The sequence below is a fragment of the Athalia rosae genome, chromosome 8, assembly GCF_917208135.1.
Source record: "Athalia rosae chromosome 8, iyAthRosa1.1, whole genome shotgun sequence".
Lineage (NCBI taxonomy): Eukaryota > Metazoa > Arthropoda > Insecta > Hymenoptera > Athaliidae > Athalia > Athalia rosae.
In genome coordinates, this window is record NC_064033.1 from 8,526,497 (window position 1) to 8,814,854 (window position 288,358).

The 288,358-nt window shown below is 36.8% G+C and overlaps 4 protein-coding genes, 1 long non-coding RNA gene and 1 pseudogene across 10 annotated transcripts; 4 read left to right on the forward strand and 2 right to left on the reverse strand.

Annotated features, from left to right (window-relative positions):
* Positions 1-9,120: 9,120 nt before the first annotated feature.
* LOC125502121 lies at positions 9,121-145,460 on the forward strand. 4 transcript variants are annotated; one of them, XR_007279970.1, is made up of 23 exons: positions 9,121-9,559; positions 9,830-10,037; positions 10,328-10,521; positions 11,934-12,256; positions 12,352-12,734; positions 13,025-13,218; positions 14,631-14,953; positions 15,049-15,431; positions 15,722-15,915; positions 17,328-17,650; positions 17,746-18,128; positions 18,419-18,612; positions 107,611-107,930; positions 108,232-108,892; positions 122,058-122,377; positions 122,473-123,339; positions 138,828-139,147; positions 139,243-139,625; positions 139,916-140,109; positions 143,696-144,015; positions 144,111-144,493; positions 144,784-144,977; positions 145,306-145,460. It is a non-coding gene; the product is annotated as an uncharacterized LOC125502121 (long non-coding RNA). The 4 variants fall into 4 exon arrangements; XR_007279969.1 differs by having other exon boundaries at positions 9,122-9,559; positions 145,298-145,460; XR_007279971.1 differs by lacking the exons at positions 143,696-144,015; positions 144,111-144,493; positions 144,784-144,977; positions 145,306-145,460 and adding an exon at positions 140,430-140,592.
* An 11,133-nt stretch (positions 145,461-156,593) lies between these two features.
* Positions 156,594-161,000, forward strand: LOC105690058 (annotated as a pseudogene).
* Positions 161,001-164,032: 3,032 nt separating this feature from the next.
* LOC125502120 (ankyrin repeat and MYND domain-containing protein 2-like) lies at positions 164,033-164,863 on the forward strand. The gene is made up of 2 exons (XM_048659851.1): positions 164,033-164,538; positions 164,612-164,863. The coding sequence occupies exons 1-2, from the start codon at positions 164,518-164,520 to the stop codon at positions 164,792-164,794; spliced, it is 204 nt and encodes a 67-aa protein (XP_048515808.1). The 5' UTR covers positions 164,033-164,517; the 3' UTR covers positions 164,795-164,863.
* A 108-nt stretch (positions 164,864-164,971) lies between these two features.
* On the forward strand, positions 164,972-167,262 carry LOC125502117 (putative nuclease HARBI1). The gene is made up of 5 exons (XM_048659845.1): positions 164,972-165,308; positions 165,511-165,745; positions 165,824-166,153; positions 166,238-166,382; positions 166,658-167,262. Exons 2-5 carry the CDS (start codon positions 165,512-165,514, stop codon positions 167,044-167,046), a joined length of 1,098 nt encoding a protein of 365 aa, XP_048515802.1. The 5' UTR covers positions 164,972-165,308; position 165,511; the 3' UTR covers positions 167,047-167,262.
* Positions 167,263-167,364: 102 nt separating this feature from the next.
* Positions 167,365-169,491, reverse strand: LOC125502118. The gene is made up of 6 exons (XM_048659846.1): positions 169,107-169,491; positions 168,797-168,999; positions 168,368-168,556; positions 167,817-168,024; positions 167,649-167,734; positions 167,365-167,563 (listed from the first exon to the last, which is right to left on the reverse strand). Exons 1-6 carry the CDS (start codon positions 169,120-169,122, stop codon positions 167,387-167,389), a joined length of 879 nt encoding a protein of 292 aa, XP_048515803.1. The 5' UTR covers positions 169,123-169,491; the 3' UTR covers positions 167,365-167,386.
* Positions 169,492-208,921: 39,430 nt separating this feature from the next.
* On the reverse strand, positions 208,922-211,403 carry LOC125502119. 3 transcript variants are annotated; one of them, XM_048659850.1, is made up of 5 exons: positions 210,130-211,403; positions 209,732-209,917; positions 209,372-209,649; positions 209,129-209,194; positions 208,922-209,062 (listed from the first exon to the last, which is right to left on the reverse strand). In XM_048659850.1, the coding sequence occupies exons 1-4, from the start codon at positions 210,221-210,223 to the stop codon at positions 209,174-209,176; spliced, it is 579 nt and encodes a 192-aa protein (XP_048515807.1). In that variant the 5' UTR covers positions 210,224-211,403; the 3' UTR covers positions 208,922-209,062; positions 209,129-209,173. The 3 variants fall into 3 exon arrangements, with proteins under 3 accessions (XP_048515807.1, XP_048515805.1, XP_048515804.1); XM_048659848.1 differs by lacking the exon at positions 208,922-209,062 and having other exon boundaries at positions 209,144-209,631; XM_048659847.1 differs by lacking the exon at positions 208,922-209,062 and having other exon boundaries at positions 209,144-209,649.
* Positions 211,404-288,358: the final 76,955 nt, after the last annotated feature.

Genomic DNA, 288,358 nt, shown 5'->3' on the forward strand with positions numbered 1-288,358 from the left:
TTCGCCTTCTGAATTTCAAATTGAACAAATGCTGCATTCGAAAGTTATAATAATTTTATTGAATTTTTTCTGTTCACTGTATCCCGAAAACAAATGAACAGGAAAGGTTGAAATTCACGATATATCTTTGTAATATCGGTGCTCGTTTGCCTTCTGGATTTCAAATTGAACAAATGCTGCATTCGAAAGTTATAATCATTTCATTGAATTTTTTCTGTTCACTGTATCCCGAAAACAAATGAACAGAAAAGTTCAAATCTACGACATATCTTTGTAATATCGGTGCTCGTATGCCTCCTGAATTTCAAATCATACGAATGCTGCATTCAAAAGTTAAGAACATTGCATTGAATTCTTCCCGTACACTGTTTCCCGAAAACAAATCAACAAAGAAGGGTGGAATTCACGAGGTATCTTCGTATTATCGGTGCTCGTTTGCCCTCTGAATTTAAAATCTTACGATTTCTAAATTCGAAAGTTATAAACATTTCGATGAATTTTTGCCGTTGACTGTTTTTCGATAACAAATGAACAGAGAAGGTTGAATTCCACGATGTATCTTCGTAATATCGGTGCTCGTTTGCCTCCTGAATTTCAAATCGAACAAATGCTGCATTCGAAAGTTATAATCATTTCATTGAATTTTTTCATTTCACTGTATCCCGAAAACAAATGAACAGAAAAGGTTGAAATTCACGATATATCTTTGTAATATCGGTGCTCGTTTGCCTCCTGAATTTCAAATCGAACAAATGCTGCATTCGAAAGTTATGATCATTTCATTGAATTTTTTCGGTTCACTGTATCCCGAAAACAAATGAACAAAAAAGGTTGAAATTCACGATATATCTTTGTAATATCGGTGCTTGTTTGCCTTCTGAATTTCAAATTGAACAAATGCTGCATTCGAAAGTTATAATCATTTCATTGGATTCTTCCCGTACACTGTTTCCCGACAACAAATGAACAGAAAAGGTTGAAATTCACGATATATCTTTGTGATATCGGTGCTCGTTTGCCTCCTGAATTTCAAATCGAACAAATGCTGCATTCGAAAGTTATGATCATTTCATTGAATTTTTTCTGTCCACTGTATCCCGAAAACAAATGAACGGAAAAGGTTAAAATTCACGATATATCTTTGTAATATCGGTGCTCGTTTGCCTCCTGAATTCCAAATTGAACAAAAGCTGCATTCGAAAGTTATAAACATTTCATTGAATTCTTCCCGTACACTGTTTCCCGACAACAAATAAACAGAAAAGGTTGAAATTCACGATATATCTTTGTCATATCGCTACTCGTTTGCCTCCTGAATTTCAAATTGAACAAATGCTGCATTCGAAAGTTATAAACATTTCATCGGATTCTTCCCGTACACTGTTCCCCGACAACGAATGAACAGAAGAGGTTGAAATTCACGATATATCTTTGTAATATCGGTGCTTGTTTGCCTCCTGAATTTCAAATTGAACAAATGCTGCATTCGAAAGTTATAATAATTTTATTGAATTTTTTCTGTTCACTGTATCCCGAAAACAAATGAACAGAAAAGGTTGAAATTCACGATATATCTTTGTAATATCGGTGCTCGTTTGCCTTTTGAATTTCAAATTGAACAAATGCTGCATTCGAAAGTTATAATCATTTCATTGAATTTTTTCTGTTCACTGTATCCCGAAAACTAATGAACAGAAAAGGTTGAAATTTACGATATATCTTTGTCATATCGCTACTCGTTTGCCTCCTGAATTCCGAATTGAACAAATGCTGCATTCGAAAGTTATAAACATTTCATTGGATTCTTCCCGTACACTGTTCCTCGACAACGAATGAACAGAAGAGGTTGAAATTCACGATATATCTTTGTAATATCGGTGCTCGTTTGCCTCCTGAATTTCAAATTGAACAAAGGCTGCATTCGAAAGTCATGATAATTTTATTGAATTTTTTCTGTTCACTGTATCCCGAAAACAAATGAACAGAAAAGGTTGAAATTCACGATATATCTTTGTGATATCGGTGCTCGTTTGCCTTTTGAATTTCAAATTGAACAAATGCTGCATTCGAAAGTTATAAACATTTCATTGAATTCTTCCCGTACACTGTTTCCCGACAACAAATGAACAGAAAAGGTTGGAATTCACGATATATCTTCGTAATATCAGTGCTCGTTTGCCTTCTGAATTTCAAATTGAACAAATGCTGCATTCGAAAGTTATAATCATTTCAATGAATTCTTCCCGTACACTGTTTCCCGACAACAAATGAACCGAAGAGGTTAAAATTCACGATATATCATTGTAATATCGGTGCTCGTTTGCCTCCTGAATTTCAAATTGAACAAAAGCTGCATTCGAAAGTTATGAACATTTCATTCAATTCTTTCCGTACACTGTTTCCCGACAACAAATGAACAGAAAAGGTTGAATTTCACGATATATCTTTGTAATATCGGTGCTCGTTTGCCTCCTGAATTTCAAATCGAACAAATGCTGCATTCGAAAGTTATAATCATTTCATTGAATTTTTTCGGTTCACTGTATCCCGAAAACAAATGAACAAAGAAGAATGAAATTCACGAGGTATCTTCGTATTATCGGTGCTCGTTTGCCCTCTGAATTCCAAATTATACGAATGCTGCATTCAAAATTTATAAACATTTTATTGAATTTTTTTCCCGTACACTGTTTCCTGATAACAAATGAACAAAAAAGGTTGAAATACACTCGGTATCTTCGTATTATCGGTGCTTGTTTGCCCTCTGAATTTTAAATCATACGAATGCTGCATTCAAAAGTTATAAACATTTCATTGAATTTTTCCCGTAAACTGTTTCTCGATAACAAATGTACAGAAAAGATTAGAATTTACGAGGTATCTTCGCATTATCGGTGCTCGTTTGCGCTCCGAATTCAAAATCTTACAATTGCTGCATTCAAAAGTTATAAACATTTTATTGAATTTTTCCCGTAATCTGTTTCCCGATAACGAATAAACAAAATGGTTCGAATTCACGAGGTATCTCCGTATTATCGGTGCTAGTTTGCCTCCTGAATTTCGAATTGAACAAATGCTGCATTCGAAAGTTATAAATATTTCAATGACTTCATCCCGTACACTGTTCTCCGAAAACGAATAGACAGAAAAGGTTGGAATTCACGAGGTATCTTCGTATTATTGTCGCTCACATGCGCTCCAAATTTCAAATCATACGAATGCTGCATTCCAAAGTAATAAACATTTCATTAAATTTTTTCCGTACACTGTATCTTGAAAACGAATAGACAAAAAAAGTTCAAATCTACGACATGTCTTTGTAATATCGGTGCTCGTATGCCTCCTGAATTTTAAATCATACGAATGCTGCATTTAAAGTTATGAACATTGCATTGAATTCTTCCCGTACACTGTTTCCCGAAAACGAATTAACGAAGAAGGCTAAAATTCACGAGGTATCTTCGTATTATCGGTGCTCGTTTGCCCTCTGAATTTAAAATCTCACGATTTCTAAATTCAAAAGTTATAAATATTCCGATGAATTTTTGCCGTTCACTGTTTTCCGATAACGAATGAACAGAGAAGGTTGAATTCCACGATGTATCTTCGTAATATCGGTGCTCGTTCGCCTCCTGACCTTTAAATCGAACAAATGCTGCATTCGAAAGTTATAATCATTTTATTGAATTTTTTCTGTTCACTGTATCCCGAAAACAAATGAACAGAAAAGGTTGAAATTCACGATATATCTTTGTGATATCGGTGCTCGTTTGTCTCTTGAATTTCAAATTGAACAAATGCTGCATTCGAAAGTTATAAACATTTCATTGAATTCTTCCCGTACACTGTTTCCCGACAACAAATGAACAGAGAAGGTTGAAATTCACGATATATCTTCGTAATATCAGTGCTCGTTTGCCTTCTGAATTTCAAATTGAACAAATGCTGCATTCGAAAGTTACAATCATTTCAATTAATTCTTCCCGTACACTGTTCCCCGACAACAAATGAACCGAATAGGTTGAAATTCACGATATATCTTTGTAATATCGGTGCTCGTTTGCCTCCTGAATTTCAAATTGAACAAAAGCTGCATTCGAAAGTTATAAACATTTCATTCAATTCTTCCCGTACACTGTTTCCCGACAACAAATGAACAGAAAAGGTTGAATTTCACGATAGATCTTCGTAATATCGGTGCTCGTTTGCCTCCTGAATTTCAAATCGAACAAATGCTGCATTCGAAAGTTATAATCATTTCATTGGATTCTTCCCGTACACTGTTTCCCGAAAACAAATGAACAGAAAAGGTTGAAATTTATGATATATCTTTGTAATATCGGTGCTCGTTTGCCTCCTGAATTTCAAATTGAACAAATGCTGCATTCAAAAGTTATAAACATTTCATTGGATTCTTCCCGTACACTGTTTTCCGACAACAAATGAACAGAAAAGGTTGAAATTTACGATATATCTATGTAATATCGGTGCTCGTTTGCCTCCTGAATTTCAAATCGAACAAATGCTGCATTCGAAAGTTATAATCATTTCATTGAATTTTTTCTGTTCACTGTATCCCGAAAACAAATGAACAGAAAAGGTTGAAATTCACGATATATCTTTGTAATATCGGTGCTCGTTTGCCTTCTGAATTTCAAATTGAACAAATGCTGCATTCGAAAGTTATAATCATTTCATTGAATTTTTTCTGTTCACTGTTTCCCGACAACAAATGAACAGAAAAGGTTGAAATTGACGATATATCCATGTAATATCGGTGCTCGTTTGCCTCCTGAATTTCAAATCGAACAAATGCTGCATTCGAAAGTCATGATAATTTTATTGAATTTTTTCTGTTCACTGTATCCCGAAAACAAATGAACAGAAAAGGTTGAAATTCACGATATATCTTTGTGATATCGGTGCTCGTTTGCCTTTTGAATTTCAAATTGAACAAATGCTGCATTCGAAAGTTATAAACATTTCATTGAATTCTTCCCGTACACTGTTTCCCGACAACAAATGAACAGAAAAGGTTGGAATTCACGATATATCTTCGTAATATCAGTGCTCGTTTGCCTTCTGAATTTAAAATTGAACAAATGCTGCATTCGAAAGTTATAATCATTTCAATGAATTCTTCTCGTACACTGTTTCCCGACAACAAATGAACCGAAGAGGTTAAAATTCACGATATATCATTGTAATATCGGTGCTCGTTTGCCTCCTGAATTTCAAATTGAACAAAAGCTGCATTCGAAAGTTATGAACATTTCATTCAATTCTTTCCGTACACTGTTTCCCGACAACAAATGAACAGAAAAGGTTGAATTTCACGATATATCTTTGTAATATCGGTGCTCGTTTGCCTCCTGAATTTCAAATCGAACAAATGCTGCATTCGAAAGTTATAATCATTTCATTGAATTTTTTCGGTTCACTGTATCCCGAAAACAAATGAACAAAGAAGAATGAAATTCACGAGGTATCTTCGTATTATCGGTGCTCGTTTGCCCTCTGAATTCCAAATTATACGAATGCTGCATTCAAAATTTATAAACATTTTATTGAATTTTTTTCCCGTACACTGTTTCCTGATAACAAATAAACAAAAAAGGTTGAAATACACTCGGTATCTTCGTATTATCGGTGCTTGTTTGCCCTCTGAATTTTAAATCATACGAATGCTGCATTCAAAAGTTATAAACATTTCATTGAATTTTTCCCGTAAACTGTTTCTCGATAACAAATGTACAGAAAAGATTAGAATTTACGAGGTATCTTCGCATTATCGGTGCTCGTTTGCGCTCCGAATTCAAAATCTTACAATTGCTGCATTCAAAAGTTATAAACATTTTATTGAATTTTTCCCGTAATCTGTTTCCCGATAACGAATAAACAAAATGGTTCGAATTCACGAGGTATCTCCGTATTATCGGTGCTAGTTTGCCTCCTGAATTTCGAATTGAACAAATGCTGCATTCGAAAGTTATAAATATTTCAATGACTTCATCCCGTACACTGTTCTCCGAAAACGAATAGACAGAAAAGGTTGGAATTCACGAGGTATCTTCGTATTATTGTCGCTCACATGCGCTCCAAATTTCAAATCATACGAATGCTGCATTCCAAAGTAATAAACATTTCATTAAATTTTTTCCGTACACTGTATCTTGAAAACGAATAGACAAAAAAAGTTCAAATCTACGACATGTCTTTGTAATATCGGTGCTCGTATGCCTCCTGAATTTTAAATCATACGAATGCTGCATTTAAAGTTATGAACATTGCATTGAATTCTTCCCGTACACTGTTTCCCGAAAACGAATTAACAAAGAAGGCTAAAATTCACGAGGTATCTTCGTATTATCGGTGCTCGTTTGCCCTCTGAATTTAAAATCTCACGATTTCTAAATTCAAAAGTTATAAATATTCCGATGAATTTTTGCCGTTCACTGTTTTCCGATAACGAATGAACAGAGAAGGTTGAATTCCACGATGTATCTTCGTAATATCGGTGCTCGTTCGCCTCCTGACCTTTAAATCGAACAAATGCTGCATTCGAAAGTTATAATCATTTTATTGAATTTTTTCTGTTCACTGTATCCCGAAAACAAATGAACAGAAAAGGTTGAAATTCACGATATATCTTTGTGATATCGGTGCTCGTTTGTCTCTTGAATTTCAAATTGAACAAATGCTGCATTCGAAAGTTATAAACATTTCATTGAATTCTTCCCGTACACTGTTTCCCGACAACAAATGAACAGAAAAGGTTGAAATTCACGATATATCTTCGTAATATCAGTGCTCGTTTGCCTTCTGAATCTCAAATTGAACAAATGCTGCATTCGAAAGTTACAATCATTTCAATGAATTCTTCCCGTACACTGTTCCCCGACAACAAATGAACCGAATAGGTTGAAATTCACGATATATCTTTGTAATATCGGTGCTCGTTTGCCTCCTGAATTTCAAATTGAACAAAAGCTGCATTCGAAAGTTATAAACATTTCATTCAATTCTTCCCGTACACTGTTTCCCGACAACAAATGAACAGAAAAGGTTGAATTTCACGATAGATCTTCGTAATATCGGTGCTCGTTTGCCTCCTGAATTTCAAATCGAACAAATGCTGCATTCGAAAGTTATAATCATTTCATTGGATTCTTCCCGTACACTGTTTCCCGAAAACAAATGAACAGAAAAGGTTGAAATTTATGATATATCTTTGTAATATCGGTGCTCGTTTGCCTCCTGAATTTCAAATTGAACAAATGCTGCATTCAAAAGTTATAAACATTTCATTGGATTCTTCCCGTACACTGTTTTCCGACAACAAATAAACAGAAAAGGTTGAAATTTACGATATATCTATGTAATATCGGTGCTCGTTTGCCTCCTGAATTTCAAATCGAACAAATGCTGCATTCGAAAGTTATAATCATTTCATTGAATTTTTTCTGTTCACTGTATCCCGAAAACAAATGAACAGAAAAGGTTGAAATTCACGATATATCTTTGTAATATCGGTGCTCGTTTGCCTTCTGAATTTCAAATTGAACAAATGCTGCATTCGAAAGTTATAATCATTTCATTGAATTTTTTCTGTTCACTGTTTCCCGACAACAAATGAACAGAAAAGGTTGAAATTGACGATATATCCATGTAATATCGGTGCTCGTTTGCCTCCTGAATTTCAAATCGAACAAATGCTGCATTCGAAAGTTATAATCATTTCATTGAATTTTTTCTGTTCACTGTATTCCGAAAACAAATGAACAGAAAAGGTTGAAATTCACGATATATCTTTGTAATATCGGTGCTCGTTTGCCTTCTGAATTTCAAATCGAACAAATGCTGCATTCGAAAGTTATAATCATTTCATTGAATTTTTTCTGTTCACTGTATCCCGAAAACAAATGAACAGAAAAGGTTGAAATTCACGATATATCTTTGTAATATCGGTGCTCGTTTGCCTCCTGAATTTCAAATTAAACAAATGCTGCATTCGAAAGTTATAAACATTTCATTGAATTCTTCCCGTACACTGTTTCCCGACAACAAATGAACAGAGAAGGTTGAATTCCACGATATATCTTCGTAATATCGGTGCTCGTTTGCCTCCTGAATTTCAAATTGAACAAATGCTGCATTCGAAAGTTATAATCATTTCATTGAATTCTTCCCGTACACTGTTTCCCGACAACAAATGAACAGAAAAGGTTCAAATTCACGATATATCTTTGTCATATCGTTGCTCGTTTGCCTCCTGAATTTCAAATTGAACAAATGCTGCATTCGAAAGTTATAAACATTTCATTGGATTCTTCCCGTACACTGTTTCCCGACAACGAATGAACAGAATAGGTTGAAATTCACGATATATCTTCGTAATATCGGTGCTCGTTTGCCTCCTGAATTTCAAATTGAACAAATGCTGCATTCGAAAGTTATTATCATTTCATTGAATTCTTCCCGTACACTGTTTCCCGACAACAATTGAACAGAAAAGGTTGAAATTCACGAGGTATCTTCGTATTATCGGTGCTCGTTTGCCTTTTGAATTTCAAATAATTTGAACGTCGCATTCCAAAGTTATAAACATTTCATTGGAGTCTTCCCGTACACTGTTTCCCGACAACAAATGAACAGAAAAGGTTGAAATTCACGATATATCTTTGTAATTTCAGTGCTCGTTTGCCTCCTGAATTTCAAATTGAACAAATGCTGCATTCGAAAGTTATAATCATTTCATTAATTTTTTCGGTTCACTGTATCCCGAAAACAAATGAACAGAAAAGGTTGAAATTCACGATATATCTTTGTAATATCGGTGCTCGTTTGCCTCCTGAATTTCAAATTGAACAAATGCTGCATTCGAAAGTTATAATCATTTCATTGAATTCTTCCCGTACACTGTTTCCCGACAACAAATGAACAGAAAAGGTTCAAATTCACGATATATCTCCGTGTTAGCAGTGCTCGTTTGCCCTCCAAATTTGGAATCATACGAATGCTGCATTTCAAAGTTATACATTCGTCATCCAAAGTCTGACCGTGTCACTAAGAACACCTGTAGTCGAGTCACCAGGTACTTCTTGACCGCATTCCACATCGAATTCATATTCAATAAATATCTACGGACGTGAACGAGATATGAAATGAAACATCTGGAAGATATTTGGAAAGCGGACATCTGGATATTACCTATACATCTTATAAACGTCTTTCAGATCTGTCAAGATATTACTCTGGATATCCCTTATATCAGATCTGGACGTTCGGGGGGTTGCTTGGGTACGGATTTGCATTGTATGCGTCGCTACGTAATCGGTGCCTTGTTGCTGGCTGGCAGTCGTTATGCAGTATAATCGATTCTCGAATGACGAATCGCAACTGCGTTCTTTCGACTTTTCGTCCGGTTCAGTTTTCACTTGGCACTCGGACAGCACACATAAATAACTGGAAAAATGCATTGAACGGGGTGATTGAATAGATTGTGCAGAATCCCGTTCGGAGTAGTGCATCGGTATGCTGAAATTTTTCCGAAAAATCAGTGAGTATATTCGAGTTCCATTATGTCCATAGTATTTTTTGATTTTGTTTCCGTGGACTCACGTTCCATCGTCATGGCCTATGATATGTCATTAGGTTAGGTCAGGTGGCTTGCCTGAGTCATATCATTCTATACATGATGCCTGTTGACGATGACAGCCGTTGACGCAGCAAACACTCTTAATTTTTGATATTCCTGATTTCTAAAGTTTTAAAATCAATAATTCATCATATCGAACAATATCAAATTCAGCTACGATGACATCGACAGATGGAGGTGACAGCTATCTTCCACATTGTAGAATGAGAGGCTGGAGTGCGGCCGAATCCACGTAATTGGTTTCCCGATGTACGAAGCACGTAAGCGTACTGGCCGAATGTTACAAATGACAAAAAATACAATAGAGCGGTGGCGAAGATGATAGAAAAAGTTGCATCGTGGACAGAAGTGTCAGTTTACCGGTCACCGGGCTCGACAAGTGAGTTGAATTGAAAAATCACACAGGATAATCGAGACGTACAAAATGTATTACCAAGAAGTGAGGTGTCGATTCATAGTGTCACGCCAGGAGGTTAGATGAGGCTAGGTGAGGTGGCTAGACTTGCTGATTTCATGCCGAACATAAAGCCTGTCAACGATGACAGCTAATAGCGCTAATAAGATTCTGAATGTTTGTTGTTTTTCACCCCTGAAGTTTTCAAATCGATAATTAATTGTATCGCACTGTTATTCGACAATAGTATAATTCAGCTATCGTAACACTGACAGATGGAGGTGACAGCATACTACAACTTTGTAGAATTTGATGATGCAGTGAAGATGATTTCCCGAAGTACAAAGCACGTGAGAATGCTGGCCGAATGTTACAAATGATGAAGCATACGATGTCGCAGTGGCAAAGATGATAGAAGTAGGTGCATCGAAGACAGAAGTGCCAGTTCTCCGATCACCGGGCTCAACAAGTGAGTTGAATTAAAAAGTCACACGGCATAATCAAGTTGTACAAAATGTATTACCGAGAAGTGAGGTCTTATATCATAATATCATGCCGTGAGGTGAGATTAGGCGAGGTGAGGTGGCTAGACTTGCTGATTTCATGCTGATTATGGAGCCTGTCAACGATGACAGCTGTTAGCGCTGAGACGATTGCCAATATTCAATATTTGAATACCTAGAGTTTTCACATCAATAATCGATCGTATTTCGCTCTCATTCGATGATATCATATTGCAGTTTTTCTAACCTTTTACAATGCTGGTGACAGAAAACTACCACTTTGTAGGATTTTAGAATGCAGTGCAGTTGATTCCATGCGATTGGTTTTCCGATGTACTAAGCACCAATGCATACTGTCCGGACCTCATAAATTGAGAGGCATACGATAGAGCATTAGTGCATACGATTTGCCCTCTAAATTTCGAAATATAAGAATAATGCATTCAAAAGTTATGAACATTTCATTGAATTTTTCCCGTACACTGTATCCCGAAAACAAATGAACAGAAAAGGTTGAAATTCACGATATATCTTTGTAATATCGTTGCTCGTTTGCCTCCTGAATTTCAAATTGAACAAATGCTGCATTCGAAAGTTATTATCATTTCATTGAATTCTTCCCGTACACTGTTTCCCGACAACAAATGAACAGAAAAGGTTGAAATTCACGAGGTATCTTCGTATTATCGGTGCTCGTTTGCCTTTTGAATTTCAAATAATTTGAACGTCGCATTCCAAAGTTATAAACATTTCATTGGAGTCTTCCCGTACACTGTTTCCCGACAACAAATGAACGGAAAAGGTTGAAATTCACGATATATTTTTGTAATTTCAGTGCTCGTTTGCCTCCTGAATTTCAAATTGAACAAATGCTGCATTCGAAAGTTATAATCATTTCATTAATTTTTTCGGTTCACTGTATCCCGAAAACAAATGAACAGAAAAGGTTGAAATTCACGATATATCTTTGTAATATCGGTGCTCGTTTGCCTCCTGAATTTCAAATTGAACAAATGCTGCATTCGAAAGTTATAATCATTTCATTGAATTCTTCCCGTACACTGTTTCCCGACAACAAATGAACAGAAAAGGTTCAAATTCACGATGTATCTCCGTGTTAGCAGTGCTCGTTTGCCCTCCAAATTTGGAATCATACGAATGCTGCATTTCAAAGTTATACATTCGTCATCCAAAGTCTGACCGTGTCACTAAGAACACCTATAGTCGAGTCACCAGGTACTTCTTGACCGCATTCCACATCGAATTCATATTCAATAAATATCTACGGACGTGTACGAAATATGAAATGAAACATCTTGAAGATATTTGGAAAGCGGACATCTGGATATTACCTATACATCTTATAAACGTCTTTCAGATCTGTCAAGATATTACTCTGGATATCCCTTATATCAGATCTGGACGTTCGGGGGGTTGCTTGGGTACGGATTTGCATTGTATGCGTCGCTACGTAATCGGTGCCTTGTTGCTGGCTGGCAGTCGTTATGCAGTATAATCGATTCTCGAATGACGAATCGCAACTGCGTTCTTTCGACTTTTCGTCCGGTTCAGTTTTCACTTGGCACTCGGAGAGCACACATAAATAACTGGGAAAATGCATTGAACGGGGTGATTGAATAGATTGTGCAGAATCCCGTTCGGAGTAGTGCATCGGTATGCTGAAATTTTTCCGAAAAATCAGTGAGTATATTCGAGTTCCATTATGTCCATAGTATTTTTTGATTTTGTTTCCGTGGACCCACGTTCCATCGTCATGGCCTATGATATGTCATTAGGTTAGGTCAGGTGGCTTGCCTGAGTCATATCATTCTATACATGATGCCTGTTGACGATGACAGCCGTTGACGCAGCAAACACTCTTAATTTTTGATATTCCTGATTTCTAAAGTTTTAAAATCAATAATTCATCATATCGAACAATATCATATTCAGCTACGATGACATCGACAGATGGAGGTGACAGCTATCTTCCACATTGTAGAATGAGAGGCTGGAGTGCGGCCGAATCCACGTAATTGGTTTCCCAATGTACGAAGCACGTAAGCATACTGGCCGAATGTTACAAATGACAAAAAATACAATAGAGCGGTGGCGAAGATGATAGAAAAAGTTGCATCGTGGACAGAAGTGTCAGTTTACCGGTCACCGGGCTCGACAAGTGAGTTGAATTGAAAAATCACACAGGATAATCGAGACGTACAAAATGTATTACCGAGAAGTGAGGTGTCGATTCATAGTGTCACGCCAGGAGGTTAGATGAGGCTAGGTGAGGTGGCTAGACTTGCTGATTTCATGCCGAACATAAAGCCTGTCAACGATGACAGCTAATAGCGCTAATAAGATTCTGAATGTTTGTTGTTTTTCACCCCTGAAGTTTTCAAATCGATAATTAATTGTATCGCACTGTTATTCGACAATAGTATAATTCAGCTATCGTAACACTGACAGATGGAGGTGACAGCATACTACAACTTTGTAGAATTTGATGATGCAGTGAAGATGATTTCCCGAAGTACAAAGCACGTGAGAATGCTGGCCGAATGTTACAAATGATGAAGCATACGATGTCGCAGTGGCAAAGATGATAGAAGTAGGTGCATCGAAGACAGAAGTGCCAGTTCTCCGATCACCGGGCTCAACAAGTGAGTTGAATTAAAAAGTCACACGGCATAATCAAGTTGTACAAAATGTATTACCGAGAAGTGAGGTCTTATATCATAATATCATGCCGTGAGGTGAGATTAGGCGAGGTGAGGTGGCTAGACTTGCTGATTTCATGCTGATTATGGAGCCTGTCAACGATGACAGCTGTTAGCGCTAAGACGATTGCCAATATTCAATATTTGAATACCTAGAGTTTTCACATCAATAATCGATCGTATTTCGCTCTCATTCGATGATATCATATTGCAGTTTTTCTAACCTTTTACAATGCTGGTGACAGAAAACTACCACTTTGTAGGATTTTAGAATGCAGTGCAGTTGATTCCATGCGATTGGTTTTCCGATGTACTAAGCACCAATGCATACTGTCCGGACCTCATAAATTGAGAGGCATACGATAGAGCATTAGTGCATACGATTTGCCCTCTAAATTTCGAAATATAAGAATAATGCATTCAAAAGTTATGAACATTTCATTGAATTTTTCCCGTACACTGTATCCCGAAAACAAATGAACAGAAAAGGTTGAAATTCACGATATATCTTTGTAATATCGTTGCTCGTTTGCCTCCTGAATTTCAAATTGAACAAATGCTGCATTCGAAAGTTATTATCATTTCATTGAATTCTTCCCGTACACTGTTTCCCGACAACAAATGAACAGAAAAGGTTGAAATTCACGAGGTATCTTCGTATTATCGGTGCTCGTTTGCCTTTTGAATTTCAAATAATTTGAACGTCGCATTCCAAAGTTATAAACATTTCATTGGAGTCTTCCCGTACACTGTTTCCCGACAACAAATGAACGGAAAAGGTTGAAATTCACGATATATTTTTGTAATTTCAGTGCTCGTTTGCCTCCTGAATTTCAAATTGAACAAATGCTGCATTCGAAAGTTATAATCATTTCATTAATTTTTTCGGTTCACTGTATCCCGAAAACAAATGAACAGAAAAGGTTGAAATTCACGATATATCTTTGTAATATCGGTGCTCGTTTGCCTCCTGAATTTCAAATTGAACAAATGCTGCATTCGAAAGTTATAATCATTTCATTGAATTCTTCCCGTACACAGTTTCCCGACAACAAATGAACAGAAAAGGTTCAAATTCACGATGTATCTCCGTGTTAGCAGTGCTCGTTTGCCCTCCAAATTTGGAATCATACGAATGCTGCATTTCAAAGTTATACATTCGTCATCCAAAGTCTGACCGTGTCACTAAGAACACCTATAGTCGAGTCACCAGGTACTTCTTGACCGCATTCCACATCGAATTCATATTCAATAAATATCTACGGACGTGTACGAAATATGAAATGAAACATCTTGAAGATATCTGGAAAGCGGACATCTGGATATTACCTATACATCTTATAAACGTCTTTCAGATCTGTCAAGATATTACTCTGGATATCCCTTATATCAGATCTGGACGTTCGGGGGGTTGCTTGGGTACGGATTTGCATTGTATGCGTCGCTACGTAATCGGTGCCTTGTTGCTGGCTGGCAGTCGTTATGCAGTATAATCGATTCTCGAATGACGAATCGCAACTGCGTTCTTTCGACTTTTCGTCCGGTTCAGTTTTCACTTGGCACTCGGAGAGCACACATAAATAACTGGGAAAATGCATTGAACGGGGTGATTGAATAGATTGTGCAGAATCCCGTTCGGAGTAGTGCATCGGTATGCTGAAATTTTTCCGAAAAATCAGTGAGTATATTCGAGTTCCATTATGTCCATAGTATTTTTTGATTTTGTTTCCGTGGACCCACGTTCCATCGTCATGGCCTATGATATGTCATTAGGTTAGGTCAGGTGGCTTGCCTGAGTCATATCATTCTATACATGATGCCTGTTGACGATGACAGCCGTTGACGCAGCAAACACTCTTAATTTTTGATATTCCTGATTTCTAAAGTTTTAAAATCAATAATTCATCATATCGAACAATATCATATTCAGCTACGATGACATCGACAGATGGAGGTGACAGCTATCTTCCACATTGTAGAATGAGAGGCTGGAGTGCGGCCGAATCCACGTAATTGGTTTCCCAATGTACGAAGCACGTAAGCATACTGGCCGAATGTTACAAATGACAAAAAATACAATAGAGCGGTGGCGAAGATGATAGAAAAAGTTGCATCGTGGACAGAAGTGTCAGTTTACCGGTCACCGGGCTCGACAAGTGAGTTGAATTGAAAAATCACACAGGATAATCGAGACGTACAAAATGTATTACCGAGAAGTGAGGTGTCGATTCATAGTGTCACGCCAGGAGGTTAGATGAGGCTAGGTGAGGTGGCTAGACTTGCTGATTTCATGCCGAACATAAAGCCTGTCAACGATGACAGCTAATAGCGCTAATAAGATTCTGAATGTTTGTTGTTTTTCACCCCTGAAGTTTTCAAATCGATAATTAATTGTATCGCACTGTTATTCGACAATAGTATAATTCAGCTATCGTAACACTGACAGATGGAGGTGACAGCATACTACAACTTTGTAGAATTTGATGATGCAGTGAAGATGATTTCCCGAAGTACAAAGCACGGGAGAATGCTGGCCGAATGTTACAAATGATGAAGCATACGATGTCGCAGTGGCAAAGATGATAGAAGTAGGTGCATCGAAGACAGAAGTGCCAGTTCTCCGATCACCGGGCTCAACAAGTGAGTTGAATTAAAAAGTCACACGGCATAATCAAGTTGTACAAAATGTATTACCGAGAAGTGAGGTCTTATATCATAATATCATGCCGTGAGGTGAGATTAGGCGAGGTGAGGTGGCTAGACTTGCTGATTTCATGCTGATTATGGAGCCTGTCAACGATGACAGCTGTTAGCGCTGAGACGATTGCCAATATTCAATATTTGAATACCTAGAGTTTTCACATCAATAATCGATCGTATTTCGCTCTCATTCGATGATATCATATTGCAGTTTTTCTAACCTTTTACAATGCTGGTGACAGAAAACTACCACTTTGTAGGATTTTAGAATGCAGTGCAGTTGATTCCATGCGATTGGTTTTCCGATGTACTAAGCACCAATGCATACTGTCCGGACCTCATAAATTGAGAGGCATACGATAGAGCATTAGTGCATACGATTTGCCCTCTAAATTTCGAAATATAAGAATAATGCATTCAAAAGTTATGAACATTTCATTGAATTTTTCCCGTACACTGTATCCCGAAAACAAATGAACAGAAAAGGTTGAAATTCACGATATATCTTTGTAATATCGTTGCTCGTTTGCCTCCTGAATTTCAAATTGAACAAATGCTGCATTCGAAAGTTATTATCATTTCATTGAATTCTTCCCGTACACTGTTTCCCGACAACAAATGAACAGAAAAGGTTGAAATTCACGAGGTATCTTCGTATTATCGGTGCTCGTTTGCCTTTTGAATTTCAAATAATTTGAACGTCGCATTCCAAAGTTATAAACATTTCATTGGAGTCTTCCCGTACACTGTTTCCCGACAACAAATGAACGGAAAAGGTTGAAATTCACGATATATTTTTGTAATTTCAGTGCTCGTTTGCCTCCTGAATTTCAAATTGAACAAATGCTGCATTCGAAAGTTATAATCATTTCATTAATTTTTTCGGTTCACTGTATCCCGAAAACAAATGAACAGAAAAGGTTGAAATTCACGATATATCTTTGTAATATCGGTGCTCGTTTGCCTCCTGAATTTCAAATTGAACAAATGCTGCATTCGAAAGTTATAATCATTTCATTGAATTCTTCCCGTACACTGTTTCCCGACAACAAATGAACAGAAAAGGTTCAAATTCACGATGTATCTCCGTGTTAGCAGTGCTCGTTTGCCCTCCAAATTTGGAATCATACGAATGCTGCATTTCAAAGTTATACATTCGTCATCCAAAGTCTGACCGTGTCACTAAGAACACCTATAGTCGAGTCACCAGGTACTTCTTGACCGCATTCCACATCGAATTCATATTCAATAAATATCTACGGACGTGTACGAAATATGAAATGAAACATCTTGAAGATATTTGGAAAGCGGACATCTGGATATTACCTATACATCTTATAAACGTCTTTCAGATCTGTCAAGATATTACTCTGGATATCCCTTATATCAGATCTGGACGTTCGGGGGGTTGCTTGGGTACGGATTTGCATTGTATGCGTCGCTACGTAATCGGTGCCTTGTTGCTGGCTGGCAGTCGTTATGCAGTATAATCGATTCTCGAATGACGAATCGCAACTGCGTTCTTTCGACTTTTCGTCCGGTTCAGTTTTCACTTGGCACTCGGAGAGCACACATAAATAACTGGGAAAATGCATTGAACGGGGTGATTGAATAGATTGTGCAGAATCCCGTTCGGAGTAGTGCATCGGTATGCTGAAATTTTTCCGAAAAATCAGTGAGTATATTCGAGTTCCATTATGTCCATAGTATTTTTTGATTTTGTTTCCGTGGACCCACGTTCCATCGTCATGGCCTATGATATGTCATTAGGTTAGGTCAGGTGGCTTGCCTGAGTCATATCATTCTATACATGATGCCTGTTGACGATGACAGCCGTTGACGCAGCAAACACTCTTAATTTTTGATATTCCTGATTTCTAAAGTTTTAAAATCAATAATTCATCATATCGAACAATATCATATTCAGCTACGATGACATCGACAGATGGAGGTGACAGCTATCTTCCACATTGTAGAATGAGAGGCTGGAGTGCGGCCGAATCCACGTAATTGGTTTCCCAATGTACGAAGCACGTAAGCATACTGGCCGAATGTTACAAATGACAAAAAATACAATAGAGCGGTGGCGAAGATGATAGAAAAAGTTGCATCGTGGACAGAAGTGTCAGTTTACCGGTCACCGGGCTCGACAAGTGAGTTGAATTGAAAAATCACACAGGATAATCGAGACGTACAAAATGTATTACCAAGAAGTGAGGTGTCGATTCATAGTGTCACGCCAGGAGGTTAGATGAGGCTAGGTGAGGTGGCTAGACTTGCTGATTTCATGCCGAACATAAAGCCTGTCAACGATGACAGCTAATAGCGCTAATAAGATTCTGAATGTTTGTTGTTTTTCACCCCTGAAGTTTTCAAATCGATAATTAATTGTATCGCACTGTTATTCGACAATAGTATAATTCAGCTATCGTAACACTGACAGATGGAGGTGACAGCATACTACAACTTTGTAGAATTTGATGATGTAGTGAAGATGATTTCCCGAAGTACAAAGCACGTGAGAATGCTGGCCGAATGTTACAAATGATGAAGCATACGATGTCGCAGTGGCAAAGATGATAGAAGTAGGTGCATCGAGGACAGAAGTGCCAGTTCTCCGATCACCGGGCTCAACAAGTGAGTTGAATTAAAAAGTCACACGGCATAATCAAGTTGTACAAAATGTATTACCAAAAAGTGAGGTCTTATATCATAATATCATGCCGTGAGGTGAGATTAGGCGAGGTGAGGTGGCTAGACTTGCTGATTTCATGCTGATTATGGAGCCTGTCAACGATGACAGCTGTTAGCGCTGAGACGATTGCCAATATTCAATATTTGAATACCTAGAGTTTTCACATCAATAATCGATCGTATTTCGCTCTCATTCGATGATATCATATTGCAGTTTTTCTAACCTTTTACAAAGCTGGTGACAGAAAACTACCACTTTGTAGGATTTTAGAATGCAGTGCAGTTGATTCCATGCGATTGGTTTTCCGATGTACTAAGCACCAATGCATACTGTCCGGACCTCATAAATTGAGAGGCATACGATAGAGCATTAGTGCATACGATTTGCCCTCTAAATTTCGAAATATAAGAATAATGCATTCAAAAGTTATGAACATTTCATTGAATTTTTTCCGTACACTGTTTCCCGAAAACAAATTAACAAAGAAGGCTCAAATTCACGAGGTATCTTCGTATTATCGGTGCTCGTTTGCCCTCTAAATTTGAAATCTTACGATTCCTAAATCCGGAAGTTATAAATATTTCGATGAATTTTTGCCGTTCACTGTTTTCCGATAACGAATGAACAAAGAAGGTTGAAATTTACGAGGTATTTTCGTATTATCGGTGCTCGTTTGCCCTCTGAATTTCAAATTATACGAATGCTGCATTCGTATGTTATGAACATTTCATTGAATTCATCCCGTACACCGTTCTCCGAAAACAAATAAACAGAAGAGGTTGAAATTCACTAGGTATCTTCGTATTATCGGTGCTTGTTTGCCCTCTGAATTTTAAATCATACGAATGCTGCATTCAAAAGTTATGAACATTTCATTGAATTTTTCCCGTAAACTGTTTCCCGATAACAAATGAACAGAAAAGATTGAAATTCACGAGGTATCTTCGCATTATCGGTGCTCGTTTGCGCTCTGAATTCAAAATCTTACAATTGCTGCATTCAAAATTTATAAACATTTCATTGAATTTTTCCCGTAAACTGTTTCCCGATAACGAATAAACAGAAATGGTTCAAATTCACGAGGTATCTTCGTATTATCGGTGCTAGTTTGCCTCCTGAATTTCAAATTGAACAAATGCTGCATTCGAAAGTTATAAATATTTCATTGAATTCATCCCGTACACTGTTCTCCGAAAACGAATAGACAGAAAAGGTTGGAATTCACGAGGTATCTTCGTATTATTGTCGCTCACTTGCGCTCCAAATTTCAAATCATACGAATGCTGCATTTCAAAGTAATAAACATTTCATTTAATTTTTTTCGTACACTGTATTTTAAAAACGAATGGACAAAAAAAGTTCAAATTTCCGATATATCTCTGTAATATCGGTGCTCGTATGCCTCCTGAATTTCAAATCATACGAATGCTGCATTCAAAAGTTATGAACATTGCATTGAATTCTTTCCGTACACTGTTTCCCGAAAACAAATTAACAAAGAAGGCTCAAATTCACGAGGTATCTTCGTATTATCGGTGCTCGTTTGCCCTCTAAATTTGAAATCTTACGATTCCTAAATCCGGAAGTTATAATTATTTCGATGAATTTTTGCCGTTCACTGTTTTCCGATAACGAATGAACAAAGAAGGTTGAAATTTACGAGGTATTTTCGTATTATCGGTGCTCGTTTGCCCTCTGAATTTCAGATTATACGAATGCTGCATTCGAATGTTATGAACATTTCATTGAATTCATCCCGTACACCGTTCTCCGAAAACGAATAAACAGAAAAGGTCGAAATTCACGAGGTATCTTCGTATTATCGTCGCTCACTTGCGCTCCAAATTTCAAATCATACGAATGCTGCATTTAAAAGTAATAAACATTTCATTAAATTTTTTTCGTACACTGTATTTTAAAAACGAATTGACAAAAAAAGTTCAAATTTCTGATATATTTTTGTAATATCGGTGCTCGTATGCCTCCTGAATTTCAAATCATACGAATGCTGCATTCAAAAGCTATAAAAATTTCATTGAATTCTTCCCGTGAACTGTTTTCCAATAACAAATGGACAGAAAAGGTAGAAATTCACTAGGTATCTTCGTATTATCGGTGCTCGTTTGCCCTCTAGATTTTCAATCATACGAATGCTGCATTCGAATGTTATAAAAATTTCATTGAATTCTTCCCGAACACTGTTTTCCGAAAACAAATAAACAGAAGAGGTTGAAATTCACTAGGTATCTTCGTATTATCGGTGCTTGTTTGCCCTCTGAATTTTAAATCATACGAATGCTGCATTCAAAAGTTATGAACATTTCATTGAATTTTTCCCGTAAACTGTTTCCCGATAACAAATGAACAGAAAAGATTGAAATTCACGAGGTATCTTCGCATTATCGGTGCTCGTTTGCGCTCTGAATTCAAAATCTTACAATTGCTGCATTCAAAAGTGATAAACATTTCATTGAATTTTTCCCGTAAACTGTTTCCCGATAACGAATAAACAGAAATGGTTAAAATTCACGAGGTATCTTCGTATTATCGGTGCTAGTTTGCCTCCTGAATTTCAAATTGAACAAATGCTGCATTCGAAAGTTATAAATATTTCATTGAATTCATCCCGTACACTGTTTTCCGAAAACGAATAGACAGAAAAGGTTGAAATTCACGAGGTATCTTCGTATTATCGGTGCTAGTTTGCCCTCTAAATTTAGAATCTTACGATTTCTGCATTCGAAAGTTATAATTATTTCGATCAATTTTTGCCGTTCACTTTTTTCCGATAACAAATGAACAAAGAAGGTTGAAATTTACGAGGTATCTTCGTATTATCGTCGCTCACTTGCGCTCCAAATTTCGAATCATACGAATGCTGCATTTGGAAGTAATAAACATTTCATTAAATTTTTTCCGTACACTGTATTTTAAAAACGAATGGACAAAAAAAGTTCAAATTTACGATATATATTTGTAATATCGGTGCTCGTATGCCTCCTGAATTTCAAATCATACGAATGCTGCATTCAAAAGTTATGAACATTGCATTGAATTCTTCCCGTACACTGTTTCCCGAAAACAAATTAACAAAGAAGGCTGAAATTCACGAGGTATCTTCGTATTATCGGTGCTCGTTTGCCCTCTGAATTTTCGAATCTTACAATTGCTGCATTCAAAAGTTATAAACATTTCGATGAATTTTTGCCGTACACTGTTTTCCGATAACAAATGAACAAAGAAGGTTGAAATTTACGAGGTATCTTCGTATTATCAGTGCTCAGTTGCCCTTTGAATTCCGAATTATACAAATGCTGCATTCAAAATTTATGAACATTTCATCAAATTTCTTCCCGTACACTGTTTCCCGATAACAAATAAACAGAAGAGGTTGAAATCAACGAGGTATCTCCGTATTATCGGTGCTCGTTCGCCCTCTGAATTTCAAATCATACGAATGCTGCATTCGAAAGTTATGAACATTTCATTGAATTTTTCCCGTGAACTGTTTCCCGAAAACAAATGAACAGAAATAGTTGAAATTTACGAGGTATCTTTGCATTATCGGTGCTCGTTTGCGCTCTGAATTCAAAATCTTACAATTGCTGCTTTCAGAAGTTATAAACATCTCATTGAATTTTTCCCGTACACTGTTTCCCGATAACAAAAAAACAGAAAAGGTTGAAATTTACGAGGTATCTTCGTTTTGTCGATGCTCGTTTGCCCTCCGAATTTCAAATCATACGAATGCTGGATTCGAAAGTTATAAACATTTCATTGAATTTTTCCCGTACACTGTTTTCCAATAACAAATAAACGAAAATGGTTGAAATTTACGAGGTATCTTCGTATTATCGGTGCTCGTTTGCGCTCTAAATTTAAAATCTTTCGATTGCTGCATTCAAAAGTTATGAACATTGCATTGAATTCTTCCCGTACACTGTTTCCCGAAAACGAATTAACAAAGCAGGCTGAAATTCACGAGGCATCTTCGTATTATCGGTGCTCGTTTGCCCTCTAAATTTAGAATCTTACGATTTCTGCATTCGAAAGTTATAATTATTTCGATCAATTTTTGCCGTTCACTTTTTTCCGATAACAAATGAACAAAGAAGGTTGAAATTTACGAGGTATCTTCGTATTATCGTCGCTCACTTGCGCTCCAAATTTCGAATCATACGAATGCTGCATTTGGAAGTAATAAACATTTCATTAAATTTTTTCCGTACACTGTATTTTAAAAACGAATGGACAAAAAAAGTTCAAATTCACGATATATATTTGTAATATCGGTGCTCGTATGCCTCCTGAATTTCAAATCATACGAATGCTGCATTCAAAAGTTATGAACATTGCATTGAATTCTTCCCGTACACTGTTTCCCGAAAACAAATTAACAAAGAAGGCTGAAATTCACGAGGTATCTTCGTATTATCGGTGCTCGTTTGCCCTCTGAATTTTCGAATCTTACAATTGCTGCATTCAAAAGTTATAAACATTTCGATGAATTTTTGCCGTACACTGTTTTCCGATAACAAATGAACAAAGAAGGTTGAAATTTACGAGGTATCTTCGTATTATCAGTGCTCAGTTGCCCTTTGAATTCCGAATTATACAAATGCTGCATTCAAAATTTATGAACATTTCATCAAATTTCTTCCCGTACACTGTTTCCCGATAACAAATAAACAGAAGAGGTTGAAATCAACGAGGTATCTCCGTATTATCGGTGCTCGTTCGCCCTCTGAATTTCAAATCATACGAATGCTGCATTCGAAAGTTATGAACATTTCATTGAATTTTTCCCGTGAACTGTTTCCCGAAAACAAATGAACAGAAATAGTTGAAATTTACGAGGTATCTTTGCATTATCGGTGCTCGTTTGCGCTCTGAATTCAAAATCTTACAATTGCTGCTTTCAGAAGTTATAAACATCTCATTGAATTTTTCCCGTACACTGTTTCCCGATAACAAAAAAACAGAAAAGGTTGAAATTTACGAGGTATCTTCGTTTTGTCGATGCTCGTTTGCCCTCCGAATTTCAAATCATACGAATGCTGGATTCGAAAGTTATAAACATTTCATTGAATTTTTCCCGTACACTGTTTTCCAATAACAAATAAAGGAAAATGGTTGAAATTTACGAGGTATCTTCGTATTATCGGTGCTCGTTTGCGCTCTAAATTTAAAATCTTTCGATTGCTGCATTCAAAAAATATAAACATTTCGATGAATTCTTGCCGTACACTGTTTCCCGATAACGAATGAACAAAGAAGGTTGAAATTCACGAGGTATCTTCGTATTATCGGTGCTCGTTTGCCCTCTGAATTCCAAATTATACGAATGCTGCATTCAAAATTTATAAACATTTTATTGAATTTTTTTCCCGTACACTGTTCTCCGAAAACGAATAGACAGAAAAGGTCGAAATTCACGAGGTATCTTCGTATTATCGTCGCTCACTTGCGCTCCAAATTTCAAATCATACGAATGCTGCATTTAAAAGTAATAAATATTTCATTAAATTTTTTCCGTCTACTGTATTCTAAAAACGAATGGACAAAAAAAGTTCAAATTTCCGATATATCTTTGTAATATCGGTGCTCGTATGCCTCCTGAATTTCAAATCATACGAATGCTGCATTCAAAAGCTATAAACATTTCATTGAATTTTTCCCGTGAACTGTTTTCCAATAACAAATGAACAAAGAAGGTTGAAATTCACTAGGTATCTTCGTATTATCGGTGCTCGTTTGCCCTCTGAATTTGAAATCATACGAATGCTGCATTCAAAAGTTATGAACATTTCATTGAATTTTTCCCGTAAACTGTTTCCCGATAACAAATAAACAGAAAAGGTTGAAATTCACGATGTATTTTCGCATTATCGGTGCTCGTTCGCGCTCTGAATTCAAAATCTTACAATTGCTGCATTCAAAAGTTATAAACATTTCATTGAATTTTTCCCGTAAACTGTTTCCTGATAACGAATAAACAGGAATGGTTGAAATTCACGAGGTATCTTCGTATTATCGGTGCTAGTTTGCCTCCTGAATTTCAAATTGAACAAATGCTGCATTCGAAAGTTATAAATATTTCATTGAATTCATCCCGTACACTGTTCTCCGAAAACGAATAGACAGAAAAAGTTGAAATTCACGAGGTATCTTCGTATTATCGTCGCTCGCTTGCGCTTCAAATTTCAAATCATACGAATGCTGCATTTGAAAGTAATAAACATTTCATTACATTTTTTCCGTACACTGTATTTTGAAAACGAATGGACAAGAAAAGTTCAAATTTACGATATATCTCTGTGATATCAGTGCTCGTATGCCTCCTGAATTTCAAATCATACGAATGCTGCATTCAAAAGTTATGAACATTGCATTGAATTCTTCCCGTACACTGTTTCCCGAAAACAAATTATCAGAGAAGGCTGAAATTCACGAGGTATCTTCGTATTATCGGTGCTCGTTTGCCCTCTAAATTTGAAATCTTACGATTTCTGCATTCGAAAGTTATAAATATTTCGATGAATTTTTGCCGTTCACTGTTTTCCGATAACAAATAAACAAAGAAGGTTGAAATTCACGAGGTATTTTCGTATTATCGGTGCTCGTTTGCCCTCTAGATTTTAAATCATACGAATGCTGCATTCGAATGTTATAAACATTTCATTGAATTCTTCCCGAACACTGTTTTCCGAAAACAAATGAACAGAAAAGGTTGAAATTGACAAGGTATCTTCGTATTGACGATGCTCGTTTGCCCTCTCAATTTCAAATCATACGAATGCTGCATTTAAAAGTAATGAACATTTTATTAAATTTTTTCCGTACACTGTATTTTAAAAACGAATGGACAAAAAAAAATCAAATTTACGATATATCTTTGTAATGTCGGTGCTCGTATGCCTCCTGAATTTCAAATCATACGAATGCTGCATTCAAAAGTTATGAACATTGCATTGAATTCTTCTCGTACACTGTTTCCCGAAAACAAATTAACAGAGAAGGCTGAAATTCACGAGGTATCTTCGTATTATCGGTGCTCGTTTGCCCTCTGAATTTCGAATTATACGAATGCTGCATTTAAAATTCATAAACATTTTATTGAATTTTTTTCCCGTACGCTGTTTCCCGATAACAAATGAACAGAAGAGGTTGAAATTAACAAGGTATCTTTATATTATCGGTGCTCGTTTGCCCTCTAAATTTCAAATCATACGAATGCTGCATTCGAAAGTTATGAACATTTCATTGAATTTTTCCCGTAAACTGTTTACTGAAAACGAATGAACAGAAATGGTTGGAATTTACGAGCTATCTTCGCATTATCGGTGCTCGTTTGCGCTCTGAATTCAAAATTTCACAATTGCTGCATTCAAAAGTTATAAATATTCCATTGAATTTTTCCCGTAAACTGTTTTCCGATAACGAATAAACAGAAATGGTTGAAATTCACGAGGTATCTTCGTATTATCGGTGCTCGTTTGCCCTCTGAATTCCAAATTATACGAATGCTGCATTCAAAATTTATAAACATTTTATTGAATTTTTTTCCTGTACACTGTTCTCCGAAAACGAATAGACAGAAAAGGTCGAAATTCACGAGGTATCTTCGTATTATCGGTGCTCGTTTGCCCTCTAAATTTAAAATCTTACGATTTCTGCATTCGAAAGTAATAAACATTTCATTAAATTTTTTCCGTACACTGTATTTTAAAAACGAATTGACAAAAAAAGTTCAAATTTCTGATATATCTTTGTAATATCGGTGCTCGTATGCCTTCTGAATTTCAAATCATACGAATGCTGCATTCAAAAGCTATAAACATTCCATTGAATTCTTCCCGTGAACTGTTTTCCAATAACAAATGGACAGAAAAGGTAGAAATTCACTAGGTATCTTCGTATTATCGGTGCTCGTTTGCCCTCTAGATTTTCAATCATACGAATGCTGCATTCAAAAGTTATGAACATTTCATTGAATTTTTCCCGTAAACTGTTTCCCGATAACAAATAAACAGAAAAGGTTGAAATTCACGATGTATTTTCGCATTATCGGTGCTCGTTCGCGCTCTGAATTCAAAATCTTACGATTGCTGCATTCAAAAGTTATAAACATTTCATTGAATTTTTCCCGTAAACTGTTTCCTGATAACGAATAAACAGGAATGGTTGAAATTCACGAGGTATCTTCGTATTATCGGTGCTAGTTTGCCTCCTGAATTTCAAATTGAACAAATGCTGCATTCGAAAGTTATAAATATTTCATTGAATTCATCCCGTACACTGTTCTCCGAAAACGAATAGACAGAAAAAGTTGAAATTCACGAGGTATCTTCGTATTATCGTCGCTCGCTTGCGCTTCAAATTTCAAATCATACGAATGCTGCATTTGAAAGTAATAAACATTTCATTACATTTTTTCCGTACACTGTATTTTGAAAACGAATGGACAAGAAAAGTTCAAATTTACGATATATCTCTGTGATATCAGTGCTCGTATGCCTCCTGAATTTCAAATCATACGAATGCTGCATTCAAAAGTTATGAACATTGCATTGAATTCTTCCCGTACACTGTTTCCCGAAAACAAATTAACAGAGAAGGCTGAAATTCACGAGGTATCTTCGTATTATCGGTGCTCGTTTGCCCTCTAAATTTGAAATCTTACGATTTCTGCATTCGAAAGTTATAAATATTTCGATGAATTTTTGCCGTTCACTGTTTTCCGATAACAAATAAACAAAGAAGGTTGAAATTCACGAGGTATTTTCGTATTATCGGTGCTCGTTTGCCCTCTAGATTTTAAATCATACGAATGCTGCATTCGAATGTTATAAACATTTCATTGAATTCTTCCCGAACACTGTTTTCCGAAAACAAATGAACAGAAAAGGTTGAAATTGACAAGGTATCTTCGTATTGACGATGCTCGTTTGCCCTCTCAATTTCAAATCATACGAATGCTGCATTTAAAAGTAATGAACATTTTATTAAATTTTTTCCGTACACTGTATTTTAAAAACGAATGGACAAAAAAAAATCAAATTTACGATATATCTTTGTAATGTCGGTGCTCGTATGCCTCCTGAATTTCAAATCATACGAATGCTGCATTCAAAAGTTATGAACATTGCATTGAATTCTTCTCGTACACTGTTTCCCGAAAACAAATTAACAGAGAAGGCTGAAATTCACGAGGTATCTTCGTATTATCGGTGCTCGTTTGCCCTCTGAATTTCGAATTATACGAATGCTGCATTTAAAATTCATAAACATTTTATTGAATTTTTTTCCCGTACGCTGTTTCCCGATAACAAATGAACAGAAGAGGTTGAAATTAACAAGGTATCTTTATATTATCGGTGCTCGTTTGCCCTCTAAATTTCAAATCATACGAATGCTGCATTCGAAAGTTATGAACATTTCATTGAATTTTTCCCGTAAACTGTTTACCGAAAACGAATGAACAGAAATGGTTGGAATTTACGAGCTATCTTCGCATTATCGGTGCTCGTTTGCGCTCTGAATTCAAAATCTCACAATTGCTGCATTCAAAAGTTATAAATATTCCATTGAATTTTTCCCGTAAACTGTTCTCCGAAAACGAATAGACAGAAAAGGTCGAAATTCACGAGGTATCTTCGTATTATCGGTGCTCGTTTGCCCTCTAAATTTAAAATCTTACGATTTCTGCATTCGAAAGTAATAAACATTTCATTAAATTTTTTCCGTACACTGTATTTTAAAAACGAATTGACAAAAAAAGTTCAAATTTCTGATATATCTTTGTAATATCGGTGCTCGTATGCCTTCTGAATTTCAAATCATACGAATGCTGCATTCAAAAGCTATAAACATTCCATTGAATTCTTCCCGTGAACTGTTTTCCAATAACAAATGGACAGAAAAGGTAGAAATTCACTAGGTATCTTCGTATTATCGGTGCTCGTTTGCCCTCTAGATTTTCAATCATACGAATGCTGCATTCGAATGTTATAAACATTTCATTGAATTCTTCCCGAACACTGTTTTCCGAAAACAAATAAACAGAAGAGGTTGAAATTCACTAGGTATCTTCGTATTATCGGTGCTTGTTTGCCCTCTGAATTTTAAATCATACGAATGCTGCATTCAAAAGTTATGAACATTTCATTGAATTTTTCCCGTTAACTGTTTCCCGATAACAAATGAACAGAAAACATTGAAATTTACGAGCTATCTTCGCATTATCGGTGCTCGTTTGCGCTCTGAATTCAAAATTTCACAATTGCTGCATTCAAAAGTTATAAATATTCCATTGAATTTTTCCCGTAAACTGTTTTCCGATAACGAATAAACAGAAATGGTTGAAATTCACGAGGTATCTTCGTATTATCGGTGCTCGTTTGCCCTCTGAATTCCAAATTATACGAATGCTGCATTCAAAATTTATAAACATTTTATTGAATTTTTTTCCTGTACACTGTTCTCCGAAAACGAATAGACAGAAAAGGTCGAAATTCACGAGGTATCTTCGTATTATCGGTGCTCGTTTGCCCTCTAAATTTAAAATCTTACGATTTCTGCATTCGAAAGTAATAAACATTTCATTAAATTTTTTCCGTACACTGTATTTTAAAAACGAATTGACAAAAAAAGTTCAAATTTCTGATATATCTTTGTAATATCGGTGCTCGTATGCCTTCTGAATTTCAAATCATACGAATGCTGCATTCAAAAGCTATAAACATTCCATTGAATTCTTCCCGTGAACTGTTTTCCAATAACAAATGGACAGAAAAGGTAGAAATTCACTAGGTATCTTCGTATTATCGGTGCTCGTTTGCCCTCTAGATTTTCAATCATACGAATGCTGCATTCAAAAGTTATGAACATTTCATTGAATTTTTCCCGTAAACTGTTTCCCGATAACAAATAAACAGAAAAGGTTGAAATTCACGATGTATTTTCGCATTATCGGTGCTCGTTCGCGCTCTGAATTCAAAATCTTACAATTGCTGCATTCAAAAGTTATAAACATTTCATTGAATTTTTCCCGTAAACTGTTTCCTGATAACGAATAAACAGGAATGGTTGAAATTCACGAGGTATCTTCGTATTATCGGTGCTAGTTTGCCTCCTGAATTTCAAATTGAACAAATGCTGCATTCGAAAGTTATAAATATTTCATTGAATTCATCCCGTACACTGTTCTCCGAAAACGAATAGACAGAAAAAGTTGAAATTCACGAGGTATCTTCGTATTATCGTCGCTCGCTTGCGCTTCAAATTTCAAATCATACGAATGCTGCATTTGAAAGTAATAAACATTTCATTACATTTTTTCCGTACACTGTATTTTGAAAACGAATGGACAAGAAAAGTTCAAATTTACGATATATCTCTGTGATATCAGTGCTCGTATGCCTCCTGAATTTCAAATCATACGAATGCTGCATTCAAAAGTTATGAACATTGCATTGAATTCTTCCCGTACACTGTTTCCCGAAAACAAATTAACAGAGAAGGCTGAAATTCACGAGGTATCTTCGTATTATCGGTGCTCGTTTGCCCTCTAAATTTGAAATCTTACGATTTCTGCATTCGAAAGTTATAAATATTTCGATGAATTTTTGCCGTTCACTGTTTTCCGATAACAAATAACCAAAGAAGGTTGAAATTCACGAGGTATTTTCGTATTATCGGTGCTCGTTTGCCCTCTAGATTTTAAATCATACGAATGCTGCATTCGAATGTTATAAACATTTCATTGAATTCTTCCCGAACACTGTTTTCCGAAAACAAATGAACAGAAAAGGTTGAAATTGACAAGGTATCTTCGTATTGACGATGCTCGTTTGCCCTCTCAATTTCAAATCATACGAATGCTGCATTTAAAAGTAATGAACATTTCATTAAATTTTTTCCGTACACTGTATTCTAAAAACGAATGGACAAAAAAAGTTCAAATTTCCGATATATCTTTGTAATATCGGTGCTCGTATGCCTCCTGAATTTCAAATCATACGAATGCTGCATTCAAAAGCTATAAACATTTCATTGAATTTTTCCCGTGAACTGTTTTCCAATAACAAATGAACAGAAAAGGTTGAAATTCACTAGGTATCTTCGTATTATCGGTGCTCGTTTGCCCTCTGAATTTGAAATCATACGAATGCTGCATTCAAAAGTTATGAACATTTCATTGAATTTTTCCCGTAAACTGTTTCCCGATAACAAATAAACAGAAAAGGTTGAAATTCACGATGTATTTTCGCATTATCGGTGCTCGTTCGCGCTCTGAATTCAAAATCTTACAATTGCTGCATTCAAAAGTTATAAACATTTCATTGAATTTTTCCCGTAAACTGTTTCCTGATAACGAATAAACAGGAATGGTTGAAATTCACGAGGTATCTTCGTATTATCGGTGCTAGTTTGCCTCCTGAATTTCAAATTGAACAAATGCTGCATTCGAAAGTTATAAATATTTCATTGAATTCATCCCGTACACTGTTCTCCGAAAACGAATAGACAGAAAAAGTTGAAATTCACGAGGTATCTTCGTATTATCGTCGCTCACTTGCGCTTCAAATTTCAAATCATACGAATGCTGCATTTGAAAGTAATAAACATTTCATTACATTTTTTCCGTACACTGTATTTTAAAAACGAATGGACAAGAAAAGTTCAAATTTACGATATATCTCTGTAATATCAGTGCTCGTATGCCTCCTGAATTTCAAATCATACGAATGCTGCATTCAAAAGTTATGAACATTGCATTGAATTCTTCCCGTACACTGTTTCCCGAGAACAAATTAACAGAGAAGGCTGAAATTCACGAGGTATCTTCGTATTATCGGTGCTCGTTTGCCCTCTAAATTTGAAATCTTACGATTTCTGCATTCGAAAGTTATAAATATTTCGATGAATTTTTGCCGTTCACTGTTTTCCGATAACAAATAAACAAAGAAGGTTGAAATTCACGAGGTATTTTCGTATTATCGGTGCTCGTTTGCCCTCTAGATTTTAAATCATACGAATGCTGCATTCGAATGTTATAAACATTTCATTGAATTCTTCCCGAACACTGTTTTCCGAAAACAAATGAACAGAAAAGGTTGAAATTGACAAGGTATCTTCGTATTGACGATGCTCGTTTGCCCTCTCAATTTAAAATCATACGAATGCTGCATTCAAAAGCTATAAACATTCCATTGAATTTTTCCCGTGAACTGTTTCCCGAAAACAAATGAACAGAAATGGTTGAAATTTACGAGGTATCTTCGCATTATCGGTGCTCGTTTGCGCTCTGAATTCAAAATCTTACAATTGCTGCATTCAAAAGTTATAAACATTTCGATGAATTTTCGCCGTACACTGTTTCCCGATAACAAATGAACAAAGAAGGTTGAAATTCACTAGGTATCTTCGTATTATCGGTGCTCGTTTGCCCTCTGAATTTGAAATCATACGAATGCTGCATTCAAAAGTTATGAACATTTTATTGAATTTTTCCCGTGAACTGTTTCCCGATAACAAATAAACAGAAAAGGTTGAAATTCACGAGGTATCTTCGCATTATCGGTGCTCGTTTGCGCTCTGAATTCAAAATCTTACAATTGCTGCATTCAAAAGTTATAAATATTTCATTGAATTTATCCCGTACACTGTTCTCCGAAAACGAATAGACAGAAAAGGTTGAAATTCACGAGGTATTTTCGTATTATCGGTGCTCGTTTGCCCTCTAGATTTTAAATCATACGAATGCTGCATTCGAATGTTATAAACATTTCATTGAATTCTTCCCGAACACTGTTTTCCGAAAACAAATGAACAGAAAAGGTTGAAATTGACAAGGTATCTTCGTATTGACGATGCTCGTTTGCCCTCTCAATTTCAAATCATACGAATGCTGCATTTAAAAGTAATGAACATTTTATTGAATTTTTTCCGTACACTGTATTTTAAAAACGAATGGACAAAAAAAAATCAAATTTACGATATATCTTTGTAATGTCGGTGCTCGTATGCCTCCTGAATTTCAAATCATACGAATGCTGCATTCAAAAGTTATGAACATTGCATTGAATTCTTCCCGTACACTGTTTCCCGAAAACAAATTAACAAAGGGCTGAAATTCACGAGGTATCTTCGTATTATCGGTGCTCGTTTGCCCTCTAAATTTAAAATCTTACGATTTCTGCATTCGAAAGTAATAAACATTTCATTAAATTTTTTCCGTACACTGTATTTTAAAAACGAATTGACAAAAAAAGTTCAAATTTCTGATATATCTTTGTAATATCGGTGCTCGTATGCCTTGTGAATTTCAAATCATACGAATGCTGCATTCAAAAGCTATAAACATTCCATTGAATTCTTCCCGTGAACTGTTTTCCAATAACAAATGGACAGAAAAGGTAGAAATTCACTAGGTATCTTCGTATTATCGGTGCTCGTTTGCCCTCTAGATTTTCAATCATACGAATGCTGCATTCGAATGTTATAAACATTTCATTGAATTCTTCCCGAACACTGTTTTCCGAAAACAAATAAACAGAAGAGGTTGAAATTCACTAGGTATCTTCGTATTATCGGTGCTTGTTTGCCCTCTGAATTTTAAATCATACGAATGCTGCATTCAAAAGTTATGAACATTTCATTGAATTTTTCCCGTAAACTGTTTCCCGATAACAAATGAACAGAAAACATTGAAATTCACGAGGTATCTTCGCATTATCGGTGCTCGTTTGCGCTCTGAATTCAAAATCTTACAATTGCTGCATTCAAAAGTTATAAACATTTTATTGAATTTTTTCCGTAAACTGTTTCCCGATAACGAATAAACAGAAATGGTTCAAATTCACGAGGTATCTTCGTATTATCGGTGCTCGTTTGCCCTCTGATTTACAAATTATACGAATGCTGCATTCAAAATTTATGAACATTTCATTGAATTTTTTTCCCGTAAACTGTTTCTCGATAACGAATAAACAGAAATGGTTCAAATTCACGAGGTATCTTTGTATTATCGGTGCTAGTTTGCCTCCTGAATTTTAAATTGAACAAATGCTGCATTCGAAAGTTATAAATATTTCATTGAATTCATCCCGTACACTGTTCTCCGAAAACGAATAGACAGAAAAGGTTGGAATTCACGAGGTATCTTCGTATTATTGTCGCTCACTTGCGCTCCAAATTTCAAATCATACGAATGCTGCATTTCAAAGTAATAAACATTTCATTTAATTTTTTTCGTACACTGTATTTTAAAAACGAATGGACAAAAAAAGTTCAAATTTCCGATATATCTTTGTAATATCGGTGCTCGTTTGCCTCCTGAATTTCAAATCATACGAATGCTGCATTCAAAAGTTATGAACATTGCATTGAATTCTTCCCGTACACTGTTTCCCGAAAACGAATCAACAAATCAGGCTGAAATTCACGAGGCATCTTCGTATTATCGGTGCTCGTTTGCCCTCTGAATTCCAAATTATACGAATGCTGCATTCAAAATTTATAAACATTTTATTGAATTTTTTTCCTGTACACTGTTCTCCGAAAACGAATAGACAGAAAAGGTCGAAATTCACGAGGTATCTTCGTATTATCGTCGCTCACTTGCGCTCCAAATTTCAAATCATACGAATGCTGCATTTAAAAGTAATAAACATTTCATTAAATTTTTCCCGTACACTGTATTCTAAAAACGAATGGACAAAAAAAATTCAAATTTCCGATATATCTTTGTAATATCGGTGCTCGTATGCCTCCTGAATTTGAAATCATACGAATGCTGCATTCAAAAGCTATAAACATTCCATTGAATTTTCCCCGTGAACTGTTTCCCGAAAACAAATGAACAGAAATGGTTGAAATTTACGAGGTATCTTCGCATCATCGGTGCTCGTTTGCGCTCTGAATTCAAAATCTTACAATTGCTGCATTCAAAAGTTATAAACATTTCGATGAATTTTCGCCGTACACTGTTTCCCGATAACAAATGAACAAAGAAGATTGAAATTCACTAGGTATCTTCGTATTATCGGTGCTCGTTTGCCCTCTAGATTTTCAATCATACGAATGCTGCATTCGAATGTTATAAACATTTCATTGAATTCTTCCCGAACACTGTTCTCCGAAAACAAATAAACAGAAGAGGTTGAAATTCACTAGGTATCTTCGTATTATCGGTGCTTGTTTGCCCTCTGAATTTTAAATCATACGAATGCTGCATTCAAAAGTTATGAACATTTCATTGAATTTTTCCCGTAAACTGTTTCCCGATAACAAATGAACAGAAAACATTGAAATTCACGAGGTATCTTCGCATTATCGGTGCTCGTTTGCGCTCTGAATTCAAAATCTTACAATTGCTGCATTCAAAAGTTATAAACATTTTATTGAATTTTTTCCGTAAACTGTTTCCCGATAACGAATAAACAGAAATGGTTCAAATTCACGAGGTATCTTCGTATTATCGGTGCTCGTTTGCCCTCTGAATTACAAATTATACGAATGCTGCATTCAAAATTTATGAACATTTCATTGAATTTTTTTCCCGTAAACTGTTTCTCGATAACGAATAAACAGAAATGGTTCAAATTCACGAGGTATCTTTGTATTATCGGTGCTAGTTTGCCTCCTGAATTTCAAATTGAACAAATGCTGCATTCGAAAGTTATAAATATTTCATTGAATTCATCCCGTACACTGTTCTCCGAAAACGAATAGACAGAAAAGGTTGGAATTCACGAGGTATCTTCGTATTATTGTCGCTCACTTGCGCTCCAAATTTCAAATCATACGAATGCTGCATTTCAAAGTAATAAACATTTCATTTAATTTTTTTCGTACACTGTATTTTAAAAACGAATGGACAAAAAAAGTTCAAATTTCCGATATATCTTTGTAATATCGGTGCTCGTTTGCCTCCTGAATTTCAAATCATACGAATGCTGCATTCAAAAGTTATGAACATTGCATTGAATTCTTCCTGTACACTGTTTCCCGAAAACAAATTAACAGAGAAGGCTGAAATTCACGAGGTATCTTCGTATTATCGGTGCTCGTTTGCCCTCTAAATTTGAAATCTTACGATTTCTGCATTCGAAAGTAATAAACATTTCATTAAATTTTTTCCGTACACTGTATTTTAAAAACGAATTGACAAAAAAAGTTCAAATTTCTGATATATCTTTGTAATATCGGTGCTCGTATGCCTTCTGAATTTCAAATCATACGAATGCTGCATTCAAAAGCTATAAACATTCCATTGAATTCTTCCCGTGAACTGTTTTCCAATAACAAATGGACAGAAAAGGTAGAAATTCACTAGGTATCTTCGTATTATCGGTGCTCGTTTGCCCTCTAGATTTTCAATCATACGAATGCTGCATTCGAATGTTATAAACATTTCATTGAATTCTTCCCGAACACTGTTTTCCGAAAACAAATAAACAGAAGAGGTTGAAATTCACTAGGTATCTTCGTATTATCGGTGCTTGTTTTCCCTCTGAATTTTAAATCATACGAATGCTGCATTCAAAAGTTATGAACATTTCATTGAATTTTTCCCGTAAACTGTTTCCCGATAACAAATGAACAGAAAACATTGAAATTCACGAGGTATCTTCGCATTATCGGTGCTCGTTTGCGCTCTGAATTCAAAATCTTACAATTGCTGCATTCAAAAGTTATAAACATTTTATTGAATTTTTTCCGTAAACTGTTTCCCGATAACGAATAAACAGAAATGGTTCAAATTCACGAGGTATCTTCGTTTTGTCGATGCTCGTTTGCCCTCCGAATTTCAAATCATACGAATGCTGCATTCGAAAGTTATAAACATTTCATTGAATTTTTCCCGTACACTGTTTTCCAATAACAAATCAACGAAAATGGTTGAAATTTACGAGGTATCTTCGTATTATCGGTGCTCGTTTGCGCTCTAAATTTGAAATCTTTCGATTGCTGCATTCAAAAAATATAAACATTTCGATGAATTCTTGCCGTACACTGTTTCCCGATAACGAATGAACAAAGAAGGTTGAAATTCACGAGGTATCTTCGTATTATCGGTGCTCGTTTGCCCTCTGAATTCCAAATTATACGAATGCTGCATTCAAAATTTATAAACATTTTATTGAATTTTTTTCCCGTACACTGTTCTCCGAAAACGAATAGACAGAAAAGGTCGAAATTCACGAGGTATCTTCGTATTATCATCGCTCACTTGCGCTCCAAATTTCAAATCATACGAATGCTGCATTTAAAAGTAATGAACATTTCATTAAATTTTTCTCGTACACTGTATTCTAAAAACGAATGGACAAAAAAAGTTCAAATTTCCGATATATCTTTGTAATATCGGTGCTCGTATGCCTCCTGAATTTCAAATCATACGAATGCTGCATTCAAAAGCTATAAACATTTCATTGAATTTTTCCCGTGAACTGTTTTCCAATAACAAATGAACAAAGAAGGTTGAAATTCACTAGGTATCTTCGTATTATCGGTGCTCGTTTGCCCTCTGAATTTGAAATCATACGAATGCTGCATTCGAAAGTTATGAACATTTCATTGAATTTTTCCCGTAAACTGTTTCCCGATAACAAATAAACAGAAAAGGTTGAAATTCACGATGTATTTTCGCATTATCGGTGCTCGTTCGCGCTCTGAATTCAAAATCTTACAATTGCTGCATTCAAAAGTTATAAACATTTCATTGAATTTTTCCCGTAAACTGTTTCCTGATAACGAATAAACAGGAATGGTTGAAATTCACGAGGTATCTTCGTATTATCGGTGCTAGTTTGCCTCCTGAATTTCAAATTGAACAAATGCTGCATTCGAAAGTTATAAATATTTCATTGAATTCATCCCGTACACTGTTCTCCGAAAACGAATAGACAGAAAAAGTTGAAATTCACGAGGTATCTTCGTATTATCGTCGCTCACTTGCGCTTCAAATTTCAAATCATACGAATGCTGCATTTGAAAGTAATAAACATTTCATTACATTTTTTCCGTACACTGTATTTTAAAAACGAATGGACAAGAAAAGTTCAAATTTACGATGTATCTCTGTAATATCAGTGCTCGTATGCCTCCTGAATTTCAAATCATACGAATGCTGCATTCAAGTGTTATGAACATTGCATTGAATTCTTCCCGTACACTGTTTCCCGAAAACAAATTAACAGAGAAGGCTGAAATTCACGAGGTATCTTCGTATTATCGGTGCTCGTTTGCCCTCTAAATTTGAAATCTTACGATTTCTGCATTCGAAAGTTATAAATATTTCGATGAATTTTTGCCGTTCACTGTTTTCCGATAACAAATAAACAAAGAAGGTTGAAATTGACGAGGTATTTTCGTATTATCGGTGCTCGTTTGCCCTCTAGATTTTAAATCATACGAATGCTGCATTCGAATGTTATAAACATTTCATTGAATTCTTCCCGAACACTGTTTTCCGAAAACAAATGAACAGAAAAGGTTGAAATTGACAAGGTATCTTCGTATTGACGATGCTCGTTTGCCCTCTCAATTTAAAATCATACGAATGCTGCATTCAAAAGCTATAAACATTCCATTGAATTTTTTCCGTGAACTGTTTCCCGAAAACAAATGAACAGAAATGGTTGAAATTTACGAGGTATCTTCGCATTATCGGTGCTCGTTTGCGCTCTGAATTTAAAATCTTACAATTGCTGCATTCAAAAGTTATAAACATTTCGATGAATTTTCGCCGTACACTGTTTCCCGATAACAAATGAACAAAGAAGGTTGAAATTCACTAGGTATCTTCGTATTATCGGTGCTCGTTTGCCCTCTGAATTTGAAATCATACGAATGCTGCATTCAAAAGTTATGAACATTTTATTGAATTTTTCCCGTGAACTGTTTCCCGATAACAAATAAACAGAAAAGGTTGAAATTCACGAGGTATCTTCGCATTATCGGTGCTCGTTTGCGCTCTGAATTCAAAATCTTACAATTGCTGCATTCAAAAGTTATAAATATTTCATTGAATTTATCCCGTACACTGTTCTCCGAAAACGAATAGACAGTAAAGGTTGAAATTCACGAGGTATTTTCGTATTATCGGTGCTCGTTTGCCCTCTAGATTTTAAATCATACGAATGCTGCATTCGAATGTTATAAACATTTCATTGAATTCTTCCCGAACACTGTTTTCCGAAAACAAATGAACAGAAAAGGTTGAAATTGACAAGGTATCTTCGTATTGACGATGCTCGTTTGCCCTCTCAATTTCAAATCATACGAATGCTGCATTTAGAAGTAATGAACATTTTATTAAATTTTTTCCGTACACTGTATTTTAAAAACGAATGGACAACAAAAATCAAATTTACGATATATCTTTGTAATGTCGGTGCTCGTATGCCTCCTGAATTTCAAATCATACGAATGCTGCATTCAAAAGTTATGAACATTGCATTGAATTCTTCCCGTACACTGTTTCCCGAAAACAAATAACCAAAGGGCTGAAATTCACGAGGTATCTTCGTATTATCGGTGCTCGTTTGCCCTCTAAATTTAAAATCTTACGATTTCTGCATTCGAAAGTAATAAACATTTCATTAAATTTTTTCCGTACACTGTATTTTAAAAACGAATTGACAAAAAAAGTTCAAATTTCTGATATATCTTTGTAATATCGGTGCTCGTATGCCTTCTGAATTTCAAATCATACGAATGCTGCATTCAAAAGCTATAAACATTCCATTGAATTCTTCCCGTGAACTGTTTTCCAATAACAAATGGACAGAAAAGGTAGAAATTCACTAGGTATCTTCGTATTATCGGTGCTCGTTTGCCCTCTAGATTTTCAATCATACGAATGCTGCATTCGAATGTTATAAACATTTCATTGAATTCTTCCCGAACACTGTTTTCCGAAAACAAATAAACAGAAGAGGTTGAAATTCACTAGGTATTTTCGTATTATCGGTGCTTGTTTGCCCTCTGAATTTTAAATCATACGAATGCTGCATTCAAAAGTTATGAACATTTCATTGAATTTTTCCCGTAAACTGTTTCCCGATAACAAATGAACAGAAAACATTGAAATTCACGAGGTATCTTCGCATTATCGGTGCTCGTTTGCGCTCTGAATTCAAAATCTTACAATTGCTGCATTCAAAAGTTATAAACATTTTATTGAATTTTTTCCGTAAACTGTTTCCCGATAACGAATAAACAGAAATGGTTCAAATTCACGAGGTATCTTCGTATTATCGGTGCTCGTTTGCCCTCTGAATTACAAATTATACGAATGCTGCATTCAAAATTTATGAACATTTCATTGAATTTTTTTCCCGTAAACTGTTTCTCAATAACGAATAAACAGAAATGGTTCAAATTCACGAGGTATCTTTGTATTATCGGTGCTAGTTTGCCTCCTGAATTTCAAATTGAACAAATGCTGCATTCGAAAGTTATAAATATTTCATTGAATTCATCCCGTACACTGTTCTCCGAAAACGAATAGACAGAAAAGGTTGGAATTCACGAGGTATCTTCGTATTATTGTCGCTCACTTGCGCTCCAAATTTCAAATCATACGAATGCTGCATTTCAAAGTAATAAACATTTCATTTAATTTTTTTCGTACACTGTATTTTAAAAACGAATGGACAAAAAAAGTTCAAATTTCCGATATATCTTTGTAATATCGGTGCTCGTATGCCTCCTGAATTTCAAATCATACGAATGCTGCATTCAAAAGTTATGAACATTGCATTGAATTCTTCCCGTACACTGTTTCCCGAAAACGAATCAACAAAGCAGGCTGAAATTCACGAGGCATCTTCGTATTATCGGTGCTCGTTTGCCCTCTAAATTTAGAATCTTACGATTTCTGCATTCGAAAGTTATAAATATTTCGATCAATTTTTGCCGTTCACTTTTTTCCGATAACAAATGAACAAAGAAGGTTGAAATTTACGAGGTATCTTCGTATTATCGTCGCTCACTTGCGCTCCAAATTTCAAATCATACGAATGCTGCATTTGGAAGTAATAAACATTTTATTAAATTTTTTCCGTACACTGTATTTTAAAAACGAATGGACAAAAAAAGTTCAAATTTACGATATATCTTTGTAATATCGGTGCTCGTATGCCTCCTGAATTTCAAATCATACGAATGCTGCATTCAAAAGTTATGAACATTGCATTGAATTCTTCCCGTACACTGTTTCCCGAAAACAAATTAACAAAGAAGGCTGAAATTCACGAGGTATCTTCGTATTATCGGTGCTCGTTTGCCCTCTGAATTTTCGAATCTTACAATTGCTGCATTCAAAAGTTATAAACATTTCGATGAATTTTTGCCGTACACTGTTTTCCGATAACAAATGAACAAAGAAGGTTGAAATTTACGAGGTATCTTCGTATTATCAGTGCTCAGTTGCCCTTTGAATTCCGAATTATACAAATGCTGCATTCAAAATTTATGAACATTTCATCAAATATCTTGCCGTACACTGTTTCCCGATAACAAATAAACAGAAGAGGTTGAAATTAACGAGGTATCTCCGTATTATCGGTGCTCGTTTGCCCTCTGAATTTCAAATCATACGAATGCTGCATTCGAAAGTTATGAACATTTCATTGAATTTTTTCCGTGAACTGTTTTCCGAAAACAAATGAACAGAAATAGTTGAAATTTACGAGGTATCTTTGCATTATCGGTGCTCGTTTGCGCTCTGAATTCAAAATCTTACAATTGCTGCTTTCAAAAGTTATAGACATCTCATTGAATTTTTCCCGTACACTGTTTTCCGATAACAAAAAAACAGAAACGGTTGAAATTTACGAGGTATCTTCGTTTTGTCGATGCTCGTTTGCCCTCTCAATTTCAAATCATACGAATGCTGCATTCAAAAGCTATAAACATTTCATTGAATTTTTCCCGTGAACTGTTTTACAATAACAAATAAACGAAAATGGTTGAAATTTACGAGGAATCTTCGTATTATCGGTGCTCGTTTGCGCTCTAAATTGAAAATCTTTCGATTGCTGCATTCAAAAAATATAAACATTTCGATGAATTCTTGCCGTACCCTGTTTCCCGATAACGAATGAACAAAGAAGGTTGAAATTCACGAGGTATCTTCGTATTATCGGTGCTCGTTTGCCCTCTGAATTCCAAATTATACGAATGCTGCATTCAAAATTCATAAACATTTTATTGAATTTTTTTCCTGTACACTGTTCTCCGAAAACGAATAGACAGAAAAGGTCGAAATTCACGAGGTATCTTCGTATTATCGTCGCTCACTTGCGCTCCAAATTTCAAATCATACGAATGCTGCATTTAAAAGTAATAAACATTTCATCAAATTTTTCCCGTACAGTGTATTCTAAAAACGAATGGACAAAAAAAATTCAAATTTCCGATATATCTTTGTAATATCGGTGCTCGTATGCCTCCTGAATTTGAAATCATACGAATGCTGCATTCAAAAGCTATAAACATTCCATTGAATTTTTCCCGTGAACTGTTTCCCGAAAACAAATGAACAGAAATGGTTGAAATTTACGAGGTATCTTCGCATTATCGGTGCTCGTTTGCGCTCTGAATTCAAAATCTTACAATTGCTGCATTCAAAAGTTATAAACATTTCGATGAATTTTCGCCGTACACTGTTTCCCGATAACAAATGAACAAAGAAGGTTGAAATTCACTAGGTATCTTCGTATTATCGGTGCTCGTTTGCCCTCTGAATTTGGAATCATACGAATGCTGCATTCAAAAGTTATGAAGATTTTATTGAATTTTTCCCGTGAACTGTTTCCCGATAACAAATAAACAGAAAAGGTTGAAATTCACGAGGTATCTTCGCATTATCGGTGCTCGTTTGCGCTCTGGATTCAAAATCTTACAATTGCTGCATTCAAAAGTTATAAATATTTCATTGAATTTATCCCGTACACTGTTCTCCGAAAACGAATAGACAGAAAAGGTTGAAATTCACGAGGTATCTTCGTATTATCGTCGCTCACTTGCGCTCCAAATTTCAAATCATACGAATGCTGCATTTAAAAGTAATAAACATTTCATTAAATTTTTCCCGTACACTGTATTCTAAAAACGAATGGACGTAAAACATTCAAATTTCCGATATATCTTTGTAATATCGGTGCTCGTGAGCCTCCTGAATTTCAAATCATACGAATGCTGCATTCAAAAGCTATAAACATTTCATTGAATTTTTCCCGTGAACTGTTTTCCAATAACAAATGAACAAAGAAGGTTGAAATTCACTAGGTATCTTCGTATTATCGGTGCTCGTTTGCCCTCTGAATTTGAAATCATACGAATGCTGCATTCAAAAGTTATGAACATTTCATTGAATTTTTCCCGTAAACTGTTTCCCGATAACAAATGAACAGAAAAGGTTGAAATTTACGAGGTATTTTCGCATTATCGGTGCTCGTTTGCGCTCTGAATTCAAAATCTTACAATTGCTGCATTCAAAAGTTATAAACATTTCATTGAATTTTTCCCGTAAACTGTTTCCTGATAACGAATGAAGAGGAATGGTTGAAATTCACGAGGTATCTTCGTATTATCGGTGCTAGTTTGCCTCCTGAATTTCAAATTGAACAAATGCTGCATTCGAAAGTTATAAATATTTCATTGAATTCATCCCGTACACTGTTCTCCGAAAACGAATAGACAGAAAAAGTTGAAATTCACGAGGTATCTTCGTATTATCGTCGCTCACTTGCGCTTCAAATTTCAAATCATACGAATGCTGCATTCAAAAGAAATAAACATTTCATTACATTTTTTCCGTACACTGTATTTTAAAAACGAATGGACAAGAAAAGTTCAAATTTGCGATATATCTTTGTAATATCGGTGCTCGTATGCCTCCTGAATTTCAAATCATACGAATGCTGCATTCAAAAGTTATGAACATTGCATTGAATTCTTCCCGTACACTGTTTCCCGAAAACAAATTAACAGAGAAGGCTGAAATTCACGAGGTATCTTCGTATTATCGGTGCTCGTTTGCCCTCTAAATTTGAAATCTTACGATTTCTGCATTCGAAAGTTATAAATATTTCGATGAATTTTTGCCGTTCACTGTTTTCCGATAACAAATAAACAAAGAAGGTTGAAATTCACGAGGTATTTTCGTATTATCGGTGCTCGTTTGCCCTCTAGATTTTAAATCATACGAATGCTGCATTCGAATGTTATAAACATTTCATTGAATTCTTCCCGAACACTGTTTTCCGAAAACAAATAAACAGAAAAGGTTGAAATTGACAAGGTATCTTCGTATTGACGATGCTCGTTTGCCCTCTCAATTTCAAATCATACGAATGCTGCATTCAAAAGCTATAAACATTCCATTGAATTTTTCCCGTGAACTGTTTCCCGAAAACAAATGAACAGAAATGGTTGAAATTCACGAGGTATCTTCGCATTATCGGTGCTCGTTTGCGCTCTGAATTCAAAATCTTACAATTGCTGCATTCAAAAGTTATAAATATTTCATTGAATTTATCCCGTACACTGTTCTCCGAAAACGAATAGACAGAAAAGGTTGAAATTCACGAGGTATCTTCGTATTATCGTCGCTCACTTGCGCTCTAAATTTCAAATCATACGCATGCTGCATTCAAAAATAATAAACATTTCATTAAATTTTTTCCGTACACTGTATTTTAAAAACGAATGGACAAAAAAAGTTCAAATTTCCGATATATCTTTGTAATATCGGTGCTCGTATGCCTCCTGAATTTCAAATTGAACAAATGCTGCATTCGAAAGTTATAATCATTTCATCAATTTTTTCGGTTCACTGTATCCCGACAACAAATAAACAGAAAAGGTTCAAATTCACGATATATCTCCGTGTTAGCAGTGCTCGTTTGCCCTCCAAATTTGGAATCATACGAAATTCACGAGGTATCTTCGTATTAACGATGCTCGTTTGCCCTCTCAATTTCAAATCTTACAATTGCTGCATTCAAAAGTTATGAACATTTCATTGAATTTTTCCCGTAAACTGTTTCCCGATAACAAATGAACAGAAAAGGTTGAAATTCACGAGGTATCTTCGCATTATCGGTGCTCGTTTGCGCTCTGAATTCAAAATCTTACAATTGCTGCATTCAAAAGTTATAAACATTTCATTGAATTTTTCCCGTAAACTGTTTCCCGATAACGAATAAACAGAAATGGTTAAAATTCACGAGGTATCTTCGTATTATCGGTGCTAGTTTGCCTTCTGAATTTCAAATTGAACAAATGTTGCATTCGAAAGTTATAAATATTTCATTGAATTCATCCCGTACACTGTTCTCCGAAAACGAATAGACAGAAAAGGTTGAAATTCACGAGGTATCTTCGTATTATCGTCGCTCACTTGCGCTCCAAATTTCAAATCATACGAATGCTGCATTTGAAAGTAATAAACATTTCATTAAATTTTTTCCGTACACTGTATTTTAAAAACGAATGGACAAAAAAAGTTCAAATTTCCGATATATCTTTGTAATATCGGTGCTCGTATTCCTCCTGAATTTTAAATCATACGAATGCTGCATTCAAAAGTTATGAACATTGCATTGAATTCTTCCCGTACACTGTTTCCCGGAAACAAATTAACAAAGAAGGCTGAAATTCACGAGGTATCTTCGTATTATCGGTGCTCGTTTGCCTCCTGAATTTCAAATTGAACAAATGCTGCATTCGAAAGTTATAAATATTTCATTGAATTCTTCCCGAACACTGTTTTCCGAAAACAAATAAACAGAAGAGGTTGAAATTCACTAGGTATCTTCGTATTATCGGTGCTTGTTTGCCCTCTGAATTTTAAATCATACGAATGCTGCATTCGAAAGTTATGAACATTTCATTGAATTTTTCCCGTAAACTGTTTCCCGATAACAAATGAACAGAAAAGATTGAAATTCACGAGGTATCTTCGCATTATCGGTGCTCGTTTGCGCTCTGAATTCAAAATCTTACAATTGCTGCATTCAAAAGTTATAAACATTTTATTGAATTTTTTCCGTAAACTGTTTCCCGATAACGAATAAACAGAAATGGTTCAAATTCACGAGGTATCTTCGTATTATCGGTGCTCGTTTGCCCTCTGAATTACAAATTATACGAATGCTGCATTCAAAATTTATAAACATTTCATTGAATTTTTTTCCCGTAAACTGTTTTCCGATAACGAATCAACAGAAATGCTTCAAATTCACGAGGTATCTTCGTATTATCGGTGCTAGTTTGCCTCCTGAATTCCAAATTGAACAAATGCTGCATTCGAAAGTTATAAATATTTCATTGAATTCATCCCGTACACTGTTCTCCGAAAACGAATAGACAGAAAAGGTTGGAATTCACGAGGTATCTTCGTATTATTGTCGCTCACTTGCGCTCTAAATTTCAAATCATACGAATGCTGCATTTCAAAGTAATAAACATTTCATTTAATTTTTTTCGTACACTGTATTTTAAAAACGAATGGACAAAAAAAGTTCAAATTTCCGATATATCTTTGTAATATCGGTGCTCGTATGCCTCCTGAATTTCAAATCATACGAATGCTGCATTCAAAAGTTATGAACATTGCATTGAATTCTTCCCGTGAACTGTTTCCCGAAAACAAATGAACAGAAATAGTTGAAATTTACGAGGTATCTTTGCATTATCGGTGCTCGTTTGCGCTCTGAATTCAAAATCTTACAATTGCTGCTTTTAAAAGTTATAAACATCTCATTGAATTTTTCCCGTACACTGTTTTTCGATAACACAAAAACAGAAAAGGTTGAAATTTACGAGGTATCTTCGTTTTGTCGATGCTCGTTTGCCCTCCGAATTTCAAATCATACGAATGCTGCATTCGAAAGCTATAAACATTTCATTGAATTTTTCCCGTGAACTGTTTTCCAATAACAAATAAACGAAAATGGTTGAAATTTACGAGGTATCTTCGTATTATCGGTGCTCGTTTGCGCTCTAAATTTAAAATCTTTCGATTGCTGCATTCAAAAAATATAAACATTTCGATGAATTCTTGCCGTACACTGTTTCCCGATAACGAATGAACAAAGAAGGTTGAAATTCACGAGGTATCTTCGTATTATCGGTGCTCGTTTGCCCTCTGAATTTCAAATCATACGAATGCTGCATTCGAAAGTTATGAACATTTCATTGAATTTTTCCCGTGAACTGTTTCCCGAAAACAAATGAACAGAAATAGTTGAAATTTACGAGGTATCTTTGCATTATCGGTGCTCGTTTGCGCTCTGAATTCAAAATCTTACAATTGCTGCTTTCAAAAGTTATAAACATCTCATTGAATTTTTCCCGTACACTGTTTTCCGATAACAAAAAAACAGAAAAGGTTGAAATTTACGAGGTATCTTCGTTTTGTCGATGCTCGTTTGCCCTCCGAATTTCAAATCATACGAATGCTGCATTCGAAAGCTATAAACATTTCATTGAATTTTTCCCGTGAACTGTTTTCCAATAACAAATAAACGAAAATGGTTGAAATTTACGAGGTATCTTCGTATTATCGGTGCTCGTTTGCGCTCTAAATTTAAAATCTTTCGATTGCTGCATTCAAAAAATGTAAACATTTCGATGAATTCTTGCCGTACACTGTTTCCCGATAACGAATGAACAAAGAAGGTTGAAATTCACGAGGTATCTTCGTATTATCGGTGCTCGTTTGCCCTCTGAATTCCAAATTATACGAATGCTGCATTCAAAATTTATAAACATTTTATTGAATTTTTTTCCTGTACACTGTTCTCCGAAAACGAATAGACAGAAAAGGTCGAAATTCACTAGGTATCTTCGTATTATCGTCGCTCACTTGCGCTCCAAATTTCAAATCATACGAATGCTGCATTTAAAAGTAATAAACATTTCATTAAATTTTTTCCGTACACTGTATTCTAAAAACGAATGGACAGAAAAAATTCAAATTTCCGATATATCTTTGTAATATCGGTGCTCGTATGCCTCCTGAATTTCAAATCATACGAATGCTGCATTCAAAAGCTATAAACATTTCATTGAATTTTTCCCGTGAACTGTTTTCCAATAACAAATGAACAAAGAAGGTTGAAATTCACTAGGTATCTTCGTATTATCGGTGCTCGTTTGCCCTCTGAATTTGAAATCATACGAATGCTGCATTCAAAAGTTATGAACATTTCATTGAATTTTTCCCGTAAACTGTTTCCCGAAAACAAATGAACAGAAAAGGTTGAAATTCACGAGGTATTTTCGCATTATCGGTGCTCGTTTGCGCTCTGAATTCAAAATCTTACAATTGCTGCATTCAAAAGTTATAAACATTTCATTGAATTTTTCCCGTAAACTGTTTCCTGATAACGAATAAACAGGAATGGTTGAAATTCACGAGGTATCTTCGTATTATCGGTGCTCGTTTGCCTTTTGAATTTCAAATAATTTGAACGTCGCATTCCAAAGTTATAAACATTTCATTGGAGTCTTCCCGTACACTGTTTCCCGACAACAAATGAACGGAAAAGGTTGAAATTCACGATATATTTTTGTAATTTCAGTGCTCGTTTGCCTCCTGAATTTCAAATTGAACAAATGCTGCATTCAAAATTTATAAACATTTCATTGAATTTTTTTCCCGTAAACTGTTTCCCGATAACGAATGAACAGAAATGGTTCAAATTCACGAGGTATCTTCGTATTATCGGTGCTAGTTTGCCTCCTGAATTTCAAATCATACGAATGCTGCATTCAAAAGTTATGAACATTGCATTGAATTCTTCCCGTGAACTGTTTCCCGAAAACAAATGAACAGAAATAGTTGAAATTTACGAGGTATCTTTGCATTATCGGTGCTCGTTTGCGCTCTGAATTCAAAATCTTACAATTGCTGCTTTTAAAAGTTATAAACATCTCATTGAATTTTTCCCGTACACTGTTTTCCAATAACAAATAAACGAAAATGGTCGAAATTTACGAGGTATCTTCGTATTATCGGTGCTCGTTTGCGCTCTAAATTTAAAATCTTTCGATTGCTGCATTCAAAAAATATAAACATTTCGATGAATTCTTGCCGTACACTGTTTCCCGATAACGAATGAACAAAGAAGGTTGAAATTCACGAGGTATCTTCGTATTATCGGTGCTCGTTTGCCCTCTGAATTTCAAATCATACGAATGCTGCATTCGGAAGTTATGAACATTTCATTGAATTTTTCCCGTGAACTGTTTCCCGAAAACAAATGAACAGAAATAGTTGAAATTTACGAGGTATCTTTGCATTATCGGTGCTCGTTTGCGCTCTGAATTCAAAATCTTACAATTGCTGCTTTCAAAAGTTATAAACATCTCATTGAATTTTTCCCGTACACTGTTTTCCGATAACAAAAAAACAGAAAAGGTTGAAATTTACGAGGTATCTTCGTTTTGTCGATGCTCGTTTGCCCTCCGAATTTCAAATCATACGAATGCTGCATTCGAAAGCTATAAACATTTCATTGAATTTTTCCCGTGAACTGTTTTCCAATAACAAATAAACGAAAATGGTTGAAATTTACGAGGTATCTTCGTATTATCGGTGCTCGTTTGCGCTCTAAATTTAAAATCTTTCGATTGCTGCATTCAAAAAATGTAAACATTTCGATGAATTCTTGCCGTACACTGTTTCCCGATAACGAATGAACAAAGAAGGTTGAAATTCACGAGGTATCTTCGTATTATCGGTGCTCGTTTGCCCTCTGAATTCCAAATTATACGAATGCTGCATTCAAAATTTATAAACATTTTATTGAATTTTTTTCCTGTACACTGTTCTCCGAAAACGAATAGACAGAAAAGGTCGAAATTCACTAGGTATCTTCGTATTATCGTCGCTCACTTGCGCTCCAAATTTTAAATCATACGAATGCTGCATTTAAAAGTAATAAACATTTCATTAAATTTTTTCCGTACACTGTATTCTAAAAACGAATGGACAGAAAAAATTCAAATTTCCGATATATCTTTGTAATATCGGTGCTCGTATGCCTCCTGAATTTCAAATCATACGAATGCTGCATTCAAAAGCTATAAACATTTCATTGAATTTTTCCCGTGAACTGTTTTCCAATAACAAATGAACAAAGAAGGTTGAAATTCACTAGGTATCTTCGTATTATCGGTGCTCGTTTGCCCTCTGAATTTGAAATCATACGAATGCTGCATTCAAAAGTTATGAACATTTCATTGAATTTTTCCCGTAAACTGTTTCCCGAAAACAAATGAACAGAAAAGGTTGAAATTCACGAGGTATTTTCGCATTATCGGTGCTCGTTTGCGCTCTGAATTCAAAATCTTACAATTGCTGCATTCAAAAGTTATAAACATTTCATTGAATTTTTCCCGTAAACTGTTTCCTGATAACGAATAAACAGGAATGGTTGAAATTGACAAGGTATCTTCGTATTGACGATGCTCGTTTGCCCTCTCAATTTCAAATCATACGAATGCTGCATTCAAAAGCTATAAACATTTCATTGAATTTTTCCCGTGAACTGTTTTCCAATAACAAATAAACGAAAATGGTTGAAATTTACGAGGTATCTTCGTATTATCGGTGCTCGTTTGCGCTCTAAATTTCAAATCATACGAATGCTGCATTCAAAAGCTATAAACATTTCATTGAATTTTTCCCGTGAACTGTTTTCCAATAACAAATAAACGAAAATGGTTGAAATTTACGAGGTATCTTCGTATTATCGGTGCTCAATTGCGCTCTAAATTTAAAATCTTTCGATTGCTGCATTCAAAAAATGTAAACATTTCGATGAATTCTTGCCGTACACTGTTTCCCGATAACGAATGAACAAAGAAGGTTGAAATTCACGAGGTATCTTCGTATTATCGGTGCTCGTTTGCCCTCTGAATTCCAAATTATACGAATGCTGCATTCAAAATTTATAAACATTTTATTGAATTTTTCTCCTGTACACTGTTCTCCGAAAACGAATAGACAGAAAAGGTCGAAATTCACTAGGTATCTTCGTATTATCGTCGCTCACTTGCGCTCCAAATTTCAAATCATACGAATGCTGCATTTAAAAGTAATAAACATTTCATTACATTTTTTCCGTACACTGTATTTTAAAAACGAATGGACAAGAAAAGTTCAAATTTACGATATATCTCTGTAATATCGGTGCTCGTATGCCTCCTGAATTTCAAATCATACGAATGCTGCATTCAAAAGTTATGAACATTGCATTGAATTCTTCCCGTACACTGTTTCCCGAAAACAAATTAACAGAGAAGGCTGAAATTCACGAGGTATTTTCGTATTATCGGTGCTCGTTTGCCCTCTGAATTTGAAATCTTACGATTTCTGCATTCGAAAGTTATAAATATTTCGATGAATTTTTGCCGTTCACTGTTTTCCGATAACAAATAAACAAAGAAGGTTGAAATTCACGAGGTATTTTCGTATTATCGGTGCTCGTTTGCCCTCTAGATTTTAAATCATACGAATGCTGCATTCGAATGTTATAAACATTTCATTGAATTCTTCCCGAACACTGTTTTCCGAAAACAAATGAACAGAAAAGGTTGAAATTGACAAGGTATCTTCGTATTGACGATGCTCGTTTGCCCTCTCAATTTCAAATCATACGAATGCTGCATTCAAAAGCTATAAACATTCCATTGAATTTTTCCCGTGAACTGTTTCCCGAAAACAAATGAACAGAAATGGTTGAAATTCACGAGGTATCTTCGCATTATCGGTGCTCGTTTGCGCTCTGAATTCAAAATCTTACAATTGCTGCATTCAAAAGCTATAAATATTTCATTGAATTTATCCCGTACACTGTTCTCCGAAAACGAATAGACAGAAAAGGTTGAAATTCACGAGGTATCTTCGTATTATCGTCGTTCACTTGCGCTCTAAATTTCAAATCATACGCATGCTGCATTCAAAAATAATAAACATTTCATTAAATTTTTTCCGTACACTGTATTTTAAAAACGAATGGACAAAAAAAGTTCAAATTTCCGATATATCTTTGTAATATCGGTGCTCGTATGCCTCCTGAATTTCAAATTGAACAAATGCTGCATTCGAAAGTTATAATCATTTCATCAATTTTTTCGGTTCACTGTATCCCGACAACAAATAAACAGAAAAGGTTCAAATTCACGATATATCTCCGTGTTAGCAGTGCTCGTTTGCCCTCCAAATTTGGAATCATACGAAATTTACGAGGTATCTTCGTATTAACGATGCTCGTTTGCCCTCTCAATTTCAAATCTTACAATTGCTGCATTCAAAAGTTATGAACATTTCATTGAATTTTTCCCGTAAACTGTTTCCCGATAACAAATGAACAGAAAAGGTTGAAATTCACGAGGTATCTTCGCATTATCGGTGCTCGTTTGCGCTCTGAATTCAAAATCTTACAATTGCTGCATTCAAAAGTTATAAACATTTCATTGAATTTTTCCCGTAAACTGTTTCCCGATAACGAATAAACAGAAATGGTTGAAATTCACGAGGTATCTTCGTATTATCGGTGCTAGTTTGCCTTCTGAATTTCAAATTGAACAAATGCTGCATTCGAAAGTTATAAATATTTCATTGAATTCATCCCGTACACTGTTCTCCGAAAACGAATAGACAGAAAAGGTTGAAATTCACGAGGTATCTTCGTATTATCGTCGCTCACTTGCGCTCCAAATTTCAAATCATACGAATGCTGCATTTGAAAGTAATAAACATTTCATCAAATTTTTTCCGTACACTGTATTCTAAAAACGAATGGACAAAAAAAGTTCAAATTTCCGATATATCTTTGTAATATCGGTGCTCGTATGCCTCCTGAATTTCAAATCATACGAATGCTGCATTCAAAAGCTATAAACATTTCATTGAATTTTTCCCGTGAACTGTTTTTCAATAACAAATGAACAAAGAAGGTTGAAATTCACTAGGTATCTTCGTATTATCGGTGCTCGTTTGCCCTCTGAATTTGAAATCATACGAATGCTGCATTCAAAAGTTATGAACATTTCATTGAATTTTTCCCGTAAACTGTTTCCCGATAACAAATAAACAGAAAAGGTTGAATTTCACGAGGTATTTTCGCATTATCGGTGCTCGTTTGCGCTCTGAATTCAAAATCTTACAATTGCTGCATTCAAAAGTTATAAACATTCCATTGAATTTTTCCCGTAAACTGTTTCCTGATAACGAATAAACAGGAATGGTTGAAATTCACGAGGTATCTTCGTATTATCGGTGCTAGTTTGCCTCCTGAATTTCAAATTGAACAAATGCTGCATTCGAAAGTTATAAATATTTCATTGAATTCATCCCGTACACTGTTTTCCGAAAACGAATAGACAGAAAAAGTTGAAATTCACGAGGTATCTTCGTATTATCGTCGCTCACTTGCACTTCAAATTTCAAATCATACGAATGCTGCATTTAAAAGTAATAAACATTTCATTACATTTTTTCCGTACACTGTATTTTAAAAACGAATGGACAAGAAAAGTTCAAATTTACTATATATCTCTGTAATATCGGTGCTCGTATGCCTCCTGAATTTCAAATCTTACGAATGCTGCATTCAAAAGTTATGAACATTGCATTGAATTCTTCCCGTACACTGTTTCCCGAAAACAAATTAACAGAGAAGGCTGAAATTCACGAGGTATCTTCGTATTATCGGTGCTCGTTTGCCCTCTAAATTTGAAATCTTACGATTTCTGCATTCGAAAGTTATAAATATTTCGATGAATTTTTGCCGTTCACTGTTTTCCGATAACAAATAAACAAAGAAGGTTGAAATTCACGAGGTATTTTCGCATTATCGGTGCTCGTTTGCCCTCTGAATTTTCGAATCTTACAATTGCTGCATTCAAAAGTTATAAACATTTCGATGAATTTTTGCCGTACACTGTTTTCCGATAACAAATGAACAAAGAAGGTTGAAATTCACGAGGTATCTTCGTATTATCAGTGCTCAGTTGCCCTTTGAATTCCGAATTATACAAATGCTGCATTCAAAATTTATGAACATTTCATCAAATTTCTTCCCGTACACTGTTTCCCGATAACAAATAAACAGAAGAGGTTGAAATTAACGAGGTATCTCCGTATTATCGGTGCTCGTTCGCCCTCTGAATTTCAAATCATACGAATGCTGCATTCGAAAGTTATGAACATTTCATTGAATTTTTCCCGTGAACTGTTTCCCGAAAACAAATGAACAGAAATAGTTGAAATTTACGAGGTATCTTTGCATTATCGGTGCTCGTTTGCGCTCTGAATTCAAAATTTTACAATTGCTGCTTTCAAAAGTTATAAACATCTCATTGAATTTTTCCCGTACACTGTTTTCCGATAACAAAAAAACAGAAAAGGTTGAAATTTACGAGGTATCTTCGTTTTGTCGATGCTCGTTTGCCCTCCGAATTTCAAATCATACGAATGCTGCATTCGGAAGTTATAAACATTTCATTGAATTTTTCCCGTACACTGTTTTCCAATAACAAATAAACGAAAATGGTTGAAATTTACGAGGTATCTTCGTATTATCGGTGCTCGTTTGCGCTCTAAATTTGAAATCTTTCGATTGCTGCATTCAAAAAATATAAACATTTCGATGAATTCTTGCCGTACACTGTTTCCCGATAACGAATGAACAAAGAAGGTTGAAATTCACGAGGTATCTTCGTATTATCGGTGCTTGTTTGCCCTCTGAATTCCAAATTATACGAATGCTGCATTCAAAATTTATAAACATTTTATTGAATTTTTTTCCCGTACGCTGTTCTCCGAAAACGAATAGACAGGAAAGGTCGAAATTCACGAGGTATCTTCGTATTATCGTCGCTCACTTGCGCTCCAAATTTCAAATCATACGAATGCTGCATTTAAAAGTAATAAACATTTCATTAAATTTTTTCCGTACACTGTATTCTAAAAACGAATGGACAAAAAAAGTTCAAATTTCCGATATATCTTTGTAATATCGGTGCTCGTATGCCTCCTGAATTTCAAATCATACGAATGCTGCATTCAAAAGCTATGAACATTTCATTGAATTTTTCCCGTGAACTGTTTTCCAATAACAAATGAACAAAGAAGGTTGAAATTCACTAGGTATCTTCGTATTATCGGTGCTCGTTTGCCCTCTGAATTTGAAATCTTACGAATGCTGCATTCAAAAGTTATGAACATTTCATTGAATTTTTCCCGTAAACTGTTTCCCGATAACAAATGAACAGAAAAGGTTGAAATTCACGAGGTATTTTCGCATTATCGGTGCTCGTTTGCGCTTTGAATTCAAAATCTTACAATTGCTGCATTTAAAAGTTATAAACATTTCATTGAATTTTTCCCGTAAACTGTTTCCTGATAACGAATAAACAGGAATGGTTGAAATTCACGAGGTATCTTCGTATTATCGGTGCTAGTTTGCCTCCTGAATTTCAAATTGATTAAATGCTGCATTCGAAAGTTATAAATATTTCATTGAATTCATCCCGTACACTGTTCTCCGAAAACGAATAGACAGAAAAAGTTGAAATTCACGAGGTATCTTCGTATTATCGTCGCTCACTTGCGCTTCAAATTTCAAATCATACGAATGCTGCATTTGAAAGTAATAAACATTTCATTACATTTTTTCCGTACACTGTATTTTAAAAACGAATGGACAAGAAAAGTTCAAATTTACGATATATCTCTGTAATATCGGTGCTCGTATGCCTCCTGAATTTCAAATCATACGAATGCTGCATTCAAAAGTTATGAACATTGCAATGAATTCTTCCCGTACACTGTTTCCCGAAAACAAATTAACAAAGAAGGCTGAAATTCACGAGGTATCTTCGTATTATCGTCGCTCACTTGCGCTCCAAATTTCAAATCATACGAATGCTGCATTTAAAAGTAATAAACATTTCATTAAATTTTTCCCGTACACTGTATTCTAAAAACGAATGGACAAAAAAAATTCAAATTTCCGATATATGTTTGTAATATCGGTGCTCGTATGCCTCCTGAATTTGAAATCATACGAATGCTGCATTCAAAAGCTATAAACATTTCATTGAATTTTTCCCGTGAACTGTTTTCCAATAACAAATGAACAAAGAAGGTTGAAATTCACTAGGTATCTTCGTATTTTCGGTGCTCGTTTGCCCTCTGAATTTGAAATCATACGAATGCTGCATTCAAAAGTTATGAACATTTCATTGAATTTTTCCCGTAAACTGTTTTCCGATAACGAATGAACAAAGAAGGTTGAAATTCACGAGGTATTTTCGTATTATCGGTGCTCGTTTGCCCTCTGAATTTCAAATTATACGAATGCCGCATTCGAATGTTATGAACATTTCATTGAATTCATCCCGTACACCGTTCTCCGAAAACGAATAGACAGAAAAGGTCGAAATTCACGAGGTATCTTCGTATTATCGTCGCTCACTTGCGCTCCAAATTTCAAATCATACGAATGCTGCATTTAAAAGTAATAAACATTTCATTAAATTTTTTCCGTACACTGTATTTTAAAAACGAATTGACAAAAAAAGTTCAAATTTCTGATATATCTTTGTAATATCGGTGCTCGTATGCCTCCTGAATTTCAAATCATACGAATGCTGCATTCAAAAGCTATAAACATTTCATTGAATTCTTCCCGTGAACTGTTTTCCAATAACAAATGGACAGAAAAGGTAGAAATTCACTAGGTATCTTCGTATTATCGGTGCTCGTTTGCCCTCTAGATTTTCAATCATACGAATGCTGCATTCGAATGTTATGAACATTTCATTGAATTTTTCCCGTAAACTGTTTCCCGATAACAAATGAACAGAAAAGATTGAAATTCACGAGGTATCTTCGCATTATCGGTGCTGGTTTGCGCTCTGAATTCAAAATCTTACAATTGCTGCATTCAAAAGTTATAAACATTTTATTGAATTTTTTCCGTAAACTGTTTCCCAAAAACGAATAAACAGAAATGGTTCAAATTCACGAGGTATCTTCGTATTATCGGTGCTAGTTTGCCTCCTGAATTTCAAATTGAACAAATGCTGCATTCGAAAGTTATAAATATTTCATTGAATTCATCCCGTACACTGTTCTCCGAAAACGAATAGACAGAAAAGGTTGGAATTCACGAGGTATCTTCGTATTATTGTCGCTCACTTGCGCTCCAAATTTCAAATCATACGAATGCTGCATTTCAAAGTAATAAACATTTCATTGAATTTTTCCCGTGAACTGTTTTCCAATAACAAATGAACAAAGAAGGTTGAAATTCACTAGGTATCTTCGTATTATCGGTGCTCGTTTGCCCTCTGAATTTGAAATCATACGAATGCTGCATTCAAAAGTTATGAACATTTTATTGAATTTTTCCCGTAAACTGTTTCCCGATAACAAATAAACAGAAAAGGTTGAAATTCACGATGTATTTTCGCATTATCGGTGCTCGTTCGCGCTCTGAATTCAAAATCTTACAATTGCTGCATTCAAAAGTTATAAACATTTCATTGAATTTTTCCCGTAAACTGTTTCCTGATAACGAATAAACAGGAATGGTTGAAATTCACGAGGTATCTTCGTATTATCGGTGCTAGTTTGCCTCCTGAATTTCAAATTGAACAAATGCTGCATTCGAAAGTTATAAATATTTCATTGAATTCATCCCGTACACTGTTCTCCGAAAACGAATAGACAGAAAAAGTTGAAATTCACGAGGTATCTTCGTATTATCGTTGCTCACTTGCGCTTCAAATTTCAAATCATACGAATGCTGCATTTGAAAGTAATAAACATTTCATTACATTTTTTCCGTACACTGTATTTTAAAAACGGATGGACAAGAAAAGTTCAAATTTACGATATATCTCTGTAATATCAGTGCTCGTATGCCTCCTGAATTTCAAATCATACGAATGCTGCATTCAGAAGTTATGAACATTGCATTGAATTCTTCCCGTACACTGTTTCCCGAAAACAAATTAACAGAGAAGGCTGAAATTCACGAGGTATCTTCGTATTATCGGTGCTCGTTTGCCCTCTAAATTTGAAATCTTACGATTTCTGCATTCGAAAGTTATAAATATTTCGATGAATTTTTGCCGTTCACTGTTTTCCGATAACAAATAAACAAAGAAGGTTGAAATTCACGAGGTATTTTCGCATTATCGGTGCTCGTTTGCCCTCTAGATTTTAAATCATACGAATGCTGCATCCGAATGTTATAAACATTTCATTGAATTCTTCCCGAACACTGTTTTCCGAAAACAAATGAACAGAAAAGGTTGAAATTGACAAGGTATCTTCGTATTGACGATGCTCGTTTGCCCTCTCAATTTCAAATCATACGAATGCTGCATTTAAAAGTAATGAACATTTTATTAAATTTTTTCCGTACACTGTATTTTAAAAACGAATGGACAAAAAAAAATCAAATTTACGATATATCTTTGTAATGTCGGTGCTCGTATGCCTCCTGAATTTCAAATCATACGAATGCTGCATTCAAAAGTTATGAACATTGCATTGAATTCTTCCCGTACACTGTTTCCCGAAAACAAATTAACAAAGGGCTGAAATTCACGAGGTATCTTCGTATTATCGGTGCTCGTTTGCCCTCTAAATTTAAAATCTTACGATTTCTGCATTCGAAAGTAATAAACATTTCATTAAATTTTTTCCGTACACTGTATTTTAAAAACGAATTGACAAAAAAAGTTCAAATTTCTGATATATCTTTGTAATATCGGTGCTCGTATGCCTCCTGAATTTCAAATCATACGAATGCTGCATTCAAAAGCTATAAACATTCCATTGAATTCTTCCCGTGAACTGTTTTCCAATAACAAATGGACAGAAAAGGTAGAAATTCACTAGGTATCTTCGTATTATCGGTGCTCGTTTGCCCTCTAGATTTTCAATCATACGAATGCTGCATTCGAATGTTATAAACATTTCATTGAATTCTTCCCGAACACTGTTTTCCGAAAACAAATAAACAGAAGAGGTTGAAATTCACTAGGTATCTTCGTATTATCGGTGCTTGTTTGCCCTCTGAATTTTAAATCATACGAATGCTGCATTCAAAAGTTATGAACATTTCATTGAATTTTTCCCGTAAACTGTTTCCCGATAACAAATGAACAGAAAACATTGAAATTCACGAGGTATCTTTGCATTATCGGTGCTCGTTTGCGCTCTGAATTCAAAATCTTACGATTGCTGCATTCAAAAGTTATAAACATTTTATTGAATTTTTTCCGTAAACTGTTTTCCGATAACGAATAAACAGAAATGGTTCAAATTCACGAGGTATCTTCGTATTATCGGTGCTCGTTTGCCCTCTGAATTACAAATTATACGAATGCTGCATTCAAAATTTATGAACATTTCATTGAATTTTTTTCCCGTAAACTGTTTCCCGATAACGAATAAACAGAAATGGTTCAAATTCACGAGGTATCTTCGTATTATCGGTGCTAGTTTGCCTCCTGAATTTCAAATTGAACAAATGCTGCATTCGAAAGTTATAAATATTTCATTGAATTCATCCCGTACACTGTTCTCCGAAAACGAATAGACAGAAAAGGTTGGAATTCACGAGGTATCTTCGTATTATTGTCGCTCACTTGCGCTCCAAATTTCAAATCATACGAATGCTGCATTTCAAAGTAATAAACATTTCATTTAATTTTTTTCGTACACTGTATTTTAAAAACGAATGGACAAAAAAAGTTCAAATTTCCGATATATCTTTGTAATATCGGTGCTCGTATGCCTCCTGAATTTCAAATCATACGAATGCTGCATTCAAAAGTTATGAACATTGCATTGAATTCTTCCCGTACACTGTTTCCCGAAAACGAATCAACAAAGCAGGCTGAAATTCACGAGGCATCTTCGTATTATCGGTGCTCGTTTGCCCTCTAAATTTAGAATCTTACGATTTCTGCATTCGAAAGTTATAAATATTTCGATCAATTTTTGCCGTTCACTTTTTTCCGATAACAAATGAACAAAGAAGGTTGAAATTTACGAGGTATCTTCGTATTATCGTCGCTCACTTGCGCTCCAAATTTCAAATCATACGAATGCTGCATTTGGAAGTAATAAACATTTCATTAAATTTTTTCCGTACACTGTATTTTAAAAACGAATGGACAAAAAAAGTTCAAATTTACGATATATCTTTGTAATATCGGTGCTCGTATGCCTCCTGAATTTCAAATCATACGAATGCTGCATTCAAAAGTTATGAACATTGCATTGAATTCTTCCCGTACACTGTTTCCCGAAAACAAATTAACAAAGAAGGCTGAAATTCACGAGGTATCTTCGTATTATCGGTGCTCGTTTGCCCTCTGAATTTTCGAATCTTACAATTGCTGCATTCAAAAGTTATAAACATTTCGATGAATTTTTGCCGTACACTTTTTTCCGATAACAAATGAACAAAGAAGGTTGAAATTTACGAGGTATCTTCGTATTATCAGTGCTCAGTTGCCCTTTGAATTCCGAATTATACAAATGCTGCATTCAAAATTTATGAACATTTCATCAAATATCTTCCCGTACACTGTTTCCCGATAACAAATAAACAGAAGAGGTTGAAATTAACGAGGTATCTCCGTATTATCGGTGCTCGTTTGCCCTCTGAATTTCAAATCATACGAATGCTGCATTCGAAAGTTATGAACATTTCATTGAATTTTTTCCGTGAACTGTTTCCCGAAAACAAATGAACAGAAATAGTTGAAATTTACGAGGTATCTTTGCATTATCGGTGCTCGTTTGCGCTCTGAATTCAAAATCTTACAATTGCTGCTTTCAAAAGTTATAGACATCTCATTGAATTTTTCCCGTACACTGTTTTCCGATAACAAAAAAACAGAAAAGGTTAAAATTTACGAGGTATCTTCGTTTTGTCGATGCTCGTTTGCCCTCTCAATTTCAAATCATACGAATGCTGCATTCAAAAGCTATAAACATTTCATTGAATTTTTCCCGTGAACTGTTTTCCAATAACAAATAAACGAAAATGGTTGAAATTGACGAGGTATCTTCGTATTATCGGTGCTCGTTTGCGCTCTAAATTTAAAATCTTTCGATTGCTGCATTCAAAAAATATAAACATTTCGATGAATTCTTGCCGTACCCTGTTTCCCGATAACGAATGAACAAAGAAGGTTGAAATTCACGAGGTATCTTCGTATTATCGGTGCTCGTTTGCCCTCTGAATTCCAAATTATACGAATGCTGCATTCAAAATTTATAAACATTTTATTGAATTTTTTTCCTGTACACTGTTCTCCGAAAACGAATAGACAGAAAAGGTCGAAATTCACGAGGTATCTTCGTATTATCGTCGCTCACTTGCGCTCCAAATTTCAAATCATACGAATGCTGCATTTAAGAGTAATAAACATTTCATTGAATTTTTCCCGTACACTGTATTCTAAAAACGAATGGACAAGAAAAATTCAAATTTCCGATATATCTTTGTAATATCGGTGCTCGTATGCCTCCTGAATTTGAAATCATACGAATGCTGCATTCAAAAGCTATAAACATTTCATTTAATTTTTCCCGTGAACTGTTTTCCAATAACAAATGAACAAAGAAGGTTGAAATTCACTAGGTATCTTCGTATTATCGGTGCTCGTTTGCCCTCTGAATTTGAAATCATACGAATGCTGCATTCAAAAGTTATGAACATTTTATTGAATTTTTCCCGTAAACTGTTTCCCGATAACAAATAAACAGAAAAGGTTGAAATTCACGATGTATTTTCGCATTATCGGTGCTCGTTCGCGCTCTGAATTCAAAATCTTACAATTGCTGCATTCAAAAGTTATAAACATTTCATTGAATTTTTCCCGTAAACTGTTTCCTGATAACGAATAAACAGGAATGGTTGAAATTCACGAGGTATCTTCGTATTATCGGTGCTAGTTTGCCTCCTGAATTTCAAATTGAACAAATGCTGCATTCGAAAGTTATAAATATTTCATTGAATTCATCCCGTACACTGTTCTCCGAAAACGAATAGACAGAAAAAGTTGAAATTCACGAGGTATCTTCGTATTTTCGTCGCTCACTTGCGCTTCAAATTTCAAATCATACGAATGCTGCATTTAAAAGTAATAAACATTACATTACATTTTTTCCGTACACTGTATTTTAAAAACGAATAGACAGAAAAGGTTGAAATTCACGAGGTATCTTCGTATTATCGTCGCTCACTTGCGCTCCAAATTTCAAATCATACGAATGCTGCATTCAAAAATAATAAACATTTCATTAAATTTTTTCCGTTCACTGTTTCCCGAAAACAAATTAACAGAGAAGGCTGAAATTCACGAGGTATCTTCGTATTATCGGTGCTCGTTTGCCCTCTAAATTTGAAATCTTACGATTTCTGCATTCGAATGTTATAAACATTTCATTGAATTCTTCCCGAACACTGTTTTCCGAAAACAAATAAACAGAAGAGGTTGAAATTCACTAGGTATCTTCGTATTATCGGTGCTTGTTTGCCCTCTGAATTTTAAATCATACGAATGCTGCATTCAAAAGTTATGAACATTTCATTGAATTTTTCCCGTAAACTGTTTCCCGATAACAAATGAACAGAAAACATTGAAATTCACGAGGTATCTTTGCATTATCGGTGCTCGTTTGCGCTCTGAATTCAAAATCTTACGATTGCTGCATTCAAAAGTTATAAACATTTTATTGAATTTTTTCCGTAAACTGTTTTCCGATAACGAATAAACAGAAATGGTTCAAATTCACGAGGTATCTTCGTATTATCGGTGCTCGTTTGCCCTCTGAATTACAAATTATACGAATGCTGCATTCAAAATTTATGAACATTTCATTGAATTTTTTTCCCGTAAACTGTTTCCCGATAACGAATAAACAGAAATGGTTCAAATTCACGAGGTATCTTCGTATTATCGGTGCTAGTTTGCCTCCTGAATTTCAAATTGAACAAATGCTGCATTCGAAAGTTATAAATATTTCATTGAATTCATCCCGTACACTGTTCTCCGAAAACGAATAGACAGAAAAGGTTGGAATTCACGAGGTATCTTCGTATTATTGTCGCTCACTTGCGCTCCAAATTTCAAATCATACGAATGCTGCATTTCAAAGTAATAAACATTTCATTTAATTTTTTTCGTACACTGTATTTTAAAAACGAATGGACAAAAAAAGTTCAAATTTCCGATATATCTTTGTAATATCGGTGCTCGTATGCCTCCTGAATTTCAAATCATACGAATGCTGCATTCAAAAGTTATGAACATTGCATTGAATTCCTCCCGTACACTGTTTCCCGAAAACGAATCAACAAAGCAGGCTGAAATTCACGAGGCATCTTCGTATTATCGGTGCTCGTTTGCCCTCTAAATTTAGAATCTTACGATTTCTGCATTCGAAAGTTATAAATATTTCGATCAATTTTTGCCGTTCACTTTTTTCCGATAACAAATGAACAAAGAAGGTTGAAATTTACGAGGTATCTTCGTATTATCGTCGCTCACTTGCGCTCCAAATTTCAAATCATACGAATGCTGCATTTGGAAGTAATAAACATTTCATTAAATTTTTTCCGTACACTGTATTTTAAAAACGAATGGACAAAAAAAGTTCAAATTTACGATATATCTTTGTAATATCGGTGCTCGTATGCCTCCTGAATTTCAAATCATACGAATGCTGCATTCAAAAGTTATGAACATTGCATTGAATTCTTCCCGTACACTGTTTCCCGAAAACAAATTAACAAAGAAGGCTGAAATTCACGAGGTATCTTCGTATTATCGGTGCTCGTTTGCCCTCTGAATTTTCGAATCTTACAATTGCTGCATTCAAAAGTTATAAACATTTCGATGAATTTTTGCCGTTCACTTTTTTCCGATAACAAATGAACAAAGAAGGTTGAAATTTACGAGGTATCTTCGTATTATCAGTGCTCAGTTGCCCTTTGAATTCCGAATTATACAAATGCTGCATTCAAAATTTATGAACATTTCATCAAATATCTTCCCGTACACTGTTTCCCGATAACAAATAAACAGAAGAGGTTGAAATTAACGAGGTATCTCCGTATTATCGGTGCTCGTTTGCCCTCTGAATTTCAAATCATACGAATGCTGCATTCGAAAGTTATGAACATTTCATTGAATTTTTTCCGTGAACTGTTTCCCGAAAACAAATGAACAGAAATAGTTGAAATTTACGAGGTATCTTTGCATTATCGGTGCTCGTTTGCGCTCTGAATTCAAAATCTTACAATTGCTGCTTTCAAAAGTTATAGACATCTCATTGAATTTTTCCCGTACACTGTTTTCCGATAACAAAAAAACAGAAAAGGTTAAAATTTACGAGGTATCTTCGTTTTGTCGATGCTCGTTTGCCCTCTCAATTTCAAATCATACGAATGCTGCATTCAAAAGCTATAAACATTTCATTGAATTTTTCCCGTGAACTGTTTTCCAATAACAAATAAACGAAAATGGTTGAAATTGACGAGGTATCTTCGTATTATCGGTGCTCGTTTGCGCTCTAAATTTAAAATCTTTCGATTGCTGCATTCAAAAAATATAAACATTTCGATGAATTCTTGCCGTACCCTGTTTCCCGATAACGAATGAACAAAGAAGGTTGAAATTCACGAGGTATCTTCGTATTATCGGTGCTCGTTTGCCCTCTGAATTCCAAATTATACGAATGCTGCATTCAAAATTTATAAACATTTTATTGAATTTTTTTCCTGTACACTGTTCTCCGAAAACGAATAGACAGAAAAGGTCGAAATTCACGAGGTATCTTCGTATTATCGTCGCTCACTTGCGCTCCAAATTTCAAATCATACGAATGCTGCATTTAAGAGTAATAAACATTTCATTGAATTTTTCCCGTACACTGTATTCTAAAAACGAATGGACAAGAAAAATTCAAATTTCCGATATATCTTTGTAATATCGGTGCTCGTATGCCTCCTGAATTTGAAATCATACGAATGCTGCATTCAAAAGCTATAAACATTTCATTTAATTTTTCCCGTGAACTGTTTTCCAATAACAAATGAACAAAGAAGGTTGAAATTCACTAGGTATCTTCGTATTATCGGTGCTCGTTTGCCCTCTGAATTTGAAATCATACGAATGCTGCATTCAAAAGTTATGAACATTTTATTGAATTTTTCCCGTAAACTGTTTCCCGATAACAAATAAACAGAAAAGGTTGAAATTCACGATGTATTTTCGCATTATCGGTGCTCGTTCGCGCTCTGAATTCAAAATCTTACAATTGCTGCATTCAAAAGTTATAAACATTTCATTGAATTTTTCCCGTAAACTGTTTCCTGATAACGAATAAACAGGAATGGTTGAAATTCACGAGGTATCTTCGTATTATCGGTGCTAGTTTGCCTCCTGAATTTCAAATTGAACAAATGCTGCATTCGAAAGTTATAAATATTTCATTGAATTCATCCCGTACACTGTTCTCCGAAAACGAATAGACAGAAAAAGTTGAAATTCACGAGGTATCTTCGTATTTTCGTCGCTCACTTGCGCTTCAAATTTCAAATCATACGAATGCTGCATTTAAAAGTAATAAACATTACATTACATTTTTTCCGTACACTGTATTTTAAAAACGAATAGACAGAAAAGGTTGAAATTCACGAGGTATCTTCGTATTATCGTCGCTCACTTGCGCTCCAAATTTCAAATCATACGAATGCTGCATTCAAAAATAATAAACATTTCATTAAATTTTTTCCGTTCACTGTTTCCCGAAAACAAATTAACAGAGAAGGCTGAAATTCACGAGGTATCTTCGTATTATCGGTGCTCGTTTGCCCTCTAAATTTGAAATCTTACGATTTCTGCATTCGAAAGTTATAAATATTTCGATGAATTTTTGCCGTTCACTGTTTTCCGATAACAAATAAACAAAGAAGGTTGAAATTCACGAGGTATTTTCGTATTATCGGTGCTCGTTCGCCCTCTAGATTTTAAATCATACGAATGCTGCATTCGAATGTTATAAACATTTCATTGAATTCTTCCCGAACACTGTTTTCCGAAAACAAATGAACAGAAAAGGTTGAAATTGACAAGGTATCTTCGTATTGACGATACTCGTTTGCCCTCTCAATTTCAAATCATACGAATGCTGCATTCAAAAGCTATAAACATTCCATTGAATTTTTCCCGTGAACTGTTTCCCGAAAACAAATGAACAGAAATGGTTGAAATTTACGAGGTATCTTCGCATTATCGGTGCTCGTTTGCGCTCTGAATTCAAAATCTTACAATTGCTGCATTCAAAAGTTATAAACATTTCGATGAATTTTCGCCGTACACTGTTTCCCGATAACAAATGAACAAAGAAGGTTGAAATTCACTAGGTATCTTCGTATTATCGGTGCTCGTTTGCCCTCTGAATTTGGAATCATACGAATGCTGCATTCAAAAGTTATGAACATTTTATTGAATTTTTCCCGTGAACTGTTTCCCGATAACAAATAAACAGAAAAGGTTGAAATTCACGAGGTATCTTCGCATTATCGGTGCCCGTTTGCGCTCTGAATTCAAAATCTTACAATTGCTGCATTCAAAAGTTATAAATATTTCATTGAATTTATCCCGTACACTGTTCTCCGAAAACGAATAGACAGAAAAGGTTGAAATTCACGAGGTATCTTCGTATTATCGTCGCTCACTTGCGCTCCAAATTTCAAATCATACGAATGCTGCATTCAAAAATAATAAACATTTCATTAAATTTTTTCCGTACACTGTATTTTAAAAACGAATGGACAAAAAAAGTTCAAATTTCCGATATATCTTTGTAATATCGGTGCTCGTATGCCTCCTGAATTTCAAATCATACGAATGCTGCATTCAAAAGTTATGAACATTGCATTGAATTCTTCCCGGACACTGTTTCCCGAAAACAAATTAACAAAGAAGGCTGAAATTCACGAGGTATCTTCGTATTATCGGTGCTCTTTTGCCCTCTAAATTGAAAATCTTACGATTTCTGCATTCGAAAGTTATAAATATTTCGATGAATTTTTGCCGTTCACTGTTATCCGATAACAAATGAACAAAGAAGGTTAGGATTCACGAGGTATTTTCGTATTATCGGTGCTCGTTTGACCTCTGAATTTCAAATTATACGAATGCTGCATTCAAAATTTATTAACATTTGATTGAATTTTTTTCCCGTACACTGTTTCCCGATAACAAATAAACAGAAGAGGTTGGTATTAACGAGGTATCTTCGTATTATCGGTGCTCGTTTGCCCTCTCAATTTCAAATCATACGAATGCTGCGTTCGAAAGTTATGAACATTTTATTGAATTTTTCCCGTGAACTGTTTCCCGAAAACAAATGAACAGAAATGGTTGAAATTTACGAGGTATCTTCGCATTATCGGTGCTCGTTTGCGCTCTGAATTCAAAATCTTACAATTGCTGCATTCAAAAGTTATAAACATTTCATTGAATTTTTCCCGTAAACTGTTTTCCGATAACGAATAAACAGAAATGGTTGAAATTCACGAGGTATCTTCGTATTATCGGTGCTAGTTTGCCTCCTGAATTTCAAATTGAACAAATGCTGCATTCGAAAGTTATAAATATTTCATTGAATTCATCCCGTACACTGTTTTCCGAAAACGAATGGACAGAAAAGGTTGAAATTCACGAGGTATCTTCGTATTATCGTCGCTCACTTGCGCTCCAAATTTCGAATTATACGAATGCTGCATTTAAAAGTAATGAACATTCTATTAAATTTTTTCCGTACACTGTATTTTAAAAACGAATGGACAAAAAAAAATCAAATTTACGATATATCTTTGTAATGTCGGTGCTCGTATGCCTCCTGAATTTCAAATCATACGAATGCTGCATTCAAAAGTTACGAACATTGCATTGAATTCTTCCCGTACACTGTTTCCCGAAAACAAATTAACAAAGAAGGCTGAAATTCACGAGGTATCTTCGTATTATCGGTGCTCGTTTGCCCTCTAAATTTAAAATCTTACGATTTCTGCATCCGAAAGTTCTAAATATTTCGATGAATTTTCGCCGTTCACTGTTATCCGATAACAAATGAACAAAGAAGGTTAGAATTCACGAGGCATTTTCGTATTATCGGTGCTCGTTTGCCCTCTGAATTTTAAATTATACGAATGCTGCATTCAAAAGCTATGAACATCTCATTGAATTTTTCCCGTGAACTGTTTTCCAATAACAAATAAACGAAAATGGTTGAAATTTACGAGGTATCTTCGTATTATCGGTGCTCGTTTGCGCTCTAAATTTAAAATCTTTCGATTGCTGCATTCAAAAAATATAAACATTACGATGAATTTTTGCCGTGCACTGTTTCCCGATAACAAATGAACAAAAAAGGTTGAAATTCACGAGGTATCTCCGTATTATCAGTGCTCGTTTGCCCTCTGAATTTCAAATTATACGAATGCTGCATTCAAAATTTATAAATATTTTATTGAATTTTTTTCCCGTACACTGTTTCCCGATGACGAATAAACAGCAGAGGTTGAAATTAACGAGGTATCTTCGTATTATCGGTGCTCGTTTGCCCTTTGAATTTCAAATCATACGAATGCTGCATTCGAAAGTTATGAACATTTCATTGAATTTTTCCCGTAGACTGTTTCCCGAAAACAAATGAACAGAAATGGTTGAAATTCACGAGGTATCTTCGCATTATCGGTGCTCGTTTGCGCTCTGAATTTCAAATTATACGAATGCTGCATTCAAAATTTATAAACATTTCATTGAATTTTTTTCCCGTACACTGTTTCCCGATAACAAATAAACAGAAGAGGTTGAAATTAACGAGGTATCTTTGTCTTATCGGTGCTCGTTTGCCCTCTCAATTGTAAATCATACGAATGCTGCATTCGAAAGTTATAAACATTTCATTGAATTTTTTCCGTACACTGTTTCCCGAAAACAAATAAACAGAACAGGTTGAAATTAACGAGGTATCTTTGTCTTATCGGTGCTCGTTTGCCCTCTCAATTGTAAATCATACGAATGCTGCATTCGAAAGTTATAAACATTTCATTGAATTTTTTCCGTACACTGTTTCCCGAAAACAAATAAACAGAAAAGGTTAAACTTTACGAGGTATCTTCGTATTGTCGATGCTCGTTTGCGCTCTGAATTCAAAATCTTACAATTGCTGCATTCAAAAGTTATAAACATTTCATTGAATTCTTCCCGAACACTGTTTTCCGAAAACGAATGAACAGAAAAGGTTGAAATTTACAAGGTATCTTCGTATTGACGATGCTCGTTTGCCCTCTCAATTTCAAATCATACGAATGCTGCATTCAAAAGCTATAAACATTCCATTGAATTTTTCCCGTAAACTGTTTTCCAATAACAAATGAACGGAAATGGTTTAAATTCACGAGGTATCTTCGTATTATCAGTGCTCGTTTGCCCTCTGAATTTCAAATCATACGAATGCTGCATTCGAAAGTTATAAACATTTCATTGAATTTTTCCCGTGAACTGTTTTTCAATAACAAATGAACGAAAATGGTTGAAATTTACGAGGTATCTCCGTATTATCGGTGCTCGTTTGCGCTCTAAATTTGAAATCTTTCGATTGCTGCATTCAAAAAATATAAACATTTCGATGAATTCTTGCCGTATACTGTTTCCTGATAACAAATGAACAAAGAAGGTTGAAATCCACGAGGTATCTTCGTATTATCGGTGCTCGTTTGCCCTCTGAATTCCAAATTATACGAATGCTGCATTCAAAATTTATAAACATTTTATTGAATTTTTTTCCCGTACACTGTTTCCTGATAACAAATAAACAGAAGAGGTTGAAATTCACGAGGTATCTTCGTATTATCGGTGCTTGTTTGCCCTCTGAATTTTAAATCATACGAATGCTGCATTCAAAAGTTATGAACATTTCATTGAATTTTTCCCGTAAACTGTTTCCCGATAACAAATGAACAGAAATGGTTCGAATTCACGAGGTATCTTCGTATTATCGGTGCTAGTTTGCCTCCTGAATTTCAAATTGAACAAATGCTGCATTCGAAAGTTATAAATATTTCAATGACTTCATCCTGTACACTGTTCTCCGGAAACGAATAGACAGAAAAGGTTGGAATTCACGAGGTATCTTCGTATTATTGTCGCTCACTTGCGCTCCAAATTTCAAATCATACGAATGCTGCATTTCAAAGTGATAAACATTTCATTACATTTTTTTCGTACACTGTATTTTGAAAACGAATGGACAAGAAAAGTTCAAATTTCCGATATATCTTTGTAATATCGGTGCTCGTAGGCCTCCTGAATTTCAAATCATACAAATGCTGCATTCAAAAGCTATAAACATTTCATTGAATTTTTCCCGTGAACTGTTTTCCAATAACAAATGGACAGAAAAGGTTGAAATTCACTAGGTTTCTTCGTATTATCGGTGCTCGTTTGCCCTCTAGATTTCAAATCATACGAATGCTGCATTCGAATGTTATAAACATTTCATTGAATTCTTCCCGAACACTGTTTTCCGAAAACGAATGAACAGAAAAGGTTGAAATTTACAAGGTATCTTCGTATTGACGATGCTCGTTTGTCCTCTCAATTTTAAATCATACGAATGCTGCATTTAAAAGTAATGAACATTTTATTGAATTTTTTCCGTACACTGTATTTTAAAAACGAATGGACAAAAAAAAATCAAATTTACGATATATCTTTGTAATGTCGGTGCTCGTATGCCTCCTGAATTTCAAATCATACGAATGCTGCATTCAAAAGTTATGAACATTGCCTTGAATTCTTCCCGTACACTGTTTCCCGAAAACAAATTAACAAAGGGCTGAAATTCACGAGGTATCTTCGTATTATCGGTGCTCGTTTGCCCTCTAAATTTAAAATCTTACGATTTCTGCATTCGAAAGTAATAAACATTTCATTAAATTTTTTCCGTACACTGTATTTTAAAAACGAATTGACAAAAAAAGTTCAAATTTCTGATATATCTTTGTAATATCGGTGCTCGTATGCCTTCTGAATTTCAAATCATACGAATGCTGCATTCAAAAGCTATAAACATTCCATTGAATTCTTCCCGTGAACTGTTTTCCAATAACAAATGGACAGAAAAGGTAGAAATTCACTAGGTATCTTCGTATTATCGGTGCTCGTTTGCCCTCTAGATTTTCAATCATACGAATGCTGCATTCGAATGTTATAAACATTTCATTGAATTCTTCCCGAACACTGTTTTCCGAAAACAAATAAACAGAAGAGGTTGAAATTCACTAGGTATCTTCGTATTATCGGTGCTTGTTTGCCCTCTGAATTTTAAATCATACGAATGCTGCATTCAAAAGTTATGAACATTTCATTGAATTTTTCCCGTAAACTGTTTCCCGATAACAAATGAACAGAAAACATTGAAATTCACGAGGTATCTTTGCATTATCGGTGCTCGTTTGCGCTCTGAATTCAAAATCTTACGATTGCTGCATTCAAAAGTTATAAACATTTTATTGAATTTTTTCCGTAAACTGTTTTCCGATAACGAATAAACAGAAATGGTTCAAATTCACGAGGTATCTTCGTATTATCGGTGCTCGTTTGCCCTCTGAATTACAAATTATACGAATGCTGCATTCAAAATTTATGAACATTTCATTGAATTTTTTTCCCGTAAACTGTTTCCCGATAACGAATAAACAGAAATGGTTCAAATTCACGAGGTATCTTCGTATTATCGGTGCTAGTTTGCCTCCTGAATTTCAAATTGAACAAATGCTGCATTCGAAAGTTATAAATATTTCATTGAATTCATCCCGTACACTGTTCTCCGAAAACGAATAGACAGAAAAGGTTGGAATTCACGAGGTATCTTCGTATTATTGTCGCTCACTTGCGCTCCAAATTTCAAATCATACGAATGCTGCATTTCAAAGTAATAAACATTTCATTTAATTTTTTTCGTACACTGTATTTTAAAAACGAATGGACAAAAAAAGTTCAAATTTCCGATATATCTTCGTAATATCGGTGCTCGTATGCCTCCTGAATTTCAAATCATACGAATGCTGCATTCAAAAGTTATGAACATTGCATTGAATTCTTCCCGTACACTGTTTCCCGAAAACGAATCAACAAAGCAGGCTGAAATTCACGAGGCATCTTCGTATTATCGGTGCTCGTTTGCCCTCTAAATTTAGAATCTTACGATTTCTGCATTCGAAAGTTATAAATATTTCGATGAATTTTTGCCGTTCACTTTTTTCCGATAACAAATGAACAAAGAAGGTTGAAATTTACGAGGTATCTTCGTATTATCGTCGCTCACTTGCGCTCCAAATTTCAAATCATACGAATGCTGCATTTGGAAGTAATAAACATTTCATTAAATTTTTTCCGTACACTGTATTTTAAAAACGAATGGACAAAAAAAGTTCAAATTTACGATATATCTTTGTAATATCGGTGCTCGTATGCCTCCTGAATTTCAAATCATACGAATGCTGCATTCAAAAGTTATGAACATTGCATTGAATTCTTCCCGTACACTGTTTCCCGAAAACAAATTAACAAAGAAGGCTGAAATTCACGAGGTATTTTCGTATTATCGGTGCTCGTTTGCCCTCTGAATTTTCGAATCTTACAATTGCTGCATTCAAAAGTTATAAACATTTCGATGAATTTTTGCCGTACACTTTTTTCCGATAACAAATGAACAAAGAAGGTTGAAATTTACGAGGTATCTTCGTATTATCAGTGCTCAGTTGCCCTTTGAATTCCGAATTATACAAATGCTGCATTCAAAATTTATGAACATTTCATCAAATATCTTCCCGTACACTGTTTCCCGATAACAAATAAACAGAAGAGGTTGAAATTAACGAGGTATCTCCGTATTATCGGTGCTCGTTTGCCCTCTGAATTTCAAATCATACGAATGCTGCATTCGAAAGTTATGAACATTTCATTGAATTTTTTCCGTGAACTGTTTCCCGAAAACAAATGAACAGAAATAGTTGAAATTTACGAGGTATCTTTGCATTATCGGTGCTCGTTTGCGCTCTGAATTCAAAATCTTACAATTGCTGCTTTCAAAAGTTATAGACATCTCATTGAATTTTTCCCGTACACTGTTTTCCGATAACAAAAAAACAGAAAAGGTGAAAATTTACGAGGTATCTTCGTTTTGTCGATGCTCGTTTGCCCTCTCAATTTCAAATCATACGAATGCTGCATTCAAAAGCTATAAACATTTCATTGAATTTTTCCCGTGAACTGTTTTCCAATAACAAATAAACGAAAATGGTTGAAATTGACGAGGTATCTTCGTATTATCGGTGCTCGTTTGCGCTCTAAATTTAAAATCTTTCGATTGCTGCATTCAAAAAATATAAACATTTCGATGAATTCTTGCCGTACCCTGTTTCCCGATAACGAATGAACAAAGAAGGTTGAAATTCACGAGGTATCTTCGTATTATCGGTGCTCGTTTGCCCTCTGAATTCCAAATTATACGAATGCTGCATTCAAAATTTATAAACATTTTATTGAATTTTTTTCCTGTACACTGTTCTCCGAAAACGAATAGACAGAAAAGGTCGAAATTCACGAGGTATCTTCGTATTATCGTCGCTCACTTGCGCTCCAAATTTCAAATCATACGAATGCTGCATTTAAGAGTAATAAACATTTCATTGAATTTTTCCCGTACACTGTATTCTAAAAACGAATGAACAAAAAAAATTCAAATTTCCGATATATCTTTGTAATATCGGTGCTCGTATGCCTCCTGAATTTGAAATCATACGAATGCTGCATTCAAAAGCTATAAACATTTCATTTAATTTTTCCCGTGAACTGTTTTCCAATAACAAATGAACAAAGAAGGTTGAAATTCACTAGGTATCTTCGTATTATCGGTGCTCGTTTGCCCTCTGAATTTGAAATCATACGAATGCTGCATTCAAAAGTTATGAACATTTTATTGAATTTTTCCCGTGAACTGTTTCCCGATAACAAATAAACAGAAAAGGTTGAAATTCACGAGGTATCTTCGCATTATCGGTGCTCGTTTGCGCTCTGACTTCAAAATCTTACAATTGCTGCATTCAAAAGTTATGAACATTTCATTGAATTTATCCCGTACACTGTTCTCCGAAAACGAATAGACAGAAAAGGTTGAAATTCACGATTTATCTTCGTATTATCGGTGCTAGTTTGCCTCCTGAATTTCAAATTGAACAAATGCTGCATTCGAAAGTTATAAATATTTCATTGAATTCATCCCGTACACTGTTCTCCGAAAACGAATAGACAGAAAAAGTTGAAATTCACGAGGTATCTTCGTATGATCGTCGCTCACTTGCGCTTCAAATTTCAAATCATACGAATGCTGCATTTAAAAGTAATAAACATTACATTACATTTTTTCCGTACACTGTATTTTGAAAACGAATAGACAGAAAAGGTTGAAATTTACGAGGTATCTTCGCATTATCGGTGCTCGTTTGCGCTCTGAATTCGAATCTTACAATTGCTGCATTCAAAAGTTATAAACATTTCGATGAATTTTCGCCGTACACTGTTTCCCGATAACAAATGAACAAAGAAGGTTGAAATTCACTAGGTATCTTCGTATTATCGGTGCTCGTTTGCCCTCTGAATTTGGAATCATACGAATGCTGCATTCAAAAGTTATGAACATTTTATTGAATTTTTCCCGTGAACTGTTTCCCGATAACAAATAAACAGAAAAGGTTGAAATTCACGAGGTATCTTCGCATTATCGGTGCCCGTTTGCGCTCTGAATTCAAAATCTTACAATTGCTGCATTCAAAAGTTATAAATATTTCATTGAATTTATCCCGTACACTGTTCTCCGAAAACGAATAGACAGAAAAGGTTGAAATTCACGAGGTATCTTCGTATTATCGTCGCTCACTTGCGCTCCAAATTTCAAATCATACGAATGCTGCATTCAAAAATAATAAACATTTCATTAAATTTTTTCCGTACACTGTATTTTAAAAACGAATGGACAAAAAAAGTTCAAATTTCCGATATATCTTTGTAATATCGGTGCTCGTATGCCTCCTGAATTTCAAATCATACGAATGCTGCATTCAAAAGTTATGAACATTGCATTGAATTCTTCCCGGACACTGTTTCCCGGAAACAAATTAACAAAGAAGGCTGAAATTCACGAGGTATCTTCGTATTATCGGTGCTCTTTTGCCCTCTAAATTGAAAATCTTACGATTTCTGCATTCGAAAGTTATAAATATTTCGATGAATTTTTGCCGTTCACTGTTATCCGATAACAAATGAACAAAGAAGGTTAGGATTCACGAGGTATTTTCGTATTATCGGTGCTCGTTTGACCTCTGAATTTCAAATTATACGAATGCTGCATTCAAAATTTATTAACATTTGATTGAATTTTTTTCCCGTACACTGTTTCCCGATAACAAATAAACAGAAAAGGTTGAAATTAACGAGGTATCTTCGTATTATCGGTGCTCGTTTGCCCTCTCAATTTCAAATCATACGAATGCTGCGTTCGAAAGTTATGAACATTTTATTGAATTTTTCCCGTGAACTGTTTCCCGAAAACAAATGAACAGAAATGGTTGAAATTTACGAGGTATCTTCGCATTATCGGTGCTCGTTTGCGCTCTGAATTCAAAATCTTACAATTGCTGCATTCAAAAGTTATAAACATTTCATTGAATTTTTCCCGTAAACTGTTTTCCGATAACGAATAAACAGAAATGGTTGAAATTCACGAGGTATCTTCGTATTATCGGTGCTAGTTTGCCTCCTGAATTTCAAATTGAACAAATGCTGCATTCGAAAGTTATAAATATTTCATTGAATTCATCCCGTACACTGTTTTCCGAAAACGAATGGACAGAAAAGGTTGAAATTCACGAGGTATCTTCGTATTATCGTCGCTCACTTGCGCTCCAAATTTCGAATTATACGAATGCTGCATTTAAAAGTAATGAACATTTTATTAAATTTTTTCCGTACACTGTATTTTAAAAACGAATGGACAAAAAAAAATCAAATTTACGATATATCTTTGTAATGTCGGTGCTCGTATGCCTCCTGAATTTCAAATCATACGAATGCTGCATTCAAAAGTTATGAACATTGCATTGAATTCTTCCCGTACACTGTTTCCCGAAAACAAATTAACAAAGAAGGCTGAAATTCACGAGGTATCTTCGTATTATCGGTGCTCGTTTGCCCTCTAAATTTAAAATCTTACGATTCCTGCATCCGAAAGTTATAAATATTTCGATGAATTTTCGCCGTTCACTGTTATCCGATAACAAATGAACAAAGAAGGTTAGAATTCACGAGGTATTTTCGTATTATCGGTGCTCGTTTGCCCTCTGAATTTTAAATTATACGAATGCTGCATTCAAAAGCTATGAACATCTCATTGAATTTTTTCCGTGAACTGTTTTCCAATAACAAATAAACGAAAATGGTTGAAATTTACGAGGTATCTTCGTATTATCGGTGCTCGTTTGCGCTCTAAATTTAAAATCTTTCGATTGCCGCATTCAAAAAATATAAACATTACGATGAATTTTTGCCGTGCACTGTTTCCCGATAACAAATGAACAAAAAAGGTTGAAATTCACGAGGTATCTCCGTATTATCAGTGCTCGTTTGCCCTCTGAATTTCAAATTATACGAATGCTGCATTCAAAATTTATAAATATTTTATTGAATTTTTTTCCCGTACACTGTTTCCCGATGACGAATAAACAGCAGAGGTTGAAATTAACGAGGTATCTTCGTATTATCGGTGCTCGTTTGCCCTTTGAATTTCAAATCATACGAATGCTGCATTCGAAAGTTATGAACATTTCATTGAATTTTTCCCGTAGACTGTTTCCCGAAAACAAATGAACAGAAATGGTTGAAATTCACGAGGTATCTTCGCATTATCGGTGCTCGTTTGCGCTCTGAATTTCAAATTATACGAATGCTGCATTCAAAATTTATAAACATTTTATTGAATTTTTTTCCCGTACACTGTTTCCCGATAACAAATAAACAGAAGAGGTTGAAATTAACGAGGTATCTTTGTCTTATCGGTGCTCGTTTGCCCTCTCAATTGTAAATCATACGAATGCTGCATTCGAAAGTTATCAACATTTCATTGAATTTTTTCCGTACACTGTTTCCCGAAAACAAATAAACAGAACAGGTTGAAATTAACGAGGTATCTTTGTCTTATCGGTGCTCGTTTGCCCTCTCAATTGTAAATCATACGAATGCTGCATTCGAAAGTTATAAACATTTCATTGAATTTTTTCCGTACACTGTTTCCCGAAAACAAATAAACAGAAAAGGTTAAACTTTACGAGGTATCTTCGTATTGTCGATGCTCGTTTGCGCTCTGAATTCAAAATCTTACAATTGCTGCATTCAAAAGTTATAAACATTTCATTGAATTCTTCCCGAACACTGTTTTCCGAAAACGAATGAACAGAAAAGGTTGAAATTTACAAGGTATCTTCGTATTGACGATGCTCGTTTGCCCTCTCAATTTCAAATCATACGAATGCTGCATTCAAAAGCTATAAACATTCCATTGAATTTTTCCCGTAAACTGTTTTCCAATAACAAATGAACGGAAATGGTTTAAATTCACGAGGTATCTTCGTATTATCAGTGCTCGTTTGCCCTCTGAATTTCAAATCATACGAATGCTGCATTCGAAAGTTATAAACATTTCATTGAATTTTTCCCGTGAACTGTTTTTCAATAACAAATGAACGAAAATGGTTGAAATTTACGAGGTATCTCCGTATTATCGGTGCTCGTTTGCGCTCTAAATTTAAAATCTTTCGATTGCTGCATTCAAAAAATATAAACATTTCGATGAATTCTTGCCGTATACTATTTCCTGATAACAAATGAACAAAGAAGGTTGAAATCCACGAGGTATCTTCGTATTATCGGTGCTCGTTTGCCCTCTGAATTCCAAATTATACGAATGCTGCATTCAAAATTAATAAACATTTTATTGAATTTTTTTCCCGTACACTGTTTCCTGATAACAAATAAACAGAAGAGGTTGAAATTCACGAGGTATCTTCGTATTATCGGTGCTTGTTTGCCCTCTGAATTTTAAATCATACGAATGCTGCATTCAAAAGTTATGAACATTTCATTGAATTTTTCCCGTAAACTGTTTCCCGATAACAAATGAACAGAAATGGTTCGAATTCACGAGGTATCTTCGTATTATCGGTGCTAGTTTGCCTCCTGAATTTCAAATTGAACAAATGCTGCATTCGAAAGTTATAAATATTTCAATGACTTCATCCTGTACACTGTTCTCCGGAAACGAATAGACAGAAAAGGTTGGAATTCACGAGGTATCTTCGTATTATTGTCGCTCACTTGCGCTCCAAATTTCAAATCATACGAATGCTGCATTTCAAAGTGATAAACATTTCATTACATTTTTTTCGTACACTGTATTTTGAAAACGAATGGACAAGAAAAGTTCAAATTTCCGATATATCTTTGTAATATCGGTGCTCGTAGGCCTCCTGAATTTCAAATCATACAAATGCTGCATTCAAAAGCTATAAACATTTCATTGAATTTTTCCCGTGAACTGTTTTCCAATAACAAATGGACAGAAAAGGTTGAAATTCACTAGGTTTCTCCGTATTATCGGTGCTCGTTTGCCCTCTAGATTTCAAATCATACGAATGCTGCATTCGAATGTTATAAACATTTCATTGAATTCTTCCCGAACACTGTTTTCCGAAAACGAATGAACAGAAAAGGTTGAAATTTACAAGGTATCTTCGTATTGACGATGCTCGTTTGTCCTCTCAATTTTAAATCATACGAATGCTGCATTCAAAAGCTAAAAACATTCCATTGAATTTTTCCCGTAAACTGTCTTCCAATAACAAATGAACGGAAATTGTTTGAATTCACGAGGTATCTTCGCATTATCGGTGCTCGTTTGCCCTCTGAATTTTCAAATCTTACAATTGCTGCATGCAAAAGTTATGAACATTCCGATGAATTTTCGCCGTACACTGTTTCCCGATAACAAATGAACAAAGTAGGTTGAAATTCACTAGGTATCTTCGTATTATCGTCGCTCACTTGCGCTCCAAATTTCAAATCATACGAATGCTGCATTCAAAAATAATAAACATTTCATTAAATTTTTTCCGTACACTGTATTTTAAAAACGAATGGACAAAAAAAGTTCAAATTTCCGATATATCTTTGTAATATCGGTGCTCGTATGCCTCCTGAATTTCAAATCATACGAATGCTGCATTCAAAAGTTATGAACATCGCATTGAATTCTTCCCGGACACTGTTTCCCGAAAACAAATTAACAAAGAAGGCTGAAATTCACGAGGTATCTTCGTATTATCGGTGCTCTTTTGCCCTCTAAATTGAAAATCTTACGATTTCTGCATTCGAAAGTTATAAATATTTCGATGAATTTTTCCCGTGAACTGTTTTCCAATAACAAATAAACGAAAATGGTTGAAATTTACGAGGTATCTTCGTATTATCGGTGCTCGTTTGCGCTCTAAATTCAAAATCTTTCGATTGCTGCATTCAAAAAATATGAACATTACGATGAATTTTTGCCGTGCACTGTTTCCCGATAACAAATGAACAAAAAAGGTTGAAATTCACGAGGTATCTCCGTATTATCAGTGCTCGTTTGCCCTCTGAATTTCAAATTATACGAATGCTGCATTCAAAATTTATAAATATTTTATTGAATTTTTTTCCCGTACACTGTTTCCCGATGACGAATAAACAGCAGAGGTTGAAATTAACGAGGTATCTTCGTATTATCGGTGCTCGTTTGCCCTTTGAATTTCAAATCATACGAATGCTGCATTCGAAAGTTATGAACATTTCATTGAATTTTTCCCGTAGACTGTTTCCCGAAAACAAATGAACAGAAATGGTTGAAATTCACGAGGTATCTTCGCATTATCGGTGCTCGTTTGCGCTCTGAATTTCAAATTATACGAATGCTGCATTCAAAATTTATAAACATTTTATTGAATTTTTTTCCCGTACACTGTTTCCCGATAACAAATAAACAGAAGAGGTTGAAATTAACGAGGTATCTTTGTCTTATCGGTGCTCGTTTGCCCTCTCAATTGTAAATCATACGAATGCTGCATTCGAAAGTTATAAACATTTCATTGAATTTTTTCCGTACACTGTTTCCCGAAAACAAATAAACAGAAGAGGTTGAACTTTACGAGGTATCTTCGTATTGTCGATGCTCGTTTGCGCTCTGAATTCAAAATCTTACAATTGCTGCATTCAAAAGTTATAAACATTTCATTGAATTCTTCCCGAACACTGTTTTCCGAAAACGAATGAACAGAAAAGGTTGAAATTTACAAGGTATCTTCGTATTGACGATGCTCGTTTGCCCTCTCAATTTCAAATCATACGAATGCTGCATTCAAAAGCTATAAACATTCCATTGAATTTTTCCCGTAAACCGTTTTCCAATAACAAATGAACGGAAATGGTTTAAATTCACGAGGTATCTTCGTATTATCAGTGCTCGTTTGCCCTCTGAATTTCAAATCATACGAATGCTGCATTCGAAAGTTATAAACATTTCATTGAATTTTTCCCGTGAACTGTTTTTCAAGACCAAATGAACGAAAATGGTTGAAATTTACGAGGTATCTCCGTATTATCGGTGCTCGTTTGCGCTCTAAATTTAAAATCTTTCGATTGCTGCATTCAAAAAATATAAACATTTCGATGAATTCTTGCCGTATACTGTTTCCTGATAACAAATGAACAAAGAAGGTTGAAATTCACGAGGTATCTTCGTATTATCGGTGCTTGTTTGCCCTTTGAATTTTAAATCATACGAATGCTGCATTCGAAAGTTATAAACATTTCATTGAATTTTTCCCGTGAACTGTTTTTCAATAACAAATGAACGAAAATGGTTGAAATTTACGAGGTATCTCCGTATTATCGGTGCTCGTTTGCGCTCTGAATTCAAAATCTTACAATTGCTGCATTCAAAAGTTATAAACATTTTATTGAATTTTTTCCGTAAACTGTTTCCCGATAACGAATAAACAGAAATGGTTCAAATTCACGAGGTATCTTCGTATTATCGGTGCTCGTTTGCCCTCTGAATTACAAATTATACGAATGCTGCATTCAAAATTTATGAACATTTCATTGAATTTTTTTCCCGTAAACTGTTTCCCGATAACGAATGAACAGAAATGGTTCAAATTCGAGAGGTATCTTCGTATTATCGGTGCTAGTTTGCCTCCTGAATTTCAAATTGAACAAATGCTGCATTCGAAAGTTATAAATATTTCATTGAATTCATCCCGTACACTGTTTCCCGAAAACAAATGAACAGAAATGGTTGAAATTCACGAGGTATCTTCGCATTATCGGTGCTCGTTTGCGCTCTGAATTTCAAATTATACGAATGCTGCATTCGAAATTTATAAACATTTTATTGAATTTTTTTCCCGTACACTGTTTCCCGATAACAAATAAACAGAAGAGGTTGAAATTTACGAGGTATCTCCGTATTATCGGTGCTCGTTTGCGCTCTGAATTCAAAATCTTACAATTGCTGCATTCAAAAGTTATAAACATTTTATTGAATTTTTTCCGTAAACTGTTTCCCGATAACGAATAAACAGAAATGGTTCAAATTCACGAGGTATCTTCGTATTATCGGTGCTCGTTTGCCCTCTCAATTTCAAATCATACGAATGCTGCATTCGAAAGTTATGAACATTTTATTGAATTTTTCCCGTGAACTGTTTCCCGAAAACAAATGAACAGAAATGGTTGAAATTTACGAGGTATCTTCGCATTATCGGTGCTCGTTTGCGCTCTGAATTTCAAATTGAACAAATGCTGCATTCGAAAGTTATAAATATTTCAATGACTTCATCCTGTACACTGTTCTCCGGAAACGAATAGACAGAAAAGGTTGGAATTCACGAGGTATCTTCGTATTAATGTCGCTCACTTGCGCTCCAAATTTAAAATCTTACGATTTCTGCATCTGAAAGTTATAAATATTTCGATGAATTTTTGCCGTTCACTGTTATCCGATAACAAATGAACAAAGAAGGTTAGAATTCACGAGGTATTTTCGTATTATCGGTGCTCGTTTGCCCTCTGAATTTTAAATTATACGAATGCTGCATTCAAAAGCTATGAACATCTCATTGAATTTTTCCCGTGAACTGTTTTCCAATAACAAATAAACGAAAATGGTTGAAATTTACGAGGTATCTTCGTATTATCGGTGCTCGTTTGCGCTCTAAATTTAAAATCTTTCGATTGCTGCATTCAAAAAATATAAACATTACGATGAATTTTTGCCGTGCACTGTTTCCCGATAACAAATGAACAAAAAAGGTTGAAATTCACGAGGTATCTCCGTATTATCAGTGCTCGTTTGCCCTCTGAATTTCAAATTATACGAATGCTGCATTCAAAATTTATAAATATTTTATTGAATTTTTTTCCCGTACACTGTTTCCCGATGACGAATAAACAGCAGAGGTTGAAATTAACGAGGTATCTTCGTATTATCGGTGCTCGTTTGCCCTTTGAATTTCAAATCATACGAATGCTGCATTCGAAAGTTATGAACATTTCATTGAATTTTTCCCGTAGACTGTTTCCCGAAAACAAATGAACAGAAATGGTTGAAATTCACGAGGTATCTTCGCATTATCGGTGCTCGTTTGCGCTCTGAATTTCAAATTATACGAATGCTGCATTCAAAATTTATAAACATTTTATTGAATTTTTTTCCCGTACACTGTTTCCCGATAACAAATAAACAGAAGAGGTTGAAATTAACGAGGTATCTTTGTCTTATCGGTGCTCGTTTGCCCTCTCAATTGTAAATCATACGAATGCTGCATTCGAAAGTTATAAACATTTCATTGAATTTTTTCCGTACACTGTTTCCCGAAAACAAATAAACAGAAAAGGTTGAAATTAACGAGGTATCTTTGTCTTATCGGTGCTCGTTTGCCCTCTGAATTGTAAATCATACGAATGCTGCATTCGAAAGTTATAAACATTTCATTGAATTTTTTCCGTACACTGTTTCCCGAAAACAAATAAACAGAAAAGGTTAAACTTTACGAGGTATCTTCGTATTGTCGATGCTCGTTTGCGCTCTGAATTCAAAATCTTACAATTGCTGCATTCAAAAGTTATAAACATTTCATTGAATTCTTCCCGAACACTGTTTTCCGAAAACGAATGAACAGAAAAGGTTGAAATTTACAAGGTATCTTCGTATTGACGATGCTCGTTTGCCCTCTCAATTTCAAATCATACGAATGCTGCATTCAAAAGCTATAAACATTCCATTGAATTTTTCCCGTAAACTGTTTTCCAATAACAAATGAACGGAAATGGTTTAAATTCACGAGGTATCTTCGTATTATCAGTGCTCGTTTGCCCTCTGAATTTCAAATCATACGAATGCTGCATTCGAAAGTTATAAACATTTCATTGAATTTTTCCCGTGAACTGTTTTTCAATAACAAATGAACGAAAATGGTTGAAATTTACGAGGTATCTCCGTATTATCGGTGCTCGTTTGCGCTCTAAATTTAAAATCTTTCGATTGCTGCATTCAAAAAATATAAACATTTCGATGAATTCTTGCCGTATACTGTTTCCTGATAACAAATGAACAAAGAAGGTTGAAATTCACGAGGTATCTTCGTATTATCGGTGCTTGTTTGCCCTCTGAATTTTAAATCATACGAATGCTGCATTCAAAAGTTATGAACATTTCATTGAATTTTTCCCGTAAACTGTTTCCCGATAACAAATGAACAGAAAAGATTGAAATTCACGAGGTATCTTCGCATTATCGGTGCTCGTTTGCGCTCTGAATTCAAAATCTTACAATTGCTGCATTCAAAAGTTATAAACATTTTATTGAATTTTTCCCGTAATCTGTTTCCCGATAACGAATAAACAGAAATGGTTCGAATTCACGAGGTATCTTCGTATTATCGGTGCTAGTTTGCCTCCTGAATTTCAAATTGAACAAATGCTGCATTCGAAAGTTATAAATATTTCAATGACTTCATCCTGTACACTGTTCTCCGGAAACGAATAGACAGAAAAGGTTGGAATTCACGAGGTATCTTCGTATTATTGTCGCTCACTTGCGCTCCAAATTTCAAATCATACGAATGCTGCATTTCAAAGTAATAAACATTTCATTAAATTTTTTTCGTACACTGTATTTTGAAAACGAATGGACAAAAAAAGTTCAAATTTCCGATATATCTTTGTAATATCGGTGCTCGTATGCCTCCTGAATTTCAAATCATACGAATGCTGCATTCAAAAGCTATAAACATTTCATTGAATTTTTCCCGTGAACTGTTTTCCAATAACAAATGGACAGAAAAGGTTGAAATTCACTAGGTATCTTCGTATTATCGGTGCTCGTTTGCCCTCTAGATTTCAAATCATACGAATGCTGCATTCGAATGTTATAAACATTTCATTGAATTCTTCCCGAACACTGTTTTCCGAAAACGAATGAACAGAAAAGGTTGAAATTTACAAGGTATCTTCGTATTGACGATGCTCGTTTGCCCTCTCAATTTTAAATCATACGAATGCTGCATTCAAAAGCTAAAAACATTCCATTGAATTTTTCCCGTAAACTGTTTTCCAATAACAAATGAACGGAAATGGTTTGAATTCACGAGGTATCTTCGCATTATCGGTGCTCGTTTGCCCTCTGAATTTTCAAATCTTACAATTGCTGCATGCAAAAGTTATAAACATTTCGATGAATTTTCGCCGTACACTGTTTCCCGATAACAAATGAACAAAGAAGGTTGAAATTCACTAGGTATCTTCGTATTATCGGTGCTCGTTTGCCCTCTGAATTTGAAATCATACGAATGCTGCATTCAAAAGTTATGAACATTTCATTGAATTTTTCCCGTAAACTGTTTCCCGATAACAAATAAACATTACGAGGTATCTTCGTATTGTCGATGCTCGTTTGCGCTCTGAATTCAAAATCTTACAATTGCTGCATTCAAAAGTTATAAACATTTCATTGAATTCTTCCCGAACACTGTTTTCCGAAAACGAATGAACAGAAAAGGTTGAAATTTACAAGGTATCTTCGTATTGACGATGCTCGTTTGCCCTCTCAATTTCAAATCATACGAATGCTGCATTCGAAAGCTATAAACATTCCATTGAATTCTTCCCGAACACTGTTTTCCGAAAACGAATGAACAGAAAAGGTTGAAATTTACAAGGTATCTTCGTATTGACGATGCTCGTTTGCCCTCTCAATTTTAAATCATACGAATGCTGCATTCAAAAGCTAAAAACATTCCATTGAATTTTTCCCGTAAACTGTTTTCCAATAACAAATGAACGAAAATGGTTGAAATTTACGAGGTATCTCCGTATTATCGGTGCTCGTTTGCGCTCTAAATTTAAAATCTTTCGATTGCTGCATTCAAAAAATATAAACATTTCGATGAATTCTTGCCGTATACTGTTTCCCGATAACGAATAAACAGAAATGGTTCAAATTCACGAGGTATCTTCGTATTATCGGTGCTCGTTTGCCCTCTGAATTACAAATTATACGAATGCTGCATTCAAAATTTATGAACATTTCATTGAATTTTTTTCCCGTAAACTGTTTCCCGATAACGAATGAACAGAAATGGTTCAAATTCGAGAGGTATCTTCGTATTATCGGTGCTAGTTTGCCTCCTGAATTTCAAATTGAACAAATGCTGCATTCGAAAGTTATAAATATTTCATTGAATTCATCCCGTACACTGTTTCCCGAAAACAAATGAACAGAAATGGTTGAAATTCACGAGGTATCTTCGCATTATCGGTGCTCGTTTGCGCTCTGAATTTCAAATTATACGAATGCTGCATTCGAAATTTATAAACATTTTATTGAATTTTTTTCCCGTACACTGTTTCCCGATAACAAATAAACAGAAGAGGTTGAAATTTACGAGGTATCTCCGTATTATCGGTGCTCGTTTGCGCTCTGAATTCAAAATCTTACAATTGCTGCATTCAAAAGTTATAAACATTTTATTGAATTTTTTCCGTAAACTGTTTCCCGATAACGAATAAACAGAAATGGTTCAAATTCACGAGGTATCTTCGTATTATCGGTGCTCGTTTGCCCTCTCAATTTCAAATCATACGAATGCTGCATTCGAAAGTTATGAACATTTTATTGAATTTTTCCCGTGAACTGTTTCCCGAAAACAAATGAACAGAAATGGTTGAAATTTACGAGGTATCTTCGCATTATCGGTGCTCGTTTGCGCTCTGAATTTCAAATTGAACAAATGCTGCATTCGAAAGTTATAAATATTTCAATGACTTCATCCTGTACACTGTTCTCCGGAAACGAATAGACAGAAAAGGTTGGAATTCACGAGGTATCTTCGTATTAATGTCGCTCACTTGCGCTCCAAATTTAAAATCTTACGATTTCTGCATCTGAAAGTTATAAATATTTCGATGAATTTTTGCCGTTCACTGTTATCCGATAACAAATGAACAAAAAAGGTTAGAATTCACGAGGTATTTTCGTATTATCGGTGCTCGTTTGCCCTCTGAATTTTAAATTATACGAATGCTGCATTCAAAAGCTATGAACATCTCATTGAATTTTTCCCGTGAACTGTTTTCCAATAACAAATAAACGAAAATGGTTGAAATTTACGAGGTATCTTCGTATTATCGGTGCTCGTTTGCGCTCTAAATTTAAAATCTTTCGATTGCTGCATTCAAAAAATATAAACATTACGATGAATTTTTGCCGTGCACTGTTTCCCGATAACAAATGAACAAAAAAGGTTGAAATTCACGAGGTATCTCCGTATTATCAGTGCTCGTTTGCCCTCTGAATTTCAAATTATACGAATGCTGCATTCAAAATTTATAAATATTTTATTGAATTTTTTTCCCGTACACTGTTTCCCGATGACGAATAAACAGCAGAGGTTGAAATTAACGAGGTATCTTCGTATTATCGGTGCTCGTTTGCCCTTTGAATTTCAAATCATACGAATGCTGCATTCGAAAGTTATGAACATTTCATTGAATTTTTCCCGTAGACTGTTTCCCGAAAACAAATGAACAGAAATGGTTGAAATTCACGAGGTATCTTCGCATTATCGGTGCTCGTTTGCGCTCTGAATTTCAAATTATACGAATGCTGCATTCAAAATTTATAAACATTTTATTGAATTTTTTTCCCGTACACTGTTTCCCGATAACAAATGAACAGAAGAGGTTGAAATTAACGAGGTATCTTTGTCTTATCGGTGCTCGTTTGCCCTCTCAATTGTAAATCATACGAATGCTGCATTCGAAAGTTATAAACATTTCATTGAATTTTTTCCGTACACTGTTTCCCGAAAACAAATAAACAGAAAAGGTTGAAATTAACGAGGTATCTTTGTCTTATCGGTGCTCGTTTGCCCTCTGAATTGTAAATCATACGAATGCTGCATTCGAAAGTTATAAACATTTCATTGAATTTTTTCCGTACACTGTTTCCCGAAAACAAATAAACAGAAAAGGTTAAACTTTACGAGGTATCTTCGTATTGTCGATGCTCGTTTGCGCTCTGAATTCAAAATCTTACAATTGCTGCATTCAAAAGTTATAAACATTTCATTGAATTCTTCCCGAACACTGTTTTCCGAAAACGAATGAACAGAAAAGGTTGAAATTTACAAGGTATCTTCGTATTGACGATGCTCGTTTGCCCTCTCAATTTCAAATCATACGAATGCTGCATTCAAAAGCTATAAACATTCCATTGAATTTTTCCCGTAAACTGTTTTCCAATAACAAATGAACGGAAATGGTTTAAATTCACGAGGTATCTTCGTATTATCAGTGCTCGTTTGCCCTCTGAATTTCAAATCATACGAATGCTGCATTCGAAAGTTATAAACATTTCATTGAATTTTTCCCGTGAACTGTTTTTCAATAACAAATGAACGAAAATGGTTGAAATTTACGAGGTGACTCCGTATTATCGGTGCTCGTTTGCGCTCTAAATTTAAAATCTTTCGATTGCTGCATTCAAAAAATATAAACATTTCGATGAATTCTTGCCGTATACTGTTTCCTGATAACAAATGAACAAAGAAGGTTGAAATTCACGAGGTATCTTCGTATTATCGGTGCTTGTTTGCCCTCTGAATTTTAAATCATACGAATGCTGCATTCAGAAGTTATGAACATTTCATTGAATTTTTCCCGTAAACTGTTTCCCGATAACAAATGAACAGAAAAGATTGAAATTCACGAGGTATCTTCGCATTATCGGTGCTCGTTTGCGCTCTGAATTCAAAATCTTACAATTGCTGCATTCAAAAGTTATAAACATTTTATTGAATTTTTCCCGTAATCTGTTTCCCGATAACGAATAAACAGAAATGGTTCGAATTCACGAGGTATCTTCGTATTATCGGTGCTAGTTTGCCTCCTGAATTTCAAATTGAACAAATGCTGCATTCGAAAGTTATAAATATTTCAATGACTTCATCCTGTACACTGTTCTCCGGAAACGAATAGACAGAAAAGGTTGGAATTCACGAGGTATCTTCGTATTATTGTCGCTCACTTGCGCTCCAAATTTCAAATCATACGAATGCTGCATTTCAAAGTAATAAACATTTCATTAAATTTTTTTCGTACACTGTATTTTGAAAACGAATGGACAAGAAAAGTTCAAATTTCCGATATATCTTTGTAATATCGGTGCTCGTATGCCTCCTGAATTTCAAATCATACGAATGCTGCATTCAAAAGCTATAAACATTTCATTGAATTTTTCCCGTGAACTGTTTTCCAATAACAAATGGACAGAAAAGGTTGAAATTCACTAGGTATCTTCGTATTATCGGTGCTCGTTTGCCCTCTAGATTTCAAATCATACGAATGCTGCATTCGAATGTTATAAACATTTCATTGAATTCTTCCCGAACACTGTTTTCCGAAAACGAATGAACAGAAAAGGTTGAAGATTACAAGGTATCTTCGTATTGACGATGCTCGTTTGCCCTCTCAATTTTAAATCATACGAATGCTGCATTCAAAAGCTAAAAACATTCCATTGAATTTTTCCCGTAAACTGATTTCCAATAACAAATGAACGGAAATGGTTTGAATTCACGAGGTATCTTCGCATTATCGGTGCTCGTTTGCCCTCTGAATTTTCAAATCTTACAATTGCTGCATGCAAAAGTTATAAACATTTCGATGAATTTTCGCCGTACACTGTTTCCCGATAACAAATGAACAAAGAAGGTTGAAATTCACTAGGTATCTTCGTATTATCGGTGCTCGTTTGCCCTCTGAATTTGAAATCATACGAATGCTGCATTCAAAAGTTATGAACATTTCATTGAATTTTTCCCGTAAACTGTTTCCCGATAACAAATAAACATTACGAGGTATCTTCGTATTGTCGATGCTCGTTTGCGCTCTGAATTCAAAATCTTACAATTGCTGCATTCAAAAGTTATAAACATTTCATTGAATTCTTCCCGAACACTGTTTTCCGAAAACGAATGAACAGAAAAGGTTGAAATTTACAAGGTATCTTCGTATTGACGATGCTCGTTTGCCCTCTCAATTTCAAATCATACGAATGCTGCATTCAAAAGCTATGAACATTCCATTGAATTTCTCCCGTAAACTGTTTTCCAATAACAAATGAACGGAAATGGTTTAAATTCACGAGGTATCTTCGTATTATCAGTGCTCGTTTGCCCTCTGAATTTCAAATCATACGAATGCTGCATTCGAAAGTTATGAACATTTCATTGAATTTTTCCCGTGAACTGTTTTTCAATAACAAATGAACGAAAATGGTTGAAATTTACGAGGTATCTCCGTATTATCGGTGCTCGTTTGCGCTCTAAATTTAAAATCTTTCGATTGCTGCATTCAAAAAATATAAACATTTCGATGAATTCTTGCCGTATACTGTTTCCTGATAACAAATGAACAGAAGAGGTTGAAATTAACGAGGTATCTTTGTATTATCGGTGCTCGTTTGCCCTCTCAATTTCAAATCATACGAATGCTGCATTCGAAAGTTATAAACATTTTATTGAATTTTTTCCGTAAACTGTTTCCCGATAACGAATAAACAGAAATGGTTCAAATTCACGAGGTATCTTCGTATTATCGGTGCTCGTTTGCCCTCTGAATTACAAATTATACGAATGCTGCATTCGAAATTTATAAACATTTTATTGAATTTTTTTCCCGTACACTGTTTCCCGATAACAAATAAACAGAAGAGGTTGAAATTTACGAGGTATCTCCGTATTATCGGTGCTCGTTTGCGCTCTGAATTCAAAATCTTACAATTGCTGCATTCAAAAGTTATAAACATTTTATTGAATTTTTTCCGTAAACTGTTTCCCGATAACGAATAAACAGAAATGGTTCAAATTCACGAGGTATCTTCGTATTATCGGTGCTCGTTTGCCCTCTCAATTTCAAATCATACGAATGCTGCATTCGAAAGTTATGAACATTTTATTGAATTTTTCCCGTGAACTGTTTCCCGAAAACAAATGAACAGAAATGGTTGAAATTTACGAGGTATCTTCGCATTATCGGTGCTCGTTTGCGCTCTGAATTTCAAATTGAACAAATGCTGCATTCGAAAGTTATAAATATTTCAATGACTTCATCCTGTACACTGTTCTCCGGAAACGAATAGACAGAAAAGGTTGGAATTCACGAGGTATCTTCGTATTAATGTCGCTCACTTGCGCTCCAAATTTAAAATCTTACGATTTCTGCATCTGAAAGTTATAAATATTTCGATGAATTTTTGCCGTTCACTGTTATCCGATAACAAATGAACAAAGAAGGTTAGAATTCACGAGGTATTTTCGTATTATCGGTGCTCGTTTGCCCTCTGAATTTTAAATTATACGAATGCTGCATTCAAAAGCTATGAACATCTCATTGAATTTTTCCCGTGAACTGTTTTCCAATAACAAATAAACGAAAATGGTTGAAATTTACGAGGTATCTTCGTATTATCGGTGCTCGTTTGCGCTCTAAATTTAAAATCTTTCGATTGCTGCATTCAAAAAATATAAACATTACGATGAATTTTTGCCGTGCACTGTTTCCCGATAACAAATGAACAAAAAAGGTTGAAATTCACGAGGTATCTCCGTATTATCAGTGCTCGTTTGCCCTCTGAATTTCAAATTATACGAATGCTGCATTCAAAATTTATAAATATTTTATTGAATTTTTTTCCCGTACACTGTTTCCCGATGACGAATAAACAGCAGAGGTTGAAATTAACGAGGTATCTTCGTATTATCGGTGCTCGTTTGCCCTTTGAATTTCAAATCATACGAATGCTGCATTCGAAAGTTATAAACATTTCATTGAATTTTTCCCGTAGACTGTTTCCCGAAAACAAATGAACAGAAATGGTTGAAATTCACGAGGTATCTTCGCATTATCGGTGCTCGTTTGCGCTCTGAATTTCAAATTATACGAATGCTGCATTCAAAATTTATAAACATTTTATTGAATTTTTTTCCCGTACACTGTTTCCCGATAACAAATAAACAGAAGAGGTTGAAATTAACGAGGTATCTTTGTCTTATCGGTGCTCGTTTGCCCTCTCAATTGTAAATCATACGAATGCTGCATTCGAAAGTTATAAACATTTCATTGAATTTTTTCCGTACACTGTTTCCCGAAAACAAATAAACAGAAAAGGTTGAAATTAACGAGGTATCTTTGTCTTATCGGTGCTCGTTTGCCCTCTGAATTGTAAATCATACGAATGCTGCATTCGAAAGTTATAAACATTTCATTGAATTTTTTCCGTACACTGTTTCCCGAAAACAAATAAACAGAAAAGGTTAAACTTTACGAGGTATCTTCGTATTGTCGATGCTCGTTTGCGCTCTGAATTCAAAATCTTACAATTGCTGCATTCAAAAGTTATAAACATTTCATTGAATTCTTCCCGAACACTGTTTTCCGAAAACGAATGAACAGAAAAGGTTGAAATTTACAAGGTATCTTCGTATTGACGATGCTCGTTTGCCCTCTCAATTTCAAATCATACGAATGCTGCATTCAAAAGCTATAAACATTCCATTGAATTTTTCCCGTAAAATGTTTTCCAATAACAAATGAACGGAAATGGTTTAAATTCACGAGGTATCTTCGTATTATCAGTGCTCGTTTGCCCTCTGAATTTCAAATCATACGAATGCTGCATTCGAAAGTTATAAACATTTCATTGAATTTTTCCCGTGAACTGTTTTTCAATAACAAATGAACGAAAATGGTTGAAATTTACGAGGTATCTCCGTATTATCGGTGCTCGTTTGCGCTCTAAATTTAAAATCTTTCGATTGCTGCATTCAAAAAATATAAACATTTCGATGAATTCTTGCCGTATACTGTTTCCTGATAACAAATGAACAAAGAAGGTTGAAATTCACGAGGTATCTTCGTATTATCGGTGCTTGTTTGCCCTCTGAATTTTAAATCATACGAATGCTGCATTCAAAAGTTATGAACATTTCATTGAATTTTTCCCGTAAACTGTTTCCCGATAACAAATGAACAGAAAAGATTGAAATTCACGAGGTATCTTCGCATTATCGGTGCTCGTTTGCGCTCTGAATTCAAAATCTTACAATTGCTGCATTCAAAAGTTATAAACATTTTATTGAATTTTTCCCGTAATCTGTTTCCCGATAACGAATAAACAGAAATGGTTCGAATTCACGAGGTATCTTCGTATTATCGGTGCTAGTTTGCCTCCTGAATTTCAAATTGAACAAATGCTGCATTCGAAAGTTATAAATATTTCAATGACTTCATCCTGTACACTGTTCTCCGGAAACGAATAGACAGAAAAGGTTGGAATTCACGAGGTATCTTCGTATTATTGTCGCTCACTTGCGCTCCAAATTTCAAATCATACGAATGCTGCATTTCAAAGTAATAAACATTTCATTAAATTTTTTTCGTACACTGTATTTTGAAAACGAATGGACAAGAAAAGTTCAAATTTCCGATATATCTTTGTAATATCGGTGCTCGTATGCCTCCTGAATTTCAAATCATACGAATGCTGCATTCAAAAGCTATAAACATTTCATTGAATTTTTCCCGTGAACTGTTTTCCAATAACAAATGGACAGAAAAGGTTGAAATTCACTAGGTATCTTCGTATTATCGGTGCTCGTTTGCCCTCTAGATTTCAAATCATACGAATGCTGCATTCGAATGTTATAAACATTTCATTGAATTCTTCCCGAACACTGTTTTCCGAAAACGAATGAACAGAAAAGGTTGAAATTTACAAGGTATCTTCGTATTGACGATGCTCGTTTGCCCTCTCAATTTTAAATCATACGAATGCTGCATTCAAAAGCTAAAAACATTCCATTGAATTTTTCCCGTAAACTGTTTTCCAATAACAAATGAACGGAAATGGTTTGAATTCACGAGGTATCTTCGCATTATCGGTGCTCGTTTGCCCTCTGAATTTTCAAATCTTACAATTGCTGCATGCAAAAGTTATAAACATTTCGATGAATTTTCGCCGTACACTGTTTCCCGATAACAAATGAACAAAGAAGGTTGAAATTCACTAGGTATCTTCGTATTATCGGTGCTCGTTTGCCCTCTGAATTTGAAATCATACGAATGCTGCATTCAAAAGTTATGAACATTTCATTGAATTTTTCCCGTAAACTGTTTCCCGATAACAAATAAACAGAAAAGGTTGAAATTCACGAGGTATCTTCGCATTATCGGTGCTCGTTTGCGCTCTGAATTCAAAATCTTACAATTGCTGCATTCAAAAGTTATAAATATTTCATTGAATTTATCCCGTACACTGTTCTCCGAAAACGAATAGACAGAAAAGGTTGAAATTCACGAGGTATCTTCGTATTATCGTCGCTCACTTGCGCTCCAAATTTCAAATCATACGAATGCTGCATTCAAAAATAATAAACATTTCATTAAATTTTTTCCGTACACTGTATTTTAAAAACGAATGGACAAAAAAAGTTCAAATTTCCGATATATCTTTGTAATATCGGTGCTCGTATGCCTCCTGAATTTCAAATCATTCGAATGCTGCATTCAAAAGTTATGAACATTGCATTGAATTCTTCCCGGACACTGTTTCCCGAAAACAAATTAACAAAGAAGGCTGAAATTCACGAGGTATCTTCGTATTATCGGTGCTCTTTTGCCCTCCAAATTGAAAATCTTACGATTTCTGCATTCGAAAGTTATAAACATTTCGATGAATTCTTGCCGTATACTGTTTCCTGATAACAAATGAACAAAGAAGGTTGAAATTCACGAGGTATCTTCGTATTATCGGTGCTCGTTTGCCCTCTGAATTCCAAATTATACGAATGCTGCATTCAAAATTTATAAACATTTTATTGAATTTTTTTCCCGTACACTGTTTCCTAATAACAAATAGACAGAAGAGGTTGAAATTCACGAGGTATCTCCGTATTATCGGTGCTTGTTTGCCCTCTGAATTTTAAATCATACGAATGCTGCATTCAAAAGTTATGATTATTTCATTGAATTTTTCCCGTAAACTGTTTTCCGATAACAAATGAACAGAAAAGATTGAAATTCACGAGGTATCTTCGCATTATCTATGCTCTTTTGCGCTCTGAATTCAAAATCTTACAATTGCTGCATTCAAAAGTTATAAACATTTTATTGAATTTTTCCCGTAATCTGTTTCCCAATAACAAATGAACGGAAATGGTTCGAATTCACGAGGTACCTTCGCATTATCGGTGCTCGTTTGCCCTCTGAATTTTCAAATCTTACAATTGCTGCATGCAAAAGTTATAAACATTTCGATGAATTTTCGCCGTACACTGTTTCCCGATAACAAATGAACAAAGAAGGTTGAAATTCACTAGGTATCTTCGTATTATTGGTGCTCGTTTGCCCTCTGAATTTGAAATTATACGAATGCTGCATTCAAAAGTTATGAACATTTCATTGAATTTTTCCCGTAAACTGTTTCCCGATAACAAATGGACAGAAATGGTTGAAATTCACGAGGTATCTTCGTATTATCGGTGCTAGTTTGCCTCCTAAATTTCAAATTGAACAAATGCTGCATTCGAAAGTTATAAATATTTCATTGAATTCATCCCGTATACTGTTCTCCGAAAACGAATAGACAGAAAAGGTTGGAATTCACGAGGTATCTTCGTATCATCGTCGCTCACTTGCGCTTCAAATTTCAAATCATACGAATGCTGCATTTAGAAGTAATAAACATTTCATTCAATTTTTTCCGTACACTGTATTTTAAAAACGAATGGACAAGAAAAGTTCAAATTTACGATATATCTCTGTAATATCGGTGCTCGTATGCCTTCTGAATTTCAAATCATACGAATGCTGCATTCAAAAGTTATGAACATTGCATTGAATTTTTCCCGTACACTGTTTCCCGAAAACAAATTAACAGAGAAGGCTGAAATTCACGAGGTATCTTCGTTTTGTCGATGCTCGTTTGCCCTCTCAATTTCAAATCATACGAATGCTGCATTCGAAAGCTATAAACATTTCATTGAATTTTTCCCGTGAACTGTTTCCCAATAACAAATAAACGAAAATGGTTGAAATTTACGAGGTATCTTCGTATTATCGGTGCTCGTTCGCGCTCTAAATTCAAAATCTTTCGATTGCTGCATTCGAATGTTATAAACATTTCATTGAATTCTTCCCGAACACTGTTTTCCGAAAACGAATGAACAGAAAAGGTTGAAATTTACAAGGTATCTTCGTATTGACGATGCTCGTTTGCCCTCGCAATTTCAAATCATACGAATGCTGCATTCAAAAGCTATAAACATTCCATTGAATTTTTCCCGTAAACTGTTTTCCAATAACAAATGAACGAAAATGGTTCGAATTCACGAGGTATCTTCGCATTATCGGTGCTCGTTTGCCCTCTGAATTTTCAAATCTTACAATTGCTGCATTCAAAAGTTATGAACATTTCGATGAATTTTCGCCGTACACTGTTTCCCGATAACAAATGAACAAAGAAGGTTGAAATTCACTAGGTATCTTCGTATTATCGGTGCTCGTTTGCCCTCTGAATTTGGAATCATACGAACGCTGCATTCAAAAGTTATGAACAATTTATTGAATTTTTCCCGTAAACTGTTTCCCGATAACAAATGAACAGAAAAGGTTGAAATTCACGAGGTATCTTCGCATTATCGGTGCTCGTTTGCGCTCTGAATTCAAAATCTTACAATTGCTGCATTCAAAAGTTATAAACATTTCATTGAATTTTTCCCGTACACTGTTTCTCGAAAACGAATTAACGAAGAAGGCTGAAATTCACGAGGTATCTTCGTATTATCGGTGCTCGTTTGCCCTCTGAATTTCAAATCATACGAATGCTGCATTCGAAAGTTATGAACATTTCATTGAATTTTTCCCGTAAACTGTTTCCCGCAAACAGATGAACAGAAATGGTCGAAATTCACGAGGTATCTTCGTATTATCGGTGCTCGTTTGCCCTCTAAATTTAAAATCTTACGATTTCTGCATCCGAAAGTTATAAATATTTCGATGAATTTTTGCCGTTCACTGTTATCCGATAACAAATGAACAAAGAAGGTTAGAATTCACGAGGTATTTTCGTATTATCGGTGCTCGTTTGCCCTCTGAATTTTAAATTATACGAATGCTGCATTCAAAAGCTATGAACATCTCATTGAATTTTTCCCGTGAACTGTTTTCCAATAACAAATAAACGAAAATGGTTGAAATTTACGAGGTATCTTCGTATTATCGGTGCTCGTTTGCGCTCTAAATTTAAAATCTTCCGATTGCTGCATTCAAAAAATATAAACATCACGATGAATTTTTGCCGTGCACTGTTTCCCGATAACAAATGAACAAAAAAGTTTGAAATTCACTAGGTATCTCCGTATTATCAGTGCTCGTTTGCCCTCTGAATTTCAAATTATACGAATGCTGCATTCAAAATTTATAAACATTTTATTGAATATTTTTCCCGTACACTGTTTCCCGATAACGAATAAACAGCAGAGGTTGAAATTCACGAGGTATCTTCGTATTATCGGTGCTCGTTTGCCCTTTGAATTTCAAATCATACGAATGCTGCATTCGAAAGTTATGAACAATTCATTGAATTTTTCCCGTAGACTGTTTCCCGAAAACGAATGAACAGAAATGGTTGAAATTTACGAGGTATCTTCGCATTATCGGTGCTCGTTTGCGCTCTGAATTTCAAATCATACGAATGCTGCATTCAAAATTTATAAACATTTCATTGAATTTTTTTCCCGTACACTGTTTCCCGATTTCAAATAAACAGAAGAGGTTGAAATTAACGAGGTATCTTTGTCTTATCGGTGCTCGTTTGCCCTCTCAATTGTAAATCATACGATTCCTGCATTTGAAAGTTATAAATATTCCGATGAATTTTTGCCGTTCACTGTTTTCCGATAACAAATAAACAAAGGAGGTTGAAATTCACGAGGTATTTTCGTATTATCGGTGCTCTTTTGCCCTCTGAATTTCAAATCATACGAATGCTGCATTCGAAAGTTATAAACATTTCATTGAATTTTTCCCGTACACTGTTTTCCGATAACAAAAAAACGGAAAAGGTTGAAATTTACGAGGTATCTTCGTTTTGTCGATGCTCGTTTGCCCTCTCAATTTCAAATCATACGAATGCTGCATTCAAAAGCTATAAACATTTCATTGAATTTTTCCCGTGAACTGTTTCCCAATAACAAATAAACGAAAATGGTTGAAATTTACGAGGTATCTTCGTATTATCGGTGCTCGTTCGCGCTCTAAATTTAAAATCTTTCGATTGCTGCATTCGAATGTTATAAACATTTCATTGAATTCTTCCCGAACACTGTTTTCCGAAAACGAATAAACAGAAAAGGTTGAAATTTACAAGGTATCTTCGTATTGACGATGCTCGTTTGCCCTCTCAATTTCAAATCATACGAATGCTGCATTCAAAAGCTATAAACATTCCATTGAATTTTTCCCGTAAACTGTTTTCCAATAACAAATGAACGGAAATGGTTTAAATTCACGAGGTATCTTCGTATTATCAGTGCTCGTTTGCCCTCTGAATTTCAAATCATACGAATGCTGCATTCGAAAGTTATAAACATTTCATTGAATTTTTCCCGTGAACTGTTTTTCAATAACAAATAAACGAAAATGGTTGAAATTTACGAGGTATCTCCGTATTATCGGTGCTCGTTTGCGCTCTAAATTTAAAATCTTTCGATTGCTGCATTCAAAAAATATAAACATTTCGATGAATTCTTGCCGTATACTGTTTCCTGATAACAAATGAACAAAGAAGGTTGAAATTCACGAGGTATCTTCGTATTATCGGTGCTCGTTTGCCCTCTGAATTCCAAATTATACGAATGCTGCATTCAAAATTTATAAACATTTTATTGAATTTTTTTCCCGTACACTGTTTCCTGATAACAAATAAACAGAAGAGGTTGAAATTCAAGAGGTATCTTCGTATTATCGGTGCTCGTTTGCCCTCTGAATTTTAAATCATACGAATGCTGCATTCAAAAGTTATGAACATGTCATTGAATTTTTCCCGTAAACTGTTTCCCGATAACAAATGAACAGAAAAGATTGAAATTCACGAGGTATCTTCGCATTATCGGTGCTCGTTTGCGCTCTGAATTCAAAATCTTACAATTGCTGCATTCAAAAGTTATAAACATTTTATTGAATTTTTCCCGTAATCTGTTTCCCGATAACGAATGAACAGAAATGGTTCGAATTCACGAGGTATCTTCGTATTATCGGTGCTAGTTTGCCTCCTGAATTTCAAATTGAACAAATGCTGCATTCGAAAGTTATAAATATTTCAATGACTTCATCCTGTACACTGTTCTCCGGGAACGAATAGACATAAAAGGTTGGAATTCACGAGGTATCTTCGTATTATTGTCGCTCACTTGCGCTCCAAATTTTAAATCATACGAATGCTGCATTTAAAAGTAATAAACATTTCATTAAATTTTTTCCGTACACTGTATTTTAAAAACGAATGGACAAGAAAAGTTCAAATTTACGATATATCTCTGTAATATCGGTGCTCGTATGCCTCCTGAATTTCAAATCATACGAATGCTGCATTCAAAAGTTATGAACATTGCATTGAATTCTTCCCGTACACTGTTTCCCGAAAACAAATTAACACAGAAGGCTGAAATTCACGAGGTATCTTCGTATTATCGGTGCTCGTTTGCCCTCTAAATTTGAAATCTTACGATTTCTGCATTTGAAAGTTATAAATATTTCGATGAATTTTTGCCGTTCACTGTTTTCCGATAACAAATAAACAAAGAAGGTTGAAATTCACGAGGTATTTTCGTATTATCGGTGCTCGTTTGCCCTCTAAATTTCAAATCATACGAATGCTGCATTCGAAAGTTATGAACATTTCATTGAATTTTTCCCGTACACTGTTTTCCGATAACAAATAAACAGAAGAGGTTGAAATTAACGAGGTATCTTTGTCTTATCGGTGCTCGTTTGCCCTCTCAATTGTAAATCATACGAATGCTGCATTCGAAAGTTATAAACATTTCATTGAATTTTTTTCGTACACTGTTTCCCGAAAACAAATAAACAGAAAAGGTTAAACTTTACGAGGTATCTTCGTATTGTCGATGCTCGTTTGCGCTCTGAATTCAAAATCTTACAATTGCTGCATTCAAAAGTTATAAACATTTCATTGAATTCTTCCCGAACACTGTTTTCCGAAAACGAATGAACAGAAAAGGTTGAAATTTACAAGGTATCTTCGTATTGACGATGCTCGTTTGCCCTCTCAATTTCGAATCATACGAATGCTGCATTCAAAAGCTATAAACATTCCATTGAATTTTTCCCGTAAACTGTTTTCCAATAACAAATAAACGAAAATGGTTGAAATTTACGAGGTATCTCCGTATTATCGGTGCTCGTTTGCGCTCTAAATTTAAAATCTTTCGATTGCTGCATTCAAAAAATATAAACATTTCGATGAATTCTTGCCGTACACTGTTTTCTGATAACAAATGAACAAAGGAGGTTGAAATTCACGAGGTATCTTCGTATTATCGGTGCTCGTTTGCCCTCTGAATTCCAAATTATACGAATGCTGCATTCGAAATTTATAAACATTTTATTGAATTTTTTTCCCGTACACTGTTTCCTGATAACAAATAAACAGAAGAGGTTGAAATTCACGAGGTATCTTCGTATTATCGGTGCTTGTTTGCCCTCTGAATTTTAGATCATACGAATGCTGCATTCAAAAGTTATGATTATTTCATTGAATTTTTCCCGTAAACTGTTTCCCGATAACAAATGAACAGAAAAGATTGAAATTCACGAGGTATCTTCGCATTATCGGTGCTCGTTTGCGCTCTGAATTCAAAATCTTACAATTGCTGCATTCAAAAGTTATAAACATTTTATTGAATTTTTCCCGTAATCTGTTTTCCGATAACGAATAAACAGAAATGGTTCGAATTTACGAGGTATCTTCGTATTATCGGTGCTAGTTTGCCTCCTGAATTTCAAATTGAACAAATGCTGCATTCGAAAGTTATAAATATTTCAATGACTTCATCCTGTACACTGTTCTCCGGAAACGAATAGACAGAAAAGGTTGGAATTCACGAGGTATCTTCGTATTATTGTCGCTAACTTGCGCTCCAAATTTCAAATCATACGAATGCTGCATTTCAAAGTAATAAACATTTCATTAAATTTTTTTCGTACACTGTATTTTGAAAACGAATGAACAAGAAAAGTTCAAATTCCCGATATATCTTTGTAATATCGGTGCTCGTATGCCTCCTGAATTTCAAATCATACGAATGCTGCATTCAAAAGCTATAAACATTTCATTGAATTTTTCCCGTGAACTGTTTTCCAATAACAAATGGACAGAAAAGGTTGAAATTCACTAGGTATCTTCGTATTATCGGTGCTCGTTTGCTCTCTAGATTTCAAATCATACGAATGCTGCATTCGAATGTTATGAACATTTCATTGAATTCTTCCCGAACACTGTTTTCCGAAAACGAATGAACAGAAAAGGTTGAAATTTACAAGGTATCTTCGTATTGACGATGCTCGTTTGCCCTCTCAATTTTAAATCATACGAATGCTGCATTCAAAAGCTAAAAACATTCCATTGAAATTTTCCCGTAAACTGTTTTCCAATAACAAATGAACGGAAATGGTTTGAATTCACGAGGTATCTTCGCATTATCGGTGCTCGTTTGCCCTCTGAATTTTCAAATCTTACAATTGCTGCATGCAAAAGTTATAAACATTTCGATGAATTTTCGCCGTACACTGTTTCCCGATAACAAATGAACAAAGAAGGTTGAAATTCACTAGGTATCTTCGTATTATCGGTGCTCGTTTGCCCTCTGAATTTGAAATCATACGAATGCTGCATTCAAAAGTTATGAACATTTCATTGAATTTTTCCCGTAAACTGTTTCCCGATAACAAATGGACAGAAATCGTTGAAATTCACGAGGTATCTTCGTATTATCGGTGCTAGTTTGCCTCCTCAATTTCAAATTGAACAAATGCTGCATTCGAAAGTTATAAATATTTCATTGAATTCATCCCGTACACTGTTCTCCGAAAACGAATAGACAGAAAAGGTTGGAATTCACGAGGTATCTTCGTATCATCGTCGCTCACTTGCGCTTCAAATTTCAAATCATACGAATGCTGCATTCAAAAGTTATGAACATTTCATTGAATTTTTCCCGTAAACTGTTTCCCGATAACAAATGGACAGAAATCGTTGAAATTCACGAGGTATCTTCGTATTATCGGTGCTCGTATGCCTCCTGAATTTCAAATCATACGAATGCTGCATTCAAAAGTTATGAACATTGCATTGAATTCTTCCCGTACACTGTTTCCCGAAAACAAATTAACAGAGAAGGCTGAAATTCACGAGGTATCTTCGTATTATCGGTGCTCGTTTGCCCTCTAAATTTGAAATCTTACGATTCCTGCATTTGAAAGTTATAAATATTTCGATGAATTTTTGCCGTTCACTGTTTTCCGATAACAAATAAACAAAGAAGGTTGAAATTCACGAGGTATTTTCGTATTATCGGTGCTCGTTTGCCCGCTGAATTTCAAATCATACGAATGCTGCATTCGAAAGTTATGAACATTTCATTGAATTTTTCCCGTACACTGTTTTCCGATAACAAAAAAACAGAAAAGGTTGAAATTTACGAGGTATCTTCGTTTTGTCGATGCTCGTTTGCCCTCTCAATTTCAAATCATACGAATGCTGCATTCAAAAGCTATAAACATTTCATTGAATTTTTCCCGTGAACTGTTTCCCAATAACAAATAAACGAAAATGGTTGAAATTTACGAGGTATCTTCGTATTATCGGTGCTCGTTTGCGCTCTAAATTTAAAATCTTTCGATTGCTGCATTCGAATGTTATAAACATTTCATTGAATTCTTCCCGAACACTGTTTTCCGAAAACGAATGAACAGAAAAAGTTGAAATTTACAAGGTATCTTCGTATTGACGATGCTCGTTTGCCCTCGCAATTTCAAATCATACGAATGCTGCATTCAAAAGCTATAAACATTCCATTGAATTTTTCCCGTAAACTGTTTTCCAATAACAAATAAACGAAAATGGTTTGAATTCACGAGGTATCTTCGCATTATCGGTGCTCGTTTGCCCTCTGAATTTTCAAATCTTACAATTGCTGCATTCAAAAGTTATGAACATTTCGATGAATTTTCGCCGTACACTGTTTCCCGATAACAAATGAACAAAGAAGGTTGAAATTCACTAGGTATCTTCGTATTATCGGTGCTCGTTTGCCCTCTGAATTTGGAATCATACGAACGCTGCATTCAAAAGTTATGAACAATTTATTGAATTTTTCCCGTAAACTGTTTCCCGATAACAAATGAACAGAAAAGGTTGAAATTCACGAGGTATCTTCGCATTATCGGTGCTCGTTTGCGCTCTGAATTCAAAATCTTACAATTGCTGCATTCAAAAGTTATAAACATTTCATTGAATTTTTCCCGTACACTGTTTCCCGAAAACGAATTAACGAAGAAGGCTGAAATTCACGAGGTATTTTCGTATTATCGGTGCTCGTTTGCCCTCTGAATTTCAAATCATACGAATGCTGCATTCGAAAGTTATGAACATTTCATTGAATTTTTCCCGTAAACTGTTTCCCGCAAACAGATGAACAGAAATGGTCGAAATTCACGAGGTATCTTCGTATTATCGGTGCTCGTTTGCCCTCTAAATTTAAAATCTTACGATTTCCGCATCCGAAAGTTATAAATATTTCGATGAATTTTTGCCGTTCACTGTTATCCGATAACAAATGAACAAAGAAGGTTAGAATTCACGAGGTATTTTCGTATTATCGGTGCTCGTTTGCCCTCTGAATTTTAAATTATACGAATGCTGCATTCAAAAGCTATGAACATCTCATTAAATTTTTCCCGTGAACTGTTTTCCAATAACAAATAAACGAAAATGGTTGAAATTTACGAGGTATCTTCGTATCATCGGTGCTCGTTTGCGCTCTAAATTTAAAATCTTCCGATTGCTGCATTCAAAAAATATAAACATTACGATGAATTTTTGCCGTGCACTGTTTCCCGATAACAAATGAACAAAAAAGGTTGAAATTCACGAGGTATCTCCGTATTATCAGTGCTCGTTTGCCCTCTGAATTTCAAATTATACGAATACTGCATTCAAAATTTATAAACATTTTATTGAATTTTTTTCCCGTACACTGTTTCCCGATAACGAATAAACAGCAGAGGTTGAAATTAACGAGGTATCTTCGTATTATCGGTGCTCGTTTGCCCTTTGAATTTCAAATCATACGAATGCTGCATTCGAAAGTTATGAACATTTCATTGAATTTTTCCCGTAGACTGTTTCCCGAAAACGAATAAACAGAAATGGTTGAAATTTACGAGGTATCTTCGCATTATCGGTGCTCGTTTGCGCTCTGAATTTCAAATCATACGAATGCTGCATTCAAAATTTATAAACATTTTATTGAATTTTTTTCCCGTACACTGTTTCCCGATAACAAATGAACAGAAGAGGTTGAAATTAACGAGGTATCTTTGTCTTATCGGTGCTCGTTTGCCCTCTTAATTGTAAATCATACGAATGCTGCATTCGAAAGTTATAAACATTTCATTGAATTTTTTCCGTACACTGTTTCCCGAAAACAAATAAACAGAAGAGGTTGAAATTAACGAGGTATCTTTGTCTTATCGGTGCTCGTTTGCCCTCTCAATTGTAAATCATACGAATGCTGCATTCGAAAGTTATAAACATTCCATTGAATTTTTTCCGTACACTGTTTCCCGAAAACAAATGAACAGAAAAGGTTGAAATTCACGAGGTATCTTCGTTTTGTCGATGCTCGTTTGCCCTCTCAATTCCAAATCATACGAATGCTGCATTCAAAAGCTATAAACATTTCGATGAATTCTTGCCGTACACTGTTTCCCGATAACAAATGAACAAAGAAGGTTGAAATTCACGATATATCTCCGTGTTACCAGTGCTCGTTTGCCCTCCAAATTTGGAATCATACGAATGCTGCATTTCAAAGTTATACATTCGTCATCCAAAGTCTGACCGTGTCACTAAGAACACCTATAGTCGAGTCACCAGGTACTTCTTGACCGCATTCCACATCGAATTCATATTTAATAAATATCTACGGACGTGTACAAGATATGAAATGAAACATCTGGAAGATATCTGGAAAGCGGACATCTGGATATTACCTATACATCTTATAAACGTCTTTCAGATCTGTCAAGATATTACTATGGATATCCCTTATATCAGATCTGGACGTTCGGATGGTTGCTTGGGTATGGATTTGTATTGTATGCGTCGCTACGTAATCGGTGCCTTGTTGCTGGCTGGCAGTCGTTATGCAGTATAATCGATTCTCGAATGACGAATCGCAACTGCGTTCTTTCGACTTTTCGTCCGGTTCAGTTTTCACTTGGCACTCGGAGAGCACACATAAATAACTGGGAATATGCATTGAACGGGGTGATTGAATAGATTGTGCAGAATCCCGTTCGGAGTAGTGCTTCGGTATGCTGAAATTTTTCCGAAAAATCAGTGAGTATATTCGAGTTCCATTATGTCCATAGTATTTTTTGATTTTGTTTCCGTGGACTCCCGTTTCATCGTCATGGCCTATGATATGTCATTAGGTTAGGTCAGGTGGCTTGCCTGAGTCATATCATTCTATACATGATGCCTGTTGACGATGACAGCCGTTGACGCAGCAAACACTCTTAATTTTTGATATTCCTGATTTCTAAAGTTTTAAAATCAATAATTCATCATATCGAACAATATCATATTCAGCTACGATGACATCGACAGATGGAGGTGACAGCTATCTTCCACATTGTAGAATGAGAGGCTGGAGTGCGGCCGAATCCACGTAATTGGTTTTCCAATGTACGAAGCACGTAAGCATACTGGCCGAATGTTACAAATGACAAAAAATACAATAGAGCGGTGGCAAAGATGATAGAAAAAGTTGCATCGTGGACAGAAGTGTCAGTTTACCGGTCACCGGGCTCGACAAGTGAGTTGAATTGAAAAATCACACAGGATAATCGAGACGTACAAAATGTATTACCGAGAAGTGAGGTGTCGATTCATAGTGTCACGCCAGGAGGTTAGATGAGGCTAGGTGAGGTGGCTAGACTTGCTGATTTCATGCCGAACATAAAGCCTGTCAACGATGACAGCTAATAGCGCTAATAAGATTCTGAATGTTTGTTGTTTTTCACCCCTGAAGTTTTCAAATCGATAATTCATTGGATCGCACTGTTATTCGACAATAGTATAATTCAGCTATCGTAACACTGACAGATGGAGGTGACAGCATACTACAACTTTGTAGAATGTGATGATGCAGTGAAGATGATTTCCCGAAGTACAAAGCACGTGAGAATGCTGGCCGAATGTTACAAATGATGAAGCATACGATGTCGCAGTGGCAAAGATGATAGAAGTAGGTGCATCGAAGACAGAAGTGCCAGTTCTCCGATCACTGGGCTCAACAAGTGAGTTGAATTAAAAAGTCACACGGCATAATCAAGTTGTACAAAATGTATTACCGAGAAGTGAGGTCTTATATCATAATATCATGCCGTGAGGTGAGATTAGGCGAGGTGAGGTGGCTAGACTTGCTGATTTCATGCTGATTATGGAGCCTGTCAACGATGACAGCTGTTAGCGCTGAGACGATTGCCAATATTCAATATTTGAATACCTAGAGTTTTCACATCAATAATCGATCGTATTTCGCTCTCATTCGATGATATCATATTGCAGTTTTTCTAACATTTAACAATGCTGGTGACAGAAAACTACCACTTTGTAGAATTTCAGAATGCAGTCCAGTTGATTCCATGCGATTGGTTTTCCGTTGTACTAAGCACCAATGCATACTGTCCGGACCTCATAAATTGAGAGGCATACGATAGAGCATTAGTGCATACGATTTGCCCTCTAAATTTCGAAATATAAGAATAATGCATTCAAAAGTTATGAACATTTCATTGAATTTTTCCCGTACACTGTATCCCGAAAACAAATGAACAGAAAAGGTTGAAATTCACGATATATCTTTGTAATATCGGTGCTCGTTTGCCTCCTGAATTTCAAATTGAACAAATGCTGCATTCGAAAGTTATAAACATTTCATTGGATTCTTCCCGTACACTGTTTCCCGACAACAAATGAACAGAAAAGGTTGAAATTCACGAGGTATCTTCGTATTATCGGTGCTCGTTTGCTTTTTGAATTTAAAATAATTTGAACGTCGCATTCCAAAGTTATAAACATTTCATTGGAGTCTTCCCGTACACTGTTTCCCGACAACAAATGAACAGAAAAGGTTGAAATTCACGATATATCTTTGTAATTTCAGTGCTCGTTTGCCTCCTGAATTTCAAATTGAACAAATGCTGCATTCGAAAGTTATAATCATTTCATTAATTTTTTCGGTTCACTGTATCCCGAAAACAAATGAACAGAAAAGGTTGAAATTCACGATATATCTTTGTAATATCGGTGCTCGTTTGCCTCCCGAATTTCAAATTGAACAAATGCTGCATTCGAAAGTTATAATCATTTCATTGAATTCTTCCCGTACACTGTTTCCCGACAACAAATGAACAGAAAAGGTTCAAATTCACGATATATCTCCGTGTTACCAGTGCTCGTTTGCCCTCCAAATTTGGAATCATACGAATGCTGCATTTAAAAGTTATACATTCGTCATCCAAAGTCTGACCGTGTCACTAAGAACACCTATAGTCGAGTCACCAGGTACTTCTTGACCGCATTCCACATCGAATTCATATTTAATAAATATCTACGGACGTGTACGAGATATGAAATGAAACATCTGGAAGATATTTGGAAAGCGGACATCTGGATATTACCTATACATCTTATAAACGTCTTTCAGATCTGTCAAGATATTACTCTGGATATACTTTATATCAGATCTGGACGTTCGGGGGGTTGCTTGGGTACGGATTTGTATTGTATGCGTCGCTACGTAATCGGTGCCTTGTTGCTGGCTGGCAGTCGTTATGCAGTATAATCGATTCTCGAATCGTTCGCAACTGCGTTCTTTCGACTTTTCGTCCGGTTCAGTTTTCACTTGGCACTTGGAGAGCACACATAAATAAATGGGAAAATGCATTGAACGGGGTGATTGAATAGATTGTGGAGAATCCCGTTCGGAGTAGTGCATCGGTATGCTGAAATTTTTCCGAAGAATCAGTGAGTATATTCGAGTTCCATTATGTCCATAGTATTTTTTGATTTTGTTTCCGCGGACTCGCGTTCCATCGTCATGGCCTATGATATGTCATTAGGTTAGGTCAGGTGGCTTGCCTGAGTCATATCATTCTATACATGATGCCTGTTGACGATGACAGCCGTTGACGCAGCAAACACTCTTAATTTTTGATATTCCTGATTTCTAAAGTTTTAAAATCAATAATTCATCATATCGAACAATATCATATTCAGCTACGATGACATCGACAGATGGAGGTGACAGCTATCTTCCACATTGTAGAATGAGAGGCTGGAGTGCGGCCGAATCCACGTAATTGGTTTCCCAATGTACGAAGCACGTAAGCATACTGGCCGAATGTTACAAATGACAAAACATACAATAGAGCGGTGGCAAAGATGATAGAAAAAGTTGCATCGTGGACAGAAGTGTCAGTTTACCGGTCACCGGGCTCGACAAGTGAGTTGAATTGAAAAATCACACAGGATAATCAAGACGTACAAAATGTATTACCGAGAAGTGAGGTGTCGATTCATAGTGTCACGCCAGGAGGTTAGATGAGGCTAGGTGAGGTGGCTAGACTTGCTGATTTCATGCCGAACATAAAGCCTGTCAACGATGACAGCTAATAGCGCTAATAAGATTCTAAATGTTTGTTGTTTTTCACCCCTGAAGTTTTCAAATCGATAATTAATTGTATCGCACTTTGATTCGACAATAGTGTAATTCAGCTATCGTAACACTGAAAGATGGAGGTGACAGCATACTACAACTTTGTAGAATTTGATAATGCAGTGCAGCTGATTTCCCGAAGTACAAGGCACGTGAGAATGCTGGCCGAATGTTACAAATGATGAAGCATACGATGTCGCAGTGGCAAAGATGATAGAAGTAGGTGCATCGAGGACAGAAGTGCCAGTTCTCCGATCACCGGGCTCAACAAGTGAGTTGAATTAAAAAGTCACACGGCATAATCAAGTTGTACAAAATGTATTACCGAGAAGTGAGGTCTTATATCATAATATCATGCCGTGAGGTGAGATGAGGCGAGGTGAGGTGGCTAGACTTGCTGATTTCATGCTGATTATGGAGCCTGTCAACGATGACAGCTGTTAGCGCTGAGACTATTGCCAATATTCAATATTTGAATACCTAGAGTTTTTACATCAATAATCGATCGTATGTCGCTCTCATTCGATGATATCATATTGCAGTTTTTCTAACCTTTTACAATGCTGGTGACAAAAAACTACCACTTTGTAGAATTTTAGAATGCAGTGCAGTTGATTCCATGCGATTGGTTTTCCGATGTACTAAGCACCAATGCATACTGTCCGGACCTCATAAATTGAGAGGCATACGATAGAGCATTAGTGCATACGATTTGCCCTCTAAATTTCGAAATATAAGAATAATGCATTCAAAAGTTATGAACATTTCATTGAATTTTTCCTGTTCACTGTATCCCGAAAATAAATGATCAGAAAAGGTTGAAATTCACGATATATCTTTGTAATATCGGTGCTCGTTTGCCTCCTGAATTTCAAATCGAACAAATGCTGCATTCGAAAGTTATAAACATTCCATTGAATTTTTTCTGTTCACTGTATCCCGAAAACAAATTAACAGAAAAGGTTGAAATTCACGATATATCTTTGTAATATCGGTGCTCGTTTGCCTCCTGAATTTCAAATCGAACAAATGCTGCATTCGAAAGTTATAAACATTTCATTGGATTTTTCCCGTACACTGTTTCCCGACAACAAATGAACAGAAAAGGTTGAAATTCACGATATATTTTCGTGATATCGGTGCTCGTTTGCCTCCTGAATTTCAAATCGAACAAATGCTGCATTCGAAAGTTATAATCATTTCATTAATTTTTTCGGTTCACTGTATCCCGAAAACAAATGAACAGAAAAGGTTGAAATTCACGATATATCTTTGTAATATCGGTGCTCGTTTGCCTCCCGAATTTCAAATTGAACAAATGCTGCATTCGAAAGTTATAATCATTTCATTGAATTCTTCCCGTACACTGTTTCCCGACAACAAATGAACAGAAAAGGTTCAAATTCACGATATATCTCCGTGTTACCAGTGCTCGTTTGCCCTCCAAATTTCAAATCATACGAATGCTGCATTTCAAAGTAATAAACATTTCATTAAATTTTTTTCGTACACTGTATTTTGAAAACGAATGGACAAGAAAAGTTCAAATTCCCGATATATCTTTGTAATATCGGTGCTCGTATGCCTCCTGAATTTCAAATCATACGAATGCTGCATTCAAAAGCTATAAACATTTCATTGAATTTTTCCCGTGAACTGTTTTCCAATAACAAATGGACAGAAAAGGTTGAAATTCACTAGGTATCTTCGTATTATCGGTGCTCGTTTGCCCTCTAGATTTCAAATCATACGAATGCTGCTTTCGAATGTTATAAACATTTCATTGAATTCTTCCCGAACACTGTTTTCCGAAAACGAATGAACAGAAAAGGTTGAAATTTACAAGGTATCTTCGCATTATCGGTGCTCGTTTGCCCTCTGAATTTTCAAATCTTACAATTGCTGCATGCAAAAGTTATAAACATTTCGATGAATTTTCGCCGTACACTGTTTCCCGATAACAAATGAACAAAGAAGGTTGAAATTCACTAGGTATCTTCGTATTATCGGTGCTCGTTTGCCCTCTGAATTTGAAATCATACGAATGCTGCATTCAAAAGTTATGAACATTTCATTGAATTTTTCCCGTGAACTGTTTCCCGATAACAAATGGACAGAAATCGTTGAAATTCACGAGGTATCTTCGTATTATCGGTGCTAGTTTGCCTCCTAAATTTCAAATTGAACAAATGCTGCATTCGAAAGTTATAAATATTTCATTGAATTCATCCCGTACACTGTTCTCCGAAAACGAATAGACAGAAAAGGTTGGAATTCACGAGGTATCTTCGTATCATCGTCGCTCACTTGCGCTTCAAATTTCAAATCATACGAATGCTGCATTTAGAAGTAATAAACATTTCATTAAATTTTTTCCGTACACTGTATTTTAAAAACGAATGGACAAGAAAAGTTCAAATTTACGATATATCTCTGTAATATCGGTGCTCGTATGCCTCCTGAATTTCAAATCATACGAATGCTGCATTCAAAAGTTATGAACATTGCATTGAATTCTTCCCGTACGCTGTTTCCCGAAAACAAATTAACAGAGAAGGCTGAAATTCACGAGGTATCTTCGTATTATCGGTGCTCGTTTGCCCTCTAAATTTGAAATCTTACGATTCCTGCATTTGAAAGTTATAAATATTTCGATGAATTTTTGCCGTTCACTGTTTTCCGATAACAAATAAACAAAGAAGGTTGAAATTCACGAGGTATTTTCGTATTATCGGTGCTCGTTTGCCCTCTGAATTTCAAATCATACGAATGCTGCATTCGAAAGTTATGAACATTTCATTGAATTTTTCCCGTACACTGTTTTCCGATAACAAAAAAACAGAAAAGGTTGAAATTTACGAGGTATCTTCGTTTTGTCGATGCTCGTTTGCCCTCTCAATTTCAAATCATACGAATGCTGCATTCAAAAGCTATAAACATTTCATTGAATTTTTCCCGTGAACTGTTTCCCAATAACAAATAAACGAAAATGGTTGAAATTTACGAGGTATCTTCGTATTATCGGTGCTCGTTTGCGCTCTAAATTTAAAATCTCTCGATTGCTGCATTCGAATGTTATAAACATTTCATTGAATTCTTCCCGAACACTGTTTTCCGAAAACGAATGAACAGAAAAGGTTAAAATTTACAAGGTATCTTCGTATTGACGATGCTCGTTTGCCCTCGCAATTTCAAATCATACGAATGCTGCATTCAAAAGCTATAAACATTCCATTGAATTTTTCCCGTAAACTGTTTTCCAATAACAAATGAACGAAAATGGTTTGAATTCACGAGGTATCTTCGCATTATCGGTGCTCGTTTGCCCTCTGAATTTTCAAATCTTACAATTGCTGCATTCAAAAGTTATGAACATTTCGATGAATTTTCGCCGTACACTGTTTCCCGATAACAAATGAACAAAGAAGGTTGAAATTCACTAGGTATCTTCGTATTATCGGTGCTCGTTTGCCCTCTGAATTTGGAATCATACGAACGCTGCATTCAAAAGTTATGAACAATTTATTGAATTTTTCCCGTAAACTGTTTCCCGATAACAAATGAACAGAAAAGGTTGAAATTCACGAGGTATCTTCGCACTATCGGTGCTCGTTTGCGCTCTGAATTCAAAATCTTACAATTGCTGCATTCAAAAGTTATAAACATTTCATTGAATTTTTCCCGTACACTGTTTCCCGAAAACGAATTAACGAAGAAGGCTGAAATTCACGAGGTATCTTCGTATTATCGGTGCTCGTTTGCCCTCTAAATTTAGAATCTTACGATTTCTGCATTCGAAAGTTATAAATATTTCGATGAATTTTTGCCGTTCACTGTTTTCCGATAACAAATAAACAAAGAAGGTTGAAATTCACGAGGTATTTTCGTATTATCGGTGCTCGTTTGCCCTCTGAATTTCAAATCATACGAATGCTGCATTCGAAAGTTATGAACATTTCATTGAATTTTTCCCGTAAACTGTTTCCCGCAAACAGATGAACAGAAATGGTCGAAATTCACGAGGTATCTTCGTATTATCGGTGCTCGTTTGCCCTCTAAATTTAAAATCTCACGATTTCTGCATCCGAAAGTTATAAATATTTCGATGAATTTTTGCCGTTCACTGTTATCCGATAACAAATGAACAAAGAAGGTTAGAATTCACGAGGTATTTTCGTATTATCGGTGCTCGTTTGCCTCCTGAATTTCAAATCGAACAAATGCTGCATTCGAAAGTTATAAACATTTCATTGGATTTTTCCCGTACACTGTTTCCCGACAACAAATGAACAGAAAAGGTTGAAATTCACGAGGTATCTTCGTATTATCGGTGCTGGTTTGCCTCCTGAATTTCAAATTGAACAAATGCTGCATTCGAAAGTTATAAATATTTCAATGACTTCATCCTGTACACTGTTCTCCGGAAACGAATAGACAGAAAAGGTTGGAATTCACGAGGTATCTTCGTATTATTGTCGCTCACTTGCGCTCCAAATTTCAAATCATACGAATGCTGCATTTCAAAGTAATAAACATTTCATTAAATTTTTTTCGTACACTGTATTTTGAAAACGAATGGACAAGAAAAGTTCAAATTTCCGATATATCTTTGTAATATCGGTGCTCGTATGCCTCCTGAATTTCAAATCATACGAATGCTGCATTCAAAAGCTATAAACATTTCATTGAATTCTTCCCGAACACTGTTTTCCGAAAACGAATGGACAGAAAAGGTTGAAATTTACAAGGTATCTTCGTATTGACGATGCTCGTTTGCCCTCTCAATTTCAAATCATACGAATGCTGCATTCAAAAGCTATGAACATTCCATTGAATTTTTCCCGTAAACTGTTTTCCAATAACAAATGAACGGAAAAGGTTGAAATTCACTAGGTATCTTCGTATTATCGGTGCTCGTTTGCCCTCTAGATTTCAAATCATACGAATGCTGCATTCGAATGTTATAAACATTTCATTGAATTCTTCCCGAACACTGTTTTCCGAAAACGAATGAACAGAAAAGGTTGAAATTTACAAGGTATCTTCGTATTGACGATGCTCGTTTGCCCTCTCAATTTTAAATCATACGAATGCTGCATTCAAAAGCTAAAAACATTCCATTGAATTTTTCCCGTAAACTGTTTTCCAATAACAAATGAACGGAAATGGTTTGAATTCACGAGGTATCTTCGCATTATCGGTGCTCGTTTGCCCTCTGAATTTTCAAATCTTACAATTGCTGCATGCAAAAGTTATAAACATTTCGATGAATTTTCGCCGTACACTGTTTCCCGATAACAAATGAACAAAGAAGGTTGAAATTCACTAGGTATCTTCGTATTATCGGTGCTAGTTTGCCTCCTAAATTTCAAATTGAACAAATGCTGCATTCGAAAGTTATAAATATTTCATTGAATTCATCCCGTACACTGTTCTCCGAAAACGAATAGACAGAAAAGGTTGGAATTCACGAGGTATCTTCGTATCATCGTCGCTCACTTGCGCTTCAAATTTCAAATCATACGAATGCTGCATTCAAAAGCTATAAACATTTCATTGAATTTTTCCCGTGAACTGTTTTCCAATAACAAATGGACAGAAAAGGTTGAAATTCACTAGGTATCTTCGTATTATCGGTGCTCGTTTGCCCTCTAGATTTCAAATCATACGAATGCTGCATTCGAATGTTATAAACATTTCATTGAATTCTTCCCGAACACTGTTTTCCGAAAACGAATGAACAGAAAAGGTTGAAATTTACAAGGTATCTTCGTATTGACGATGCTCGTTTGCCCTCTCAATTTTAAATCATACGAATGCTGCATTCAAAAGCTAAAAACATTCCATTGAATTTTTCCCGTAAACCGTTTTCCAATAACAAATGAACGGAAATGGTTTGAATTCACGAGGTATCTTCGCATTATCGGTGCTCGTTTGCCCTCTGAATTTTCAAATCTTACAATTGCTGCATGCAAAAGTTATGAACATTTCATTAAATTTTTTCCGTACACTGTTTCCCGAAAACAAATTAACAGAGAAGGCTGAAATTCACGAGGTATCTTCGTATTATCGGTGCTCGTTTGCCCTCTAAATTTGAAATCTTACGATTCCTGCATTTGAAAGTTATAAATATTTCGATGAATTTTTGCCGTTCACTGTTTTTCGATAACAAATAAACAAAGAAGGTTGAAATTCACGAGGTATTTTCGTATTATCAGTGCTCGTTTGCCCTCTGAATTTCAAATCATACGAATGCTGCATTCGAAAGTTATAAACATTTCATTAAATTTTTCCCGTACACTGTTTTCCGATAACAAAAAAACAGAAAAGGTTGAAATTTACGAGGTATCTTCGTTTTGTCGATGCTCGTTTGCCCTCTCAATTTCAAATCATACGAATGCTGCATTCAAAAGCTATAAACATTTCATTGAATTTTTCCCGTGAACTGTTTCCCAATAACAAATAAACGAAAATGGTTGAAATTTACGAGGTATCTTCGTATTATCGGTGCTCGTTTGCGCTCTAAATTTAAAATCTTTCGATTGCTGCATTCGAATGTTATAAACATTTCATTGAATTCTTCCCGAACACTGTTTTCCGAAAACGAATGAACAGAAAAGGTTGAAATTTACAAGGTATCTTCGTATTGACGATGCTCGTTTGCCCTCGCAATTTCAAATCATACGAATGCTGCATTCAAAAGCTATAAACATTCCATTGAATTTTTCCCGTAAACTGTTTTCCAATAACAAATGAACGAAAATGGTTTGAATTCACTAGGTATCTTCGCATTATCTGTGCTCGTTTGCCCTCTGAATTTTCAAATCTTACAATTGCTGCATTCAAAAGTTATGAACATTTCGATGAATTTTCGCCGTACACTGTTTCCCGATAACAAATGAACAAAGAAGGTTGAAATTCACTAGGTATCTTCGTATTATCGGTGCTCGTTTGCCCTCTGAATTTGGAATCATACGAACGCTGCATTCAAAAGTTATGAACAATTTATTGAATTTTTCCCGTAAACTGTATCCCGAAAACAAATGTTCAGAAAAGGTGGAAATTCACGATATATCTTTGTGATTTCAGTGCTCGTTTGCCTCCTGAATTTCAAATTGAACAAATGCTGCATTCGAAAGTTATAAACATTTCATTGGATTCTTCCCGTACACTGTTTCCCGACAACAAATGAACAGAAAAGGTTGAAATTCACGAGGTATCTTCGTATCATCGGTGCTCGTTTGCCTTTTGAATTTCAAATTGAACAAATGCTGCATTCGAAAGTTATAATCATTTCATTGAATTCTTTCCGTACACTGTTTCCCGTCAACAAATGAACAGAAAAGGTTGAAATTCACGATATATCTTTGTAATATCGGTGCTCGTTTGCCTCCTGAATTTCAAATTGAACAAAAGCTGCATTCGAAAGTTATAAACATTTCATTGAATTCTTCCCGTACACTGTTTCCCGACAACAAATGAACAGAAAAGGTTGAATTTCACGATATATCTTCGTAATATCGGTGCTCGTATGCCTCCTGAATTTCAAATCATACGAATGCTGCATTCAAAAGTTATGAACATTGCATTGAATTCTTCCCGTACACTGTTTCCCGAAAACGAATTAACGAAGAAGGCTAAAATTCACGAGGTATCTTCGTATTATCGGTGCTCGTTTGCCCTCTCAATTGTAAATCATACGAATGCTGCATTCGAAAGTTATAAACATTTCATTGAATTTTTTTAGTACACTGTTTCCCGAAAACAAATAAACAGAAAAGGTTAAACTTTACGAGGTATCTTCGTATTGTCGATGCTCGTTTGCGCTCTGAATTCAAAATCTTACAATTGCTGCATTCAAAAGTTATAAACATTTCATTGAATTCTTCCCGAACACTGTTTTCCGAAAACGAATGAACAGAAAAGGTTGAAATTTACAAGGTATCTTCGTATTGACGATGCTCGTTTGCCCTCTCAATTTTAAATCATACGAATGCTGCATTCAAAAGCTAAAAACATTCCATTGAATTTTTCCCGTAAACTGTTTCCCGATAACAAATGGACAGAAATGGTTGAAATTCACGAGGTATCTTCGTATTATCGGTGCTAGTTTGCCTCCTAAATTTCAAATTGAACAAATGCTGCATTCGAAAGTTATAAACATTTCATTGAATTTTTCCCGTGAACTGTTTTCCAATAACAAATAAACGAAAATGGTTGAAATTCACTAGGTATCTCCGTATTATCGGTGCTCGTTTGCGCTCTAAATTTAAAATCTTTCGATTGCTGCATTCAAAAAATATAAACATTTCGATGAATTCTTGCCGTACGCTGTTTCCTGATAACAAATGAACAAAGAAGGTTGAAATTCACGAGGTATCTTCGTATTATCGGTGCTCGTTTGCCCTCTGAATTCCAAATTATACGAATGCTGCATTCAAAATTTATAAACATTTTATTGAATTTTTTTCCCGTACACTGTTTCCTGATAACAAATAAACAGAAGAGGTTGAAATTCACGAGGTATCTTCGTATTATCGGTGCTTGTTTGCCCTCTGAATTTTAAATCATACGAATGCTGCATTCAAAAGTTATGAACATTTCATTGAATTTTTCCCGTAAACTGTTTCCCGATAACAAATGAACAGAAAAGATTGAAATTCACGAGGTATCTTCGCATTATCGGTGCTCGTTTGCGCTCTGAATTCAAAATCTTACAATTGCTGCATTCAAAAGTTATAAACATTTTATTGAATTTTTCCCGTAATCTGTTTTCCGATAACGAATAAACAGAAATGGTTCGAATTCACGAGGTATCTTCGTATTATCGGTGCTAGTTTGCCTCCTGAATTTCAAATTGAACAAATGCTGCATTCGAAAGTTATAAATATTTCAATGACTTCATCCTGTACACTGTTCTCCGGAAACGAATAGACAGAAAAGGTTGGAATTCACAAGGTATCTTCGTATTATTGTCGCTCACTTGCGCTCCAAATTTCAAATCATACGAATGCTGCATTTCAAAGTAATAAACATTTCATTAAATTTTTTTCGTACACTGTATTTTGAAAACGAATGGACAAGAAGAGTTCAAATTTCCGATATATCTTTGTAATATCGGTGCTCGTATGCCTCCTGAATTTCAAATCATACGAATGCTGCATTCAAAAGCTATAAACATTTCATTGAATTTTTCCCGTAAACTGTTTTCCAATAACAAATGGACAGAAAAGGTTGAAATTCACTAGGTATCTTCGTATTATCGGTGCTCGTTTGCCCTCTAGATTTCAAATCATACGAATGCTGCTTTCGAATGTTATAAACATTTCATTGAATTCTTCCCGAACACTGTTTTCCGAAAACGAATGAACAGAAAAGGTTGAAATTTACAAGGTATCTTCGTATTGACGATGCTCGTTTGCCCTCTCAATTTTAAATCATACGAATGCTGCATTCAAAAGCTATAAACATTCCATTGAATTTTTCCCGTAAACTGTTTTCCAATAACAAATGAACGGAAAAGGTTGAAATTCACGAGGTATCTTCGTTTTATCGTCGCTCACTTGCGCTCCAAATTTCAAATCATACGAATGCTGCATTTCAAAGTAATAAACATTTCATGAAATTTTTTCCGTACACTGTATTTCAAAAACGAATGGACGAAAAAAGTTCAAATTTCCGATATATCTTTGTAATATCGGTGCTCGTATGCCTCCTAAATTTCAAATCATACGAATGCTGCATTCAAAAGTTATGAACATTGCATTGAATTCTTCCCGTACACTGTTTCCCGAAAACGAATTAACAAAGCAGGCTGAAATTCACGAGGCATCTTCGTATTATCGGTGCTCGTTTGCCCTCTAAATTTAGAATCTTACGATTTCTGCATTCGAAAGTTATAAATATTTCGATGAATTTTTGCCGTTCACTTTTTTCCGATAACAAATGAACAAAGAAGGTCGAAATTTACGAGGTATCTTCGGATTATCGTCGCTCACTCGCGCTCCAAATTTCAAATCATACGAATGCTGCATTTCAAAGTAATAAACATTTCATTAAATTTTTTTCGTACACTGTATTTTGAAAACGAATGGACAAGAAGAGTTCAAATTTCCGATATATCTTTGTAATATCGGTGCTCGTATGCCTCCTGAATTTCAAATCATACGAATGCTGCATTCAAAAGCTATAAACATTTCATTGAATTTTTCCCGTAAACTGTTTTCCAATAACAAATGGACAGAAAAGGTTGAAATTCACTAGGTATCTTCGTATTATCGGTGCTCGTTTGCCCTCTAGATTTCAAATCATACGAATGCTGCTTTCGAATGTTATAAACATTTCATTGAATTCTTCCCGAACACTGTTTTCCGAAAACGAATGAACAGAAAAGGTCGAAATTTACGAGGTATCTTCGGATTATCGTCGCTCACTTGCGCTCCAAATTTCAAATCATACGAATGCTGCATTTGGAAGTAATAAACATTTCATTAAATTTTTTCCGTACACTGTATTTTAAAAACGAATGGACAAAAAAAGTTCAAATTTACGATATATCTTTGTAATATCGGTGCTCGTATGCCTCCTGAATTTCAAATCATACGAATGCTGCATTCAAAAGTTATGAACATTTCATTGAATTTTTCCCGTGAACTGTTTCCCGAAAACAAATGAACAGAAATGGTTGAAATTTACGAGGTATCTTTGCATTATCGGTGCTCGTTTGCGCTCTGAATTCAAAATCTTACAATTGCTGCTTTCAAAAGTTATAAACATTTCATTGAATTTTTCCCGTAAACTGTTTTCCGATAACGAATAAACAGAAATGGTTAGAATTCACGAGGTATCTTCGTATTATCGTCGCTCACTTGCGCTTCAAATTTCAAATCATACGAATGCTGCATTCAAAAGTAATAAACATTTCATTAAGTTTGTTCCGTACACTGTATTTTAAAAACGAATGGACAAAAAAAGTTCAAATTTCCGATATATCTTCGTAATATCGGTGCTCGTATGCCTCCTGAATTTCAAATCATACGAATGCTGCATTCAAAAGTTATGAACATTGCATTGAATTCTTCCCGTACACTGTTCTCCGAAAACGAATAGACAGAAAAGGTTAAAATTCACGAGGTATCTTCGTATTATCGTCGCTCACTTGCGCTTCAAATTTCAAATCATACGAATGCTGCATTCAAAAGTAATAAACATTTCATTAAGTTTGTTCCGTACACTGTATTTTAAAAACGAATGGACAAAAAAAGTTCAAATTTCCGATATATCTTCGTAATATCGGTGCTCGTATGCCTCCTGAATTTCAAATCATACGAATGCTGCATTCAAAAGTTATGAACATTGCATTGAATTCTTCCCGTACACTGTTTCCCGAAAACGAATTAACGAAGAAGGCTGAAATTCACGAGGTATCTTCGTATTATCGGTGCTCGTTTGCCCTCTCAATTGTAAATCATACGAATGCTGCATTCGAAAGTTATAAACATTTCATTGAATTTTTTTCGTACACTGTTTCCCGAAAACAAATAAACAGAAAAGGTTAAACTTTACGAGGTATCTTCGTATTGTCGATGCTCGTTTGCGCTCTGAATTCAAAATCTTACAATTGCTGCATTCAAAAGTTATAAACATTTCATTGAATTCTTTCCGAACACTGTTTTCCGAAAACGAATGAACAGAAAAGGTTGAAATTTACAAGGTATCTTCGTATTGACGATGCTCGTTTGCCCTCTCAATTTCAAATCATACGAATGCTGCATTCAAAAGCTATAAACATTCCATTGAATTTTTCCCGTGAACTGTTTTCCAATAACAAATAAACGAAAATGGTTGAAATTTACAAGGTATCTCCGTATTATCGGTGCTCGTTTGCGCTCTAAATTTAAAATCTTTCGATTGCTGCATTCAAAAAATATAAACATTTCGATGAATTCTTGCCGTACGCTGTTTCCTGATAACAAATGAACAAAGAAGGTTGAAATTCACGAGGTATCTTCGTATTATCGGTGCTCGTTTGCCCTCTGAATTCCAAATTATACGAATGCTGCATTCAAAATTTATAAACATTTTATTGAATTTTTTCCCCGTACACTGTTTCCTGATAACAAATAAACAGAAGAGGTTGAAATTCACGAGGTATCTTCGTATTATCGGTGCTTGTTTGCCCTCTGAATTTTAAATCATACGAATGCTGCATTCAAAAGTTATGAACATTTCATTGAATTTTTCCCGTAAACTGTTTCCCGATAACAAATGAACAGAAAAGATCGAAATTCACGAGGTATCTTCGCATTATCGGTGCTCGTTTGCGCTCTGAATTCAAAATCTTACAATTGCTGCATTCAAAAGTTATAAACATTTTATTGAATTTTTCCCGTAATCTGTTTTCCGATAACGAATAAACAGAAATGGTTCGAATTCACGAGGTATCTTCGTATTATCGGTGCTAGTTTGCCTCCTGAATTTCAAATTGAACAAATGCTGCATTCGAAAGTTATAAATATTTCAATGACTTCATCCTGTACACTGTTCTCCGGAAACGAATAGACAGAAAAGGTTGGAATTCACAAGGTATCTTCGTATTATTGTCGCTCACTTGCGCTCCAAATTTCAAATCATACGAATGCTGCATTTCAAAGTAATAAACATTTCATTAAATTTTTTTCGTACACTGTATTTTGAAAACGAATGGACAAGAAGAGTTCAAATTTCCGATATATCTTTGTAATATCGGTGCTCGTATGCCTCCTGAATTTCAAATCATACGAATGCTGCATTCAAAAGCTATAAACATTTCATTGAATTTTTCCCGTAAACTGTTTCCCGACAACAAATGAACAGAGAAGGTTGAATTTCACGATATATCTTCGTAATATCGGTGCTCGTTTGCCTCCTGAATTTCAAATTAAACAAATGCTGCATTCGAAAGTTATAAACATTTCATTGAATTCTTCCCGTACACTGTTTCCCGACAACAAATGAACAGAGAAGGTTGAATTTCACGATATATCTTCGTAATATCGGTGCTCGTTTGCCTCCTGAATTTCAAATCGACAAATGCTGCATTCGAAAGTTATAATCATTTCATTGAATTTTTTCTGTTCACTGTATCCCGAAAACAAATGTACAAAAACGGTTCAAATTCACGATATATCTCCGTGTTACCAGTGCTCGTTTGCCCTCCAAATTTGGAATCATACGAATGCTGCATTTCAAAGTTATACAATCGTCATCCAAAGTCTGACCGTGTCACTAAGAACACCTATAGTCGAGTCACCAGGTACTTCTTGACCGCATTCCACATCGAATTCATATTAAATAAATATCTACGGACGTGTACGAGATATGAAATGAAACATCTGGAAGATATTTGGAAAGCGGACATCTGGATATTACCTATTCATCTTATAAACGTCTTTCAGATCTGTCAAGATATTACTATGGATATCCCTTATATCAGATCTGGACGTTCGGGGGGTTGCTTGGGTATGGATTTGTATTGTACGCGTCGCTACGTAATCGGTGCCTTGTTGCTGGCTGGCAGTCGTTATGCAGTATAATCGATTCTCGAATCGTTCGCAACTGCGTTCTTTCGACTTTTCGTCCGGTTCAGTTTTCACTTGGCACTTGGAGAGCACACTTAAATAACTGGGAAAATGCATTGAACGGGGTGATTGAATAGATTGTGCAGAATCCCGTTCGGAGTAGTGCATCGGTATGCTGAAATTTTTCCGAAAAATCAGTGAGTATATTCGAGTTCCATTATGTCCATAGTATTTTTTGATTTTGTTTCCGTGGACTCACGTTCCATCGTCATGGCCTATGATATGTCATTAGGTTAGGTCAGGTGGCTTGCCTGAGTCATATCATTCTATACATGATGCCTGTTGACGATGACAGCCGTTGACGCAGCAAACACTCTTAATTTTTGATATTCCTGATTTCTAAAGTTTTAAAATCAATAATTCATCATATCGAACAATATCATATTCAGCTACGATGACATCGACAGATGGAGGTGACAGCTATCTTCCACATTGTAGAATGAGAGGCTGGAGTGCGGCCGAATCCACGTAATTGGTTTCCCAATGTACGAAGCACGTAAGCATACTGGCCGAATGTTACAAATGACAAAAAATACAATAGAGCGGTGGCGAAGATGATAGAAAAAGTTGCATCGTGGACAGAAGTGTCAGTTTACCGGTCACCGGGCTCGACAAGTGAGTTGAATTGAAAAATCACACAGGATAATCGAGACGTACAAAATGTATTACCGAGAAGTGAGGTGTCGATTCATAGTGTCACGCCAGGAGGTTAGATGAGGCTAGGTGAGGTGGCTAGACTTGCTGATTTCATGCCGAACATAAAGCCTGTCAACGATGACAGCTAATAGCGCTAATAAGATTCTAAATGTTTGTTGTTTTTCACCCCTGAAGTTTTCAAATCGATAATTAATTGTATCGCACTTTGATTCGACAATAGTGTAATTCAGCTATCGTAACACTGAAAGATGGAGGTGACAGCATACTACAACTTTGTAGAATTTGATAATGCAGTGCAGCTGATTTCCCGAAGTACAAGGCACGTGAGAATGCTGGCCGAATGTTACAAATGATGAAGCATACGATGTCGCAGTGGCAAAGATGATAGAAGTAGGTGCATCGAGGACAGAAGTGCCAGTTCTCCGATCACCGGGCTCAACAAGTGAGTTGAATTAAAAAGTCACACGGCATAATCAAGTTGTACAAAATGTATTACCGAGAAGTGAGGTCTTATATCATAATATCATGCCGTGAGGTGAGATGAGGCGAGGTGAGGTGGCTAGACTTGCTGATTTCATGCTGATTATGGAGCCTGTCAACGATGACAGCTGTTAGCGCTGAGACTATTGCCAATATTCAATATTTGAATACCTAGAGTTTTTACATCAATAATCGATCGTATTTCGCTCTCATTCGATGATATCATATTGCAGTTTTTCTAACCTTTTACAATGCTGGTGACAAAAAACTACCACTTTGTAGAATTTTAGAATGCAGTGCAGTTGATTCCATGCGATTGGTTTTCCGATGTACTAAGCACCAATGCATACTGTCCGGACCTCATAAATTGAGAGGCATACGATAGAGCATTAGTGCATACGATTTGCTCTCTAAATTTCGAAATATAAGAATAATGCATTCAAAAGTTATGAACATTTCATTGAATTTTTCCTGTTCACTGTATCCCGAAAATAAATGATCAGAAAAGGTTGAAATTCACGATATATCTTTGTAATATCGGTGCTCGTTTGCCTCCTGAATTTCAAATCGAACAAATGCTGCATTCGAAAGTTATAAACATTTCATTGAATTTTTTCTGTTCACTGTATCCCGAAAACAAATTAACAGAAGAGGTTGAAATTCACGATATATCTTTGTAATATCGGTGCTCGTTTGCCTCCTGAATTTCAAATCGAACAAATGCTGCATTCGGAAGTTATAAACATTTCATTGGATTTTTCCCGTACACTGTTTCCCGACAACAAATGAACAGAAAAGGTTGAAATTCACGATATATTTTCGTGATATCGGTGCTCGTTTGCCTCCTGAATTTCAAATCGAACAAATGCTGCATTCGAAAGTTATAATCATTTCATTAATTTTTTCGGTTCACTGTATCCCGAAAACAAATGAACAGAAAAGGTTGAAATTCACGATATATCTTCGTAATATCGGTGCTCGTTTGCCTCCCGAATTTCAAATTGAACAAATGCTGCATTCGAAAGTTATAATCATTTCATTGAATTCTTCCCGTACACTGTTTCCCGACAACAAATGAACAGAAAAGGTTCAAATTCACGATATATCTCCGTGTTACCAGTGCTCGTTTGCCCTCCAAATTTCAAATCATACGAATGCTGCATTTCAAAGTAATAAACATTTCATTAAATTTTTTTCGTACACTGTATTTTGAAAACGAATGGACAAGAAAAGTTCAAATTCCCGATATATCTTTGTAATATCGGTGCTCGTATGCCTCCTGAATTTCAAATCATACGAATGCTGCATTCAAAAGCTATAAACATTTCATTGAATTTTTCCCGTGAACTGTTTTCCAATAACAAATGGACAGAAAAGGTTGAAATTCACTAGGTATCTTCGTATTATCGGTGCTCGTTTGCCCTCTAGATTTCAAATCATACGAATGCTGCTTTCGAATGTTATAAACATTTCATTGAATTCTTCCCGAACACTGTTTTCCGAAAACGAGTGAACAGAAAAGGTTGAAATTTACAAGGTATCTTCGCATTATCGGTGCTCGTTTGCCCTCTGAATTTTCAAATCTTACAATTGCTGCATGCAAAAGTTATAAACATTTCGATGAATTTTCGCCGTACACTGTTTCCCGATAACAAATGAACAAAGAAGGTTGAAATTCACTAGGTATCTTCGTATTATCGGTGCTCGTTTGCCCTCTGAATTTGAAATCATACGAATGCTGCATTCAAAAGTTATGAACATTTCATTGAATTTTTCCCGTGAACTGTTTCCCGATAACAAATGGACAGAAATCGTTGAAATTCACGAGGTATCTTCGTATTATCGGTGCTAGTTTGCCTCCTAAATTTCAAATTGAACAAATGCTGCATTCGAAAGTTATAAATATTTCATTGAATTCATCCCGTACACTGTTCTCCGAAAACGAATAGACAGAAAAGGTTGGAATTCACGAGGTATCTTCGTATCATCGTCGCTCACTTGCGCTTCAAATTTCAAATCATACGAATGCTGCATTTAGAAGTAATAAACATTTCATTAAATTTTTTCCGTACACTGTATTTTAAAAACGAATGGACAAGAAAAGTTCAAATTTACGATATATCTCTGTAATATCGGTGCTCGTATGCCTCCTGAATTTCAAATCATACGAATGCTGCATTCAAAAGTTATGAACATTGCATTGAATTCTTCCCGTACGCTGTTTCCCGAAAACAAATAAACAAAGAAGGTTGAAATTCACGAGGTATTTTCGTATTATCGGTGCTCGTTTGCCCTCTGAATTTCAAATCATACGAATGCTGCATTCGAAAGTTATGAACATTTCATTGAATTTTTCCCGTACACTGTTTTCCGATAACAAAAAAACAGAAAAGGTTGAAATTTACGAGGTATCTTCGTTTTGTCGATGCTCGTTTGCCCTCTCAATTTCAAATCATACGAATGCTGCATTCAAAAGCTATAAACATTTCATTGAATTTTTCCCGTGAACTGTTTCCCAATAACAAATAAACGAAAATGGTTGAAATTTACGAGGTATCTTCGTATTATCGGTGCTCGTTTGCGCTCTAAATTTAAAATCTCTCGATTGCTGCATTCGAATGTTATAAACATTTCATTGAATTCTTCCCGAACACTGTTTTCCGAAAACGAATGAACAGAAAAGGTTAAAATTTACAAGGTATCTTCGTATTGACGATGCTCGTTTGCCCTCGCAATTTCAAATCATACGAATGCTGCATTCAAAAGCTATAAACATTCCATTGAATTTTTCCCGTAAACTGTTTTCCAATAACAAATGAACGAAAATGGTTTGAATTCACGAGGTATCTTCGCATTATCGGTGCTCGTTTGCCCTCTGAATTTTCAAATCTTACAATTGCTGCATTCAAAAGTTATGAACATTTCGATGAATTTTCGCCGTACACTGTTTCCCGATAACAAATGAACAAAGAAGGTTGAAATTCACTAGGTATCTTCGTATTATCGGTGCTCGTTTGCCCTCTGAATTTGGAATCATACGAACGCTGCATTCAAAAGTTATGAACAATTTATTGAATTTTTCCCGTAAACTGTTTCCCGATAACAAATGAACAGAAAAGGTTGAAATTCACGAGGTATCTTCGCACTATCGGTGCTCGTTTGCGCTCTGAATTCAAAATCTTACAATTGCTGCATTCAAAAGTTATAAACATTTCATTGAATTTTTCCCGTACACTGTTTCCCGAAAACGAATTAACGAAGAAGGCTGAAATTCACGAGGTATCTTCGTATTATCGGTGCTCGTTTGCCCTCTAAATTTAGAATCTTACGATTTCTGCATTCGAAAGTTATAAATATTTCGATGAATTTTTGCCGTTCACTGTTTTCCGATAACAAATAAACAAAGAAGGTTGAAATTCACGAGGTATTTTCGTATTATCGGTGCTCGTTTGCCCTCTGAATTTCAAATCATACGAATGCTGCATTCGAAAGTTATGAACATTTCATTGAATTTTTTCCGTAAACTGTTTCCCGCAAACAGATGAACAGAAATGGTCGAAATTCACGAGGTATCTTCGTATTATCGGTGCTCGTTTGCCCTCTAAATTTGAAATCTTACGATTCCTGCATTTGAAAGTTATAAATATTTCGATGAATTTTTGCCGTTCACTGTTTTCCGATAACAAATAAACAAAGAAGGTTGAAATTCACGAGGTATTTTCGTATTACCGGTGCTCGTTTGCCCTCTGAATTTCAAATCATACGAATGCTGCATTCGAAAGTTATGAACATTTCATTGAATTTTTCCCGTACACTGTTTTCCGATAACAAAAAAACAGAAAAGGTTGAAATTTACGAGGTATCTTCGTTTTGTCGATGCTCGTTTGCCCTCTCAATTTCAAATCATACGAATGCTGCATTCAAAAGCTATAAACATTTCATTGAATTTTTCCCGTGAACTGTTTCCCAATAACAAATAAACGAAAATGGTTGAAATTTACGAGGTATCTTCGTATTATCGGTGCTCGTTTGCGCTCTAAATTTAAAATCTCTCGATTGCTGCATTCGAATGTTATAAACATTTCATTGAATTCTTCCCGAACACTGTTTTCCGAAAACGAATGAACAGAAAAGGTTAAAATTTACAAGGTATCTTCGTATTGACGATGCTCGTTTGCCCTCGCAATTTCAAATCATACGAATGCTGCATTCAAAAGCTATAAACATTCCATTGAATTTTTCCCGTAAACTGTTTTCCAATAACAAATGAACGAAAATGGTTTGAATTCACGAGGTATCTTCGCATTATCGGTGCTCGTTTGCCCTCTGAATTTTCAAATCTTACAATTGCTGCATTCAAAAGTTATGAACATTTCGATGAATTTTCGCCGTACACTGTTTTCCGATAACAAATGAACAAAGAAGGTTGAAATTCACTAGGTATCTTCGTATTATCGGTGCTCGTTTGCCCTCTGAATTTGGAATCATACGAACGCTGCATTCAAAAGTTATGAACAATTTATTGAATTTTTCCCGTAAACTGTTTCCCGATAACAAATGAACAGAAAAGGTTGAAATTCACGAGGTATCTTCGCACTATCGGTGCTCGTTTGCGCTCTGAATTCAAAATCTTACAATTGCTGCATTCAAAAGTTATAAACATTTCATTGAATTTTTCCCGTACACTGTTTCCCGAAAACGAATTAACGAAGAAGGCTGAAATTCACGAGGTATCTTCGTATTATCGGTGCTCGTTTGCCCTCTAAATTTAGAATCTTACGATTTCTGCATTCGAAAGTTATAAATATTTCGATGAATTTTTGCCGTTCACTGTTTTCCGATAACAAATAAACAAAGAAGGTTGAAATTCACGAGGTATTTTCGTATTATCGGTGCTCGTTTGCCCTCTGAATTTCAAATCATACGAATGCTGCATTCGAAAGTTATGAACATTTCATTGAATTTTTTCCGTAAACTGTTTCCCGCAAACAGATGAACAGAAATGGTCGAAATTCACGAGGTATCTTCGTATTATCGGTGCTCGTTTGCCCTCCAAATTTAAAATCTTACGATTTCTGCATCCGAAAGTTATAAATATTTCGATGAATTTTTGCCGTTCACTGTTATCCGATAACAAATGAACAAAGAAGGTTAGAATTCACGAGGTATTTTCGTATTATCGGTGCTCGTTTGCCCTCTGAATTTTAAATTATACGAATGCTGCATTCAAAAGCTATGAACATCTCATTAAATTTTTCCCGTGAACTGTTTTCCAATAACAAATAAACGAAAATGGTTGAAATTTACGAGGTATCTTCGTATTATCGGTGCTCGTTTGCGCTCTAAATTTAAAATCTTTCGATTGCTGCATTCAAAAAATATAAACATTACGATGAATTTTTGCCGTGCACTGTTTCCCGATAACAAATGAACAAAAAAGGTTGAAATTCACGAGGTATCTCCGTATTATCAGTGCTCGTTTGCCCTCTGAATTTCAAATTATACGAATACTGCATTCAAAATTTTGAACATTTTATTGAATTTTTTTCCCGTACACTGTTTCCCGATAACAAATGAACAGAAGAGGTTGAAATTAACGAGGTATCTTCGTCTTATCGGTGCTCGTTTGCCCTCTCAATTGTAAATCATACGAATGCTGCATTCGAAAGTTATGAACATTTCATTGAATTTTTTCCGTACACTGTTTCCCGAAAACAAATAAACAGAAAAGGTTAAACTTTACGAGGTATCTTCGTATTGTCGATGCTCGTTTGCGCTCTGAATTCAAAATCTTACAATTGCTGCATTCAAAAGTTATAAACATTTCATTGAATTCTTCCCGAACACTGTTTTCCGAAAACGAATGAACAGAAAAGGTTGAAATTTACAAGGTATCTTCGTATTGACGATGCTCGTTTGCCCTCTCAATTTCAAATCATACGAATGCTGCATTCAAAAGCTATAAACATTCCATTGAATTTTTCCCGTAAACTGTTTTCCAATAACAAATGAACGGAAATGGTTCAAGTTCACGAGGTATCTTCGTATTATCAGTGCTCGTTTGCCCTCTGAATTTCAAATCATACGAATGCTGCATTCAAAAGCTATAAACATTCCATTGAATTTTTCCCGTAAACTGTTTTCCAATAACAAATAAACGAAAATGGTTGAAATTTACGAGGTATCTCCGTATTATCGGTGCTCGTTTGCGCTCTAAATTTAAAATCTTTCGATTGCTGCATTCAAAGAATATAAACATTTCGATGAATTCTTGCCGTACACTGTTTCCTGATAACAAATTAACAAAGAAGGTTGAAATTCACGAGGTATCTTCGTATTATCGGTGCTCGTTTGCCCTCTGAATTCCAAATTATACGAATGCTGCATTCAAAATTTATAAACATTTTATTGAATTTTTTTCCCGTACACTGTTTTCTGATAACAAATAAACAGAAGAGGTTGAAATTCACGAGGTATCTTCGTATTATCGGTGCTTGTTTGCCCTCTGAATTTTAAATCATACGAATGCTGCATTCAAAAGTTATGATTATTTCATTGAATTTTTCCCGTAAACTGTTTCCCGATAACAAATGAACAGGAAAGATTGAAATTCACGAGGTATCTTCGCATTATCGGTGCTCGTTCGCGCTCTGAATTCAAAATCTTACAATTGCTGCATTCAAAAGTTATAAACATTTTATTGAAATTTTCCCGTAATCTGTTTTCCGATAACGAATAAACAGAAATGGTTCGAATTCACGAGGTATCTTCGTATTATCGGTGCTGGTTTGCCTCCTGAATTTCAAATTGAACAAATGCTGCATTCGAAAGTTATAAATATTTCAATGACTTCATCCTGTACACTGTTCTCCGGAAACGAATAGACAGAAAAGGTTGGAATTCACGAGGTATCTTCGTATTATTGTCGCTCACTTGCGCTCCAAATTTCAAATCATACGAATGCTGCATTTCAAAGTAATAAACATTTCATTAAATTTTTTTCGTACACCGTATTTTGAAAACGAATGGACAAGAAAAGTTCAAATTTCCGATATATCTTTGTAATATCGGTGCTCGTATGCCTCCTGAATTTCAAATCATACGAATGCTGCATTCAAAAGCTATAAACATTTCATTGAATTCTTCCCGAACACTGTTTTCCGAAAACGAATGAACAGAAAAGGTTGAAATTTACAAGGTATCTTCGTATTGACGATGCTCGTTTGCCCTCTCAATTTCAAATCATACGAATGCTGCATTCAAAAGCTATGAACATTCCATTGAATTTTTCCCGTAAACTGTTTTCCAATAACAAATGAACGGAAAAGGTTGAAATTCACTAGGTATCTTCGTATTATCGGTGCTCGTTTGCCCTCTAGATTTCAAATCATACGAATGCTGCATTCGAATGTTATAAACATTTCATTGAATTCTTCCCGAACACTGTTTTCCGAAAACGAATGAACAGAAAAGGTTGAAATTTACAAGGTATCTTCGTATTTACGATGCTCGTTTGCCCTCTCAATTTTAAATCATACGAATGCTGCATTCAAAAGCTAAAAACATTCCATTGAATTTTTCCCGTAAACTGTTTTCCAATAACAAATGAACGGAAATGGTTTGAATTCACGAGGTATCTTCGCATTATCGGTGCTCGTTTGCCCTCTGAATTTTCAAATCTTACAATTGCTGCATGCAAAAGTTATAAACATTTCGATGAATTTTCGCCGTACACTGTTTCCCGATAACAAATGAACAAAGAAGGTTGAAATTCACTAGGTATCTTCGTATTATCGGTGCTCGTTTGCCCTCTGAATTTGAAATCATACGAATGCTGCATTCAAAAGTTATGAACATTTCATTGAATTTTTCCCGTAAACTGTTTCCCGATAACAAATGGACAGAAATCGTTGAAATTCACGAGGTATCTTCGTATTATCGGTGCTAGTTTGCCTCCTAAATTTCAAATTGAACAAATGCTGCATTCGAAAGTTATAAATATTTCATTGAATTCATCCCGTACACTGTTCTCCGAAAACGAATAGACAGAAAAGGTTGGAATTCACGAGGTATCTTCGTATCATCGTCGCTCACTTGCGCTTCAAATTTCAAATCATACGAATGCTGCATTTAGAAGTAATAAACATTTCATTAAATTTTTTCCGTACACTGTTTCCCGAAAACAAATTAACAGAGAAGGCTGAAATTCACGAGGTATCTTCGTATTATCGGTGCTCGTTTGCCCTCTAAATTTGAAATCTTACGATTCCTGCATTTGAAAGTTATAAATATTTCGATGAATTTTTGCCGTTCACTGTTTTTCGATAACAAATAAACAAAGAAGGTTGAAATTCACGAGGTATTTTCGTATTATCAGTGCTCGTTTGCCCTCTGAATTTCAAATCATACGAATGCTGCATTCGAAAGTTATAAACATTTCATTAAATTTTTCCCGTACACTGTTTTCCGATAACAAAAAAACAGAAAAGGTTGAAATTTACGAGGTATCTTCGTTTTGTCGATGCTCGTTTGCCCTCTCAATTTCAAATCATACGAATGCTGCATTCAAAAGCTATAAACATTTCATTGAATTTTTCCCGTGAACTGTTTCCCAATAACAAATAAACGAAAATGGTTGAAATTTACGAGGTATCTTCGTATTATCGGTGCTCGTTTGCGCTCTAAATTTAAAATCTTTCGATTGCTGCATTCGAATGTTATAAACATTTCATTGAATTCTTCCCGAACACTGTTTTCCGAAAACGAATGAACAGAAAAGGTTGAAATTTACAAGGTATCTTCGTATTGACGATGCTCGTTTGCCCTCGCAATTTCAAATCATACGGATGCTGCATTCAAAAGCTATAAACATTCCATTGAATTTTTCCCGTAAACTGTTTTCCAATAACAAATGAACGAAAATGGTTTGAATTCACTAGGTATCTTCGCATTATCGGTGCTCGTTTGCCCTCTGAATTTTCAAATCTTACAATTGCTGCATTCAAAAGTTATGAACATTTCGATGAATTTTCGCCGTACACTGTTTCCCGATAACAAATGAACAAAGAAGGTTGAAATTCACTAGGTATCTTCGTATTATCGGTGCTCGTTTGCCCTCTGAATTTGGAATCATACGAACGCTGCATTCAAAAGTTATGAACAATTTATTGAATTTTTCCCGTAAACTGTATCCCGAAAACAAATGTTCAGAAAAGGTGGAAATTCACGATATATCTTTGTAATTTCAGTGCTCGTTTGCCTCCTGAATTTCAAATTGAACAAATGCTGCATTCGAAAGTTATAAACATTTCATTGGATTCTTCCCGTACACTGTTTCCCGACAACAAATGAACAGAAAAGGTTGAAATTCACGAGGTATCTTCGTATCATCGGTGCTCGTTTGCCTTTTGAATTTCAAATCGAACAAATGCTGCATTCGAAAGTTATAAACATTTCATTGAATTCTTCCCGTACACTGTTTCCCGACAACAAATGAACAGAAAAGGTTGAATTTCACGATATATCTTCGTAATATCGGTGCTCGTATGCCTCCTGAATTTCAAATCATACGAATGCTGCATTCAAAAGTTATGAACATTGCATTGAATTCTTCCCGTACACTGTTTCCCGAAAACGAATAACCGAAGAAGGCTAAAATTCACGAGGTATCTTCGTATTATCGGTGCTCGTTTGCCCTCTCAATTGTAAATCATACGAATGCTGCATTCGAAAGTTATAAACATTTCATTGAATTTTTTTAGTACACTGTTTCCCGAAAACAAATAAACAGAAAAGGTTAAACTTTACGAGGTATCTTCGTATTGTCGATGCTCGTTTGCGCTCTGAATTCAAAATCTTACAATTGCTGCATTCAAAAGTTATAAACATTTCATTGAATTCTTCCCGAACACTGTTTTCCGAAAACGAATGAACAGAAAAGGTTGAAATTTACAAGGTATCTTCGTATTGACGATGCTCGTTTGCCCTCTCAATTTTAAATCATACGAATGCTGCATTCAAAAGCTAAAAACATTCCATTGAATTTTTCCCGTAAACTGTTTCCCGATAACAAATGGACAGAAATGGTTGAAATTCACGAGGTATCTTCGTATTATCGGTGCTAGTTTGCCTCCTAAATTTCAAATTGAACAAATGCTGCATTCGAAAGTTATAAACATTTCATTGAATTTTTCCCGTGAACTGTTTTCCAATAACAAATAAACGAAAATGGTTGAAATTCACTAGGTATCTCCGTATTATCGGTGCTCGTTTGCGCTCTAAATTTAAATTCTTTCGATTGCTGCATTCAAAAAATATAAACATTTCGATGAATTCTTGCCGTACGCTGTTTCCTGATAACAAATGAACAAAGAAGGTTGAAATTCACGAGGTATCTTCGTATTATCGGTGCTCGTTTGCCCTCTGAATTCCAAATTATACGAATGCTGCATTCAAAATTTATAAACATTTTATTGAATTTTTTTCCCGTACACTGTTTCCTGATAACAAATAAACAGAAGAGGTTGAAATTCACGAGGTATCTTCGTATTATCGGTGCTTGTTTGCCCTCTGAATTTTAAATCATACGAATGCTGCATTCAAAAGTTATGAACATTTCATTGAATTTTTCCCGTAAACTGTTTCCCTAAAACAAATGAACAGAAAAGATTGAAATTCACGAGGTATCTTCGCATTATCGGTGCTCGTTTGCGCTCTGAATTCAAAATCTTACAATTGCTGCATTCAAAAGTTATAAACATTTTATTGAATTTTTCCCGTAATCTGTTTTCCGATAACGAATAAACAGAAATGGTTCGAATTCACGAGGTATCTTCGTATTATCGGTGCTAGTTTGCCTCCTGAATTTCAAATTGAACAAATGCTGCATTCGAAAGTTATAAATATTTCAATGACTTCATCCTGTACACTGTTCTCCGGAAACGAATAGACAGAAAAGGTTGGAATTCACAAGGTATCTTCGTATTATTGTCGCTCACTTGCGCTCCAAATTTCAAATCATACGAATGCTGCATTTCAAAGTAATAAACATTTCATTAAATTTTTTTCGTACACTGTATTTTGAAAACGAATGGACAAGAAGAGTTCAAATTTCCGATATATCTTTGTAATATCGGTGCTCGTATGCCTCCTGAATTTCAAATCATACGAATGCTGCATTCAAAAGCTATAAACATTTCATTGAATTTTTCCCGTAAACTGTTTTCCAATAACAAATGGACAGAAAAGGTTGAAATTCACTAGGTATCTTCGTATTATCGGTGCTCGTTTGCCCTCTAGATTTCAAATCATACGAATGCTGCTTTCGAATGTTATAAACATTTCATTGAATTCTTCCCGAACACTGTTTTCCGAAAACGAATGAACAGAAAAGGTTGAAATTTACAAGGTATCTTCGTATTGACGATGCTCGTTTGCCCTCTCAATTTTAAATCATACGAATGCTGCATTCAAAAGCTATAAACATTCCATTGAATTTTTCCCGTAAACTGTTTTCCAATAACAAATGAACGGAAAAGGTTGAAATTCACGAGGTATCTTCGTTTTATCGTCGCTCACTTGCGCTCCAAATTTCAAATCATACGAATGCTGCATTTCAAAGTAATAAACATTTCATGAAATTTTTTCCGTACACTGTATTTCAAAAACGAATGGACGAAAAAAGTTCAAATTTCCGATATATCTTTGTAATATCGGTGCTCGTATGCCTCCTAAATTTCAAATCATACGAATGCTGCATTCAAAAGTTATGAACATTGCATTGAATTCTTCCCGTACACTGTTTCCCGAAAACGAATTAACAAAGCAGGCTGAAATTCACGAGGCATCTTCGTATTATCGGTGCTCGTTTGCCCTCTAAATTTAGAATCTTACGATTTCTGCATTCGAAAGTTATAAATATTTCGATGAATTTTTGCCGTTCACTTTTTTCCGATAACAAATGAACAAAGAAGGTCGAAATTTACGAGGTATCTTCGGATTATCGTCGCTCACTCGCGCTCCAAATTTCAAATCATACGAATGCTGCATTTCAAAGTAATAAACATTTCATTAAATTTTTTTCGTACACTGTATTTTGAAAACGAATGGACAAGAAGAGTTCAAATTTCCGATATATCTTTGTAATATCGGTGCTCGTATGCCTCCTGAATTTCAAATCATACGAATGCTGCATTCAAAAGCTATAAACATTTCATTGAATTTTTCCCGTAAACTGTTTTCCAATAACAAATGGACAGAAAAGGTTGAAATTCACTAGGTATCTTCGTATTATCGGTGCTCGTTTGCCCTCTAGATTTCAAATCATACGAATGCTGCTTTCGAATGTTATAAACATTTCATTGAATTCTTCCCGAACACTGTTTTCCGAAAACGAATGAACAGAAAAGGTCGAAATTTACGAGGTATCTTCGGATTATCGTCGCTCACTTGCGCTCCAAATTTCAAATCATACGAATGCTGCATTCAAAAGTAATAAACATTTCATTAAGTTTGTTCCGTACACTGTATTTTAAAAACGAATGGACAAAAAAAGTTCAAATTTCCGATATATCTTCGTAATATCGGTGCTCGTATGCCTCCTGAATTTCAAATCATACGAATGCTGCATTCAAAAGCTATAAACATTTCATTGAATTTTTCCCGTAAACTGTTTTCCAATAACAAATGGACAGAAAAGGTTGAAATTTACGAGGTATCTTTGCATTATCGGTGCTCGTTTGCGCTCTGAATTCAAAATCTTACAATTGCTGCTTTCAAAAGTTATAAACATTTCATTGAATTTTTCCCGTAAACTGTTTTCCGATAACGAATAAACAGAAATGGTTAGAATTCACGAGGTATCTTCGTATTATCGTCGCTCACTTGCGCTTCAAATTTCAAATCATACGAATGCTGCATTCAAAAGTAATAAACATTTCATTAAGTTTGTTCCGTACACTGTATTTTAAAAACGAATGGACAAAAAAAGTTCAAATTTCCGATATATCTTCGTAATATCGGTGCTCGTATGCCTCCTGAATTTCAAATCATACGAATGCTGCATTCAAAAGTTATGAACATTGCATTGAATTCTTCCCGTACACTGTTCTCCGAAAACGAATAGACAGAAAAGGTTAAAATTCACGAGGTATCTTCGTATTATCGTCGCTCACTTGCGCTTCAAATTTCAAATCATACGAATGCTGCATTCAAAAGTAATAAACATTTCATTAAGTTTGTTCCGTACACTGTATTTTAAAAACGAATGGACAAAAAAAGTTCAAATTTCCGATATATCTTCGTAATATCGGTGCTCGTATGCCTCCTGAATTTCAAATCATACGAATGCTGCATTCAAAAGTTATGAACATTGCATTGAATTCTTCCCGTACACTGTTTCCCGAAAACGAATTAACGAAGAAGGCTGAAATTCACGAGGTATCTTCGTATTATCGGTGCTCGTTTGCCCTCTCAATTGTGAATCATACGAATGCTGCATTCGAAAGTTATAAACATTTCATTGAATTTTTTTCGTACACTGTTTCCCGAAAACAAATAAACAGAAAAGGTTAAACTTTACGAGGTATCTTCGTATTGTCGATGCTCGTTTGCGCTCTGAATTCAAAATCTTACAATTGCTGCATTCAAAAGTTATAAACATTTCATTGAATTCTTTCCGAACACTGTTTTCCGAAAACGAATGAACAGAAAAGGTTGAAATTTACAAGGTATCTTCGTATTGACGATGCTCGTTTGCCCTCTCAATTTCAAATCATACGAATGCTGCATTCAAAAGCTATAAACATTCCATTGAATTTTTCCCGTGAACTGTTTTCCAATAACAAATAAACGAAAATGGTTGAAATTTACAAGGTATCTCCGTATTATCGGTGCTCGTTTGCGCTCTAAATTTAAAATCTTTCGATTGCTGCATTCAAAAAATATAAACATTTCGATGAATTCTTGCCGTACGCTGTTTCCTGATAACAAATGAACAAAGAAGGTTGAAATTCACGAGGTATCTTCGTATTATCGGTGCTCGTTTGCCCTCTGAATTCCAAATTATACGAATGCTGCATTCAAAATTTATAAACATTTTATTGAATTTTTTCCCCGTACACTGTTTCCTGATAACAAATAAACAGAAGAGGTTGAAATTCACGAGGTATCTTCGTATTATCGGTGCTTGTTTGCCCTCTGAATTTTAAATCATACGAATGCTGCATTCAAAAGTTATGAACATTTCATTGAATTTTTCCCGTAAACTGTTTCCCGATAACAAATGAACAGAAAAGATTGAAATTCACGAGGTATCTTCGCATTATCGGTGCTCGTTTGCGCTCTGAATTCAAAATCTTACAATTGCTGCATTCAAAAGTTATAAACATTTTATTGAATTTTTCCCGTAATCTGTTTTCCGATAACGAATAAACAGAAATGGTTCGAATTCACGAGGTATCTTCGTATTATCGGTGCTAGTTTGCCTCCTGAATTTCAAATTGAACAAATGCTGCATTCGAAAGTTATAAATATTTCAATGACTTCATCCTGTACACTGTTCTCCGGAAACGAATAGACAGAAAAGGTTGGAATTCACAAGGTATCTTCGTATTATTGTCGCTCACTTGCGCTCCAAATTTCAAATCATACGAATGCTGCATTTCAAAGTAATAAACATTTCATTAAATTTTTTTCGTACACTGTATTTTGAAAACGAATGGACAAGAAGAGTTCAAATTTCCGATATATCTTTGTAATATCGGTGCTCGTATGCCTCCTGAATTTCAAATCATACGAATGCTGCATTCAAAAGCTATAAACATTTCATTGAATTTTTCCCGTAAACTGTTTCCCGACAACAAATGAACAGAGAAGGTTGAATTTCACGATATATCTTCGTAATATCGGTGCTCGTTTGCCTCCTGAATTTCAAATTGAACAAATGCTGCATTCGAAAGTTATAATCATTTCATTAATTTTTTCGGTTCACTGTATCCCGAAAACAAATGAACAGAAAAGGTTGAAATTCACGATATATCTTTGTAATATCGGTGCTCGTTTGCCTCCCGAATTTCAAATTGAACAAATGCTGCATTCGAAAGTTATAATCATTTCATTGAATTCTTCCCGTACACTGTTTCCCGACAACAAATGAACAGAAAAGGTTCAAATTCACGATATATCTCCGTGTTACCAGTGCTCGTTTGCCCTCCAAATTTGGAATCATACGAATGCTGCATTTAAAAGTTATACATTCGTCATCCAAAGTCTGACCGTGTCACTAAGAACACCTATAGTCGAGTCACCAGGTACTTCTTGACCGCATTTCACATCGAATTCATATTTAATAAATATCTACGGACGTGTACGAGATATGAAATGAAACATCTGGAAGATATTTGGAAAGCGGACATCCGGATATTACCTATACATCTTATAAACGTCTTTCAGATCTGTCAAGATATTACTATGGATATCCCTTATATCAGATCTGGACGTTCGGGGGGTTGCTTGGGTGTGGATTTGTATTGTATGCGTCGCTACGTAATCGGTGCCTTGTTGCTGGCTGGCAGTCGTTATGCAGTATAATCGATTCTCGAATCGTTCGCAACTGCGTTCTTTCGACTTTTCGTCCGGTTCAGTTTTCACTTGGCACTTGGAGAGCACACTTAAATAACTGGGAAAATGCATTGAACGGGGTGATTGAATAGATTGTGCAGAATCCCGTTCGGAGTAGTGCATCGGTATGCTGAAATTTTTCCGAAAAATCAGTGAGTATATTCGAGTTCCATTATGTCCATAGTATTTTTCGATTTTGTTTCCGTGGACTCACGTTCCATCGTCATGGCCTATGATATGTCATTAGGTTAGGTCAGGTGGCTTGCCTGAGTCATATCATTCTATACATGATGCCTGTTGACGATGACAGCCGTTGACGCAGCAAACACTCTTAATTTTTGATATTCCTGATTTCTAAAGTTTTAAAATCAATAATTCATCATATCGAACAATATCATATTCAGCTACGATGACATCGACAGATGGAGGTGACAGCTATCTTCCACATTGTAGAATGAGAGGCTGGAGTGCGGCCGAATCCACGTAATTGGTTTCCCAATGTACGAAGCACGTAAGCATACTGGCCGAATGTTACAAATGACAAAAAATACAATAGAGCGGTGGCGAAGATGATAGAAAAAGTTGCATCGTGGACAGAAGTGTCAGTTTACCGGTCACCGGGCTCGACAAGTGAGTTGAATTGAAAAATCACACAGGATAATCGAGACGTACAAAATGTATTACCGAGAAGTGAGGTGTCGATTCATAGTGTCACGCCAGGAGGTTAGATGAGGCTAGGTGAGGTGGCTAGACTTGCTGATTTCATGCCGAACATAAAGCCTGTCAACGATGACAGCTAATAGCGCTAATAAGATTCTGAATGTTCGTTGTTTTTCACCCCTGAAGTTTTCAAATCGATAATTAATCGTATCGCACTGTTATTCGACAATAGTATAATTCAGCTATCGTAACACTGACAGATGGAGGTGACAGCATACTACAACTTTGTAGAATTTGATGATGCAGTGAAGATGATTTCCCGAAGTACAAAGCACGTGAGAATGCTGGCCGAATGTTACAAATGATGAAGCATACGATGTCGCAGTGGCAAAGATGATAGAAGTAGGTGCATCGAAGACAGAAGTGCCAGTTCTCCGATCACCGGGCTCAACAAGTGAGTTGAATTAAAAAGTCACACGGCATAATCAAGTTGTACAAAATGTATTACCGAGAAGTGAGGTCTTATATCATAATATCATGCCGTGAGGTGAGATTAGGCGAGGTGAGGTGGCTAGACTTGCTGATTTCATGCTGATTATGGAGCCTGTCAACGATGACAGCTGTTAGCGCTGAGACGATTGCCAATATTCAATATTTGAATACCTAGAGTTTTCACATCAATAATCGATCGTATTTCGCTCTCATTCGATGATATCATATTGCAGTTTTTCTAACATTTAACAATGCTGGTGACAGAAAACTACCACTTTGTAGAATTTCAGAATGCAGTCCAGTTGATTCCATGCGATTGGTTTTCCGATGTACTAAGCACCAATGCATACTGTCCGGACCTCATAAATTGAGAGGCATACGATAGAGCATTAGTGCATACGATTTGCCCTCTAAATTTCGAAATATAAGAATAATGCATTCAAAAGTTATGAACATTCCATTGAATTTTTCCCGTACACTGTATCCCGAAAACAAATGAACAGAAAAGGTTGAAATTCACGATATATCTTTGTAATATCGGTGCTCGTTTGCCTCCTGAATTTCAAATTGAACAAATGCTGCATTCGAAAGTTATAAACATTTCATTGGATTCTTCCCGTACACTGTTTCCCGACAACAAATGAACAGAAAAGGTTGAAATTCACGAGGTATCTTCGTATCATCGGTGATCGTTTGCCTTTTGAATTTCAAATTGAACAAATGCTGCATTCGAAAGTTATAATCATTTCATTGAATTTTTTCTGTTCACTGTATCCCGAAAACAAATGTTCAGAAAAGGTGGAAATTCACGATATATCTTTGTAATATCGGTGCTCGTTTGCCTCCTGAATTTCAAATTGAACAAATGCTGCATTCGAAAGTTATAAACATTTCATTGGATTCTTCCCGTACACTGTTTCCCGACAACAAATGAACAGAAAAGGTTGAAATTCACGAGGTATCTTCGTATCATCGGTGATCGTTTGCCTTTTGAATTTCAAATTGAACAAATGCTGCATTCGAAAGTTATAATCATTTCATTGAATTTTTTCTGTTCACTGTATCCCGAAAACAAATGTTCAGAAAAGGTGGAAATTCACGATATATCTTTGTAATTTCAGTGCTCGTTTGCCTCCTGAATTTCAAATTGAACAAATGCTGCATTCGAAAGTTATAATCATTTCATTGAATTTTTTCTGTTCACTGTTTCCCGACAACAAATGAACAGAAAAGGTTGAAATTCACGATATATCTTTGTAATATCGGTGCTCGTTTGCCTCCTGAATTTCAAATTGAACAAATGCTGCATTCGAAAGTTATAAACATTTCATTGGATTCTTCCCGTACACTGTTTCCCGACAACAAATGAACAGAAAAGGTTGAAATTCACGAGGTATCTTCGTATTATCGGTGCTCGTTTGCCTTTTGAATTTCAAATAATTTGAACGTCGCATTCCAAAGTTATAAACATTTCATTGGAGTCTTCCCGTACACTGTTTCCCGACAACAAATGAACAGAAAAGGTTGAAATTCACGATATATCTTTGTAATTTCAGTGCTCGTTTGCCTCCTGAATTTCAAATTGAACAAATGCTGCATCCGAAAGTTATAATCATTTCATTAATTTTTTCGGTTCACTGTATCCCGAAAACAAATGAACAGAAAAGGTTGAAATTCACGATATATCTTTGTAATATCGGTGCTCGTTTGCCTCCTGAATTTCAAATTGAACAAATGCTGCATTCGAAAGTTATAAACATTTCATTGGATTCTTCCCGTACACTGTTTCCCGACAACAAATGAACAGAAAAGGTTGAAATTCACGAGGTATCTTCGTATCATCGGTGATCGTTTGCCTTTTGAATTTCAAATTGAACAAATGCTGCATTCGAAAGTTATAATCATTTCATTGAATTTTTTCTGTTCACTGTATCCCGAAAACAAATGTTCAGAAAAGGTGGAAATTCACGATATATCTTTGTAATTTCAGTGCTCGTTTGCCTCCTGAATTTCAAATTGAACAAATGCTGCATTCGAAAGTTATAATCATTTCATTGAATTTTTTCTGTTCACTGTTTCCCGACAACAAATGAACAGAAAAGGTTGAAATTCACGATATATCTTTGTAATATCGGTGCTCGTTTGCCTCCTGAATTTCAAATTGAACAAATGCTGCATTCGAAAGTTATAAACATTTCATTGGATTCTTCCCGTACACTGTTTCCCGACAACAAATGAACAGAAAAGGTTGAAATTCACGAGGTATCTTCGTATTATCGGTGCTCGTTTGCCTTTTGAATTTCAAATAATTTGAACGTCGCATTCCAAAGTTATAAACATTTCATTGGAGTCTTCCCGTACACTGTTTCCCGACAACAAATGAACAGAAAAGGTTGAAATTCACGATATATCTTTGTAATTTCAGTGCTCGTTTGCCTCCTGAATTTCAAATTGAACAAATGCTGCATTCGAAAGTTATAATCATTTCATTAATTTTTTCGGTTCACTGTATCCCGAAAACAAATGAACAGAAAAGGTTGAAATTCACGATATATCTTTGTAATATCGGTGCTCGTTTGCCTCCTGAATTTCAAATTGAACAAATGCTGCATTCGAAAGTTATAATCATTTCATTGTATTCTTCCCGTACACTGTTTCCCGACAACAAATGAACAGAAAAGGTTGAAATTCACGAGGTATCTTCGTATTATCGGTGCTCGTTTGCCTTTTGAATTTCAAATAATTTGAACGTCGCATTTCAAAGTTATAAACATTTCATTGAATTCTTCCCGTACACTGTTTCCCGACAACAAATGAACAGAAAAGGTTGAAATTCACGATATATCTTTGTAATATCGGTGCTCGTTTGCCTTCTGAATTTCAAATTGAACTAATGCTGCATTCGAAAGTTATAATCATTTCATTGAATTCTTCCCGTACACTGTTTCCCGACAACAAATGAACAGAAAAGGTTGAAATTCACGATATATCTTTGTAATATCGGTGCTCGTTTGCCTTCTGAATTTCAAATTGAACTAATGCTGCATTCGAAAGTTATAATCATTTCATTGAATTCTTCCCGTACACTGTTTCCCGACAACAAATGAACAGAAAAGGTTGAAATTCACGATATATCTTTGTAATATCGGTGCTCGTTTGCCTCCTGAATTTCAAATTGAACAAAAGCTGCATTCGAAAGTTATAAACATTTCATTGGATTTTTCCCGTACACTGTTTCCCGACAACAAATGAACAGAAAAGGTTGAAATTCACGATATATCTCCGTGTTACCAGTGCTCGTTTGCCCTCCTAATTTGGAATCATACGAATGCTGCATTTAAAAGTTATACATTCGTCATCCAAAGTCTGACCGTGTCACTAAGAACACCTATAGTCGAGTCACCAGGTACTTCTTGACCGCATTCCACATCGAATTCATATTTAATAAATATCTACGGACGTGTACGAGATATGAAATGAAACATCTGAAAGATATTTGGAAAGCGGACATCTGGATATTACCTATACATCTTATAAACGTCTTTCAGATCTGTCAAGATATTACTATGGATATCCCTTATATCAGATCTGGACGTTCGGGGGGTTGCTTGGGTGTGGATTTGTATTGTATGCGTCGCTACGTAATCGGTGCCTTGTTGCTGGCTGGCAGTCGTTATGCAGTATAATCGATTCTCGAATCGTTCGCAACTGCGTTCTTTCGACTTTTCGTCCGGTTCAGTTTTCACTTGGCACTTGGAGAGCACACTTAAATAACTGGGAAAATGCATTGAACGGGGTGATTGAATAGATTGTGCAGAATCCCGTTCGGAGTAGTGCATCGGTATGCTGAAATTTTTCCGAAAAATCAGTGAGTATATTCGAGTTCCATTATGTCCATAGTATTTTTCGATTTTGTTTCCGTGGACTCACGTTCCATCGTCATGGCCTATGATATGTCATTAGGTTAGGTCAGGTGGCTTGCCTGAGTCATATCATTCTATACATGATGCCTGTTGACGATGACAGCCGTTGACGCAGCAAACACTCTTAATTTTTGATATTCCTGATTTCTAAAGTTTTAAAATCAATAATTCATCATATCGAACAATATCATATTCAGCTACGATGACATCGACAGATGGAGGTGACAGCTATCTTCCACATTGTAGAATGAGAGGCTGGAGTGCGGCCGAATCCACGTAATTGGTTTCCCAATGTACGAAGCACGTAAGCATACTGGCCGAATGTTACAAATGACAAAAAATACAATAGAGCGGTGGCGAAGATGATAGAAAAAGTTGCATCGTGGACAGAAGTGTCAGTTTACCGGTCACCGGGCTCGACAAGTGAGTTGAATTGAAAAATCACACAGGATAATCGAGACGTACAAAATGTATTACCGAGAAGTGAGGTGTCGATTCATAGTGTCACGCCAGGAGGTTAGATGAGGCTAGGTGAGGTGGCTAGACTTGCTGATTTCATGCCGAACATAAAGCCTGTCAACGATGACAGCTAATAGCGCTAATAAGATTCTGAATGTTTGTTGTTTTTCACCCCTGAAGTTTTCAAATCGATAATTAATCGTATCGCACTGTTATTCGACAATAGTATAATTCAGCTATCGTAACACTGACAGATGGAGGTGACAGCATACTACAACTTTGTAGAATTTGATGATGCAGTGAAGATGATTTCCCGAAGTACAAAGCACGTGAGAATGCTGGCCGAATGTTACAAATGATGAAGCATACGATGTCGCAGTGGCAAAGATGATAGAAGTAGGTGCATCGAAGACAGAAGTGCCAGTTCTCCGATCACCGGGCTCAACAAGTGAGTTGAATTAAAAAGTCACACGGCATAATCAAGTTGTACAAAATGTATTACCGAGAAGTGAGGTCTTATATCATAATATCATGCCGTGAGGTGAGATTAGGCGAGGTGAGGTGGCTAGACTTGCTGATTTCATGCTGATTATGGAGCCTGTCAACGATGACAGCTGTTAGCGCTGAGACGATTGCCAATATTCAATATTTGAATACCTAGAGTTTTCACATCAATAATCGATCGTATTTCGCTCTCATTCGATGATATCATATTGCAGTTTTTCTAACATTTAACAATGCTGGTGACAGAAAACTACCACTTTGTAGAATTTCAGAATGCAGTCCAGTTGATTCCATGCGATTGGTTTTCCGATGTACTAAGCACCAATGCATACTGTCCGGACCTCATAAATTGAGAGGCATACGATAGAGCATTAGTGCATACGATTTGCCCTCTAAATTTCGAAATATAAGAATAATGCATTCAAAAGTTATGAACATTCCATTGAATTTTTCCCGTACACTGTATCCCGAAAACAAATGAACAGAAAAGGTTGAAATTCACGATATATCTTTGTAATATCGGTGCTCGTTTGCCTCCTGAATTTCAAATTGAACAAATGCTGCATTCGAAAGTTATAAACATTTCATTGGATTCTTCCCGTACACTGTTTCCCGACAACAAATGAACAGAAAAGGTTGAAATTCACGAGGTATCTTCGTATCATCGGTGATCGTTTGCCTTTTGAATTTCAAATTGAACAAATGCTGCATTCGAAAGTTATAATCATTTCATTGAATTTTTTCTGTTCACTGTATCCCGAAAACAAATGTTCAGAAAAGGTGGAAATTCACGATATATCTTTGTAATATCGGTGCTCGTTTGCCTCCTGAATTTCAAATTGAACAAATGCTGCATTCGAAAGTTATAAACATTTCATTGGATTCTTCCCGTACACTGTTTCCCGACAACAAATGAACAGAAAAGGTTGAAATTCACGAGGTATCTTCGTATCATCGGTGATCGTTTGCCTTTTGAATTTCAAATTGAACAAATGCTGCATTCGAAAGTTATAATCATTTCATTGAATTTTTTCTGTTCACTGTATCCCGAAAACAAATGTTCAGAAAAGGTGGAAATTCACGATATATCTTTGTAATTTCAGTGCTCGTTTGCCTCCTGAATTTCAAATTGAACAAATGCTGCATTCGAAAGTTATAATCATTTCATTGAATTTTTTCTGTTCACTGTTTCCCGACAACAAATGAACAGAAAAGGTTGAAATTCACGATATATCTTTGTAATATCGGTGCTCGTTTGCCTCCTGAATTTCAAATTGAACAAATGCTGCATTCGAAAGTTATAAACATTTCATTGGATTCTTCCCGTACACTGTTTCCCGACAACAAATGAACAGAAAAGGTTGAAATTCACGAGGTATCTTCGTATTATCGGTGCTCGTTTGCCTTTTGAATTTCAAATAATTTGAACGTCGCATTCCAAAGTTATAAACATTTCATTGGAGTCTTCCCGTACACTGTTTCCCGACAACAAATGAACAGAAAAGGTTGAAATTCACGATATATCTTTGTAATTTCAGTGCTCGTTTGCCTCCTGAATTTCAAATTGAACAAATGCTGCATTCGAAAGTTATAATCATTTCATTAATTTTTTCGGTTCACTGTATCCCGAAAACAAATGAACAGAAAAGGTTGAAATTCACGATATATCTTTGTAATATCGGTGCTCGTTTGCCTCCTGAATTTCAAATTGAACAAATGCTGCATTCGAAAGTTATAATCATTTCATTGAATTCTTCCCGTACACTGTTTCCCGACAACAAATGAACAGAAAAGGTTCAAATTCACGATATATCTCCGTGTTAGCAGTGCTCGTTTGCCCTCCAAATTTGGAATCATACGAATGCTGCATTTCAAAGTTATACATTCGTTATCCAAAGTCTGACCGTGTCACTAAGAACACCTATAGTCGAGTCACCAGTAGCGGGATTCTGTACACGCTTTCGTTAGCTAACGACATCGTTAAGCGCAGTTAACGACAAGTGTCGCTACGAGCGATTCTGTAGGTGCAAGTTACCGACGTTTGTCGCTAGAGAGTATCGTTACCAACGAATTCAGAGCTACATAGAAGTGTACTTCTTTGGATCAAGGTGATGCCAAGGATTTCGGGAAAAAATCGACCGCGAGATGGAACTAATATGTAATGTAAGGCAACCGCGCGCTACCTCCGTGAAGTTGGCGCCTGATTGAAATATTTTAATTTTATTATTGTATCAAAAAATTGCTCCTTAATTGCTCCTCTGGAATACGTTATTTTTCCTAATTGCTCCAGCGCCGTTTGGTCGTAAAAAAACTAAAAATTTTCCGGAATTTTTTTTTTTCTAGATTTATTTCCGAAGCCCGAATCTCCGCTTGAGGAGGGCCTATAGTGTTTTCAGCTATACTAAAAAATTGCTTCCAATTTGCTTCCAATTTGCTCCCAATTTGCTCCCAATTGCTCCGTACTTGTTGTTGGCTTTTTCGTTGTAATTTTGCATAAAAAATATAAAACTTCGTTCCACGGTAAAATTCGGTCTGCGCATGTGTCAACTAATGTATTGTCAGTTGCGACGTCACTCGCCAACTTCAGAGCGGTGGGTTGTGGCTTCCCACTCACGTTTCGCGCTGAAAATTACACCGAATTTGGTTTTTCATATCAGCTGCAGTCTAAGAAATTTTCCAATTATAATATCGAAATATAAGAAAATTTTTTAATAATCCATACAGCAGAAAGGGTTAATACTTGGCTCGACAAGGGCGCGGCAGCGATGTGAATCTATTTTCTACTTGCGTCAGCATTAGCGACCGCTCGATTAAGTTACAGGTTAAGTTGAGGATCCGATCAATTTGTCCAAAAAATTTATCAATATCGAAGGTATAATTTGTGGATGACAAACTTCTGAACGATTTGATTACTAATTTTATGTGTATTTTCGATCAATTTCCGCGCGAATGAAACAGAACCGATGTCGGGTCAGATTAGGTTAGGTTTGGTAAGTTGTGTGACATTTCAATTTCATTGTTGACTCATTTTTTTTTTTACAGGCTTCCATTCTTTATTTGGAGTTGCTAGGTGGTTTAGGCCCAGTCACGCATGAAGCAAAAAGGATTAAGATCTTACGAGGCATAGGAGGCTGCCATGTAATTCGGAGATTTGTGGTGGTTGGCTCAATTTAGATTATCGAAATTTTATCAGTGTGATTAGTTTACTCGAATTTCTGATGGATTAATTATATCAAAAATTATTCACCGATTGGATATTTCTAAGCAATCACAAATTTCATATTCTTTTTATTCAATTACGACGCTAATAGAGCAAATCAACTTGCAATCCTGTCAGGCTACGTTAGGTTACGTTTACCGCCTCTGTACTATTATGACTTCATTGGCCCTTTTTTTCTCTTACAGGCTGATTCGTCATTTGGATATACATGACATCGTCTTCAGGTGAATGATCTTCGGATTACCCAAAGTTGTCTTGTTTTAAAAGAAGTTTTATCACACGAACACCAAATTAGGCTGAAGTTTATGAACATCAAGCAACAAAATTATCAAAAAATAATATTGGGTGAAATTTTTCATGATTTTGTTGCCTCAGAATTATAAACTTTTGCCTCTTGCACGCAATAAGTATGTATACTGAGAGAAAAATATGCAAAAATTGGTTTTATTTTGTATATTACTAGACTGCCAGTATAAGGGCTAGTATGATATACGTGAATTTTTTCCAATAATTATACTAATGAATGATACTGAGGAGACTATGCATTAGTATAATTATTGAAAAATAATTCATGTATATCATACTAGCCTTTGCACTGGCAGTGGATCCATCTAGTAATTACAAAATATAACCAAATTTTGCATATCCTTCTCTCAGTGTATCTATGTGTACCTGTGTATGAATGTATTCATTTATTTATGCGGCTGTGTATGCAAGAAGTTTCAAAAGCTGCAATAATTTAGATAGAGAGGACCCTGCACAAACCTTTTGGGAATTCGAATTGGGTTTCGGCAGAATTATCTGAATTTTTTGTAAATTTTAGCTTTGTCATTTTGAACAAAAGTCGCCATGGCCACGATGCTCTATATTCAGTATTTTGACTCCTATGGAGCATAAAAGCTCCAAATCTTATGGGAATTGGATTTCGGCAGAATTTTTCAACTAGTCTATACACTACTCTTCAAGTATGAAGCAATTTGTTTAACCAGTCAATGTGGCCTTTCTTGTTAGTATTCAATGTAGTGATTTTTATCTGAAAATGAATATTTTTCAACAAATTGCTTTATACGTGAGGAGTGGTGTATACATAAGTTGACAAATTCTGCCAAAACCCAATTCCCATGAGGTTTGTGCGGGGTCCTTTGCAACTTTTTATCCATATTCGTAATGATATCTTTGACACATACCCTCGAATAGAGTGTAAAAACTTACTGAAGAAAAAAAGTCACCAACACGTTCTGACATTTCTATCATCTACTTCAAAGTATGAATGTACCCTACCCATAATCGGAAAAAGTCAAAAAACTAGAGTAATAAGTGTCACAGTGAGAATGAATAACATGGTTCATCAACAAGCAGGGAAAACTTTTTTTTTCCACACATGAACGGAAAGGCTTATTTTGCTACCTGTAGAGAGGGAGCAAAAAGTAGTTTTACTCATGAGCAAAAATCTACTTTCCTCCCTTGGTGCACAATATACTATTTTTTAATTACACTGATGCAAATACAATCAAAATAACAATATTTTTTTCAGACACCTGTCACAGTGCAAGACCGTGTGGAACAAGATGATTACAAAACCAATATAGGTATGATAACATTATCATTACAAAACCTCATGAAATTTGGATTATTGTACATTAAAACACCACCACGTGCTTCATTCCAGAGTTCTTGAGCTTGCTATAGTTACATCCTGAAGAAACTGGAGATTCATGCAGTACGTGTTCGGCTGCACACATTCAGTATTCAGCGACAGCCCATTGACACACCATAATGGAACCGAAAAGACTACCAGTTGAAATGTCATTTGCACTAGATAGACCTGTTCTGCGATGAATGATCTATGAGACATTATAAGTGCAAAAAAATTTTGTAACATATTTCTAATTCTGAAGTTATTATCCCCAACACTACACCTATAAATCGATAAATAATAATGTAAGAAAATTTCGTAAATTTTAATTTATTGTTTCTGCATGAACACTTACTTTTAAAAAATTCAATAATAAATCAACAGGAAAACTAATATTGTGTGTGGTCTAGTATTTATTTTTCTCGCTGCAAGATCTACTATCGGTATGTATGCTGCTCTCTCCACCCCAGCTATTATTACCTTTCGCATACACCTTACCTATTATTACCGAATTCGTGTTACGATCTTATTCTCAGATTATCAATTTATTTTCATAGTTTCCAGTCCCAATTTAGAATAAGTGACACCTTATTGTCACGGATGTAAAATAGTAAAAAAAAAAAAACCTGATGAAAGTAGACAGCAAATGCCAATAAAATCTGAAAAAAACATAAATTAAAGGGTGGGTAGCAAATTTATATCAATTTTTTAACAGTTATTTTTATTATCACAGTAACATTTTTTTGTAATGTTGCATACGGACGTGTGTAGATGATGATACGTAGTATATTCTGTTTTGTAATTCTTACAAGACTTATCAGGTACATACGTTATTGATATATTTTTTTAAATAACTGCTAGAGCTTATGTAATCTAGCCTTTGTAAAAGCCCTGAAAAATACTGGAAAATGACAGCCATAAAGTTGTTACATCTTTATAATGAAGTGAGATAATAATGATATTTTTGTAGTCATTTCCCAAGTTGAGTACAAAAGACAAAAAAAAATACACAAAGCCGTCCAGAGAGCACCTTTAGTTTTTAACTTCACACGGTAAGGCATACGACCAAAAATTTTTTGTTTTTTCTTTCATTTCTTCACAAACCTAACAGCTAATGAGATTAAACATGTGCGTACAACAAAAGAGCTATTTTGATATCCGGAAGTATATTTTCAAAATACTTAGCAGTATTTCGTAAGTCATCAATTTCTCTCCATGTATTGTTTATGGTTCTGGTATAAGCAATATAATGACCAATGCCACCGTCCTTCTGTGGTGAAATGAATCTTATTGCTCCACACAAAACGTAATTTTCACCCCTAATATCAATAGTCGTAGGAATTTCTTTCAGATTGCTGGAGTATTCTTCATTCTGTTTACCAGCGGAAAATGATGCAATCGATCCTTCATATATATTTTCGGTATTAATACATAAGTACGGTCCAACTTTGATTACTAGTTGAGCTGTAGTTTGTTTGCAATTTCTACAGTAAACTGTACGTTGACTTATAGAGCTTATAACGCATTTTTCTAAACATTGAATACCAGCATTCCAAATTTCACGTGCCCCAATATTGATTACAGGTTTATTTCTTGATTTTTTCGCTTTACAAATTTGATTGCTGCAAATTTCGCTTTCAACAGTTGCATCATAATTATTCATCATATGGTGGAATAGACTACAAACATTCATTTGGCAGTCCATTGTGTAGTTTTCAGTCGCACATATTGAATGCAAAATCTTAGCTCTTTGACTGTAAAATAAATCTATCGGACCATTTCGTGCAAAGGTAATCATAGCTGATAAGAAACAATTTGGATGATTTGATTTTAGAGATGCAGTGACGAAATCTTCGAATTTCTGTGTATTTCTAAAAGCTGTTGTGACTACTTCTATTACACTGTCAAAAGCACAGGTGTTTCTCAATGCTATTTTACTTCCCAATATGATTCGTGGTGGCAACCTGTGACCATTGAAGATAATTTTCTTTGATATTTTTGTTCCCTTTGGTTTTTGGTGTACTATTCTAACATCAGGGCATGCACTCACATACTTTCCTCGTTTTCGTAAATGATGATTGTTTCTTTCTAACAGTTTCTGATTTTCAGCTACTCGGTCTTCTATCGGTACTTCAGGTTCTATAATAATAGAGAAGTTGTTTTCCGAATTTGCAATCAATGAAATATTCTGTAAGCTTTTCACTGTCGAACTTGCAATTGGAGCTAAGTTCAAGCTATTTTCCAAAGTCGTATTTGATCCAAGAAAACTATTTTCTGCAAAATTTACATTTCCATCCATGATCAAGGAGTCTAGATTATTTGAAATTTCGTCTTTGTGATCGCCATTAGGACTATTAAGTGAAAGTCTTCGAGATAAGTGATTTTCTTCATTGCCAGATATTGTGAACAAATCATGAATTAAAATAACTTCATTGTCATCTGAGCTGTCTTTGAAAGTTTTGTTCCTCACAAAAGAACTATTTACTGTGAAATTCTTATTTTCATCTACGATCACTGAGTCCTGTAGGCATGTAAAAATTTGTTCGTTTGTGTTGTTAATAGTGCTATCAAACGGAGGCTTCGTCAACAAGCGTTCATGTTCTTTACCAGATATTGTGGAAAAATCGTCAATTGAAATAATATTATGTTCCAAGCTACCCTCCAAAGTCTTTCTCGTTACAAAAGAATTATTAGCTGACAAATTTCCATTTTCATCAAATATTTGAGAATTGAAGTTTATTAGAATTTCGCTGTTGCCCTTGGCATCCGTACTAGTTAGTGAAGGTTTTTCTGATAAGCAGTTGCTTTCTTTTCCAGGTATCATCGACGAATTGTCAGTTGAAATGTTATTTTTCGTTATTGAATAGGTGTGATCCATTGATACAACAGCGACTGTGTCAATAGTATTTGCAACCGCAAACTTTGTGTAAGAATCCATGGAAATATTATCTAGATACGTATAAGTATGTTCGTCCGATGCTTTATTTCTCCAATTTTCTTTAGCGCATAAGATTCTACGTTCTTCTACATTTTTGTTTGCTTTCGGTAGTTTCTGACCCATTTTTTGTTGCTTCTGACCGAATTGTTGTAGTTCTTTTTGATTATTATAGGTAGCTCGTGCTAATTTGGTGACACTATCAATTGACCTCACATGTTTGATGAATAGTTTGTCACTTCGACAAGGCTTTCGATCATCTAATACTGATGATTTAAAGTCACAAAAGTATGCTTCAGATCTGGCAGAGGTAGCAATTTTGTTTGGTGAATTGTAATGTTTTCTCATTATATTTGTCCAAGCAGGGAATTGGGACAACAAGCGTTTCAAGTCTCTAACTGCGGTTGGACAGCAATAAAAATTATTATCTTCGAAATTACTAGAACTGATGTTGCTGCTATCCGCATTAAAACATGTTTCCTGAATAATGTTGTTGATAAAATTTGAAATAGAGTCCTCAGTATCCGAATCTTTTATTTCTATATTGCACTGCGTATGATCGGCGCAATCATTAGCATTATTTGAGCATGGCTTGTATTTTTTCACCTCTTTGTACTGAAGATCATCATCAAATTTGAAAGTTTCAAGTCTTTTGATAAGCCATAATACCTTATCAGTGCATTTACTCCTATTCTGAGCCACAGTAAATATTGCTGTTGCAGCTGATTTGAAATTCGGGAAATCATTAATAGTACTTATGAAGCCTATACATCTTAAATAAAAATCTTTGATAGCAGGACCAACTTGAGATAAGCTTTTCAGCCTAGCTGCGCAGTTCATTAAATGTGCAATATCTACTCCTATAAAGCATTTTGGCAATTTTTGTGATTTGCCAATTAAGATGAGATAACATGTTGACAAATAAGTCTTATAATTCATATTATTCGTAGCAAGGCTCACTGCATTCTGTAATGCAGCAGACATATCAGTGACAATCTCCTTCGGGATAGAAGCTCCTGATTTAAAAAACTCAGAAATCCAATATTGAAGAAAGAGTGTATCGTGCTTTTCTGATAGTAGTTGGCACACAGGTACTATTATATTACCTATGTAAGTTACTATGACATACAAAAATATATGCCCACTAAGATAGTTACCGGCTCGCATAATTTTTTTAGCAATACTCCCTGTCGCATCTATAGATACAATAGGATTGAGTTTTATCAAATCATTGTAAATGTCAATTTGTTCAGGTGTCCAGTAAAAAAGAAAAAATTTCTGGAATCCTAATTGTCGTATTGCCTTAGAAAATTCAACATGGGTGTACAAATTTTCAAAGGATTCCCATATATTGGAGTGAGTGACTCCAAGTTCTTCATCTTTAGCTTCTTGTCGAATTTTTTTCAGAACTCCATCGCTAGGAATCAGAGGAGATATTTCATCACCATAGTTCATATATTCTTCAACTAATTGGCGCTTCACTACAACTGGTTTCTTGTTTAGCAGCTGCGATTTCAAATTGGCCCTTTGGGCACCTGTGAGAAATATCCCTGTTATTTCTATTTTTAGATAACACTTCTTTGGATATTGTATTTATATTGAACTATTTATGTTCTATAATTTTCCACGGTGCCTCTTCACTTGGGTGAGCCGACCCTAGCATCGATTGATTAGATTGTTAAAACAGTCATGTAGTTATATTTAAACCAACATTGTTGAAACATTTGATTTTAACAAATTTTTACCGCAATGAAACGCTTAAAGTTGGGAAAATTGAAAATTACTACCTTGTCTCTTGTGTCAAAGGTCTGAATGAAAAAAAACTTCAAATGTAAGATAAAAGAACAAATTCATAGACTGACTCAAGAGAGTAATTGAATCAGCGAATTTAATTGAGTGGAACAAAAACATCTCAATTGCACAAATTTAGGCTATAAAAAAAAAGGGTTGATGATAACAAACTTCACCAGACTTTGTGGCCCTTACATCCTCAAAACCGAAGTGTTCAATTCCAAAAGTGATTTTTCCATATCGATAAGAAATTCTGTCACAAACCTAGCACATGTCTTCTTTTTTGATGTGGTATTTTTTTAGTATTTAGCGTTTGAATATGAAATGTAACAGGGCCGTGTTCTTTTTCTGGATTCAGTTTGCACTCTCCATAAATTACAGCTCTGCACAATTCATCTTTGCAGATACCATTTACTTTGATATTCTGCATTGTAGAATCCTCGTTGCTGCAGCGTATCTTAGCACTCTTGAAACTAAAAGCACATGGTAATTTTTGTTCTTGCCAAATATGCTCTGCTAATGCATGTGACCAACCCTTTTTGAGAGCATAATACGACTGCCCCTTTGTATCAATTTTTGTATGTGGTCCGATTTTCGACCACTCTTTCTGTTCAAAGACTACACAAAAAGACATGTTTGCTTTTATTGCTGGATGATTCTTATTTTGTTCAAATACAATATATTCATCAGAGTCACTGCTGCTGTCGCTTGAGTCGCACACTTGGTCACTGCAATCGTCATTATCATAATAAGTGCTTTCATTGGTATTGAGACTTGTATTTTCACGAGTTTTCTTATAATCATTTAGGGCATTGTTTCTATTTTGTAACATATAAAAATATAACGCTACTGGTTTCATGCTTCTTTTACGATTCTTCCACGTAGCACAAATTGTTTTCCAAGTAGGATCACGTTTCGACTTAACTTTACCGGCTTCATTCAATATTTGATAATCTTTTAGAACCTCAAGTATTTCTTTATTCGATATTGCAGCCCACGCACTCATGATGGAAAATTTCGCCACATTTATTAGACTTTATACGTCGTCTTAGAGTTGGTTATGGTATTGGCGGACGGCATTTGTTTTTACCACATGAGTTTGAATCTCGGGAATCCCTTGGTGAGTTCTTTTCAAATTGTTGGACAAGTGGACCGATTATGATAGTTGATAAATTGTGATGTCCTTAGGTTGGCGCCCCATGCTCCGCAATTTCATTCAGACCCGGAGATCCGGAATCTAGTTATTTTTCACATCGTTAAATTTCTTAGACTGCAGCTGATATGAAAAACCAAATTCGGTGTAATTTTCAGCGCGAAACGTGAGTGGGAAGCCACAACCCACCGCTCTGAAGTTGGCGAGTGACGTCGCAACTGACAATACATTAGTTGACACATGCGCAGACCGAATTTTACCGTGGAACGAAGTTTTATATTTTTTATGCAAAATTACAACGAAAAAGCCAACAACAAGTACGGAGCAATTGGGAGCAAATTGGGAGCAAATTGGAAGCAATTTTTTAGTATAGCTGAAAACACTATAGGCCCTCCTCAAGCGGAGATTCGGGCTTCGGAAATAAATCTAGAAAAAAAAAAATTCCGGAAAATTTTTAGTTTTTTTACGACCAAACGGCGCTGGAGCAATTAGGAAAAATAACGTATTCCAGAGGAGCAATTAAGGAGCAATTTTTTGATACAATAATAAAATTAAAATATTTCAATCAGGCGCCAACTTCACGGAGGTCCGCGCGCTGTGCGATAGAGTGGGCGGAGCTTATACGGTTCAGATCGTGGTCGGGTAAAATAGGTGAATTTCGAGTAGCGCGAAAGGCAGCTGGCGCCTGCTTTAAAATTGAGAGAAAAAATGAGTATGACAAACCAGTCAGAGAAAAACGTTTCGATATCACAAAAATATGATTATAGACATACGGCGCAAATTAAACTTGGGTCAGCACATTGAAAGAATGAAATACTTACATTTAGCTCAACTCATTAGATTCGGCTTGTTTACTTAATTATTTTACAGTTAGAACCCACTCTTGGCTAATGCTCAACTGACATTTATACATTAGATATTACATGAGTATGACAGATAAGATGTTTGTGGAACCTGTATTTTAGTCTGGGAAAGGAGCTCAGGTTGATGAGAAATCTGATCAGGTTGACTTTCAATGACGACAGGTGACAACGGATTAGACAAGAGAGGGGCTTCGATGTTGGGGGTACCATTCAAATCTATATTTGTATCAATAGCTGGAGAATATCTAGAAGTAATGTCTAATGATGGATTTGGTTGTATCGAGGAATAATTCCCTGGGACTGCTGATAGATTTGGAAGAACAAGAGAAGGTAGTATAGCACTATTCTGACCGGAATCTCTGTCAGGCTCAAGCGAATCAAGCGTAAGTTCTATTTGTGAAGCATGCTTTGGAATAGCGGATACTTTTAATTGCTATTTGTTACGATTTACCATGAGATCCGTCTTCTCGAAGTGCTCTGAACACAATCTCTTTTCAATTAATTGTTTTGAGCTTAGCTCAAGGAAATTATCGTTCCCTGAGTGCAATATCCAATCCAACTGACTGTAAGTACGAAAAGTAAATTGCCAAATGTGTTGTATTGAAATCAATTGGGTTGCGTTATTTTTTCATCCATAATCAGTTATTTTGTTATTATAATTCCTCATAAATAGAATTAATATGGCAACAATTATTTGATTTTTTATTGCGAGATATCAAGTGTTAGATCTTGTTGTCTAACGCATCGTTCAATGCCTATAGGTACCTGGAAAAATCTTTCCATTGCCTGAAATAATGTGACAGCTTGGGGAATTCAGTCGGATATTTTTAATTTCGCCAACCGAAGTCTTGGAATAGGTCAAAGAGATACAGGAGATAACCAGACGATCAAAGGAAAGTATTTGTAATGCTATCATACGCTGCCCATAAGGGTCTGAATTTGTTGCTCATTGGAAGAAATGGTAATTGTTTACTTTATCAACCCGTCCTCGCAGGAGGTGGAGGTTTTTGGAGGTTGTAGAGGAATGTGTCTTTAATTAGATGGTGGTCGGGTAGCAAAGATCATTAGGTGCATCAAGTAGCCCGGTACGTAAGCGCGTTTTTCACCCTTGATGATCTGGTTAGGGCTGGATTGTGTGTAGGCGCTTAAATAGCGTACGTCCTTAAATTATAGTTCGAAGTCGCTCGGTATTTAAGCGCCTAGACACAATCCCACCCTAACCAGGAGATCATCAAGGGTGAAATACGCGCTTGCGCACCGGGCCACTTGGCTACGGGCCGGGCACCTAATCAACGAATTCAGAGTAGGTCTGAATTCGTTGCCCTAATGGTCTTTGCTACCCTCACTCCCTGTGAGGATGTGGTGATAAAGTAAACAATTACGGAAGAAACAATGTGAAGTTCTTATAATAGATAAATTTCGAGTAAATTCTCGATTCCTTTATCTCGCCAAGACCGACCCATTACTGAAAATACCGAATCTCTCACGACAGTGAATTACCGCCGAAAAACTATTTTCAAGGAATTACGATCACACAAGAATCGACTTCAGCATTTACAAAACACAAGGCCCGTGTCAAGATTGCTAAAAAAAATGCATAACTGATGATGATAAAGGTCGCTAGGAGATTTTAGGAGGTAAAAATGAGTAGGATCGATGGAAGTGGATATCTCACATGCATTCATCTCGAGGGAAACGGTGGAAGGATAGGTCTGGTCGTTTCTTTTTGGAGTTTGTGCATCCTTTATAGGCACACAAATTCAGCGGCATGTCTGTAGGAGTGTAAGGAGAAATAGGAGTGATAGGAAAAGAAACTGATAATTTGTTGAAAATTAGTAAAAAGTACGTAGAACTTGGCAGAACCAACGCCGATTTATCCAGAACAATGTTCCCGCCAAGCGTAATAAAATTGCACACGGCCCTCTCCGCAAAACGCGATGACAAAACAATCTCGCGCTCACGTGGGTCAGTAAGACGGATATATGTGATTCCGTGATTACGACAGAGAAAGAATAAGGAGGAGGCGGTGCTTATGGATGCTCTCTTTGTGTATGATATAGGAGTACGTCCGTGTGCTACACACGCTTAAAATTGCAGTGGCGACACAGAGTGGCTGGGGTAAGTACTACGCCGTATTACCCCAAGCTGTCAAGCATCACCCCAGCCAATAGAAGTACACTTCTATGTAGGTCTGAATTCGTTGATCGTTACTTAACGAAAAGTATCGTTATCCTATCGTGGGGTCTCGCAGCCCTCGGTAGCGTTAGCGACGCTCGGTAGCCCATGACCAATGCGTCAGTGTGTAATTGTCGTTCAAGTGTGTAGGCCTACAAGTGTGTAATCAAGTTTTTCGGAGTACATTCGAGTACGTTAAAAAATCAAAGATTTGCTGATATTTTGATTAAAATAGTATTTTATAAATACATATATAATATCTCTTGAAGTAAGTACAGTATCTTTCTCAATTATGAAAATAATTATTTTGATCTATATTTGCTAATATTAAACTTGCGTAGGTTATGTACTGGGTATTATTATTGAATTTCAGTGGATAAAATTAGTTGTATAGTATGATGTAATATTCTACAAAATGATATATTTCAAAATCCCTGAATATAAATTTTGTAATCCTTCTACTATTATAGAATGGCGGAGGGATTCCTTGCTTGGAATGTACAAAATTTGGAGGTTCGTGTGCGTCATGTCGAGAGAAGATTTGAGCGAAGAGAATTGAGTGAGATAGATGATCCGTTCGAACTTCCGGATAATGCGTTTCGGGATTTATTCCGTCTTTCTCCAGAGATCATGTCAGATTTAATAGATAGTTTATATCCCTTACTATCTCGAGATAGACCCACAGGACTCTCTGTTGACAAACAAGTATGTAATTCTTGTATTTCAGTCATGTGGTTATTGTTGTAAGAAACTGAGAATATAATAACTATGTTATTGTTACAGGTATTGGCGGCCGTTAGATTTTATGCAACGGGATGTTATCAGCGACCAGTTGGTGAACAATGGGGAATATCTATGAGCTAGTCGTCAATCAGTCGCTCTATACGAAGTGTCACAAATGCCATAAACCAATTACTTCTAAGACCGTGGGTAAGGTTCCCAATATCCGAGATGAAGAGGCGTATTGCACGCCAAGAATTCCAAACAGCGAATCAGCCTTTTGAAGGTGCAATTGGTGCAATCGATTGTTCCCATATTGCGATCATTGCTCCAAGAGAACATGAAGAGGGCTATGTTAATCACCATCGTTATCACTCGATGAATGTGCAAATGGTAATTACACATCATGGTTGTACAAGTATTCTTAAATTATATCATGCTTCATTACATTCATATTGTATTTTATTTTATTTTTTAGATCTGTGATCCAAGACTAAAGATTCTGAATGTTAATGCCCGGTATCCTGGAGCTCGTAATGATTCGTATATTTGGAGTGCGTCGCCAGTACGACGAATAATGCAGCCGTGGTACGAACGTGGTTAACGCGGGACATTTCTTATTGGTTGGTTTAGATACTAAAAAGATTTAAACGAATATAGATTGAATGCTCAACTGATCTGCAACGAAATTGAGTAGTATTTGCCCCTCGCTGTAATAAATTGCAGGGAAGTTTAGGCTCTGAAGAAATTTTGATTGCCGGTAGCATAATTAAAACAATATTTCACTCTACGATTCTACAACAAATTTCTCATCTTAATTGATGAATAATTGGCATAGTGATTTATGAAATAATAAATGGATAATAAAAATATCACCATAATCTTCCTTTTGTTATAGGTGATCAGGGCTATCATCTTGAGCCATGGCTAATGACTCCTCTACCAAACGAACAACCCGGAACACCTAGATTTTCATACAACCAAGATTTTTGTGGTGCGAGGAATTGCGTGGAACGCCTCTTTGAAGTTATAAAATCCACCTGGAGATGCCTATCAAAGCACAGAGTTTTGCAGTATGAACCTGGTATGGCAGGAAAAATAGTAAATGCTTGTGCAGTTTTACACAATATGCGTATTCAAAATGGAATCCAAATGGAAATAATTGATGAAAACGAAATAGTGGGCAATAATCCAATCGTACCCGATGCTGACGATGATGATCTTCGTCCACTGGCTGCTGCACGCCGCGTTCAAGATCGCTTGATTAGACAAAGATATGGCATTTAATCTAAGATCTATTTTATAACGACGTGGCGGTAGGACGCAGTTGTGCTGTTATGCAGAAATATAGTTTTACAACTCCTGAAATTGTACATATTCTCATAAATGAATTATGATAATTGTGAATACGACTAGCTTTTTTTGTACTTTAATGCAAGGAACTCTGAACAATAAATTTGTATCATACATTATATCCTAAATTAATTCTATATTACATATCACAGTGTTGCAGTAGCAATTATGCTAAAACATCCGTTAGTCTTTGGAAGACTTCTATCCTCAAGTCTCGACCGTACATGAACGTGAGAGGCAAGGGGACTCACGAAAAACAAGCACCCCGAAGGGATCAAATCCCCGCCACGTCCACGTCGTTGGTCAATTTTAATTTCCGATCGATTTGAGTACAGTTTCGGGGGGTGCGTTTTAACTCGATTTTAGACACATTCGATATGACGTTTTTCTTGGTGAAAGTGATTAAAAAATCTTCGAAAATTAAAAATGAGTAACACTGGTGGATGTCACGTAAAGAATATGAGATCAGCTTCAAAATGGTGTCCCGAAAATCGTTTTACGATGAGTTGGTCAGAAGTTGACGCGGTTCAAAGATTTTTTGGAGTTTTTTACTTCAAACACGACTAGCTCGGCGGGAAAAAATCGTAGGGAAACCGCAAAAAAACCATTTCAAAGGTGAGAAAATTTCCTATCTTTCAGGCGAAATCAATTTTCGAGAAAAAAAATCCTTCTCTCCGTACATTCGATTCAAGTTTGCATCAAACAAAGAATTTACGCACTGTTCGTTTGAAAGTAGCGCTTCTATGAAACGCGACATGGAAACGGATATCCGCTTCATGGAGCTTGTAGATGACATTGCAAGCTTCAATTTGAATGCCTGTTCGTCCCTGTAAGAGCTTCTGGTTCAAAGATACAGCCGTTTAAAAATTCGCTATTTTTCGCTCAGAGGTTGGGTGTTGCTTTAATTGTTTTGAGGAGTGTATTTTCAGTAAATACGCCGTGGATCATAACAGATCGTGGCCGGTCGATGCGATCCCCTCACCTCTGCTGTGGCGCTGCTGTAAATTCGACCAGGGATATTTTGCGCGAACCTAAATCAAATCGCGCAATGTCTACATGCTCCACTTATGAACACGGTTTGTGTACGTACTTGGCGGGAGACTCCACCGAGTCTCTTGATTTGCACATTGCCTTGACCTATAGAGACAGCATGGATATCAATGCGATTGATTTTTCTGATGAGCCGAAGAACCTGTCCTCAATGATGTCTTTAGGCCGAACACCGATTTAATCTATAAATTATACTGCGAAGAATAGTCTGGAAACTCTATTTGAAAATGATTTAATTGCTCTACGTATTCTACCGACATTACTCGTATTAGTCGATTCGCGAGAACGTAGTCTTTCAAAGTTGAAATTTATACAAAATTAATTGCGGTCTAGAATGAGCTAAGAGCCCCTAAATGGCTTGGCCATGACGCGAGGGATGATTTTACCCTAGTTAATTTATCACACACGAGTCTAGTAGTCATGAATGATAAAAGATAAATGATAATAAATGAACCATCGGTTGCTGCGTCATCCTAATTATTGTCAAAAACAGTCTAGTCCTAGACTTTGAAGAGAACGCATTTTGCTTTTCGGCGATTTCTTTGCCTTTTTATTTCAATGCCCATTCTTCTGCGTTATTCTTTTTCAGGAACCCTTTAGTTTATTTGTGTTGACTTCATCCAACGCAACAATATCTATAGAGAAGAAGTTGGGTGCTTTTCTAAAGTAGAACGAAATAACCGATGACTTTGCTAAATTGAAAGCAAAATAATAAAGCGCCCCTCTCCCCCCGCCAATTTCATTCCAACTTCGCAAAGAGGATAAATTAACCTGTACAAAAAGGATTTTGGGCGCCGGACAAAATTCTGACCCTGATCGCGTGGTCAGCCAGAATTCAAGATCCCGAAATCTTCGCCTAATCCCCGAAACCAGCGAGGGCTTCCATCAACTCCGACGCCGACGAGCCAAGGGGCAAGTCAACTCGTCGCCAGTGCCTAGCCACAGTTGTTTTGAACGCTTTTCAAGTTCACCTTTTTTTTTTGAGTGGTGAAAGTTGGGGGAATCCGCTTTTCATCGTTCAAAGTAAGCTCACCAAGATTTTATGTGAAGCCGAAGATAACTCAACAATTTGAAGTATTTGGTTTATCGTTCCGGATCTCCTTTCCGGTCAAGGGATCTCTCTCCGAATAAATTTCCGTAGCGTATCGCATTGCGCTGATTTATCCGAGGGCTGATTCTTTAATTTTCGGAATCATTGGTTATTTGTTATCTCTTTCCCTTATTATTGTCGCCTGATTGCACTTTATTGTAGAATCTCGCACATGATTTGGTTGCTTGTAAGTGATTGATTATTATTTTCGCATTATTAATTTGTCGGCGTCGTTGATAAATTTTTTCGAGTTGTAGCCGTGGGGAAATATCGCATTTATCTTCAAATACTTATTATTTCGACTCGTCACTTCGGTGACATAGTTTTGACTTGTCCACTCTGACATAATCGACGTCTTACGAGACTGATCACAAATTATACGACTGCTTTCCGAAAAAGCGATTACGTTAAATTGTCGACGTCTTTTGTGACTTATTATTGACCAGAATAGTATTCTGAGAATTACGGCTAAAAGTCGTAGAGCATGTTGTATCTTACAATTAGATTTACATTTAACTCTCGTATCTATTAAATATTACATTGTACCGAAACACCCGCTATACATGTAGCGATAAATATTAATCTGACTGACTAAATTTTTCATGTATTTTTGAACGTTGTTCACATTGTTTAATTGAATGTAAGGTCTGAAGCCCAGTGATGGAATTCACGGTCTCGTAATTAATTGTAAGGCAAATCCAGCCCCTCTACCTCAAAATGTCATATCTGACCTAACCAAGTTGCCGTCCGTCGCGGATCACTTGAAACTAGCTTGTGATTCCCGCTTTGTTGGAGCATTACGCGACGCTCCAGCGTCTGGCGCTCAATCGAGCAAGTAAGTTGTTTTTGAGTGTTTGTCGTTTGTTGAAAAGAGTACGCGCTCAGGGTATAGTTACGCATCGTTCATCCCTGTCGTTAATTTTCTTGGCGACAAAAATCACACGTCAAATGATATAGGTAAGTACAGCTTGCGCCGATGCTGTAATTTTTATTTGTTAATTCCGCAGAATTTCGAATTGTGGTAAGAACGATTGCAAGCGAATGGGCTGCGTTGCTAATTGTCAGTATTTCCATATTGATATATTGAACTTCGTTAAAAACCTTAACACTGCATGTATGTATCTTTATTACACATGAGTATAAGCATAAGCATGATATTGACCCTAAGGTTTTGGTCACTACTGTACTGCGCTTTTGCCGAAAATAGTTCGCCAGAACTTTCGATACCCCGCGCGACGCAGTGAAGCTATAGAGGAGTAAGGTACAGAATCTACGAGCGAGAGCAACGATAAATTCTAGAGTAATCCACTGGCAGAGACCGCGTGCGGCTGTGTATTTATAAAGTGCGCGAATATATAAAGAACGGCACCTGCGCGAATTTGACAGTAGTATCGAAATCCACACCCCGTACGACGTACCGTCGTTGCAAAACTGTGCGACCTACATTGAGCAACGTTGCGATTTAGCACGGATCTCGTCAATAGCCAATAATAATAAAATGTCCACTTTACCAGAACTTGTGAGTCTTCAGTTTTTACAATCCTTTGCTTTTCGAATTTTGACGATCGTAGTTCACTATTATTTGAACGCAGGTGGTGGCGGAGGTGCCTGGAGGGTCATGCGCAAGCTGTGGGGCAGCAAATGCGAAATTTCAATGTTCCGGATGTTCGAACGTTTCGTACTGTTCCGAGGATCATAGAGCCGATCACTGGCAGAAGCACAAGAATGCTTGCAAATCGTACAAGATTCTACACAACGAGGAAGTCGGCAGGTAACAGTACGGTACAGTTATAATTTTATACATATTATCTGATACTTGATGTGTAATACAAAGTTATACTCGCCCTTCAGAATTCAGTTCGAACTCTTTATACGTATTTACCTACATTTACATACATTGTGCATACGAATGCGATAGAAAAATGGAACCTGTAGCGGGATTCTGTACACGCTTTCGTTAGCTAACGATATCGTTAAGCGCAGTTAACGACAAGTGTCGCTACGAGCGATTCTGTACGTGCAAGTTAACGACGTTTGTCGCTAGAGAGTATCGTTACTTAACGAAAAGTATCGTTATCCTATCGAGGGGTCTCGCAGCCCTCGGTAGCGTTAGCGACGCTCGGTAGCCCATGACCAATGCGTCAGTGTGTAATTGTCGTTCAAGTGTGTAGGCCTACAAGTGTGTAATCAAGTTTTTCGGAGTACATTCGAGTACGTTAAAAAATCAAAGATTTGCTGATATTTTGATTAAAATAGTATTTTATAAATACATATATAATATCTCTTGAAGTAAGTACAGTATCTTTCTCAATTATGAAAATAATTATTTTGATCTATATTTGCTAATATTAAACTTGCGTAGGTTATGTACTGGGTATTATTATTGAATTTCAGTGGATAAAATTAGTTGTATAGCATGATGTAATATTCTACAAAATGATATATTTCAAAATCCCTGAATATGAATTTTGTAATCCTTCTACTATTATAGAATGGCGGAGGGATTCCTTGCTTGGAATGTACAAAATTTGGAGGTTCGTGTGCGTCATGTCGAGAGAAGATTTGAGCGAAGAGAATTGCGTGAGATAGATGATCCGTTCGAACTTCCGGATAATGCGTTTCGGGATTTATTCCGTCTTTCTCCAGAGATCATGTCAGATTTAATAGATAGTTTATATCCCTTACTATCTCGAGATAGACCCACAGGACTCTCTGTTGACAAACAAGTATGTAATTCTTGTATTTCAGTCATGTGGTTATTGTTGTAACAAACTGAGAATATAATAACTATGTTATTGTTACAGGTATTGGCGGCTGTTAGATTTTATGCAACGGGATGTTATCAGCGACCAGTTGGTGAACAATGGGGAATATCTATGAGCCAGTCGTCAATCAGTCGCTCTATACGAAGTGTCACAAATGCCATAAACCAATTACTTCTAAGACCATGGGTAAGGTTCCCAATATCTGAGATGGAGAGGCGAATTGCACGCCAAGAATTCCAAACAGCGAATCAGCCTTTTGAAGGTGCAATTGGTGCAATCGATTGTTCCCATATTGCGATCATTGCTCCAAGAGAACATGAAGAGGGCTATGTTAATCACCATGGTTATCACTCGATAAATGTGCAAATGGTAATTACACATCATGGTTGTACAAGTATTCTCAAATTATACCATGCTTTATTACATTCATTGTATTATTCAATTATTTTTTAGATCTGTGATCCGAACCTAAAGGTTCTAAATGTTAATGCCCGGTATCCTGGAGCTCGTAATGATTCGTATATTTGGAGTGCGTCGCCAGTACGACGAATAATGCAGCAGTGGTACGAACGTGGTGAACGCGAGACATTTCTTATTGGTTGGTTTAGATACTAAAAAGATTTAAACGAATATAGATTGAATGCTCAACTGATCTGCAACGAAATTGAGTAGTATTTGCCCCTCGCTGTAATAAATTGCAGGGAGGTTTAGGCTCTGAAGAAATTTTGATTGCCGGTAGCATAATTAAAACAATATTTCACTCTACGATTCTACAACAAATTCCTCATTTTAATTGATGAATATCATTGTTAGTAAGTTATGAAATAGTAAATAGATGCTAAAAATATCACCATAATCTCCCTTTCGTTATAGGTGATCAGGGTTATCCACTTGAGCCATGGCTAATGACTCCTTTACCAAATGAACGACTGGGAACACCTAGATTTTTATACAACCAAGATTTTTGTAGTGCAAGGAATTGCGTGGAACGCCTCTTTGGAGTTATAAAATCCACCTGGAGATGCCTATCAAAGCACAGAGTTTTGCAGTATGAACCTGGTATGGCAGGAAAAATAGTAAATGCTTGTGCAGTTTTACACAATATGCGTATTCAAAACGGAATACAAATGGAAATGATTGATGAAAACGAAATAGAGGGCGATAATCCAATCGTACACGATGCTGACGATGATGATCTTCGTCCACTGGCTGCTGCACGCCGCGTTCAAGATCGCTTGATTAGACAGAGATATGGCATTTGATGTAAGATGATCTATTTTATAACGAAGTGGCGGTACAACGTAGTTGTGCTGCTATACAGAAATCTAGTTTTAAAACTCTTGAAATTGTACATATTCTCGCAAATGAGACTTACCATAATAATTGTAAAAATGACTAGCTTGTGAAGCAATCATACTCAAACTGCGTGTTTGATATTGACAATGTTTAGTAATAAACTATACCTTTCTATATTAAAACCAATTGATTTTATTATATCTACTTTATATTATCACAGTATCAAGTATCGTCAAAAATAAATTTTTATCACATTTTATGGTAAAACTAATGACTATTACAAAAAAAAAAACCATACGTACTATATTACATATCGCAATATTGCGGTAAAAATTGTTCTAAAACATTGGTCAGTTTTTGGAAGACTTCTGTCCTCAGTTTTTCAGTCTGTGCTTGCTGCACTGCAGCAGCTGCTTGTTGTTCAGCTGCTTTGGCAGCAATTAATGACGATTCAGCCAGAACTTTCATCGCTTCGGCCATAGTCTGTAGTCAGTAACATGTGGTATTAGAATATGCATACACTTCATTAGATTTACTTTCCGACACACGTCAGATAAAAGAATCATACCGTCATCGCATTTGCATGTGTTTTGGATATTTCCAAAAACTCTTGTTTAGAGTTTTGCAGTTGCGTGCTGAGCTTCTCTCGATTACCTATTGAAGTCAAGTTATTGATATTATTGAACTATATCCCAAGTTATATTTTTGGAACTAGATAAATTATTAATATACGCACAAAGTCGCTTTGCACGCGTTGAAGCTGGTACGGCTGCAGCTCTCTTTTCAGCAGAACGGCCAGGAATTTGGTTGGAAGTTGACGCCACGTCGGCTGTTGCTTCACAAACAACGTTGGTCTCTTCGCTATTTTGCGAAAATACCGAGTAAACAACTGGTGGCTCGGCCAACACTGTGTCATCTGCAGCAACCAGACGATCAATCAATTCCTATGGAAAATTATTCGCGTGAAGTTGTTATGAAAATCATATTTATATTTTATGGTTTTCCAGAGTCAAATGTATGTACATAACTCATAATTTTGATTTGTGATTTTATCATCGAATTGGTAATTGAATGTGACTCTGACTCTTTTTTGAATAACAGTTGTTATGATGTTTTGTAACAACCATCGATAATTGAGTCCCTTGCGGAAACTCATGGACCATTCAAACACAAGCAGCACATCAATAGTAGTGAAAGTTTAGTTAATATCATGACATGTGGTGGTTTATTCCTGGTGATGTCTACTCAACCGAGAAATAATTATAATCATTTCATCCAAATACTTACTTGTTCTTCTGGTATGCTATCTGGACATTCGCTGCTACCCTCAACGTAGGAACTTCCAATCAAGCCGATGATTCGCTCGTCGAGTGAGGATATTTCTTCTTCGTTTACTTCTTTGTTGCCCGTCATAGCTCTAGCATTACGAATATTTCGTATTTTCATAGAGGTTTTGCTTTTCAAATCCCTCCATGTCTGAAAAAGCATATAATATTTTGTGTTATTAGTTTTGATTGTTCATAAATTATTAGATTACAATAATTAACATACAATAGTATTTATAAATATGAAGAGTTGCATTAAACTTTATAAAATGCTTTCTGAATACAGATAATTGAATGCAGCTATTTGTAAGGTTTGTGACCAAGAAATGAAGAAATGACTTTCGATGACATGTTACAATCTTTTATATATAGGTATACAAATGATACATACCACTTGCCACTGCGCGCTATTTTTTTGGGCACCCTTCATCGTATTTAAGTAGCTACCCAGCTCGTCCCATTTCTGGCGCAACGTATCTCTCCCGTTCATCCCAGGGAATTTCCCAGTGGCCAGGCTTTTGTTACCTTCCATGAAATCTATCATCGCCTTGATTTGTGTCTCCGACACACGACCGCTCCTTACTTTTTTTACACCTAAATAATTTTATTTTGTTTCTTTGTAGATATGCAAAGGTTATTAACTTGATAATTCGTTTGTTATTCGAATATATGCTGTGTTTGTTGATCGATATCATACTTACGTGATAATGCGCTCATTGTTCCTCAACTTAAACAATTCGTCTTTATCTTTCAATAATTTCTTTGCTAACCGGCACTTGTTTCAATATATTATACCTTTGCATACGACATATAACCGCGATAATGTAGATAGGCATGTGGATTTTCGAAACATAATTTTCAGCCGTTTTTACCAATCAAATAACTAGTATCGTGTTGGCAAAATTGCGCAACGTTGCCAGTTTTGATTAGATTTTAACGAATATCGTTAACATAAACTTGCAACGATAAGTCTCGTTACGGGTTGTGTTCAGAATCGCACCTATCGGTAGGCAAGCGAAAACTGTCGATAGTTAACGATATCGTTAGCTAACGAAAGCGTGTACAGAATCCCGCTACAGGTACTTCTTGACCGCATTCCACATCGAATTCATATTCAATAAATATCTACGGACGTGTACGAGATATGAAATGAAACATCTGGAAGATATTTGGAAAGCGGACATCTGGATATTACCTGTACATCTTATAAACGTCTTTCAGATCTGTCAAGATATTACTCTGGATATCCCTTATATCTGATCTGGACGTTCGGGGGGTTGCTTGGGTACGGATTTGCATTGTATGCGTCGCTACGTAATCGGTGCCTTGTTGCTGGCTGGCAGTCGTTATGCAGTATAATCGATTCACGAATGACGAATCGCAACTGCGTTCTTTCGACTTTTCGTCCGGTTCAGTTTTCACTTGGCACTCGGAGAGCACACATAAATAACTGGGAATATGCATTGAACGGGGTGATTGAATAGATTGTGCAGAATCCCGTTCGGAGTAGTGCTTCGGTATGCTGAAATTTTTCCGAAAAATCAGTGAGTATATTCGAGTTCCATTATGTCCATAGTATTTTTTGATTTTGTTTCCGTGGACTCACGTTCCATCGTCATGGCCTATGATATGTCATTAGGTTAGGTCAGGTGGCTTGCCTGAGTCATATCATTCTATACATGATGCCTGTTGACGATGACAGCCGTTGACGCAGCAAACACTCTTAATTTTTGATATTCCTGATTTCTAAAGTTTTAAAATCAATAATTCATCATATCGAACAATATCATATTCAGCTACGATGACATCGACAGATGGAGGTGACAGCTATCTTCCACATTGTAGAATGAGAGGCTGGAGTGCGGCCGAATCCACGTAATTGGTTTTCCAATGTACGAAGCACGTAAGCATACTGGCCGAATGTTACAAATGACAAAAAATACAATAGAGCGGTGGCGAAGATGATAGAAAAAGTTGCATCGTGGACAGAAGTGTCAGTTTACCGGTCACCGGGCTCGACAAGTGAGTTGAATTGAAAAATCACACAGGATAATCAAGACGTACAAAATGTATTACCGAGAAGTGAGGTGTCGATTCATAGTGTCACGCCAGGAGGTTAGATGAGGCTAGGTGAGGTGGCTAGACTTGCTGATTTCATGCCGAACATAAAGCCTGTCAACGATGACAGCTAATAGCGCTAATAAGATTCTGAATGTTTGTTGTTTTTCACCCCTGAAGTTTTCAAATCGATAATTAATTGGATCGCACTGTTATTCGACAATAGTATAATTCAGCTATCGTAACACTGACAGATGGAGGTGACAGCATACTACAACTTTGTAGAATGTGATGATGCAGTGAAGATGATTTCCCGAAGTACAAAGCACGTGAGAATGCTGGCCGAATGTTACAAATGATGAAGCATACGATGTCGCAGTGGCAAAGATGATAGAAGTAGGTGCATCGAAGACAGAAGTGCCAGTTCTCCGATCACCGGGCTCAACAAGTGAGTTGAATTAAAAAGTCACACGGCATAATCAAGTCGTACAAAATGTATTACCGAGAAGTGAGGTCTTATATCATAATATCATGCCGTGAGGTGAGATTAGGCGAGGTGAGGTGGCTAGACTTGCTGATTTCATGCTGATTATGGAGCCTGTCAACGATGACAGCTGTTAGCGCTGAGACGATTGCCAATATTCAATATTTGAATACCTAGAGTTTTCACATCAATAATCGATCGTATTTCGCTCTCATTCGATGATATCATATTGCAGTTTTTCTAACATTTAACAATGCTGGTGACAGAAAACTACCACTTTGTAGAATTTCAGAATGCAGTCCAGTTGATTCCATGCGATTGGTTTTCCGTTGTACTAAGCACCAATGCATACTGTCCGGACCTCATAAATTGAGAGGCATACGATAGAGCATTAGTGCATACGATTTGCCCTCTAAATTTCGAAATATAAGAATAATGCATTCAAAAGTTATGAACATTTCATTGAATTTTTCCCGTACACTGTATCCCGAAAACAAATGAACAGAAAAGGTTGAAATTCACGATATATCTTTGTAATATCGGTGCTCGTTTGCCTCCTGAATTTCAAATTGAACAAATGCTGCATTCGAAAGTTATAAACATTTCATTGGATTCTTCCCGTACACTGTTTCCCGACAACAAATGAACAGAAAAGGTTGAAATTCACGAGGTATCTTCGTATTATCGGTGCTCGTTTGCCTTTTGAATTTCAAATAATTTGAACGTCGCATTCCAAAGTTATAAACATTTCATTGGAGTCTTCCCGTACACTGTTTCCCGACAACAAATGAACAGAAAAGGTTGAAATTCACGATATATCTTTGTAATTTCAGTGCTCGTTTGCCTCCTGAATTTCAAATTGAACAAATGCTGCATTCGAAAGTTATAATCATTTCATTAATTTTTTCGGTTCACTGTATCCCGAAAACAAATGAACAGAAAAGGTTGAAATTCACGATATATCTTTGTAATATCGGTGCTCGTTTGCCTCCCGAATTTCAAATTGAACAAATGCTGCATTCGAAAGTTATAATCATTTCATTGAATTCTTCCCGTACACTGTTTCCCGACAACAAATGAACAGAAAAGGTTCAAATTCACGATATATCTCCGTGTTACCAGTGCTCGTTTGCCCTCCAAATTTGGAATCATACGAATGCTGCATTTAAAAGTTATACATTCGTCATCCAAAGTCTGACCGTGTCACTAAGAACACCTATAGTCGAGTCACCAGGTACTTCTTGACCGCATTCCACATCGAATTCATATTTAATAAATATCTACGGACGTGTACGAGATATGAAATGAAACATCTGGAAGATATTTGGAAAGCGGACATCTGGATATTACCTATACATCTTATAAACGTCTTTCAGATCTGTCAAGATATTACTCTGGATATACTTTATATCAGATCTGGACGTTCGGGGGGTTGCTTGGGTACGGATTTGTATTGTATGCGTCGCTACGTAATCGGTGCCTTGTTGCTGGCTGGCAGTCGTTATGCAGTATAATCGATTCTCGAATCGTTCGCAACTGCGTTCTTTCGACTTTTCGTCCGGTTCAGTTTTCACTTGGCACTTGGAGAGCACACATAAATAAATGGGAAAATGCATTGAACGGGGTGATTGAATAGATTGTGGAGAATCCCATTCGGAGTAGTGCATCGGTATGCTGAAATTTTTCCGAAGAATCAGTGAGTATATTCGAGTTCCATTATGTCCATAGTATTTTTTGATTTTGTTTCCGTGGACTCACGTTCCATCGTCATGGCCTATGATATGTCATTAGGTTAGGTCAGGTGGCTTGCCTGAGTCATATCATTCTATACATGATGCCTGTTGACGATGACAGCCGTTGACGCAGCAAACACTCTTAATTTTTGATATTCCTGATTTCTAAAGTTTTAAAATCAATAATTCATCATATCGAACAATATCATATTCAGCTACGATGACATCGACAGATGGAGGTGACAGCTATCTTCCACATTGTAGAATGAGAGGCTGGAGTGCGGCCGAATCCACGTAATTGGTTTTCCAATGTACGAAGCACGTAAGCATACTGGCCGAATGTTACAAATGACAAAAAATACAATAGAGCGGTGGCGAAGATGATAGAAAAAGTTGCATCGTGGACAGAAGTGTCAGTTTACCGGTCACCGGGCTCGACAAGTGAGTTGAATTGAAAAATCACACAGGATAATCAAGACGTACAAAATGTATTACCGAGAAGTGAGGTGTCGATTCATAGTGTCACGCCAGGAGGTTAGATGAGGCTAGGTGAGGTGGCTAGACTTGCTGATTTCATGCCGAACATAAAGCCTGTCAACGATGACAGCTAATAGCGCTAATAAGATTCTGAATGTTTGTTGTTTTTCACCCCTGAAGTTTTCAAATCGATAATTAATTGGATCGCACTGTTATTCGACAATAGTATAATTCAGCTATCGTAACACTGACAGATGGAGGTGACAGCATACTACAACTTTGTAGAATGTGATGATGCAGTGAAGATGATTTCCCGAAGTACAAAGCACGTGAGAATGCTGGCCGAATGTTACAAATGATGAAGCATACGATGTCGCAGTGGCAAAGATGATAGAAGTAGGTGCATCGAAGACAGAAGTGCCAGTTCTCCGATCACCGGGCTCAACAAGTGAGTTGAATTAAAAAGTCACACGGCATAATCAAGTTGTACAAAATGTATTACCGAGAAGTGAGGTCTTATATCATAATATCATGCCGTGAGGTGAGATTAGGCGAGGTGAGGTGGCTAGACTTGCTGATTTCATGCTGATTATGGAGCCTGTCAACGATGACAGCTGTTAGCGCTGAGACGATTGCCAATATTCAATATTTGAATACCTAGAGTTTTCACATCAATAATCGATCGTATTTCGCTCTCATTCGATGATATCATATTGCAGTTTTTCTAACATTTAACAATGCTGGTGACAGAAAACTACCACTTTGTAGAATTTCAGAATGCAGTCCAGTTGATTCCATGCGATTGGTTTTCCGTTGTACTAAGCACCAATGCATACTGTCCGGACCTCATAAATTGAGAGGCATACGATAGAGCATTAGTGCATACGATTTGCCCTCTAAATTTCGAAATATAAGAATAATGCATTCAAAAGTTATGAACATTTCATTGAATTTTTCCCGTACACTGTATCCCGAAAACAAATGAACAGAAAAGGTTGAAATTCACGATATATCTTTGTAATATCGGTGCTCGTTTGCCTCCTGAATTTCAAATTGAACAAATGCTGCATTCGAAAGTTATAATCATTTCATTAATTTTTTCGGTTCACTGTATCCCGAAAACAAATGAACAGAAAAGGTTGAAATTCACGATATATCTTTGTAATATCGGTGCTCGTTTGCCTCCCGAATTTCAAATTGAACAAATGCTGCATTCGAAAGTTATAATCATTTCATTGAATTCTTCCCGTACACTGTTTCCCGACAACAAATGAACAGAAAAGGTTCAAATTCACGATATATCTCCGTGTTACCAGTGCTCGTTTGCCCTCCAAATTTGGAATCATACGAATGCTGCATTTAAAAGTTATACATTCGTCATCCAAAGTCTGACCGTGTCACTAAGAACACCTATAGTCGAGTCACCAGGTACTTCTTGACCGCATTCCACATCGAATTCATATTTAATAAATATCTACGGACGTGTACGAGATATGAAATGAAACATCTGGAAGATATTTGGAAAGCGGACATCTGGATATTACCTATACATCTTATAAACGTCTTTCAGATCTGTCAAGATATTACTCTGGATATACTTTATATCAGATCTGGACGTTCGGGGGGTTGCTTGGGTACGGATTTGTATTGTATGCGTCGCTACGTAATCGGTGCCTTGTTGCTGGCTGGCAGTCGTTATGCAGTATAATCGATTCTCGAATCGTTCGCAACTGCGTTCTTTCGACTTTTCGTCCGGTTCAGTTTTCACTTGGCACTTGGAGAGCACACATAAATAAATGGGAAAATGCATTGAACGGGGTGATTGAATAGATTGTGGAGAATCCCATTCGGAGTAGTGCATCGGTATGCTGAAATTTTTCCGAAGAATCAGTGAGTATATTCGAGTTCCATTATGTCCATAGTATTTTTTGATTTTGTTTCCGTGGACTCACGTTCCATCGTCATGGCCTATGATATGTCATTAGGTTAGGTCAGGTGGCTTGCCTGAGTCATATCATTCTATACATGATGCCTGTTGACGATGACAGCCGTTGACGCAGCAAACACTCTTAATTTTTGATATTCCTGATTTCTAAAGTTTTAAAATCAATAATTCATCATATCGAACAATATCATATTCAGCTACGATGACATCGACAGATGGAGGTGACAGCTATCTTCCACATTGTAGAATGAGAGGCTGGAGTGCGGCCGAATCCACGTAATTGGTTTTCCAATGTACGAAGCACGTAAGCATACTGGCCGAATGTTACAAATGACAAAAAATACAATAGAGCGGTGGCGAAGATGATAGAAAAAGTTGCATCGTGGACAGAAGTGTCAGTTTACCGGTCACCGGGCTCGACAAGTGAGTTGAATTGAAAAATCACACAGGATAATCAAGACGTACAAAATGTATTACCGAGAAGTGAGGTGTCGATTCATAGTGTCACGCCAGGAGGTTAGATGAGGCTAGGTGAGGTGGCTAGACTTGCTGATTTCATGCCGAACATAAAGCCTGTCAACGATGACAGCTAATAGCGCTAATAAGATTCTGAATGTTTGTTGTTTTTCACCCCTGAAGTTTTCAAATCGATAATTAATTGGATCGCACTGTTATTCGACAATAGTATAATTCAGCTATCGTAACACTGACAGATGGAGGTGACAGCATACTACAACTTTGTAGAATGTGATGATTCAGTGAAGATGATTTCCCGAAGTACAAAGCACGTGAGAATGCTGGCCGAATGTTACAAATGATGAAGCATACGATGTCGCAGTGGCAAAGATGATAGAAGTAGGTGCATCGAAGACAGAAGTGCCAGTTCTCCGATCACCGGGCTCAACAAGTGAGTTGAATTAAAAAGTCACACGGCATAATCAAGTTGTACAAAATGTATTACCGAGAAGTGAGGTCTTATATCATAATATCATGCCGTGAGGTGAGATTAGGCGAGGTGAGGTGGCTAGACTTGCTGATTTCATGCTGATTATGGAGCCTGTCAACGATGACAGCTGTTAGCGCTGAGACGATTGCCAATATTCAATATTTGAATACCTAGAGTTTTCACATCAATAATCGATCGTATTTCGCTCTCATTCGATGATATCATATTGCAGTTTTTCTAACATTTAACAATGCTGGTGACAGAAAACTACCACTTTGTAGAATTTCAGAATGCAGTCCAGTTGATTCCATGCGATTGGTTTTCCGTTGTACTAAGCACCAATGCATACTGTCCGGACCTCATAAATTGAGAGGCATACGATAGAGCATTAGTGCATACGATTTGCCCTCTAAATTTCGAAATATAAGAATAATGCATTCAAAAGTTATGAACATTTCATTGAATTTTTCCCGTACACTGTATCCCGAAAACAAATGAACAGAAAAGGTTGAAATTCACGATATATCTTTGTAATATCGGTGCTCGTTTGCCTCCTGAATTTCAAATTGAACAAATGCTGCATTCGAAAGTTATAAACATTTCATTGGATTCTTCCCGTACACTGTTTCCCGACAACAAATGAACAGAAAAGGTTGAAATTCACGAGGTATCTTCGTATTATCGGTGCTCGTTTGCCTTTTGAATTTCAAATAATTTGAACGTCGCATTCCAAAGTTATAAACATTTCATTGGAGTCTTCCCGTACACTGTTTCCCGACAACAAATGAACAGAAAAGGTTGAAATTCACGATATATCTTTGTAATTTCAGTGCTCGTTTGCCTCCTGAATTTCAAATTGAACAAATGCTGCATTCGAAAGTTATAATCATTTCATTAATTTTTTCGGTTCACTGTATCCCGAAAACAAATGAACAGAAAAGGTTGAAATTCACGATATATCTTTGTAATATCGGTGCTCGTTTGCCTCCCGAATTTCAAATTGAACAAATGCTGCATTCGAAAGTTATAATCATTTCATTGAATTCTTCCCGTACACTGTTTCCCGACAACAAATGAACAGAAAAGGTTCAAATTCACGATATATCTCCGTGTTACCAGTGCTCGTTTGCCCTCCAAATTTGGAATCATACGAATGCTGCATTTAAAAGTTATACATTCGTCATCCAAAGTCTGACCGTGTCACTAAGAACACCTATAGTCGAGTCACCAGGTACTTCTTGACCGCATTCCACATCGAATTCATATTTAATAAATATCTACGGACGTGTACGAGATATGAAATGAAACATCTGGAAGATATTTGGAAAGCGGACATCTGGATATTACCTATACATCTTATAAACGTCTTTCAGATCTGTCAAGATATTACTCTGGATATACTTTATATCAGATCTGGACGTTCGGGGGGTTGCTTGGGTACGGATTTGTATTGTATGCGTCGCTACGTAATCGGTGCCTTGTTGCTGGCTGGCAGTCGTTATGCAGTATAATCGATTCTCGAATCGTTCGCAACTGCGTTCTTTCGACTTTTCGTCCGGTTCAGTTTTCACTTGGCACTTGGAGAGCACACATAAATAAATGGGAAAATGCATTGAACGGGGTGATTGAATAGATTGTGGAGAATCCCATTCGGAGTAGTGCATCGGTATGCTGAAATTTTTCCGAAGAATCAGTGAGTATATTCGAGTTCCATTATGTCCATAGTATTTTTTGATTTTGTTTCCGCGGACTCGCGTTCCATCGTCATGGCCTATGATATGTCATTAGGTTAGGTCAGGTGGCTTGCCTGAGTCATATCATTCTATACATGATGCCTGTTGACGATGACAGCCGTTGACGCAGCAAACACTCTTAATTTTTGATATTCCTGATTTCTAAAGTTTTAAAATCAATAATTCATCATATCGAACAATATCATATTCAGCTACGATGACATCGACAGATGGAGGTGACAGCTATCTTCCACATTGTAGAATGAGAGGCTGGAGTGCGGCCCAATCCACGTAATTGGTTTCCCAATGTACGAAGCACGTAAGCATACTGGCCGAATGTTACAAATGACAAAAAATACAATAGAGCGGTGGCGAAGATGATAGAAAAAGTTGCATCGTGGACAGAAGTGTCAGTTTACCGGTCACCGGGCTCGACAAGTGAGTTGAATTGAAAAATCACACAGGATAATCGAGACGTACAAAATGTATTACCGAGAAGTGAGGTGTCGATTCATAGTGTCACGCCAGGAGGTTAGATGAGGCTAGGTGAGGTGGCTAGACTTGCTGATTTCATGCCGAACATAAAGCCTGTCAACGATGACAGCTAATAGCGCTAATAAGATTCTGAATGTTTGTTGTTTTTCACCCCTGAAGTTTTCAAATCGATAATTAATCGTATCGCACTGTTATTCGACAATAGTATAATTCAGCTATCGTAACACTGACAGATGGAGGTGACAGCATACTACAACTTTGTAGAATTTGATGATGCAGTGAAGATGATTTCCCGAAGTACAAAGCACGTGAGAATGCTGGCCGAATGTTACAAATGATGAAGCATACGATGTCGCAGTGGCAAAGATGATAGAAGTAGGTGCATCGAAGACAGAAGTGCCAGTTCTCCGATCACCGGGCTCAACAAGTGAGTTGAATTAAAAAGTCACACGGCATAATCAAGTTGTACAAAATGTATTACCGAGAAGTGAGGTCTTATATCATAATATCATGCCGTGAGGTGAGATTAGGCGAGGTGAGGTGGCTAGACTTGCTGATTTCATGCTGATTATGGAGCCTGTCAACGATGACAGCTGTTAGCGCTGAGACGATTGCCAATATTCAATATTTGAATACCTAGAGTTTTCACATCAATAATCGATCGTATTTCGCTCTCATTCGATGATATCATATTGCAGTTTTTCTAACATTTAACAATGCTGGTGACAGAAAACTACCACTTTGTAGAATTTCAGAATGCAGTCCAGTTGATTCCATGCGATTGGTTTTCCGATGTACTAAGCACCAATGCATACTGTCCGGACCTCATAAATTGAGAGGCATACGATAGAGCATTAGTGCATACGATTTGCCCTCTAAATTTCGAAATATAAGAATAATGCATTCAAAAGTTATGAACATTCCATTGAATTTTTCCCGTACACTGTATCCCGAAAACAAATGAACAGAAAAGGTTGAAATTCACGATATATCTTTGTAATATCGGTGCTCGTTTGCCTCCTGAATTTCAAATTGAACAAATGCTGCATTCGAAAGTTATAAACATTTCATTGGATTCTTCCCGTACACTGTTTCCCGACAACAAATGAACAGAAGAGGTTGAAATTCACGAGGTATCTTCGTATCATCGGTGATCGTTTGCCTTTTGAATTTCAAATTGAACAATTGCTGCATTCGAAAGTTATAATCATTTCATTGAATTTTTTCTGTTCACTGTATCCCGAAAACAAATGTTCAGAAAAGGTGGAAATTCACGATATATCTTTGTAATTTCAGTGCTCGTTTGCCTCCTGAATTTCAAATTGAACAAATGCTGCATTCGAAAGTTATAATCATTTCATTGAATTTTTTCTGTTCACTGTTTCCCGACAACAAATAAACAGAAAAGGTTGAAATTCACGATATATCTTTGTAATATCGGTGCTCGTTTGCCTCCTGAATTTCAAATTGAACAAATGCTGCATTCGAAAGTTATAAACATTTCATTGGATTCTTCCCGTACACTGTTTCCCGACAACAAATGAACAGAAAAGGTTGAAATTCACGAGGTATCTTCGTATTATCGGTGCTCGTTTGCCTTTTGAATTTCAAATAATTTGAACGTCGCATTCCAAAGTTATAAACATTTCATTGGAGTCTTCCCGTACACTGTTTCCCGACAACAAATGAACAGAAAAGGTTGAAATTCACGATATATCTTTGTAATTTCAGTGCTCGTTTGCCTCCTGAATTTCAAATTGAACAAATGCTGCATTCGAAAGTTATAATCATTTCATTGAATTTTTTCTGTTCACTGTATCCCGAAAACAAATGTTCAGAAAAGGTGGAAATTCACGATATATCTTTGTAATTTCAGTGCTCGTTTGCCTCCTGAATTTCAAATTGAACAAATGCTGCATTCGAAAGTTATAAACATTTCATTGGATTCTTTCCGTACACTGTTTCCCGACAACAAATGAACAGAAAAGTTTGAAATTCACGAGGTATCTTCGTATTATCGGTGCTCGTTTGCCTTTTGAATTTCAAATTGAACAAATGCTGCATTCGAAAGTTATAATCATTTCATTGAATTCTTCCCGTACACTGTTTCCCGTCAACAAATGAACAGAAAAGGTTGAAATTCACGATATATCTTTGTAATATCGGTGCTCGTTTGCCTCCTGAATTTCAAATTGAACAAAAGCTGCATTCGAAAGTTATAATCATTTCATTGAATTTTTCCCGTACACTGTATCCCGAAAACAAATGAACAGAAAAGGTTGAAATTCACGATATATCTTTGTAATATCGGTGCTCGTTTGCCTCCTGAATTTTAAATCGAACAAATGCTGCATTCGAAAGTTATAATCATTTCATTGAATTTTTTGGTTCACTGTATCCCGAAAACAAATGAACAGAAAAGGTTAAAATTCACGATATATCTTTCTAATATCGGTGCTCGTTTGCCTTCTGAATTTCAAATTGAACAAATGCTGCATTCGAAAGTTATAATAATTTCATTGAATTTTTTCTGTCCACTGTATCCCGAAAACAAATGAACAGAAAAGGTTGAAATTCACGATATATCTTTGTAATATCGGTGCTCGTTTGCCTCCTGAATTTCAAATTGAACAAATGCTGCATTCGAAAGTTATAAACATTTCATTGGATTCTTCCCGTACACTGTATCCCGAAACAATGAACAGAAGAGGTTGGAATTCACAAGGTATCTTCGTATTATCGGTGCTCGTTTGCCTTTTGAATTTCAAATTGAACAAATGCTGCATTCGAAACTTATAAACATTTCATTGAATTCTTCCCGTACACTGTTTCCCGACAACAAATGAACAAAAAAGGTTGAAACTCACGATATATCTTTGTAATATCGGTGCTCGTTTGCCTCCTGAATTTCAAATTAAACAAATGCTGCATTCGAAAGTTATAAACATTTCATTGAATTCTTCCCGTACACTGTTTCCCGACAACAAATGAACAGAAAAGGTGGAAATTCACGATATATCTTTGTAATTTCAGTGCTCGTTATCCTCCTGAATTTCAAATTGAACAAATGCTGCATTCGAAAGTTTTAATCATTTCATTGAATTCTTCCCGTACACTGTTTCCCGACAACAAATGAACAGAAAGGGTTGAAATTCACGAGGTATCTTTGTAATTTCAGTGCTCGTTTGCCTCCTGAATTTCAAATTGAACAAATGCTGCATTCGAAAGTTATAATAATTTCATTGAATTTTTTCTGTTCACTGTATCCCGAAAACAAATGAACAGAAAAGGTTGAAATTCACGATATATCTTTGTAATATCGGTGCTCGTTTGCCTCCTGAATTTCAAATCGAACAAATGCTGCATTCGAAAGTTATAAACATTTCATTGGATTTTTCCCGTACACTGTTTCCCGACAACAAATGAACAGAAAAGGTTGAAATTCACGATATATCTCCGTGTTACCAGTGCTCGTTTGCCCTCCTAATTTGGAATCATACGAATGCTGCATTTAAAAGTTATACATTCGTCATCCAAAGTCTGACCGTGTCACTAAGAACACCTATAGTCGAGTCACCAGGTACTTCTTGACCGCATTCCACATCGAATTCATATTTAATAAATATCTACGGACGTGTACGAGATATGAAATGAAACATCTGAAAGATATTTGGAAAGCGGACATCTGGATATTACCTATACATCTTATAAACGTCTTTCAGATCTGTCAAGATATTACTATGGATATCCCTTATATCAGATCTGGACGTTCGGGGGGTTGCTTGGGTGTGGATTTGTATTGTATGCGTCGCTACGTAATCGGTGCCTTGTTGCTGGCTGGCAGTCGTTATGCAGTATAATCGATTCTCGAATCGTTCGCAACTGCGTTCTTTCGACTTTTCGTCCGGTTCAGTTTTCACTTGGCACTTGGAGAGCACACTTAAATAACTGGGAAAATGCATTGAACGGGGTGATTGAATAGATTGTGCAGAATCCCGTTCGGAGTAGTGCATCGGTATGCTGAAATTTTTCCGAAAAATCAGTGAGTATATTCGAGTTCCATTATGTCCATAGTATTTTTCGATTTTGTTTCCGTGGACTCACGTTCCATCGTCATGGCCTATGATATGTCATTAGGTTAGGTCAGGTGGCTTGCCTGAGTCATATCATTCTATACATGATGCCTGTTGACGATGACAGCCGTTGACGCAGCAAACACTCTTAATTTTTGATATTCCTGATTTCTAAAGTTTTAAAATCAATAATTCATCATATCGAACAATATCATATTCAGCTACGATGACATCGACAGATGGAGGTGACAGCTATCTTCCACATTGTAGAATGAGAGGCTGGAGTGCGGCCGAATCCACGTAATTGGTTTCCCAATGTACGAAGCACGTAAGCATACTGGCCGAATGTTACAAATGACAAAAAATACAATAGAGCGGTGGCGAAGATGATAGAAAAAGTTGCATCGTGGACAGAAGTGTCAGTTTACCGGTCACCGGGCTCGACAAGTGAGTTGAATTGAAAAATCACACAGGATAATCGAGACGTACAAAATGTATTACCGAGAAGTGAGGTGTCGATTCATAGTGTCACGCCAGGAGGTTAGATGAGGCTAGGTGAGGTGGCTAGACTTGCTGATTTCATGCCGAACATAAAGCCTGTCAACGATGACAGCTAATAGCGCTAATAAGATTCTGAATGTTTGTTGTTTTTCACCCCTGAAGTTTTCAAATCGATAATTAATCGTATCGCACTGTTATTCGACAATAGTATAATTCAGCTATCGTAACACTGACAGATGGAGGTGACAGCATACTACAACTTTGTAGAATTTGATGATGCAGTGAAGATGATTTCCCGAAGTACAAAGCACGTGAGAATGCTGGCCGAATGTTACAAATGATGAAGCATACGATGTCGCAGTGGCAAAGATGATAGAAGTAGGTGCATCGATGACAGAAGTGCCAGTTCTCCGATCACCGGGCTCAACAAGTGAGTTGAATTAAAAAGTCACACGGCATAATCAAGTTGTACAAAATGTATTACCGAGAAGTGAGGTCTTATATCATAATATCATGCCGTGAGGTGAGATTAGGCGAGGTGAGGTGGCTAGACTTGCTGATTTCATGCTGATTATGGAGCCTGTCAACGATGACAGCTGTTAGCGCTGAGACGATTGCCAATATTCAATATTTGAATACCTAGAGTTTTCACATCAATAATCGATCGTATTTCGCTCTCATTCGATGATATCATATTGCAGTTTTTCTAACATTTAACAATGCTGGTGACAGAAAACTACCACTTTGTAGAATTTCAGAATGCAGTCCAGTTGATTCCATGCGATTGGTTTTCCGATGTACTAAGCACCAATGCATACTGTCCGGACCTCATAAATTGAGAGGCATACGATAGAGCATTAGTGCATACGATTTGCCCTCTAAATTTCGAAATATAAGAATAATGCATTCAAAAGTTATGAACATTCCATTGAATTTTTCCCGTACACTGTATCCCGAAAACAAATGAACAGAAAAGGTTGAAATTCACGATATATCTTTGTAATATCGGTGCTCGTTTGCCTCCTGAACTTCAAATTGAACAAATGCTGCATTCGAAAGTTATAAACATTTCATTGGATTCTTCCCGTACACTGTTTCCCGACAACAAATGAACAGAAAAGGTTGAAATTCACGAGGTATCTTCGTATCATCGGTGATCGTTTGCCTTTTGAATTTCAAATTGAACAATTGCTGCATTCGAAAGTTATAATCATTTCATTGAATTTTTTCTGTTCACTGTATCCCGAAAACAAATGTTCAGAAAAGGTGGAAATTCACGATATATCTTTGTAATTTCAGTGCTCGTTTGCCTCCTGAATTTCAAATTGAACAAATGCTGCATTCGAAAGTTATAATCATTTCATTGAATTTTTTCTGTTCACTGTTTCCCGACAACAAATAAACAGAAAAGGTTGAAATTCACGATATATCTTTGTAATATCGGTGCTCGTTTGCCTCCTGAATTTCAAATTGAACAAATGCTGCATTCGAAAGTTATAAACATTTCATTGGATTCTTTCCGTACACTGTTTCCCGACAACAAATGAACAGAAAAGTTTGAAATTCACGAGGTATCTTCGTATTATCGGTGCTCGTTTGCCTTTTGAATTTCAAATTGAACAAATGCTGCATTCGAAAGTTATAATCATTTCATTGAATTCTTCCCGTACACTGTTTCCCGTCAACAAATGAACAGAAAAGGTTGAAATTCACGATATATCTTTGTAATATCGGTGCTCGTTTGCCTCCTGAATTTCAAATTGAACAAAAGCTGCATTCGAAAGTTATAATCATTTCATTGAATTCTTCCCGTACACTGTTTCCCGTCAACAAATGAACAGAAAAGGTTGAAATTCACGATATATCTTTGTAATATCGGTGCTCGTTTGCCTCCTGAATTTTAAATCGAACAAATGCTGCATTCGAAAGTTATAATCATTTCATTGAATTTTTTGGTTCACTGTATCCCGAAAACAAATGAACAGAAAAGGTTAAAATTCACGATATATCTTTCTAATATCGGTGCTCGTTTGCCTTCTGAATTTCAAATTGAACAAATGCTGCATTCGAAAGTTATAATAATTTCATTGAATTTTTTCTGTTCACTGTATCCCGAAAACAAATGAACAGAAAAGGTTGAAATTCACGATATATCTTTGTAATATCGGTGCTCGTTTGCCTCCTGAATTTCAAATTGAACAAATGCTGCATTCGAAAGTTATAAACATTTCATTGGATTCTTCCCGTACACTGTATCCCGAAACAATGAACAGAAGAGGTTGGAATTCACAAGGTATCTTCGTATTATCGGTGCTCGTTTGCCTCCTGAATTTCAAATTAAACAAATGCTGCATTCGAAAGTTATAAACATTTCATTGAATTCTTCCCGTACACTGTTTCCCGACAACAAATGAACAGAAAAGGTGGAAATTCACGATATATCTTTGTAATTTCAGTGCTCGTTATCCTCCTGAATTTCAAATTGAACAAATGCTGCATTCGAAAGTTATAATAATTTCATTGAATTTTTTCTGTTCACTGTATCCCGAAAACAAATGAACAGAAAAGGTTGAAATTCACGATATATCTTTATAATATCGGTGCTCGTTTGCCTCCTGAATTTCAAATTGAACAAATGCTGCATTCGAAAGTTATAAACATTTCATTGGATTCTTCCCGTACACTGTATCCCGAAACAATGAACAAAAAAGGTTGAAACTCACGATATATCTTTGTAATATCGGTGCTCGTTTGCCTCCTGAATTTCAAATTAAACAAATGCTGCATTCGAAAGTTATAAACATTTCATTGAATTCTTCCCGTACACTGTTTCCCGACAACAAATGAACAGAAAAGGTGGAAATTCACGATATATCTTTGTAATTTCAGTGCTCGTTATCCTCCTGAATTTCAAATTGAACAAATGCTGCATTCGAAAGTTTTAATCATTTCATTGAATTCTTCCCGTACACTGTTTCCCGACAACAAATGAACAGAAAGGGTTGAAATTCACGAGGTATCTTCGTATTATCGGTGCTCGTTTGCCTTTCGAATTTCAAATAATTTGAACGTCGCATTTCAAAGTTATAAACATTTCATTGAATTCTTCCCGTACACTGTTTCCCGACAACAAATGAACAGAAAAGGTTGAAATTCACGATATATCTTTGTCATATCGGTGCTCGTTTGCCTTCTGAATTTCGAATTGAACAAATGCTGCATTCGAAAGTTATAATCATTTCATTGAATTTTTTCTGTTCACTGTATCCCGAAAACAAATGAACAGAAAAGGTTGAAATTCACGATATATCTTTGTAATATCGGTGCTCGTTTGCCTCCTGAATTTCAAATTGAACAAATGCTGCATTCGAAAGTTATTATCATCTCATTGAATTCTTCCCGTACACTGTTTCCCGACAACAAATGAACAGAAAAGGTTGAAATTCACGAGGTATCTTCGTATTATCGGTGCTCGTTTGCCTTTTGAATTTCAAATAATTTTATTGTCGCATTTAAATGTTATTACCAATTTGTCAAATTCTTCCTGTTCGCCGTATCTTGGAAACTAATGTACGAATGAACCTGAAGTTCGAAGAGTATCTCCGTATTATTAGTGCTCGTTTGCCCTCTAAATTTCAAATCATACGAATACTGCATTCAAAAGTTATAAACATTTTATTGAATTTTTTCTGTTCACTGTATCCCGAAAACAAATGAACAGAAAAGGTTGAAATTCACGATATATCTTTGTAATATCGGTGCTCGTTTGACTCCTGAATTTCAAATTGAACAAATGCTGCATTCGAAAGTTATAAACATTTCATTGAATCCTTCCCGTACACTGTTTCCCGACAACAAATGAACAGAAGAGGTTGAAATTCACGAGGTATCTTCGTATTATCGGTGCTCGTTTGCCTTTTGAATTTCAAATAATTTGAACGTCGCATTTCAAAGTTATAAACATTTCATTGAATTCTTCCCGTACACTGTTTCCCGACAACAAATGAACAGAAAAGGTTGAAATTCACGATATATCTTTGTCATATCGGTGCTCGTTTGCCTTCTGAATTTCGAATTGAACAAATGCTGCATTCGAAAGTTATAATCATTTCATTGAATTCTTCCCGTACACTGTTTCCCGTCAACAAATGAACAGAAAAGGTTGAAATTCACGATATATCTTTGTAATATCGGTGCTCGTTTGCCTCCTGAATTTCAAATTGAACAAAAGCTGCATTCGAAAGTTATAATCATTTCATTGAATTCTTCCCGTACACTGTTTCCCGTCAACAAATGAACAGAAAAGGTTGAAATTCACGATATATCTTTGTAATATCGGTGCTCGTTTGCCTCCTGAATTTTAAATCGAACAAATGCTGCATTCGAAAGTTATAATTATTTCATTGAATTTTTTGGTTCACTGTATCCCGAAAACAAATGAACAGAAAAGGTTCAAATTCACGATATATCTTTCTAATATCGGTGCTCGTTTGCCTTCTGAATTTCAAATTGAACAAATGCTGCATTCGAAAGTTATAATAATTTCATTGAATTTTTTCTGTTCACTGTATCCCGAAAACAAATGAACAGAAAAGGTTGAAATTCACGATATATCTTTGTAATATCGGTGCTCGTTTGCCTCCTGAATTTCAAATTGAACAAATGCTGCATTCGAAAGTTATAAACATTTCATTGGATTCTTCCCGTACACTGTATCCCGAAACAATGAACAGAAAGGGTTGAAATTCACGATATATCTTTGTAATATCGGTGCTCGTTTGCCTTCTGAATTTCAAATTGAACTAATGCTGCATTCGTAAGTTATAAACATTTCATTGGATTCTTCCCGTACACTGTATCCCGAAAACAAATGAACAGAAAAGGTTGAAATTCACGAGGTATCTTCGTATTATCGGTGCTTGTTTGCCTTTTGAATTTCAAATAATTTTATTGTCGCATTTAAATGTTATTACCAATTTGTCAAATTCTTCCTGTTCGCCGTATCTTGGAAACTAATGTACGAATGAACCTGAAGTTCGAAGAGTATTTCCGTATTATTAGTGCTCGTTTGCCCTCTAAATTTCAAATCATACGAATACTGCATTCAAAAGTTATAAACATTTTATTGAATTTTTTCTGTTCACTGTATCCCGAAAACAAATGAACAGAAAAGGTTGAAATTCACGATATATCTTTGTGATATCGGTGCTCGTTTGTCTCTTGAATTTCAAATTGAACAAATGCTGCATTCGAAAGTTATAAACATTTCATTGAATTCTTCCCGTACACTGTTTCCCGACAACAAATGAACAGAAAAGGTTGAAATTCACGATATATCTTCGTAATATCAGTGCTCGTTTGCCTTCTGAATCTCAAATTGAACAAATGCTGCATTCGAAAGTTACAATCATTTCAATGAATTCTTCCCGTACACTGTTCCCCGACAACAAATGAACCGAATAGGTTGAAATTCACGATATATCTTTGTAATATCGGTGCTCGTTTGCCTCCTGAATTTCAAATTGAACAAATGCTGCATTCGAAAGTTATAAACATTTCATTGAATCCTTCCCGTACACTGTTTCCCGACAACAAATGAACAGAAGAGGTTGAAATTCACGAGGTATCTTCGTATTATCAGTGCTCGTTTGCCTTTTGAATTTCAAATAATTTGAACGTCGCATTTCAAAGTTATAAACATTTCATTGAATTCTTCCCGTACACTGTTTCCCGACAACAAATGAACAGAAAAGGTTGAAATTCACGATATATCTTTGTCATATCGGTGCTCGTTTGCCTTCTGAATTTCGAATTGAACAAATGCTGCATTCGAAAGTTATAATCATTTCATTGAATTCTTCCCGTACACTGTTTCCCGTCAACAAATGAACAGAAAAGGTTGAAATTCACGATATATCTTTGTAATATCGGTGCTCGTTTGCCTCCTGAATTTCAAATTGAACAAAAGCTGCATTCGAAAGTTATAATCATTTCATTGAATTCTTCCCGTACACTGTTTCCCGTCAACAAATGAACAGAAAAGGTTGAAATTCACGATATATCTTTGTAATATCGGTGCTCGTTTGCCTCCTGAATTTTAAATCGAACAAATGCTGCATTCGAAAGTTATAAACATTTCATTGAATTTTTTGGTTCACTGTATCCCGAAAACAAATGAACAGAAAAGGTTAAAATTCACGATATATCTTTCTAATATCGGTGCTCGTTTGCCTTCTGAATTTCAAATTGAACAAATGCTGCATTCGAAAGTTATAATAATTTCATTGAATTTTTTCTGTTCACTGTATCCCGAAAACAAATGAACAGAAAAGGTTGATATTCACGATATATCTTTGTAATATCGGTGCTCGTTTGCCTCCTGAATTTCAAATTGAACAAATGCTGCATTCGAAAGTTATAAACATTTCATTGGATTCTTCCCGTACACTGTATCCCGAAACAATGAACAGAAGAGGTTGGAATTCACAAGGTATCTTCGTATTATCGGTGCTCGTTTGTCTTTTGAATTTCAAATTGAACAAATGCTGCATTCGAAACTTATAAACATTTCATTGAATTCTTCCCGTACACTGTTTCCCGACAACAAATGAACAAAAAAGGTTGAAACTCACGATATATCTTTGTAATATCGGTGCTCGTTTGCCTCCTGAATTTCAAATTAAACAAATGCTGCATTCGAAAGTTTTAATCATTTCATTGAATCCTTCCCGTACACTGTTTCCCGACAACAAATGAACAGAAGAGGTTGAAATTCACGAGGTATCTTCGTATTATCGGTGCTCGTTTGCCTTTTGAATTTCAAATAATTTGAACGTCGCATTTCAAAGTTATAAACATTTCATTGAATTCTTCCCGTACACTGTTTCCCGACAACAAATGAACAGAAAAGGTTGAAATTCACGATATATCTTTGTAATATCGGTGCTCGTTTGCCTCCTGAATTTCAAATTGAACAAAAGCTGCATTCGAAAGTTATAATCATTTCATTGAATTCTTCCCGTACACTGTTTCCCGTCAACAAATGAACAGAAAAGGTTGAAATTCACGATATATCTTTGTAATATCGGTGCTCGTTTGCCTCCTGAATTTCAAATTGAACAAATGCTGCATTCGAAAGTTATAAACATTTCATTGAATTTTTTCTGTTCACTGTTTCCCGACAACAAATGAACAGAAAAGGTTGAAATTCGCGATATATCTTTGTAATATCGGTGCTCGTTTGACTCCTGAATTTCAAATTGAACAAATGCTGCATTCGAAAGTTATAAACATTTCATTGAATCCTTCCCGTACACTGTTTCCCGGCAACAAATGAACAGAAGAGGTTGAAATTCACGAGGTATCTTCGTATTATCGGTGCTCGTTTGCCTTTTGAATTTCAAATAATTTGAACGTCGCATTTCAAAGTTATAAACATTTCATTGAATTCTTCCCGTACACTGTTTCCCGACAACAAATGAACAGAAAAGGTTGAAATTCACGATATATCTTTGTAATATCGGTGCTCGTTTGCCTCCTGAATTTCAAATTGAACAAAAGCTGCATTCGAAAGTTATAATCATTTCATTGAATTCTTCCCGTACACTGTTTCCCGTCAACAAATGAACAGAAAAGGTTGAAATTCACGATATATCTTTGTAATATCGGTGCTCGTTTGCCTCCTGAATTTCAAATTGAACAAAAGCTGCATTCGAAAGTTATAATCATTTCATTGAATTCTTCCCGTACACTGTTTCCCGTCAACAAATGAACAGAAAAGGTTGAAATTCACGATATATCTTTGTAATATCGGTGCTCGTTTGCCTCCTGAATTTTAAATCGAACAAATGCTGCATTCGAAAGTTATAATCATTTCATTGAATTTTTTGGTTCACTGTATCCCGAAAACAAATGAACAGAAAAGGTTAAAATTCACGATATATCTTTCTAATATCGGTGCTCGTTTGCCTTCTGAATTTCAAATTGAACAAATGCTGCATTCGAAAGTTATAATAATTTCATTGAATTTTTTCTGTTCACTGTATCCCGAAAACAAATGAACAGAAAAGGTTGAAATTCACGATATATCTTTGTAATATCGGTGCTCGTTTGCCTCCTGAATTTCAAATTGAACAAATGCTGCATTCGAAAGTTATAAACATTTCATTGGATTCTTCCCGTACACTGTATCCCGAAACAATGAACAGAAGAGGTTGGAATTCACAAGGTATCTTCGTATTATCGGTGCTCGTTTGCCTTTTGAATTTCAAATTGAACAAATGCTGCATTCGAAACTTATAAACATTTTATTGAATTCTTCCCGTACACTGTTTCCCGACAACAAATGAACAAAAAAGGTTGAAACTCACGATATATCTTTGTAATATCGGTGCTCGTTTGCCTCCTGAATTTCAAATTAAACAAATGCTGCATTCGAAAGTTATAAACATTTCATTGAATTCTTCCCGTACACTGTTTCCCGACAACAAATGAACAGAAAAGGTTGAAATTCACGATATATCTTTGTAATTTCAGTGCTCGTTATCCTCCTGAATTTCAAATTGAACAAATGCTGCATTCGAAAGTTTTAATCATTTCATTGAATTCTTCCCGTACACTGTTTCCCGACAACAAATGAACAGAAAGGGTTGAAATTCACGAGGTATCTTCGTATTATCGGTGCTCGTTTGCCTTTTGAATTTCAAATAATTTTATTGTCGCATTTAAATGTTATTACCAATTTGTCAAATTCTTCCTGTTCGCCGTATCTTGGAAACTAATGTACGAATGAACCTGAAGTTCGAAGAGTATTTCCGTATTATTAGTGCTCGTTTGCCCTCTAAATTTCAAATCATACGAATACTGCATTCAAAAGTTATAAACATTTTATTGAATTTTTTCTGTTCACTGTATCCCGAAAACAAATGAACAGAAAAGGTTGAAATTCACGATATATCTTTGTAATATCGGTGCTCGTTTGACTCCTGAATTTCAAATTGAACAAATGCTGCATTCGAAAGTTATAAACATTTCATTGAATCCTTCCCGTACACTGTTTCCCGACAACAAATGAACAGAAGAGGTTGAAATTCACGAGGTATCTTCGTATTATCGGTGCTCGTTTGCCTTTTGAATTTCAAATAATTTGAACGTCGCATTTCAAAGTTATAAACATTTCATTGAATTCTTCCCGTACACTGTTTCCCGACAACAAATGAACAGAAAAGGTTGAAATTCACGATATATCTTTGTCATATCGGTGCTCGTTTGCCTTCTGAATTTCGAATTGAACAAATGCTGCATTCGTAAGTTATAAACATTTCATTGGATTCTTCCCGTACACTGTATCCCGAAAACAAATGTTCAGAAAAGGTGGAAATTCACGATATATCTTTGTAATTTCAGTGCTCGTTTGCCTCCTGAATTTCAAATTGAACAAAAGCTGCATTCGAAAGTTATAATCATTTCATTGAATTCTTCCCGTACACTGTTTCCCGTCAACAAATGAACAGAAAAGGTTGAAATTCACGATATATCTTTGTAATATCGGTGCTCGTTTGCCTCCTGAATTTTAAATCGAACAAATGCTGCATTCGAAAGTTATAATCATTTCATTGAATTTTTTGGTTCACTGTATCCCGAAAACAAATAAACAGAAAAGGTTAAAATTCACGATATATCTTTCTAATATCGGTGCTCGTTTGCCTTCTGAATTTCAAATTGAACAAATGCTGCATTCGAAAGTTATAATAATTTCATTGAATTTTTTCTGTTCACTGTATCCCGAAAACAAATGAACAGAAAAGGTTGAAATTCACGATATATCTTTGTAATATCGGTGCTCGTTCGCCTCCTGAATTTCAAATTGAACAAATGCTGCATTCGAAAGTTATAAACATTTCATTGGATTCTTCCCGTACACTGTATCCCGAAACAATGAACAGAAGAGGTTGGAATTCACAAGGTATCTTCGTATTATCGGTGCTCGTTTGCCTTTTGAATTTCAAATTGAACAAATGCTGCATTCGAAACTTATGAACATTTCATTGAATTCTTCCCGTACACTGTTTCCCGACAACAAATGAACAAGAAAGGTTGAAACTCACGATATATCTTTGTAATATCGGTGCTCGTTTGCCTCCTGAATTTCAAATTAAACAAATGCTGCATTCGAAAGTTATAAACATTTCATTGAATTCTTCCCGTACACTGTTTCCCGACAACAAATGAACAGAAAAGGTGGAAATTCACGATATATCTTTGTAATATCGGTGCTCGTTTGACTCCTGAATTTCAAATTGAACAAATGCTGCATTCGAAAGTTATAAACATTTCATTGAATCCTTCCCGTACACTGTTTCCCGACAACAAATGAACAGAAGAGGTTGAAATTCACGAGGTATCTTCGTATTATCGGTGCTCGTTTGCCTTTTGAATTTCAAATAATTTGAACGTCGCATTTCAAAGTTATAAACATTTCATTGAATTCTTCCCGTACACTGTTTCCCGACAACAAATGAACAGAAAAGGTTGAAATTCACGATATATCTTTGTAATATCGGTGCTCGTTTGCCTCCTGAATTTCAAATTGAACAAAAGCTGCATTCGAAAGTTATAATCATTTCATTGAATTCTTCCCGTACACTGTTTCCCGTCAACAAATGAACAGAGAAGGTTGAAATTCACGATATATCTTTGTAATATCGGTGCTCGTTTGCCTCCTGAATTTTAAATCGAACAAATGCTGCATTCGAAAGTTATAATAATTTCATTGAATTTTTTCTGTTCACTGTATCCCGAAAACAAATGAACAGAAAAGGTTGAAATTCACGATATATCTTTGTAATATCGGTGCTCGTTTGCCTCCTGAATTTCAAATTGAACAAATGCTGCATTCGAAAGTTATAAACATTTCATTGGATTCTTCCCGTACACTGTATCCCGAAACAATGAACAGAAGAGGTTGGAATTCACAAGGTATCTTCGTATTATCGGTGCTCGTTTGCCTTTTGAATTTCAAATAATTTGAACGTCGCATTTCAAAGTTATAAACATTTCATTGAATTCTTCCCGTACACTGTTTCCCGACAACAAATGAACAGAAAAGGTTGAAATTCACGATATATCTTTGTCATATCGGTGCTCGTTTGACTCCTGAATTTCAAATTGAACAAATGCTGCATTCGAAAGTTATAAACATTTCATTGAATCCTTCCCGTACACTGTTTCCCGACAACAAATGAACAGAAGAGGTTGAAATTCACGAGGTATCTTCGTATTATCGGTGCTCGTTTGCCTTTTGAATTTCAAATAATTTGAACGTCGCATTTCAAAGTTATAAACATTTCATTGAATTCTTCCCGTACACTGTTTCCCGACAACAAATGAACAGAAAAGGTTGAAATTCACGATATATCTTTGTAATATCGGTGCTCGTTTGCCTCCTGAATTTCAAATTGAACAAATGCTGCATTCGAAAGTTATAAACATTTCATTGGATTCTTCCCGTACACTGTATCCCGAAACAATGAACAGAAGAGGTTGGAATTCACAAGGTATCTTCGTATTATCGGTGCTCGTTTGCCTTTTGAATTTCAAATTGAACAAATGCTGCATTCGAAACTTATAAACATTTTATTGAATTCTTCCCGTACACTGTTTCCCGACAACAAATGAACAAAAAAGGTTGAAACTCACGATATATCTTTGTAATATCGGTGCTCGTTTGCCTCCTGAATTTCAAATGAAACAAATGCTGCATTCGAAAGTTATAAACATTTCATTGAATTCTTCCCGTACACTGTTTCCCGACAACAAATGAACAGAAAAGGTTGAAATTCACGATATATCTTTGTAATTTCAGTGCTCGTTATCCTCCTGAATTTCAAATTGAACAAATGCTGCATTCGAAAGTTTTAATCATTTCATTGAATTCTTCCCGTACACTGTTTCCCGACAACAAATGAACAGAAAGGGTTGAAATTCACGAGGTATCTTCGTATTATCGGTGCTCGTTTGCCTTTTGAATTTCAAATAATTTTATTGTCGCATTTAAATGTTATTACCAATTTGTCAAATTCTTCCTGTTCGCCGTATCTTGGAAACTAATGTACGAATGAACCTGAAGTTCGAAGAGTATTTCCGTATTATTAGTGCTCGTTTGCCCTCTAAATTTCAAATCATACGAATACTGCATTCAAAAGTTATAAACATTTTATTGAATTTTTTCTGTTCACTGTATCCCGAAAACAAATGAACAGAAAAGGTTGAAATTCACGATATATCTTTGTAATATCGGTGCTCGTTTGACTCCTGAATTTCAAATTGAACAAATGCTGCATTCGAAAGTTATAAACATTTCATTGAATCCTTCCCGTACACTGTTTCCCGACAACAAATGAACAGAAGAGGTTGAAATTCACGAGGTATCTTCGTATTATCGGTGCTCGTTTGCCTTTTGAATTTCAAATAATTTGAACGTCGCATTTCAAAGTTATAAACATTTCATTGAATTCTTCCCGTACACTGTTTCCCGACAACAAATGAACAGAAAAGGTTGAAATTCACGATATATCTTTGTCATATCGGTGCTCGTTTGCCTTCTGAATTTTGAATTGAACAAATGCTGCATTCGTAAGTTATAAACATTTCATTGGATTCTTCCCGTACACTGTATCCCGAAAACAAATGTTCAGAAAAGGTGGAAATTCACGATATATCTTTGTAATTTCAGTGCTCGTTTGCCTCCTGAATTTCAAATTGAACAAAAGCTGCATTCGAAAGTTATAATCATTTCATTGAATTCTTCCCGTACACTGTTTCCCGTCAACAAATGAACAGAAAAGGTTGAAATTCACGATATATCTTTGTAATATCGGTGCTCGTTTGCCTCCTGAATTTTAAATCGAACAAATGCTGCATTCGAAAGTTATAATCATTTCATTGAATTTTTTGGTTCACTGTATCCCGAAAACAAATAAACAGAAAAGGTTAAAATTCACGATATATCTTTCTAATATCGGTGCTCGTTTGCCTTCTGAATTTCAAATTGAACAAATGCTGCATTCGAAAGTTATAATAATTTCATTGAATTTTTTCTGTTCACTGTATCCCGAAAACAAATGAACAGAAAAGGTTGAAATTCACGATATATCTTTGTAATATCGGTGCTCGTTTGCCTCCTGAATTTTAAATCGAACAAATGCTGCATTCGAAAGTTATAATCATTTCATTGAATTTTTTGGTTCACTGTATCCCGAAAACAAATAAACAGAAAAGGTTAAAATTCACGATATATCTTTCTAATATCGGTGCTCGTTTGCCTTCTGAATTTCAAATTGAACAAATGCTGCATTCGAAAGTTATAATAATTTCATTGAATTTTTTGGTTCACTGTATCCCGAAAACAAATAAACAGAAAAGGTTAAAATTCACGATATATCTTTCTAATATCGGTGCTCGTTTGCCTTCTGAATTTCAAATTGAACAAATGCTGCATTCGAAAGTTATAATAATTTCATTGAATTTTTTCTGTTCACTGTATCCCGAAAACAAATGAACAGAAAAGGTTGGAATTCACAAGGTATCTTCGTATTATCGGTGCTCGTTTGCCTTTTGAATTTCAAATTGAACAAATGCTGCATTCGAAACTTATGAACATTTCATTGAATTCTTCCCGTACACTGTTTCCCGACAACAAATGAACAAGAAAGGTTGAAACTCACGATATATCTTTGTAATATCGGTGCTCGTTTGCCTCCTGAATTTCAAATTAAACAAATGCTGCATTCGAAAGTTATAAACATTTCATTGAATTCTTCCCGTACACTGTTTCCCGACAACAAATGAACAGAAAAGGTGGAAATTCACGATATATCTTTGTAATATCGGTGCTCGTTTGACTCCTGAATTTCAAATTGAACAAATGCTGCATTCGAAAGTTATAAACATTTCATTGAATCCTTCCCGTACACTGTTTCCCGACAACAAATGAACAGAAGAGGTTGAAATTCACGAGGTATCTTCGTATTATCGGTGCTCGTTTGCCTTTTGAATTTCAAATAATTTGAACGTCGCATTTCAAAGTTATAAACATTTCATTGAATTCTTCCCGTACACTGTTTCCCGACAACAAATGAACAGAAAAGGTTGAAATTCACGATATATCTTTGTAATATCGGTGCTCGTTTGCCTCCTGAATTTCAAATTGAACAAAAGCTGCATTCGAAAGTTATAATCATTTCATTGAATTCTTCCCGTACACTGTTTCCCGTCAACAAATGAACAGAGAAGGTTGAAATTCACGATATATCTTTGTAATATCGGTGCTCGTTTGCCTCCTGAATTTTAAATCGAACAAATGCTGCATTCGAAAGTTATAATAATTTCATTGAATTTTTTCTGTTCACTGTATCCCGAAAACAAATGAACAGAAAAGGTTGAAATTCACGATATATCTTTGTAATATCGGTGCTCGTTTGCCTCCTGAATTTCAAATTGAACAAATGCTGCATTCGAAAGTTATAAACATTTCATTGGATTCTTCCCGTACACTGTATCCCGAAACAATGAACAGAAGAGGTTGGAATTCACAAGGTATCTTCGTATTATCGGTGCTCGTTTGCCTTTTGAATTTCAAATAATTTGAACGTCGCATTTCAAAGTTATAAACATTTCATTGAATTCTTCCCGTACACTGTTTCCCGACAACAAATGAACAGAAAAGGTTGAAATTCACGATATATCTTTGTCATATCGGTGCTCGTTTGCCTTCTGAATTTCGAATTGAACAAATGCTGCATTCGAAAGTTATAATCATTTCATTGAATTTTTTCTGTTCACTGTATCCCGAAAACAAATGAACAGAAAAGGTTGAAATTCACGATATATCTTTGTAATATCGGTGCTCGTTTGCCTCCTGAATTTCAAATTGAACAAATGCTGCATTCGAAAGTTATTATCATCTCATTGAATTCTTCCCGTACACTGTTTCCCGACAACAAATGAACAGAAAAGGTTGAAATTCACGATATATCTTCGTATTATCGGTGCTCGTTTGCCTTTTGAATTTCAAATAATTTTATTGTCGCATTTAAATGTTATTACCAATTTGTCAAATTCTTCCTGTTCGCCGTATCTTGGAAACTAATGTACGAATGAACCTGAAGTTCGAAGAGTATTTCCGTATTATTAGTGCTCGTTTGCCCTCTAAATTTCAAATCATACGAATACTGCATTCAAAAGTTATAAACATTTTATTGAATTTTTTCTGTTCACTGTATCCCGAAAACAAATGAACAGAAAAGGTTGAAATTCACGATATATCTTTGTAATATCGGTGCTCGTTTGACTCCTGAATTTCAAATTGAACAAATGCTGCATTCGAAAGTTATAAACATTTCATTGAATCCTTCCCGTACACTGTTTCCCGACAACAAATGAACAGAAGAGGTTGAAATTCACGAGGTATCTTCGTATTATCGGTGCTCGTTTGCCTTTTGAATTTCAAATAATTTGAACGTCGCATTTCAAAGTTATAAACATTTCATTGAATTCTTCCCGTACACTGTTTCCCGACAACAAATGAACAGAAAAGGTTGAAATTCACGATATATCTTTGTCATATCGGTGCTCGTTTGCCTTCTGAATTTCGAATTGAACAAATGCTGCATTCGAAAGTTATAATCATTTCATTGAATTCTTCCCGTACACTGTATCCCGAAAACAAATGTTCAGAAAAGGTGGAAATTCACGATATATCTTTGTAATTTCAGTGCTCGTTTGCCTCCTGAATTTCAAATTGAACAAATGCTGCATTCGAAAGTTATAATCATTTCATTGAATTTTTTCTGTTCACTGTTTCCCGACAACAAATGAACAGAAAAGGTTGAAATTCACGATATATCTTTGTAATATCGGTGCTCGTTTGCCTCCTGAATTTTAAATTGAACAAATGCTGCATTCGAAAGTTATAAACATTTCATTGGATTCTTCCCGTACACTGTTTCCCGACAACAAATGAACAGAAAAGGTTGAAATCCACGATATATCTTTGTAATTTCAGTGCTCGTTTGCCTCCTGAATTTCAAATTGAACAAATGCTGCATTCGAAAGTTATAATCATTTCATTAATTTTTTCGGTTCACTGTATCCCGAAAACAAATGAACAGAAAAGGTTGAAATTCACGACATATCTTTGTAATATCGGTGCTCGTTCGCCTCCCGAATTTCAAATTGAACAAATGCTGCATTCGAAAGTTATAATCATTTCATTGAATTCTTCCCGTACACTGTTTCCCGACAACAAATGAACAGAAAAGGTTCAAATTCACGATATATCTCCGTGTTACCAGTGCTCGTTTGCCCTCCAAATTTGGAATCATACGAATGCTGCATTTAAAACTTATACATTCGTCATCCAAAGTCTGACCGTGTCACTAAGAACACCTATAGTCGAGTCACCAGGTACTTCTTGACCGCATTCCACATCGAATTCATATTCAATAAATATCTACGGACGTGTACGAGATATGAAATGAAACATCTGGAAGATATTCGGAAAGCGGACATCTGGATATTACCTATACATCTTATAAACGTCTTTCAGATCTGTCAAGATATTACTCTGGATATCCCTTATATCAGATCTGGACGTTCGGGGGGTTGCTTGGGTACGGATTTGTATTGTATGCGTCGCTACGTAATCGGTGCCTTGTTGCTGGCTGGCAGTCGTTATGCAGTATAATCGATTCTCGAATCGTTCGCAACTGCGTTCTTTCGACTTTTCGTCCGGTTCAGTTTTCACTTGGCACTGGGAGAGCACACATAAATAAATGGGAAAATGCATTGAACGGGGTGATTGAATAGATTGTGGAGAATCCCGTTCGGAGTAGTGCATCGGTATGCTGAAATTTTTCCGAAGAATCAGTGAGTATATTCGATTTCCATTATGTCCATAGTATTTTTTGATTTTGTTTCCGTGGACTCACGTTCCATCGTCATGGCCTATGATATGTCATTAGGTTAGGTCAGGTGGCTTGCCTGAGTCATATCATTCTATACATGATGCCTGTTGACGATGACAGCCGTTGACGCAGCAAACACTCTTAATTTTTGATATTCCTGATTTCTAAAGTTTTAAAATCAATAATTCATCATATCGAACAATATCATATTCAGCTACGATGACATCGACAGATTGAGGTGACAGCTATCTTCCACATTGTAGAATGAGAGGCTGGAGTGCGGCCGAATCCACGTAATTGGTTTCCCAATGTACGAAGCACGTAAGCATACTGGCCGAATGTTACAAATGACAAAACATACAATAGAGCGGTGGCAAAGATGATTGAAAAATTTGCATCGTGGACAGAAGTGTCAGTTTACCGGTCACCGGGCTCGACAAGTGAGTTGAATTGAAAAATCACACAGGATAATCAAGACGTACAAAATGTATTACCGAGAAGTGAGGTGTCGATTCATAGTGTCACGCCAGGAGGTTAGATGAGGCTAGGTGAGGTGGCTAGACTTGCTGATTTCATGCCGAACATAAAGCCTGTCAACGATGACAGCTAATAGCGCTAATAAGATTCTTAATGTTTGTTGTTTTTCACCCCTGAAGTTTTCAAATCGATAATTAATCGTATCGCACTGTTATTCGACAATAGTATAATTCAGCTATCGTAACACTGACAGATGGAGGTGACAGCATACTACAACTTTGTAGAATTTGATGATGCAGTGAAGATGATTTCCCGAAGTACAAAGCACGTGAGAATGCTGGCCGAATGTTACAAATGATGAAGCATACGATGTCGCAGTGGCAAAGATGATAGAAGTAGGTGCATCGAAGACAGAAGTGCCAGTTCTCCGATCACCGGGCTCAACAAGTGAGTTGAATTAAAAAGTCACACGGCATAATCAAGTCGTACAAAATGTATTACCGAGAAGTGAGGTCTTATATCATAATATCATGCCGTGAGGTGAGATTAGGCGAGGTGAGGTGGCTAGACTTGCTGATTTCATGCTGATTATGGAGCCTGTCAACGATGACAGCTGTTAGCGCTGAGACGATTGCCAATATTCAATATTTGAATACCTAGAGTTTTCACATCAATAATCGATCGTATTTCGCTCTCATTCGATGATATCATATTGCAGTTTTTCTAACATTTAACAATGCTGGTGACAGAAAACTACCACTTTGTAGAATTTCAGAATGCAGTCCAGTTGATTCCATGCGATTGGTTTTCCGTTGTACTAAGCACCAATGCATACTGTCCGGACCTCATAAATTGAGAGGCATACGATAGAGCATTAGTGCATACGATTTGCCCTCTAAATTTCGAAATATAAGAATAATGCATTCAAAAGTTATGAACATTTCATTGAATTTTTCCCGTACACTGTATCCCGAAAACAAATGAACAGAAAAGGTTGAAATTCACGATATATCTTTGTAATATCGGTGCTCGTTTGCCTCCTGAATTTCAAATTGAACAAATGCTGCATTCGAAAGTTATAAACATTTCATTGGATTCTTCCCGTACACTGTTTCCCGACAACAAATGAACAGAAAAGGTTGAAATTCACGATATATCTTTGTAATATCGGTGCTCGTTTGCCTCCTGAATTTTAAATTGAACAAATGCTGCATTCGAAAGTTATAAACATTTCATTGGATTCTTCCCGTACACTGTTTCCCGACAACAAATGAACAGAAAAGGTTGAAATTCACGATATATCTCCGTGTTAGCAGTGCTCGTTTGCCCTCCAAATTTGGAATCATACGAATGCTGCATTTCAAAGTTATACATTCGTTATCCAAAGTCTGACCGTGTCACTAAGAACACCTATAGTCGAGTCACCAGGTACTTCTTGACCGCATTCCACATCGAATTCATATTCAATAAATATCTACGGACGTGTACGAGATATGAAATGAAACATCTGGAAGATATTTGGAAAGCGGACATCTGGATATTACCTGTACATCTTATAAACGTCTTTCAGATCTGTCAAGATATTACTCTGGATATCCCTTATATCTGATCTGGACGTTCGGGGGGTTGCTTGGGTACGGATTTGCATTGTATGCGTCGCTACGTAATCGGTGCCTTGTTGCTGGCTGGCAGTCGTTATGCAGTATAATCGATTCTCGAATCGTTCGCAACTGCGTTCTTTCGACTTTTCGTCCGGTTCAGTTTTCACTTGGCACTCGGAGAGCACACATAAATAACTGGGAATATGCATTGAACGGGGTGATTGAATAGATTGTGCAGAATCCCGTTCGAAGTAGTGCATCGGTATGCTGAAATTTTTCCGAAAAATCAGTGAGTATATTCGAGTTCCATTATGTCCATAGTATTTTTTGATTTTGTTTCCGTGGACTCACGTTCCATCGTCATGGCCTATGATATGTCATTAGGTTAGGTCAGGTGGCTTGCCTGAGTCATATCATTCTATACATGATGCCTGTTGACGATGACAGCCGTTGACGCAGCAAACACTCTTAATTTTTGATATTCCTGATTTCTAAAGTTTTAAAATCAATAATTCATCATATCGAACAATATCATATTCAGCTACGATGACATCGACAGATTGAGGTGACAGCTATCTTCCACATTGTAGAATGAGAGGCTGGAGTGCGGCCGAATCCACGTAATTGGTTTCCCAATGTACGAAGCACGTAAGCATACTGGCCGAATGTTACAAATGACAAAAAATACAATAGAGCGGTGGCGAAGATGATAGAAAAAGTTGCATCGTGGACAGAAGTGTCAGTTTACCGGTCACCGGGCTCGACAAGTGAGTTGAATTGAAAAATCACACAGGATAATCGAGACGTACAAAATGTATTACCGAGAAGTGAGGTGTCGATTCATAGTGTCACGCCAGGAGGTTAGATGAGGCTAGGTGAGGTGGCTAGACTTGCTGATTTCATGCCGAACATAAAGCCTGTCAACGATGACAGCTAATAGCGCTAATAAGATTCTGAATGTTTGTTGTTTTTCACCCCTGAAGTTTTCAAATCGATAATTAATTGGATCGCACTGTTATTCGACAATAGTATAATTCAGCTATCGTAACACTGACAGATGGAGGTGACAGCATACTACAACTTTGTAGAATGTGATGATGCAGCGAAGATGATTTCCCGAAGTACAAAGCACGTGAGAATGCTGGCCGAATGTTACAAATGATGAAGCATACGATGTCGCAGTGGCAAAGATGATAGAAGTAGGTGCATCGAAGACAGAAGTGCCAGTTCTCCGATCACCGGGCTCAACAAGTGAGTTGAATTAAAAAGTCACACGGCATAATCAAGTTGTACAAAATGTATTACCGAGAAGTGAGGTCTTATATCATAATATCATGCCGTGAGGTGAGATTAGGCGAGGTGAGGTGGCTAGACTTGCTGATTTCATGCTGATTATGGAGCCTGTCAACGATGACAGCTGTTAGCGCTGAGACGATTGCCAATATTCAATATTTGAATACCTAGAGTTTTCACATCAATAATCGATCGTATTTCGCTCTCATTCGATGATATCATATTGCAGTTTTTCTAACATTTAACAATGCTGGTGACAGAAAACTACCACTTTGTAGAATTTCAGAATGCAGTCCAGTTGATTCCATGCGATTGGTTTTCCGTTGTACTAAGCACCAATGCATACTGTCCGGACCTCATAAATTGAGAGGCATACGATAGAGCATTAGTGCATACGATTTGCCCTCTAAATTTCGAAATATAAGAATAATGCATTCAAAAGTTATGAACATTTCATTGAATTTTTCCCGTACACTGTATCCCGAAAACAAATGAACAGAAAAGGTTGAAATTCACGATATATCTTTGTAATATCGGTGCTCGTTTGCCTCCTGAATTTCAAATTGAACAAATGCTGCATTCGAAAGTTATAAACATTTCATTGAATTTTTTCTGTTCACTGTTTCCCGACAACAAATGAACAGAAAAGGTTGAAATTCACGATATATCTTTGTAATATCGGTGCTCGTTTGCCTCCTGAATTTTAAATTGAACAAATGCTGCATTCGAAAGTTATAAACATTCCATTGGATTCTTCCCGTACACTGTTTCCCGACAACAAATGAACAGAAAAGGTTGAAATTCACGATATATCTTTGTAATTTCAGTGCTCGTTTGCCTCCTGAATTTCAAATTGAACAAATGCTGCATTCGAAAGTTATAATCATTTCATTAATTTTTTCGGTTCACTGTATCCCGAAAACAAATGAACAGAAAATACATTCGTCATCCAAAGTCTGACCGTGTCACTAAGAACACCTATAGTCGAGTCACCAGGTACTTCTTGACCGCATTCCACATCGAATTCATATTCAATAAATATCTACGGACGTGTACGAGATATGAAATGAAACATCTGGAAGATATTTGGAAAGCGGACATCTGGATATTACCTGTACATCTTATAAACGTCTTTCAGATCTGTCAAGATATTACTCTGGATATCCCTTATATCAGATCTGGACGTTCGGGGGGTTGCTTGGGTACGGATTTGCATTGTATGCGTCGCTACGTAATCGGTGCCTTGTTGCTGGCTGGCAGTCGTTATGCAGTATAATCGATTCTCGAATGACGAATCGCAACTGCGTTCTTTCGACTTTTCGTCCGGTTCAGTTTTCACTTGGCACTCGGAGAGCACACATAAATAACTGGGAATATGCATTGAACGGGGTGATTGAATAGATTGTGCAGAATCCCGTTCGGAGTAGTGCATCGGTATGCTGAAATTTTTCCGAAAAATCAGTGAGTATATTCGAGTTCCATTATGTCCATAGTATTTTTTGATTTTTTTTCCGTGGACTCACGTTCCATCGTCATGGCCTATGATATGTCATTAGGTTAGGTCAGGTGGCTTGCCTGAGTCATATCATTCTATACATGATGCCTGTTGACGATGACAGCCGTTGACGCAGCAAACACTCTTAATTTTTGATATTCCTGATTTCTAAAGTTTTAAAATCAATAATTCATCATATCGAACAATATCATATTCAGCTACGATGACATCGACAGATGGAGGTGACAGCTACCTTCCACATTGTAGAATGAGAGGCTGGAGTGCGGCCGAATCCACGTAATTGGTTTCCCAATGTACGAAGCACGTAAGCATACTGGCCGAATGTTACAAATGACAAAAAATACAATAGAGCGGTGGCGAAGATGATAGAAAAAGTTGCATCGTGGACAGAAGTGTCAGTTTACCGGTCACCGGGCTCGACAAGTGAGTTGAATTGAAAAATCACACAGGATAATCGAGACGTACAAAATGTATTACCGAGAAGTGAGGTGTCGATTCATAGTGTCACGCCAGGAGGTTAGATGAGGCTAGGTGAGGTGGCTAGACTTGCTGATTTCATGCCGAACATAAAGCCTGTCAACGATGACAGCTGTTAGCGCACAGAATATTCTCAATATTGATTATCCCTAAACCTCAGGGTTATGAAATCAATGACGAAACGTATTCAACTCCAATTGGACAATGTTATTTCCCAGCTATTATAAGATTTATAGATTAGAGGTAACAAATAACTTTCACGGTGTAGTATGTGAGGTTGGATTGCAGCTGATAGCATGTCATTGGTTTTTCAACCTCCAAAGCATAAAATCAAGCTGTTCAAACCTCATAAATTACAAAGCATATGATAGAGCCGTGGCAAAATACGTTTGTATCCAAATTCAATTGGACAATATTATATTTCAGTTAGCCTAACATTGGAGGACTGGGGTGCTAGCTAACTTCCACAGTGTAGCATCTGAGGTTTGAGCGCAGCTGATCCCTCGTAATTGGTTTTCCAATCTCCGAAGGACGCAAGCATACTGTCCGAATCTTACAAATCACAAAGCATACGATGGAGCAGTGGACAAGATGATGGAAGTAACCGCATCGTCTACCAAAGTGCTGGTTTTTCGGGTACCAGGTTCGAGAAGTCGGTGAGTTGATTATTCCCATAAATCTTTCAACATATGCTCTGATATATCGTATATCAGATCGAGACGTTCGTAAGGTGTGTTGGGGATGAATTTGTGCCATATAGATGGCTATTCAATCGGCGCCATATAGCTGGCCTTTGTTATTTGGTATAATCGATAATCAGTCTCCGATCCTCGAATCACGAATTGCAACTGTGTTCATTCCGAGTTCCGTCCGGGTCAGTCTTCTCGAGGCATTCGGAAAGCTCGCATATTTAACCGGAAAATCGAATTCCGAGAATTGATCAGATCGTACGGAAACTAGTGCTACAAAGTGCATCGGTATACTCAAATTCATGTGAAAAAACAGTGGGCGTGTATGAGTTACATTAGTTTGATTTTTTTCCTGATTTTGTTTCCGCGAACTCACGTTTCACTGTCATAAACTAACATATGTCAATGACCGGTAGGGTTACGTGGCCAAACTTGCTCATTTTATGTTGAAAATGAAGCCTGTTGTCAACGACAGCTGTTGACGCAAAGAATATTTTTGATATTAATTATTCCTAACTTCTAGGGTTATGGAATCAGTTAATCAACGTATTTAACTTCTATTGGACAATGTTATAATTGAGTTTTCATAACATTTAAAGATGAAAGTGACAGCTAACTTCCACAGTGTAGTATTTGAGGTTGGATTGCTAGGGATAGCATGTCATTGGTTTTCTAACATACAAAGCATAAAAGCAAGCTCTTCGAACCTTATAAATCACAAAGCGTAGAATAGAGCAGTGGCGTAGAAGATATTAGTGAATGCATTGTGTACAAAAGTGCCAGTTCTTTGAGTACAAGGCTCGACAAGTGGATAGCATTGACAAGTGAGACGGATTGATCAAGGTGTAGCGAATATATCACCGAGAAGTGAGGTGTTTGTCCACAATGTGACACTTCGAGGTTAGATTGGGCTACGGTCGGTGGCTAGACTTTGTAATCTCATGCCGAACATGAAGGCAGTCAACGATGAGAGCTCCTAGCGCAAAGGATATTTTCAATACTAATCATTCCTCACCCGTAGGATTATCAAATCAGTTATTAAACGTATTCAACTTTAATTGGACGATGTTATAATTGAGTTTTCATAACATTCAAATATAAAAGTGACAGCTAACTTCCACAGTGTAGTATTTGAGGTTGGATCGCTAGGGATGGCATGTCATTGGTTTTCTAACTTACAAAGCATAAAAGCAAGCTCTTCGAACCTTATAAATCACGAAGCGTAGAATAGAGCAGTGGCCTAGAAGATATCAGTAGATACATTGTGTACAAAAGTGCGAGTTCTTCAAGTACAAGGCTCGACAAGTGGATAGCATTGACAAGTGAGACGGATTGATCAAGGTGTAGCGAATATATCACCGAGAAGTGAGGAGTTTGTCCACAATGTGACACTTCGAGGTTAGATTGGGCTACGGTCGGTGGCTAGACTTTGTAATCTCATGCCGAACATGAAGACAGTCAATGATGAGAGCTCTTAGCGCACAGGATATTTGCAATACTAATCATTCCTCATCCGTAGGATTATCAAATCAGTTATCAAACGTATTCAACTTTAATTGGACAATGTTATAATTGAGTTTTCATAACATTTAAAGATGAAAGTGACAGCTAACTTCCACAGTGTAGTATTTGAGGTTGGATTGCTAGGGATAGCATGTCATTGGTTTTCTAACATACAAAGCATAAAAGCAAGCTCTTCGAACCTTATAAATCACAAAGCGTAGAATAGAGCAGTGGCGTAGAAGATATTAGTGAATGCATTGTGTACAAAAGTGCCAGTTCTTTGAGTACAGGGCTCGACTGGCGAGTTGAATAGACAAGTGAGACGAATTGATCAAGGTGTAGCGAATATATCACCGAGAAGTGAGGTGTTTGTCCACAATGTGACACTTCGAGGTTAGATTAGGCTGCGGTCGGTGGCTAGACTTTGTAATTTCATGCCGAACATAAAGTCAGTCAACGACGAGAGCTCTCAGCGCAAAGGATATTTGCAATACTAATCATTCCTCATCCGTAGGATTATCAAATCAGTTATTAAACGTATTGTACTTCAATTGGACAATGTTATAGTTGAGTTTTCATGACATTCAAAGATAAAAGTAACAGCTAACTTCCACAGTGTAGTATTTGTGGTTGGATCGCTAGGGATAGCATGTCATTGGTTTTCTAACGTACAAAGCATAAAAGCAAGCTCTTCGAACCTTATAAATCACAAAGCGTAGAATAGAGCAGTGGCGTAGAAGATATCAGTGAATGCATTGTGTACAAAAGTGCCAGTTCTTTGAGTACAAGGCTGGACAAGTGGATAGCATTGACAAGTGAGACGGATTGATCAAGGTGTAGCGAATATATCACCGAGAAGTGAGGTGTTTGTCCACAATGTGACACTTCGAGGTTAGATTGGGCTACGGTCGGTGGCTAGACTTTGTAATCTCATGCCAAACATGAAGCCAGTCAACGATGAGAGCTCTTAGCGCACAGGATATTTGCAATACTAATTATTCCCAACCCCTAGAGGTGTTAAATCAATGAATAAACGTCTTCAACTTCAATTGGACAATATTATATTTCAGCTAGCCTAACATTGGAGGATGGTGGTGTCAGCTAACTTCCACAGTGTAGTAATAATTTCTTAGCACTTTAAATCATGGGAATCTAATGAAAATTTCTTTGGCAGTTGAAAATTTTCCCCAAAAAAAAAAAATACTTTCACGGAATATGAAAACTTTAAGATTTCCAAAAAATTTGTTAATACTATAATAATCTTAAGCCAATAACAAAAATTGAACATATTATTATATCATATATGATAACACACACATGTAAAATATTACAAGAATTGTACAAAATCAAAATTTTTAAATATTAAACTTTATTAATTATAAAAACATGAAATGCACTTTTTGGTTTAATGAAAAAATACTAAATTATCGTAAAAAGGTTATAAGCTAATTTGTACGTAGAATTTAACTGTTTAAAACTTTTTTTTTTCAATAGAATTTGAAATTATCAAAACTTATTTTTAAGGAGTATTTAAAATTTTTCATTATTTATTAGCTAACTTTTCTAAAATGTTCAGAAATTTTTCATCCATCTCCATTCGCTCTTTATGTCTTTTACTCTTCTGTTGTTCATGTTCTTCTTTTTGCTTTAGTCTTTTTCCTAATAAAGTGGCAATTGGTGTCTTATTTGATTCTGAAATGAAATTCCATTTTTTACAATATTTTAGTGAAACAAAGCTTTCAGACGGAATTAACTTACTTATTGAACATCCACTATCAGATCCTCCCATACTATCATCACTTTCTAATTGTTTTTTTGATAGACCTGTGGAAGATGCAACAGCAATTGGATCACACCAAGCTTTTTTGGAAAAAATTTCTACCATTATCTAATAAAATTTGTGATACATTACGATAATTTTAAAGAAATATGGTCTGTATTATTATAAAAAAATTCGCTACATGTTGAAGTTAAGAAGAATATTAAAGAATTTATACGAACGTCAAAAAACTGCCAAGTCCTTCTGTCATTTCCCGATTTACTATTATGGTCTTTGATAGATTTGTAAGACTTTTTTAAGCTTCGTAGCTTAGAAGAACATTGTGGTCCAGTCACATCATGTCCTTTTACCTTCAATTCTTTGGCAACTTTTTCCCAAACTTTCTTTTGGGATATTTTTCCACTATTAAAGTCGTTTTCCATTGACCTGTAAGACTCTAATAATAACAACACACAAGGTGTACTCCACCTATACAAAGAAGCTGAAATGTAAACAAATGCTATTACAAAGTTAATTAACTCCGTCACATGCTATATGTGATAATTAAGATATTTATACAATTGATCATTGTTTATGAATACCTTCACTTTCTTGAGTTTCAGAGTTGGGATAAGCAGTATCCTCTGTATTGAGGAATTCTTCATCAATAAAATTATCAGTGCCATCATCAGAAAATTGAACATTTTCATCAGCAAGATCAGCGGACGTTGATGTTTGCGGTTGTTCATTTAAAGCTTTGTTCAAAAGTTGTGTCGCAAATAGTGTATCTATAATAAAAATAAGATTTTCACGAGTGAAATTTTAAATATTTGTCATAATTTTTTCAACAAAAAAATCACAAATTTTTAAACGTCGGCTAACTTAGTTTTCATTCATAAAGGTAGGTTATGTTATTGGCAATCAAGGAAAAATGTATATATTTGTATTGATTATAAGCTGTAATTACTTTTTTAAACTTGTTTCATATAATTATATTTACCTGTTGAGGCACGTTGAGCATCCGCTGCAGAAACATCCACATCTACTAAAATATCTCTTTCCGCATTAAATAATGTAAGTTTCACGGTCGCCATTTTTGTTGCTTTCAGTTTTGAAAGTGCCGCTAATTTTCTCAACGCTCACTTCAACCTACCTTTTCAGATGGGTCGTTGTGAGCTTCGCGTGAGCGTAAGTCATGACGTCATGAGTGACGTTTTCGCCGCGACCACAACGACCGCGGTCGTTATGTGGAACGACTAAAGGAGCATTTTGATCGTTGTGAGCGCTTAGTGGAACGCACCCCTAATCGGCGCCATATTGCTGGCCTTCGTTATTCGGTATAATCGATAATCGATTTTCGATCCTCGAATCACGAATTGCAACTGCGTTCATTCAGAGTTCCGTCCGGGTCAGTCTTCTCGTGGCATTCGGAGAGCTCGTATATTGAACCGGAAAAACGTATTTCACGTAGTGATCAGATCGTACGAAATTGAGTGCGACAAAGTGCATCGGTGAACTGAAATTCATGCGAGAAAACAGTGAGCGTTTATGAGTTTCATTAGTTTGATTTCATTCCTGATTTTATATCCGTGAACTAACGTTTAACTGTCATAAACTATCATATGTCAATGACCGGTTGGGTTACGTGGCCTAACTTGCTTATTTTATGTTGGAGATGCAGCCTATTGTCAACGTCGGCTGTTGACGCGAAGAACATTCTCAATATTAGATATTTCTAACCTCTGGGGTTATGAAGTCAATGACTAAACGTATTCAACTCTAATTGGACAATGTTATATTTGAGTTTTCATAACATTCAAAGATAAAAGTGGAAGCTAACTTCCACAGTGTGGTATTTGAGGTTGGACTGCTGCCGATAGCATGTCATTGGTTCTCTAACGTACAAAGTATAAAAGCAAGCTCTTCGAACTTCATAAATTGCAAAGCGTAGAATAGAGCAGTGGCGTAAAAGATATTAGTGAATGCATTGTGAACAAAAGTGCCAGTTCTTCGAGTACAGGGCTCGACTGGCGAGTTGAATAGACAAGTGACACGGATCGATCAAGGTGTAGTGAATATATCACTGAGAAGTGAGGTGTTTGCCCACAATGTTACACTTCAAGGTTAGATTGGGCTACCGTCGGTGACTAGACTTTGTAAATTTCATGCCGAACATGGAGTCAGTCAACGAAGAGAGCTCTTAGCGCGAAGGATATTTGCAATACTAATCATTCCTCATCCGTAGGATTATCAAATCAGTTATCAAACGTATTCAACTTTAATTGGACAATGTTATAATTGAGTTTTCATAACATTTAAAGATGAAAGTGACAGCTAACTTCCACAGTGTAGTATTTGAGGTTGGATTGCTAGGGATAGCATGTCATTGGTTTTCTAACATACAAAGCATAAAAGCAAGCTCTTCGAACCTTATAAATCACAAAGCGTAGAATAGAGCAGTGGCGTAGAAGATATTAGTGAATGCATTGTGTACAAAAGTGCCAGTTCTTTGAGTACAAGGCTCGACAAGTGGATAGCATTGACAAGTGAGACGGATTGATCAAGGTGTAGCGAATATATCACCGAGAAGTGAGGTGTTTGTCCACAATGTGACACTTCGAGGTTAGATTGGGCTACGGTCGGTGGCTAGACTTTGTAATCTCATGCCGAACATGAAGGCAGTCAACGATGAGAGCTCCTAGCGCAAAGGATATTTTCAATACTAATCATTCCTCACCCGTAGGATTATCAAATCAGTTATTAAACGTATTCAACTTTAATTGGACAATGTTATAATTGAGTTTTCATAACATTCAAATATAAAAGTGACAGCTAACTTCCACAGTGTAGTATTTGAGGTTGGATCGCTAGGGATGGCATGTCATTGGTTTTCTAACTTACAAAGCATAAAAGCAAGCTCTTCGAACCTTATAAATCACGAAGCGTAGAATAGAGCAGTGGCCTAGAAGATATCAGTAGATACATTGTGTACAAAAGTGCGAGTTCTTCAAGTACAAGGCTCGACAAGTGGATAGCATTGACAAGTGAGACGGATTGATCAAGGTGTAGCGAATATATCACCGAGAAGTGAGGAGTTTGTCCACAATGTGACACTTCGAGGTTAGATTGGGCTACGGTCGGTGGCTAGACTTTGTAATCTCATGCCGAACATGAAGACAGTCAATGATGAGAGCTCTTAGCGCACAGGATATTTGCAATACTAATCATTCCTCATCCGTAGGATTATCAAATCAGTTATCAAACGTATTCAACTTTAATTGGACAATGTTATAATTGAGTTTTCATGACATTCAAAGATAAAAGTAACAGCTAACTTCCACAATGTAGTATTTGAGGTTGGATTGCTAGGGATAGCATGTCATTGGTTTTCTAACGTACAAAGCATAAAAGCAAGCTCTTCGAACCTTATAAATCACAAAGCGTAGAATAGAGCAGTGGCGAAGAAGATATTAGTGAATACATAGTGTACAAAAGTGCCAGTTCTTCGAGTACAAGGCTCGACAAGTGAATAGCATTGACAAGTGACACGAATTGATCAAGTCGTAGCGAATATATCACTGAGAAATGAGGTGTTTGCCCACAATGTGACACTTCGAGGTTAGATTGGGCTACGGTCGGTGGCTAGACTTTGTAATCTCATGCCGAACATGAAGCCAGTCAACGATGAGAGCTCTTAGCGCAAAGGATATTCGCAATACTAATCATTCCTTACCCGTAGGATTATCAAATCAGTTATTAAACGTATTTAACTTTAATTGGACAATGTTATAATTGAGTTTTCATGACATTCAGAGATAAAAGTAACAGCTAACTCCCACAATGTAGTATTTGAGGTTGGATTGCTAGGGATAGCATGTCATTGGTTTTCTAACGTACAAAGCATAAAAGCAAGCTCTTTGAACTTCATAAATTACAAAGCATATAGTAAAGCAGTAACGAAGAAGATATTAGTGAATGCATTGTGTACAAAAGTGCCAGTTCTTCGAGTACAAGGCTCGACAAGTGAATAGCATTGACAAGTGAGACGGATTGATCAAGGTGTAGCGAATAAATCACCGAGAAGTAAGGTGTTTGCCCACAATGTGACACTACGAGGTTAGATTAGGCTACGGTCGGTAGCTAGACTTTGTAATCTCATGCCGAACATGAAGCCAGTCAACGATGAGAGCTCTCAGCGCAAAGGATATTTGCAATACTAATCAATCCTCACCCGTAGGATTATCAAATCAGTTATTAAACGTATTTAACTTTAATTGGACAATGTTATAATTGAGTTTTCATGACATTCAAAGATAAAAGTAACAGCTAACTTCCACAGCGTAGTATTTGAGGTTGGATTGCTAGGGATAGCATGTCATTGGTTTTCTAACGTACAAAGCATAAAAGCAAGCTCTTCGAACCTTATAAATTACAAAGCGTATAATGAAGCAGTAATGAAGAAGATATTAGTGAATGCATTGTGTACAAAAGTGCCAGTTCTTCGAGTACAAGGCTCGACAAGTGAATAGCATTGACAAGCGACACGGATCGATCAAGGTGTAGCGAATATATCACCGAGAAGTGAGGTGTTTGTCCACAATATGACACTTCGAGGTTAGATCTGGCTACGGTCGGTAGGTAGACTTTGTAATCTCATGCCGAACATGAAGCCAGTCAACGATGAGAGCTCTTAGCGCAAAGGATATTTGCAATACTAATCATTCCTTACCCGTAGGATTATCAAATCAGTTATGAAACGTATTTAACTTTAATTGAAAAATGTTATAATTGAGTTTCCATGACATTGAAAGATAAAAGTGACAGCTAACTGCCACAATGTAGTATTTGAGGTTGGATTGCTAGGGAAAGCATGTCATTGGTTTTCTAACGTACAAAGCATAATAGAAAGCTCTTCAAACCTCATAAATTACAAAGCGTATAATAAAGCAGTAACGAAGAAGATATTAGTGAATGCAATGTGTACAAAAGTGCCAGTTCTTCGAGTACAAGGCTCGACAAGTGAATAGCATTGACAAGTGAGACGGATTGATCAAGGTGTAGCGAATATATCACCGAGAAGTGAGGTGTTTGTCCACAATGTGACACTTCGAGGTTAGATTAGGCTACGGTCGGTGGCTAGACTTTGTAATCTCATGCCGAACATGAAGCCAGTCAACGATGAGAGCTCTTAGCGCAAAGGATATTTGCAATACTAATCAATCCTCACCCGTAGGATTATCAAATCAGTTATTAAACGTATTCAACTTTAATAGGACAATGTTATAATTGAGTTCTCATGACATTCAAAGATAAAAGTGACAGCTAACTGCCACAATGTAGTATTTGAGGTTGGATTGCTAGGGAAAGCATGTCATTGGTTTTCTAACGTACCAAGCATAAAAGCAAGCTCTTCGAACCCTATGAATTACAAAGCGTATAATGAAGCAGTAACGAAGAAGATATTAGTGAATGCATTGTGTACAAAAGTGCCAGTTCTTCGAGTACAAGGCTCGACAAGTGAATAGCATTGACAAGCGACAAAGATCGATCAAGGTGTAGCGAATATATCACCGAGAAGTGAGGTGTTTGTCCACAATGTGACACTTCGAGGTTAGATCTGGCTACGGTCGGTAGGTAGACTTTGTAATCTCATGCCGAACATGAAGCCAGTCAACGATGAGAGCTCTTAGCGCAAAGGATATTTGCAATACTAATCATTCCTCACCCGTAGGATTATCAAATCAGTTATTAAACGTATTTAACTTTAATTGGACAATGTTATAATTGAGTTTTCATGACATTCAAAGATAAAAGTGACAGCTAACTGCCACAATGTAGTATTTGAGGTTGGATTGCTAGGGAAAGCATGTCATTGGTTTTCTAACGTACAAAGCATAAAAGGAAGCTCTTCGAACCTTATAAATTACAAAGCGTATAATACAGCAGTAACGAAGAAGATATTAGTGAATGCGATGTGTACAAAAGTGCCAGTTCTTCGAGTACAAGGCTCGACAAGTGAATAGCATTGACAAGTGAGACGGATTGATCAAGGTGTAGCGAATATATCACCGAGAAGTGAGGTGTTTGTCCACAATGTGACACTTCGAGGTTAGATTAGGCTACGGTCGGTGGCTAGTCTTTGTAATCTCATGCCGAACATGAAGCCAGTCAACGATGAGAGCTCTTAGCGCAGAGGATATTTGCAATACTAATCAATCCTCACCCGTAGGATTATCAAATCAGTTATTAAACGTATTCAACTTTAAGAGGACAATGTTATAATTGCGTTTTCATGACATTGAAAGATAAAAGTGACAGCTAACTGCCACAATGTAGTATTTGAGGTTGGATTGCTAGGGAAAGCATGTCATTGGTTTTCTAACGTACCAAGCATAAAAGCAAGCTCTTCGAACCCTATAAATTACAAAGCGTATAATGAAGCAGTAACGAAGATGATATTAGTGAATGCATTGTGTACAAAAGTGCCAGTTCTTCGAGTACAAGGCTCGACAAGTGAATAGCATTGACAAGTGAGACGGACTGATCAAGGTGTAGCGAATATATCACCGAGAAGTGAGGTGTTTGTCCACAATGTGACTCTTCAAGGTTAGATTAGGCTACGGTCGGTGGCTAGACTTTGTAATCTCATGCCGAACATGAAGCCAGTCAACGATGAGAGCTCTTAGCGCAAAGGATTCTTGCAATACTAATCAATCCTCACCCGTAGGATTATCAAATCAGTTATTAAACGTATTTAACTTTAATTGGACAATGTTATAATTGAGTTTTCATGACATTCAAAGATAAAAGTAACAGCTAACTCCCACAATGTAGTATTTGAGGTTGGATTGCTAGGGATAGCATGTCATTGGTTTTCTAACGTACAAAGCATAAAAGCAAGCTCTTCGAACCTTATAAATTACAAAGCGTATAATGAAGCAGTAATGAAGAAGATATTAGTGAATGCATTGTGTACAAAAGTGCCAGTTCTTCGAGTACAAGGCTCGACAAGTGAATAGCATTGACAAGCGACACGGATCGATCAAGGTGTAGCGAATATATCACCGAGAAGTGAGGTGTTTGTCCACAATATGACACTTCGAGGTTAGATCTGGCTACGGTCGGTGGCTAGACTTTGTAATCTCATGCCGAACATGAAGCCAGTCAACGATGAGAGCTCTTAGCGCAAAGGATATTTGCAATACTAATCAATCCTTACCCGTAGGATTATCAGATTAGTTATGAAACGTATTTAACTTTAATAGGACAATGTTATAATTGAGTTTTCATGACATTCAAAGATAAAAGTGACAGCTCACTTCCACACTGTAGTATTTGAGGTTGGATTGCTAGAGATAGCATGTCATTGGTTTTCTAACGTACAAAGCATAAAAGCAAGCTCTTCGAACCTTATAAATTACAAAGCGTATAATGAAGCAGTAACGAAAAAGATATTAGTGAATGCGATGTGTACAAAAGTGCCAGTTCTTCGAGTACAAGGCTCGACAAGTGAATAGCATTGACAAGTGAGACGGATTGATCAAGGTGTAGCGAATATATCACCGAGAAGTGAGGTGTTTGTCCACGATGTGACACTTCGAGGTTAGATTAGGCTACGGTCGGTGGCTAGACTTTGTAATCTCATGCCGAACATGAAGCCAGTCAACGATGAGAGCTCTTAGCGCAAAGGATATTTGCAATACTAATCAATCCTTACCCGTAGGATTATCAGATTAGTTATGAAACGTATTTAACTTTAATAGGACAATGTTATAATTGAGTTTTCATGACATTCAAAGATAAAAGTGACAGCTAACTTCCACAATGTAGTATTTGAGGTTGGATTGCTAGAAATAACATGTCATTGGTTTTCTAACGTACAAAGCATAAAAGCAAGCTCTTCAAACCTCATAAATTACAAAGCGTATAATAAAGCAGTAACGAAGAAGATATCAGTGAATGCATTGTGTACAAAAGTGCCAGTTCTTCGAGTACAAGGCTCGACAAGTGAATAGCATTGACAAGTGACACGAATTGATCAAGTCGTAGCGAATATATCACCGAGAAGTGAGGTGTTTGCCCACAATGTGACACTTCGAGGTTAGATCTGGCTACGGTCGGTAGGTAGACTTTGTAATCTCATGCCGAACATGAAGCCAGTCAACGATGAGAGCTCTTAGCGCAAGGGATATTTGCAATACTAATCAATCCTCACCCGTAGGATTATCAAATCAGTTATTAAACGTATTTAACTTTAAACGGACAATGTTATAATTGAGTTTTCATGACATTCAAAGATAAAAGTAACAGCTAACTTCCACGGTGTAGTATTTGAGGTTGGATTGCTAGGGATAGCATGTCATTGGTTTTCTAACGTACAAAGCATAAAAGCAAGTTCTTCGAACCTCAACAATTACAATGCGTATAATGAAGCAGTAACGAAGAAGATATTAGTGAATGCATTGTATACAAAAGTGCCAGTTCTTCGAGTACAAGGCTCGACAAGTGAATAGCATTGACAAGTGAGACGGACTGATCAAGGTGTAGCGAATATATCACCGAGAAGTGAGGTGTTTGTCCACAATGTGACACTTCGAGGTTAGATTAGGCTACGGTCGGTGGCTAGACTTTGTAATCTCATGCCGAACATGAAGCCAGTCAACGATGAGAGCTCTTAGCGCAGAGGATATTTGCAATACTAATCAATCCTCACCCGTAGGATTATCAGATCAGTTATTAAACGTATTCAACTTTAATAGGACAATGTTATAATTGCGTTTTCATGACATTGAAAGATAAAAGTGACAGCTAACTGCCACAATGTAGTATTTGAGGTTGGATTGCTAGGGAAAGCATGTCATTGGTTTTCTAACGTACCAAGCATAAAAGCAAGCTCTTCGAACCCTATAAATTACAAAGCGTATAATGAAGCAGTAACGAAGATGATATTAGTGAATGCATTGTGTACAAAAGTGCCAGTTCTTCGAGTACAAGGCTCGACAAGTCAATAGCATTGACAAGTGAGACGGACTGATCAAGGTGTAGCGAATATATCACCGAGAAGTGAGGTGTTTGTCCACAATGTGACACTTCGAGGTTAGATTAGGCTACGGTCGGTGGCTAGACTTTGTAATCTCATGCCGTAGATGAAGCCAATCAACGAGGACAGCTCTTAGCGCAAAGAATATTTTTAATAATAATTATTCCTAACCCCTAGGGGTATTAAATCAATGAATAAACGTCTTCAACTTCAATTGGACAATATTATATTTCAGCTAGCCTAACATTGGAGGATGGTGGTGGCAGCTAACTTCCACGGTGTAGCATCTGAAGTCGGAGCGCAGCTGATCCCTCGTTATTGGTTTTCCAATCTCCAAAGGACGCAAGCATACTGTCGGAACCTTACAAATTACAAAGCATACGATGAAGCAGTGAACAAGATGATGGAATTAGACGCATCGTCTACCAAAGTGCCAGTTCTTCGGGTACCAGGTTCGAGAAGTCGGTGAGTTGATTTCTCCTATAAATCTTTCAACATATGCTTTGATATATCGTATAGAAGAGCAACACGTTCGTGAGATGTGTTGGGGATGAATTTGCGCCGTATAGGTAGCTATCTAATCGGCGCCATATTGCTGGTTTTCGTTATTCGGTATAATCGATAATCGATCTTCGATCCTCGAATCACGAATTGCAACTGCGTTCATTCAGAGTTCCGTCCGGGTCAGTCTTCTCGTGGCATTCGGAGAGCTCGTATATTGAACCGGAAAAACGTATTTCACGTAGTGATCAGATCGTACGAAATTGAGTGCGACAAAGTGCATCGGTGAACTGAAATTCATGCGAGAAAACAGTGAGCGTTTATGAGTTTCATTAGTTTGATTTCATTCCTGATTTTATATCCGTGAACTAACGTTTAACTGTCATAAACTATCATATGTCAATGACCGGTTGGGTTACGTGGCCTAACTTGCTTATTTTATGTTGGAGATGCAGCCTATTGTCAACGTCGGCTGTTGACGCGAAGAACATTCTCAATATTAGATATTTCTAACCTCTGGGGTTATGAAGTCAATGACTAAACGTATTCAACTCTAATTGGACAATGTTATATTTGAGTTTTCATAACATTCAAAGATAAAAGTGGAAGCTAACTTCCACAGTGTGGTATTTGAGGTTGGACTGCTGCCGATAGCATGTCATTGGTTCTCTAACGTACAAAGTATAAAAGCAAGCTCTTCGAACTTCATAAATTGCAAAGCGTAGAATAGAGCAGTGGCGTAAAAGATATTAGTGAATGCATTGTGAACAAAAGTGCCAGTTCTTCGAGTACAGGGCTCGACTGGCGAGTTGAATAGACAAGTGACACGGATCGATCAAGGTGTAGTGAATATATCACTGAGAAGTGAGGTGTTTGCCCACAATGTTACACTTCAAGGTTAGATTGGGCTACCGTCGGTGACTAGACTTTGTAAATTTCATGCCGAACATGGAGTCAGTCAACGAAGAGAGCTCTTAGCGCGAAGGATATTTGCAATACTAATCATTCCTCATCCGTAGGATTATCAAATCAGTTATCAAACGTATTCAACTTTAATTGGACAATGTTATAATTGAGTTTTCATAACATTTAAAGATGAAAGTGACAGCTAACTTCCACAGTGTAGTATTTGAGGTTGGATTGCTAGGGATAGCATGTCATTGGTTTTCTAACATACAAAGCATAAAAGCAAGCTCTTCGAACCTTATAAATCACAAAGCGTAGAATAGAGCAGTGGCGTAGAAGATATTAGTGAATGCATTGTGTACAAAAGTGCCAGTTCTTTGAGTACAGGGCTCGACTGGCGAGTTGAATAGACAAGTGAGACGAATTGATCAAGGTGTAGCGAATATATCACCGAGAAGTGAGGTGTTTGTCCACAATGTGACACTTCGAGGTTAGATTAGGCTACGGTCGGTGGCTAGACTTTGTAATCTCATGCCGAACATGAAGCCAGTCAACGATGAGAGCTCTTAGCGCAAAGGATATTTGCAATACTAATCAATCCTTACCCGTAGGATTATCAGATTAGTTATGAAACGTATTTAACTTTAATAGGACAATGTTATAATTGAGTTTTCATGACATTCAAAGATAAAAGTGACAGCTCACTTCCACACTGTAGTATTTGAGGTTGGATTGCTAGAGATAGCATGTCATTGGTTTTCTAACGTACAAAGCATAAAAGCAAGCTCTTCGAACCTTATAAATTACAAAGCGTATAATGAAGCAGTAACGAAAAAGATATTAGTGAATGCGATGTGTACAAAAGTGCCAGTTCTTCGAGTACAAGGCTCGACAAGTGAATAGCATTGACAAGTGAGACGGATTGATCAAGGTGTAGCGAATATATCACCGAGAAGTGAGGTGTTTGTCCACGATGTGACACTTCGAGGTTAGATTAGGCTGCGGTCGGTGGCTAGACTTTGTAATCTCATGCCGAACATGAAGACAGTCAACGATGAGAGCTCTTAGCGCACAGGATATTTGCAATACTAATCAATCCTTACCCGTAGGATTATCAGATTAGTTATGAAACGTATTTAACTTTAATAGGACAATGTTATAATTGAGTTTTCATGACATTCAAAGATAAAAGTGACAGCTAACTTCCACAATGTAGTATTTGAGGTTGGATTGCTAGAAATAACATGTCATTGGTTTTCTAACGTACAAAGCATAAAAGCAAGCTCTTCAAACCTCATAAATTACAAAGCGTATAATAAAGCAGTAACGAAGAAGATATCAGTGAATGCATTGTGTACAAAAGTGCCAGTTCTTCGAGTACAAGGCTCGACAAGTGAATAGCATTGAAGAGTGAGACGGATTGATCAAGGTGTAGCGAATATATCACCGAGAAGTGAGGTGTTTGTCCACAATGTGACACTTCGAGGTTAGATTAGGCTACGGTCGGTGGCTAGACTTTGTAATCTCATGCCGAACATGAAGCCAGTCAACGATGAGAGCTCTTAGCGCAAAGGATATTTGCAATACTAATCAATCCTTACCCGTAGGATTATCAGATTAGTTATGAAACGTATTTAACTTTAATAGGACAATGTTATAATTGAGTTTTCATGACATTCAAAGATAAAAGTGACAGCTAACTTCCACAATGTAGTGTTTGAGGTTGGATTGCTAGGAATAACATGTCATTGGTTTTCTAACGTACAAAGCATAAAAGCAAGCTCTTCAAACCTCATAAATTACAAAGCGTATAATAAAGCAGTAACGAAGAAGATATCAGTGAATGCATTGTGTACAAAAGTGCCAGTTCTTCGAGTACAAGGCTCGACAAGTGAATAGCATTGAAGAGTGAGACGGATTGATCAAGGTGTAGCGAATATATCACCGAGAAGTGAGGTGTTTGTCCACAATGTGACACTTCGAGGTTAGATTAGGCTACGGTCGGTGGCTAGACTTTGTAATCTCATGCCGAACATGAAGCCAGTCAACGATGAGAGCTCTTAGCGCTAAGGATATTTGCAATACTTATGAATCCTTTCCCGTAGGATTATCAGATTAGTTATGAAACGTATTTAACTTTAATAGGACAATGTTATAATTGAGTTTTCATGACATTCAAAGATAAAAGTGACAGCTCACTTCCACACTGTAGTATTTGAGGTTGGATTGCTAGAGATAGTATGTCATTGGTTTTCTAACGTACAAAGCATAAAAGCAAGCTCTTCGAACCTTATAAATTACAAAGCGTATAATGAAGCAGTAACGAAAAAGATATTAGTGAATGCGATGTGTACAAAAGTGCCAGTTCTTCGAGTACAAGGCTCGACAAGTGAATAGCATTGACAAGCGACACAGATCGATCAAGGTGTAGCGAATATATCACCGAGAAGTGAGGTGTTTGTCCACAATGTGACACTTCGAGGTTAGATCTGGCTACGGTCGGTAGGTAGACTTTGTAATCTCATGCCGAACATGAAGCCAGTCAACGATGAGAGCTCTTAGCGCAAAGGATATTTGCAATACTAATCATTCCTTACCCGTAGGATTATCAAATCAGTTATTAAACGTATTTAACTTTAATTGGACAATGTTATAATTGAGTTTTCATGACATTCAAAGATAAAAGTGACAGCTAACTGCCACAATGTAGTATTTGAGGTTGGATTGCTAGGGAAAGCATGTCATTGGTTTTCTAACGTACAAAGCATAAAAGGAAGCTCTTCGAACCTTATAAATTACAAAGCGTATAATACAGCAGTAACGAAGAAGATATTAGTGAATGCGATGTGTACAAAAGTGCCAGTTCTTCGAGTACAAGGCTCGACAAGTGAATAGCATTGACAAGTGAGACGGACTGATCAAGGTGTAGCGAATATATCACCGAGAAGTGAGGTGTTTGTCCACAATGTGACACTTCAAGGTTAGATTAGGCTACGGTCGGTGGCTAGACTTTGTAATCTCATGCCGAACATGAAGCCAGTCAACAATGAGAGCTCTTAGCGCAAAGGATATTTGCAATACTAATCAATCCTCACCCGTAGGATTATCAAATTAGTCATTAAACGTATTCAACCTTAATTGGACAATGTTATAATTGAGTTTTCATGACATTCAAAGATAAAAGTAACAGCTAACTTCCACAATGTAGTATTTGAGGTTGGATTGCTAGGGATAGCATGTCATTGGTTTTCTAACGTACAAAGCATAAAAGCAAGCTCTTCGAACCTTATAAATCACAAAGCGTAGAATAGAGCAGTGGCGAAGAAGATATTAGTGAATACATAGTGTACAAAAGTGCCAGTTCTTCGAGTACAAGGCTCGACAAGTGAATAGCATTGACAAGTGACACGAATTGATCAAGTCGTAGCGAATATATCACTGAGAAATGAGGTGTTTGCCCACAATGTGACACTTCGAGGTTAGATTGGGCTACGGTCGGTGGCTAGACTTTGTAATCTCATGCCGAACATGAAGCCAGTCAACGATGAGAGCTCTTAGCGCAAAGGATATTCGCAATACTAATCATTCCTTACCCGTAGGATTATCAAATCAGTTATTAAACGTATTTAACTTTAATTGGACAATGTTATAATTGAGTTTTCATGACATTCAGAGATAAAAGTAACAGCTAACTCCCACAATGTAGTATTTGAGGTTGGATTGCTAGGGATAGCATGTCATTGGTTTTCTAACGTACAAAGCATAAAAGCAAGCTCTTTGAACTTCATAAATTACAAAGCATATAGTAAAGCAGTAACGAAGAAGATATTAGTGAATGCATTGTGTACAAAAGTGCCAGTTCTTCGAGTACAAGGCTCGACAAGTGAATAGCATTGACAAGTGAGACGGATTGATCAAGGTGTAGCGAATAAATCACCGAGAAGTAAGGTGTTTGCCCACAATGTGACACTACGAGGTTAGATTAGGCTACGGTCGGTAGCTAGACTTTGTAATCTCATGCCGAACATGAAGCCAGTCAACGATGAGAGCTCTCAGCGCAAAGGATATTTGCAATACTAATCAATCCTCACCCGTAGGATTATCAAATCAGTTATTAAACGTATTTAACTTTAATTGGACAATGTTATAATTGAGTTTTCATGACATTCAAAGATAAAAGTAACAGCTAACTTCCACAGCGTAGTATTTGAGGTTGGATTGCTAGGGATAGCATGTCATTGGTTTTCTAACGTACAAAGCATAAAAGCAAGCTCTTCGAACCTTATAAATTACAAAGCGTATAATGAAGCAGTAATGAAGAAGATATTAGTGAATGCATTGTGTACAAAAGTGCCAGTTCTTCGAGTACAAGGCTCGACAAGTGAATAGCATTGACAAGCGACACGGATCGATCAAGGTGTAGCGAATATATCACCGAGAAGTGAGGTGTTTGTCCACAATATGACACTTCGAGGTTAGATCTGGCTACGGTCGGTAGGTAGACTTTGTAATCTCATGCCGAACATGAAGCCAGTCAACGATGAGAGCTCTTAGCGCAAAGGATATTTGCAATACTAATCATTCCTTACCCGTAGGATTATCAAATCAGTTATGAAACGTATTTAACTTTAATTGAAAAATGTTATAATTGAGTTTCCATGACATTGAAAGATAAAAGTGACAGCTAACTGCCACAATGTAGTATTTGAGGTTGGATTGCTAGGGAAAGCATGTCATTGGTTTTCTAACGTACAAAGCATAATAGAAAGCTCTTCAAACCTCATAAATTACAAAGCGTATAATAAAGCAGTAACGAAGAAGATATTAGTGAATGCAATGTGTACAAAAGTGCCAGTTCTTCGAGTACAAGGCTCGACAAGTGAATAGCATTGACAAGTGAGACGGATTGATCAAGGTGTAGCGAATATATCACCGAGAAGTGAGGTGTTTGTCCACAATGTGACACTTCGAGGTTAGATTAGGCTACGGTCGGTGGCTAGACTTTGTAATCTCATGCCGAACATGAAGCCAGTCAACGATGAGAGCTCTTAGCGCAAAGGATATTTGCAATACTAATCAATCCTCACCCGTAGGATTATCAAATCAGTTATTAAACGTATTCAACTTTAATAGGACAATGTTATAATTGAGTTCTCATGACATTCAAAGATAAAAGTGACAGCTAACTGCCACAATGTAGTATTTGAGGTTGGATTGCTAGGGAAAGCATGTCATTGGTTTTCTAACGTACCAAGCATAAAAGCAAGCTCTTCGAACCCTATGAATTACAAAGCGTATAATGAAGCAGTAACGAAGAAGATATTAGTGAATGCATTGTGTACAAAAGTGCCAGTTCTTCGAGTACAAGGCTCGACAAGTGAATAGCATTGACAAGCGACAAAGATCGATCAAGGTGTAGCGAATATATCACCGAGAAGTGAGGTGTTTGTCCACAATGTGACACTTCGAGGTTAGATCTGGCTACGGTCGGTAGGTAGACTTTGTAATCTCATGCCGAACATGAAGCCAGTCAACGATGAGAGCTCTTAGCGCAAAGGATATTTGCAATACTAATCATTCCTCACCCGTAGGATTATCAAATCAGTTATTAAACGTATTTAACTTTAATTGGACAATGTTATAATTGAGTTTTCATGACATTCAAAGATAAAAGTGACAGCTAACTGCCACAATGTAGTATTTGAGGTTGGATTGCTAGGGAAAGCATGTCATTGGTTTTCTAACGTACAAAGCATAAAAGGAAGCTCTTCGAACCTTATAAATTACAAAGCGTATAATACAGCAGTAACGAAGAAGATATTAGTGAATGCGATGTGTACAAAAGTGCCAGTTCTTCGAGTACAAGGCTCGACAAGTGAATAGCATTGACAAGTGAGACGGATTGATCAAGGTGTAGCGAATATATCACCGAGAAGTGAGGTGTTTGTCCACAATGTGACACTTCGAGGTTAGATTAGGCTACGGTCGGTGGCTAGTCTTTGTAATCTCATGCCGAACATGAAGCCAGTCAACGATGAGAGCTCTTAGCGCAGAGGATATTTGCAATACTAATCAATCCTCACCCGTAGGATTATCAAATCAGTTATTAAACGTATTCAACTTTAAGAGGACAATGTTATAATTGCGTTTTCATGACATTGAAAGATAAAAGTGACAGCTAACTGCCACAATGTAGTATTTGAGGTTGGATTGCTAGGGAAAGCATGTCATTGGTTTTCTAACGTACCAAGCATAAAAGCAAGCTCTTCGAACCCTATAAATTACAAAGCGTATAATGAAGCAGTAACGAAGATGATATTAGTGAATGCATTGTGTACAAAAGTGCCAGTTCTTCGAGTACAAGGCTCGACAAGTGAATAGCATTGACAAGTGAGACGGACTGATCAAGGTGTAGCGAATATATCACCGAGAAGTGAGGTGTTTGTCCACAATGTGACTCTTCAAGGTTAGATTAGGCTACGGTCGGTGGCTAGACTTTGTAATCTCATGCCGAACATGAAGCCAGTCAACGATGAGAGCTCTTAGCGCAAAGGATTCTTGCAATACTAATCAATCCTCACCCGTAGGATTATCAAATCAGTTATTAAACGTATTTAACTTTAATTGGACAATGTTATAATTGAGTTTTCATGACATTCAAAGATAAAAGTAACAGCTAACTCCCACAATGTAGTATTTGAGGTTGGATTGCTAGGGATAGCATGTCATTGGTTTTCTAACGTACAAAGCATAAAAGCAAGCTCTTCGAACCTTATAAATTACAAAGCGTATAATGAAGCAGTAATGAAGAAGATATTAGTGAATGCATTGTGTACAAAAGTGCCAGTTCTTCGAGTACAAGGCTCGACAAGTGAATAGCATTGACAAGCGACACGGATCGATCAAGGTGTAGCGAATATATCACCGAGAAGTGAGGTGTTTGTCCACAATATGACACTTCGAGGTTAGATCTGGCTACGGTCGGTGGCTAGACTTTGTAATCTCATGCCGAACATGAAGCCAGTCAACGATGAGAGCTCTTAGCGCAAAGGATATTTGCAATACTAATCAATCCTTACCCGTAGGATTATCAGATTAGTTATGAAACGTATTTAACTTTAATAGGACAATGTTATAATTGAGTTTTCATGACATTCAAAGATAAAAGTGACAGCTCACTTCCACACTGTAGTATTTGAGGTTGGATTGCTAGAGATAGCATGTCATTGGTTTTCTAACGTACAAAGCATAAAAGCAAGCTCTTCGAACCTTATAAATTACAAAGCGTATAATGAAGCAGTAACGAAAAAGATATTAGTGAATGCGATGTGTACAAAAGTGCCAGTTCTTCGAGTACAAGGCTCGACAAGTGAATAGCATTGACAAGTGAGACGGATTGATCAAGGTGTAGCGAATATATCACCGAGAAGTGAGGTGTTTGTCCACGATGTGACACTTCGAGGTTAGATTAGGCTACGGTCGGTGGCTAGACTTTGTAATCTCATGCCGAACATGAAGCCAGTCAACGATGAGAGCTCTTAGCGCAAAGGATATTTGCAATACTAATCAATCCTTACCCGTAGGATTATCAGATTAGTTATGAAACGTATTTAACTTTAATAGGACAATGTTATAATTGAGTTTTCATGACATTCAAAGATAAAAGTGACAGCTAACTTCCACAATGTAGTATTTGAGGTTGGATTGCTAGAAATAACATGTCATTGGTTTTCTAACGTACAAAGCATAAAAGCAAGCTCTTCAAACCTCATAAATTACAAAGCGTATAATAAAGCAGTAACGAAGAAGATATCAGTGAATGCATTGTGTACAAAAGTGCCAGTTCTTCGAGTACAAGGCTCGACAAGTGAATAGCATTGACAAGTGACACGAATTGATCAAGTCGTAGCGAATATATCACCGAGAAGTGAGGTGTTTGCCCACAATGTGACACTTCGAGGTTAGATCTGGCTACGGTCGGTAGGTAGACTTTGTAATCTCATGCCGAACATGAAGCCAGTCAACGATGAGAGCTCTTAGCGCAAGGGATATTTGCAATACTAATCAATCCTCACCCGTAGGATTATCAAATCAGTTATTAAACGTATTTAACTTTAAACGGACAATGTTATAATTGAGTTTTCATGACATTCAAAGATAAAAGTAACAGCTAACTTCCACGGTGTAGTATTTGAGGTTGGATTGCTAGGGATAGCATGTCATTGGTTTTCTAACGTACAAAGCATAAAAGCAAGTTCTTCGAACCTCAACAATTACAATGCGTATGATGAAGCAGTAACGAAGAAGATATTAGTGAATGCATTGTGTACAAAAGTGCCAGTTCTTCGAGTACAAGGCTCGACAAGTGAATAGCATTGACAAGTGAGATGGATTGATCAAGGTGTAGCGAATATATCACCGAGAAGTGAGGAGTTTGTCCACAATGTGACACTTCGAGGTTAGATTAGGCTACGGTCGGGGGCTAGACTTTGTAATCTCATGCCGAACATGAAGCCAGTCAACAATGAGAGCTCTTAGCGCGAAGGATATTTGCAATACTAATCAATCCTCACCCGTAGGATTATCAAATCAGTAATGAAACGTGTGAAACTTTAATTGGACAATGTTATAATTGAGTTTTCATGACATTCAAAGATAAAAGTAACAGCTAACTTCCACAGTGTAGTATTTGAGGTTGGATTGCTAGGGATAGAATGTCATTGGTTTTCTAACGTACAAAGCATAAAAGCAAGCTCTTCGAACCTTATAAATTACAAAGCGTATAATGAAGCAGTAACGAAGAAGATATTAGTGAATGCATTGTGTACAAAAGTGCCAGTTCTTCGAGTACAAGGCTCGACAAGTGAATAGCATTGACAAGCGACACGGATCGATCAAGGTGTAGCGAATATATCACCGAGAAGTGAGGTGTTTGTCCACAATGTGACACTTCGAGGTTAGATCTGGCTACGGTCGGTAGGTAGACTTTGTAATCTCATGCCGAACATGAATCCAGTCAACGATGAAAGCTCTTAGCGCAAAGGATATTTGCAATACTAATCATTCCTCACCCGTAGGATTATCAAATCAGTTATTAAACGTATTTAACTTTAATTGGACAATGTTATAATTGAGTTTTCATGACATTCAAAGATAAAAGTGACAGCTAACTGCCACAATGTAGTATTTGAGGTTGGATTGCTAGAAATAACATGTCATTGGTTTTCTAACGTACAAAGCATAAAAGCAAGCTCTTCAAACCTCATAAATTACAAAGCGTATAATAAAGCAGTAACGAAGAAGATATCAGTGAATGCATTGTGTACAAAAGTGCCAGTTCTTCGAGTACAAGGCTCGACAAGTGAATAGCATTGAAGAGTGAGACGGATTGATCAAGGTGTAGCGAATATATCACCGAGAAGTGAGGTGTTTGTCCACAATGTGACACTTCGAGGTTAGATTAGGCTACGGTCGGTGGCTAGACTTTGTAATCTCATGCCGAACATGAAGCCAGTCAACGATGAGAGCTCTTAGCGCAAAGGATATTTGCAATACTTATGAATCCTTACCCGTAGGATTATCAGATTAGTTATGAACCGTATTTAACTTTAATAGGACAATGTTATAATTGAGTTTTCATGACATTCAAAGATAAAAGTGACAGCTCACTTCCACAATGTAGTATTTGAGGTTGGATTGCTAGGGATAGCATGTCATTGGTTTTCTAACGTACAAAGCATAAAAGCAAGCTCTTCGAACCTTATAAATTACAAAGCGTATGATAAAGCAGTAACGAAGAAGATATTAGTGAATGCATTGTGTACAAAAGTGCCAGTTCTTCGAGTACAAGGCTCGACAAGTGAATAGCATTGACAAGTGAGACGGATTGATCAAGGTGTAGCGAATATATCACCGAGAAGTGAGGTGTTTGTCCACAATGTGACACTTCGAGGTTAGATTAGGCTACGGTCGGTGGCTAGACTTTGTAATCTCATGCCGAACATGAAGCCAGTCAACGATGAGAGCTCTTAGCGCAAAGGATATTTGCAATACTAATCAATCCTTACCCGTAGGATTATTAGATTAGTTATGAAACGTATTTAACTTTAATAGGACAATGTTATAATTGAGTTTTCATGACATTCAAAGATAAAAGTGACAGCTAACTTCCACAATGTAGTGTTTGAGGTTGGATTGCTAGGAATAACATGTCATTGGTTTTCTAACGTACAAAGCATAAAAGCAAGCTCTTCAAACCTCATAAATTACAAAGCGTATAATAAAGCAGTAACGAAGAAGATATCAGTGAATGCATTGTGTACACAAGTGCCAGTTCTTCGAGTACAAGGCTCGACAAGTGAATAGCATTGAAGAGTGAGACGGATTGATCAAGGTGTAGCGAATATATCACCGAGAAGTGAGGTGTTTGTCCACAATGTGACACTTCGAGGTTAGATTAGGCTACGGTCGGTGGCTAGACTTTGTAATCTCATGCCGAACATGAAGCCAGTCAACGATGAGAGCTCTTAGCGCAAAGGATATTTGCAATACTTATGAATCCTTACCCGTAGGATTATCAGATTAGTTATGAACCGTATTTAACTTTAATAGGACAATGTTATAATTGAGTTTTCATGACATTCAAAGATAAAAGTGACAGCTCACTTCCACAATGTAGTATTTGAGGTTGGATTGCTAGGGATAGCATGTCATTGGTTTTCTAACGTACAAAGCATAAAAGCAAGCTCTTCGAACCTTATAAATTACAAAGCGTATGATAAAGCAGTAACGAAGAAGATATTAGTGAATGCATTGTGTACAAAAGTGCCAGTTCTTCGAGTACAAGGCTCGACAAGTGAATAGCATTGACAAGTGAGACGGATTGATCAAGGTGTAGCGAATATATCACCGAGAAGTGAGGTGTTTGTCCACAATGTGACACTTCGAGGTTAGATTAGGCTACGGTCGGTGGCTAGACTTTGTAATCTCATGCCGAACATGAAGCCAGTCAACGATGAGAGCTCTTAGCGCAAAGGATATTTGCAATACTAATCAATCCTTACCCGTAGGATTATCAGATTAGTTATGAAACGTATTTAACTTTAATAGGACAATGTTATAATTGAGTTTTCATGACATTCAAAGATAAAAGTGACAGCTAACTTCCACAATGTAGTGTTTGAGGTTGGATTGCTAGGAATAACATGTCATTGGTTTTCTAACGTACAAAGCATAAAAGCAAGCTCTTCAAACCTCATAAATTACAAAGCGTATAATAAAGCAGTAACGAAGAAGATATCAGTGAATGCATTGTGTACAAAAGTGCCAGTTCTTCGAGTACAAGGCTCGACAAGTGAATAGCATTGAAGAGTGAGACGGATTGATCAAGGTGTAGCGAATATATCACCGAGAAGTGAGGTGTTTGTCCACAATGTGACACTTCGAGGTTAGATTAGGCTACGGTCGGTGGCTAGACTTTGTAATCTCATGCCGAACATGAAGCCAGTCAACAATGAGAGCTCTTAGCGCAAAGGATATTTGCAATACTAATCAATCCTTACCCGTAGGATTATCAGATTAGTTATGAAACGTATTTAACTTTAATAGGACAATGTTATAATTGAGTTTTCATGACATTCAAAGATAAAAGTGACAGCTAACTTCCACAATGTAGTGTTTGAGGTTGGATTGCTAGGAATAACATGTCATTGGTTTTCTAACGTACAAAGCATAAAAGCAAGCTCTTCAAACCTCATAAATTACAAAGCGTATAATAAAGCAGTAACGAAGAAGATATCAGTGAATGCATTGCGTACAAAAGTGCCAGTTCTTCAAGTCCAAGGCTGGACAAGTGAATAGCATTGACAAGCGACACGGATCGATCAAGGTGTAGCGAATATATCACCGAGAAGTAAGGTGTTTGTCCTTAATGTGACACTTCGAGGTTAGATCGGGCTTCGGTCGGTGGCTAGACTTTGTAATCTCATGCCGTAGATGAAGCCAATCAACGAGGACAGCTCTTAGCGCAAAGAATATTTTTAATAATAATTATTCCTAACCCCTAGGGGTATTAAATCAATGAATAAACGTCTTCAACTTCAATTGGACAATGTTATAATTGAGTTTCCATGACATTCAAAGATGAAAGTAACAGCTAACTTCCTCAATGTAGTATTTGAGGTTGGATTGCTAGAGATAGCATGTCATTGGTTTTCTAACGTACAAAGCATAAAAGCAAGCTCTTCGAACCTTATAAATTACAAAGCGTATAATAAAGCAGTAACGAAGAAGATATTAGTGAATGCATTGTGTACAAAAGTGCCAGTTCTTCGAGTACAAGGCTCGACAAGTGAATAGCATTGACAAGTGAGACGGATTGATCAAGGTGTAGCGAATATATCACCGAGAAGTGAGGTGTTTGTCCACAATGTGACACTTCGAGGTTAGATTAGGCTACGGTCGGGGGCTAGACTTTGTAATCTCATGCCGAACATGAAGCCAGTCAACGATGAGAGCTCTTAGCGCAAAGGATATTTGCAATACTAATCAATCCTCACCCGTAGGATTATCAAATCAGTAATGAAACGTGTTAAACTTTGATTGGACAATGTTATAATTGAGTTTTCATGACATTCAAAGATAAAAGTAACAGCTAACTTCCACAGTGTAGTATTTGAGGTTGGATTGCTAGGGATAGAATGTCATTGGTTTTCTAACGTACAAAGCATAAAAGCAAGCTCTTCGAACCTTATAAATTACAAAGCGTATAATGAAGCAGTAACGAAGAAGATATTAGTGAATGCATTGTGTACAAAAGTGCCAGTTCTTCGAGTACAAGGCTCGACAAGTGAATAGCATTGACAAGCGACACGGATCGATCAAGGTGTAGCGAATATATCACCGAGAAGTGAGGTGTTTGTCCACAATGTGACACTTCGAGGTTAGATCTGGCTACGGTCGGTAGGTAGACTTTGTAATCTCATGCCGAACATGAATCCAGTCAACGATGAAAGCTCTTAGCGCAAAGGATATTTGCAATACTAATCATTCCTCACCCGTAGGATTATCAAATCAGTTATTAAACGTATTTAACTTTAATTGGACAATGTTATAATTGAGTTTTCATGACATTCAAAGATAAAAGTGACAGCTAACTGCCACAATGTAGTATTTGAGGTTGGATTGCTAGGGAAAGCATGTCATTGGTTTTCTAACGTACAAAGCATAAAAGGAAGCTCTTCAAACCTTTTAAATTACAAAGCGTATAATAAAGCAGTAACGAAGAAGATATTAGTGAATGCATTGTGTACAAAAGTGCCAGTTCTTCGAGTACAAGGCTCGACAAGTGAATAGCATTGACAAGTGAGACGGATTGATCAAGGTGTAGCGAATATATCACCGAGAAGTGAGGTGTTTGTCCACAATGTGACACTTCGAGGTTAGATTAGGCTACGTTCGGGGGCTAGACTTTGTAATCTCATGCCGAACATGAAGCCAGTCAACAATGAGAGCTCTTAGCGCAAAGGATATTTGCAATACTAATCAATCCTCACCCGTAGGATTATCAAATCAGCTGAAACGTGTTAAACTTTAATTGGACAATGGTATAATTGAGTTTTCATGACATTCAAAGATAAAAGTAACAGCTAACTTCCACAGTGTAGTATTTGAGGTTGGATTGCTAGGGATAGCATGTCATTGGTTTTCTAACGTACAAAGCATAAAAGCAAGCTCTTCGAACCTTATAAATTACAAAGCGTATAATGAAGCAGTAACGAAGAAGATATTAGTGAATGCATTGTGTACAAAAGTGCCAGTTCTTCGAGTACAAGGCTCGACAAGTGAATAGCATTGACAAGCGACACGGATCGATCAAGGTGTAGCGAATATATCACCGAGAAGTGAGGTGTTTGTCCACAATGTGACACTTCGAGGTTAGATCTGGCTACGGTCGGTGGCTAGACTTTGTGATCTCATGCCGAACATGAAGCCAGTCAACGATGAGAGCTCTTAGCGCAAAGGATATTTGCAATACTAATCAATCCTTACCCGTAGGATTATCAGATTAGTTATGAAACGTATTTAACTTCAATAGGACAATGTTATAATTGAGTTTTCATGACATTCAAAGATAAAAGTGACAGCTAACTTCCACAATGTAGTATTTGAGGTTGGATTGCTAGGAATAACATGTCATTGGTTTTCTAACGTACAAAGCATAAAAGCAAGCTCTTCAAACCTCATAAATTACAAAGCGTATAATAAAGCAGTAACGAAGAAGATATCAGTGAATGCATTGTGTACAAAAGTGCCAGTTCTTCGAGTACAAGGCTCGACAAGTGAATAGCATTGAAGAGTGAGACGGATTGATCAAGGTGTAGCGAATATATCACCGAGAAGTGAGGTGTTTGTCCACAATGTGACACTTCGAGGTTAGATTAGGCTACGGTCGGTGGCTAGACTTTGTAATCTCATGCCGAACATGAAGCCAGTCAACGATGAGAGCTCTTAGCGCAAAGGATATTTGCAATACTAATCAATCCTTACCCGTAGGATTATCAGATTAGTTATGAAACGTATTTAACTTTAATAGGACAATGTTATAATTGAGTTTTCATGACATTCAAAGATAAAAGTGACAGCTCACTTCCACACTGTAGTATTTGAGGTTGGATTGCTAGAGATAGCATGTCATTGGTTTTCTAACGTACAAAGCATAAAAGCAAGCTCTTCGAACCTTATAAATTACAAAGCGTATAATGAAGCAGTAACGAAAAAGATATTAGTGAATGCGATGTGTACAAAAGTGCCAGTTCTTCGAGTACAAGGCTCGACAAGTGAATAGCATTGACAAGTGAGACGGATTGATCAAGGTGTAGCGAATATATCACCGAGAAGTGAGGTGTTTGTCCACGATGTGACACTTCGAGGTTAGATTAGGCTACGGTCGGTGGCTAGACTTTGTAATCTCATGCCGAACATGAAGCCAGTCAACGATGAGAGCTCTTAGCGCAAAGGATATTTGCAATACTAATCAATCCTTACCCGTAGGATTATCAGATTAGTTATGAAACGTATTTAACTTTAATAGGACAATGTTATAATTGAGTTTTCATGACATTCAAAGATAAAAGTGACAGCTAACTTCCACAATGTAGTATTTGAGGTTGGATTGCTAGAAATAACATGTCATTGGTTTTCTAACGTACAAAGCATAAAAGCAAGCTCTTCAAACCTCATAAATTACAAAGCGTATAATAAAGCAGTAACGAAGAAGATATCAGTGAATGCATTGTGTACAAAAGTGCCAGTTCTTCGAGTACAAGGCTCGACAAGTGAATAGCATTGAAGAGTGAGACGGATTGATCAAGGTGTAGCGAATATATCACCGAGAAGTGAGGTGTTTGTCCACAATGTGACACTTCGAGGTTAGATTAGGCTACGGTCGGTGGCTAGACTTTGTAATCTCATGCCGAACATGAAGCCAGTCAACGATGAGAGCTCTTAGCGCAAAGGATATTTGCAATACTAATCAATCCTTACCCGTAGGATTATCAGATTAGTTATGAAACGTATTTAACTTTAATAGGACAATGTTATAATTGAGTTTTCATGACATTCAAAGATAAAAGTGACAGCTAACTTCCACAATGTAGTGTTTGAGGTTGGATTGCTAGGAATAACATGTCATTGGTTTTCTAACGTACAAAGCATAAAAGCAAGCTCTTCAAACCTCATAAATTACAAAGCGTATAATAAAGCAGTAACGAAGAAGATATCAGTGAATGCATTGTGTACAAAAGTGCCAGTTCTTCGAGTACAAGGCTCGACAAGTGAATAGCATTGAAGAGTGAGACGGATTGATCAAGGTGTAGCGAATATATCACCGAGAAGTGAGGTGTTTGTCCACAATGTGACACTTCGAGGTTAGATTAGGCTACGGTCGGTGGCTAGACTTTGTAATCTCATGCCGAACATGAAGCCAGTCAACGATGAGAGCTCTTAGCGCTAAGGATATTTGCAATACTTATGAATCCTTTCCCGTAGGATTATCAGATTAGTTATGAAACGTATTTAACTTTAATAGGACAATGTTATAATTGAGTTTTCATGACATTCAAAGATAAAAGTGACAGCTCACTTCCACACTGTAGTATTTGAGGTTGGATTGCTAGAGATAGTATGTCATTGGTTTTCTAACGTACAAAGCATAAAAGCAAGCTCTTCGAACCTTATAAATTACAAAGCGTATAATGAAGCAGTAACGAAAAAGATATTAGTGAATGCGATGTGTACAAAAGTGCCAGTTCTTCGAGTACAAGGCTCGACAAGTGAATAGCATTGACAAGTGAGACGGATTGATCAAGGTGTAGCGAATATATCACCGAGAAGTGAGGTGTTTGTCCACGATGTGACACTTCGAGGTTAGATTAGGCTACGGTCGGTGGCTAGACTTTGTAATCTCATGCCGAACATGAAGCCAGTCAGCGATGAGAGCTCTTAGTGCAAAGGATATTTGCAATACTAATCAATCCTTACCCGTAGGATTATCAGATTAGTTATGAAACGTATTTAACTTTAATAGGACAATGTTATAATTGAGTTTTCATGACATTCAAAGATAAAAGTGACAGCTAACTTCCACAATGTAGTATTTGAGGTTGGATTGCTAGAAATAACATGTCATTGGTTTTCTAACGTACAAAGCATAAAAGCAAGCTCTTCAAACCTCATAAATTACAAAGCGTATAATAAAGCAGTAACGAAGAAGATATCAGTGAATGCATTGTGTACAAAAGTGCCAGTTCTTCGAGTACAAGGCTCGACAAGTGAATAGCATTGAAGAGTGAGACGGATTGATCAAGGTGTAGCGAATATATCACCGAGAAGTGAGGTGTTTGTCCACAATGTGACACTTCGAGGTTAGATTAGGCTACGGTCGGTGGCTAGACTTTGTAATCTCATGCCGAACATGAAGCCAGTCAACAATGAGAGCTCTTAGCGCAAAGGATATTTGCAATACTAATCAATCCTCACCCGTAGGATTATCAAATCAGTAATGAAACGTGTGAAACTTTAATTGGACAATGTTATAATTGAGTTTTCATGACATTCAAAGATAAAAGTAACAGCTAACTTCCACAGTGTAGTATTTGAGGTTGGATTGCTAGGGATAGCATGTCATTGGTTTTCTAACGTACAAAGCATAAAAGCAAGCTCTTCGAACCTTATAAATTACAAAGCGTATAATGAAGCAGTAACGAAGAAGATATTAGTGAATGCATTGCGTACAAAAGTGCCAGTTCTTCAAGTCCAAGGCTGGACAAGTGAATAGCATTGACAAGCGACACGGATCGATCAAGGTGTAGCGAATATATCACCGAGAAGTAAGGTGTTTGTCCTTAATGTGACACTTCGAGGTTAGATCGGGCTTCGGTCGGTGGCTAAAATTTGTAATCTCATGCCGTAGATGAAGCCAATCAACGAGGACAGCTCTTAGCGCAAAGAATATTTTTAATAATAATTATTCCTAACCCCTAGGGGTATTAAATCAATGAATAAACGTCTTCAACTTCAATTGGACAATGTTCTAATTGAGTTTCCATGACATTCAAAGATAAAAGTAACAGCTAACTTCCTCAATGTAGTATTTGAGGTTGGATTGCTAGAGATAGCATGTCATTGGTTTTCTAACGTACAAAGCATAAAAGCAAGCTCTTCGAACCTTATAAATTACAAAGCGTATAATGAAGCAGTAACGAAAAAGATATTAGTGAATGCATTGTGTACAAAAGTGCCAGTTCTTCGAGTACAAGGCTCGACAAGTGAATAGCATTGACAAGTGAGATGGATTGATCAAGGTGTAGCGAATATATCACCGAGAAGTGAGGAGTTTGTCCACAATGTGACACTTCGAGGTTAGATTAGGCTACGGTCGGGGGCTAGACTTTGTAATCTCATGCCGAACATGAAGCCAGTCAACAATGAGAGCTCTTAGCGCGAAGGATATTTGCAATACTAATCAATCCTCACCCGTAGGATTATCAAATCAGTAATGAAACGTGTGAAACTTTAATTGGACAATGTTATAATTGAGTTTTCATGACATTCAAAGATAAAAGTAACAGCTAACTTCCACAGTGTAGTATTTGAGGTTGGATTGCTAGGGATAGCATGTCATTGGTTTTCTAACGTACAAAGCATAAAAGCAAGCTCTTCGAACCTTATAAATTACAAAGCGTATAATGAAGCAGTAACGAAGAAGATATTAGTGAATGCATTGTGTACAAAAGTGCCAGTTCTTCGAGTACAAGGCTCGACAAGTGAATAGCATTGACAAGTGAGACGGATTAATCAAGGTGTAGCGAATATATCACCGAGAAGTGAGGTGTTTGTCCACAATGTGACACTTCGAGGTTAGATTAGGCTACGGTCGGTGGCTAGACTTTGTAATCTCATGCCGAACATGAAGCCAGTCAACGATGAGAGCTCTTAGCGCAAAGGATATTTGCAATACTAATCAATCCTTACCCGTAGGATTATCAAATCAGTTATTAAACGTATTTAACTTCAATTGGACAATGTTATAATTGAGTTTTCATGACATTCAAAGATAAAAGTGACAGCTAACTGCCACAATGTAGTATTTGAGGTTGGATTGCTAGTGGAAGCATGTCATTGGTTTTCTAACGTACAAAGCATAAAAGGAAGCTCTTCAAACCTTATAAATTACAAAGCGTATAATAAAGCAGTAACGAAGAAGATATTAGTGAATGCATTGCGTACAAAAGTGCCAGTTCCTCGAGTACAAGGCTCGACAAGTGAATAGCATTGACAAGTGAGACGGATTGATCAAGGTGTAGCGAATATATCACCGAGAAGTGAGGTGTTTGTCCACAATGTGACACTTCGAGGTTAGATTAGGCTACGGTCGGTGGCTAGACTTTGTAATCTCATGCCGAACATGAAGCCAGTCAACGATGAGAGCCCTTAGCGTAAAGGATATTTGCAATACTAATCAATCCTCACCCATAGGATTATCAAATCAGTTATTAAACGTATTTAACTTCAATTGGACAATGTTATAATTGAGTTTCCATGACATTCAAAGATAAAAGTAACAGCTAACTTCCTCAATGTAGTATTTGAGGTTGGATTGCTAGGGATAGCATGTCATTGGTTTTCTAACGTACAAAGCATAAAAGCAAGCTCTTCGAAACTTATAAATTACAAAGCGTATAATGAAGCAGTAACGAAGAAGATATTAGTGAATGCATTGCGTACAAAAGTGCCAGTTCTTCAAGTCCAAGGCTGGACAAGTGAATAGCATTGACAAGCGACACGGATCGATCAAGGTGTAGCGAATATATCACCGAGAAGTAAGGTGTTTGTCCTTAATGTGACACTTCGAGGTTAGATCGGGCTTCGGTCGGTGGCTAGACTTTGTAATCTCATGCCGTAGATGAAGCCAATCAACGAGGACAGCTCTTAGCGCAAAGAATATTTTTAATAATAATTATTCCTAACCCCTAGGGGTATTAAATCAATGAATAAACGTCTTCAACTTCAATTGGACAATATTATATTTCAGCTAGCCTAACATTGGAGGATGGTGGTGGCAGCTAACTTCCACGGTGTAGCATCTGAAGTCGGAGCGCAGCTGATCCCTCGTTATTGGTTTTCCAATCTCCAAAGGACGCAAGCATACTGTCGGAACCTTACAAATTACAAAGCATACGATGAAGCAGTGAACAAGATGATGGAATTAGACGCATCGTCTACCAAAGTGCCAGTTCTTCGGGTACCAGGTTCGAGAAGTCGGTGAGTTGATTTCTCCTATAAATCTTTCAACATATGCTTTGATATATCGTATAGAAGAGCAACACGTTCGTGAGATGTGTTGGGGATGAATTTGCGCCGTATAGGTAGCTATCTAATCGGCGCCATATTGCTGGTTTTCGTTATTCGGTATAATCGATAATCGATCTTCGATCGTCGAATCACGAATTGCAACTGCGTTCATTCGGAGTTCCTTTCGGGTCAGTCTTCTCGTGGCATTCGGAGAGCTCGCATATTTGATCGGAAAACCGTATTTCGCGTAGTGATCAAATTGTACGAAATTCAGTGCGTCAAAGTGCATCGGTGAACTGGAATTCATGCGAGAAAACAGTAAGCGTATATGAGTTTCATTAGTATGATTTCATTCCTGATTTTATTTCCGTGAACTCACGTTCAACTGTCATAAACTATCATATGTCAATGACCGGTTGGGTTACGTGGCCTAACTTGCTTATTTTACGTTGGAGATGCAGCCTATTGTCAACGTCGGCTGTTGACGCAAAGAATATCCTCAATGTTAGATATTCCTAACCTCTAGGGTTATGAAATCAATGACTAAACGTATTCAACTCTAATTAGACAATGTTATAATTGAGTTTTCATGACATTCAAGAATAAAAGTAACAGCTAACTTCCACAATGTAGTATTTGAGGTTGGATTGCTAGGGATAGCATGTTATTGGTTTTCTAACGTACAAAGCATAAAAGCAAGCTCTTCGAACCTTATAAATTACAAAGCGTAGAATAGAGCAGTGGCGAAGAAGATATTAGTGAATACATAGTGTACAAAAGTGCCAGTTCTTCGAGTACAAGGCTCGACAAGTGAATAGCATTGACAAGTGACACGAATTGATCAAGTCGTAGCGAATATATCACCGAGATGTGAGGTGTTTGCCCACAATGTGACACTTCGAAGTTAGATTGGGCTGCGGTCGGTCGCTAGACATTGTAATTTCATGCCGAACATGAAGCCAGTTAACGATGAGAGCTCTTAGCACAAAGGATATTTGCAATACTAATCATTCCTTACCCGTAGGATTATCAAATCAGTTATTGAACGTATTCAACTTCAATCAGACAATGTCATAATTGAGTTTTCATGAAATTCAAAGATAGAAGTAACAGCTTACTTAAACAGCATAGGATTCAAGGTTGGAATGCTAGGGATAGCATGTCATTGGTTCTGTAACGTACAAAGCATGAAAGCAAGCTCTTTGAACTTCATAAATTACATAGCATATAGTAAAGCAGCAACGAAGAAAATATTAGTGAATGCATTGCGTAAAAAAGTGCCAGTTCTTCAAGTCCAAGTCTGGACAAGTGAATAGCATTGACAAGCGACACGGATCAATCAAGGTGTAGCGAACATATCACCGAGAAGTGAGGTGTTTGCCCACAATGTGACACTTCAAGGTTAGATCTGGCTATGGTCGGTAGGTAGACTTTGTAATCTCATGCCGAACATGAAGCCAGTCAACGATGAGAGCTCTTAGCGCAAAGGATATTTGCAATACTAATCATTCCTCACCCGTAGGATTATCAAATCAGTTATTAAACGTATTTAACTTTAATTGGACAATGTTATAATTGAGTTTTCATGACATTCAAAGATAAAAGTGACAGCTAACTGCCACAATGTAGTATTTGAGGTTGGATTGCTAGGAATAACATGTCATCGGTTTTCTAACGTACAAAGCATAAAAGCAAGCTCTTCGAAACTTATAAATTACAAAGCGTATAATGAAGCAGTAACGAAGAAGATATTAGTGAATGCATTGTGTACAAAAGTGCCAGTTCTTCGAGTACAAGGCTCGACAAGTGAATAGCATTGACAAGTGAGACGGACTGATCGAGGTGTAGCGAATATATCACCGAGAAGTGAGGTGTTTGTCCACAATGTGACACTTCGAGGTTAGATTAGGCTACGGTCGGTGGCTAGACTTTGTAATCTCATGCCGAACATGAAGCCAGTCAACGATGAGAGCTCTCAGCGCGAAGGATATTTGCAATACTAATGAATCCTCACCCGTAGGATTATCAAATTAGTCATTAAACGTATTCAACTTTAATTGGACAATGTTATGATTGAGTTTTCATGACATTCAAAGATAAAAGTAACAGCTAACTTCCGCAGTGTAGTATTTGAGGTTGGATTGCTAGGGATAGCATGTCATTGGTTTTCTAACGTACAAAGCATAAAAGCAAGCTCTTCGAACCTTATAAATTACAAAGCGTATAATGAAGCAGTAACGAAGAAGATATTAGTGAATGCATTGTGTACAAAAGTGCCAGTTCTTCAAGTACAAGGCTCGACAAGTGAATAGCATTGACAAGTGAGACGGATTGATCAAGGTGTAGCGAATATATCACCGAGAAGTGTTGTGTTTGTCCACAATGTGACACTTCGAGGTTAGACCTGGCTACGGTCGGTAGGTAGACTTTGTAATCTCATGCCGAACATGAAGCCAGTCAACTATGAGAGCTCTTAGCGCAAGGGATATTTGCATTACTAATCATTCCTCACCCGTAGGATTATCAAATTAGTCATTAAACGTATTCAACTTTAATTGGACAATGTTATAATTGAGTTTTCATGACATTCGAAGATGAAAGTAACAGCTAACTTCCACAATGTAGTATTTGAGTTCGGATTGCTAGGGATAGCATGTCATTGGTTTTCTAACGTACAAAGCATAAAAGCAAGCTCTTCGAACCTTATAAATCACAAAGCGTAGAATAGAGCAGAAGCGAAGACGATATTAGTGAATGCATTGTGTACAAAAGTGCCAGTTCTTCAAGTCCAAGGCCGGACAAGTGAATAGCATTGACAAGCGACACAGATCGATCAAGGTGTAGCGAATATATCACCGAGAAGTGAGGTGTTTGTCCACAATGTGACACTTCGAGGTTAGATTAGGCTACGGTCGGTGGCTAGACTTTGTAATCTCATGCCGAACATGAAGCCAGTCAACGATGAGAGCTCTTAGCGCAAAGGATATTTGCAATACTAATCATTCCTTACCCGTAGGATTATCAAATCAGTTATTAAACGTATTTAACTTTAATTGGACAATGTTATAATTGAGTTTCCATGACATTCAAAGATAAAAGTAACAGCTAATTCCCACAATGTAGTATTTGAGGTTGGATTGCTCGGGATAGCATGTCATTGGTTTTCTAACGTACAAAGCATAAAAGCAAGCTCTTCGAACCTTATAAATCACAAAGCGTAGAATAGAGCAGGAGCGAAGACGATATTAGTAAATGCATTGTGTACAAAAGAGCCAGTTCTTCCAGTCCAAGGCTCGACAAGTGAATAGCATTGACAAGTGAGACGGATTGATCAAGGTGTAGCGAATATATCACCGAGAAGTGAGGTGTTTGTCCACAATGTGACACTTCGAGGTTAGACCTGGCTACGGTCGGTAGGTAGACTTTGTAATCTCATGCCGAACATGAAGCCAGTCAACGATGAGAGCTCTTAGCGCAAAGGATATTTGCAATACTAATCAATCCTCACCCGTAGGATTATCAAATCAGTTATTAAACGTATTTAACTTTAATTGGACAATGTTATAATTGAGTTTTCATGACATTCAAAGATAAAAGTAACAGCTAACTCCCACAATGTAGTATTTGAGGTTGGATTGCTAGGGATAGCATGTCATTGGTTTTCTAACGTACAAAGCATAAAAGCAAGCTCTTCGAAACTCATAAATCACAAAGCGTATAATGAAGCAGTAACGAAGAAGATATTAGCGAATGCATTGCGTACAAAAGTGCCAGTTCTTCAAGTCCAAGGCTGGACAAGTGAATAGCATTGACAAGCGACACGGATCGATCAAGGTGTAGCGAATATATCACCGAGAAGTAAGGTGTTTGTCCTTAATGTGACACTTCGAGGTTAGATCGGGCTTCGGTCGGTGGCTAGACTTTGTAATCTCATGCCGTAGATGAAGCCAATCAACGAGGACAGCTCTTAGCGCAAAGAATATTTTTAATAATAACTATTCCTAACCCCTAGGGGTATTAAATCAATGAATAAACGTCTTCAACTTCAATTGGACAATATTATATTTCAGCTAGCCTAACATTGGAGGATGGTGGTGGCAGCTAACTTCCACGGTGTAGCATCTGAAGTCGGAGCGCAGCTGATCCCTCGTTATTGGTTTTCCAATCTCCAAAGGACGCAAGCATACTGTCGGAACCTTACAAATTACAAAGCATACGATGAAGCAGTGAACAAGATGATGGAATTAGACGCATCGTCTACCAAAGTGCCAGTTCTTCGGGTACCAGGTTCGAGAAGTCGGTGAGTTGATTTCTCCTATAAATCTTCCAACATATGCTTTGATATATCGTATAGAAGAGCAACACGTTCGTGAGATGTGTTGGGGATGAATTTGCGCCGTATAGGTAGCTACCTAATCGGCGCCATATTGCTGGTTTTCGTTATTCGGTATAATCGATAATCGATCTTCGATCCTCGAATCACGAATTGCAACTGCGTTCATTCGGAGTTCCTTTCGGGTCAGTCTTCTCGTGGCATTCGGAGAGCTCGCATATTTGATCGGAATACCGTATTTCGCGTAGTGATCAAATTGTACGAAATTCAGTGCGTCAGAGTGCATCGGTGAACTGGAATTCATGCGAGAAAACAGTAAGCGTATATGAGTTTCATTAGTATGATTTCATTCCTGATTTTATTTCCGTGAACTCACGTTCAACTGTCATAAACTATCATATGTCAATGACCGGTTGGGTTACGTGGCCTAACTTGCTTATTTTACGTTGGAGATGCAGCCTATTGTCAACGTCGGCTGTTGACGCAAAGAATATCCTCAATGTTAGATATTCCTAACCTCTAGGGTTATGAAATCAATGACTAAACGTATTCAACTCTAATTAGACAATGTTTTAATTGAGTTTTCATGACATTCAAAGACAAAAGTAACGGCTAACTTCCTCAATGTAGTATTTGAGGTTGGATTGCTAGGGATAGCATGTCATAGGTTTTCTAACGTACAAAGCATAAAAGCAAGCTCTTCGAACCTTATAAATCACAAAGCGTAGAATAGAGCAGGAGCGAAGACGATATTAGTAAATGCATTGTGTACAAAAGAGCCAGTTCTTCCAGTCCAAGGCTCGACAAGTGAATAGCATTGACAAGTGAGACGGATCAATCAAGGTGTAGCGAATATATCACCGAGAAGTGAGGTGTTCGTCCACAATGTGACACTTCGAGGTTAGATCAGGCTACGGTCGGTGGCTAGACTTTGTAATCTCATGCTGAACATGAAGCCAGTCAACGATGAGAGTTCTCAGCGCGAAGGATATTTGCAATACTAATCAATCCTCACCCGTAGGATTATCAGATCAGTTATTAAACGTATTCAACTTTAATAGGACAATGTTATAATTGCGTTTTCATGACATTGAAAGATAAAAGTGACAGCTAACTGCCACAATGTAGTATTTGAGGTTGGATTGCTAGGGAAAGCATGTCATTGGTTTTCTAACGTACCAAGCATAAAAGCAAGCTCTTCGAACCCTATAAATTACAAAGCGTATAATGAAGCAGTAACGAAGATGATATTAGTGAATGCATTGTGTACAAAAGTGCCAGTTCTTCGAGTACAAGGCTCGACAAGTGAATAGCATTGACAAGTGAGACGGACTGATCAAGGTGTAGCGAATATATCACCGAGAAGTGAGGTGTTTGTCCACAATGTGACACTTCGAGGTTAGATTAGGCTACGGTCGGTGGCTAGACTTTGTAATCTCATGCCGAACATGAAGCCAGTCAACGATGAGAGCTCTTAGCGCAAAGGATATTTGCAATACTAATCAATCCTCACCCGTAGGATCATCAAATCAGTTATTAAACGTATTTAACTTTAATTGGACAATGTTATAATTGAGTTTTCATGACATTCAAAGATAAAAGTAACAGCTAACTCCCACAATGTAGTATTTGAGGTTGGATTGCTAGGGATAGCATGTCATTGGTTTTCTAACGTACAAAGCATAAAAGCAAGCTCTTCGAAACTTATAAATTACAAAGCGTATAATGAAGCAGTAACGAAGAAGATATTAGTGAATGCATTGCGTACAAAAGTGCCAGTTCTTCAAGTCCAAGGCTGGACAAGTGAATAGCATTGACAAGCGACACGGATCGATCAAGGTGTAGCGAATATATCACCGAGAAGTAAGGTGTTTGTCCTTAATGTGACACTTCGAGGTTAGATCGGGCTTCGGTCGGTGGCTAGACTTTGTAATCTCATGCCGTAGATGAAGCCAATCAACGAGGACAGCTCTTAGCGCAAAGAATATTTTTAATAATAATTATTCCTAACCCCTAGGGGTATTAAATCAATGAATAAACGTCTTCAACTTCAATTGGACAATATTATATTTCAGCTAGCCTAACATTGGAGGATGGTGGTGGCAGCTAACTTCCACGGTGTAGCATCTGAAGTCGGAGCGCAGCTGATCCCTCGTTATTGGTTTTCCAATCTCCAAAGGACGCAAGCATACTGTCGGAACCTTACAAATTACAAAGCATACGATGAAGCAGTGAACAAGATGATGGAATTAGACGCATCGTCTACCAAAGTGCCAGTTCTTCGGGTACCAGGTTCGAGAAGTCGGTGAGTTGATTTCTCCTATAAATCTTTCAACATATGCTTTGATATATCGTATAGAAGAGCAACACGTTCGTGAGATGTGTTGGGGATGAATTTGCGCCGTATAGGTAGCTATCTAATCGGCGCCATATTGCTGGTTTTCGTTATTCGGTATAATCGATAATCGATCTTCGATCGTCGAATCACGAATTGCAACTGCGTTCATTCGGAGTTCCTTTCGGGTCAGTCTTCTCGTGGCATTCGGAGAGCTCGCATATTTGATCGGAAAACCGTATTTCGCGTAGTGATCAAATTGTACGAAATTCAGTGCGTCAAAGTGCATCGGTGAACTGGAATTCATGCGAGAAAACAGTAAGCGTATATGAGTTTCATTAGTATGATTTCATTCCTGATTTTATTTCCGTGAACTCACGTTCAACTGTCATAAACTATCATATGTCAATGACCGGTTGGGTTACGTGGCCTAACTTGCTTATTTTACGTTGGAGATGCAGCCTATTGTCAACGTCGGCTGTTGACGCAAAGAATATCCTCAATGTTAGATATTCCTAACCTCTAGGGTTATGAAATCAATGACTAAACGTATTCAACTCTAATTAGACAATGTTATAATTGAGTTTTCATGACATTCAAGAATAAAAGTAACAGCTAACTTCCACAATGTAGTATTTGAGGTTGGATTGCTAGGGAAAGCATGTTATTGGTTTTCTAACGTACAAAGCATAAAAGCAAGCTCTTCGAACCTTATAAATTACAAAGCGTAGAATAGAGCAGTGGCGAAGAAGATATTAGTGAATACATAGTGTACAAAAGTGCCAGTTCTTCGAGTACAAGGCTCGACAAGTGAATAGCATTGACAAGTGACACGAATTGATCAAGTCGTAGCGAATATATCACCGAGATGTGAGGTGTTTGCCCACAATGTGACACTTCGAGGTTAGATTGGGCTGCGGTCGGTCGCTAGACATTGTAATTTCATGCCGAACATGAAGCCAGTTAACGATGAGAGCTCTTAGCACAAAGGATATTTGCAATACTAATCATTCCTTACCCGTAGGATTATCAAATCAGTTATTGAACGTATTCAACTTCAATCAGACAATGTCATAATTGAGTTTTCATGAAATTCAAAGATAGAAGTAACAGCTTACTTAAACAGCATAGGATTCAAGGTTGGAATGCTAGGGATAGCATGTCATTGGTTCTGTAACGTACAAAGCATGAAAGCAAGCTCTTTGAACTTCATAAATTACATAGCATATAGTAAAGCAGCAACGAAGAAAATATTAGTGAATGCATTGCGTAAAAAAGTGCCAGTTCTTCAAGTCCAAGTCTGGACAAGTGAATAGCATTGACAAGCGACACGGATCAATCAAGGTGTAGCGAACATATCACCGAGAAGTGAGGTGTTTGCCCACAATGTGACACTTCAAGGTTAGATCTGGCTATGGTCGGTAGGTAGACTTTGTAATCTCATGCCGAACATGAAGCCAGTCAACGATGAGAGCTCTTAGCGCAAAGGATATTTGCAATACTAATCATTCCTCACCCGTAGGATTATCAAATCAGTTATTAAACGTATTTAACTTTAATTGGACAATGTTATAATTGAGTTTTCATGACATTCAAAGATAAAAGTGACAGCTAACTGCCACAATGTAGTATTTGAGGTTGGATTGCTAGGAATAACATGTCATCGGTTTTCTAACGTACAAAGCATAAAAGCAAGCTCTTCGAAACTTATAAATTACAAAGCGTATAATGAAGCAGTAACGAAGAAGATATTAGTGAATGCATTGTGTACAAAAGTGCCAGTTCTTCGAGTACAAGGCTCGACAAGTGAATAGCATTGACAAGTGAGACGGACTGATCGAGGTGTAGCGAATATATCACCGAGAAGTGAGGTGTTTGTCCACAATGTGACACTTCGAGGTTAGATTAGGCTACGGTCGGTGGCTAGACTTTGTAATCTCATGCCGAACATGAAGCCAGTCAACGATGAGAGCTCTCAGCGCGAAGGATATTTGCAATACTAATGAATCCTCACCCGTAGGATTATCAAATTAGTCATTAAACGTATTCAACTTTAATTGGACAATGTTATGATTGAGTTTTCATGACATTCAAAGATAAAAGTAACAGCTAACTTCCACAGCGTAGTATTTGAGGTTGGATTGCTAGGGATAGCATGTCATTGGTTTTCTAACGTACAAAGCATAAAAGCAAGCTCTTCGAACCTTATAAATTACAAAGCGTATAATGAAGCAGTAATGAAGAAGATATTAGTGAATGCGATGTGTACAAAAGTGCCAGTTCTTCGAGTACAAGGCTCGACAAGTGAATAGCATTGACAAGTGAGACGGATTGATCAAGGTGTAGCGAATATATCACCGAGAAGTGAGGTGTTTGTCCACAATGTGACACTTCGAGGTTAGATTAGGCTACGGTCGGTGGCTAGACTTTGTAATCTCATGCCGAACATGAAGCCAGTCAACGATGAGAGCTCTTAGCGCAAAGGATATTTGCAATACTAATCAATCCTCACCCGTAGGATTATCAAATCAGTTATTAAACGTATTCAACTTTAATAGGACAATGTTATAATTGAGTTTTCATGACATTCAAAGATAAAAGTGACAGCGAACTGCCACAATGTAGTATTTGAGGTTGGATTGCTAGGGAAAGCATGTCATTGGTTTTCTAACGTACCAAGCATAAAAGCAAGCTCTTCGAACCTATGAATTACAAAGCGTATAATGAAGCAGTAACGAAGAAGATATTAGTGAATGCATTGTGTACGAAAGTGCCAGTTCTTCGAGTACAAGGCTCGACAAGTGAATAGCATTGACAAGCGACACAGATCGATCAAGGTGTAGCGAATATATCACCGAGAAGTGAGGTGTTTGTCCACAATGTGACACTTCGAGGTTAGATCTGGCTACGGTCGGTAGGTAGACTTTGTAATCTCATGCCGAACATGAAGCCAGTCAACGATGAGAGCTCTTAGCGCAAAGGATATTTGCAATACTAATCATTCCTTACCCGTAGGATTATCAAATCAGTTATTAAACGTATTTAACTTTAATTGGACAATGTTATAATTGAGTTTTCATGACATTCAAAGATAAAAGTGACAGCTAACTGCCACAATGTAGTATTTGAGGTTGGATTGCTAGGGAAAGCATGTCATTGGTTTTCTAACGTACAAAGCATAAAAGGAAGCTCTTCGAACCTTATAAATTACAAAGCGTATAATACAGCAGTAACGAAGAAGATATTAGTGAATGCGATGTGTACAAAAGTGCCAGTTCTTCGAGTACAAGGCTCGACAAGTGAATAGCATTGACAAGTGAGACGGATTGATCAAGGTGTAGCGAATATATCACCGATAAGTGAGGTGTTTGTCCACAATGTGACACTTCGAGGTTAGATTAGGCTACGGTCGGTGGCTAGTCTTTGTAATCTCATGCCGAACATGAAGCCAGTCAACGATGAGTTCTCTTAGCGCAGAGGATATTTGCAATACTAATCAATCCTCACCCGTAGGATTATCAAATCAGTTATTAAACGTATTCAACTTTAATAGGACAATGTTATAATTGCGTTTTCATGACATTGAAAGATAAAAGTGACAGCTAACTGCCACAATGTAGTATTTGAGGTTGGATTGCTAGGGAAAGCATGTCATTGGTTTTCTAACGTACCAAGCATAAAAGCAAGCTCTTCGAACCCTATAAATTACAAAGCGTATAATGAAGCAGTAACGAAGATGATATTAGTGAATGCATTGTGTACAAAAGTGCCAGTTCTTCGAGTACAAGGCTCGACAAGTGAATAGCATTGACAAGCGACACGGATCGATCAAGGTGTAGCGAATATATCACCGAGAAGTGAGGTGTTTGTCCACAATGTGACACTTCGAGGTTAGATCTGGCTACGGTCGGTAGGTAGACTTTGTAATCTCATGCCGAACATGAAGCCAGTCAACGATGAGAGCTCTTAGCGCAAAGGATAATTGCAATACTAATCATTCCTTACCCGTAGGATTATCAAATCAGTTATGAAACGTATTTAACTTTAATTGAAAAATGTTATAATTGAGTTTCCATAACATTGAAAGATAAAAGTGACAGCTAACTGCCACAATGTAGTATTTGAGGTTGGATTGCTAGGGAAAGCATGTCATTGGTTTTCTAACGTACAAAGCATAATAGAAAGCTCTTCAAACCTCATAAATTACAAAGCGTATAATAAAGCAGTAACGAAGAAGATATTAGTGAATGCGATGTGTACAAAAGTGCCAGTTCTTCGAGTACAAGGCTCGACAAGTGAATAGCATTGACAAGTGAGACGGATTGATCAAGGTGTAGCGAATATATCACCGAGAAGTGAGGTGTTTGTCCACAATGTGACACTTCGAGGTTAGATTAGGCTACGGTCGGTGGCTAGACTTTGTAATCTCATGCCGAACATGAAGCCAGTCAACGATGAGAGCTCTTAGCGCAAAGGATATTTGCAATACTAATCAATCCTCACCCGTAGGATTATCAAATCAGTTATTAAACGTATTCAACTTCAATAGGACAATGTTATAATTGAGTTTTCATGACATTCAAAGATAAAAGTGACAGCTAACTGCCACAATGTAGTATTTGAGGTTGGATTGCTAGGGAAAGCATGTCATTGGTTTTCTAACGTACCAAGCATAAAAGCAAGCTCTTCGAACCCTATGAATTACAAAGCGTATAATGAAGCAGTAACGAAGAAGATATTAGTGAATGCATTGTGTACAAAAGTGCCAGTTCTTCGAGTACAAGGCTCGACAAGTGAATAGCATTGACAAGCGACACAGATCGATCAAGGTGTAGCGAATATATCACCGAGAAGTGAGGTGTTTGTCCACAATGTGACACTTCGAGGTTAGATCTGGCTACGGTCGGTAGGTAGACTTTGTAATCTCATGCCGAACATGAAGCCAGTCAACGATGAGAGCTCTTAGCGCAAAGGATATTTGCAATACTAATCATTCCTTACCCGTAGGATTATCAAATCAGTTATTAAACGTATTTAACTTTAATTGGACAATGTTATAATTGAGTTTTCATGACATTCAAAGATAAAAGTGACAGCTAACTGCCACAATGTAGTATTTGAGGTTGGATTGCTAGGGAAAGCATGTCATTGGTTTTCTAACGTACAAAGCATAAAAGGAAGCTCTTCGAACCTTATAAATTACAAAGCGTATAATACAGCAGTAACGAAGAAGATATTAGTGAATGCGATGTGTACAAAAGTGCCAGTTCTTCGAGTACAAGGCTCGACAAGTGAATAGCATTGACAAGTGAGACGGACTGATCAAGGTGTAGCGAATATATCACCGAGAAGTGAGGTGTTTGTCCACAATGTGACACTTCAAGGTTAGATTAGGCTACGGTCGGTGGCTAGACTTTGTAATCTCATGCCGAACATGAAGCCAGTCAACAATGAGAGCTCTTAGCGCAAAGGATATTTGCAATACTAATCAATCCTCACCCGTAGGATTATCAAATTAGTCATTAAACGTATTCAACTTTAATTGGACAATGTTATAATTGAGTTTTCATGACATTCAAAGATAAAAGTAACAGCTAACTTCCACAATGTAGTATTTGAGGTTGGATTGCTAGGGATAGCATGTCATTGGTTTTCTAACGTACAAAGCATAAAAGCAAGCTCTTCGAACCTTATAAATCACAAAGCGTAGAATAGAGCAGTGGCGAAGAAGATATTAGTGAATACATAGTGTACAAAAGTGCCAGTTCTTCGAGTACAAGGCTCGACAAGTGAATAGCATTGACAAGTGACACGAATTGATCAAGTCGTAGCGAATATATCACTGAGAAATGAGGTGTTTGCCCACAATGTGACACTTCGAGGTTAGATTGGGCTACGGTCGGTGGCTAGACTTTGTAATCTCATGCCGAACATGAAGCCAGTCAACGATGAGAGCTCTTAGCGCAAAGGATATTCGCAATACTAATCATTCCTTACCCGTAGGATTATCAAATCAGTTATTAAACGTATTTAACTTTAATTGGACAATGTTATAATTGAGTTTTCATGACATTCAGAGATAAAAGTAACAGCTAACTCCCACAATGTAGTATTTGAGGTTGGATTGCTAGGGATAGCATGTCATTGGTTTTCTAACGTACAAAGCATAAAAGCAAGCTCTTTGAACTTCATAAATTACAAAGCATATAGTAAAGCAGTAACGAAGAAGATATTAGTGAATGCATTGTGTACAAAAGTGCCAGTTCTTCGAGTACAAGGCTCGACAAGTGAATAGCATTGACAAGTGAGACGGATTGATCAAGGTGTAGCGAATAAATCACCGAGAAGTAAGGTGTTTGCCCACAATGTGACACTACGAGGTTAGATTAGGCTACGGTCGGTAGCTAGACTTTGTAATCTCATGCCGAACATGAAGCCAGTCAACGATGAGAGCTCTCAGCGCAAAGGATATTTGCAATACTAATCAATCCTCACCCGTAGGATTATCAAATCAGTTATTAAACGTATTTAACTTTAATTGGACAATGTTATAATTGAGTTTTCATGACATTCAAAGATAAAAGTAACAGCTAACTTCCACAGCGTAGTATTTGAGGTTGGATTGCTAGGGATAGCATGTCATTGGTTTTCTAACGTACAAAGCATAAAAGCAAGCTCTTCGAACCTTATAAATTACAAAGCGTATAATGAAGCAGTAATGAAGAAGATATTAGTGAATGCATTGTGTACAAAAGTGCCAGTTCTTCGAGTACAAGGCTCGACAAGTGAATAGCATTGACAAGCGACACGGATCGATCAAGGTGTAGCGAATATATCACCGAGAAGTGAGGTGTTTGTCCACAATATGACACTTCGAGGTTAGATCTGGCTACGGTCGGTAGGTAGACTTTGTAATCTCATGCCGAACATGAAGCCAGTCAACGATGAGAGCTCTTAGCGCAAAGGATATTTGCAATACTAATCATTCCTTACCCGTAGGATTATCAAATCAGTTATGAAACGTATTTAACTTTAATTGAAAAATGTTATAATTGAGTTTCCATGACATTGAAAGATAAAAGTGACAGCTAACTGCCACAATGTAGTATTTGAGGTTGGATTGCTAGGGAAAGCATGTCATTGGTTCTCTAACGTACAAAGCATAATAGAAAGCTCTTCAAACCTCATAAATTACAAAGCGTATAATAAAGCAGTAACGAAGAAGATATTAGTGAATGCAATGTGTACAAAAGTGCCAGTTCTTCGAGTACAAGGCTCGACAAGTGAATAGCATTGACAAGTGAGACGGATTGATCAAGGTGTAGCGAATATATCACCGAGAAGTGAGGTGTTTGTCCACAATGTGACACTTCGAGGTTAGATTAGGCTACGGTCGGTGGCTAGACTTTGTAATCTCATGCCGAACATGAAGCCAGTCAACGATGAGAGCTCTTAGCGCAAAGGATATTTGCAATACTAATCAATCCTCACCCGTAGGATTATCAAATCAGTTATTAAACGTATTCAACTTTAATAGGACAATGTTATAATTGAGTTTTCATGACATTCAAAGATAAAAGTGACAGCTAACTGCCACAATGTAGTATTTGAGGTTGGATTGCTAGGGAAAGCATGTCATTGGTTTTCTAACGTACCAAGCATAAAAGCAAGCTCTTCGAACCCTATGAATTACAAAGCGTATAATGAAGCAGTAACGAAGAAGATATTAGTGAATGCATTGTGTACAAAAGTGCCAGTTCTTCGAGTACAAGGCTCGACAAGTGAATAGCATTGACAAGCGACAAAGATCGATCAAGGTGTAGCGAATATATCACCGAGAAGTGAGGTGTTTGTCCACAATGTGACACTTCGAGGTTAGATCTGGCTACGGTCGGTAGGTAGACTTTGTAATCTCATGCCGAACATGAAGCCAGTCAACGATGAGAGCTCTTAGCGCAAAGGATATTTGCAATACTAATCATTCCTTACCCGTAGGATTATCAAATCAGTTATGAAACGTATTTAACTTTAATTGAAAAATGTTATAATTGAGTTTCCATGACATTGAAAGATAAAAGTGACAGCTAACTGCCACAATGTAGTATTTGAGGTTGGATTGCTAGGGAAAGCATGTCATTGGTTTTCTAACGTACAAAGCATAATAGAAAGCTCTTCAAACCTCATAAATTACAAAGCGTATAATAAAGCAGTAACGAAGAAGATATTAGTGAATGCAATGTGTACAAAAGTGCCAGTTCTTCGAGTACAAGGCTCGACAAGTGAATAGCATTGACAAGTGAGACGGATTGATCAAGGTGTAGCGAATATATCACCGAGAAGTGAGGTGTTTGTCCACAATGTGACACTTCGAGGTTAGATTAGGCTACGGTCGGTGGCTAGACTTTGTAATCTCATGCCGAACATGAAGCCAGTCAACGATGAGAGCTCTTAGCGCAAAGGATATTTGCAATACTAATCAATCCTCACCCGTAGGATTATCAAATCAGTTATTAAACGTATTCAACTGTAATAGGACAATGTTATAATTGAGTTTTCATGACATTCAAAGATAAAAGTGACAGCTAACTGCCACAATGTAGTATTTGAGGTTGGATTGCTAGGGAAAGCATGTCATTGGTTTTCTAACGTACAAAGCATAAAAGGAAGCTCTTCGAACCTTATAAATTACAAAGCGTATAATACAGCAGTAACGAAGAAGATATTAGTGAATGCGATGTGTACAAAAGTGCCAGTTCTTCGAGTACAAGGCTCGACAAGTGAATAGCATTGACAAGTGAGACGGATTGATCAAGGTGTAGCGAATATATCACCGAGAAGTGAGGTGTTTGTCCACAATGTGACACTTCGAGGTTAGATTAGGCTACGGTCGGTGGCTAGTCTTTGTAATCTCATGCCGAACATGAAGCCAGTCAACGATGAGAGCTCTTAGCGCAGAGGATATTTGCAATACTAATCAATCCTCACCCGTAGGATTATCAAATCAGTTATTAAACGTATTCAACTTTAAGAGGACAATGTTATAATTGCGTTTTCATGACATTGAAAGATAAAAGTGACAGCTAACTGCCACAACGTAGTATTTGAGGTTGGATCGCTAGGGAAAGCATGTCATTGGTTTTCTAACGTACCAAGCATAAAAGCAAGCTCTTCGAACCCTATAAATTACAAAGCGTATAATGAAGCAGTAACGAAGATGATATTAGTGAATGCATTGTGTACAAAAGTGCCAGTTCTTCGAGTACAAGGCTCGACAAGTGAATAGCATTGACAAGTGAGACGGACTGATCAAGGTGTAGCGAATATATCACCGAGAAGTGAGGTGTTTGTCCACAATGTGACACTTCAAGGTTAGATTAGGCTACGGTCGGTGGCTAGACTTTGTAATCTCATGCCGAACATGAAGCCAGTCAACGATGAGAGCTCTTAGCGCAAAGGATTCTTGCAATACTAATCAATCCTCACCCGTAGGATTATCAAATCAGTTATTAAACGTATTTAACTTTAATTGGACAATGTTATAATTGAGTTTTCATGACATTCAAAGATAAAAGTAACAGCTAACTCCCACAATGTAGTATTTGAGGTTGGATTGCTAGGGATAGCATGTCATTGGTTTTCTAACGTACAAAGCATAAAAGCAAGCTCTTCGAACCTATGAATTACAAAGCGTATAATGAAGCAGTAACGAAGAAGATATTAGTGAATGCATTGTGTACGAAAGTGCCAGTTCTTCGAGTACAAGGCTCGACAAGTGAATAGCATTGACAAGCGACACAGATCGATCAAGGTGTAGCGAATATATCACCGAGAAGTGAGGTGTTTGTCCACAATGTGACACTTCGAGGTTAGATCTGGCTACGGTCGGTAGGTAGACTTTGTAATCTCATGCCGAACATGAAGCCAGTCAACGATGAGAGCTCTTAGCGCAAAGGATATTTGCAATACTAATCATTCCTTACCCGTAGGATTATCAAATCAGTTATTAAACGTATTTAACTTTAATTGGACAATGTTATAATTGAGTTTTCATGACATTCAAAGATAAAAGTGACAGCTAACTGCCACAATGTAGTATTTGAGGTTGGATTGCTAGGGAAAGCATGTCATTGGTTTTCTAACGTACAAAGCATAAAAGGAAGCTCTTCGAACCTTATAAATTACAAAGCGTATAATACAGCAGTAACGAAGAAGATATTAGTGAATGCGATGTGTACAAAAGTGCCAGTTCTTCGAGTACAAGGCTCGACAAGTGAATAGCATTGACAAGTGAGACGGATTGATCAAGGTGTAGCGAATATATCACCGATAAGTGAGGTGTTTGTCCACAATGTGACACTTCGAGGTTAGATTAGGCTACGGTCGGTGGCTAGTCTTTGTAATCTCATGCCGAACATGAAGCCAGTCAACGATGAGTTCTCTTAGCGCAGAGGATATTTGCAATACTAATCAATCCTCACCCGTAGGATTATCAAATCAGTTATTAAACGTATTCAACTTTAATAGGACAATGTTATAATTGCGTTTTCATGACATTGAAAGATAAAAGTGACAGCTAACTGCCACAATGTAGTATTTGAGGTTGGATTGCTAGGGAAAGCATGTCATTGGTTTTCTAACGTACCAAGCATAAAAGCAAGCTCTTCGAACCCTATAAATTACAAAGCGTATAATGAAGCAGTAACGAAGATGATATTAGTGAATGCATTGTGTACAAAAGTGCCAGTTCTTCGAGTACAAGGCTCGACAAGTGAATAGCATTGACAAGCGACACGGATCGATCAAGGTGTAGCGAATATATCACCGAGAAGTGAGGTGTTTGTCCACAATGTGACACTTCGAGGTTAGATCTGGCTACGGTCGGTAGGTAGACTTTGTAATCTCATGCCGAACATGAAGCCAGTCAACGATGAGAGCTCTTAGCGCAAAGGATAATTGCAATACTAATCATTCCTTACCCGTAGGATTATCAAATCAGTTATGAAACGTATTTAACTTTAATTGAAAAATGTTATAATTGAGTTTCCATAACATTGAAAGATAAAAGTGACAGCTAACTGCCACAATGTAGTATTTGAGGTTGGATTGCTAGGGAAAGCATGTCATTGGTTTTCTAACGTACAAAGCATAATAGAAAGCTCTTCAAACCTCATAAATTACAAAGCGTATAATAAAGCAGTAACGAAGAAGATATTAGTGAATGCGATGTGTACAAAAGTGCCAGTTCTTCGAGTACAAGGCTCGACAAGTGAATAGCATTGACAAGTGAGACGGATTGATCAAGGTGTAGCGAATATATCACCGAGAAGTGAGGTGTTTGTCCACAATGTGACACTTCGAGGTTAGATTAGGCTACGGTCGGTGGCTAGACTTTGTAATCTCATGCCGAACATGAAGCCAGTCAACGATGAGAGCTCTTAGCGCAAAGGATATTTGCAATACTAATCAATCCTCACCCGTAGGATTATCAAATCAGTTATTAAACGTATTCAACTTCAATAGGACAATGTTATAATTGAGTTTTCATGACATTCAAAGATAAAAGTGACAGCTAACTGCCACAATGTAGTATTTGAGGTTGGATTGCTAGGGAAAGCATGTCATTGGTTTTCTAACGTACCAAGCATAAAAGCAAGCTCTTCGAACCCTATGAATTACAAAGCGTATAATGAAGCAGTAACGAAGAAGATATTAGTGAATGCATTGTGTACAAAAGTGCCAGTTCTTCGAGTACAAGGCTCGACAAGTGAATAGCATTGACAAGCGACACAGATCGATCAAGGTGTAGCGAATATATCACCGAGAAGTGAGGTGTTTGTCCACAATGTGACACTTCGAGGTTAGATCTGGCTACGGTCGGTAGGTAGACTTTGTAATCTCATGCCGAACATGAAGCCAGTCAACGATGAGAGCTCTTAGCGCAAAGGATATTTGCAATACTAATCATTCCTTACCCGTAGGATTATCAAATCAGTTATTAAACGTATTTAACTTTAATTGGACAATGTTATAATTGAGTTTTCATGACATTCAAAGATAAAAGTGACAGCTAACTGCCACAATGTAGTATTTGAGGTTGGATTGCTAGGGAAAGCATGTCATTGGTTTTCTAACGTACAAAGCATAAAAGGAAGCTCTTCGAACCTTATAAATTACAAAGCGTATAATACAGCAGTAACGAAGAAGATATTAGTGAATGCGATGTGTACAAAAGTGCCAGTTCTTCGAGTACAAGGCTCGACAAGTGAATAGCATTGACAAGTGAGACGGACTGATCAAGGTGTAGCGAATATATCACCGAGAAGTGAGGTGTTTGTCCACAATGTGACACTTCAAGGTTAGATTAGGCTACGGTCGGTGGCTAGACTTTGTAATCTCATGCCGAACATGAAGCCAGTCAACAATGAGAGCTCTTAGCGCAAAGGATATTTGCAATACTAATCAATCCTCACCCGTAGGATTATCAAATTAGTCATTAAACGTATTCAACTTTAATTGGACAATGTTATAATTGAGTTTTCATGACATTCAAAGATAAAAGTAACAGCTAACTTCCACAATGTAGTATTTGAGGTTGGATTGCTAGGGATAGCATGTCATTGGTTTTCTAACGTACAAAGCATAAAAGCAAGCTCTTCGAACCTTATAAATCACAAAGCGTAGAATAGAGCAGTGGCGAAGAAGATATTAGTGAATACATAGTGTACAAAAGTGCCAGTTCTTCGAGTACAAGGCTCGACAAGTGAATAGCATTGACAAGTGACACGAATTGATCAAGTCGTAGCGAATATATCACTGAGAAATGAGGTGTTTGCCCACAATGTGACACTTCGAGGTTAGATTGGGCTACGGTCGGTGGCTAGACTTTGTAATCTCATGCCGAACATGAAGCCAGTCAACGATGAGAGCTCTTAGCGCAAAGGATATTCGCAATACTAATCATTCCTTACCCGTAGGATTATCAAATCAGTTATTAAACGTATTTAACTTTAATTGGACAATGTTATAATTGAGTTTTCATGACATTCAGAGATAAAAGTAACAGCTAACTCCCACAATGTAGTATTTGAGGTTGGATTGCTAGGGATAGCATGTCATTGGTTTTCTAACGTACAAAGCATAAAAGCAAGCTCTTTGAACTTCATAAATTACAAAGCATATAGTAAAGCAGTAACGAAGAAGATATTAGTGAATGCATTGTGTACAAAAGTGCCAGTTCTTCGAGTACAAGGCTCGACAAGTGAATAGCATTGACAAGTGAGACGGATTGATCAAGGTGTAGCGAATAAATCACCGAGAAGTAAGGTGTTTGCCCACAATGTGACACTACGAGGTTAGATTAGGCTACGGTCGGTAGCTAGACTTTGTAATCTCATGCCGAACATGAAGCCAGTCAACGATGAGAGCTCTCAGCGCAAAGGATATTTGCAATACTAATCAATCCTCACCCGTAGGATTATCAAATCAGTTATTAAACGTATTTAACTTTAATTGGACAATGTTATAATTGAGTTTTCATGACATTCAAAGATAAAAGTAACAGCTAACTTCCACAGCGTAGTATTTGAGGTTGGATTGCTAGGGATAGCATGTCATTGGTTTTCTAACGTACAAAGCATAAAAGCAAGCTCTTCGAACCTTATAAATTACAAAGCGTATAATGAAGCAGTAATGAAGAAGATATTAGTGAATGCATTGTGTACAAAAGTGCCAGTTCTTCGAGTACAAGGCTCGACAAGTGAATAGCATTGACAAGCGACACGGATCGATCAAGGTGTAGCGAATATATCACCGAGAAGTGAGGTGTTTGTCCACAATATGACACTTCGAGGTTAGATCTGGCTACGGTCGGTAGGTAGACTTTGTAATCTCATGCCGAACATGAAGCCAGTCAACGATGAGAGCTCTTAGCGCAAAGGATATTTGCAATACTAATCATTCCTTACCCGTAGGATTATCAAATCAGTTATGAAACGTATTTAACTTTAATTGAAAAATGTTATAATTGAGTTTCCATGACATTGAAAGATAAAAGTGACAGCTAACTGCCACAATGTAGTATTTGAGGTTGGATTGCTAGGGAAAGCATGTCATTGGTTTTCTAACGTACAAAGCATAATAGAAAGCTCTTCAAACCTCATAAATTACAAAGCGTATAATAAAGCAGTAACGAAGAAGATATTAGTGAATGCAATGTGTACAAAAGTGCCAGTTCTTCGAGTACAAGGCTCGACAAGTGAATAGCATTGACAAGTGAGACGGATTGATCAAGGTGTAGCGAATATATCACCGAGAAGTGAGGTGTTTGTCCACAATGTGACACTTCGAGGTTAGATTAGGCTACGGTCGGTGGCTAGACTTTGTAATCTCATGCCGAACATGAAGCCAGTCAACGATGAGAGCTCTTAGCGCAAAGGATATTTGCAATACTAATCAATCCTCACCCGTAGGATTATCAAATCAGTTATTAAACGTATTCAACTTTAATAGGACAATGTTATAATTGAGTTTTCATGACATTCAAAGATAAAAGTGACAGCTAACTGCCACAATGTAGTATTTGAGGTTGGATTGCTAGGGAAAGCATGTCATTGGTTTTCTAACGTACCAAGCATAAAAGCAAGCTCTTCGAACCCTATGAATTACAAAGCGTATAATGAAGCAGTAACGAAGAAGATATTAGTGAATGCATTGTGTACAAAAGTGCCAGTTCTTCGAGTACAAGGCTCGACAAGTGAATAGCATTGACAAGCGACAAAGATCGATCAAGGTGTAGCGAATATATCACCGAGAAGTGAGGTGTTTGTCCACAATGTGACACTTCGAGGTTAGATCTGGCTACGGTCGGTAGGTAGACTTTGTAATCTCATGCCGAACATGAAGCCAGTCAACGATGAGAGCTCTTAGCGCAAAGGATATTTGCAATACTAATCATTCCTTACCCGTAGGATTATCAAATCAGTTATGAAACGTATTTAACTTTAATTGAAAAATGTTATAATTGAGTTTCCATGACATTGAAAGATAAAAGTGACAGCTAACTGCCACAATGTAGTATTTGAGGTTGGATTGCTAGGGAAAGCATGTCATTGGTTTTCTAACGTACAAAGCATAATAGAAAGCTCTTCAAACCTCATAAATTACAAAGCGTATAATAAAGCAGTAACGAAGAAGATATTAGTGAATGCAATGTGTACAAAAGTGCCAGTTCTTCGAGTACAAGGCTCGACAAGTGAATAGCATTGACAAGTGAGACGGATTGATCAAGGTGTAGCGAATATATCACCGAGAAGTGAGGTGTTTGTCCACAATGTGACACTTCGAGGTTAGATTAGGCTACGGTCGGTGGCTAGACTTTGTAATCTCATGCCGAACATGAAGCCAGTCAACGATGAGAGCTCTTAGCGCAAAGGATATTTGCAATACTAATCAATCCTCACCCGTAGGATTATCAAATCAGTTATTAAACGTATTCAACTTTAATAGGACAATGTTATAATTGAGTTTTCATGACATTCAAAGATAAAAGTGACAGCTAACTGCCACAATGTAGTATTTGAGGTTGGATTGCTAGGGAAAGCATGTCATTGGTTTTCTAACGTACAAAGCATAAAAGGAAGCTCTTCGAACCTTATAAATTACAAAGCGTATAATACAGCAGTAACGAAGAAGATATTAGTGAATGCGATGTGTACAAAAGTGCCAGTTCTTCGAGTACAAGGCTCGACAAGTGAATAGCATTGACAAGTGAGACGGATTGATCAAGGTGTAGCGAATATATCACCGAGAAGTGAGGTGTTTGTCCACAATGTGACACTTCGAGGTTAGATTAGGCTACGGTCGGTGGCTAGTCTTTGTAATCTCATGCCGAACATGAAGCCAGTCAACGATGAGAGCTCTTAGCGCAGAGGATATTTGCAATACTAATCAATCCTCACCCGTAGGATTATCAAATCAGTTATTAAACGTATTCAACTTTAAGAGGACAATGTTATAATTGCGTTTTCATGACATTGAAAGATAAAAGTGACAGCTAACTGCCACAATGTAGTATTTGAGGTTGGATCGCTAGGGAAAGCATGTCATTGGTTTTCTAACGTACCAAGCATAAAAGCAAGCTCTTCGAACCCTATAAATTACAAAGCGTATAATGAAGCAGTAACGAAGATGATATTAGTGAATGCATTGTGTACAAAAGTGCCAGTTCTTCGAGTACAAGGCTCGACAAGTGAATAGCATTGACAAGTGAGACGGACTGATCAAGGTGTAGCGAATATATCACCGAGAAGTGAGGTGTTTGTCCACAATGTGACACTTCAAGGTTAGATTAGGCTACGGTCGGTGGCTAGACTTTGTAATCTCATGCCGAACATGAAGCCAGTCAACGATGAGAGCTCTTAGCGCAAAGGATTCTTGCAATACTAATCAATCCTCACCCGTAGGATTATCAAATCAGTTATTAAACGTATTTAACTTTAATTGGACAATGTTATAATTGAGTTTTCATGACATTCAAAGATAAAAGTAACAGCTAACTCCCACAATGTAGTATTTGAGGTTGGATTGCTAGGGATAGCATGTCATTGGTTTTCTAACGTACAAAGCATAAAAGCAAGCTCTTCGAACCTTATAAATTACAAAGCGTATAATGAAGCAGTAATGAAGAAGATATTAGTGAATGCATTGTGTACAAAAGTGCCAGTTCTTCGAGTACAAGGCTCGACAAGTGAATAGCATTGACAAGCGACACGGATCGATCAAGGTGTAGCGAATATATCACCGAGAAGTGAGGTGTTTGTCCACAATATGACACTTCGAGGTTAGATCTGGCTACGGTCGGTGGCTAGACTTTGTAATCTCATGCCGAACATGAAGCCAGTCAACGATGAGAGCTCTTAGCGCAAAGGATATTTGCAATACTAATCAATCCTTACCCGTAGGATTATCAGATTAGTTATGAAACGTATTTAACTTTAATAGGACAATGTTATAATTGAGTTTTCATGACATTCAAAGATAAAAGTGACAGCTCACCTCCACACTGTAGTATTTAAGGTTGGATTGCTAGAAATAACATGTCATTGGTTTTCTAACGTACAAAGCATAAAAGCAAGCTCTTCAAACCTCATAAATTACAAAGCGTATAATAAAGCAGTAACGAAGAAGATATCAGTGAATGCATTGTGTACAAAAGTGCCAGTTCTTCGAGTACAAGGCTCGACAAGTGAATAGCATTGAAGAGTGAGACGGATTGATCAAGGTGTAGCGAATATATCACCGAGAAGTGAGGTGTTTGTCCACAATGTGACACTTCGAGGTTAGATTAGGCTACGGTCGGTGGCTAGACTTTGTAATCTCATGCCGAACATGAAGCCAGTCAACGATGAGAGCTCTTAGCGCAAAGGATATTTGCAATACTTATGAATCCTTACCCGTAGGATTATCAGATTAGTTATGAACCGTATTTAACTTTAATAGGACAATGTTATAATTGAGTTTTCATGACATTCAAAGATAAAAGTGACAGCTCACTTCCACAATGTAGTATTTGAGGTTGGATTGCTAGGGATAGCATGTCATTGGTTTTCTAACGTACAAAGCATAAAAGCAAGCTCTTCGAACCTTATAAATTACAAAGCGTATGATAAAGCAGTAACGAAGAAGATATTAGTGAATGCATTGTGTACAAAAGTGCCAGTTCTTCGAGTACAAGGCTCGACAAGTGAATAGCATTGACAAGTGAGACGGATTGATCAAGGTGTAGCGAATATATCACCGAGAAGTGAGGTGTTTGTCCACAATGTGACACTTCGAGGTTAGATTAGGCTACGGTCGGTGGCTAGACTTTGTAATCTCATGCCGAACATGAAGCCAGTCAACGATGAGAGCTCTTAGCGCAAAGGATATTTGCAATACTAATCAATCCTCACCCGTAGGATTATCAAATCAGTTATTAAACGTATTCAACTTTAATAGGACAATGTTATAATTGCGTTTTCATGACATTGAAAGATAAAAGTGACAGCTAACTGCCACAATGTAGTATTTGAGGTTGGATTGCTAGGGAAAGCATGTCATTGGTTTTCTAACGTACCAAGCATAAAAGCAAGCTCTTCGAACCCTATAAATTACAAAGCGTATAATGAAGCAGTAACGAAGATGATATTAGTGAATGCATTGTGTACAAAAGTGCCAGTTCTTCGAGTACAAGGCTCGACAAGTGAATAGCATTGACAAGTGAGACGGACTGATCAAGGTGTAGCGAATATATCACCGAGAAGTGAGGTGTTTGTCCACAATGTGACACTTCGAGGTTAGATTAGGCTACGGTCGGTGGCTAGACTTTGTAATCTCATGCCGAACATGAAGCCAGTCAACGATGAGAGCTCTTAGCGCAAAGGATATTTGCAATACTAATCAATCCTCACCCGTAGGATTATCAAATCAGTTATTAAACGTATTTAACTTTAATTGGACAATGTTATAATTGAGTTTTCATGACATTCAAAGATAAAAGTAACAGCTAACTCCCACAATGTAGTATTTGAGGTTGGATTGCTAGGGATAGCATGTCATTGGTTTTCTAACGTACAAAGCACAAAAGCAAGCTCTTCGAAACTTATAAATTACAAAGCGTATAATGAAGCAGTAACGAAGAAGATATTAGTGAATGCATTGCGTACAAAAGTGCCAGTTCTTCAAGTCCAAGGCTGGACAAGTGAATAGCATTGACAAGCGACACGGATCGATCAAGGTGTAGCGAATATATCACCGAGAAGTAAGGTGTTTGTCCTTAATGTGACACTTCGAGGTTAGATCGGGCTTCGTTCGGTGGCTAGACTTTGTAATCTCATGCCGTAGATGAAGCCAATCAACGAGGACAGCTCTTAGCGCAAAGAATATTTTTAATAATAATTATTCCTAACCCCTAGGGGTATTAAATCAATGAATAAACGTCTTCAACTTCAATTGGACAATATTATATTTCAGCTAGCCTAACATTGGAGGATGGTGGTGGCAGCTAACTTCCACGGTGTAGCATCTGAAGTCGGAGCGCAGCTGATCCCTCGTTATTGGTTTTCCAATCTCCAAAGGACGCAAGCATACTGTCGGAACCTTACAAATTACAAAGCATACGATGAAGCAGTGAACAAGATGATGGAATTAGACGCATCGTCTACCAAAGTGCCAGTTCTTCGGGTACCAGGTTCGAGAAGTCGGTGAGTTGATTTCTCCTATAAATCTTTCAACATATGCTTTGATATATCGTATAGAAGAGCAACACGTTCGTGAGATGTGTTGGGGATGAATTTGCGCCGTATAGGTAGCTATCTAATCGGCGCCATATTGCTGGTTTTCGTTATTCGGTATAATCGATAATCGATCTTCGATCGTCGAATCACGAATTGCAACTGCGTTCATTCGGAGTTCCTTTCGGGTCAGTCTTCTCGTGGCATTCGGAGAGCTCGCATATTTGATCGGAAAACCGTATTTCGCGTAGTGATCAAATTGTACGAAATTCAGTGCGTCAAAGTGCATCGGTGAACTGGAATTCATGCGAGAAAACAGTAAGCGTATATGAGTTTCATTAGTATGATTTCATTCCTGATTTTATTTCCGTGAACTCACGTTCAACTGTCATAAACTATCATATGTCAATGACCGGTTGGGTTACGTGGCCTAACTTGCTTATTTTACGTTGGAGATGCAGCCTATTGTCAACGTCGGCTGTTGACGCAAAGAATATCCTCAATGTTAGATATTCCTAACCTCTAGGGTTATGAAATCAATGACTAAACGTATTCAACTCTAATTAGACAATGTTTTAATTGAGTTTTCATGACATTCAAAGACAAAAGTAACGGCTAACTTCCTTAATGTAGTATTTGAGGTTGGATTGCTAGGGATAGCATGTCATAGGTTTTCTAACGTACAAAGCATAAAAGCAAGCTCTTCGAACCTTATAAATCACAAAGCGTAGAATAGAGCAGGAGCGAAGACGATATTAGTGAATACATAGTGTACAAAAGTGCCAGTTCTTCGAGTACAAGGCTCGACAAGTGAATAGCATTGACAAGTGACACGAATTGATCAAGTCGTAGCGAATATATCACCGAGAAGTGAGGTGTTTGCCCACAATGTGACACTTCGAGGTTAGATTGGGCTGCGGTCGGTCGCTAGACATTGTAATTTCATGCCGAACATGAAGCCAGTTAACGATGAGAGCTCTTAGCACAAAGGATATTTGCAATACTAATCATTCCTTACCCGTAGGATTATCAAATCAGTTATTGAACGTATTCAACTTCAATCGGACAATGTCATAATTGAGTTTTCATGAAATTCAGAAATAGAAGTAACAGCTTACTTAAACAGCATAGGATTCAAGGTTGGAATGCTAGGGATAGCATGTCATTGGTTCTGTAACGTACAAAGCATGAAAGCAAGCTCTTTGAACTTCATAAATTACATAGCATATAGTAAAGCAGCAACGAAGAAAATATTAGTGAATGCATTGCGTAAAAAAGTGCCGGTTCTTCAAGTCCAAGTCTGGACAAGTGAATAGCATTGACAAGCGACACGGATCAATCAAGGTGTAGCGAACATATCACCGAGAAGTGAGGTGTTTGCCCACAATGTGACACTTCGAGGTTAGATCTGGCTACGGTCGGTAGGTAGACTTTGTAATCTCATGCCGAACATGAAGCCAGTCAACGATGAGAGCTCTTAGCGCAAAGGATATTTGCAATACTAATCATTCCTTACCCGTAGGATTATCGAATCAGTTATTAAACGTATTTAACTTTAATTGGACAATGTTATAATTGAGTTTTCATGACATTCAAAGATAAAAGTGACAGCTAACTGCCACAATGTAGTATTTGAGGTTGGATTGCTAGGGAAAGCATGTCATTGGTTTTCTAACGTACAAAGCATAAAAGGAAGCTCTTCAAACCTTTTAAATTACAAAGCGTATAATAAAGCAGTAACGAAGAAGATATTAGTGAATGCATTGTGTACAAAAGTGCCAGTTCTTCGAGTACAAGGCTCGACAAGTGAATAGCATTGACAAGTGAGACGGATTGATCAAGGTGTAGCGAATATATCACCGAGAAGTGAGGTGTTTGTCCACAATGTGACACTTCGAGGTTAGATTAGGCTACGTTCGGGGGCTAGACTTTGTAATCTCATGCCGAACATGAAGCCAGTCAACAATGAGAGCTCTTAGCGCAAAGGATATTTGCAATACTAATCAATCCTCACCCGTAGGATTATCAAATCAGCTGAAACGTGTTAAACTTTAATTGGACAATGGTATAATTGAGTTTTCATGACATTCAAAGATAAAAGTAACAGCTAACTTCCACAGTGTAGTATTTGAGGTTGGTTTGCTAGGGATAGCATGTCATTGGTTTTCTAACGTACAAAGCATAAAAGCAAGCTCTTCGAACCTTATAAATTACAAAGCGTATAATGAAGCAGTAACGAAGAAGATATTAGTGAATGCATTGTGTACAAAAGTGCCAGTTCTTCGAGTACAAGGCTCGACAAGTGAATAGCATTGACAAGCGACACGGATCGATCAAGGTGTAGCGAATATATCACCGAGAAGTGAGGTGTTTGTCCACAATGTGACACTTCGAGGTTAGATCTGGCTACGGTCGGTGGCTAGACTTTGTGATCTCATGCCGAACATGAAGCCAGTCAACGATGAGAGCTCTTAGCGCAAAGGATATTTGCAATACTAATCAATCCTTACCCGTAGGATTATCAGATTAGTTATGAAACGTATTTAACTTTAATAGGACAATGTTATAATTGAGTTTTCATGACATTCAAAGATAAAAGTGACAGCTAACTTCCACAATGTAGTGTTTGAGGTTGGATTGCTAGGAATAACATGTCATTGGTTTTCTAACGTACAAAGCATAAAAGCAAGCTCTTCAAACCTCATAAATTACAAAGCGTATAATAAAGCAGTAACGAAGAAGATATCAGTGAATGCATTGTGTACAAAAGTGCCAGTTCTTCGAGTACAAGGCTCGACAAGTGAATAGCATTGAAGAGTGAGACGGATTGATCAAGGTGTAGCGAATATATCACCGAGAAGTGAGGTGTTTGTCCACAATGTGACACTTCGAGGTTAGATTAGGCTACGGTCGGTGGCTAGACTTTGTAATCTCATGCCGAACATGAAGCCAGTCAACGATGAGAGCTCTTAGCGCAAAGGATATTTGCAATACTAATCAATCCTTACCCGTAGGATTATCAGATTAGTTATGAAACGTATTTAACTTTAATAGGACAATGTTATAATTGAGTTTTCATGACATTCAAAGATAAAAGTGACAGCTCACTTCCACACTGTAGTATTTGAGGTTGGATTGCTAGAGATAGCATGTCATTGGTTTTCTAACGTACAAAGCATAAAAGCAAGCTCTTCGAACCTTATAAATTACAAAGCGTATAATGAAGCAGTAACGAAAAAGATATTAGTGAATGCGATGTGTACAAAAGTGCCAGTTCTTCGAGTACAAGGCTCGACAAGTGAATAGCATTGACAAGTGAGACGGATTGATCAAGGTGTAGCGAATATATCACCGAGAAGTGAGGTGTTTGTCCACGATGTGACACTTCGAGGTTAGATTAGGCTACGGTCGGTGGCTAGACTTTGTAATCTCATGCCGAACATGAAGCCAGTCAACGATGAGAGCTCTTAGCGCAAAGGATATTTGCAATACTAATCAATCCTTACCCGTAGGATTATCAGATTAGTTATGAAACGTATTTAACTTTAATAGGACAATGTTATAATTGAGTTTTCATGACATTCAAAGATAAAAGTGACAGCTAACTTCCACAATGTAGTATTTGAGGTTGGATTGCTAGAAATAACATGTCATTGGTTTTCTAACGTACAAAGCATAAAAGCAAGCTCTTCAAACCTCATAAATTACAAAGCGTATAATAAAGCAGTAACGAAGAAGATATCAGTGAATGCATTGTGTACAAAAGTGCCAGTTCTTCGAGTACAAGGCTCGACAAGTGAATAGCATTGAAGAGTGAGACGGATTGATCAAGGTGTAGCGAATATATCACCGAGAAGTGAGGTGTTTGTCCACAATGTGACACTTCGAGGTTAGATTAGGCTACGGTCGGTGGCTAGACTTTGTAATCTCATGCCGAACATGAAGCCAGTCAACGATGAGAGCTCTTAGCGCAGAGGATATTTGCAATACTAATCAATCCTCACCCGTAGGATTATCAGATCAGTTATTAAACGTATTCAACTTTAATAGGACAATGTTATAATTGCGTTTTCATGACATTGAAAGATAAAAGTGACAGCTAACTGCCACAATGTAGTATTTGAGGTTGGATTGCTAGGGAAAGCATGTCATTGGTTTTCTAACGTACCAAGCATAAAAGCAAGCTCTTCGAACCCTATAAATTACAAAGCGTATAATGAAGCAGTAACGAAGATGATATTAGTGAATGCATTGTGTACAAAAGTGCCAGTTCTTCGAGTACAAGGCTCGACAAGTCAATAGCATTGACAAGTGAGACGGACTGATCAAGGTGTAGCGAATATATCACCGAGAAGTGAGGTGTTTGTCCACAATGTGACACTTCGAGGTTAGATTAGGCTACGGTCGGTGGCTAGACTTTGTAATCTCATGCCGTAGATGAAGCCAATCAACGAGGACAGCTCTTAGCGCAAAGAATATTTTTAATAATAATTATTCCTAACCCCTAGGGGTATTAAATTAATGAATAAACGTCTTCAACTTCAATTGGACAATATTATATTTCAGCTAGCCTAACATTGGAGGATGGTGGTGGCAGCTAACTTCCACGGTGTAGCATCTGAAGTCGGAGCGCAGCTGATCCCTCGTTATTGGTTTTCCAATCTCCAAAGGACGCAAGCATACTGTCGGAACCTTACAAATTACAAAGCATACGATGAAGCAGTGAACAAGATGATGGAATTAGACGCATCGTCTACCAAAGTGCCAGTTCTTCGGGTACCAGGTTCGAGAAGTCGGTGAGTTGATTTCTCCTATAAATCTTTCAACATATGCTTTGATATATCGTATAGAAGAGCAACACGTTCGTGAGATGTGTTGGGGATGAATTTGCGCCGTATAGGTAGCTATCTAATCGGCGCCATATTGCTGGTTTTCGTTATTCGGTATAATCGATAATCGATCTTCGATCGTCGAATCACGAATTGCAACTGCGTTCATTCGGAGTTCCTTTCGGGTCAGTCTTCTCGTGGCATTCGGAGAGCTCGCATATTTGATCGGAAAACCGTATTTCGCGTAGTGATCAAATTGTACGAAATTCAGTGCGTCAAAGTGCATCGGTGAACTGGAATTCATGCGAGAAAACAGTAAGCGTATATGAGTTTCATTAGTATGATTTCATTCCTGATTTTATTTCCGTGAACTCACGTTCAACTGTCATAAACTATCATATGTCAATGACCGGTTGGGTTACGTGGCCTAACTTGCTCATTTTACGTTGGAGATGCAGCCTATTGTCAACGTCGGCTGTTGACGCAAAGAATATCCTCAATGTTAGATATTCCTAACCTCTAGGGTTATGAAATCAATGACTAAACGTATTCAACTCTAATTAGACAATGTTATAATTGAGTTTTCATGACATTCAAAGATAAAAGTAACAGCTAACTTCCACAATGTAGTATTTGAGGTTGGATTGCTAGGGATAGCATGTTATTGGTTTTCTAACGTACAAAGCATAAAAGCAAGCTCTTCGAACCTTATAAATTACAAAGCGTAGAATAGAGCAGTGGCGAAGAAGATATTAGTGAATACATAGTGTACAAAAGTGCCAGTTCTTCGAGTACAAGGCTCGACAAGTGAATAGCATTGACAAGTGACACGAATTGATCAAGTCGTAGCGAATATATCACCGAGATGTGAGGTGTTTGCCCACAATGTGACACTTCGAGGTTAGATTGGGCTGCGGTCGGTCGCTAGACATTGTAATTTCATGCCGAACATGAAGCCAGTTAACGATGAGAGCTCTTAGCACAAAGGATATTTGCAATACTAATCATTCCTTACCCGTAGGATTATCAAATCAGTTATTGAACGTATTCAACTTCAATCGGACAATGTCATAATTGAGTTTTCATGAAATTCAAAGATAGAAGTAACAGCTTACTTAAACAGCATAGGATTCAAGGTTGGAATGCTAGGGATAGCATGTCATTGGTTCTGTAACGTACAAAGCATGAAAGCAAGCTCTTTGAACTTCATAAATTACATAGCATATAGTAAAGCAGCAACGAAGGAAATATTAGTGAATGCATTGCGTAAAAAAGTGCCAGTTCTTCAAGTCCAAGTCTGGACAAGTGAATAGCATTGACAAGCGACACGGATCAATCAAGGTGTAGCGAACATATCACCGAGAAGTGAGGTGTTTGCCCACAATGTGACACTTCGAGGTTAGATCTGGCTATGGTCGGGAGGTAGACTTTGTAATCTCATGCCGAACATGAAGCCAGTCAACGATGAGAGCTCTTAGCGCAAAGGATATTTGCAATACTAATCATTCCTCACCCGTAGGATTATCAAATCAGTTATTAAACGTATTTAACTTCAATTGGACAATGTTATAATTGAGTTTCCATGACATTCAAAGATAAAAGTAACAGCTAACTTCCTCAATGTAGTATTTGAGGTTGGATTGCTAGAGATAGCATGTCATTGGTTTTCTAACGTACAAAGCATAAAAGCAAGCTCTTCGAACCTTATAAATTACAAAGCGTATAATGAAGCAGTAACGAAGAAGATATTAGTGAATGCATTGTGTACAAAAGTGCCAGTTCTTCGAGTACAAGGCTCGACAAGTGAATAGCATTGACAAGTGAGATGGATTGATCAAGGTGTAGCGAATATATCACCGAGAAGTGAGGAGTTTGTCCACAATGTGACACTTCGAGGTTAGATTAGGCTACGGTCGGGGGCTAGACTTTGTAATCTCATGCCGAACATGAAGCCAGTCAACAATGAGAGCTCTTAGCGCGAATGATATTTGCAATACTAATCAATCCTCACCCGTAGGATTATCAAATCAGTAATGAAACGTGTGAAACTTTAATTGGACAATGTTATAATTGAGTTTTCATGACATTCAAAGATAAAAGTAACAGCTAACTTCCACAGTGTAGTATTTGAGGTTGGATTGCTAGGGATAGCATGTCATTGGTTTTCTAACGTACAAAGCATAAAAGCAAGCTCTTCGAACCTTATAAATTACAAAGCGTATAATGAAGCAGTAACGAAGAAGATATTAGTGAATGCATTGCGTACAAAAGTGCCAGTTCTTCAAGTCCAAGGCTGGACAAGTGAATAGCATTGACAAGCGACACGGATCGATCAAGGTGTAGCGAATATATCACCGAGAAGTAAGGTGTTTGTCCTTAATGTGACACTTCGAGGTTAGATCGGGCTTCGGTCGGTGGCTAAAATTTGTAATCTCATGCCGTAGATGAAGCCAATCAACGAGGACAGCTCTTAGCGCAAAGAATATTTTTAATAATAATTATTCCTAACCCCTAGGGGTATTAAATCAATGAATAAACGTCTTCAACTTCAATTGGACAATGTTATAATTGAGTTTCCATGACATTCAAAGATAAAAGTAACAGCTAACTTCCTCAATGTAGTATTTGAGGTTGGATTGCTAGAGATAGCATGTCATTGGTTTTCTAACGTACAAAGCATAAAAGCAAGCTCTTCGAACCTTATAAATTACAAAGCGTATAATGAAGCAGTAACGAAGAAGATATTAGTGAATGCATTGTGTACAAAAGTGCCAGTTCTTCGAGTACAAGGCTCGACAAGTGAATAGCATTGACAAGTGAGATGGATTGATCAAGGTGTAGCGAATATATCACCGAGAAGTGAGGAGTTTGTCCACAATGTGACACTTCGAGGTTAGATTAGGCTACGGTCGGGGGCTAGACTTTGTAATCTCATGCCGAACATGAAGCCAGTCAACAATGAGAGCTCTTAGCGCGAAGGATATTTGCAATACTAATCAATCCTCACCCGTAGGATTATCAAATCAGTAATGAAACGTGTGAAACTTTAATTGGACAATGTTATAATTGAGTTTTCATGACATTCAAAGATAAAAGTAACAGCTAACTTCCACAGTGTAGTATTTGAGGTTGGATTGCTAGGGATAGCATGTCATTGGTTTTCTAACGTACAAAGCATAAAAGCAAGCTCTTCGAACCTTATAAATTACAAAGCGTATAATGAAGCAGTAACGAAGAAGATATTAGTGAATGCATTGTGTACAAAAGTGCCAGTTCTTCGAGTACAAGGCTCGACAAGTGAATAGCATTGACAAGTGAGACGGATTAATCAAGGTGTAGCGAATATATCACCGAGAAGTGAGGTGTTTGTCCACAATGTGACACTTCGAGGTTAGATTAGGCTACGGTCGGTGGCTAGACTTTGTAATCTCATGCCGAACATGAAGCCAGTCAACGATTAGAGCTCTTAGCGCAAAGGATATTTGCAATACTAATCAATCCTTACCCGTAGGATTATCAAATCAGTTATTAAACGTATTTAACTTTAATTGGACAATGTTATAATTGAGTTTTCATGACATTCAAAGATAAAAGTGACAGCTAACTGCCACAATGTAGTATTTGAGGTTGGATTGCTAGTGGAAGCATGTCATTGGTTTTCTAACGTACAAAGCATAAAAGGAAGCTCTTCAAACCTTATAAATTACAAAGCGTATAATAAAGCAGTAACGAAGAAGATATTAGTGAATGCATTGCGTACAAAAGTGCCAGTTCCTCGAGTACAAGGCTCGACAAGTGAATAGCATTGACAAGTGAGACGGATTGATCAAGGTGTAGCGAATATATCACCGAGAAGTGAGGTGTTTGTCCACAATGTGACACTTCGAGGTTAGATTAGGCTACGGTCGGTGGCTAGACTTTGTAATCTCATGCCGAACATGAAGCCAGTCAACGATGAGAGCCCTTAGCGCAAAGGATATTTGCAATACTAATCAATCCTCACCCATAGGATTATCAAATCAGTTATTAAACGTATTTAACTTCAATTGGACAATGTTATAATTGAGTTTCCATGATATTCAAAGATAAAAGTAACAGCTAACTTCCTCAATGTAGTATTTGAGGTTGGATTGCTAGAGATAGCATGTCATTGGTTTTCTAACGTACAAAGCATAAAAGCAAGCTCTTCGAACCTTATAAATTACAAAGCGTATGATGAAGCAGTAACGAAGAAGATATTAGTGAATGCATTGTGTACAAAAGTGCCAGTTCTTCGAGTACAAGGCTCGACAAGTGAATAGCATTGACAAGTGAGATGGATTGATCAAGGTGTAGCGAATATATCACCGAGAAGTGAGGAGTTTGTCCACAATGTGACACTTCGAGGTTAGATTAGGCTACGGTCGGGGGCTAGACTTTGTAATCTCATGCCGAACATGAAGCCAGTCAACAATGAGAGCTCTTAGCGCGAAGGATATTTGCAATACTAATCAATCCTCACCCGTAGGATTATCAAATCAGTAATGAAACGTGTGAAACTTTAATTGGACAATGTTATAATTGAGTTTTCATGACATTCAAAGATAAAAGTAACAGCTAACTTCCACAGTGTAGTATTTGAGGTTGGATTGCTAGGGATAGAATGTCATTGGTTTTCTAACGTACAAAGCATAAAAGCAAGCTCTTCGAACCTTATAAATTACAAAGCGTATAATGAAGCAGTAACGAAGAAGATATTAGTGAATGCATTGTGTACAAAAGTGCCAGTTCTTCGAGTACAAGGCTCGACAAGTGAATAGCATTGACAAGCGACACGGATCGATCAAGGTGTAGCGAATATATCACCGAGAAGTGAGGTGTTTGTCCACAATGTGACACTTCGAGGTTAGATCTGGCTACGGTCGGTAGGTAGACTTTGTAATCTCATGCCGAACATGAATCCAGTCAACGATGAAAGCTCTTAGCGCAAAGGATATTTGCAATACTAATCATTCCTCACCCGTAGGATTATCAAATCAGTTATTAAACGTATTTAACTTTAATTGGACAATGTTATAATTGAGTTTTCATGACATTCAAAGATAAAAGTGACAGCTAACTGCCACAATGTAGTATTTGAGGTTGGATTGCTAGAAATAACATGTCATTGGTTTTCTAACGTACAAAGCATAAAAGCAAGCTCTTCAAACCTCATAAATTACAAAGCGTATAATAAAGCAGTAACGAAGAAGATATCAGTGAATGCATTGTGTACAAAAGTGCCAGTTCTTCGAGTACAAGGCTCGACAAGTGAATAGCATTGAAGAGTGAGACGGATTGATCAAGGTGTAGCGAATATATCACCGAGAAGTGAGGTGTTTGTCCACAATGTGACACTTCGAGGTTAGATTAGGCTACGGTCGGTGGCTAGACTTTGTAATCTCATGCCGAACATGAAGCCAGTCAACGATGAGAGCTCTTAGCGCAAAGGATATTTGCAATACTTATGAATCCTTACCCGTAGGATTATCAGATTAGTTATGAACCGTATTTAACTTTAATAGGACAATGTTATAATTGAGTTTTCATGACATTCAAAGATAAAAGTGACAGCTCACTTCCACAATGTAGTATTTGAGGTTGGATTGCTAGGGATAGCATGTCATTGGTTTTCTAACGTACAAAGCATAAAAGCAAGCTCTTCGAACCTTATAAATTACAAAGCGTATGATAAAGCAGTAACGAAGAAGATATTAGTGAATGCATTGTGTACAAAAGTGCCAGTTCTTCGAGTACAAGGCTCGACAAGTGAATAGCATTGACAAGTGAGACGGATTGATCAAGGTGTAGCGAATATATCACCGAGAAGTGAGGTGTTTGTCCACAATGTGACACTTCGAGGTTAGATTAGGCTACGGTCGGTGGCTAGACTTTGTAATCTCATGCCGAACATGAAGCCAGTCAACGATGAGAGCTCTTAGCGCAAAGGATATTTGCAATACTAATCAATCCTCACCCGTAGGATTATCAAATCAGTAATGAAACGTGTGAAACTTTAATTGGACAATGTTATAATTGAGTTTTCATGACATTCAAAGATAAAAGTAACAGCTAACTTCCACAGTGTAGTATTTGAGGTTGGATTGCTAGGGATAGAATGTCATTGGTTTTCTAACGTACAAAGCATAAAAGCAAGCTCTTCGAACCTTATAAATTACAAAGCGTATAATGAAGCAGTAACGAAGAAGATATTAGTGAATGCATTGTGTACAAAAGTGCCAGTTCTTCGAGTACAAGGCTCGACAAGTGAATAGCATTGACAAGCGACACGGATCGATCAAGGTGTAGCGAATATATCACCGAGAAGTGAGGTGTTTGTCCACAATGTGACACTTCGAGGTTAGATCTGGCTACGGTCGGTAGGTAGACCTTGTAATCTCATGCCGAACATGAATCCAGTCAACGATGAAAGCTCTTAGCGCAAAGGATATTTGCAATACTAATCATTCCTCACCCGTAGGATTATCAAATCAGTTATTAAACGTATTTAACTTTAATTGGACAATGTTATAATTGAGTTTTCATGACATTCAAAGATAAAAGTGACAGCTAACTGCCACAATGTAGTATTTGAGGTTGGATTGCTAGAAATAACATGTCATTGGTTTTCTAACGTACAAAGCATAAAAGCAAGCTCTTCAAACCTCATAAATTACAAAGCGTATAATAAAGCAGTAACGAAGAAGATATCAGTGAATGCATTGTGTACAAAAGTGCCAGTTCTTCGAGTACAAGGCTCGACAAGTGAATAGCATTGAAGAGTGAGACGGATTGATCAAGGTGTAGCGAATATATCACCGAGAAGTGAGGTGTTTGTCCACAATGTGACACTTCGAGGTTAGATTAGGCTACGGTCGGTGGCTAGACTTTGTAATCTCATGCCGAACATGAAGCCAGTCAACGATGAGAGCTCTTAGCGCAAAGGATATTTGCAATACTTATGAATCCTTACCCGTAGGATTATCAGATTAGTTATGAACCGTATTTAACTTTAATAGGACAATGTTATAATTGAGTTTTCATGACATTCAAAGATAAAAGTGACAGCTCACTTCCACAATGTAGTATTTGAGGTTGGATTGCTAGGGATAGCATGTCATTGGTTTTCTAACGTACAAAGCATAAAAGCAAGCTCTTCGAACCTTATAAATTACAAAGCGTATGATAAAGCAGTAACGAAGAAGATATTAGTGAATGCATTGTGTACAAAAGTGCCAGTTCTTCGAGTACAAGGCTCGACAAGTGAATAGCATTGACAAGTGAGACGGATTGATCAAGGTGTAGCGAATATATCACCGAGAAGTGAGGTGTTTGTCCACAATGTGACACTTCGAGGTTAGATTAGGCTACGGTCGGTGGCTAGACTTTGTAATCTCATGCCGAACATGAAGCCAGTCAACGATGAGAGCTCTTAGCGCAAAGGATATTTGCAATACTAATCAATCCTTACCCGTAGGATTATTAGATTAGTTATGAAACGTATTTAACTTTAATAGGACAATGTTATAATTGAGTTTTCATGACATTCAAAGATAAAAGTGACAGCTAACTTCCACAATGTAGTGTTTGAGGTTGGATTGCTAGGAATAACATGTCATTGGTTTTCTAACGTACAAAGCATAAAAGCAAGCTCTTCAAACCTCATAAATTACAAAGCGTATAATAAAGCAGTAACGAAGAAGATATCAGTGAATGCATTGTGTACACAAGTGCCAGTTCTTCGAGTACAAGGCTCGACAAGTGAATAGCATTGAAGAGTGAGACGGATTGATCAAGGTGTAGCGAATATATCACCGAGAAGTGAGGTGTTTGTCCACAATGTGACACTTCGAGGTTAGATTAGGCTACGGTCGGTGGCTAGACTTTGTAATCTCATGCCGAACATGAAGCCAGTCAACGATGAGAGCTCTTAGCGCAAAGGATATTTGCAATACTTATGAATCCTTACCCGTAGGATTATCAGATTAGTTATGAACCGTATTTAACTTTAATAGGACAATGTTATAATTGAGTTTTCATGACATTCAAAGATAAAAGTGACAGCTCACTTCCACAATGTAGTATTTGAGGTTGGATTGCTAGGGATAGCATGTCATTGGTTTTCTAACGTACAAAGCATAAAAGCAAGCTCTTCGAACCTTATAAATTACAAAGCGTATGATAAAGCAGTAACGAAGAAGATATTAGTGAATGCATTGTGTACAAAAGTGCCAGTTCTTCGAGTACAAGGCTCGACAAGTGAATAGCATTGACAAGTGAGACGGATTGATCAAGGTGTAGCGAATATATCACCGAGAAGTGAGGTGTTTGTCCACAATGTGACACTTCGAGGTTAGATTAGGCTACGGTCGGTGGCTAGACTTTGTAATCTCATGCCGAACATGAAGCCAGTCAACGATGAGAGCTCTTAGCGCAAAGGATATTTGCAATACTAATCAATCCTTACCCGTAGGATTATCAGATTAGTTATGAAACGTATTTAACTTTAATAGGACAATGTTATAATTGAGTTTTCATGACATTCAAAGATAAAAGTGACAGCTAACTTCCACAATGTAGTGTTTGAGGTTGGATTGCTAGGAATAACATGTCATTGGTTTTCTAACGTACAAAGCATAAAAGCAAGCTCTTCAAACCTCATAAATTACAAAGCGTATAATAAAGCAGTAACGAAGAAGATATCAGTGAATGCATTGTGTACAAAAGTGCCAGTTCTTCGAGTACAAGGCTCGACAAGTGAATAGCATTGAAGAGTGAGACGGATTGATCAAGGTGTAGCGAATATATCACCGAGAAGTGAGGTGTTTGTCCACAATGTGACACTTCGAGGTTAGATTAGGCTACGGTCGGTGGCTAGACTTTGTAATCTCATGCCGAACATGAAGCCAGTCAACAATGAGAGCTCTTAGCGCGAAGGATATTTGCAATACTAATCAATCCTCACCCGTAGGATCATCAAATCAGTTATTAAACGTATTTAACTTTAATTGGACAATGTTATAATTGAGTTTTCATGACATTCAAAGATAAAAGTAACAGCTAACTCCCACAATGTAGTATTTGAGGTTGGATTGCTAGGGATAGCATGTCATTGGTTTTCTAACGTACAAAGCATAAAAGCAAGCTCTTCGAAACTTATAAATTACAAAGCGTATAATGAAGCAGTAACGAAGAAGATATTAGTGAATGCATTGCGTACAAAAGTGCCAGTTCTTCAAGTCCAAGGCTGGACAAGTGAATAGCATTGACAAGCGACACGGATCGATCAAGGTGTAGCGAATATATCACCGAGAAGTAAGGTGTTTGTCCTTAATGTGACACTTCGAGGTTAGATCGGGCTTCGGTCGGTGGCTAGACTTTGTAATCTCATGCCGTAGATGAAGCCAATCAACGAGGACAGCTCTTAGCGCAAAGAATATTTTTAATAATAATTATTCCTAACCCCTAGGGGTATTAAATCAATGAATAAACGTCTTCAACTTCAATTGGACAATGTTATATTTCAGCTAGCCTAACATTGGAGGATGGTGGTGGCAGCTAACTTCCACGGTGTAGCATCTGAAGTCGGAGCGCAGCTGATCCCTCGTTATTGGTTTTCCAATCTCCAAAGGACGCAAGCATACTGTCGGAACCTTACAAATTACAAAGCATACGATGAAGCAGTGAACAAGATGATGGAATTAGACGCATCGTCTACCAAAGTGCCAGTTCTTCGGGTACCAGGTTCGAGAAGTCGGTGAGTTGATTTCTCCTATAAATCTTTCAACATATGCTTTGATATATCGTATAGAAGAGCAACACGTTCGTGAGATGTGTTGGGGATGAATTTGCGCCGTATAGGTAGCTATCTAATCGGCGCCATATTGCTGGTTTTCGTTATTCGGTATAATCGATAATCGATCTTCGATCGTCGAATCACGAATTGCAACTGCGTTCATTCGGAGTTCCTTTCGGGTCAGTCTTCTCGTGGCATTCGGAGAGCTCGCATATTTGATCGGAAAACCGTATTTCGCGTAGTGATCAAATTGTACGAAATTCAGTGCGTCAAAGTGCATCGGTGAACTGGAATTCATGCGAGAAAACAGTAAGCGTATATGAGTTTCATTAGTATGATTTCATTCCTGATTTTATTTCCGTGAACTCACGTTCAACTGTCATAAACTATCATATGTCAATGACCGGTTGGGTTACGTGGCCTAACTTGCTTATTTTACGTTGGAGATGCAGCCTATTGTCAACGTCGGCTGTTGACGCAAAGAATATCCTCAATGTTAGATATTCCTAACCTCTAGGGTTATGAAATCAATGACTAAACGTATTCAACTCTAATTAGACAATGTTATAATTGAGTTTTCATGACATTCAAGAATAAAAGTAACAGCTAACTTCCACAATGTAGTATTTGAGGTTGGATTGCTAGGGATAGCATGTTATTGGTTTTCTAACGTACAAAGCATAAAAGCAAGCTCTTCGAACCTTATAAATTACAAAGCGTAGAATAGAGCAGTGGCGAAGAAGATATTAGTGAATACATAGTGTACAAAAGTGCCAGTTCTTCGAGTACAAGGCTCGACAAGTGAATAGCATTGACAAGTGACACGAATTGATCAAGTCGTAGCGAATATATCACCGAGATGTGAGGTGTTTGCCCACAATGTGACACTTCGAGGTTAGATTGGGCTGCGGTCGGTCGCTAGACATTGTAATTTCATGCCGAACATGAAGCCGGTTAACGATGAGAGCTCTTAGCACAAAGGATATTTGCAATACTAATCATTCCTTACCCGTAGGATTATCAAATCAGTTATTGAACGTATTCAACTTCAATCGGACAATGTCATAATTGAGTTTTCATGGAATTCAAAGATAGAAGTAACAGCTTACTTAAACAGCATAGGATTCAAGGTTGGAATGCTAGGGATAGCATGTCATTGGTTCTGTAACGTACAAAGCATGAAAGCAAGCTCTTTGAACTTCATAAATTACATAGCATATAGTAAAGCAGCAACGAAGAAAATATTAGTGAATGCATTGCGTAAAAAAGTGCCAGTTCTTCAAGTCCAAGTCTGGACAAGTGAATAGCATTGACAAGCGACACGGATCAATCAAGGTGTAGCGAACATATCACCGAGAAGTGAGGTGTTTGCCCACAATGTGACACTTCGAGGTTAGATCTGGCTATGGTCGGTAGGTAGACTTTGTAATCTCATGCCGAACATGAAGCCAGTCAACGATGAGAGCTCTTAGCGCAAAGGATATTTGCAATACTAATCATTCCTCACCCGTAGGATTATCAAATCAGTTATTAAACGTATTTAACTTTAATTGGACAATGTTATAATTGAGTTTTCATGACATTCAAAGATAAAAGTGACAGCTAACTGCCACAATGTAGTATTTGAGGTTGGATTGCTAGGGAAAGCATGTCATTGGTTTTCTAACGTACAAAGCATAAAAGCAAGCTCTTCGAAACTTATAAATTACAAAGCGTATAATGAAGCAGTAACGAAGAAGATATTAGTGAATGCATTGCGTACAAAAGTGCCAGTTCTTCAAGTCCAAGGCTGGACAAGTGAATAGCATTGACAAGCGACACGGATCGATCAAGGTGTAGCGAATATATCACCGAGAAGTAAGGTGTTTGTCCACAATGTGACACTTCGAGGTTAGATTAGGCTACGGTCGGTGGCTAGACTTTGTAATCTCATGCCGTAGATGAAGCCAGTCAACGATGAGAGCTCTTAGCGCAAAGGATATTTGCAATACTTATGAATCCTTACCCGTAGGATTATCAGATTAGTTATGAACCGTATTTAACTTTAATAGGACAATGTTATAATTGAGTTTTCATGACATTCAAAGATAAAAGTGACAGCTCACTTCCACAATGTAGTATTTGAGGTTGGATTGCTAGGGATAGCATGTCATTGGTTTTCTAACGTACAAAGCATAAAAGCAAGCTCTTCGAACCTTATAAATTACAAAGCGTATGATAAAGCAGTAACGAAGAAGATATTAGTGAATGCATTGTGTACAAAAGTGCCAGTTCTTCGAGTACAAGGCTCGACAAGTGAATAGCATTGACAAGTGAGACGGATTGATCAAGGTGTAGCGAATATATCACCGAGAAGTGAGGTGTTTGTCCACAATGTGACACTTCGAGGTTAGATTAGGCTACGGTCGGTGGCTAGACTTTGTAATCTCATGCCGAACATGAAGCCAGTCAACGATGAGAGCTCTTAGCGCAAAGGATATTTGCAATACTAATCAATCCTTACCCGTAGGATTATTAGATTAGTTATGAAACGTATTTAACTTTAATAGGACAATGTTATAATTGAGTTTTCATGACATTCAAAGATAAAAGTGACAGCTAACTTCCACAATGTAGTGTTTGAGGTTGGATTGCTAGGAATAACATGTCATTGGTTTTCTAACGTACAAAGCATAAAAGCAAGCTCTTCAAACCTCATAAATTACAAAGCGTATAATAAAGCAGTAACGAAGAAGATATCAGTGAATGCATTGTGTACACAAGTGCCAGTTCTTCGAGTACAAGGCTCGACAAGTGAATAGCATTGAAGAGTGAGACGGATTGATCAAGGTGTAGCGAATATATCACCGAGAAGTGAGGTGTTTGTCCACAATGTGACACTTCGAGGTTAGATTAGGCTACGGTCGGTGGCTAGACTTTGTAATCTCATGCCGAACATGAAGCCAGTCAACGATGAGAGCTCTTAGCGCAAAGGATATTTGCAATACTTATGAATCCTTACCCGTAGGATTATCAGATTAGTTATGAACCGTATTTAACTTTAATAGGACAATGTTATAATTGAGTTTTCATGACATTCAAAGATAAAAGTGACAGCTCACTTCCACAATGTAGTATTTGAGGTTGGATTGCTAGGGATAGCATGTCATTGGTTTTCTAACGTACAAAGCATAAAAGCAAGCTCTTCGAACCTTATAAATTACAAAGCGTATGATAAAGCAGTAACGAAGAAGATATTAGTGAATGCATTGTGTAAAAAAGTGCCAGTTCTTCGAGTACAAGGCTCGACAAGTGAATAGCATTGACAAGTGAGACGGATTGATCAAGGTGTAGCGAATATATCACCGAGAAGTGAGGTGTTTGTCCACAATGTGACACTTCGAGGTTAGATTAGGCTACGGTCGGTGGCTAGACTTTGTAATCTCATGCCGAACATGAAGCCAGTCAACGATGAGAGCTCTTAGCGCAAAGGATATTTGCAATACTAATCAATCCTTACCCGTAGGATTATCAGATTAGTTATGAAACGTATTTAACTTTAATAGGACAATGTTATAATCGAGTTTTCATGACATTCAAAGATAAAAGTGACAGCTAACTTCCACAATGTAGTGTTTGAGGTTGGATTGCTAGGAATAACATGTCATTGGTTTTCTAACGTACAAAGCATAAAAGCAAGCTCTTCAAACCTCATAAATTACAAAGCGTATAATAAAGCAGTAACGAAGAAGATATCAGTGAATGCATTGTGTACAAAAGTGCCAGTTCTTCGAGTACAAGGCTCGACAAGTGAATAGCATTGAAGAGTGAGACGGATTGATCAAGGTGTAGCGAATATATCACCGAGAAGTGAGGTGTTTGTCCACAATGTGACACTTCGAGGTTAGATTAGGCTACGGTCGGTGGCTAGACTTTGTAATCTCATGCCGAACATGAAGCCAGTCAACAATGAGAGCTCTTAGCGCGAAGGATATTTGCAATACTAATCAATCCTCACCCGTAGGATCATCAAATCAGTTATTAAACGTATTTAACTTTAATTGGACAATGTTATAATTGAGTTTTCATGACATTCAAAGATAAAAGTAACAGCTAACTCCCACAATGTAGTATTTGAGGTTGGATTGCTAGGGATAGCATGTCATTGGTTTTCTAACGTACAAAGCATAAAAGCAAGCTCTTCGAAACTTATAAATTACAAAGCGTATAATGAAGCAGTAACGAAGAAGATATTAGTGAATGCATTGCGTACAAAAGTGCCAGTTCTTCAAGTCCAAGGCTGGACAAGTGAATAGCATTGACAAGCGACACGGATCGATCAAGGTGTAGCGAATATATCACCGAGAAGTAAGGTGTTTGTCCTTAATGTGACACTTCGAGGTTAGATCGGGCTTCGGTCGGTGGCTAGACTTTGTAATCTCATGCCGTAGATGAAGCCAATCAACGAGGACAGCTCTTAGCGCAAAGAATATTTTTAATAATAATTATTCCTAACCCCTAGGGGTATTAAATCAATGAATAAACGTCTTCAACTTCAATTGGACAATGTTATATTTCAGCTAGCCTAACATTGGAGGATGGTGGTGGCAGCTAACTTCCACGGTGTAGCATCTGAAGTCGGAGCGCAGCTGATCCCTCGTTATTGGTTTTCCAATCTCCAAAGGACGCAAGCATACTGTCGGAACCTTACAAATTACAAAGCATACGATGAAGCAGTGAACAAGATGATGGAATTAGACGCATCGTCTACCAAAGTGCCAGTTCTTCGGGTACCAGGTTCGAGAAGTCGGTGAGTTGATTTCTCCTATAAATCTTTCAACATATGCTTTGATATATCGTATAGAAGAGCAACACGTTCGTGAGATGTGTTGGGGATGAATTTGCGCCGTATAGGTAGCTATCTAATCGGCGCCATATTGCTGGTTTTCGTTATTCGGTATAATCGATAATCGATCTTCGATCGTCGAATCACGAATTGCAACTGCGTTCATTCGGAGTTCCTTTCGGGTCAGTCTTCTCGTGGCATTCGGAGAGCTCGCATATTTGATCGGAAAACCGTATTTCGCGTAGTGATCAAATTGTACGAAATTCAGTGCGTCAAAGTGCATCGGTGAACTGGAATTCATGCGAGAAAACAGTAAGCGTATATGAGTTTCATTAGTATGATTTCATTCCTGATTTTATTTCCGTGAACTCACGTTCAACTGTCATAAACTATCATATGTCAATGACCGGTTGGGTTACGTGGCCTAACTTGCTTATTTTACGTTGGAGATGCAGCCTATTGTCAACGTCGGCTGTTGACGCAAAGAATATCCTCAATGTTAGATATTCCTAACCTCTAGGGTTATGAAATCAATGACTAAACGTATTCAACTCTAATTAGACAATGTTATAATTGAGTTTTCATGACATTCAAGAATAAAAGTAACAGCTAACTTCCACAATGTAGTATTTGAGGTTGGATTGCTAGGGATAACATGTTATTGGTTTTCTAACGTACAAAGCATAAAAGCAAGCTCTTCGAACCTTATAAATTACAAAGCGTAGAATAGAGCAGTGGCGAAGAAGATATTAGTGAATACATAGTGTACAAAAGTGCCAGTTCTTCGAGTACAAGGCTCGACAAGTGAATAGCATTGACAAGTGACACGAATTGATCAAGTCGTAGCGAATATATCACCGAGATGTGAGGTGTTTGCCCACAATGTGACACTTCGAGGTTAGATTGGGCTGCGGTCGGTCGCTAGACATTGTAATTTCATGCCGAACATGAAGCCGGTTAACGATGAGAGCTCTTAGCACAAAGGATATTTGCAATACTAATCATTCCTTACCCGTAGGATTATCAAATCAGTTATTGAACGTATTCAACTTCAATCGGACAATGTCATAATTGAGTTTTCATGGAATTCAAAGATAGAAGTAACAGCTTACTTAAACAGCATAGGATTCAAGGTTGGAATGCTAGGGATAGCATGTCATTGGTTCTGTAACGTACAAAGCATGAAAGCAAGCTCTTTGAACTTCATAAATTACATAGCATATAGTAAAGCAGCAACGAAGAAAATATTAGTGAATGCATTGCGTAAAAAAGTGCCAGTTCTTCAAGTCCAAGTCTGGACAAGTGAATAGCATTGACAAGCGACACGGATCAATCAAGGTGTAGCGAACATATCACCGAGAAGTGAGGTGTTTGCCCACAATGTGACACTTCGAGGTTAGATCTGGCTATGGTCGGTAGGTAGACTTTGTAATCTCATGCCGAACATGAAGCCAGTCAACGATGAGAGCTCTTAGCGCAAAGGATATTTGCAATACTAATCATTCCTCACCCGTAGGATTATCAAATCAGTTATTAAACGTATTTAACTTTAATTGGACAATGTTATAATTGAGTTTTCATGACATTCAAAGATAAAAGTGACAGCTAACTGCCACAATGTAGTATTTGAGGTTGGATTGCTAGGGAAAGCATGTCATTGGTTTTCTAACGTACAAAGCATAAAAGCAAGCTCTTCGAAACTTATAAATTACAAAGCGTATAATGAAGCAGTAACGAAGAAGATATTAGTGAATGCATTGCGTACAAAAGTGCCAGTTCTTCAAGTCCAAGGCTGGACAAGTGAATAGCATTGACAAGCGACACGGATCGATCAAGGTGTAGCGAATATATCACCGAGAAGTAAGGTGTTTGTCCTTAATGTGACACTTCGAGGTTAGATCGGGCTTCGGTCGGTGGCTAGACTTTGTAATCTCATGCCGTAGATGAAGCCAATCAACGAGGACAGCTCTTAGCGCAAAGAATATTTTTAATAATAATTATTCCTAACCCCTAGGGGTATTAAATCAATGAATAAACGTCTTCAACTTCAATTGGACAATGTTATAATTGAGTTTCCATGACATTCAAAGATAAAAGTAACAGCTAACTTCCTCAATGTAGTATTTGAGGTTGGATTGCTAGAGATAGCATGTCATTGGTTTTCTAACGTACAAAGCATAAAAGCAAGCTCTTCGAACCTTATAAATTACAAAGCGTATAATAAAGCAGTAACGAAGAAGATATTAGTGAATGCATTGTGTACAAAAGTGCCAGTTCTTCGAGTACAAGGCTCGACAAGTGAATAGCATTGACAAGTGAGACGGATTGATCAAGGTGTAGCGAATATATCACCGAGAAGTGAGGTGTTTGTCCACAATGTGACACTTCGAGGTTAGATTAGGCTACGGTCGGGGGCTAGACTTTGTAATCTCATGCCGAACATGAAGCCAGTCAACGATGAGAGCTCTTAGCGCAAAGGATATTTGCAATACTAATCAATCCTCACCCGTAGGATTATCAAATCAGTAATGAAACGTGTTAAACTTTGATTGGACAATGTTATAATTGAGTTTTCATGACATTCAAAGATAAAAGTAACAGCTAACTTCCACAGTGTAGTATTTGAGGTTGGATTGCTAGGGATAGAATGTCATTGGTTTTCTAACGTACAAAGCATAAAAGCAAGCTCTTCGAACCTTATAAATTACAAAGCGTATAATGAAGCAGTAACGAAGAAGATATTAGTGAATGCATTGTGTACAAAAGTGCCAGTTCTTCGAGTACAAGGCTCGACAAGTGAATAGCATTGACAAGCGACACGGATCGATCAAGGTGTAGCGAATATATCACCGAGAAGTGAGGTGTTTGTCCACAATGTGACACTTCGAGGTTAGATCTGGCTACGGTCGGTAGGTAGACTTTGTAATCTCATGCCGAACATGAATCCAGTCAACGATGAAAGCTCTTAGCGCAAAGGATATTTGCAATACTAATCATTCCTCACCCGTAGGATTATCAAATCAGTTATTAAACGTATTTAACTTTAATTGGACAATGTTATAATTGAGTTTTCATGACATTCAAAGATAAAAGTGACAGCTAACTGCCACAATGTAGTATTTGAGGTTGGATTGCTAGGGAAAGCATGTCATTGGTTTTCTAACGTACAAAGCATAAAAGGAAGCTCTTCAAACCTTTTAAATTACAAAGCGTATAATAAAGCAGTAACGAAGAAGATATTAGTGAATGCATTGTGTACAAAAGTGCCAGTTCTTCGAGTACAAGGCTCGACAAGTGAATAGCATTGACAAGTGAGACGGATTGATCAAGGTGTAGCGAATATATCACCGAGAAGTGAGGTGTTTGTCCACAATGTGACACTTCGAGGTTAGATTAGGCTACGTTCGGGGGCTAGACTTTGTAATCTCATGCCGAACATGAAGCCAGTCAACAATGAGAGCTCTTAGCGCAAAGGATATTTGCAATACTAATCAATCCTCACCCGTAGGATTATCAAATCAGCTGAA

Coding starts and splice junctions, on each gene's coding strand:
- LOC125502120 (XM_048659851.1), top strand. CDS start 164,518: ATGTCCACTTTACCAGAACTT. Junction 164,539..164,611: donor TGTCCACTTTACCAGAACTT/GTGAGTCTTCAG, acceptor ATTTGAACGCAG/GTGGTGGCGGAGGTGCCTGG.
- LOC125502117 (XM_048659845.1), top strand. CDS start 165,512: ATGGCGGAGGGATTCCTTGCTTGGAATGTACAAAATTTGGAGGTTCGT. Junction 165,746..165,823: donor GACTCTCTGTTGACAAACAA/GTATGTAATTCT, acceptor TTATTGTTACAG/GTATTGGCGGCTGTTAGATT. Junction 166,154..166,237: donor ACTCGATAAATGTGCAAATG/GTAATTACACAT, acceptor ATTATTTTTTAG/ATCTGTGATCCGAACCTAAA.
- LOC125502118 (XM_048659846.1), bottom strand. Junction 168,557..168,796: donor ATAGCGCGCAGTGGCAAGTG/GTATGTATCATT, acceptor ATGCTTTTTCAG/ACATGGAGGGATTTGAAAAG. Junction 168,025..168,367: donor ATAGCATACCAGAAGAACAA/GTAAGTATTTGG, acceptor AATTTTCCATAG/GAATTGATTGATCGTCTGGT.
- LOC125502119 (XM_048659847.1), bottom strand. CDS start 210,223: ATGGCGACCGTGAAACTTACATTATTTAATGCGGAAAGAGATATTTTA. Junction 209,918..210,129: donor TGCTCAACGTGCCTCAACAG/GTAAATATAATT, acceptor TTTTTATTATAG/ATACACTATTTGCGACACAA. Junction 209,650..209,731: donor TGAAACTCAAGAAAGTGAAG/GTATTCATAAAC, acceptor ACTTTGTAATAG/CATTTGTTTACATTTCAGCT.